This window comes from Polypterus senegalus, chromosome 12 (assembly GCF_016835505.1).
Source record: "Polypterus senegalus isolate Bchr_013 chromosome 12, ASM1683550v1, whole genome shotgun sequence".
Classification (NCBI taxonomy): Eukaryota; Metazoa; Chordata; class Cladistia; order Polypteriformes; family Polypteridae; genus Polypterus; species Polypterus senegalus.
In genome coordinates this window covers 34,240,839-34,487,469 of record NC_053165.1, presented here as the reverse complement: position 1 = coordinate 34,487,469, position 246,631 = coordinate 34,240,839, and the positions used below count along the sequence as shown (strand labels likewise).

General features: G+C 39.3%; 1 protein-coding gene across 2 annotated transcripts; it reads left to right on the top strand.

Annotated features, from left to right (window-relative positions):
• The first annotated feature begins 4,225 nt into the window (after positions 1-4,225).
• Positions 4,226-186,757, top strand: eif4e3 (eukaryotic translation initiation factor 4E family member 3). 2 transcript variants are annotated; one of them, XM_039770792.1, is made up of 6 exons: positions 4,226-4,310; positions 28,669-28,763; positions 74,646-74,706; positions 117,855-117,921; positions 170,337-170,492; positions 185,102-186,757. In XM_039770792.1, exons 2-6 carry the CDS (start codon positions 28,738-28,740, stop codon positions 185,146-185,148), a joined length of 357 nt encoding a protein of 118 aa, XP_039626726.1. In that variant the 5' UTR covers positions 4,226-4,310; positions 28,669-28,737; the 3' UTR covers positions 185,149-186,757. The 2 variants fall into 2 exon arrangements, with proteins under 2 accessions (XP_039626726.1, XP_039626727.1); XM_039770793.1 differs by lacking the exon at positions 4,226-4,310 and having other exon boundaries at positions 28,662-28,763.
• Positions 186,758-246,631: the final 59,874 nt, after the last annotated feature.

The following is a 246,631-nucleotide window of genomic DNA, read 5'->3' as shown; positions in this document are numbered from 1 at the left end:
ATCATTTTAAAGGAAAAATATATGTTGATTCAAAATTTCACGGTGTCGACAAATCCCAAAAAAGTTGGGACAAGTAGCAATAAGAGGCTGGAAAAGTAAATTTGAGCATAACGAAGAGCTGGAAGACCAATAAACACTAATTAGGTCAATTGACAGCATGATTGGGTATAAAAAGAGCTTCTCAGAGTGGCAGTGTCTCTCAGAAGCCAAGATGGGTAGAGGATCACCAATTCCCACAATGTTGCGCAGAAAGATAGCGGAGCAATATCAGAAAGGTGTTACCCAGCGAAAAATTGCAAAGACTTTGCATCTATCATCATCAACTGTGCATAACATCATCCGAAGATTCAGAGAATCTGGAACAATCTCTGTACGTAAGGGTCAAGGCCGTAAAACCATACTGGATGCCCGTGATCTCCGGGCCCTTAAACGACACTGCACCACAAACAGGAATGCTACTGTAAAGGAAATCACAGAATGGGCTCAGGAATACTTCCAGAAACCATTGTCAGTGAACACAATCCACCGTGCCACCCGCCGTTGCCAGCTGAAACTCTACAGTGCAAAGAAGAAGCCGTTTCTAAGCAAGAGCCACAAGCTCAGGCGTTGTCACTGGGCTAGGGATCATTTAAAATGGAGTGCAAGAATTAGCAGTTTGAAGGTGAAATTAGAGTCGGGTGTTTTCAATCACTGGGATGACAGTCGGGTGTGAGTGGGCACCCTGTGTTATTTAAAGAACAGGGATTTATCAAAGTCTGCTCTTCACAACACATGTTTGTGGGGGTGTATCATGACACGAACAAAGGAAATTTCTGAGGACCTCAGATAAAGAGTTGTTGATGCTCATCAGGCTGGAAAAGGTTACAGAACCATCTCTAAAGAGTTTGGACTCTAGCAATCCACAGTCAGACAGATTGTGTACAAATGGAGGAAATTCAAGACCATTGTTACCCTCCCCAAGAGTGGTCGACCAACAAAGATCATTCCAAGAGCAAGGCGTGTAATAGTCGGCGAGGTCACAAAGGACCACAGGGCAACTTCTAAGCAACTGAAGGCCTCTCTCATATTGGCTAATATCCATGTTCATGAGTCCACCATCAGGAGAACACTGAACAACAATGGTGCACATGGCAGTGTTGCAAGGAGAAAGCCACGGTTCTCCAAAAAATAATTGCTCGTCTGCAGTTTGCTAAAGATCACGTGGACAATCCAGAAGGCTATTGGAAGAATGTGTTATGGACGGATGAGACCAAAATAGAACTTTTTGGTTTAAATGAAAAGTGTTTCGTTTGGAGAACGGAAAACACTGCATTCCAGCATAAGAACCTTATCCCATCTGTGAAACATGGTGGTGGTAGTATCATGGTTTGGGCCTGTTTTGCTGCATCTGGGCCAGGACGGCTTGCCTTCATTGATGGAACAATGAATTCTGCATTATATCAGAGAATTCTAAAGGAAAATGTCAGGACATCTGTCCATGAACTGAATCTCAAGAGAAGGTGCGTCATGCAGCAAGACAACGACCCTAAGCACACAAGTCATTCTACCAAAGAATAGTTAAAGAAGAATAAAGTTAATGTTTTGGAATGGCCAAGTCAAAGTCCTGACCTTAATCCAATCGAAATGTTATGGAAGGACCTGAAGTGAGCAGTTAATGTGAGGAAACCCACCAACATCCCAGAGTTGAAGCTGTTCTGTACGGAGGAATGGGCTAAAATTCCTCCAAGCCGGTGTGCAGGAATGATCAAAAGTTACCAGAAACATTTAGTTGCATTTAATGCTGCAAAGGTGGGTCACACCAGATACTGAAAACAAAGGTTCACATACTTTTGCCACTCACAAATATGTAATATTCGATCATTTTCCTTAATATATAAATGACCAAGTATATTATTTTTGTCTCATTTGTTTAACTGGTTTCTCTTTTTCTACTTTTAGGACTTGAGTGAAAATTCGATGAAGTTTTAGGTCATATTTATGTAGAAATATAGAAAATTCTAAGAGGTTCACAAACCTTCAAGCACCACTGTATCACTGAAAACAACAGAAAACAAAAACGGCAAAAAAACAGTGCGAGGAAAGTACGAAGAAAGAAGTTTTTTTTTTCTTTACAATGTTTTTGTATGGGGATTGTTGTGCAAATGTGCACAACTGAGCTGCGATCATGGATCTAACTGCTCTGTGGATGATTCATTCAAGCATTTCAAGGTCACTTCATTGTAATTGTTGTAACAAGATTTCTAGAGACTCATGTCATATGGGGAAAGTTTCGGGACCATAAAAATACTTCATTGTAATATTCTCTCACCTCGGTCTCTATCCAGTCTCTGCGCTGCTGCAAAGCCCCACCCGCCTAGCGTTCTGATAAGTGTCCTCAGTGAAGGGGGCAGACATTTTGCTGTAGCCCCTCACTGAGTGAGTCTCCATTGTCTGCTGTACTCTCGCGGCCCGGGTGTTGGGGACCCCTGCATGAAAGCATCTGAAAACACTACTCTACCTTTTTTTTTAATTTGGTATTAACAAATGGAGTGGCTCATTTCAATGCCAGTGTACACAAGTTAGATAGCCACTTCATTTGTAATTTGTCTCAATATTAATTTACTTGATACAACTGTTAGCACTGCCACTGATGCAGTTTATTATCCAATTCTCCAGTCTTATATGTGCAGTTGCCAGTTAGAAAATGGATGGATGCTCAAATAGATATCTGTAATCACCCAACCAGGGAATGGATTCAGTGCCTCCATTCTTTTATAGGGACTTTGTAGGGCATCTTATTTAAAACTGATTCATCTTGCCATCTACAAGTTAAACAATTACAACTCACATCAATAGGATAAATGTGGCAATAACAAAAGCCTGTCAGTATGTGTGTTTTGTCCCCTCTTTTTAATAGCCATTATTCTGGCAGTTCACCAACCTCAAACAAAAAGCATTTACAGAAATCACTTATGCTTTTTGTCTTTTTGAGCTGTGTTAATACAGTGCAGTAACACTTGTAATAAAGACACAAATATCGATCAAGGTTTGGGGTTTTAGCCCTGTATACTGCAACAGAAAGGTTCGTCAAGCGTTTCATACAAAAACTCAAAGACACTGCAGGCGTTGTTTACGGCTGTGGCGTTTTGGTCTTTCTAAGGAAGGAAGGAAAGACAGATAAGTACACCGCCGTCGACCCCTTGCGGGACGTTTTCTGAAGCAATCCGGGTCGATCCACTGTTCCCCAAACACTCGTGCGTGACACACTCTAAGCCATTTTTATGTGTAGTGCTTTACTCATACACTCAATTGCAGTTATTCATCAGTGTGCTACTGATTTTTACAAGGGTACTACCAACAATGTAAAAAAACTGTTATGTTTTTGGAATTTTGGTATTGATTTGGTACTGAAATATTGGCTCTTGTGATACCCTATATGCAGTTATAAATTTTACAAATTACTAAATACAGAATTAGTATCATTAGAGACAGATATGTTAAACCACATAGAAAACAAGGAAACCAATTAACATGTAAACTAACAATATCAGTCCATTAATTAATTGTTAAACCTAAATAAAAGACTAAATTGTAAATTTTTGATCTCTGACAAAAGTAGTGTTACAATGTTAAGCTCTTCATATTAGCCTTTTAGCAGTTTTATGCTTCTGGCTTGTTTTGGTCTTAGTTGTGAAATATAGATTTTTCAGTTTGTCTGTAATTCCTAGGTAGCCCCCTGTAATTCAGTTCTAATGCTAAAAACCACCAGACCCTTGTAGGCATTCTACAAGACATATACTATATGTGTTACCATTTACAGGGTACTTTTGGAGCATTCTTCTTCTTCACAACATTGCAGGTAGCTGTAACATGCCTAGGCCAGAGAGCATTGGTGCCTAGTGCCACCACTAGGTAACCGAGGGAAAAAGAAAACACAAAAATAGTGATTAGTTACCAGCTGTAAAATGGCAACTAAAATGGCATTTTATGAAAAAAACTAATTTCCACCTCCACCCAAGTATGAGGAATGCTACTGATTTTAGCAATTTCTTTATTACGGGCATGGCATATCACTAACAGTAAAGCATTACAGATTGGAGTATTTGTCATTTGTTTTTTAATTAATGCTTGGAGATAATCCAGAAGCACTGTCACTTGGATACTTTGTGTTCCATGATTGTAAATTGTACTGTATTTTATACAAATTGCAGTACAGTGTAAAAATATGTCTGTATATGTTTTTTATTTTCGCTTTATAGATCTTTACCTGGGACAACAGCAGCCGAGTGTGAATCAAATCTCAAAAGATCTACACAGTCCACACAGTACAGGTAGGAAAAATGTATATGTGACAGATACCAGGGTGAATTCTGATATCCCAATGTACAGTGCATCCGGAAAGTATTCACAGCGCATCACTTTTTACACATTTTGTTATGTTACAGCCTTATTCCAAAATGGATTAAAGTAATTTTTTTCCTCAGAATTCTACACACAACACCCCATAATGAAAACGTGAAAAAAGTTTACTTGAGGTTTTTGCAAATTTATTAACAATAAAAATAAACTGAGGAATCATATGTACATAAGTATTCACAGCCTTTGCTTAATACTTTGTCGATGCACCTTTGGCAACAATTACAGCCTCAAATCTTTCTGAATATGATGCCACAAGCTTGGCACACCTATCCTTGGCCAGTTTCGCCCATTCCTCTTTGCAGCACCTCTCAAGCTCCATCAGGATGGATGGGAAGCGTCAGTGTACAGCCATTTTAAGATCTCTCCAGAGATGTTCAATCAGATTCAAGTGTGGGCTCTGGCTGGGCCACTCAAGGACACAGAGTTGTCCTGAAGCCACTCCTTTGATATCTTGGCTGTGTTCTTAGGGTCGTTGTCCTGCTGAAAGATGAACCGTTGCCCCAGTCTGAGGTCAAGAGCGCTCGGGAGCAGGTTTTCGCCCAGGATGTCTCTGTACATTGCTGCAGTCATCTTTCCCTTTATCCTGAGTAGTCTCCCAGTTCCTGCCGCTGAAAAACATCTCCACAGCATGATGCTGCCACCACCATGCTTCACTGTAGGGATGGTATTGGCCTGGTGATGAGCGGTGCCTGGTTTCCTCCAAACGTGACGCCTGGCGTTCACACCAAAGAGTTCAATCTTTGTCTCATCAGACCAGAGAATTTTGTTTGAGAGTCCTTCAGGTGCCTTTTGGCAAACTCCAGGCGGGCAGCCATGTGCCTTTTACTAAGGAGTGGCTTCCGTCTGGCCACTCTACCATACAGGCCTGATTGGTGGATTGCTGCAGAGATGGTTGTCCTTCTGGAAGGTTCTCCTCTCTCCACAGAGGACCTCTGGAGCTCTGACAGAGTGACCATCGGGTTCTTGGTCACCTCCCTGACTAAGGCCCTTCTCCCCTGATGGCTCAGTGTAGATGGCCGGCCAGCTCTAGGACGAGTCCTGGTGGTTTCGAACTTCTTCCACTTACGGATGATGGAGGCCACTGTGCTCATTGGGACCTTCAAAGCAGCAGAAATTTTTCTGTAACCTTCCCCAGATTTGTGCTTCGAAACAATCCTGTCTCGGTGGTCTACAGACAATTCCTTTGACTTCATGCTTGGTTTGTGCTCTGACATAAACTGTCAACTGTGGGACCTCATATAGACAGGTGTGTGCCTTTCCAAATCCTGTCCAATCAACTGAATTTACCACAGGTGGACTCCAATTAAGCTGCAGAAACATCTCAAGGATGATCAGGGGAAACAGGATGCACCTGAGCTCAATTTTGAGCTTCATGGCAAAGGCTGTGAATACTTATGTACATGAACTTTTTCAATTTTTTTATTTTTAATAAATTTGCAAAAACCTCAAGTAAACATTTTTCACGTTGTCATTATGGGGTGTTGTGTGTAGAATTCTGAGGAAAAAAATAAATTTAATCCATTCTGGAATAAGGCTGTAACATAAAATGTGTAAAAAGTGATGTGCTATGAATACTTTCCGGATGCACTGTATATCAGGGTTCATTGTATATTGTATACATTTCTAAAGACTAGAAAATAGTAAATGTGTTATATTTACATAAAAAATAACTGGATGGTAGGCTGGCATTCTTTCTAGGATTGATTCTTGATTTGCTATAAGGATGGGCTCTGGGTCTCCATAGCATTAATAGGTATATGCTTATTAAGAAAAGTGTATGACTGAGTGGAGTTCAATAAATCGATGGATAGTTTTTGTAAGCTTTTTTTTTCTGGCTTGTCTGCAGTGTCTATGTAAGCCTGACATAACCAGAGCTTACCATGAACTTACTTTTTATCATTATGATTGTATATTTGGGTAAAGCATTTATCTTTGTTTTCTTAAAAGATCAGGATATACTACAACTATTTTCAGTTAATTTACCTGTTTGTGGTTATACAATATGTTAGAGAAAGGATTGACTCTTGTGAACAGGTAGTCTTGTAGTATGAGTTACAGAGTCTTAGCCATCCCACTACTCTATCCTTCAGGACCCAACAACCCCCGGGAAAATCAAAATCTCTATACATATGACAGTTTGCAGTATATTTAGGATTCAGGTTCGGAGTTGTTGTTTACACCCATGTAGAGTGTCTTCCTATGTGCTAACAGTAAAGGTGCAATCATTCTAATGTAGAAAGTTACATGTGGGTGTTTATTCCAGTTACAGTGAATGCTGAAAGCCAGGAGAGGACACTAGTGTTTTTCTATTTTTGTTTTTTTTTTGTTTTTTTTAATTAACCCACTGCTGTCTTTATTGTTGTTTTTTTCTTTCTTTTTCAATCTATAAGTGTTACATAGATCAGATTTTAAACATTTGTCTAGGCCGTAAAAGTAACGTTCTGCATCTGACCCTGTTTTGATTTACTCTTAAAGTCTGAATCCTCAATTATTTTTTGCTAAGACATTATTAGTAAAGAAAATGGAAAATAATTTTAATAATTCTGATTTTCTTTGTATTTATAACTCTTTTAAATACCCACTTTAAGGAATCATTCCAGTCTGTTATGCATATTTAGCTATTTCAACCGACGTGACGCATCTTTAGTCTCTTTCCTTAGTAGATGCAGGCTTGATATGCCTAAAACAATGAGGCATTACTAAAATTATTGAGTAAGCTTTTTTCCATTTTGCTGCCTCTGTAAAGGTGAAAAAATATCCCATTTAGTGTAAACCCACCTATTGTTCTTTGATGGATAGCTTACGCTTGCAGCACTCAGCTAGTGTCTTATGCCACAAACTTGTCAAGATGGATCTGTACATTCTGTCTACTTTGCACCATTTGTATTTTTTCAACTTAATTGCTTCTGTGCCTCTTGTAATTTGTTTAAAATTTTGCTGCATGTTGTTTATTAACTTTGCACTTTCTTGATAAACACTCAAACTCATTTTACAGTTTTTTTGTTTTTTGGCTGTGAATAAAAACATCTAAATGAAAAAGTTCAATGAGGACTAAATACTTAAAGATAATTACAGTGGAGCATTTAGTACATTTGGTTACTTCATTTGTGAGACATGAATAGACTCACAGTGCCTTCATCTCTCAGCAAAAAGCTAGGGGATAATAACATAATGACTGCCTTTACAGTGTTTAATAAATCATGGGAGATTTTGTCTACACTTCATATGTGCATTACAGAGTGCACTAAGTGTATTTGGTAGTACACAATGCATTAGTCAAAAGTTCTTCATACTTAACACTTACTGTGAGTATATATAAAAAAAAAAAAAAAGAAATTAAAAACACGGTTACTATTGACGTGTCCTGCCAGCATGCATGGCTAATAAGGATGTAAGCTTTTCTTGACTGATGATCTGGCTAGCTATACTAATGAGGACTTTGCACATTAGTATTGACTCACTAACTAGACTAAAGAAAATATGGTGGCTGCTCCTCAGGGATTTTAATGATTCCTTATATATACATTAAAGTTACCATAGTACTGTTATGATTTTTTTTTTTCCTTCTTAAATGGGATGGCTTTCGTTGTTATTGTTACTGCTGCCGCCATTGCCGTGTGTTTTGATTTGGGAAAATGGTTCAAGGGATTAGAACATAAGTAGGCAAAGAATCAGAGAGAAGAGGTCCGTTACTTAAATAAAATTTACTTATTCAATTATAACATATAAATACATATGAATGGGTTATAGAAATAAATATATATGCTTAAAGAGACAAACTTATACTTACAATAACATACATACATACAGTAACATACATCAAAAGACCCAGAGCCATCATCCTAGACCAGTAGACTGAGGGAGCCCGCATGTCAGTCTTGTCAGAGGATCAACCCCATGTGCCTTTTATCAGATACCGGGCGGTTGCACCTTTCCCCACGGTTGAGCATCCAAAGAAACTGAGGGCGGAACCTTCCCTTATATACTAATTATGTGTCCTTGCCTAAAAGCGGCCTACGTGGAAGCAGTGTATGCAGAAGTGATCAGTTTCTCACACCCCCTCCTTCCACGGGACACGGCGCTATGTTTTTCTTCTACTCGGCCTTGAGACTAGTGCTTGATACCAGAAGACACAGTACAGTAATATGCTTACATGTGAAAAAAGCTTCTCGAAGTGAAAAACAACTCCTTACATAGCCTTGGCTGTATCTTTAGAACATTCCCGGCTGTTTCTCCCAAAACATTAGTGATGCAGCTGGGTTTCGCGCTGAGCGACCAACGCCCATCTGCTCTCTTGATCCCCCCCTCTCTTTAGAAAAATCCTTCCATTACATTCGCCCTCGCTCAGCGCAAACCCAGCTCTTGCCCTTCTTGTTCTGATTGCAATTTTTCGTAAAGCACAAAATACATAACAGTTAAATATAGTCATTAAAGCAATAATAATAAAACAATTATCCATAATAAATGCTTTTTCTTCGCTTGGAGAAATATTTTTCCAGTGAAATTACAATTTTTCTTCAACCCAGGTACTTTGTGCACCGTAGAGGGTCACCTCCCTGGGGAGCGGTTACTAGCACTTCACCCAAGGAGTTTCTTTTGATTTGGTATTTCATCATCCACATTGTCATCAAGAGAAGAATAAAAATCTTTAACTGAAGGTGTCCATGGTTCAAGAAATTGGGTGCACACCTGTTTGACAGCAACTCTAGCAATAACTAATTAAGAAACTGGTAATAAGCAACAACATACCATTCAAATATATATATAACAATACCATTAAGAGAATAATTTCTGCTTCACTAACATGAACCCCCATGATTCCCAGGTTCAAATAAAGCTAATACTAATTAATATTGTTGGTGATGATACAGATGGCATAAATATTTATCTTAAATAACTCAAAAGTTCTCAGTTTTAGGTTGTCACCGCTGTGCACAATGATAATCAGAGATAAAGTCCTTACACACCTCACCATGTTCACATCTTAACACACTCATTTATAAAATTGCCCAAATATACACCCAGCTGTGGTCTCAACCTTGAGCCACCTTTATCACATTAATGCAACCATTTTGTGGACAGTAGGTGTCAATCCTCCCTTCGGAAGATGTCAGCACTACCTTCCAAAATGCAAATCACTGGGTCATTTTTGAGGTCACATTCATTTCAATTTCAAGGGTTATACCCAAGCTTCTTATTAAGGATTCATATCTTCAGAGATCTTCAAACTTCATCTGGGCTTTTTAATTCACAGACCACACACTCACCACTGTATGTATAAGACACTCCATCTCCTATGGGCCAAATTATTACTTCATTTCACTGATTTCCATACTCATCAAGCCATGATGTTAATCATTTGACCTGTATCACCATCAACATGCTAGCCTAAACTGTTTTATCCTCTTCTAAAAGCTATGGATGTTCTGACCTATAGTATGTGTCCTCTATCCCCAAAATACTAGTTGTATGTGTCATCCCATATGCTTACTATTATTCTTTTTAATTAAATAAATGTACCTAAATGTAAAGCTCTACATTATTTGCTATAACACTACAATCAATAACCTAAAATATCTAAACTGGACTGACCCTGAATAGTAATAGTGCATTGTCCCTTCAATGACAATCACTTAACAATCTCTAATAGATCCCTTATGTTAGATTAGACTCAATTCTGATTAACTTTACAAATAACCAAATCATTGGTCCTTAAAGGTGACTTATTATCTCATACAAAATATCAGAAGGCATATCAAAACATTTATCTAAAAATACAAATTATATAGTATTCCCATTAATACAAACATTCATTAAATACATATTATTTAGGAATCCCTATATTCTGCTTTGTTTACAAATAATTAGCTTTCCCTTCTATATCTTTCATACCTCACGGTTCGAATACTTTTAACCCAAAAGATGTTGCCATTTGTCAAACAAGTGGACAGTCAAAGCAGGCTCCAGCAAGAACATTGAGCCCTGCAGAGTAAAAGTGTGACAGATTTTCTTCTCTAATAGGACCAAAGCAGGTGTTGGGGTCCAACATCCCAAGCAAAAAGGACCCAAGTAGGCAGATGTCATCTATGATTCGGAATCTACGATGATCTTTTGGGCTCAAACATCACCAGCATAATTAAGCTCTTGGCAGGAGGTATCCATGATGCCTGGAACTGGAATCAAGGTGCGTTGTCCAGTAGTCAGCTGATCGATGGCCTGATTCATGACTTGATTCCCTCTTTGGTATGGCTGGGTTCTCCTTGGAGTCAGATAATAAATTTATCTGCAGACCTTTATCACAGCCCAATCTCTGGTTCATCTTCAAATGCTGTCATCTACGATGCACTAGGAAAAAAACAGCTTTCACCTGCAGACGTAAAGACTTAAAAACGCTCATTTAAATTGTCAGCCTATTAATTCTTCATTAGTAGCTACTTATGGATCATAAGATGTCAGATCTGTTTCGTTGGGGGTCCCCCTATTAAAAATATTGCTAGCAGTGAAACAAATGGTCAGTTCAATCCAGTCTGTGCTTGTCTAAGTCAATTTGTCTTTAAACTTTCAGAGTAAAAGTTTCAATTGATAAGCACAAAGTTCAAGTCCTCCTTTATAGCTGTTTCTAGTTTGGCTGCGGTTGCAATTTTCACTCAATTAAAAAAAAAAAAAATGCCCCAAATCATTATTAAAATAAAGTCAATCAATGTATTATAAAAGGAAAAGTACTCAATAATAAATCATTACAAAAATTGGCCCCAATAACATTGACATAATATTCAAATTATCTGCATTTGTTCCCTAATAATTAAAAAGTTCCAAAATTTAAACTGGTTTCAAAATGTAAAATTTAAATAAAATTAAACATACTTATACCAATACTCCCCTTATTGACACTTGTGTCAATATTGCTGTTTTCATTCTTAACATATCAAGCAAAGTCAAGAAAGAAATCCACAATCTAGATGGGTAAATTCTTAATCTTTTCCTTAGTGACATTAAATATAACAAAAAGTTAGGCTCCACATTTCTTCCCCATGTATCTAATCACAAACCATTGTTCAATTATGCAAAAGGCCTAAAAACATTTTTCTTTTTACACAAAGTGTTCATTTTTAAAGTTTCTATACATGTATCCTAAGTAATATTTCTCTTTCTATTTATTACTAATTATTAAAATACCACATTACATTTGGATCTTAATAAAATGTCTCATTCAATATTTCATTAATGCATCAAAAATATAAAAGTGAACCTTCCATTAGTTTTGTTGTGATACCAGTATTCCACTGTATTTCACACAAACATGTCAGTATTACACACAAAGGAAATAAGGAAAGAAATCAATATATTAGAATGCCCTATAATGCAAAATGTGCCTTTATTTATTTACTATAAGGCCCTCTATGAAATTTGCACATTTCCACCCATATTTAGAATGAAGAACCCACTTCTTTATCAGGTAAATTTTTCCCAGAATCTCAAACTAAGAAAATACTTTAAATCTACTTCAATTATATACACTGATTTTCTTTTCCCCATAACCTTCTGTCAAAGACAGTTGATCTTGCACATTCTTTCATTGCTATCTTCCAGATGTTTTATTACACGTTTTTCAGAATGTTGACTCCAAAGAGCACAGTCTATTTTTCTCTTAGTTATCCCTCCTTATCCCCTGTTTTTTCTTCAGCTTCATTTTGCTAAAAGAATGTCTCCTTCAATCGAAATTTACTCATTTTAATTAAAATCCTCCCTTTTATCAGAGTCTGGCCAGTACTCAAATAAAAGGGGAGCTCATATAATATGCTTAGTCTGGAGACCTTTTTACACCATCTGTTCATATCTTTCCTAATTTAGAATTAAGAGCTCTTTTAATTTCAACATTTACATTCACATTCCTACACATAATAATATCAATTATTTCATTCTTGCAAACAGCACCACATGTTTTTACACGTACTTTTAAACACACTGAAACTTCTTTAACATACACACATAGGGATCCCTTTAATACACTATATAACATACACAAAATCACCCAAACTATTGTTTTAACACATTCAACTTTACCTCAGTTTTGTCACTTATTATCACTTATTATTAAAAGTGAATGCATTTTTCATTTTATCAAATGTTACTCATACTCACATTTATTTTAACCCATATTTACTCAGAGCTCTGGAAGTTTATATGCACACGCAGCTTCAGCAAATCATAATTGAACTACATTACCCAGAAGTCTCCATGTTTTTGCTTTCTTACTCCCAAACACATGCACGCACTCCACGGAACAAATAACAGGCACGCTCACACATTTTTAGCACAAACATATTTACACACACACAGAGAACAATTAATGCTCAGGCATACACATAGTATACAGGCACACACATTGAATAAGTTCAGCACAGACATATTCATATACACAGACATTAGCGTGCGCCAGGTACCTTTGAAGTTAAATACAGTGCACGTTTTCTTTTTCGCGCATTATATTCTTCTCAACGCTTGTTATTCTTTCCCCACAAATATAAGTACAGATATATACATATTTGCACACAAATCTATATACTCAAACATTTTCCTATCGCTTAATTTTTCTTTTTGGTGCTATCCTCCTACATTTTTCTAAAGGCTGTTTTACTTATCAGACTATAATATAAAACAGCCTCTCATGACGTTAGCGGATGTTAACTGTAACACTGATTCTACTCAGCTCGAAACGGCGCTGGTTTCTAGATCAAGGAGACTCCATTGGCGAAATGACTCGGCGACAACGAGGAATTGCTTCCGTGGTGATCCATTCCTGCGACAATTAGGGTAAATCCAACTATCAAGAAATCACGCGGTTCGATACTACAGCAGAACGGCACTCTCGTCAAAAAGACTAAACTGTCATTGAGAATATTAACTGAAAACAAACAACATGTAAGCTTCAACATAAATCACAAATAAACTCAATCATGGCATAAGTGCTAACTACTGCACCACCACACACTTTAACACTGAGCGATCGTTGCTTAATCTATATGGCATTCTCTTTATACATTGCTACGTGTACTGCTAGCTGCTCGCAAATTTTTAGCCAGGTATTTATCTTGGCTATGCATAAGGCTGCCTCATCCGTCATCCCCTCGGCCCGCTGTACCCGCGGCAATAATACAGCTACCTGGGATTCAGCCATCGAGGCCCGCCCTAACGATCCACCAAGTCCTTTTGCAACTTGCTAATCTCCCTTTCCTTTTCGCTTACCAAGCCGTCTAAATTCTTAACCGCAGTTAACAAAACCCACCCCCGCGTCTGCAAGCCCATTATGGGTTCTTTTTCAGACACCTGACATTTCTTAAGCGCAGCTCGTACATTCACTGGTGTTGGGGGATTCAACTTCTGCCAATATTGTGCTGATCACCCCCCACATCTCAATTCTCTGGCGCAGTTTTCCCACACCGTTTCCTCCCAGCCGGGAAGAGGTAAAGGAGCTGCCTCAGGGTCTTTATTCTTCTTCTTAAGCATCTCTGATTTCCTTTGCCTCACCTAACAGTTCAATATTTTACCAGATTCCCCAAAATCCTGCAAGTGACGCCAAAATGTTTTGATTTGGGAAAATGGTTCAAGGGATTAGAACATAAGTAGGCAAAGAATCAGAGAGAAGAGGTCCGTTACTTAAATAAAATTTACTTATTCAATTATAACACATAAATACATATGAATGGGTTATAGAAATAAATATATATGCTTAAAGAGACAAACTTATACTTACAATAACATACATACATACAGTAACATACATCAAAAGACCCAGAGCAATCATCCTAGACCAGTAGACTGAGGGAGCCCGCATGTCAGTCTCGTCAGAGGATCAACCCGTGTGCCTTTTATCAGATACCGGGCGGTTGCGCCTTTCCCCACGGTTGAGCATCCAAAGAAACTGAGGGCGAAACCTTCCCTTATATACTAATTATGTGTCCTTGCCCAAAAGCGGCCTACGTGGAAGCAGTGTATGCAGAAGTGATCAGTTTCTCTCACCTCCTCCTTCCACGGGACACGGCGCTATGTTTTTCTTCTACTCGGCCTTGAGACTAGTGCTTGATACCAGAAGACACAGTACAGTAATATGCTTACATGTGAAAAAAGCTTCTCGAAGTGAAAAACAACTCCTTACATAGCCTTGGCTGTATCTTTAGAACATTCCCGGCTGTTTCTCCCAAAACATTAGTAATGCAGCTGGGTTTCGCGCTGAGCGACCAACGCCCATCTGCTCTCTTGATCCCCCCCTCTCTTTAGAAAAATCCTTCCATTACACCGTGGTAATAAATTCTGAACAAAGCACATACAAATGTACGTATAAAACCCAGATTCATTAATCTTGTGCTACACTTTACAATCTTCAAATGCCCTTGACACCTCTCTGCTTTCCTCTACTGTGGTGTTCTACATTCACTTCCATATCCTCTTGATAATCCTACTGTCATGATTGCCCTTTCTATGCACAGTATTCTAATTTTTCTCCAGATATTCTCCCTTCTATCCCCTTTGTAAATACTCAGCTGATTTTTTTATTTTTTTTTCTCTCTTATATGTTCTCCCTCAACTGCTAACTGTTTTATTCCTTCATATTATTAGATTTGTTTCCTTTCATCTTCAAGACTGTTACAAGATGCTTATGCTGTTTCTCACAAGCCTGCAACAGTATTACTTTACGGTTCTCTTCAGATTTTGTCAGTTCTTCTCACCAGAATGTAATCTATCTGCCTGTGAACTTCTCCACTCTCATGGGTTATCAGGTGCTGCTTTGCTTTCTAAAAATAGGTATTCATGCACAGTAAGCCAAAGAGCTGTACCAATTCTAAAATGTATTCTACCATTTTCTTTCTTCTTCTTTTAAACCTGTATTTATCATATTCATCCTCATTTCTATCACTACCTCTCCCATTTCCCCAATCATATCTGCCTCATGATAGTTCTCAGTCCACCTGTTACCAACCTCATTTCTGACTCTGGCACCCCTGTAAATGCCTCCTCCTCTCCTTCTTGACATCCCATCTGAGGTGCATATGCTCATGTTACATTAGTAATGTAAAATTATAATTCAGAAATTTAAATAAAAATTAATCTCTAACCCTCCAACTTATATTGCCTTATCCTTCAGTTCTTTCCTCACTACACCTCCCACACCATTTCTTCTCTTCTGTGGTACACATAAATATTAATATGAAACCTTTTTTTTATTCTCTGTAGCATTCACTCTCTTACACCATGTTTCCTGGTCAAATCGTACATCTGTTTTCCCAACCCTGAAATTTCTGCAAGCTTACTTATCATGGATCTTATACTCCAAGTATCAATTGTAATGCGCCACACTTTCACTTGTATCTTAAGCCATAAGTAATCCGGAGAGCCAGCAAAAGCATGACATAAGAAACCAGAGTGGGTGAAAAAAAAAATGACTGAAGGGGCTCAGATATCAAAAAATTGAAATTGACAGATCAAGACATAACTGTTAACCTAGAAAATGTGAAAATTCTGCAGTGATCTATGCAGGAGGATAAGGGTATCTGTTAAAACTGCAAAAAAGTAAGTGCTGTATGGAAAACTGAACTATTGAGCTTAGTGGTTTTTATTGCTCAATTGTTCTTCTCAGAGCTGCTTGAAAAATTTAACTTTTGAAATGTTATGCTTTAAAATAATTAACCTTTTAGTTCTAACAATGTGTTTACATTAGGGCTGAGCAGTTTCTCAATTGTTAATATTTAATAAAAATCTATATGGAAAACTCGGATCACAATGTATGGCACTTTTATTTGATTTTCCACAACTACCTCTGCATGTAAAATCCATAGAATCTCCAGAGCTCCTTGTAAGAGTATTAACATTGACACCTCCCATTTCACCTGGCAGTGGTGAGTGCTAGAAGGAAAAACAAAAAAAAAAAATAGAGCAAGACTCAGAAGAGGGAATTTTAGAACAAATAGGGATAAAACAACATTCGTGCATAAAAAGAGGCCATTGAGATGCATGATGTGCCTGTAAACTGCCCTACTCCTTTCTCAGCAAAACGGGTCCTTGCTAAGCAAAGTTATATGAAGTGTTTTATTGTTCTACCGCATAACGTATGAGTGGACAAGCAGCAGGAGGACTGAGCTGCAATGACTTTCCGCATTTCAAAACATAATTTCAGCTGTTTAGCTTGTGCCTTAAAAATACTCGCACTTTGACAATGAACAGTTAACTAAAATAACAATTAACTCGCATCACAACAAACATGGCCATACAACATATGCCCTCTATTAATTTTGCATATAGTCTGCTATGTTTTGAATTAAAACAACAACCTTTGTAGTTCACCTCACCCACGACCCCCAATGTATCAGTTATGGGGTAAACTGCATTACTACCGATTTATTCACATTTTGAGTTTGTATTTTTTATTTTGCTACTGAATTTAGCTTCATGATTACACTATAGCACATAGAATAATAGCACATTCATTTTACATTAATATTTATTACCATATTGTCCTGTAACCTTTGTTGAATGACACGAAAATAAAAAAAAAAGTTCCCCACAATACCATTTCCCCTCTCACAGTTACACAGTCCAGCTGGCTTAAAAGGATAAGAGAATGACATACAGTATTTGGGAAAGATTGCTGTGCTAGTTTAAAAAGTTAAAATGTTGAAATGAAAATACCAGTTGCAGCACAAGAATGTGGTTTTTTCAGGGTATAAATAAAGTGCAAGTATTTAGAGTGGCATTATACAAGTGGGAGTCAAGCTAAAGTTAGAAAATGGGATTTACTAGAAAATGGAACAAACTTTAACAAAACTGAAAACGTCATATCTCAATTTAGTCCCCAGCCTTCTCAATGCATTTGCTCCACTTGCCTGGAAGTGCCTGGATTCCAGCAGAATGAAAAGGCTTTGTCTTGTCCTCACAACCACTCGTGCACTGCTTTCTTCATGTTGTAATCTGTCTTGAATCGACAACCACCCAGATGTTTTTAAGTGGTCCAAAAAGGTGGAAATCCATCCATCCATTAGCCAACCCACTACATCCTAACACAGGGTCACGGGGTCTGCTGGAGCCAATCCCAGCCAACACAGGGCACAGAGCAGGAACAAATCCCGGGCAGTGTGCCCACCCACCACAGGGCACACACACCCACACACCAAGCACACACTAGGGACAATTTAGGATCGCCAATACACCTAACCTGCATGTCTTTGGACTGTGGGAGGAAACCCACGCAGACATGGGGAGAACATCCAAACTCCATGCAGGGAGAACCCAGGAAGCGAACCAAGGTATTTTTACTGCAAGGCAGCAGTGCTACCACTCGCCACCGTACACCCGAGGTGGAAATCACATGGTACCAAAGTCAAAGTGAACTTTATTGTCATCTCAACCATATACAAGTATACAGATAGACTAAATTTAAGCTCAGGGTCCACAGTGTAACAACATGATGTGCAAATAGTAAATTAAAAATAGAATAAAAATTTAAAAATTTAAAATTAAAACACAAACAAGACAAGACATTGTGCAAAGATAGGACAAAGAAGTAGCAGCAATATTGATGTGTAAGATATGTAATATAATAAATAAATGAATAATAAATAATAGATATAGATAATACAGAAATTATCAGTGTATGATAATAGTTGTTTAAGATGTGTGTAAACAATGACCGGTCAGAATGTTTCATAGCATAAGGATATCAAGAGTGTCAAAATACTTAAAGGTCAGTATGAGATTTTCAGTTCTTTTCTACATGCACACACATCTTTGCAGGACTGTGGTTTTCATGTATAAAAGTTCTGTTTTTAGTGGTGGTTGAGGCCTGTGGAAGGTCCCAGGGGCAGCCTGGTGTTAAGGAGTCTAACAGCTTGGGGAAAAACTCTCCTGCAGCCTGGCAGATTTGGCTTTGATGCTGCAGTATCTTCTCTTGGATGGCAGAAGTGTGAAAAGTCCATGTGAGGGGTGTAAGGGGTCCTGCACAATGCTGCAGGCCTTGCGGACACTGCGCTTGTAAAATATGTCCTGTAGTGAAGGGAGAGGCACCCCAATAATGTTCTCTGCTGTCTTCACTATCCTTTGCAGGCGCTTGCGGTCGGATATGTTGCAGTTGCCATACCAGACAGTGATGCAGCTGGTCAGGACACTCTCAATGGTGCCTCTGTAGAACATGGTGAGGATGGAAGGGGGAAGACGTGCTTGCTTCAGCCGCCTCAGGAAGTGTAGTCTCTGCTGGGCTTTCTTGATTAGTGATGAGGTGTTATGTGTCCACGTAAGTTCCTCAGTTAAGTGCACACCGAGGAACTTGGTACTCCTAACAATCTCCACATCTAAACCGTTGATGCTGAGCGGGATGTGGGCAGGACGTGATTTTCTGAAGTCCACGATTATCTCTTTTGTCTTGTCGACATTGAGAGATAGATTGTTGTCTTCACACCATGCGGACAGCCATTTCACCTCATCTCTGTATGCTCTTTCATCATCCCTGCTTATCAGTCCCAGCACCGTCGTATCATCTGCAAACTTGATGATGTGATTGGTGTTGTGCGTGGCTGTGCAGTCGTGAGTCAGCAGGGTGAAGAGCAGTGGACTAAGCACACAGCCCTGCGGTGCTCCAGTGCTCAGTGTGATGATGCTGGAAGTGTTGTGGCCCATCTGAACTGACTGGGGCCTCTCTGTCAAGAAGTCCAGGATCCAATTGCAGAGGGTGGTGTTTAGGCCCAACCTGCTCAGTTTTACAACCAGCTTTGGAGGGATGATTGTGTTGAAGGCAGAGCTAAAGTCTATGAATAGCATCCTGACATATGTGTCTTTTTTATCCAGATGTGTCAGGGAGATGTGAAGGGCAGAGCATATGGCATCCTCAGTTGACCTGTTTGAGCGGTATGCAAACTGAAGAGGGTCAAGGGAGGCAGGAGATTAGTCTTTATGTGTGACATGACTAACCTTTCAAGCACTTCATTATGATTGGTGTGAGTGCAACTGGTCGGTAGTCATTCAGGCATGTCACTGATGACTTCTTTGGCACTGGTATGATGGTGGTCGACTTGAAGCATGTTGGGACTGACGACTGGCTCAGAGATGTGTTGAAGATGTCTGTGAGGACACCAGCCAGTTGACTTGCACATTCTTTGAGCACAAGACCAGGTATGTTGTCAGGTCCTGCAGCCTTCCGTGGATTGACTCTGGATAGAGTCCTCCTCACATCTGTTATGGAGAGACAGAGTGCTTGGTCAGTGGAGGGAGGTGTTGCTTTTCTCGCAGGCTCTTTGTTCTGTGCCTCAAACCGTGCAAAGAAGTTGTTCAGCTCATCCGGAAGGGAGGCATCACCATCACTGCTGTGTGGATTGGGCTTGTAGTTTGTAATTGCCTGAACACCCTGCCACATACGACGTGTGTCTCTGGTGCTGCTGAATTGTTTGTTGATCTTCTGTGCGTATGCCCACTTAGCTCTCCTTATAGCACGAGACAGGTTGGCTCTGGTCACCCTGAGGGCAGCCTTGTCTCCAGATCTGAAGGCTGCATTTCTGATCTTGAGCAGCTTGTGCACTTCTCTTGTCATCCAGGGCTTTTGGTTGGCTCTTGTGGTAACATCCTTGGTAACAGTAACATCCTCTATGCATTTGGAGATGTAGCCAGTCACAGAGTCTGTGTACTCCTCCAGATTGATGGAGTCACCATCCATAGCAGCCTCTCTGAAAATGTCCCAGTCTGTCAATTCAAGCAGTCTTGGAGAGCTGAAACCGCACCAACCTGCCACACTCTGATGCTCTTGCGGGCTGGTTTAGTGCGCTTAGCAGGGACTTGTATGCAGGAACCATAAAACGCTGATATGATCTGAACAGCCCAGGTGAGGGTGGGGTAGTGCCTTGTAGGCGTCAGGAGCGCTCCTGTAAACATTGTCCAGACAGCTTCCCCCTCTAGTTGCAAAGTTCACATTCTGGGAGAATTTTGGGAGAACTGACTTCAAGTTGGCATGATTGAAGTCTCCAGCAATAATGAAAAATGCCTCGGGGTGCGTAGTTTGCAGTTTGCTGATGATCTCGTACAGTTCCGCTAGCGCCTGGTTAGCATTTGCGCTAGGCGGGAGGTAGAAGGCCACCACCATCACGCAACTGTATTCCCTTGGCAGGTAGAAAGGCCGACACCTTACTGATAAAACCTCTATCAGCGGGGAACAGTGTCGCGCAACTGAGGCAGTGTTCGTACACCACTCTCTGTTCACATAAACACACAGTCCGCCCGCGGGTCTTACCGGACAAAGAGGCGTCTCTGTCCGCTCGGAAGATGGTCAGTCCGTCTAGCTGGATGGCCGAGTCTGCAATGTTTTCCTGGAGCCATGTCTCAGTGAAAATAAAGATGCAGCAGTCTCTCATTTCCCACTGCTTGGCCCGCTGCAGCTTTATATAATCCAGCTTGTTGTCCAGCGATCGGACGTTCGCAAGCAGAATAGACGGTATCGCAGGTCTAGTGGGGTTAGTTTTTAGCCTTGTGTGAACACCGCCACGTTTACCTCGTTTCTGTTTCCGATCTCTGCGCTTGCGTTTTCGCCAACTCAGCTTCTCAGGCTGCCGAATTAAGCAAAGGCTGCGGAGCGTCTCAGTCACCTCACTGGATATTTCGGCGCAGTTTCTTTGGAAATCTAGTAGGATTTGCCGCTCGTAAATGTATGTCTGCGTACTACTATCACTTAAATCTACATTTTTACTTATACTAGTTAAAAAAGACGAACAAAGATTAACACTAAACACCGCGTACTCGGGAGCTCTGTAAGCCGCAGCCTGCACGGGCGCCGCCATGATCAATAAGCAATAACCAAATCTGGTGAATAAGGAGGACGTGGCAATACCTCAGAATTCAGTTTCTCCAGACAAGCCTTGGTTTTCTTTTCTTAGCAGTGTGTGGGCAGGCATTGCCTTGCAGCAAAAGGACTCCTTGAGACAGCAGCCCCTGCCGCTTGGATTAAATAGCAGGCTTCACATTGGTCTCTAACAAGTCACAGTAACTTGCACTAGTGACTGTAATACCCCTCGGCTTGTGGTGTTCAACAATAACTCGTGCATGAGTGGTTGCAAGGTCAAGAAAAAAACTTTTATTCTTCTGGAATCCAGGCACTTTCAGGCAGGTAGCACAAGTGCATTGAGAAGGGTGGAGACTACGTTGAGAAATGACATTATAAGTTTTGTTAAAGTTTGTTCCATTTTCTAAAAAATCCCATTTTTTAACATTCACTACCCCCCTCGTATATTGTGCCTTGGCAGTGTTGTATACTAAAAGCAGTTTCTGCAACCAGGAAGCACTATTTGCAGGTTTGCTGTTACTGCATACATTGAATCTAAAATCTGAAGCAGAGTTACAAAGAGGATATTGCATTTTGTTTAACATACTTCCACAAGGAAGAGAATTGATTTCTTGCAACACTATTTTAAAGTGATTTGATAAATTTTAATCTGTTAGTAATGTAAAGAAAACCTGTTTGTTTGGACCATTGAGAACTGTAAGAACAGCACAAAATATTCAAAGGTTAAAACAAGCTGTCTAAATTCACCATGATGTCAGTCAGTAGCATCAAAGTTTTCAGTTTGGACTGTTTACTGAATTATTTGTCAAGATTTATCCTGTCACCGTATAAAAATGTTAATTGTGTATGAATTTTTTTGGAATAATTTTGCTACTTTATTCACTTAGGCTATTGAATTTTTAAATGGAAAGTGGGATATGTTGAACTCTTTGCAAACTCATTTAGAAAAATGTATTGTCAAAAGTGAAGCTCATTTGAAAAAGTTTATATTTTTAAAAATGTGTTTGAGACAAGGTAATTGCATTGATTTGTTTTTTTGACTACTTTATTCTTTATATAGCACCATCAAGCAAGTGACCCAAGTTAAGTAACAATTCATAATGTCCTTTAAAAAATCATCACATTGATACTGTTATAAATCATTTTTTTTTCCAGTGTCACTAACCTTACCCTAAACATTTACACTGGCAATGATATCTCAAGAATCTATACCCTGTTTTCAATGAAAATTATTATTTTATTAACAATACACTTTCTCTTTTAGCACTATTCATGTGAAAAATATTCTTGAAAGTAATCAAAAATATTTGTTGTTTATTATATGGCCATTGTCATTTGTGTATGTATGACTCTGGTGTCATTTATGCTAATATTCCTCTCCCTGGCTTCTTGCATTGTATTAATTTTCTTATTTTGAGAATTAAAAAATTCATATCCCCTGCTCTTATAAGTAACAGGTGAAGAACACCGGATATAAATTACCAGTTTTCCGTCCCCAAACACATTTCTTTCTTTGCTGGTGAATGCTATATAATAAATAACCCTCACATATAATGCAGACAGTTACAGTTGTAAAAAGTAAACAATAGAAAATACATAATCGGACACATTACAATTTATGCAAATCAACAAAATATGTACATGTACAGTGCATCTGGAAAGTATTCACAGCTCATCACTTTTTCCACATTTTATTATGTTACAGCCTTATTCCAAAATGGATTAAATTCATTTTTTCCTCAGAATTCTACACACAACACCCCATAATGACAACATGAAAAAAGTTTACTTGAGATCTTTGCAAATTTATTAAAAATAATTGTTGTCCTGCTGAAAGATGAACCGTTGCCCCAGTATGCCTTTGCACATTGTTGCAGTCATCTTTCCCTTTATCCTGACTAGTCTCCCAGTTCCTGCCGCTGAAAAACATCCCCACAGCATGATGCTTCCACCACCATGCTTCACTGTAGGGATGGTATTGGCCTGGAGATGAGCGTTGCCTGGTTTCCTCCAAACGTGATGCCTGGCATTCACACCAGAGAGTTCAATCTTTGTCTCATCAGACCAGAGAATTTTGTTTCTCATGGTCTGAGAGTCCTTCAGGTGCCTTTTGGCAAACTCCAGGCGGGCTGCCATGTGCCTTTTACTAAGGAGTGGCTTTTGTCTGGCCACTACCATACAGGCCTGATGGTGGATTGCTGCAGAGATGGTTGTCCTTCTGGAAGGTTCTTCTCTCTTCACAGAGGACCTCTGGAGATCTGACAGAGTGACCATCGGGTTCTTGGTCACCTCCCTGACTAAGGCCCTTCTCCCCTGATCGCTCAGTTTAGATGGCCGGCCAGCTCTAGGAAGAGTCCTGGTGGTTTTGAACTTCTTCCACTTACAGATGATGGAGGCCACTGTGCTAATTGGGACCTTCAAAGCAGCAGAAATTTTTCTGTAACCTTCCCCAGATTTGTGCCTCGAGACAATCCTGTCTCGGAGGTCTACAGACAATTCCTTTGACTTCGTGCTTGGTTTGTGCTCTGACATGAACCTGTCAACTGTAGGACCTTTATATAGACAGGTGTGTGGCTTTTCGAATCGTGTCCAATCAACTGAATTTACCACAGGTGGACTCCAGTTAAGCTGCAGAAACATCTCAAGGATGATCAGGGGAAACAGGATGCACCTGAGCTCAATTTTGAGCTTCATGGCAAAGGCTATGAATACTTATGTACATGGGCTTTCTCAATTTGTTTTATTTTTAAAAAATTTGCAAAGATCTCAAGTTAACTTTTTTCACGTTGTCATTATGGGGTGTTGTGTGTAGAATTCTGAGGAAAAAATATGAATTTAATCCATTTTGGAATGAGGCTATGACACAAGACAAAATGTGGAAAAGTAATGCGCTGTGAATACTGATATGATACTTTCTGGATGTACTGTATTATGTTATGTGATTAGTGTAGTTTTTGCGGACTGGCAGACACTGATGCCAACAGAACAGTCAAGGTGTTGAATGCAATACATACAGTGGAAACTCGGATACTGTAATCCCTCCTCGATCGTGGGGGTTGCGTTCCAGAACCCCCCGCGATAGGTGAAAATCCGCGAAGTAGAGACCATATGTTTGTATGGTTATTTTTATATATTTTAAGCTCTTAGAAACTCTCCCACACTTATTATAAATATTCTCCGCACAGTTATATAGTAAACCCTCGTTTATAGCGGTTGATCTGCTCCAGACAGATAAATGAATTTCCAAGAAGTAGGATTGTTTATTTATAAATCTAATATTTTCGCAGTTAGAGCATTCAAAACCTGTTTACGACCTTCTAAATAAGATTTTTAACATTATTAGAGCCCTCTAGACATGAAATAACACCCTTTAGTCAAAAGTTTAAACTGTGCTCCATGACAAGACAGAGATGACAGTTCTTTCTCACAATTAAAAGAATGCAAACATATCTTCTCTTCAAAGGAGTGCGTGTAGCTGAGAATGTCAGAGAACGAGCAAGCGCGACAGAAAAGCAAACAATCAAAAAATCAATATGTGCTGTTGGGCTTTTAAGTATGCGCACCACGGTAAAGCAGCTGCAAAGAAGGGAGCAATGTTAAGGTAGTCTTTCAGCATTTTTTAGAGTAGCGTCCATATCTTCTAAACAAACAGCCTCTGTGCAAACAGCCCCTTTGCTCACAGCCCCTCCATCAGGCGCAGAGAATGTCAGAGAGAGTGAAAGAGACAGAGAAAAGCAAACAATCAAGCACTGCTCGGGAAGCACATCGTATATCATTGAGGAGTTTTATTTAATACGTATTAAATGCTCTGATTGGGTAGCTTCCAAGCCATCTGCCAATAGCGCCCCTTGTATGAAATCAACTGGGCAAACAAACTGAGGAAGCATGTACTTTAAATTAAAAGACCCATTGTCTGCAAAAATCCGTGAACCAGCGAAACATGCATGATGTATATTTAGATATGCTTACATTTAAAATCTGTGATGGAGTGAAGCTGCGAAAGTCAAAGTGCGATATAGCGAGGGATCACTGTATAAGTAGAGGAGATATATTTTTTTCAACCATTTTTGTTTTATGTAATTTATGCTGACAGTTTGTTTGAGGCACAGCTATTTATGAAAATACATTTTGAAAAAAAGTCTTTAATATTTCATATTATAATTGTGACAAAATGTACATTTTTCTACTGTATAAACATGTCTGGATGGTGCTGATCATTAATCTTGAAGATGCTTTGAGAACTAGTTGTGAAATTTCAGATATTGCATTTTGGTTCAAAATACAATATTAATTTAAATCTATTTCACCCAGCTCTAATTTAAATAAGTATAAGGCTTATGACAAATGAAAGTGAAAACAGAAATATTACTAATGCAAACAAATGAACAGTATCTTGTAATAGTTTTTCTTAAGGATTATTAAAGATTGAAATAAATGGTCTATGCTAAAAAAAAGTAATGCAGCATATCGGCAAGAAAGGTCCTGGGTGGCACAAAAGTTCAGAAACAAGTTGTAGTTTCCGGACACACCCAATGATAGGCATGAGACAGTATTTTGTTCTATCAAATTTCATGATCCAATATGAAATATGGCCATGTATTGTGTACTGTATGACATTACCACATAATGGAAATGAATCACAAAGGCAAATGGAAATGTCTTTCTTCAAAATCAGGGGATTTCAAAATCTGTTTGAAAAGCTATGAATTAGCATTTTCATCCGACCAATATTAGCTGTCTTTTTAGTGGTTTGAAGATGAAAGTTGTTGGCACATCTTGCTGTCAACCCTTTTAAAAGCTTCTTTCTCTCTTGTTTTAAATTAAAAAAAAAACAAACCCTTTCTAAATAGTCAGCCTGTATACATTCTTTCATATTAACATTTCTCATCTGTGTTTCATTCTTTGCACTGTCCATTCCCACATTTATCTTCCCATGAAAAGAAAACTGCTTTAATAGCTTACATAATTAAAATGCTGTTTGTGAACTTACTACCATGTATTTATTTTTAAATGCATTAATGTACTGTTATATTGTATTGTATAACCTTTCATTTTCGGGTATAAGAAAGTGTTTGGGTGAAAATATAGCAGTGCTCACTCCATCTTAATCTGCCAGTTACTGATGGTTTGTCCCAAGGTTCAATTATGAGTCGGATACAGTACATGTTAATGATATTTTTTCATCTTTAAGAGATGTTTACTCAGAGAATAGTGTTATTTTCTGTTGTTTAAACTCTATTGAATTTATTTAAAATAGATGATACTTCTGCAGTAGACAAATAAACAATTTAACTTACCTGGACCTGCTATTTTATACTTTATTTCTGTTTGTGGCTCATGCATAACACTTTACATTTTACAAATTCGGAATCTTTTGTGAGTATTCCAAAGCAGCATATAGAGTAAAGTTGTGCAACATGTGGAAATAAATGCACTGATTATGTAGAGGGTATAAAACATTTTTCATATGTTATAGTAATAATGACAAAATGTTGATATGAAGTGCCTAATGTGTGAAGACTGATGTCCAAATATCAAATACACTTTCACAAAACGGTATAACAAAACAAGTGTGCTTTTGTTCAATAATAAAACCGAAGAAAAATAAATTGTTCAATTTACATGTTGCTGTCAGTGTGTTTAAACTGAAGCCCAAATGTCAATCGATACGAAGTAAAGATTTTTGCATGCCTGTGTGTTTGCGTCTGTCACGTTTGAAACGTGGTGGTCTCACAGATACCTACTTCGCTGGTGCAGGGGTTAAGTTGTTCTAACATTCTGAAAAATCCTTGTACATCCTTACAAGATGGAAATGCTGTATTTTAACAGATGGCTGTAATGAACGATATCTTTATAGTTTTATTTCCTCCTCTGAACCCTTTCAAGTGTTAGTAACGTTGGCAGATATACGAGTCATCTGTGTGCATGTCTTGGAGTTGCTAACGTTCATAGGGACAGGCTACTGCAAAACTCAAACTGTCTTTTACTTTGCACTCAGTACTGCTGGATAAACTCCCATCTCTGTTGTGATTCTGAACTAGACTGACCAGGTTTGATAATATTTGTGTGTGTATGTGTGTGTGTATGTGTATGTTCTTTATGTTTATGTGCAACTCACTTTAAATAAATTAAGTTATTTGAAATTGTAATTATGATTTCAGTTGTTGTGAAGCAGTGATCTTGTATTTTCTTTTCATCTTTAAGCAATTGGTGTCAAAAGACAATTTTATATGCTCAGCAATGATTGGTCATATTAATTTTTGAACAAGTTTTTTTTTTCTCTTTTAAGGAAAATCCTGCTTTTGCTTAAATCAGCAGATTCTTTACAAATTGTTGTCTGTCCTAAAATATTCAACTGTAAATGGTCTGGCAGTTTTTAAAATTTTATTCTGTAAAAGTTATTCTGTTAATTTTCAGTCAATAACATAATCTCCCAGTCTTTCTAATTTTCTGCTTTCTCCACTGCAATCTGCAAATGGTGTACTGGAAATACTAAGGCTTTCCTTTTGAGAAAACAAGTGGTTTCTCTTTTTTTCAGAAAGCAGAAGACAGAGAGTGGGGGTTAATGAGGATTAAGCAAATTTACAGATAAGAGTCAATTTAAAGTAAATAGCATCTTTCAGTGTTGTGAAACTGTTAGGAACCTTATAGTTTTTACAGTGGATGTTATTAGTACATGTCATTTAACCTGTTTAAATGTTCAACTAAAACATTTATTTTGAAAACCATAGACATTTAATGTATTTCTTTTCATTCATGTTTCCTTCAAAAACTAATACTTAAGCATACTAACAATATTGGTACAATAGTTATCAATAATCGATTTTTTATGCCCACTTACCAATATTGTTACTGGTCTAAAAAGTCTGTATTGGTCGAGCTGTAGCGTGTAAGAGTTCTGGAAAGCAACAATCCACAATGTTGGAGCAGAAACAAAGCAACCCTGTTGCTTCCAAATTACAATTTTTAAGATTGTCATTATCATTCTTGTTCAGTTTTTCCATCTATTCTGAATATGCTAGTAGGTGTAACATTGAAGGAGCTGCAGTCTTTCAGTGTCATTTGCCCCAGTGTCCACTCCACTTATATTGTCATTACTGTATTACCATGTAATTAAGGGAACCTTATTTCAGGAATTTGAAATAATGAATTCCAAATAAAGAAGCATCAGCTAATTTGCCTATTTCAGAAGGCATTCAAACATAAACACAATAGTCTCATAGTAATGGATTATGTTTGAAGTTGACTTCCTGTATACATTCTTTAAGCTTTATACATTTAATTGGTTTCCTATTTGGTATAAATTATAGAAACAAATGAAGATGATTTTAATTAAGTCTGAGTGGAGTGTGCACATTTTAAAGTGTTTTCAACTGTGTTCCCAGTCAATATGTCAGCCCTTTAATGTCATATTGTGTTTTTGATACAGGTCACTGATTGTATTATTCTTCACATTGCAGAGCTTTTGGAGTGTATATAATAATATTCCTCCAGTGACTACTTTGCCTTTGAGGTGTAGTTACCACTTAATGCGTGGAGAAAGACGGCCTCTGTGGTGAGTATGCAGTTAAAATATTTTTCTGCAACTTTTTGCACATTATGGGTGTTTTGCAATGCTAAACCTGCTACCAGTAGCATTCATTTGTTATCCAGGTTTGCTGGAAACAGAGAAGTGCTTGTGTTCACATTTTCTGTGTTACAGTACAGTTTGTTTTATCCATTGATTTGTTTTCCCATTTGATTCTCCTTACACTAGTATACAAGTATTTTTTGAAAAATATTTTGAGAGTTAATGTGTATTTTCCACTGTTCACAGGATTCTTTTGAAATGACTTATTTTACCATTATTGATACTGTTGTTGCCATTTCTTTGTATTTCCTTTTAGACTGGAAAATGCACCCAACACAATGAGTTGTGAAGTAGTTTTGAAGTTTGTCTTGCACATGCATTTTTTTGTTGGTTTCTAAAAGTCAATATATGTATTTTTAAAAATGTTTGGAATTGAATAAGAGATGTCAAATTCTGTGGGAAGAAAACTGCTGAGAACAAATTCTACCAGACTTAAACTCGTTTTGTTGTTGTAATGTACTTGAACTTCTTTCACCAGTGGATGGCATCAGGGAACACAAATGACATTAATAGGTCTAAAAGAAATTATGTAGTTTTGTAAGGCTTGTATTACTACTTGGACAGCTTCTGTGTAGATCTGATTGGAACTAGATAACAATTTCTCTTCTTTAAGCACTGCTTTATTTTTCAACCCATAGGTTTTAAATTTTGCATTCATGTACTTTTCACCATAAGTTGTGCTTTTGATGTATAATTTTTAGCCTTTGTCTCCAAAGCTGTTTGGGTGAGAGGCTGTAAACAAGATCAGCTTGTTAGCAGTGGCCACGATCTTGTTAGGTTGCGATAAAGGAAAATCTCTATTTAAACCACAAATTCTCTTCTGATCTTTCCATTTCAAATACATTGGAGTGGTATTCCATTTAAACTGTTTCACTCATTGGCAATTTTATGTTGATTGCTGACATGAGTGTAAAATACATTTTAACGCAGTGTTTTGAAATAACACATTGACAACACTAATAGTAGTAATACATAATACTAATAGTAATAGCACAAAAATTTAAAATATGGCTATCTAGTGAGTAGAACACAGCAGTAAATATGAACAAGCATAACATCCATAGACAGGTTAATAATAAAAATGCTTTTAAAGTGTACTTACCTCGTATACAATGCACATTACTTATTAAGAATTTCTTTTTATCATTTCAAATCCTTGATCTGACCATTTTCAGGCTTTAAAAAATACTTGCAAGAAGCCTGTTAAAACTCATCTCTAGCATCCTCATATAAATTCCACTTGTAGCTATAACTTCAACCTTCAGCTTAACACTAGAATTACCAAAGCCTACGAAAAAACTTGTAAATCTGGCCCACCTTAAATCCCTTCTCACTTCTCCGTCAGCGTCTTTTGTCTTGTAAATGTGCCGATCAAGACAAACAGCAAGCAGCCTACTATTCCAACCCCCCACAGCCACAGAACATGCACACAGTTCTCCCAGCTCATGCCTTGAATATCTGGGAGTTCAGTGCTGGAGTTTTAGAGTGGAAATAATAGATTGTTATTTGGAACATGTGCATTTCATGTGTGTTCTGTTTCTACAATAATCTTTGTAAACACATTGTTAAAACCGAAATGTTTTTCATATTTTAGTAATAAATGACAAAATATAGGCATAAACTATATAATGTGCGAAGCCTGAAGTCCAAAGATCAAATAAACATTTTCACAAAAAGGTTCAAGGATGATACAACAGTTTCCGTGGCACAGCAGTAAGAATTTCTGATCTGGTTCGATCCTGATTGCCTCGTATATTTACCGTTTTGAGTAGTGAGCTGCTGTTATTGTTAATATTATACAATAAACACATACATTTGGTTTGTGTCTGTAGCAGCCGCTGTACCTTTATAGTACTTGTAAAAGTTAGCGTGTTTCCCCCCATTCCCCCACACATTTTTCCCTGTCGCGGTAACGATACATACTACCACAGCCCCCAAACCCCCCCAACCCCATGGATCTGACGTTGTTAGTTTTTATTTGAAACTGGGAATAACTGTAGATGTGAGTGGTGTTTTGAGACAATGGAACTGGACATTCTCTGATCTGGATGGATAAAAGCTGACACACAAACGCTGGTGAATCTGCTTTATTCGTACTGTCACTTGATTATTTTTTTTTTTGTTCAGTTTTATTGAGTGTTCCTTCTCACTCTGAATTAGTATGAGCCTTATGGTCCAGAGTGTACCTTGCCTCCGCTTAGCTAGTGATGATACCTGTTTGTTTATTGATTTTTAAAGTTTGTCCTTTTTCACTACTACGCGGGTGGAGCCGTGGGGGACAGCTAGTATCAAGATAACTAAAGCACACTCATTTTAAGAAATAGAATAAATCAATTTATTGATAAGCACAGTGATTATAGGAGTATGATAACTACATATTGACATACAAGGCAGGACCCAGAAAGAGTCTGGCTTTTATTGGTTATTTTAAGTTCTATTATATTGGCCCAGATAAACAGTTTAATGATACCAAGTCCTTAAAGATGATGTCCGATGTTATATGACATTGTTGCTACTTCATGTTCAAATGGAGGATACTTCTTATGTTAGAGTGCCCTCTTTTTCTCTTTGTAATATGGCCCTTTGCATGTGGTGTGCAATGCTTTTTTCAGGTAGGCTTTTTGCTGTGTTATCTACACCTTCATAGGAAAAAGCATGGCAAAAGACATTTAGATGCTGAAGTAATAACTACTTCTTGGTCTTCTTAGCCCACTGGTACAGTGTTTGGATTGGCAGATTGGATCTTGCCTTTCCCATTCACAAAGAGAAGAGATCATCAGCTTTCAGCTCCCAGGGGAGAGAGTGATCCCTCAGCTTTTTAGTTTCAGAGAGTACTTAATGTCATTTTGGAAAGTCTGAGAGCAGAGTTCCTCAAAGAGAGTGCCATCAGGATTCCCCTGAGAATCGTTATTTAGGATGGTGCAGCTAGTTTTGAAGAAATGTATAATCTTTCACTATTGGATTAAAGTCCTTTTCGGTGCATTCTCACCGTTGTGTTATTTTGTCTATCAGAATTGTCATTTGCTCAATTATAGCTCTTTGTCTTTGTGTGTATATTTTTGGCTTTTAACCTGAAAGAGTCTCGACAAAGATGTCAGTTCAACTCCAATCTGCACCTTTATTAGTTGATGACATACAGGCTGGTCCTGTTACAAAGAGCTCTGTCATTTACTTTTGTATGTATGCTTAACAGGCCTGCTGCATCCCTAAAGCCTAGTAAAATGGGCAGTGCTCTCCTTGTTGTAGAGTAGTGGTAAGAAATGTGGGAGCTTTGGACTTCACTAACAGAAGAGAATGTTGTCTAAGAAATGTGGGAGCTTTGGACTTCACTAACAGAAGAGAATGTTGCCTATCTGATGTATTCTATTTTACATACCATGACAGAATAGAAGAAAGAAAGGGGGGAAAAAAAGCGTTGCGATTGCTGCTGGACTCACTACAGCTGTTAACCTTTTGTGCAGTGCTGTTACAGCTCCTGCTTGTGAGGCACCATGCTTTTTACTGTTACAAAATGGGGAGAGCATGACTGTGCTGTAGAACTGTTAAATTAGCCAAAAATAAGGATTCCATATTCTAATTAAAAAAAAGTAAATATTCAAATATGTTTGAACTTGGGTTAACAATTCTGGATGTTATACATGTTTGTACATGCTTTTTTTTAATATACCTTCCTGTAATGCCCATACAACTGTAAAATAAATAACAGTAGTTAAAAAAAATCCTACTTGACACCTGAGCAACTGTTAATTAAATAAATGTCACAATACATTGGCAGTGCAGATACGCCAACTAAGTGCTACAAGAACCATGCAACATTGTCACAAGCACTTTGTGTTTTTCAGAGGCACTACAATGGGGAAAAGTTAAAAATATTAATAATAATGTAGAGGAGCACATTGCCAGCATGTGTGGCTTGTAAGAGTTTAAGCACCTTTCGTGGCTGCTTTTATGGTTCGCTGTCTTGACATGGATTACAAGGAATATGTGTCATTTAGTAAGAGCATGACATGAAGAGATTAGTGAGCAAAGTAAAACTGCATGCAAGTGACAGGTAGGCTTGTTTTATTATTTTGGATGTGTCCAATGGTCAATGCTAGGGTACAGTTAATATCATGGCATTGAGAATAAAAAGCCTGCCGGCAGCTGTGGACTAGCCCAGAAAAGTGGCATCTGTGTTAGCTTATGGGAATGTCATGGTATCAAGTCAGTGTTCGCACAATCTTTCCCCCAACAGATGCAACAATGTTTTAATAAGGGTAGCCTGATTATATTACACCGCATTATTTTAGGCAGGGGTTGGTAACATTTTTAAAGCAAAGAGTCATTTTATCCTAAATGTTTGACCCAAGATTTACATACAGCTGCAATTGGTAGAGAAGAGTGTTTAAAATACAATTTTTTTTAATGTGGTATGGGTTTATATGCAATTAACACAAAAACAAGACTTCAAATACTTACAGAAAATAAAGAAAAACAATTTAATGAGACTTTTGACACTGTGTTTCCAAGCATAGTTGTTTCATGCTCAGTGAGTAGTTAGAAGTCTTCAATTTTAAACAGAATTCCAAGCTTACATCATTAAGATGACTTCTTAGCTTGCTTTTCATATCATTCACTTATGTTGGAGGACATCTGCTCACAACAGTAACTGGACCCAAAAATTGTCAGAATTCCAAATGCTACTAATTTGAGTTGACAGTAATCTCTTATATATGTTTCTTTTCTGGTTCGTCCTGCTTCCACCCCAAAACCGGTCCTGCCCACACGCAGCCGACAAGGCATTTCTCAATTCCTATTCGTCCTCTTCCAAACCCCTCCCCATGCTTCTAGTGGCTCCTCTTCAAAACCGGTCCCGCCTACACGCAGTCGACACGGCATTTCTCACCAAGCTTCTGAGGTATACTTACAAAATAAAGCAAACATGCAGTGAAAATTTACTTCTACAGCTAGATTCCATGCTCAGAACCATCAAACCCTTCGCTAAATCAAACAAACACATGCATGAAATCGCTCAGTCCAATCCAACAGCATCTGTACGAATGCTTTTCGAGGAAAACCCAAGGCAGGATTTACGACGATACAATGCGCCGACATGTCACACCAATGTTGCAACGATTTTCGTAGGAGAAGATGGCGAACCGCCTGCCGAAAGGGACATTTTCATCTGTCCCATTGGCAACTCCTGTAAACAGTTTTCCATGCTCAATTTGAATTGTGATCCTATGGTTTACTCACTTTTTTTTCCCTTACAGAGACATTGGCTGGCACAAAGATTTACAACATGTTCCCGATAAAAGAACCGCCAAGTGAATAAGGCTTACTCAATGCCAATTTTACGCGTATAGATTAGCAATGAGGAATACATTTAGTATTTTGCACTCCAGCGGCGAACTATTCCAACAGTACATCATAGATGCGTATATTTAAACAGAGGGCGCGCATCTCAACTATCTCAGATTAGATCAACAAGATTTGCACTTGGAACAATACAAAGGACTGTCAGATGCACTGCAAGCAAACGCTGAAAATCACGTACGTGTAGGCAAAATGATCATATTACCGTGCACATTTGCAGGAGGTCCAAGATACATGCAACAAAACTAGCAGGATGCCATGGCCATAGTATGTAAATTCGGACAGCCTCATTTATTTATCACTTTCACATGTAATCCTGCTTGGACGGAAATTCTACATGCACTGTCAGATACCCAAAGACCGGAGCACAGACCTGATATTGTAGTATGAGTCTTAAGCTGCAGGAATTACTTAGAGACATTCTACAACAACATCTTTTTGAGGTTGTTGTTGATTATATTTACGTAATCGAATTTCAGAAGCACGGCCTTCCTCATACCCACATGCTGTTATAATTCTAACAGCCAGTCTTCAGCCACAGTCAGTTGTATGTGGCTTTTTCTAGGGTTAGATCTTTCGACTTATCTGTTGTCACCACCAAAACACCTATTCACAACTGCGTCTTTCAAGAAGTATTTATTTCTTTTTGATTTCTGAATTCCTTTCTTACCTTTTTCCGTTCCTATTCTTACACCGCCGTATGCTACGGCGGGCTTCGGCTAGTAGTTTCTAAAATCAGTTGGCCCTCCTTTTGACAGATGGAAAGTTCCGTCCATTTGTGATTCATGGCTAAAGTCACCTTTTCTTTTTATAGGTTTTCCAGTTCCACTTGTAAAGATGCAAATTTCAAAGACCACAAATCTTTGCTTTTCACGTCTGTTAGTTGTAGTTCAAACTGAGCTCTGTCAACTATTGGAAACAGTGAAAAATGTATTCGATTGACATTCGCCACAAGTGGTTCTGTCAAGAATGAAGGAGTGAACTTCTCATATCTCTGAAATGTTTGAAGTGACCAGTAAATGAATCATACATTTTTGCAATATCTCCCAGGAAGAACTTGCTATAAATGACACTTCCAGTAGCTTCCAGATGGTTTGAAGTTTTGAAATGAAACATATTTTCACATTTCAAGTGTTCTGAAAATAAAAGTAGTTGTCGCTTGAAAGAAAGGATGGTTTCCAGAAGTGTATTTACAGTGTTAACTCTACCTTGTTGCTTCTGATTAAGGTGGTTTAAATGTGTTGCCATGTAAAAATCCATCCTTTATCTAACCTGCTATATCCCAAAACAGCAAAGTAAAATTTCTGTAACCATTTTTCATCAGTTAACTCTGGATATTTGTGTTCCTTTTCACTTAAAAAGGTTTAATATGTTTAAGTCATGAAGTAAAATGTTTCATAACTGCTGTTCGGGATAACCAACAAACTTTATTGTTCTAAAGAAGGTCAGAATATTGACGGTTTACTTTTTCGAGATGGACACAAAACAATCAGTGATTAAGTCCTTTTACCATTATTTGGTGGTTAATTTTTACTACCAAATCCTTCACCTTTACAACTTTGATGGGAAATAGCTTCTTGATGAATAATCCAGTGAAATGTAAAAATATATTGTGCTCCACATTTTATTTGAAGACGATAACAAAAGCCTTTATTTATACCTATTATACTAGGTGCTCTATCTGTACAGATTGATACCAATGTATTAATGTCAATTTCCTTAATAGTCAAAAATTCCAAAATTGCTGCAGAGATATGTTCACCTCAAATTTTTGTCTTTTAAGAGATATCAAAGTCAGTAATTCATGGAGACATTTATTGGAAACATACCTTCCGAGAAGGCTAATTTGTGCAATTTCTTTCACTTTATATGTCTCTTCACATGCCGATTTTTATGTCATTAATCTGTTGATCTGTCACATTTTTGCCCATCATAATGATTCTGTCCTGAACAGTTTTTGCAGATAGTGGAGTGTCTTTACATTTTTTTAATAGTATCTTCTTTATTTTGAAGTAGAGTAGAGATAGCAAATTTTAGAAGCACTTTTTTTTTTTACATTTTCTACGTCTGTGAAAGGTTTTCCATGCTTTGCAATCTCACAAGAACCAGCAAAACTTTGTGTGGTCACATTACTTGAAGACTGTATCCAGCTGCTGAGTATCGACATTGGTTTTTGCACCTCACCTCTTTTTTCCTTTCTTCTCCGAAAGAATATTTATTTGCAAATGCATTGTTCTTTTTTTAAAAAGTGATGCTCGAGATTTCATTTTTTGTTATTGGAAAACGTTTCATTGCAAATTAGACATGTCGGAAGCCCCATAGAGTTTTGCATAAAACCATAATTTTCTTCCCATTGAGCTTTAAATTCATAGTTTTCATCTTCTGTTTTTCGCTGCTTTTTCTTAGTTGCCATCTTGTGGTTTGGCATCTCAGTTTTAAATTACTCGGACACATAACAGCGCAAAGGTGGCTAATATTACAACATTGTTCAGTTTTGTAGTGATAGTCTTCACCCTCACCCCTTTCTTGAGTAATGTTCGCTCGGCTCTGTAGTTGTCTGCACTTCACTCATCACTACTGTACCTGTGCTGACTGAGTAGTGCAAAATGTACTCGCCACTCCGAACTCAGATAGCTATAATATGTTAGTAGAAGAAATGGGAAGGCATGGTGGTGATTTACCACAAAAATATATGAAAGATTTAGGAATCTCAATAAACGTTAAAGCGTATATCCAATCTTGGGCACTTAAGAAAACTCTTGAGAGCATATCTTTTGACCAAAGACATAATCTCAGGCAGTCCCTGCACACAACGGACAGCCTGATTCACATATATCTAAAGAAATACCTAAATAAAAAAGAACAGTATTAACCCATAAACAAATGATCTTTACAAAAATACTATCAAATAATATTTTAAGACATGAAAATGAGAATGTGTCTATTGTTCTGAGAAATGCCGCAGCGACGTTGGCATAGAGCCACATGTGGCTTGTGAGCCGCAGGTTGCTAACCCCTGGTTTAGGCATTATGTGTTAAAATGGCTGTCATTTAAGATGGAGGCTAATTATAGGGCAGTGTTTTGGTTCTTTAAAGTGGGGATTTTAAAGCACTGTAATAAAAAGAAAAACAGATTTATGACAATTATTTTCCATTTGCTTTAATGAGAAGGTCTTGGAACAGAATTGGATGTAAAACGATACTTTAAGGGTACCAGAAACATATTTAGAAAAATAGCTCCAAGTACACCTGTCGGTTTGGGGGGAAAAAAATATATTTACGTTGTGAAAGGATCTAGCCGTAAGTTTTACTTATAAAGGTAACAAGCAAACCATTCAGACGTACAAATTGGCTGATCTTGGAAGTGAAGTCCAAAAACAGATGTACAAAATACTGCAGCTTTGCACAGTGCCTCTGGAGTAACTTGATGCCATAACTAGTGCTGGTAGAACAAACAACCATACTATTGCAATCGAATGTCAGCTTTTTTTTTCTTTGAATAAGACCTTCTTTTTTTTTTTATTTTTTTTTTTTTTATAAATTTGAATTATATTTGAATTGCATCATTCTGTCTGATAGCCAAAATCTACTGGAAGGCCAATAAGTTGTTGCTAAATGTGACATGCCCAATGATTTGTAGTCGTCAAATTGACATAGTCTGACAATACGAGCAGCAACTGCAATTTGCAAGTCTGACGTACCCAATGACTAGAAGTCGCATAGTTTGACCAAAGAAGAAAAAAAAAAGATTGAGACACCCAGTAACTCAAGACTTACAACTGCTATAATTAACCTTAGACATAGCAGGCCTGCTGACGGGCTTGGTGTCTGAACTGGGAAGCATCCTGTATTTATGACCTATAGAATAAAAAACAGTAAAACACATCTGAAAGTGGAAGTCTGCAGTTCTAAGAATGAGCCAGAAGCAGAGCTGTAGAGCAGTCAATTCATCCTTGACATCACTGCAGAGTGGGGGAAAAAAACGCACATTGCTATTAGAGCAGGTTGGGTATTTTGCTAGTGAATTAAATGATTTTAAGATGAAGTTTATGATGTTCTACTTTAATGACAAAATAAACTAAATGATTAAAGTGGAAACTTCGAGATTAAAGTTGATATTTCGTGCTTTTTTTTCCCCCACTGTGTGCCTATTTTTTTTTCCTCTGTACCCTAATAAGCTTTCATATGAAACTCAGACAGTGGGCTACGACTCGCCTTTTCACGGCGACTTTGATATCTGACAACTTCTTTTTTTTATGTCAGGCACTGTGCAACTTTGTGAACTTGAGCTTTCAAGTTTCTCCGACACTCTGTCACTCGATCAACTTCCTTTTGTTGTTTATACCACTGTTTAAACCAGCAAATAGTATGTTTTTACTTGCCTCCACTTGGTATTTGCTGAACTTCTTCTATTTCCTCCGTGCTTTTGCCATTGCCTTTTCACAGAATGCTGAGCTAAGGGCTATTTATATTGATTTGCATATTCAAAGAGGCATAATTCTGAGAGGAGACGGCGCGGGACAGCAGGCGCGTGCACGTGCATTACTTTTCACGCAGACCGGGATTTATGTAGCAGAAGAATGTGGAAGTTGCCGTTTACACAGATTTATGCATCTGGATATTTTTGCGTAAGCACATTTCCGCTTCTGTGCTTACGCCATTTTATAGTGTGAATTCTATGCATGAGGACCTTGGTGAGTGGGACGGTGTAACACACTGTTGCTCCCGTTTGACCACAGCACTGACAATGAACTCATGGAGAAATAGGGCATTGTGGCTTTGTAAATGTAGACCATTTGTAGAAGTGAAGTGAAAGTTTGGCAAAGTTCAACGAAGATAGTGTTAACATGCTTAGCAGGTATTAGGGCGGGGTGATGTATACAAAAAAATCATATTTCGATATATTTTGGCTGAATGGTGATAAACGATATATATCTAGATATTTTCATGAAATGAGTAAGATTTTTAGCTGTAAGCCAATGTCATATAAGATGTCACAAGAATTTATTTATCACAATAAAGGTTGAAATATATAACAAATAAATATAAATTTAACTTACAGGCCCACAGTATCTAAAAACTACTGTATCTACTTTCAGGTTAAAACCATAGTGTAAATGTAAATAAAATGTTTAAATACATACAAAAAATGGCAGGCCAAAGTGTTCTGTAAATGTATTTGAAATTATATGAAAATTCAGCATACAACACAATTAAAAGAAAATAATAATAAATATAAATATTTAAATCCATCCATCACTCCTCTTCCGCTTATCCGAGATCGGGTCGCGGGGGCAGCAGTTTGAGCAGAGATGCCCAGACTTCCCTCTCCCCGGCCACTTCTAGCTCTTTCGTGGGAATCCTGAGGCGTTCTCAGGCCAGCCGGGAGACGTAGTCGCTCCAGCGTGTCCTGGGTCTTCCCCAGGGCCTCCTCCCAGTTAGACGTGCCCAGAACACCTCACCAGGGAGGTGTCCACGAGGCATTCTGATCAGATGCCTGAGCCACCTCATCTGACTTCTCTCGATGCAGAGGAGCAGTGGCTCTACTCTGGGCCCCTCCCGGATAACTGAGCTTCTCACCCTATCTTTAAAGGAAAGCCCAGACACCCTGCGGAGGAAACTCATTTCAGCCGCTTATATTCGCGATCTCGTTATTTCGGTCACTACCCATAGCTCATGACTATAGGTGAGGGTAGGGACGTAGATCGACTGGTAAATTGAGAGCTTTGCCTTAGAGCTCAGCTCCTTTTTCACCACGACAGACTGATGCAAAGCCCTCATCACTGCGGACGCTGCACCGATCTGCCTGTCGATCTCACGCTCCATTCTTCCCTCACTCATGAACAAGACCTCGAGATACTTGAACTCCTCCACTTGGGGCAGGATCTCGCTCCTAACCCTGAGAGGGCACTCCACCCTTTTCCAGTGTAATTGTTCATAGGATACGAAGATATTGACTCTGTACAAATCTGTAAGTGATTTAATCCTGAATGTTTTCCAGACATTAAAATCTGTGTGCGTTTGATAGGTTGGGCAATGGAGGTTCTTGTGCAGAGGTGCCACAGATAAAAGCTTCTCTATCTTAAAATGCTTCCTACATTGGTTACATATTCTGAGTGAGTGAAGCATAATTGGGTTGTATGTATATTGGCAATGACTTGTACTTATTGGGGTACAAAGCAAGGAATATAGAGAAGTACTTATTTCTATTGCGGACCAAGCCTGTATATGTCCATCTGTTTGTGTCAATGTCCAGGGTTTTATAGCTTGTACATTTGCTGCCCAGTAATAAAAGTGAAAGATAGGTAGGTCTTTGTAGGGTCATCCTCTGAATACATGCATGTTTTGAATTTCAAATAAAGGAGGTTATGGTTGAATCTACTTTCTTAAAAAAGGATTTATTGTGTTTTCATCTTTTAAATGCAGTAGCATTTCTTTTAAATTGAGAAACCATGCCACAGCTTTCTTTAAATATAGCCATGGCTGTCTAATATGTTATCCGTTTATATGTTTGGCAATCACTTTTCTACTTGTCAATTGAACTGCATAGATTTTAATCTCTGCATCGTCTCTCTATTATAAAAGGAAATCTTGATACAAGACTTTTTACAAGAGATTTTTTTCAAGTCCCGCGAGACAAGACTTTTGCTATGAGATTTTTTCAAGTCCCGCTCTCCTCTCAACCATATTCAACCACGCACAAGGTCCTATCACCTCTCATTTATGTGAATGCTTTTGTCAGACTTCTTGCGCTCACAGCTCTTATAAATTTTTACGTTTTCCTCATTTTAAGTTGTTTATGAAGAGTCCTTTGTTTCATTATTTAAAGAAGAAACTTTAATGGACAGTATTGTTATACATACAATCTATTTGTTTCATTTCTGGACAATAATTGTATACTTTCTAGATGACACGTCAACGACTAAGTGAAGAAGAAAAGGCAGCACGTTGAAAAGAGGCCCAAAAGCATTGGAGAGAAAAGAATTCAAAAAAGAAGAAGAATAACCTAATTGCAAATTCTGAAAATCAGGAAAGTAATTCTCATCCCAGACAAAGTGGAACTGAAAACCTAGCAGGTCCAAGCGGGGACAGAAATGGAAGGCAAAGTAGAACGTTGTAAAGAGATTCAAAAACACTGGCGCGATACACATGCAGAGCAGGTTAAAGATTATGAAAGTAGTAAAATTCGAAAGTCTCGAAAAACTGATAGTAAAGATCGCATTAGCTCTAACAAACAGAAATTATTACTCGGTGAAGTAACGGAACAGTGAAAAGAGATCAAGTATATGGACATAGGTGATATGACAGAAGTGCGTAGAGATTGTTCAACTTTAAAGTTTAAGTCGGAGACTTGTAGATCATCTAATTCGTGTTGCCATCAGGGAAAAGTAGTGTTTCTTCACAATGAAGAAGCGTATCCGCGAGAATTAAAAGATTTGTTGTTTGGCGTAAGTGAAATCCACAACCACTACAGGCAAAATATCAGAATCTATAATAATCTGTTCGCGTTCGCATCATTCAATGCCCAAAAGGTAGATTTACACGATAGTGGACCATACGCTTTGAGAATCTGTGGTGCCACAACAATTAAAGCTACTACAAGTTTACTTTTGAAGAAACCAAAATTCTGTCAGGTCTATATTTATGATCACGGAGAAGCGATGCAACATAAAATTGAAAGAGGAAAACGATTGGACATATTATAAATTCTACAGCCAATAATGGATACAAATCCATGCATCCAAAAGTATCGCACTTTGAACGAAATTTATCTGCAAAACACGGACAAAGAAGTTTTCTTTGATTTCTATATGGGTCTGAAAGACAACAGTCGCATTTATAATAAACCAACATGTCACAAATTGTCAGTGATAATAGTTTCGAAAGACGGAGAAAAAAAAAAGCGATACATTCCAATGTATTTATCCCACTTCTGTCATCTCAACGTCTATTGCAACATTACATTATTAATGCATATCTAAAAGTCAAAGCTAATCGTCTCTTCTATGTGATATTGACAAAAAGTTAATTCCAAATATTGTTTTTACTGAAGTGTTACAGTAAAAATGTAAGTTTAAAAAGTATTTGAGTGTTAATTTCAAAGCCAAACAAAACGAAATCATATAACTCAACGAATACCTCTAACGCAACATGAAACATAATTTTCTTTCAATTTATTATGTTTTAATATTTTTTACTATGGTTAATTACTCGCTGTAATGTAAAAAAAAAATTTGATTATGCATATGTATCAGTTCCCATGAAAATAACAATCTCTTTAAATTGTTCATCCGGTTATCCATACCTTTCGAAACTATTATCACTGACAATTTGTGACATGTTGGTTTATTATAAATGCGACTTGTCTTTCAGACCCATATAGAAATCAAAGAAAACTTTTTTGTCCGTGTTTTGCAGATAAATTTCGTTCAAAGTGCGATACTTTTGGATGCATGGATTTGTATCCATTATTGGCTCTCACCTCGGAGTACTGCATCCTCCAACCATCCTTCTGCTGATACCAGCATAGGTGAGACATCCCCACCCACAATTACAGCAGCCCAGGTGAGCAGAGAGCTGAAAAGACTTTGTGCCAGCAAAGCAGCGGGTCCAGATGGTGTATCGCCACGATTGCTGAAAGCCTGTGCGTTGGAACTGGGGAGTCCTCTACAGTACATCTTCAACCTGAGCCTGGAACAGGGGAGAGTCCCGAGGCTTTGGAAAACATCTTGTATCACTCCTGTCCCAAAGGTATCACGTCCTAGTGAGCTGAATGGCTTCCGGCCTGTTGCTCTGACGTCACATCTGATGAAGACCATGGAGCGGCTGCTGCTTAACCACCTGAAGCCACAGGTCCGTCACGCCCTCGACCCTCTGCAGTTCGCATACCAGGAGAAGGTGGGATCGGAGGATGCCATCATCTATATGCTTCATCGATCCCTCTCCCACCTGGACAGAGGCAGTGGTGCTGTAAGAATTATGTTTTTGGACTTCTCTAGCACCTTCAACACCATCCAACCTCTGCTCCTTAGGGATAAGCTGACTGAGATGGGAGTAGATTCACACCTTGTGGCATGGATTGTGGACTATCTTACAGACAGACCTCAATATGTGCGTCTTGGGAACTGCAGGTCTGACATTGTGTGCAGCAATACAGGGGCACCGCAGGGGACTGTACTTTCTCCGGTCCTGTTCAATCTATATACATCAGACTTCCAATATGACTCGGAGTCCTGCCACGCAAAAGTTAAGCTGATGACACTGCTATTGTGGGCTGCATCAGGAGTGGGCAGGAGGAGGAGTATAGGAAACTAATCAAGGACTTTGTTAAATGGTGCGACTCAAACCACTTACACCTTAACACCAGCAAGACCAAGGAGCTGGTGGTGGATTTTAGGAGGCCCAGGCCCGTCATGGACCCTGTGATCATCAGAGGTGACTGTGTGCAGAGGGTGCAGACCTTTAAATATCTGGGAGTGCAGCTGGATGACAAATTGGACTGGACTGCCAATACTGATGCTCTATGTAAGAAAGCTCAGAGCAGACTTTACTTTCTGAGAAGGTTGGCATCCTTCAACATCTGCAGTAAGATGCTGCAGATGTTCTACCAGACGGTTGTGGCGAGTGCCCTCTTCTACGCGGTGGTGTGCTGGGGTGGCAGCATAAAGATGAAAGACGCCTCACGCCTGGACAAACTTGTTAAGAAGGCAGGCTCCATTGTAGGATTAATGTTGGACAGTTTAACATCTGTGGCAGAGCGACGGGCACTAAGCAAACTCCTGTCAATCATGAAGAATCCATTGCATCCACTTAACAGGATCATCTCCAGGCAGAGGAGTAGCTTCAGTGACAGACTTTTGTCACTGTCCTGTTCCACTGACAGACTGAGGAGATCGTTATCCCCCACACTATGCGACTCTTCAATTCCACCCGGGGGAGTAAATGCGAACATTAATTTTATTTTAATTCTTTTCATTTTTATTACTATTTAATTTAATATTGTTTCTTTGTATCAGTATACTGCTGCTGGATTATGTGAATTTCCCCTTGGGATTAATAAAGTATCTATCTATCTATCTATCTATCTATCTATCTATCTATCTATCTATCTATCTATCTATCTATCTATCTATCCTATCTATATTTCATGCCCTTTGTGTTAGTTAAGAGCCACTTTAAGTGCCATAACCATCTTCACTCGCATTTGTGTCGACCATGTGTTCAAACCGTTTGAGTCTTGTGTGTCTACTTACATTAAAGCCTGCAAATAGTAATCCCGGACCACCTTAAATTCCTGCACACCTCTCCTCATCAGCATCCGCCAACCGATGGAGCTGCAGTGAAATACACTTGAGCTCTGAGAATTCTGTCTCTATCTGGGTGTGAGGTGCCTGCAGTTGTATAGGGTAAATAATATATCATTATTTGGAATATATACATTTCATATGTGTTACACAGATCTTTGTTGTCATAGAAGTGTAGGATGACATGAAATATGAGGCAAGAAATGCTGAACACTTACCTAAAACAAACTTTTTCCATGTTATACTAATAATGACATGAAGTGTATAATGTGTGAAGACTTTAGTCCGAATACCAAATATACATGTGCACCTTTTTTTTTTTTTAATTTTATTAATTTTATTGCAATCATTCCATACAAATCAATCAATTTTTACAAAAAGTATTATTTAGAGCAAATCGACCCCCACCCCTGAGAGAGAGAGCAAGGCCAACGGAGTAAAACTTAAGGCTTGTAAACATACCTAAACTGAGGAGTTTGATAAGCCAATAGAGATGAATGGTGAAGAAAAAGAAATACAGAAATAATTGCTTCCTCTATGCTTTAAGAACTTATTCTAAAATAATACTGATTAGATCCTGCCATGTTTTGAAAGAAATATGTACAGATCCTCTAACTGAGTACAGTGAGAACCCTAAACCCAAAGTGGACTGTTTCATTTATGTTAGGTAGAATGCCCAGAGGGGACTGGGCAGTCTAATGGTCTGGAATCCCTACAGATTTTATTTTTTTTCTCCAGCCGTCTGGAGCTTTTTTTGTTTTTTTCTGTCTACCCTGGCCAATGGACCTTACTCTTATTCTATGTTAAATAATGTTGACTTATTTTATTTTCTTACTGTGTCTTTTATTTTTCTATTCTTCATTATGTAAAGCACTTTGAGCTACTTTTTGTATGAAAATGTGCTGTATAAATAAATGTTGTTGTACTGTATTTGATCTTTTCCAATTCAAATAGTATAAAACATCGGTTTCCTACTGACTTAAAAGAGTAGAGTTAGGATTCTTCCACTTTAGCAAAATAAGTGTGCGTGTCAAAAGTGTAGTGTGTTTGTTTGTCCTTCTCCACTTTAAACCCATCTGGAAGAACACCAAACACAGCTGTTAGTGGATTAGGAGGGATTGTGAGACCAAGGCTGTCTGAAAGGTAATTAAAAATTTTGGTCCAGAATGATGTTAATTTGGTGCAGTACCAAAACATGTGACCCAGTGAGACTGGGACTTGATTGCAGCGTTCACAGGTTTGATCTTGCCCTGGAAACATTTTGGAGAGTTTTTGGTGAGACAGATGTGCCCGATATATAATTTTGAGTTGAATAATTGTATGCTTTGCGCATATGAAGCTCGAGTGAATTCTCTGAATTGCTATTTTCCACTCCTTTTCTGATATATTAATTTAGAGATCTTTTTCCCAGTGTCCTCTTAGAAAGGGAGGAACTGTAAAATAATTTTATATATTGCAGAGATGGTGTCCGAGTCCTTGAAATTGAGCAATATTTTTTCCAGCATGGACGAGGGTGCAAGTTGGAATGTTAAATTTAGATTGTAATTGTTCATAGGATGCAAAAACGTCTATATAAAGATCTCTAAGCAAGTTAATCCCAAATTTTTTCCAGATATTAAAAACTGCATATGTTTGCGAAGGTTGAAAGAGGTGGTTCTCTTGCAGAGGTGCCACAGATAAAAGCTTCTCCATCTTAAAATGCTTTTTACATTGGTTCCATATTCTGAGTGAGTAAAGCACAATGGAGTTATTAGTATACTGCCGATAACTTGCATTTATTGGGGCACAGAGCAGGGAATATAAAAAAGTACTGCAGGATTTTGGTTCTATTGCAGACCAGGCCTGTGTATGTTCATCTATTTGTGTCCAGGTTTTTATAGCTTGTATGTTTGCTGCCCAGTAATAAAACTGGAAGTTAGGTAGAGCCATGCCACCTTCTGCCTTTTGTCTTTGTAGGGTTGCTCTTTGGATACGTGGATGTTTTGAGTTCCAAATAAATTAGGTTATTGCTGAATCTAATTGCTTAAAAAATTATTTATGTATATTTCAATGTTTTGAAATAATAAAAGGAGCTTAGGAAGAATATTCATTTTAACAGTGTTAATTCTTCCAGCTAGAGTGAGATGAAGGGTTGACCATCTATGAAAGTCTTGCTTAATTTTTTCCATGCAGTCGGCGAAATTTTGTTGATAAAGAGCTTTTTGTTTACTTGTGATGTTTACCCTGAGGTATTTAAACTGATCTGCAATGATAAAAGGCACAGTGTCTAATCTAATATTATATGCTTGAGAATTCACTGGAAAGAGTACACTTTTATTAAGATTAATTCTGAGACCAGAGATCTTTTGAAATTCTGTAAGTGCTGTTAAGACTGCAGGCACAGAATTTTGTGGGTCTGATATATACAGTACCATATCATCTGCATAGAGAGAAATTTTCTGTTCCAGTCCCTCTCTGATAATCCCCTTTATCTGATCAGCATTTCGACAGTGTATTGCCAGTGGTTCAATGGCGATTGCAAACAGCAGCGGTGACAAGGGGCATCCTTGTCTGGTACCACGTTCTAGTTTAAAGTAGTCTGAACAAATGTTGTTAATACAAACTGAAGTTTCTGGATTGGTATACAGTAGTTTCATCCATGCACAAATGTTCGGGCCAAACCCAAATTTCTCTAATGTAGTAAAAAGTTATTTCCATTTAATCATGTCAAGTGCTTTTTCTGCATCCAATGATAATATTATTTCTGGGGTGTTTGACTTAGTTGGTGAGTATATTACATTAAATAGACATCGAAGATTTGAAGATAAGTGTCGACCCTTTATAAATCCAGTTTGATCTTGTGATATTACTAAAGGGAGCACTTTCTCCATCCATCTAGCTATGATTTTTGAGAGTATTTTAACATCATTATTCAAAAGTGAAATTGGTCTGTATTATGCACATTGTAATAAGTCCTTATTTTGTTTAGGAAAAACTGTGATTAATGCCTGGCGAAAAGTTTGAGGAAGAGTTTGATTGTCTGTGGCTTCTTCAAATGTTGCTAATAGGAGGGGAGCTAGCTGAGCGGAGAATCTATACTAATAAAAGGCTCACTCACTCACTCACTCACTGACTCATCACTAATTCTCCAACTTCCCGTGTAGGTAGAAGGGTGAAATTTGGCAGGCTTATTCCTTACAGCTTACTTACAAAAGTTGGGCAGGTTTCATTTCGAAATTCTACGCGTAATGGTCATAACTGGAACCTATTTTTTCGTCCATATACCATAATAGACGTCTGCTCGATGGCCGTGGGAAGCGGAGATACGCCTTCCACGTGATTTGGTGCCAACCCATATAAGGCCGTCCGTCAGCGGCAATCCAATAGAAACACTGCAGCTAAATATTCACGGGTGAAGGACTGTGCTTATGCAGACGAAGATGAGATGGTAAGTGTGGTGTTTGGCACAAACTCAGCGAAACTGCAAGAGAAACTTTTAAGTACCGGGTCTTAGCTAACATTAAATACAGCTGTGGACATTGCACGAGATGGCACCAGCACAGCTGGGAACCTTTGCATGTACACCGAGCGGCTCACATGAACTGACGCAGTGCACAGACAAAAAGCAACAGTTCCAAAGAGTGCTGGACAAAAACCGAATTACACAATTGAGAAGGCAGCAAAAAAATATGAAGCGTCTGACACATACAAGCATATTTATAAGTGCAACTACTGTGGAAACAAAGCACATGGTGGAAAAAGTCAATGTCCTGCTAAAGGAAGACAGTGTGAAAAAAAACCCGTGAATGCAGTGTGTCATGTCTCAGATAAAGAGGAAGACAAGCTGTTTATTGATGCAGTAAGAAACGAAGCGATGAATGAAACCTGTTATCTTTACAACGATTGACAAACACGGAATGTAACTTGAACACAACACATCCTACAAATACGAACCTGATTGAAAGTAATAATGATAATCAAATCCTTGATGACAGCAACACTCATAACACTCACAAAACAATCACCGTATATTGACAATCATGTTATGTTATTTTCAAAATGTTTCCTTTTCTTTTTCATTACTTCTTTAACACACTACTTCACCGCTGCGAAGCGTGGGTATTTGGCTAGTTTCTTATAAAGTTCTGCAGGGTAGCAATCAGGGCCTGCTGCTTTCCTTCCTTGAAGTGACTTTATAGCATCTAGTAATTCTGATAACGGCAGAGGTTTATCCAGTTCCTCTGCACTAAGAGTATCTATTTGTGGTATCTGTAATGTATCCAGAAATGCATTAGATTGTGTGTTGTCGTCTTTAAACTCAGTAGAATGTAAGGATTTATAGTAGTCTCTAAATGTGTATATTATATTTCTGTGGTCTCTGATTTTTCTCTCTGTTCATGTTGGTGATTACAGGGATTGCGTTGCAGACTTCTTGCTTGTGAATTTGTTGAGCTAAAAGCTTATTAGCTTTCACTCAGTGTTCATAGTAATGATGTCTGGATTTATAAATTAGTTGTTCAGTTTCTTTGGTTGTCAAGAGGTTTAGTTCTGAATGCAGAGCCTTTGATGTCATTTTATAGAGTTAACTGGAAGTAAGACAGCTTTAACCTTAATTTCCTATTTCCCCAAGAGTTATTGCCATGCAGCCTATTGTTACGTCAGTAGTTATAATTGTAAAGATTAAGAAACAATATTAAATTAAATAGTAATAAAAAATGAAAAGAATTAAAATAAAATTAATGTTCGCATTTACTCCCCCGGGTGGAATTGAAGAGTCGCATAGTGTGGGGGAGGAACGATCTCTTCAGTCTGTCAGTGGAACAGGACAGTGACAAAAGTCTGTCACTGAAGCTACTCCTCTGTCTGGAGATGACACTGTTAAGTGGATGCAGTGGATTCTTCATGATTGACAGGAGTTTGCTTAGTGCCCGTCGCTCTGCCACAGATGTTAAACTGTCCAACTTTAATCCTACAATAGAGCCTGCCTTCTTAACAAGTTTGTCCAGGCGTGAGGCGTCTTTCATCTTTATGCTGCCACCCCAGCACACCACCGCGTAGAAGAGGGCACTCGCCACAACCGTCTGGTAGAACATCTGCAGCATCTTACTGCAGATGTTGAAGGATGCCAACCTTCTCAGAAAGTATAGTCTGCTCTGAGCTTTCTTACATAGAGCATCAGTATTGGCAGTCCAGTCCAATTTGTCATCCAGCTGCACTCCCAGATATTTATAGGTCTGCACCCTCTGCACACAGTCACCTCTGATGATCACAGGGTCCATGAGGGGCCTGGGCCTCCTAAAATCCACCACCAGCTCCTTGGTCTTGCTGGTGTTAAGGTGTAAGTGGTTTGAGTCGCACCATTTAACAAAGTCTTTGATTAACTTTCTGTACTCCTCCTCCTGCCCACTCCTGATGCAGCCCACAATAGCAGTGTCATCAGCTTAACTTTTGCATGTGGCAGGACTCGAGTCATATTGGAAGTCTGATGTATATAGATTGAACAGGACCGAGAAAGTACAGTCCCCTGCGGCGCCCTGTATTGCTGCACACAATGTCAGACCTGCAGTTCCCAAGACGCACATATTGAGGTCTGTCTGTAAGATAGTCCACAATCCATGCCACAAGGTGTGAATCTACTCCCATCTCAGTCAGCTTATCTCTAAGGAGCAGAGGTTGGATGGTGTTGAAGGCGCTAGAGAAGTCCAAAACATAATTCTTACAGCACCACTGCCTCTGTCCAGGTGGGAGAGGGATCATGAAGCATATAGATGATGGCATCCTCCGCTCCCACCTTCTCCTGGTATGTGAACTGCAGAGGGTCGAGGGCGTGACGGACCTGTGGCCTCAGGTGGTGAAGCAGCAGCCTCCATGGTCTTCATCAGATGTGACGCCAGAGCAACAGGCCGGAAGTCATTCAGCTCACTAGGACGTGATACCTTTGGGACAGGAGTGATACAAGATGTTTTCCAAAGCCTGGGACTCTCCCTGTTCCAGGCTCAGGTTGAAGATGCGCTGTAGAGGACTCCCCAGTTCCAACGCACAGGCCTTCAGCAATCGTGGCGATACACCATCTGGACCCGCTGCTTTGCTGGCACAAAGTCTTTTCAGCTCTCTGCTCACCTGGGCTGCTGTAATTGTGGGTGGGGATGTCTCACCTATGCTGGTATCAGCAGAAGGATGGTTGGAGGATGCAGTACTCCGAGGTGAGAGTGGATTACTGTGATCAAACCTATTAAAGAAGTTGTTCATTTGGTTTGCTCTCTCCACGCCTGTCTCGATGCGGCACCCGCTCGAGCTGCAGCCAGTGATAATCTTCATCCCATTCCACACTTCCTTCATGCTGTTGTTCTGCAACTTCTGCTCCAGCTTTCTCCTGTACTGCTCTTTCGCCCTGAGCTGGACTCGAGTTCCTTCTGCACGCACTTCAGCTCATGCTTATCACCACCTTTAAAAGCCCTTTTCTTCTGGTTCAAAAGGCCCTTGATGTCACTTGTAATCCATGGCTTGTTGTTAGCATAGCAGCATACTGTTCTTACTGGAACTACAATGTCCATACAGAAGTTGATGTAATCAGTTGTGCATTCAACAGCCTCTTCAATGTTCTCACTATGTGATCTCAGCAATATATCCCAGTCTGTAGTTCCAAAGCAGTCTCTCAGAGCCTGCTCTGCCTCAGGGACCACTTCCTGAATGAGCGTGTGGTTGTAGGTAGCGCCCTCACTCTTGGTTTGTATTGAGGCTGAAGCAGAACCAGGTTATGATCTGCTTTCCCAAGCGCAGGCAGTGGGGTGGCGCTGTATGCGTCTTTAACGTTTGCAAATAGTAGGTCAATAGTCCTGTTTCCCGAGTTTACAATCCACATACTGGAAGAAGGCAGGTAATGTTTTATCCAGCGTTACATGGTTAAAGTCTCCAGCGATTAGCACAAGTGCCTCAGGGTGCTGCGTTTGTAACTTAGCAACTGCGGAATGGATGATGTCACACGCTATCTCCGCGTTCGCTTGATGGGGGATGTAAACAATAACAGCAATCATGTGTCCAAACTCTCTGGGCAAGTAATAGGGGCGCAGACTTACGGCCAACAGTTCGATGTCCCTGCAGCAAGTGGAGATTTTAACGTTTACATGTCCTGAGTTGCACCACTTTGTATTGACATAGAGAGCGAGTCCTCCTCCTTTTTTCTTTCCACAGTCAAATCAATAGTATGATGTTAAACAGTCTCCTTTAGGGTAGAGAAAAAATAAATAAATAAGATTAATAAAAAAAAAAAACAAGAATTAAGCACTAACGTCTAGAACTGTAATTAAAACATAAACAGATAGCATCCGAGTAATAAAGAGGATATATAATCATAAAAACCTGTATCTTAACAAATAGATCAGACAGTAGGTTATTTATCCTTGCCATGTCCTGACAGGCTACAACTCACTATTGTGTTTCAGAATAGTGTCTGGATCAACTTTCTTAATTCCTTTTCTGCTTCTTCCTTGCTGGCAAAGACATAAAATTGACCATGCTATTCCACTTTCAGTTTGGCAGGATACAAGAGGCTGTATTTGACATTGGCTTGCCGTAATTGCTGTTTGATGTTATAGAAGGCTGCACTTTTAATAGCTGTTACTGAAGAGAAATCAGGGAAGATACGAATGTGGTTATTTTCATATATAATCTCTTGCTTGTGTCTGAGGAGTGCCATCACCTCTATCTTAAATAATAATCTCTCGAAGCGAATAATAAAAGATCTAGGTCTAATGGTATTTGATCTGTGTACGCGATAAGCCGCTGCTATCTCAGAGTCTGCTTTAAAGTCCTCTCCAATTATTTTAGAAAATAGTTCAGCTGCGAATTTCACTGGGTTTGGACTTTCATGATTCTCAGGTAGACCTTCGATTCTAATTTTGTTCCTTCTGCTTCTATCTATCAAAGCAGCAAGTCTGTCTCCAAGGTTTTTGCATTCAGGGCTGGCAGTTGTTGCTTTTTCTTCAGCACTAGCAGCTAGATTTTTTGGCTGATTCAATCCGAGTCATGAATGTCTCCTTGACATCCTCCAGTTGATCAGCAAGTGTGCTCAGTTTAGACAAGGTTTCCTGAATGTGCTCTTCAATTTTACCCACCCACCATATCTTTAAAGACTGCCTCAATGCAAATACATATGCGTTTCTCCAAGTCTTTATTATCCTGCTGCCGTATCTGTTGCAGCTGCTGTTGCAGCTCCTGTCGTGGCTTCTCATTTGCTTTTTCCCTTGCCTTCTCATTTGCCTTCTCGCTTTTCTTTAAATCTTTCTTTATCACTTGCTTGAGCTCTGCTTCAGTTCAGACCGATCATTTCAGCTTTCGTGCAAGTTGGTGAGGTTGTGGGCTCTATTGCAGCCGGTGTTCCCGGCTTGCGTAAAGTAGTTGAGAGTACAGACTGCAAGGCCTTTTCCAGTTTCAGATGATCTTTTCTAATCGGCGAGCTATCGTGACCTGCATCACTCACACTCGTACTAGTGCTAGCGGAGCTCCGCTTCATATGTCCATCTCTCGCAACGAGACCAAACCGCCTTTATTCAAGAATATAACCAATTAAAAAAAAAAAAATCGTTCAGTTTACATGTTGCTGTTAATGAGTTAAAAACCTATGCTCAAATGTCAATCGATAGAACGTTAATGTGTATTCCTGGATGATGCGGAGGTAAGAATTGCTGCCTCTGGGTCTGAGTCCAGGCACTCCACATTTTGAGTAGTGAGCTGCTATTATTATTATTGCTATGATATAATAAAAACATACATTTGATTTGAGTCTGTAACACCCTGTGTTAAATTTTGGCTACTTGTAAAAGTTAGAATTTTTTTTTTTTTTTAATTAATGTTCAGTTTTATTCTGTCAGTGACATTTATGTGGTGCATTGAACTTGACTCTCCCTCTCTAAGCTGATGGAATTTATCTCCATTCTTTTCACAAGAGCAGTGATGGCCACAGCATGGAATTTATCTCCATTCTTTTCACAAGAGCAGTGATGGCCACATTTGGTGCTGTGGTTGGTGCCTGCTCACTATTTGTTGTACCGGCAGTCAAAGATACGATTCCCCATGATCGCTATCAGACTGGACAAATTCAGAACCATAACAAAAGACAGCTTCTTCACAGTGCTTTCGCAGGGTAATAGCCTGCTGCACCACAACACAACTGCTTGTAACCATAAGTAAAATGGGACTTCCACCTGCAGCTAAAGTTACTTAAGTACACGAGCAATTTGCCACGCTACTATTTAGATCTGGTAGTGCCATGCTGACGGAAAATTAAAAATATCAGTTTCTGCAAACCACTGAACACGCAGAGTGTGTTGTTATGGGAGCAAATTGTGGCTTAAGCCTAAGATCTTCTGGTTAATAGCTCTGTCTTTTTCAAGAATGGACAAAGACTGCACTACTGTTACTCACTCATTTGGTCAGGTCCAAGCTTGGCACACTTATCCTTGGCCAGTTTCGCCCACTCCTCTTTGCAGCACCTCTCAAGCTTGGATGGGAAGCTTCGGTGCACAGCCATTTTAAGATCTCTCTAGAGATGTTCAATCGCATTCAAGTCTGGGCTCTGGCTGGGCCACTCGAGGACATTCACAGAGTTGCCGTTGCAGAGGTATTGAACACTGTACTCCACAAACCTGCACAATATGTTATAAAAAGGATTCCTTTCAGCAATAACACAAATTGCATCAATTACTTCAGTTTGTTATAACAGCTGTGAACAAAATTCGAAGTAATGCTTTGAACTCTAGACTGTTTGCATGATTTTGCGAGGAAAGCAAGGAAGATTTCTATTGATTGGTTCTCCATACCGAAGTCCGCTGGCTTTCAAAAGGTTTATGTTTGGCGAGATTTTTTGCACTTTTTCAATCTGTTGTAGAGTTTTTGGAAGATAAGGATTCCAGTTTGAAAGAAAATTTACTTAAGAGTAAAACAGGTATTGCTTATTTAACCGACTTATTTGGCAAATTTATTGATGTTAATTTACAACTGCAAGGAGACAATTTGAATCTCACCAAAGCAAAATCGGTCATGTCAGCTTTTGTTGCCAGATTAATGTTTTTTAAGCAAAATATTGCAAGATCTGAGCTTTCCCAGTTCCCCAACTTATTTAAGATAGGCACAATCCAAGAAGAAAACATCTTGCTGTACGTCAACCACTTGGAGGCTCTTCACTTAGATTTCAAAACTAGGTTAGAAGATATTCTATCATTGGAAATAGTGAACTGGATAATAAACCAATACACTACTAGTGCAGAACCAAATATAATTTTGCAAGATGAACTGATGACCATCAGCTCGAATGAGGATCTGAAGGTACAATTCAAACAGGGTTATTAAAAGTTTTGACTGCAACAAGATATTCCACTTCTTTACCCGGCTCTATGGACTGTTATACAAAAGTTTTTGCTGGCATTTCCATAGTCGTATCTGGTAGAGAGAGGCTTCAGTACAGTTTTAAACCTGCTTCAGAACAGACATTGATTGCGTATTACTGAACGTGGAGATTTGAGAATGCAACTCACTAATTTAAAACCGGACATAGATAAATTATTGACAGATCACCAGGTGCACCCATCTCATTAGATTCAGTTTTCCAGACTAATTTATTTGGTATTCTTAGTTTTATAATTCTGATTAAAATCTTTTGTAATTTTGTTGATGTTTAATTCTGTCTGAATATGTTGATTTTTTCACTACATTTTATGTTATAAAGTGATTTCAATATTTGTACTTATTTTGAATTTACGTATTTATTTCAGAAATGTCAAAAATGTAAAAAAAACTCTGGTCATATTTTTTTGCTTTAATTATCGTTAGTGCAGGTTTTGATATTAAATGTTGCACAAGATAATGCCATATTCCATAGTCCTTTTATCTTTTTCAATCATTATTTACAAGTGATTAAAATGAAAAGTTTGATATCTAGTGAGATATTTAATTTCGAGTACTGTACAAATTTATTAATTTGAGTAAGTAAAGTAAATGACTAGGGGGTCGACGGTTTTAAAAGTTTTTGGTAAAGGGGTCTGCGGCCGAAAAAAAGTTTGGGAGCTCTTGGTTTAGACCAAGTGAATTAAAAACTGACAGCATGTTGTTATGGCCTGTATAATTCTTCCAAACTAGTGATATTTATGTTTTGCCTGAATTTAGAAGCAAGTAGTTATCACCCACTCACTGTTTTTTAATTCACAGACACAAGGAATTAAGGGCATTGTCAAAGAAACTTTACTTGGTCTAAAAGAAAAGTATATCTTGGTATCATCTTCACACGAATAAAAAAATGAATGTTAAGTTTTCAGTTTCAAATACTACAATTTACAACTTATTTTTGTATATGGTTCTTTACTGAGTGCAGATGCAGAGCACTGTGAACAATTCTCAGTTAAAATACCAGTGTAGGTTTTACTAGATACTGAATTGTACACATATAAAAACAGATTTGTTAAAACACACAGAAAATAATTTTAAAACTGATTAAATATAAATGGAAACCAATAATACCTGTCTGTTAATTAATTGAACTGTGGCCAGTTGACAATAGAGAAGGTTAAAATTGTTAAAGAGAACTTCCGAAATGAGCAGTCCTGGAGACAACATAAAGCAACAATAATTTATTTCATGTATAACCCAAAATCACACAAGAAATCGGTGGGCTTTAATAGGCCCTATTTTTGACAGCCCCTCAGTCTTGAACACTTATGAACACAAGAAAAAAAACTTTGTAGGGGAAAAAAATCCAAGAAATGTTGGAAAAGGCAGTTCAGAGAGTAAGATCCCCTTATACTGTAGGTAGTTTGATTTTGCAACGGGTGTCACAAAATGGGATAAATGCAATACAGAAAACAGAACATTATTAATCCTCTTCACAGAATTAGATGGCCAATCAATCGTTGCCACCTCAGAAATACAATACAATAGTACAAACTACAAGCCAATAATGAAAGAATAGATTATATCACTCAATAAGTACAGTGATAAATGCAGTAGTGTAACCAATGAGCGGCCAGAATGGGATGGGTCTTTAATGATTTTCCTGGCTCTGTGGAGTCTTTGGGCACGGGAGAGATTTTCCAGGTAGGGCAAAGAGCCACCAGTGATTTTTCTCTGCCATGGATATTACCAGATTACACTGGTACTGTGCAGAGAGGAGGCAGAACCTCTGCGTTTTTCCCATTTGATTCTGGGGTTCATCGGGGTGTGTTCTTGCTTCTACTCTGTTCAGTGCTTGCATGGTCTGGGTGTTGGGTAAGGTCGTGGGGTCCAGCGACTGTGGGTCGGTCATCTGTTGGTGAAGAAAGTTTCAGTGATCTTGACTTTGCTGTCGATGCTGTGATCTTCGTGGAGGCAATTAAGGCTCTGATTGAGGCTCTCGAGTGACTGAGAGGGTTTGAGTGCCTGGGCTTGCAAATGTCCTCGATAAAAACCAAGATCCAGGCCATCAGTGACCTCTTAGGCACAGCCATCAACAGTGTGGCTGTCTTCAGAGAGAGTGACAATCTTATTGAGAGGTTTTCTTACCTCAGCAGTGACATTCATGTTTGTGGGGACTCATCAATTGAAGACAATACAGTAGATGGATTGGGAGAGCATTAGGCATCATGAGGTCGCTGGAAAGGGGTGTGTGGCGCTCCCAATTTCTGTGCAAATGGACGAAGTTTTCAAGTCTTTAGAGTCCTGGTGCTTCCTTTCTTCTTATATGGTTGTGAGACATTAATGCTATCCAGTGACCTGAGACAAAGGCAGGACTTTGATACTGTCTCTCTTCGGAGAATTCTTGGGTACCTCTGGTTTGTGTGCAATGAGTGGTTGCTCACAGAATCCGGAATAAGGCATATTCCCAGCAGTGTGAGGGAGCATCAGTTGCGGCATTACAGACATGTGGTGCGATTCTCAGAGGGTGATCCGGCTCGCAGGATCCTTGTTGTTGAGGACCCAAGTGTCCGGGCCAGACCAAGGGGATGCCCACATAACACCAGGCTGCGGCAGATAGATGGTCATTTCCAGAGGGTGGGACTGGACCGCGTGTCTGCCTGGGGAGGTTGCGAACCAGGATCCCAAGCTGTTTCGTCATGTAGTGGGTGCGGCAATGTGCTGTACCAGTACATGCTCCCCATCCTGACCAGAGCTGACCTGAATATTATCCTCTACAGAACTTTCCTGTCTGCTGCTGTACATCTAGCATTCAGTGTTAAAATATGCTAAAACACTCTCGATGGTTGAGTAGTAGAAGCTCAACAGCAGTTTCTCCTTCATTTCCACTTTACAGAAAAGTCTGCAGTACAGGTATGCAGTTGTTATTGGGACTTTTTTTTTTTTTAACCAGTGCCAGAGTGTTTGCTGTCCAAGACAGGTCCTCAGAAATGTAAGTTTCCAGGAAGTTAAATGGAGGTGGCCCTCTCCTCTAGGTAACTGATGTATAGAGGGGCTGGCTCTGCTCTGTGCCTCCTGAATTCAATGACCGTCTCTTTAGTTTTGCTTATGTTGAATGAGAGATTTTTCCTAGAGTACCACACTGACAGTTTCTGCATCTCGTTTCTGTATGCTGACTCATCGTCATGGTTATGAGAGTATACTCTGCATATTTTTAGGATTTACATCATTTGTAATTGTTCCAAATTATGTACAGTATTTGCACATACCATATGTGCTTTTTCTAACTCAGACAACATAGTCATAGAATAGAACACAGAGGGCAACAGTATAGCTAATCCTTTTATTGCCTATTTTCTGAATGTAAAGAAATGCAGTTATTCAGTTTGCTGATATTTATTTGTATGGATGGTGTAAAATATATAATGAAACTGAACAGTTAAACTGCACAAAGTTACAGCTTAAGTTAAAACAGTTTTGAAAAGTTATCAAACAGTTCTTGAAGCAGAATCTTTACTAACATATGTTATTTATCAACAAGGCACATGATGCTCATTAAGCTTGAATATATACGCCTTATCCCAAACATTGCTGTATGCCATGTTTAAACTTGTACAATAAATAAATTCTTGTTATGAAGTTAATATACAGTTAAACATTGGACAGACATTAACTAATCTTTCAGAATAGTTTTTGTTTTTTTTAACTCTATATACTGACTAACTTTGGAATCATTACAAATTGAAAATTGCAAGGTGGGCATCAAACTAATGTTTCTTAAAGCAGCAATACACAAAGTACAATAAGTACACAAGGACAAAATAGAACAGTAAATGGGATGAGACAACACAACACCATAACTTTGATCTAAAACAGTGTTTCCCATTCTCAATTGCACTCAGTTCAGTTGGGAAGGGTCATCCCAGTCCCCACGCTCAGATGGTCACACTAAGTTCAAGGAGGGAGGACACCCCTATGTGGGTTGTGAATACACTGGTATATGATAAACTGGGTCGTGATACAACAAAGGTTGGGAAACACTGACACTCTCTCACAGTCATTAGGAAGCTCAATTCATCTAATGCAGTTTACCCCATAACTGATACATGAACATTGAATAGTTCACAAAAAAAGGCCTATGAAGGCTGCTCTTTTTATTTCTGCTTAGAAGGTTTCTGTAATATAAAGCATGTGAAATGGATGGATGAACACTTCGGCACACACTGCATGCACGTACATGGATAGCCTTTTCATATGCAGTATCATATTTTATCCTTAGATGATGTACTGCTTGAACTGTCATCCCTAGAAAACCAAACCATATGCAAAGCATAGTTATCCATTCTTGTTTTAAACATTTTCATTCAATGAGTGCATTTACATTCTGGACCGTGATGTCAGCATTGATGAAAGTGTCATGGTTTATAAGGACAGACTATCATGGATACAGTACATCATGTCAAAAAGAACAACATTTGACAAAGTTTTTTATGAGCTTAGTGAATCTTAAATGGGATACATTTGGAATTTGTTTCTGCACACAAAGAAAAGGACAGTGTTTGATCCTTAGTACATTTTCCTTCATTTTTTACTTAAGCTGGCACTTAAGACTTTAATCTGCCTCAAGAATGATTTAAGATGTGAAGAGGTAAGGGAAGTGACAGCGAAGGTGATAGGGAATGAGAACGGCACACGTACGTGTGCGCCACACGGCCGTCTTGCTGGTGCTGCCGAGAGTTGATTCAATAAAATAAAAAGAGGAATAACCTTGGAGGTCAATCATCACCCCATAAGCGGATAGTAGACGTCGCATAGTATATATGTACCTAATTTCAGGTCAATAGTTCAAACGGTTTGCGAGCTACAGGTGATTTAAAAATCCTGGACAGACAAACGAACAGCCACGGTAGTGTGTGATATATAAGTATCATTATTATACTTTTGAGATTTAATAGAAATGTAATTTTTCATGCCGAAAAAAATGCACAACTGTTTACATGCATTTTTGGAATAAAATGCAATGCTAAGGAGGTTCTTTCACTATAAACTGACGCCGTTTGTCACTTTTTTTTTGGTTCTTCTCAAAGAAAACTTTGAGAAGCTCTATGAAGCCCTAAACAGTATGGTATCCATACACAAACTACTTCCTACAGTGGAGAACTGACTCTAAATTCAGCTATGTGTATGATGTCATGCCTACACACTCACAGAGCCTGTCCGAGACCAGAAATTTCACATCAGGCTGTCTCTCTGTTTGAGACAACCTGTTACTGGGCTCCCAAGACTCGGCAAAGAAAGTGTAGGAGTATTTTTTGCATCACATTATCTTCTGTGGCTGTTTTTGGTAGAAAAAAAGTTTGTTATATTGATATTTGTGTTTTGTTAAAATAAGATTCGTTTAACATGATGTTCATTTTGTTACTTCAGTATTCACAATAAAAAAAATTAACCTGGTATATGCTTTTGCTATTTTTGTTTCAGTTTTACAGATTTTCAACTATGCCTGTCATTTACTTATTGTCAAATTCAAATCTATTGTCAATATGCACTTTTTTAAGCAATCTATGAATTCTTTGTTAAAGGGGAAATTTCTTTATTATTCTGGGGGTTTACTTACTCTACATTGACAATTCTTTTTGCACTGATACATGTGAAAGAGATTTTACATGTTTTGCTAAAATTCATGTATGTTCATGGCAATAGTCAAATCTTAAAGTCTTACATCTAGAATTTTCTCTAAGATAAATACACATTCATTATTATTATTACTTGAATTACACAGCAGTTTATGTAGTTTGTTAGCTGAAGCACAGCCAGACTGCTTATGAAGCTTTGCCAGTATTGCTTCTTATTTCATGTCATGTGCTCTTTGACCTTTATAGTTTAATTTGACTGACTCCTTGTTAGTCAACAAATAGAATGATTATATGAAATAAATTCCTATTATGGTTCAACTGTTACTGGCTCATTAAACATTTTTAGTGTAATTTCAATGTCAAGTAAAACACCAGTACTTTTAAAGGAGGTTTTGTTCACAGCAAGGGCATATCTGTGGGGATCACATCAATTTCAATGTTACAAATCTGTCCTTTTTATTTACTACTTCATTTCTCCTGGCTATTAAGCTATTTTTCTCCACAGACATTTTGTGTGCATACAATGACAATGGATCTCAAAGATTTAAAAAAACTGTTTCAGAGGCAATATCTCTTCAGTCCAGTTTAGAATTATAATGCTCTGTGGTGTTTGTGTGGACAGTGTTTAGCACAAAAATTTAAATGTAGCGCGCCTCAACGTTCAGTTAAACCAGTCAAATTAACTTCAACCAAGCACTGTTTCCTTTGACTATTTTTTATGTTATTGTTCTATTTTGTCTTTGATGTGAGAAGTAAACCACATCAATTCGCTTTATATTCCAGGAGTAACCTAAGTGTCAGCTATTTTATCAGTGCAGATGTGCTTCATTGCCAACATCACAGAGACAAAGTTAGATTTGAATAAGCAGTTAGTGCCAACTATTTGTTCTCACGCTCCAAAATAAAAAAAATAAAAAAAAACACGCACAAACTACAGTATTTAGAAACATGTAAGCTCATACACTGTCTGTAAGAGACGTGGCATATTCAGACATGCAATTGTACTCCTGCTCAAATTCAGCAGTGCAATCCACCATTGAAATTTTACAATTTGTGTGTGTACAATCTTTGTCCTTTCTTAAAAATACTGCATCTAGTGTTTGAACTAAGTGATCGATGTTGTGAAAGTGCTCTGACATAATTTCTAGGAAAGCCTATTTTGATCTGTAAGCAGACATGAGTGCTACAGCTAGCGCTTGCTTTTTCTTTTCCAAATCTGTGACTTGTCTCCAAATTTTCAGTAATTTTTTTCAACTCTCATTCAGTCTTTGTTAAGATTTGGAGCTGTTTTGTAGTTACTATATTCTGCTTTGAGTGTTAGTTAATAAAAAGTACAACAGTTACAGTAGGAACCTTTATTTTTAAGAGCTACTTTTGTTGCACTACAGCAAACTTAATTTGTTTCCCATCCTGCACAGAGTAGGCACCTTTGGTGAAACATTGTTAAGGGCAGCAGTAACACAGTAAGCAGTTAATGAACTTAATGGAATTAACATTCTTTTTCTGTGTTGTCTTCTTACTCTACTCTTTCTCTGTACTGTCAGAAAATACAGTGGAACCTCGGTTCACGACCATAATTCGTTCCAGAACTTTGGTCATAAACCGAGTTGGTCGTGAACCGAAGCAGTTTCCCCCATAGGATTGTATGTAAATACAATGAATCCGTTCCAGACCGTACAAACTGTATGTAAATATGTAAAAATATGTAAAGATTAAGCACAAATATAGTTAATTACACCATAGAATGCACCATGTAATAGTAAACTAATGTAAAAACATTGAATATCACTGACACAAAACACCCAGGCTCCCTGCTCAGCTACACAAGCTGGCTCTCTCGCACTCTCTCTGTGTAGCACACACACCAACAAAGCCCCTCCCTCCCTCCCTCAGCTACAGGAGCAGCCTGGCTCACGCGCTCTCTCTCTCTGTAGCACGAGCGCACACACACACACACACACACACACACACCCCTATTCCCCCCCCAATCCCTTCCCTGTCAGCTGCCCGCGCTCTCTCTCTCGCTGCGCTTGCTCGCTCGTGCTCTCTAATCTCTCTGTAGCAGGTGCTCGCGCAGCATTTTTTTTAAAAATGAGTTTTAAGCACAAAGGAACATCGACCAAATCCGAAGTGCATTTAAAAACCAACTCACAAGCAACCAAAAAAGTAAGATTGCAGGAGATCACGCTACAGTATTAAACTTAAAGCCTGATCGCTGTAAACATTTTTTATAAAATGAGTTTTAAGCACAGCGGAAAAAAAGGAACATTTGAAAAAAGAGAAAGGTAACATTGCACCTAATCGCGCTATGAAAAACTCCATTTGTAAACACTTTCATGAGTTTTAACACTAGAATTACCAGAGCCTACAAAAAAACTTGTAATTCCGTCCCACCTTAAATCGCTTCTTAAATCCCTTCACACCTCTCCGCCAGCCTTTGTCTTCTAAATGTGCTGATAAAGAGAAGCTAATAGCAGCCGGCTATTCCATCCCCCCACCAATTTAGAACGTGCACGAACTTCTCTCAGCTCATGCCTTGATTGAGTATCTGGGAGTGAAGTGGAGTTTTAGAGTGGAAATAATAGATCGTTGTTTGGAACACACGCATTTCATGTCTGTTCCGTTTCTACAGTAATCTGTGTCAACACATTGTTAAAACAGTAACGTTTTTTATATTCTAGTAGTAGATGACAAAATGTAGGCATAAACTATATAGTGTCTGAAGTCCAAATAGCAAAGAAACATTTTCACAAGAATAACACAATTGCGCTTTTATTCAAAAATATAACTGCAGAAACAAAAGCCGCCTTAACATGCGACATTGACAGCAGTTTATTGTAACTGCCTCCGTGGTTCAATCGACTCAGCCCCCCGCTTGGGAATCAAGAGGTCATGAGTTTGATTCTGCCCCTCCGTTTTGAGAAGTAAACTGCTCTTAGTCTTACTGTTTTAGAATAAAAGCATACATTTGATTTCAGTCTGTAACAGCCGGTGCAATTTATGATCCTTGTAAAGGTTAGCTTTTTTTTTATTCACTTTTCATTCTCTCAGTCGCGTTCAGAATCAATCCATACAACCCCATCTGACACGGCTGTTTTCACTAAAGGCGCCTATAGCTCTGCAGTGTACCACGATGCATACTAACGCCCCCAAAGGTTCTGACACACAAACGCTGGCGAAGCTGCCTTCTTCGTATCTCACCGTCACTTGCTTTTCTTTTTATTCAGTTTTATTGAGTGTTCCTGCCAGTCCCGCATGTTGCTGTATGCTGTTTTTTTTGTACTCCAGGACATGCAGAGGAAAGAATGGTAAAAACCAGTAACTTCGGCGCTATATGCAATCATCAGACACTCCCCATCTGCCCGTGTCGTTCAAACACAGGAACATATATTGGTGTAAAAGTATAACAAAAGTGCACTTTTATTCAAGTGCACTTTTTCCATCGCCTTTTCCTGTAAGAAGCAATGTACACACTTCTCTCTATGCTGTGGTTTCTATTACACACCTGAAAGAAAGAGACAATATATGTGAAAATATAATCGCACTAATGCAATATTATTTGAAAACGAACAGCGTCAGATCGGGTGTGAATTTATGCAGGAACTGGAAATTCTCTGATGCGGACCTTCCCCAGGGAAGAAAGTACAGTGTCAGGTGCTCATTCAGTGTAATAGAAACCATAGCACAGAGAGGTGTGTACGGCAACAAGTACACGGTCGTAAATGTAGGAAGGACGGTCCTTGGGTGTGTGGGAACTGTTAATATTTGAATGTGATGATTTTATATAGCACGGAATGAAAATCTGCACTTCTTAGCATTGCACCATGCAAGCTGTCGATCAATCGCCTACTGTAACTTGCTTTCTTTTTCTTCGGTTATACAGGTAGTTTTGAATAAAAGTGCACTTGTTTTGTTTGCGAAATGAAGTGTCTGCGTGCACTTTTCGTGGCATTACACGTGTATTTTTGAGCATGCCCGCTTGAGCAGTAAAAAGTATTGAAAAGTATAACAAAACAACGGGCAGATGGGGAGTGTCTGATGATTGCATATAGCGCCGAACTTACTGCTCTTTACCATTCTCTCCTCTGCATGCCCTGGAGTACAAAAGAAACAGAATACAGACGCTATAGCTCTGCGTTGTACCACGATGCATACTAACGCGCAAACCGGTTCTGACACACAGACGCTGGCGAAGCTGCCTTCTTCGTATCTCACCGTCACTTGATTTTCTTTTTATTCAGTTTTATTGAGTGTTCCTGCCAGTCCCGCATGTTGCTGTATGCTGGATATTTTCACATGTATTGTCTCTTTCTTTCAGGTGTGTAATAGAAACCACAGCATAGAGAGAAGTGTGTACATTGCTTCTTACAGGAAAAGGCGATGGAAAAAGTGCACTTGAATAAAAGTGCACTTTTGTTATACTTTTACACCAATATATGTTCCTGTGTTTGAACGACAGGGCAGATGGGGAGTGTCTGATGATTGCATATAGTGCGGTTACTGCTCTTTACCATTCTTTCCTCTGCATGTCCTGGAGTACAAAATAAACAGCATACAGCAACATGCAGGGACTGGCAGGGACACTCAATAAAACTGAAAAAAAGAAAAGCAAGTGACGGTGAGATACAAGAAGGCAGCTTCGCCAGCGCTTGTGTGTCAGAACCCTTTGGGGGCGTTAGTATGCATCGTGGTACACTGCAGAGCTATAGCGCGTCTTTAGTGAAAACAGCCGTGTCAGATGGGGTTGTATGGATTGATTCTGAATGCGACTGAGAGAATGAAAAGTGAATAAAAAAAAGCTAACCTTTACAAGGATCATAAATTGCACCGGCTGTTACAGACTGAAATCAAATGTATGCTTTCATTGTAAAATAGTTAGACTAAGAGCAGTTTACTTCTCAAAACGGAGGGGCGCAGAATCAAACTCATGACCTCTTGATTCCCAAGCGGGGGGCTGAGTCGATTGAACCACGGAGGCAGTTACAATAAACTGCTGTCAATGTCGCATGTTAAGGCGGCTTTTTGTTTCTGCAGTTATATTTTTGAATAAAAGCGCAATTGTGTTATTCTTGTGAAAATGTTTCTTTGCTATTTGGACTTCAGGCTTCATACATTATATAGTTTATGCCTACATTTTGTCATCTACTACTAGAATATAAAAAACGTTTCTGTTTTAACAATGTGTTGACACAGATTACTGTAGAAACGGAACAGACATGAAATGCGTGTGTTCCAAACAACGATCTATTATTTCCACTCTAAAACTCCACTTCACTCCCAGATACTCAATCAAGGCATGAGCTGGGAGAAGTTCGTGCACGTTCTAAATTGGTGGGGGGATGGAATAGCCGGCTGCTCCTAGCTTCTCTTTATCGGCACATTTAGAGGACAAAGGACACTGGCGGAGAGGTGTGAAGGGATTTAAGAAGCAGTTTAAGGTGGGACGGAATTACGAGTTTTTTCGTAGGCTCTGGTAATTCTAGTGTTAAGCACAAGGAAAAAAGCGAACATTTGCAACAAATCGCGTTATGAACTGAAAAATTAACTTTTGAAAAATCCGTAATACAAAAACCACCAAGAAAACTAACTTTGCATGAGTCGAGTTCTGGCATGAAGTGTTTTCCTTCAGGTGTTTTCTCTCTTGTGATTTCTTGGGTTTCTGGTGCTTTTAGCTGTTTAGCTGGTGGGAGTGAAAGCCTCATGCAGCCATTCCAAAAACAAAGTTCTTGTGACCCAACCCTTCATGTTAGCTGGCAGTCTGGCTTTGTTTACATTATGCTGCTTGAAAGCACGAGGGTTCTCAAATTGGTAAATGAGTAAACTGGTAAACAGTTTTTCCACCTCTTGTAATTTCTTTCTTGACTTCGATTTCAATTTTCTTCAAAACTTTCTTCTCACCACTCTTCACTTGCTTAGAGGCCAATGGAAGGAGAACAATGAACAGAGCTCTTGCAGCCACGTGGCTTACTCGCTTTCTCTCTCTCTTTCTTTCTCTCTCAGGCTGCCTGTGGTGGGGGATGGTGCGCTAGCACATACAGCTTGCAGATAGGCAGGCAAACACCTGCAGCAATCTCCTCCTCCCCCTCCCCAGCAGGCACGTGGAATTGGGGGGATGGTTGGCTTGCACTTACTGGCTGCAGATAGGCAGGCAAACAGTGCAGCAATCTCCTCCTCCCCCTCCCCAGCAGGCACGTGCTCGCTTGCTCTTGCTCTCTCTCTCTCTCTCTCTCTCAGCTCAGCTCAGCTCAGGCAGGCAAGGGAAACTGGCTTGTTCGTATACCGAGTGTGTGGTTGTGAACCGAGGCAAAAGTTTGGCGAGCTTTTTGGCCGTGAACCGGGATGTTCGTAAACCGAGGTTCCACTGTATTGGAGAAACTGGAGAATGTCGATTATGTAACCATATGTAATAGCACATAACATATATTACAATGTACTCTAAGAGACATCTGTTAGAGAAGCCAACTCTTCCAGTATGCCATGTTCATGTTTAGTAAATGTAAGGAAGAAATGCTTATCCCGCATTGCAACTTTTAATTATAAGAGCTTCTCCAGCTGTCTTTCAGAGAGATTTTGTGCACCCCATAGTGGCACAGGAGAAGACTCTAGTACTAATAGGTATAGAAATGTAGGTTATAGTTGCATGTAAGAGGTGTACACTTTCCAGGAGCATTAACTAGTTTGCACGCATAACGAAGCTAAGCATTGGTTGTAATATATCTAAGATTGTAAGTGGGGAGCCCAGGAGGGTCATTCCAAACCAAACCCTATAAATGGAGACCTAGAAGAGTAGTAGACTTAGTTAATACAGGAATAAACACATGGTTTTGCTAATTTTAGTAGAATTTAGACAAAAGCATGAAACTAGTTAGCTAGTGGAATTTTATTTTCTGTAGGCTTTTAAGAACAATATAAATGTTCCCCTGTATAATTAAAAGTGAAGAGTTGGTCTATTCCATGATCCTGACAGAATCTGCACAGTTGATGCCAGATAGTGCTGCCCTGCTGCATATTGGTTAGCTCATGCAAGTAATAATTTTAATATACTTTGTACATTTAACAATAATGATGCAATAAACCTATTGTTCTTTCTGGATGAGTGGTTCAGCTGCCTGAAGAAGTCTACAATACTCTAGCATTGACTATCTTAAGGACTCCAAGGATTCTGATCCCTCAATATCTGGAATATATGCTGTCTCCATTTTTTTGAAATGTGTACCACCAGACTAATTTGCCTTTTATGAGGCACTGTCCGTGCCTTTCATGCCATATTGAAGAGGTGCGTTAAGGAAATATCTCCACAGAATCATGTGTCTTCAGTATTTCATGTCAGATCCTATCCAGCCATTTGGCCTTGCTACTACTGTACAGTAACTTATAATCACTGAAGTGAGCTCAGCCAAACATGTTGATCCAACCCTATCTAATACTTCTGGCACTGCTTCCTACTCTGAAAAGAGAATATACAACAGGTTTAGGAGTTCCACAGTGTTCTTTACCTCTAAAGGTTATCCTTGTTGAGGTCAATATTTACCTACTTTTTCTGAGAATAGTTTGAGTACCAACCTGATTATATTTTGACATGGGTGTCTTTTTCATTTTTCCCAGCTTTCCTCTGCAATTTTCTGCCTAGGATCTTCTTTATTTAGGGATTTTGTAATTTATTTTTTCTGCTTATTTAAGAAAGCTACACAATATTGCTAGTTTATGAGCCTTACAAATATTTACAGTTTTTCCACAATTCCTTGATTACTTCTTTGAGTTCCACTATGTAGTGACTTGTAATATTGACAGTTGCTATGCTTTCAATGGCCAGAAATGACTAGGAGTGCCAAACACGTGACATCAGTGCCATTGTTTAAAAAGGTCTGCTCCTAGCACTTCCTTTTCATCCAGGATTGGATAGCTACTATCAAATTAACAAGTACATTTCTTTTCCTGTTTTTCTTTTAATTCTGACCTTTCACTAGAAACTTTTTGATTGCAATTTTGGTTTCTGGTTTTTATACAAGTATTGTTTACAAATTTGGCTTGGCAGAAGTCTTTGTTTCCTTTCCCCGTGATGTTTGTAATAATTGCCTTTTTTGAATAATATAGCCTACCCTTCCAATGGTATCAGATAATTTGCCATATCTTCGCCAAGGCTGTTCAAAATCAATTCTCCTTAGCCTCAGCATAATTCATACACATGTGATCCTTCACTTAAGTAACTGTTGCAACGGCCACTTTATTGGTTTTCGGATACCGTGTTTCCCCGAAAATAAGACCGGGTCTTGTATTAATTTTTGCTCCAAAAGATGCACTAGGGCTTATTTTCAGGGGATATTTATTCATGTACAACAATATACATTTATCCAAATACAGTCATGTCATCATCTTCTGAAATATCGTCATAACTCTCCACATTCAAACCCTGAATTTCAGCCTGAATTTCTTGCTACTCCTGCCAATTTGCAGATCGTACAGGATTGATGCGCATGCTTCAGTGTTTGATGAATGGTTCAATGTGGTGAAGCAAACAAATCGTACAAATCGGTTTACGACCAAAAAATTCGCCAAACTTTTGCATCTGTTCACGACCACAGACTCGGTATACAAACAAGCCAGTTTCCCTTTTGGTTTGTGCGCGCTGATGATTTCCACACGTGTTCAGTATCTGCCTGTGCAGCGAGAGAGAGAGACGCACACACACAGACACGCACGCATGAGAGAGAGAGAGACGCATGGACGCATAAGTCTTGTTTTTAAAGAGACAGATCCGAGCATTGTTTTAACCTCGTTGCATTTAATAAAGACTTTTTTCTATTGGATTTTAACCTCCACTTCACTTCTGTTTACAGCGATCGGTTCGTAGCATGCATTGTTGCAGTGTTACTTTTCTTGGTGGTTTATTAAATTACAGATTTTTCAAATGTTATTTTTTTTCCCTGTGCATAAAACTCATTTTTTAAAAAAAAAAGTGTTTTTAGCAAGCGGTTCGTAGTGCTACAGTGCGAACTCTTGCAGTGTTAGTTTTCTCTGTTGTTCAAGGTTTTCTCAGTGTTATTCAGAGTTTTTACATTTAATTCACTATTACGCTGTGCATTCTATGGTATGATTAACTATATTTGTGCTTAAAAATCTTTAAAAAAAATATATATATATATTTACATACAGTTGGTATGGTCTGGAATGGATTAATTGTATTTACATACAGTCCTATGGGGGGAAATTACTACGGTTCACGACCAAGTCGGTTTACGACCAGAGTTTTAGAACGAATTATGGTCGTGAACCGAGGTTCCACTGTATTTATGTTGCCTTTATATTCAGGCATCGCATATTCCCCAAAATAATGACATAATATATTTTAAAAGTCTCGCATACCATCTTCTGTGCTGTCTTTTTTTTGTACCTTACAATACCATCAGAATGTATGGCGGTGTATTTGAGCCACAGAGAAAAAAAACTGACATAATGAAAATGTGTATTTTTTGATTAAAGTGGAAATTTTGGCTTTAAACTTGAAATGTCTACTTTAATCCCGTAGTTTACCATGTCATTAAAGTAGACCGTCGTAAACGTCATCTTAAAACTGACCCAGTTGTTAATCGCAAACGTGCTTCTCAGGCTTCCTCTTGACCTGACAGCAGCGGCAAGCAGCAATAGATTGCCAGATGGAACACATTACTTTTATGAGCTGATGCCCCATCCAGGGATTTTGTTTCTGTCGTGCGCCGGAGCCGCTGGAATGGGTACATCCCCGAATTGATGCATGCAATTATTAAACATCCTTTTCAGAGAGATTTTAGCAAGGTGTCCTCGGAATTTAATGGATGTTTTGGGCACACGCGTCACATTGCGTGAAGTATAAACCTGACCTTTGGCGCCTTACTTTTAAGCTGATGATCTTGACTAGGGCGTATTTTTGGGGTAGAGCTTATACCGTGTTTCCCCAATTATAAGGCATCCCCAACAATTAGGGCACCCCCCATTTTTTAAAAATTGGTCAGAATAAGGCACCCCCCTCAAATAAGGCCCTCTAAGGCCCCCCACCGATACCTTTGCTTGCGGCTGGTATTCGGCTCTCTTTGGCTGGTATGGTGGGGGAGCTGTGGGGAGCTGCGTGTGATGCCTCCGGCTGCAGTGCGCGGGCTGTTCATTGACTTCCTGGTACGCTCTGAACCAGGAGGTCAATGAACAGCCCGCGCGTTCGCGACAGGAAGGATCCCTGTTACCCAGCCATACAAATTACCGTAATAAAGTCAACAGAAGGTACAAATGAGGTGGCAAATGAGGATAAGGGGACAATGAATGGCACGTGGATCAGAAGGGGACAATGACTGGCACATGGGGATTTGTGCCATTTTGATTCCCCCCTCTGATCCCTTCTGTGTCATTTTACCGGTAAGTTACTGACCTCCACCACCTAGATACCCCAATGCCATTTCTTTTTTTACCCTTAGGCATGAGCTCAAAAAGGAAAAGCTACACGATGGAGTACAAAATGAGAATCGTGGAAGAATCTTGGGGCCAAACTCTTCCTGATTTTTGCAAAGAAAAGATGCTGAATATCAGATTGGTACGCAAGTGGAGAGCACAGTATGGTAAACTCACTGAACAAGTGGAAAATGGAAATGCTAAAAAAAGTAAGAGTGGATCAGGTCGGCGAGCAACATTTCCTGAGCTGAAAGATCTGGTCTGTGAATGGGTTGTTGACAGGAGAGCAAAGGCTTTGGTTGTGACTAGGGCTCAGATTCAAGAATTTGCCCTTGCAATAGCACCACAGTTTGACATAGCCCACGAAGACTTCAAAGCATCACAACACTGGCTGGATAATTTCCTTCAGCGAAGTGAACTGTCTTTAAGAAGATCCACAGCACTGTTAGGCTGGAAGATGCTCAAGTTACAAAGTGAGCATTTGCATTCAAGTCCTTTATTGATGGTATTGATTTCTCTAAATATAATCTTTCCAACATGATTGCTATGGATGAAACTGCAGTGTTTATGGGCCAATCAGCTCAAACAACAATTGAACAGCGGGTGCCTCCTCAGTGTAATACGCCTCCACTGCTTACTTAAAGTGCACGTGTTACCTGTATTTTGGCAATTCGTCTGGATGGCACTAAAATCACACCTCTAATAATTTCTAAGGGTAAGAATGAAAAGATTGAACGTTTTTCAGGAATTTATGTTCTGGAAGCTGAAAAAGCCTGGGCCACACAAGCCGTTACAAGAAAGTGGGTCGATTTAATGCTGCCACTTGTTATGCGAGAGAGCCAAAGAGGTCTGCTAGTTTGGGATGCAGCCAGCACTCACCGTGCTAAAGATATGAAGTCATTTCTTCATGAAAGAAGAATAGATCAAGTAGTGATTCCCGCAGGAATGACAGCCTATCTCCAGACCCTTGATATTGCAATAAACAAGCCATTCAAGGACAATCTGCGCATGGAAATTAATGACTACATTGAAAATAGAATGGAGAGAAATCAGCATGGCAACTTTGTGAAGCCTAAACTGCAAGAGGTTGTGACTTGGGTGAAGAATTCATGGGAGAAAATCACTGATGGTTGCATTGAACATGCACTACGAGCAGGCTACCTTGATAAGAAGTACTCATTTAAGGACAGTGCCATTGCCAAACATGAGAGATTTGGTCCACTGGTTCTAAAAGAAATGGAGTCAGAAGTATTTCACCTGGAAATTCAGAGTGGGGATTGTTATGAGGATGTTCCAGAAGATGATGACTTGGTTGTCATTGAATAAATGTGTAAATGTACTGTACAATACCGTAGATTGTTTTACATACGGTAGAAACAATACCGTAGTAACAAGAAATTGTTTGTTTATGCTTGTTTATGTTTACAAGTCTGGTTATGCTGGTTTGTGATGACAACTACCGTTATTACTGTACCATATACAGGTAATAAATTTCCTTTTTTTCAACAAATGTGTATTGTAGTCTTCTTCATGGAAAAATAAGCCACCCCCTGAAAATAAGACCTGGGCATATTTTGGCATTTCAAAAAATATAAGACAGTGTCTTATCATCGGGGAAACAGGGTATTACAGAGTAGCCTGAAAATCATGCTAGGGCTTATTTTCAGAGTAGGTCTTGTTTTTGGGGAAACACTGTACCCTTCAATCATATATACACAATAATTTATAATTTTACATTGCATTGAAAGTCTCTTTCTTCTTCTTCTGAGCTTCCTTCACAGCTAGTGTCCATTAGTTGTTCTTAGGGTAGCCATCCTGGTAGGCCCCAGTGGCCTTTGACCATTTGACGACCACCTGGCACTCTACCTGATACTCACCTTTTGCTTTATAGATGCTGAACCTACATGGTAGCTACACACAGCTTTGGAGGTTGAGTTCAACCAGGATACATGGGTTGCCTAGCCATCAATCATCTTTTGTTGAACACCACTTCCAGGCCTTGCCCCATGAGTGAATATTGATATCCTTTTTCTGGAATAGATTTTGGTAGACCATGTATGAGGGTCAAATTATGAATAATAATTCAGGGATTCACATTCTGGCAGTAATATACATTATGTAATTGAGACAACATTTAAACAACAGAAATTAATGAAATGGATTCATCATTAGGGTCTATTTATTTCCCTCTTTACTTAGCAAAATGCAGGCACAGTAGTTCATGCTGGTACTGTTTCTCAGATCTAGCACCAGATAGTCAAACCTTCCCTCTGGGTCATTGGGCATACTGAGTTTGCATTATCTTCATGTGTCAGTGTGAATTTTCCTGCAGCTATTACTCCTACATCTCTAAACGAATGGGAGTTATTTTATTTGGTACACTAAATAAATCCCCGAAAGAGTGTTTGGGTTTGTAAGTGTGCCCTCAGTGCTGCCAGGATTGGCTCCAGCCTGCACAACTCTGAGTTGGATTAAGCAAGTTTGAGGATGTATTTTATTATGAAAAATGTTCTAAAAAGATGCCTTTTTTCCCCCAAGATACATTTCTTTGGAAATGAAAATCATTTAATTGTTTGTTTTTCTTTTTTTGAATCCCTCTTTTTAAAACAGTCATGAGATTTATACAAAACTCCCTTTGTAAAACCCATTTTTAGAAAGTTGATGTTACGTTAAAATTATGTAATAATTCAGCACTCAACACCTCAAGCATAGGTCGACAAGAGACATTTGTCACCCTTGGCTGGTATAGTTATTTCATTTTTATTGTCTGCACCTCAGTCGTAAAATGCTTTTGTAGTTGCTCAGAGACAAGATGTGTCCACCAACACATGATATTGTATTGCTGGTTGTACCTTTTTACCACTGTGAAGGGTCTCAGGCTTTGTCATGGTGGTAACCCATTTCAATTTTGGGATCAATATTGTGCAAACTCATCCTTCAGCTTCTTGCCCAGGCAGCAATTGGTGCCTATTTTGTTTGGGCTTACGCAGTTGCTCAGAGACAGGATGTGTCCTCCAACACATGATATTGTATTGCTGGTTGTACCTTTTTACCACTATGAAGGGTCTCAGGCTTTGTCATGGTGGCAACCCATTTCAATTTTGGGATCAATATTGTGCAAACTCATCCTCCTTCAGCTTCTTGCCCAGGTAGCAATTGGTGCCTATTTTGTTTGGGCTTACATTACTTGAGGTGGGCATGTCTGTCTTCCGTTATTATGGTGGTGTTGTTACAATTACAGTCCCTACTGGGCACCCACTTTACACCATGTTTATGTCATAGGCAGTGATAGTGGCACAAAGTGTCCAACACATGGAGTACAGATTGCAATAAATTACTGATCACTTAAAAAATTGAACATTTTAAATTGTGAAGTGATAGTTTCTGTTATTAACAAATGATTAAAACAAATAGAGAGGCATAATATCTTCTGTCAATACCAATATTTAGAGCGCTTCCATGAATTTGGGCATAGTACTGTGAAAGAGAGTCAAAACACCTTGGCATAATTCATTTCTCTTGTACTAAGTAGCTCATTGAAGTGAAACAAAGAGAAAATGATGTTAAAGAAAAGTAAAGTTGTAAAATACTTCATCCACCAAGAATATATAGAAAACTTTAAAAACGACTGAGACTGATACTTGGGTGTTACTTTAGAATTCAGCTTGATAAATTGCTCTGCAGTGTCAGTTGCTTACAAAACCTAGTTTATTTTAAATTGTCATTTTTTCATTCAGGGAAGAGGAAAGTAATGCAAAAGGAGGTGTATGGAAGATGAAGATTCCTAAAGAAAGTACAGTATGTATTTATCCTGTCATTTCAAATTTGTTTTTGCTGGTTAGACCAATTATGAATGTTAATTACTTTACCATTACATTGTCAGAAATGAATAGATTCAAAGCTATACCAACTTATATCTATTGTTAAATTTATTTATCTATAATGATAAATACTGGTTCAATAAATTAATAAGGGAAATACCTGAACTGGTAAGATATCAACAGTAAGCATACTTGAACTGACTAAGTGAGTAACAATGATGTAATTTTAATGTGTAATATGTACTGTAGATGCAGTGACTTGCAAACATTTTCCAGTACTTTTCATGACGACATTTTACAGAGTAAATGTCAGTTATTTTAAATATAAATTAAAAATGCAATTTAAACATTCCACTATCAGCAATGGATTTGCCTTCAACTTTTTGGAAAGGACACATAGCAAAGCAGGTATGTAACTTCAGATAGTGTTGATTCATAGCTTTTCTTTCTTATGCAGACTACTTCTGAAATAGTGATATACAGGTGCCGGTCATAAAATTAGAATATCATGACAAAGTTGATTTATTTCAGTAATTCCATTCAAAAAGTGAAACTTGTATATTAGATTCATTCATTACACACAGACTGATGTATTTCAAATGTTTATTTCTTTTAATTTTGATGATTATAACTGATGATTATAACTGACAACTAATGAAAGTCCCAAATTCAGTATCTTGGAAAATTAGAATATCAATTAAGACCAATGCAAAAAAAGGATTTTTAGAAATGTTGGCCAACTGAAAGGTATGAACATAAAAAGTATGAGCATGTACAGCACTCAATATTTATTTGGGGATCCTTTGGCCTGGATTACTGCAGCAATGCGGCGTGGCATGGAGTCGATCAGTCTGTGGCACTGCTCAGGTGTTATGAGAGCCCATGTTGCTCTGATAGTGGCCTTCAGCTCTTCTGAATTGTTGGGTCTGACGTATTACATCTTCCTCTTCACAATACCACATAGATTTTATATGGGGTTAAGGTCAGGCAAGTTTCCTGGCCAATCCTTAAACCAGGTACTGGTAGTTTTGGCACTGTGTGCAGGTGCCAGGTCCTGTTGGAAAATGAAATCTGCATCTCCATAAAGTTTGTCAGCAGCAGGAAGCATGAAGTGCTCTAAAACTTTCTGGTAGACAGCTACGTTGACCTTGGACCTCAGAAAACACAATGGACCAACACCAGCAGATGATATGGCACCCCAAACCATCACTGACTGTGGAAACTTTACACTGGACCTCAAGCAACGTGGATTCTGTGCCTCTCCTCTCTTCCTCCAGACTCTGGGACCTTGATTTCCCATGCAAAATTTACTTTCATCAGAGAACATAACTTTGGACCACTCAGCAGCAGTCCAGTCCTTTTTGTCTTTAGCCCAGGCGAGACGCTTCTGACACTGTCTCTTGTTCAAGAGTGGTTTGACACAAGGAATGTGACAGTTGAAACCCATGTCTTGCATGTCTGTGTGTGGTGGTTCTTGAAGCACTGACTCCAGCTGTAGTCAACCTCCCCCACAGTTTTGAATGGGTTTTGTTTCACAATCCTCTCCAGGGTACGGTTATCCCTATTGCTTGTACACTTTTTTCTACCACACCTTGTCCTTCCCTTCACCTCTCTATTAATGTGCTTGGACACAGAGCTCTGTGAGCAGCCAGCCTCTTTAGCAATGACCTTTTGTGTCTTGCCCTCCTTGTGCAAGGTGTCAATAGTCGTCTTTTGGACAACTGTCAAGTCAACAGTCTTCCCCATGATTGTGTAGCCTACAGAACTAGACTGAGAGACCATTTATAGGCTTTTGCAGGTGTTTTGAGTTAATTAGCTGATTAGAGTGTGGCACCAGGTGTATCTTCAATATTGAACCTTTTCACAATATTCTAATTTTCCAAGATACTGAATTTGGGACTTTCATTAGTTGTCAGTTATAATCATCAAAATTAAAAGAAATAAACATTTGAAATACATCAGTCTGTGTGTAATGAATGAATCTAATATACAAGTTTCACATTTTGAATGGAATTACTGAAATAAATCAACTTTGTCATGATATTCTAATTTTATGACCGGTACTTGTACAGTATGTACTTTATTTATAGAGTATGAATTATTAGACTACATTTGTATAGAAATATAATTATAGAATTGTTTGTATGCATGATTGCACACTTGGGCACAATATGGTATTCTGTTTATTAATTGACTAGGTTTTCTTACAAGTCATACTGTACTGTACTATCTGTAAGACAAACAATAAATACTACATATCACATGTTTAGCCGCATCCCTCACCAGGAAAAGCAGTTGAACAGGAGAGTGCTGTTCGTCTGTCATCAGCTGCGGAAGACTTCCTTGGCCTACCAGTTCCTTTGCAATTTTTGAGCTGACCAGCAGGTTCTTTTTTCGTAAATCATATTCCAGACAGTTGATGTAGGTAATCTTAAGGTTTTACCCTTGTTGGTAATGGTTTTATTCTTGTTTTTCTTTTTTGTAATAGCTTCTTTTACTTTCACTGGCACTGCTCTTGTCCTCATGTTGAAATATGGCAAACGCAGGCTCCAAAGGTAGCCTGTAGATAGAAACAAGCCTAGATATCTCATGGTTACTCCAATGATTCAGTAAAACATGCCTGAGTATTCACAAACACCTGTGACACCAATTGTCCCAAATATTAAGATGCCCTGAAATGTGGGGACCATTTCTTGTATTTTGTAAATATTGTAGCTAATCTAGGTTGGGCCATGAGTGAGATACACTAAGGGTTGTCTAATGGGAGGCAGAATACCCGGAGAAGCTGTCTATTAAAAGCAACCCTCTGAGCATCAAAGAGGATGCAGACAGAGCACACTAATTTCTTTCCTTAAACCCAGTGCTGCAGCAATTATCATTGCATCCCCATGACCCAAAACTGGATGGATAAAATTTACATCTCGGCACATTCAGGATGATATACAAGTATATGTATACTTGTAACTTTTCTTCAGTACTTTTTGACTTGACATGTCTGCACTGGTTGCTAAAGCTGCATGGCATATAAGACCCAAAAAGAGGTAAGCACCACCAGTCACCTGCAGATTCTGGGTTTTTCAAAATGGTGAATTTCTAGTAGAGGCTGATTACGTATGTGTCAGAATGATGAACGAAGGGCTGAAAATGATGCGGCAGGACAGATATGTAAAAATATCTGAAGCGCATCCCTTCATCATGTAGGGCACCCACTTACGAGAATATTATACTTACCCTTCCTTTACTGCTTTTGTTTAATGGGTCTCCCATCCCCCATTTCTATTTTTCCTCTTAAAGCCAGTAATAAAAGGAACTGCTTTTCTTACATCAGCAGAAGTCTCACTTCATCTACTGTGACGATGTTAGGTATTTGATAATGGCCAAACACTCCTTTGCTGGCAATAAGAAAGTAAACGTGCTGATGGAACAGTATTGTTTTGGTAGGTGATCTTGCTCAAGCTTCACACAGAAAGTATAAACCAGTCTTTACTCTGACAGCAGCAGACATCTTTGCAAAAAAGGCAATACTTGTGCGAAATAACACAATATTTTTTTATGAGTGGCAGTTATCTTCTGTAGTAAGGCATACCTGTTTTATTTTTTGAATAGCACGGGTATTTTTACTTCAAGAAATAAGTATTACATTACATTACTAGTTATTTTTAAAGGTAAACAAGGTTCCCTTTAATGACAAGTGTGGACGAAGTCCAGACAAACAGCAGGTAGAAACCAATTTAATCGAGCAGATTTTTTTTTTATTCTTACACTTGATGAGTAGAGGGCTTTGCCTTACAGAGACTTAAGTGCAAAAAGCCCCCTCATAAGGTGAGTGAGCTGCATTTTATAACAGAGATCTTCAAAGAAAGCAAGTTTCATCTAATGGTCACAGTACATTCTTACACAATTTGTTGATCACAACAGAAAGCAGAAATTCTAGGCTTATATTTTTAATTAAGCTTATCAGAAAACTTGTCATACATTTGGCATCTTAATTGGACGATAATCTAGACACTGCTGAAGCAGCCGGGAAGAGCCAAAAACTGCATTCCACACTGGCAGCTCTTCCCTAATAAGCACGCTTATTTTATCTGTTATGATAATACCAAGGCATACAGAGAACATGCAGATTTTCATACAGAAGCTAGCAATAGATTTTAACTTCCATTCCACATTCCCCCCTTTTTAAACTTAAAAGTTTAAATAATAAGAGAGTTTAAGCTAAACAGTCCTGATCGAGGGAAGACTGGGAAGGGAATTGGGCCTGGGGAAGAAGATGCATGCGTTCTGTGTGGAGGAAATAAGCCTTAGTTATTGAGGCAGTGAAAAACTTTTGGATAAAATAACAGATTAACGGAATAAGACAACAGCAAATCAAAAGAATAACAGTTAAAGCAACTAAAAGGGAAACAAAAATGGATTTGAACCATTGGCCCCAAGAGCCAAAAGTAGATATAAACCATTCATCAAGAGGGGTATCGATGCCTGAGTTTTCAGCCAATTCTAGGGAGAGATCAGTCAGACCAGCGAGGGCACGGGTAATGGAACCATAAGGGGCAGTATTATTCGGAATGTATGTACGTATGTGCAGCAAGCATCTCCAAACATAGCACAAACACCACCTTTTTCAGCTAGAAGCATATCTAGTGCTAGGCCATTTTGCCAGGTCATAAGGGAGGTTTTATCTAATTGCTTTTGTATTCCTTCAACAGCTTCTTTAGTAAAATTAAGGAAACGCTGTTGATTATAATATAAATAATTTATCCAATCCACATTTTTATTGATAGTGCTTATGGGAAAAATAGATTCAAAACCAGCAGCTACTTGATCTCTTGCTTTAAATTTGTTAGGGACACCTCTAGGCACACCTATTGAGTCAATATACACACCTGGACCATGTAATGAGAAATTTGCAATGGATGCTAAGGATCTACGAACACGATGTAAATGGGGAGAGGATGGAGGTTGTTGGCCATGAAAGGGAAGGAGACGGAAAGGCATGACCAATTGTACAAGGCCACAGGTACCAGTCCATTCAGGTTGGAGTATGTCCAGTAATTTAGATCTTCGGCACATCCACCAGACATCCGCACGGGTGGTGGCGTGGGAGGTGAACCAACTAAGGGAAATGTTATTGGGGGAAAAAGGTAGAGGCATTGATAGAGACATTGTAAGTGAAGGAGCACCAGGGGGAGGGAAGGGAGTCAAGGAAAACGGCATTCTTCTTAGGGGCGGCTCAAGTGAAACAAGTGTAATTGCCAATATAGGGACGGAACATAGGGGGAGTCATAGGTTGAATTGGGGGTAAAAGGGTATTCAAGGTATGACATTTGGGATTTGTTGGAGGGAAAGCGGTAGTAAATAGGTAAAGCAAGCATGGATGGCCAGTGGGGTCTGAGGGATCAGTTAAGGGAAATGGGGTAGTGGCAAGGTGAGGGCGTGCAGTGGCACATGCATAACAGTTGGATTGGTTTATCTGTCGTGCAGAATAGAGGACCCACTGCATCCATCGGTTCTGGTCACTGTATCCAGTTTCTATGGAGAATGTAGAGGAAAGGGTGGTGATATTTAGAGAAATAATCGGTTGTGAGGGTAAGTCGTCAGGAGGAGGTGTAGCAGAGATATTTGAGCTAGGTGAGAAAAAAGCGGGTTGTGTCTCTATTACCTGTATAATAAATTTTCCAAGGAGATCTGTGCCAGAAACATGGGCCCCTAACATATAGGTTCCTTTATCATGATGTGAGGGGTCTTTTATAGTGATAATGAAAGGATTACAAGTTTCTACCAACATTCATGAATTGAGGTAAACCTTGATTTAATTATAGAAAACCTTGTTTTTAAATCGTGTTCCTGGGCTTCCTACGGATTATACCCCCAGTCCTGGTCGCCAGTGTTTGCAAACACATCACTCCAGCTTGAACATTCAGATAGACTGGAGGAGGGATTTAAGTCAGTTTTATACCTGGATCGGGTCACACAAACATATTTTTCAGACAATCTTCATTTGTCTTGTCCACTGGACCCACAGGGAGCAATGGAACAAAAGTCAATCTGGAACAAGGCAGTTTTCTCTATTTGGAAAGTTAACGTGGGAAAGTCCCCATGTATTTGCTTCAGTTGGTGAGTCAGATGGTCACCACCTGTTTGTCCTTGTCCTAAAGTCAGATGGATAGAAAAGATTAGGACTAGCAAAGCTATGAATGCCATTTTTTGCAATGCGACACGTGAATCCAAGCGGGAAGTCCTTCGACTTTAATGGCGTGAGGTGTGGATAGCAGCACTTGGAATGATCCCCTCCAGCGAGGTTGATGCCAGTGCTTCCTTCGGGTGTCTCTGACCAGTATCCAGGTTCCCAAGGGAATCTGTGATTCCGTTGGTGGAGGACTAGCTCGCCAAGCCTGGTTAACTTGCTTGTGGACCTCCTTCAGGGATGCTCAGAGACCTGTAAGACTGGAAATAAGATCATTGTCTGTCGGCATGGGTCGTCCGATCAGAATTTCGAACGGCGACTGCCAGTGTGTCCTCCCTCTCAATCCCATTAAGGCCAGGGGGTAAAGCGTCAGGCCAGGTTAAATTCGTCTGCTCACAGATCTTAGCCAATTTAGATTTCAGGGTGCCATTGCCTTTCTACTATACCTCCGCTTTGAGGGTGATACTTGCAATAGTGATGCACGTTATTTTGGAGCCAGGTGGTTAGTTCATTGATTACTAAATTCACAAAATGGGTACCATTATCAGTCTGCAATTTTTGTGGTATTCCCCATCTTGGAATGATTTCTTTTATCAAGGCTTTTGCCACAGTTTTGGCGTCTGCATGTTTGGAAGGGAAAGCTTCCAACCATCGGGAGAACACATCGACAATTACCAAGCAGTATCGGTACCCTTTAGATGGTGTTAATTCAATGAAGTCCATTTGGAGATGTTCGAATGGACCCATTGGGTTAGGTGTGACGGCGGGACTTACCGGGGTACCTTTTCCTCCTTTAAATTTTTGACATAGTGCACAGCGTCTGCAGAATTGCTCTGCATACGTAGGGAAACCTGTGGCTTCCCAATGTCACTCGATATCTTGAATCATGGCATCCTTTCCGGCGTGGTCCAGGCCATGTGCGATTTTTGCCATACCTGGAAAAGAAGTTTTTGGGATGAAAGGTTTGTTATTTTGCTTGTGAGTCCAGACCCCATCAGAGAGGGATCCTTCTTTGGACCATTTTCTCTTTTGTCTGTCCATGGCTGCACTCTGTAATGAGATTATTTGATTATCAGGGTCTTTGTCGTCTTTCTGTTGAAATAAAAAGATTGGTGTGTTATTATAGGCAGCCTGTTTAGCAAAGTGATCAGCCAGGTCGTTTCCTTTGCTGACAGGATCTTGTTTCCCAGTGTGGGCCTGGCATTTAACTATTGCCAGTACTGATCGTTTTATTATAGCTTTGAGGAGGGATTCGAATTTCTGATGTTGGATGGGCTTACCAGTACTGGTTTTGAATCCCCTTAATTTCCACAATGCTCCATGATCATGGCAGACTCCAAAAGCATATGTGGAATCTGTATAAATGGTTACTGCTTTCCCTTCTGACAGCTGACAGACTCATGCGAGAGCAATTAATTCAGCTGCCTGCATGCTTAAACTTGACGAAATTCGGTTTGCCTCTAGCAGGTGGTCACCTTTGACCACTGCATAGCTAGTTGAGGGTGTTCCATTATCCAATCGCAAGGAACATCCATCTACGTAGAGTACTTCTCCTATTTCTAGTGGAGTTTCCTGCAGGTCTGGTCTGGGTTTTATGACCTTAATTATTTCGTCATGACAGCTGTGTGGCTCCCCTTCTTCTTCAGTTGGAAGAAGAGTGGCTGGATTTAGAGTGTACATCTTTCAATTGTGACATTTGACAGAGTACAGAGTACGTTTTGATAGTGTAGTGCCCTAGCAGTAGTGAGATGTAAAGTTTTGGCCTGTACTAAAAGGAGGCACCTTTACTGTTAGGGGGCTCATGAGCACTATATCTGTACTGGCTAGCATGGCTTCTGTTGTGGCTGCTACTGCTCTGAGACAGGTTGGAAGTCCCTTAGCCACTGGATCCAATTTTTTCGAAAAATAGGCTATTGGCCTTTGTTTTTCTCCATGGAGCTGTGTTAGTACTGCACTCATATATCCCTCCTTTTCGTCCACGAACAAAGTGAATGGACGAGAATAGTCAGGGAGCCCTAACGCTGGCGCAGAGAGTAGTGCACTTTTTAAATCACATAGAGCCTTCTCAGCCTGTTCATTCCACTGTATGTGGCCAGAAATAGGAAGTTCAGCCGTGTTAGCTAGATTTTACAAAGGCTGTGCTCTTTCAGAAAAATTTAAAATCCATTGTCGACAGTAACCTAAAATGCCCAATACAGATATAACCTGTTGTTTTGTGACCGGTCTGGGCAGGTTTTGAATAGTGGTTATGCGGTCTTTTGACAGAGCTCTGGTACCACAAGTGATGTCATGCCCCAAATATTTGACAGTGGTTTGAACTAGCTGCAGCTTGGCCTTAGAAACCTTGTGCCCATTTTCTGCAAGATACTTGAGCAATAATTCTGTATCTTGTGCGCATGCTTTCTCTGTTTCACTACAGAGTAATAAATCGTCGACGTACTGTATCAGTGCACTCCCCCTGTCAGGCCAGAAACCTTCCAGGTTCTGAGCAAGCCCTTGGCCATATACACAAGGAGCCTCTGTATAACCTTGTGGCATAACGGTCCATGTCCAACGGCGGTTTTGAAAAGTAAAAGCAAACCAAAACAGAGAATCAGGATGTACAGGAATAGAAAAGAAAGCATTTGCTAAGTCAATAACTGAGAAATAACGTGCAGATGGAGGGATTGTAGACAGAATAGTGGAAGGATTAGGGACAATCAGTGCTCTAGGAAAGATAGCAGAATTGACTTGTCTGAGGTCTTGGACAAAGCGCCAAGAGCCATCAGATTTCTTTACTGGCAAGATAGGAGAGTTTACAGGAGAATATTTAATAGGAATTATAGCCCCCTTTTCAACGAGATCTTTATGTACAGCAGCAATTCCGAGTTCAGCCTCGGGAGAGAGAGGATATTGCGCATGGTGAGGACAGAAGGAGGATTTTGGAAAGATTACTAGAGGTTCACAATTTGCTATTCTGCCAAAATCATTTTTCCCTTGAGACCACATTGCATCAGGAATCGAAGAGAGCCATGAAATGCTATCAGTTTGCAATGAACATAAAGAGAGAGACGGGTGACACAGGGACTGAACAACTGGCAGATCAATCTGAATTAATACTTTGTAGCGGGGCTACATAGTAGTAATAGTGTTTGTGTTCGTACCACGTGCATCTTGTTTCCATCGTCCCGTTTACTGTTTGTGTATGTCAGTGAATGCCGTCCCCGATGATGGAAGGAGATCGCAGCCCCAAACCTGGAAAACACCGGTTTTCAATTAATTAATTACATTCGTCACAGGACTATAAAAACAATCAAGAGAAGAGGAAGGAGAGAAGGAGATTTTCGATATACGATCACGAACCACCTGTACCTGCTGTATTTCACATCGCGCATTTCCATCCAGTTTGTTTTTCATTCCGCCGGACTCACTCCAACACCCTCATCATCGAGACCCCGGGGTCGGATCATTTTCCACCACCGCCGAGGATACACGGTGAGGCTGTTCCATTTTTTCCGGGAATTACAAACACTTCATATATCGGTTAACCAGTCATCTGCATTCAGGACAATTGTTACTCGGACTCAGGTTCACGACCGTTCATTTCCATATTTCATTCATTCTTTTTTGGTATTTGTGTTGTTTGTTATATGTTACAAGGGCAAGGGAGGGGTAGTTATATTCATCTAGGGATTTGTCACGGTGTTGCTTTGGTGGAGGGATATTTATATATAATCTGTTTCATTTAATACAATTTATCAGTTTAAGTTTACATATCTGCTTTCCTTTAGTGCTTTTTTACACCGTCGATTGTGGGGGAAAGGTTTAATTTGTTAAAGGTACGGCTCGATTAAGATTTAACCTCAGCAATTAATCCAGGCCACAGGTCTTGGAGGTGTAGCTGCCGGCCGGGTAAGGGGCATCGTTACAACTTTAGTAACTAGATGGTCTGAGGTGTCAAAAATACCTGGCGCAACGTACAGCCAATCGGTTCTATTTAGACATTTTTCAACCCAGTCCCAAACTTCAACCCATCGAACGATGTTAGATTTATCTAGAGAGACATGGGGCGCTGAACCACCTAGATAGAAAATACTTTGTGAACATGTGAGGTGAACTGAAGCAGCAGCTTTAGTAGATGAAACAAAAATACATGTAATGTACAAAGTTTCAGGTCATGTGCCGGAGGAAAGAAAAGATTCTAACCAAGGAGTGTCTACTTCAATGGGAAAATATTGGGAAGTACAATGCAGGGTATCCGGGACTTGTATGTGGGGGAAATAGGCATGAGGGTAAAGAATGAAGGGCTTTAAAGAGGAAGGTGTGCGGTGAGATGTCAAGGGTCCATGCAGCAAAAAAAGGCTTGGGGCGTGAAGTTTGGCATAGGAACTTAGGAATGGAGCAGTAAAATCCTTGTTCAGTTAAAGAAATTGGGACTGACAGCTTAGTCATAAGATCCCTTCCCAGCAAGTTCACAGGGCAAAAATGATTTAACAGGAAGCCAGGAGTCAATGATGAGCTGTCAGTGCTGAGCTGCACTTGCAAAGGTTTAGAGACCAGCAAAGTATGAGGCTGTCCCGAGGCAGTAACCACCTGTACTGTATCATTCGAGACAGGGACCTCCAACAGCGACAAAGTGGAGCATGTGGCTCCTGTGTCCACAAGAAAGTTTATTTGCCATTTACTATTAAAGTCAATAAAGGATCGGTATCAGTATGACGAGTAACCAAAGGAAACTGGAAAAAGTGGATGGGGGTCCCTGCTAATTCCTAGGACCAAGGAATGTCATCGGGCTCAGGGAGAGGGGGTAGCGGAGGGCGCTTGTGTGGGCAGTTGCGTCTGAAATGTCCAAGTTCACCGCAGCCGTAACAGGCATATGACGCTGGCGTCTGCTCCGAAGGGTTAGGCATCTGAGCGAAAGGATTATTAGGGCTTGATAATTGGAACCCTCGTTTTCTCCCGCGCCCTCGCCCTCAACTTCCAAAGAAATTTCTGCATCCTCTCCCCATAGCCGGGTCAGTTCCACCAGTATAGTAATTTATTTGTGCAGCCAACAGTTTGGTCTGTGTGTCTGACTCTTTTAATTTAGTCTGTCTCTCAGCATGCTCTGCATGACGCTTGACTTCCTCGAATGTAGTGCTTTCCCAGCCTATGCAAGACATGCAAACTTTGCTTTGAATATCACTTCTCAGTCCCAGGATAAAAGGAGGCAAGGCAGCACAAGTACTATCGTTTTCATTGTATAGCCCAGAGTGATTAGCCATCAGATCTTGCAACCGGTGAGCCCATTCATCCACTGTCTCGTCTTTTTTCTGCTTAGCGGCTAAAATTAGTGACCAGTCTGTGCCCTTTTTATATTTTTCTGCCAGGGCTCCTTTCAAAAGCTCCCACTGACTGAGGAAAGGACCTTTATTCCCAGGGCCTCAGGGAAGAGCTTCATTCAAATGCCAAGGGGCACCGTTAAGATCACCGTGATTTACAGTTGCCCATGTGGTGCCCAGCTTTCGGCGGAGCACCTGTGTCCATTCTGCAGCATTTGGTTTATACATATCATCCAGCTGCTGTAATTGCTCCACAAATTTCAGTCCACCGACCGCTTTGGGGTCGGGCAGTTCAGACACCACATCCTTTAATTCTTGAATGTCCCAATTTCGGTGAATCATTACAGTAGTGGGATTATTATTGCCTGGGGGTTGTGCGGTATCATGTTGGGGGTTGGGGACTTCAATGAGGGGGCAAGAGAATGTCGGGGCTGAAGGTTTAGGGCAGCCGAAGGGGGAAGTAAAACCACCCATAGGTTTAAAGCGAAGGGTCTGACTTCTCGTGCGCTGGGAGACAGATGACTCTTCTGGTTTCTGCCATTGCAACCCAGTAGCACCTTGTGAATGATCAGAATCATCTTCCTCAGGGTCAATATGTGAGGACGGGTCATAATGATATTGTTCATCGTAAAAACTCACTCCAGACGGTTCGTCTGTTAACAGGGGTGCAGTTGGAGGAGGTGGTGCAGGAAGTGGAATCGGGGGAGTTTGGTAAGGAGGGGGTGGACAGATTACGGGGTATAGGGGGTCTTTCTCTTCAGTCTTTCTTTTACTTTTAGGCTTGGGCTCTGTCTCTACCTTCGTTTTCTGCAACACTAGCAATAACTTTTCCTTTTCTTTCTGTGTTTTGACCTCAGCACCTCTTCCAAGGTCCTATCCTTTATCACCAATTCCCATCTATCAAACATGTCTTCGATACGGACCTTTGTTACAACATCCTCGTGCATTTCTACATAATATTTTCCTTATTTCTTGTATTTCTGATATGTCCACAGGCCCATCTATCGGCCATCTGCCACCACTCTGTTTATTCCACATGCTTTCTTAAAATCTAATCCGGTTTTCTTTTCTATTAATTTTCTAGGTGATCCCCCTTTTGGACCCAAGTGAAAGCTCGTGTCCGAGACACTTTCCAAAAATAATCCTCCTAACAGAGACTTTTGATTTCCCAAGGGAGTCTCTTTGACCGGTTTACTATTTTGCTTTCCCATAATGAATGGCACTGGACCACAGTAGAACAATTCGGCCCCCGTGGCGTTCTGCTCCCACTCCCGGATTAGTACTCAAGTGTTTTCGTGTCCGTTGTTTAGCAGAATCGTACAACAATATTCAGCGTGGAGTCTGGAATACAAGGTGTGCTCAACACCAATTCCTTTGTCAGACGCCTCCTATGTGCCAAACTGCTTGTGAATGTCTCCACTGCAGAGCAACCCGTAGAAGCAGGATTATGACCAGACATTAGGAACAGAAAACTCGTCCACCCACTCAGTGTTTTTCCCAACACTCAATTCATATACAGTGGAACCTCGGTTCACGACCATAATTCGTTCCAGAATTTTGGTTGTAAACCGAGTTGGTCATGAACCGAAGCAGTTTCCCCCATAGGATTGTATGTAAATACAATTAATCCGTTCCAGACCGTATGAATTGTATGTAAATATGTAAATATATGTAAAGATTAAGCACAAATACCTGTATTGTTAATTACACCATAGAATGCACAGTGTAATAGTAAACTAATGTAAAAACATTGAATAACACTGACACAAAACACCCAGGCTCCCTGCTCAGCTACACGCGCTGGCTTCCTCTCTCTCTCTCTCTCTCTCTCTCTCTCTGTAGCACACACACCACCAAAGCCCGAAACCCCCCCCCCCCGCCTCTCTCACACACACACACACACACACACCACCCACCCCCTATCCTCCCCTGTCAGCGGAAAAAAAGGGAACATTAGAACAAATCCGAAGTGCATGTAAAAACCAACCACAAGCAACCAAAAAAGTAAGATTGCAGGAGATCACGCTATTAACCTTAAAGCCCGATCGCTGTAAACACTTTTTTTAAATGAGTTTTAAGCACAGGGAAAAAAACGAACATTTGAAAAAAAGAGAAAAGTAACACTGCAACAAATCACACTATGATCTGAAAAATTAACTTTTGAAAAATCCGTAATATAAAAACTACTGTACAGTACAGTACAAACCACCAAGAAAACTAACCTTGCATGAGTCGAGTTCTGGCATGTAATGAGGAGGAAATGGGTGGAGAGGAGGTTACAGTTTTGAGGGAGAGTCCCGCTCCTTGATGGAGGGATGTTTTCTTTCAGGCGTTTTCTCTGTTGTGCTTTCTTGGGTTTCTGGTGTTTTTAGCTGTTTAGCTGGTGGACCAGACTTAGTGAAATAGCGGTCTAATTTGCCTTTTCCTACGCATTAAAATTTTTCGGAAATGCGAGACGACATTGTCGTTCATCATGTTTATCACTCTGTTCGTAACCGCTTTGTCAGGGTGGTTCTTTTCAAAAAAATCCTGGCACTCGTTCCTTTTTTTCCATGATGGCTTTTATCGCATCACTTTTTATAACCGCCCTTTCCTCTTCTTCCCCGGAGGACTGCTCCTCGGTGAGCAACCTAAGCTGCTCCTGCTGGAGTGCAGCGAGTTCCTCCGTCGTCAGCTCCTCCTTGTGATCCAGGACCAGCTTCTCGATGTCCTCATTGTCCACTTCAAGACCCATGCTCTTGCCCATGGACACAATCTCATCCACAACAGGAGCTCAAATCTTTCTAAAACCTGTTCAGGAACGCATTCAGGCCAAAGTTTTCTTCCAGGCCGAGATCAATGTGCGGTGTGTGACGTCTTCCCAGGCTTTATCAATGAGGCTGATGCAATGAACGTCAACCAAATTTGGAGGGTGTGCCGGTGCATTGTCCATTAGAAGAAGGCATTTTTTAGGCAGGTTATTCTCTTCAAGATATCGCTTCATGGCGGGAGCAAAAGCCTCGTGCAGCCATTCCAAAAACAAGGTTCTTGTGACCCACCCCTTTGTGTTTGCCCTCCACATCACAGGCAGTCTGGCTTTATTTACATTGTGCTGTTTGAAAGCACAAGGGTTCTCAAATTGGTAAACGAGTAGCGGCTTTATTTTTACGTCGCCACTAGCGTTAGCACACAGCAAAACAGTTAACCTGTCCTTCATTGGTTTATGGCCGGGCATAGCCTTCTCTTCCTGGGTAATGTAGGTCCTCTTCGGCATCCTCTTCCAGAACAATCCGGTCTCGTCACAGTTGAAGACTTGTTGCGGGATGTAGCCTTCGCCCTCCACTAATTTTGTGAAAATTTTCACAAATTCTTTCGCAGCTTCAGCGTCGATACTTGCAGCCTCTCCATGCCTTACCACACTATGAATGCCACTTCTTTTGCGAAACTTTTCAAACCATCCTCTACTGGCTTTAAATTCCTCACTTCTGGCACTCGTAGAAGGATAGTTTTGCAGCAAATCGCCATGAATCTTCCTGGCTTTCTCGCATAACATCGCCTCACTTACGCTATCCCCTGCAAGTTGCATCTCGTTCAGCCACACTAGCAACAGTTTTTCCACCTCTTCCAGCACTTGAGGCCTCTGCCTGGTTTACACTGTAATGCCTTTTGAAACATCAGCTGCTTTAATAGATTCTTTTTGCTTTAGAATAGTCGAAATCATAGATTTTGACTTCTTGTACTCGGCGGCAAGATCAGTAACACGAACGCCACGCTGAAACTTTTCAATAATTTCACTTCGATTTCAGTTTTCTTCAAAAGTTTCTTCTCACCACTCTTCACTTGCTTAGAAGCCATGGTTAACTGCAAAAGCCCACGAAATATAGAGCGCAAAGATATCACAGGTAAAGCACGCACGTCTGACTTAGAACAATGAACAAGGAGCGGCTCAACACGTGCTTAAATACAGTAATTGGCACGCACGCGCAGGCAGGCACGCGTGCGCAGGAAGGAAGGAAGGAAGGCAGGCAGGCAGGCAAGCAAACAAGCAGGCGCAGGAAGGAAGGAAGGAAGGCAGGCAGGCAAGCAAACAAGCAGGCGTAGGAAGGAAGGAAGGAAGGCAGGCAGGCAGGTGCGTGCAGGAAGGAAGGAAGGAAGGAAGGCAGACAAGCACGCACGTCTGAACGAGAACAATGCAACACGTGCGGAAATAGTCGGCGCACACAAACCGAAAGGGAAACTGGCTTGTTCGTATACCGAGTGTGTGGTCGTGAACCGAGGCAAAAGTTTGCCGAACTTTTTGGTTGTGAACCGAGTTGTACGTGTACCGAGACGTTCGTGAACCGAGGTTCCACTGTACTATGCTTTTCTTACTCCCATTCCCCTATTTAATAGGAGTGTGCCACTCACCCCTTTCTATTCCACTTCACAGGGAGTAACTTACTAACGTACTTGTAGTATCTTACTAATCCCCTGAGGGACCCAAGTAGTATTCTCTATTTTCCAGTTTTACCATCCACTACGTTAGTGATACAGTGTTTATTTTCCTTAACTTCCCGTAAACCGGTCAAATCCCTGAGCTACGTCATTCACTCAATCGGACTTCCTCGGTCTACTCCCCAAGAATTTCGTGACCTGCTAGGGAAATCCCAGTTGGTTCGACCTTCGTAGTCAGTCAGAGGAGGCCAGGGACTTCTCACGCAGGATACGCCCAAGGCAGGCCAGTCCTAACTTTTTCCGGAGCTGGTCTTTCCGACCCGGCCGGAGTCAGTCCTTTTTCCGGTCCTCTGGACAATCCCGTTCGAGGAGTCACCTGTCCGTCTCTGCCCCACGTTTGGGCGCCAGAAAACTGTGGACAAAGTCGAGACAAACAGCAGGCAGAAACCAATTCAAACAAGCAGAATTTTTTATTCTTACACTTGATGAGTAGAGGGTCTTTGCCTTACAGAGAGTAAGTGCAAAAAGCCCCCTCATAGGGGGGGTGAGCTGCATTTTATAACAGAGATCTTCAAAGAAAGCGGTTAGAAAAAATAAGCTCAGTTTCATCTTAAGGTCACAGAACATTCTTACACAATTTGTTGATCACAACGGAAAGCAGAAATTCTAGTCTTATATTTTTAATTAAGCTTATCAGAAAACTTGTCATACGTTTGGCATCTTAATTGGACAATAATCTAGACACTGCTGAAGCAGCCGGGAAAAGCCAAAAACTGCATTCCATACTGGCAGCTCTTCCCTAATAAGCACGCTTATTTTATCTATTATAGTAATAACAAGGCATACAGAGAACATGCAGATTTTCATACAGAAGCTAGCAATAGATTTTAACTTCCATTTCACACAAGTTAGCAAGAAAAAATACATGTGCGTTTGTACAACAGGTACTGTCTTTGAGAGAATGTTTAATATGACTGGCAATACTGGCCATCACAACAGTGACAAGTTGCCTTAAGACAGATAATGTGAATACTGTATGTTAGTGTTCCTTTCCCAGAATCTACCTAACCAGTGATTGGTTGTGGATGGCAGTGATATGGCCTGTTTTGGCCATGGTACCTTTTTTATTTTTGTTATGGTACCTTGCTTATTTATGTTATTAATATCATATTTGCCCTGTACAATTTTTGTGAACAGTGTCTCAACAGTAAACAGAAATTCAGTTTTTTATTTACATGTTCTAATTTTCAATGCCAATAATTAGCTCTTTTTCATAAGGTGTATTTGTATTGCTAAACTATTATTAGTCTTCCTCAATAATAGCATTACAAAATGAACACAAAAAGACAAATCGTTAATTGCAATTATTTGTATGACCATTAATCATCAACTAAAATTTCATCATCGTAACAGCCCAATATTCTTTTATGCTTTTTTTGCTGTATTTTCAAGTTTTCCAGTAATTTTTGGCCTAAAAGTGAAAATTTTTTTTTTTTCTCTCAAAAATCTACACTATAAAAAGAATTTCATCTGGTATACCGATTCGACTGATATACTGTATTATCCACTCCTACATTAATTAGTAAAGTCATTAGATTTTTTGGAACCATTAATAACAGGCAATTCAGTCTATCAAAGCTTGTCAGCTTATATTGTGATAGCACAGTGCTATCTGCTATAAAATTAAAATCCTTACTATCTGATTGGTCAAAGTTGTGGCAGACGTCTTGAATCAATATTCAACCACAAGTCAGGAAATTGCAGTGGTGCAACCTCTTTACATCTGTTTACTTTAAACTTGTGTAATACTACATTTTTCTTTATGTCACTGTATCTGGACAATACTGTTATGAGTTTTATTCACATGTGCATGTTAACTGTGGCACACAGAGGCTCAGCAGTTAGAATTGCTGACCAAGCATTGGATTAGATAGCCAAAGACAACTGGAGGCTTGTATAGTCAGCTTAAACACAGGTTAGGGTATTTCTGTCCTCTATAAGCACAAACCTTCTTTCCTTCTTGGGAGAATGAGAATCGACATGTAAGCACTATGATATTTCTGTATTTTGTGGGAGAGGAATTCAGCCCTTGTTTGGAAACGAGAAGACCAGCAAATGAAGCAAGAACCATATAAAAGGTCTGGACAGTGGCCAGACCCTTCGAGGCTGTGCCAACAATAGGTGTTGGAAACCCTCCCAGCGTAGGGACGGAAAAAATGGCTGACTGTGTTGATCCAGATTCCCACCTGGATAAAGTCTGTCCATATGCCTCCTCGTCTGTAACTCGTGAAAACGCCAGTAAATGTAAGCTAAAAGATATTTTGTCTCATGTGATTCTTGTCACGCCGTAATCACTATGGGAGGGATATCGCCTTTTCTGGTATATTATGATATCGTCTAATTATTTAATAAGCCACAATATTAAAAGAACACATTTCCAAGAGAGCTAATGCCTCTGCAGGAAACATAATGGCGTAGTCGGCAGGATTGTGGCTACATTAATAATTATATTATTATATATTAATTATAATATTTTATATATATATTAAACATATGCTTACACTGATGAATGGGAGGCTCGGTAATAATATTTGATATATATATTTCGATTGGTTGCGCGACGGTCATGGACTCCGGCCGAGAATTAAAACTGCCTTAACATGCCTGGCCTGATTAATTTATCCCATCAAAAGACAAGAGGCGGACTTGTCAAACTCGCACAGTGCATGAGGCTGGAAAAAAGCCCGACATCTGTCGGCGAATCGTGGTAGCGCCTGCTACCTACGGTATGAGAGTGAACTTTAAGGTTGGACTTTTAAGTTTAACGATAAGTGGGACTAAAATTGGACAAAATAAATGGAATACAACAAGATTGAAACTGATGGCACGAGACTGGCTGTCCAGTAAAATGAAACGGCACTCACAGGGCAGCACAGATTAATTAATGGCCGTCGAAGCCCAAAATCTACCTAGAAAAGTAAATGCCGTGTTGGGAAACACGTATTTACAATAAATTACATCGCTAGCCTTTAGAAAACAATATTGAAGGCTATAAAGAACGGGCGCTATTGTATATTAGTTGCGGCAGGCAGACAAGACATGCAGGCAGTGCACTCACCTTGCCGTTATGCGGGTAATCCAGCCGAGCTGAAAAAACTTAAAGATGAAATCAAAGCAACAGCGATAGAATCCATAACGTCTCAATCACGATCGCTAAAATAATTTGTAGAAATCTTTAATGGCATCCAAGCAGCTCGATGCAAAAATACAAGCTTCGGCCCGTGTTACAAGCAGTCTAAAAGACGCCAGCTGTTTCTATCAGTCTACCTACAAGGGTAAAGGTTACAGGTTAAAGGTTTTGGCAAAACCCCCACCTATTTTGGTACTTTTAAGAAATTGCCGTGTGTTTAAACACACAGAAATAATTAAATTACCTTTTAAATATAGCTTAAATAACTAACATACTTTATAAGCTAATGTTTAAAAAGAATTTGTAAAACGGTGTACACATATAGCGCTAAAATGCAAAAGAGCTCGAACAACAAAGTGGAAAAAGAATAAATACATTTGGGGTTAAAACTTACAATAAGAACAATTGGTTTAAAGCAAATCAAAAAGAATGTCTCCACTTTTGTTTAAAACTTATAAACGCAAAACATTTTTTCTTTTAAACCCTGATCAAGTTTAAAGGAAAAATACTCTTTTAATAATACTAAATAATAAGGGAGACAAGTTCTCACGGATATGTAGCATGTGCCCGATTGTGCATGAATGGAGGTTATGTATTTTGGGAACTCTTAAGGGAATGTATGGTGGCGCAGTGGTTAGCACACTTGCCCGGTGATACGAGATAAAGGTTCAAGCATGTATGTTTTCCTTGTTAAGTCAAAATATTCTTTGTGACCGCATAATATCAGCTTGCGGCCTGAGATGTTGTTTGATTAATAATAAGCATGAAGGAAAAGACGTGCTTAAGTATGTTGCATGGTGAAACCCTATAGATAAACAAAAAAGCACAACCTCGAGTGAGTTTATAGCACGTGTGCTAGAAATCGAGAACTTTATTCTGTGAATGAAGTATTGTTGTAAAAGAGAACGTGAGTATGTGAATACATGTGAAAGAATGAAGCAATTGCCAAATACTGTGTGTAGAAATGACTGAAACGAGTGAAGGTTGATTGTCTGTTCTCTAGTGAACGAATTTCTGCTTTAGCTAAGTAATTCTACTTGGACATGAAGCAGAGTTTAGAATCTAGAAAAGAAAATAAAAGACGAATAAATTATTTTTATTCAGAGTCTGGGGTGGCAGATGCGTGTTTATGTCATTTGTACGTCTGTCTTTCTATGTTCGTCAGCTGACTAAGAATGTTAAACTGTAGAAATGGGAGACGTCCCATATAAGAATATTCAAAGTTAAATGTAATACATGTGAATATCAATAGTGATCATGACTGGTGATTGATAACACAATCTGTGCCTGGTCTGTGTTTTTGAAGCCTGCAAACAGATGCAGAGTTTAAATAACGCCATGACTTATTGACCTCGACGAATCTCAGAATAGCTTGTAACATGGTCAGTTAAAGAGAAGAATTTTCAAATCTGAATTTCATGAAAAGTGTTATAAGCATAAAAGTTGCATTTAAAATCTATAGATGTTCTTGTTCTCCAGATTCAGCAAATCCAGTGACCAACGGATGGAAAACAAACTATGTTTTTATACAAGTTGCAAAAAAATAGCTTAATAGCAAGTTTGGGCATAGCAATTAGAAATAATCTAATCGTAGGATAGTGAATATTTATCAATCATAAATTAATGAATAAGCAGCTATTAGAATAATTTTCTTGCATGCTGATTTAGTGCAAGTGTTAAAATGTTTTAATGAAAAATGCAAACAAATGAACACTAGACTGATTTCGTTCTTTGAAAAAACAGTATAGAGGGTTTACATATTTTGATGTATGACAAATGATTATTATTATCACTTCAGTAATTACAGACTGTATTAGAATTGAAATACATTTATTGATTTGTCTCTGTAAGTGATTAATTTTAGGAAGAGTTGTTATTGCATCAATGTATTAGGTTAATGCTCAGTGATAATGCACATAGCAAAATGGATTATTCAGTTATACATTAGAACCATTGTATATAACATCCTGTTATAAGTTAAGACACTTGGATAACTGAGGCAATGTGTTAATTTTGTGTAATGTATGATCCTACTGAAGAAACATTGTCACTAGCATAGTTTAAATGTATTACTCTATTTCTTACTGTTATTTTATGAGACTGAACTGCGGGTCTAGAATTGTCATTTATAATGCTGCATTTGTATGATACATATGATTGGGAAATAATTGCTTTATGTTATGTATTTGCTCTACCTTCCACCCTTCGCTAGTTTAGCATAGCAAGTAGCTTAAGTTTATCCACTAAATTTAGTGGTTAAAGCCTCTCCATTCAGTGGTAAAGTTTTATGAATGAAGTAACAGGTGGTGTATATACAAACGAAGATTTACAGAGACTGTGCTGCACTAATGACTTTTAATCTGTTGCACATACCTGAGAATAGCTGGTGAAGAAACACTTGCTTTCCAGAGGGAAACGGAGTAAAGAACTAAAGAAAGATTGCAAGTCCAGCTACTCAGATTTGATGCCATGAACTAAGACAAGTTTTATGGACTGTGGCAGGGACAGGCTGTAGCCACTGAGGTGATGTGACAGCTGTTGAAGGCTCCCATGAATGACCACTGAATACAGTGCAAGCTTAGAGGGAAGTGCACCTCTGCTAAAAGGGACAGTCACCATGTGTTCATCTTATGAGCTCCCTAATGGCAAAAGGACTGTTTACTTTCTGTTCCAGTAACAACAAACTTTAGTGCCTTGAAGCAGTCACACTTTGTTCAGACGGATCTGCAAAGTTACCAATCTGCAAAGCCACCAAGAAAGAGACTTTGTTAACAAACCACTGGGTTGGACAAGGCATATATATATATATAGCAAGTCTAGGAATATACTTGAAACTATTATAAGAAGGGCTCAAAGGTATGAGGATATGCATGATTTATCAATGATGTGAACTTGTAAATTGGTAACTTGGAATAGAACATCTGATAGTGAAGTTGGGGAGGATAACAGATAGTGAATGAACAATTATGCAATAATACTAGTTAAGAACAATTAATAATCATAGCAATGAAGCTAGAATAGCATCTGAGTTATGTTACAACTATTGTAACTCATAAAGGGATCAGACATCAAAGGGTGGGCACATCTAGCAACATATTGAAGCTAGAAATGATAGAAGTGCCAAAGAATAGTGTAATCCATCAAGATGCTATATAGGATTGTAATATAATCTGATGCTATGACACCCACTGCATGAATTCAGTAATATGTAGACACAACACAGACTATGTAAGAAATAACGGCAAAAATCTCCACTAACACCATTGATGAGATATCACTACTTGATAACAGCATGTTAAATGTAACTGTTTGTCCATGTTTACGCTGGTTTTAGATGAATGGTACAGAAGCTATAGTGATACTACATCTCACATGTCCAAAATGACTTGAAATATTGACACTGTGATGGGGATCAAGTACCTTTTGTTTTGTGGATATGACTTTCAAATATTGTTTTTTGTCACAGATCCAGTGACAAAGGGTGGCTTGTAATACTACATTTTTCTTTATGTCACTGTATCTGGACAATACTGTTATGAGTTTTATTCACATGTGCATGTTAACTGTGGCACACAGAGGCTCAGCAGTTAGAATTGCTGACCAAGCATTGGATTAGATAGCCAAAGACAACTGGAGGCTTGTATAGTCAGCTTAAACACAGGGTAGGTATTTCTGTCCTCCATAAGCACAAACCTTCTTTCCTTCTTGGGAGAATGAGAATCGACATGTAAGCACTATGATATTTCTGTATTTTGTGGGAGAGGAATTCAGCCCTTGTTTGGAAACGAGAAGACCAGCAAATGAAGCAAGAACCATATAAAAGGTCTGGACAGTGGCCAGACCCTTCGAGGCTGTGCCAACAATAGGTGTTGGAAACCCTCCCAGCGTAGGGACGGAAAAAATGGCTGACTGTGTTGATCCAGATTCCCACCTGGATAAAGTCTGTCCATATGCCTCCCGCCTGTAACTGCGTAAAACGCCAGTAAATGTAAGCTAAAAGATATTTTGTCTCATGTGATTCTTGTACCGTAATCACTATGGGAGGGATATCGCCTTTTCTGGTATATTATGATATCGTCTAATTATTTAATAAGCCACAATATTAAAAGAACACATTTCCAAGAGAGCTAATGCCTCTGCAGGAAACAACTTGCAAAGCATTGCTTATAAATTGATTGTTTGTATGACTTATTTATTAGTTTGAGTGTATTACTAATGTTTGAGCACTTGTTACACTGCCTGTAAAATAAGATATAACCTCTTTGAAATGTTAAACAACAATTTATTTCTTACATAAGCCACACTCGCACAAGGAATGCCTCAATTGGTTTTAACAGGCCCGGTTGTTTTACAGTCTGTGTGAACAGGTCTGTATCAGCTTTGTAAATCAGGACACTCCACTTTTGCCCATTCTTGTTTATAAAACTGCTCAGGTTCTGTCAGGTTCCTTGGGATTTGCAAATGAACAGCTGCAAATTCTCATTTCGATTGAGATCTAGACTGAACCACTTCAGGGGCCTCATGCATAATTCCGTGCGTAGAACTCACACTTAAACATTGCATACTGACAAAAGTGGAAATGTGCATAAGCACAAAAATATTAAGATTGCACAAAACCCAGACTAAGACAACTTCAATGCACTTCAGCTCCATAAATCCCAGTCAGTGTGAAAAGTAATGCACTTGCACACACACCTGCTGTCCCACCCTGACTCCTCCCAGAATTATGCATATTTTAATATGCAAATCACAATAAATATCACTTTCCCCATTCACACATTGGGGGAAAAAAGGTTGAAATGTCCACTTTAATCTCGTAATGTATTTTGTCATTAAAGTAGAACGTCATAAACTTTCTCTTAAAATTAATGTTAAATTTACTAGAGTTTTTTAGATCCAACTTTAACTAAAATAGATAGATAGATAGATAGATAGATAGATACTTTATTAATCCCAAGGGGAAATTCACATAATCCAGCAGCAGTATACTGATACAAAAAAACAATATTAAATTAAATAGTAATAAAAATGCATGTAAAAGCAGACAATAGCATTTACTCCCCTGGGTGGAAATGAAGAGTCGCATAGTGTGGGGGAGGAACAATCTCCTCAGTCTGTCAGTGGAGCAAGACAGTGACAAAAGTCTGTCACTGAAGCTACTCCTCTGCCTGGAAATGACACTGTTCAGTGGATGCAGTGGATTCTTCATGATTGACAGGAGTTTGCTTAGTGCCCGTCGCTCTGCCACAGATGTTAAACTGTCCAACTTTACTCCTACAATAGAGCCTGCCTTCTTAACAAGTTTTTCCAGGCGTGAGGCGTCTTTCATCTTTATGCTGCCTCTCCAACACACCACCGCGTAGAAGAGGGCACTCTCCACAACCGTCTGGTAGAACATCTGCAGCATCTAATTGCAGATGTTGAAGGATGCCAACTTTCTCAGATAGTATAGTCGGCTCTGACCTTTCTTACATAGAGCATCAGTATTGGCAGTCCAGTCCAATTTGTCATCCAGCTGCACTCGCAGATATTTATAGGTCTGCACCCTCTGCACATAGTCACCTCTGATGATCACAGGGTCCATGAGGGGCCTGGGCCTCCTAAAATCCACCACCAGCTCCTTGGTTTTGCTGGTGTTAAGATGTAAGTGGTTTGAGTCGCACCATTTAACAGAGTCTTTGATTAGCTTCCTGTACTCCTCCTCCTGCCCACTCCTGATGCAGCCCACAATAGCAGTGTCATCAGTGAACTTTTGCACGTGACAGGACTCCGAGTCATATTGGAAGTCTGATGTATATAGATTGAACAGGACCGAAGAAAGTACAGTCCCCTGCAGCGCCCCTGTGTTGTTGAACACAATGTCAGACCTGCAGTTCCCGAGACACACATATTGAGGTCTGTCTGTAAGATAGTCCACGATCCATGCCACCAGGTGCGAGTCTCTTTCCATCTCAGTCAGCTTGTCTCTAAGGAGCAGAGGTTGGATGGTGCTGAAGGCACTAGAGAAGTCCAAAAACATAATTCTTACAGCACCAGTGCCTCTGTCCAAATGGGAGAGGGATCGGTGTAGCATGTAGATGATGGCATCCTCCGCTCCCACCTTCTCCTGGTATGCGAACTGCAGAGGGTCGAGTTCGTGGTGAACTTGTGGCCTCAGGTGGTGAAGCAGTAGCCGCTCCATGGTCTTCATCAGATGTGACGTCAGAGCAACAGGCCAGAAGTCATTCAGCTCACTAGGACGTGATACCTTTGGGACAGGGGTGAAATGTTAAATGCTGCGTATTGTATATGTTCTTCTATGTGCTCCTATGTGTGTGAATCACAACGTACTTCTTCTTAAACAGGCCTTCTCTTACGCCGACATAACACTGAACACATTACATTCATGATATTACAGCTCTTTGAACAATTTAAATACTAAGAGGTACACTTGATTTCATTTTCATGATGAAATGAATTAAAGCATGTATTAAACATGGGTGCATGGTGGTGCAGTGGTAGCGATGAACTGGCGCCCCATCCAGAGATTGTTCCTGCCCGCCTGCAAGATAGATGCTTCCTGAGATGTGCGCATCCCTCACTGAAATAATTTATTGCAGTAGTACTGTCCCTTTCAAACGTACCAACCCCCAATTCCTTTCCTTCCATTTCTTTCTCCATGTAACCAATCACCACACAATAAGCTCTTTAACACTAGAATTACCTGAGCCTACGAAAAAACTCGTAATTCCGTCCCACCTTAAATTGCTTCTTAAATCCCTTCACACCTCTCCGCCAGTGTCCTTTGTCCTCTAATTGTGCTGATAAAGAGAAGCTAGAAGCAGCCGGCTATTCCATCCCCCCACCAATTTAGAACGTGCACGAACTTCTCCCAGCTCATGCCTTGATTGAGTATCTGGGAGTGGAAATAATAGATCAGTATTTGGAACACACGCATTTCATGTCTGTTCCGTTTCTACAGTAATCTCTGTAAACACATTGTTAAAACAGAAACGTTTTTTATATTCTAGTAGTAGATGACAAAATGTAGACATAAACTATATAATGTATGAAGCCTGAAGTCCAAATATCAAAGAAACATTTTCACAAAAGGTACAAATATAACACAATAATTGCACTTTTATTCAAAAATATAACTGCAGAAACAAAAAGCATCCTTAACATGCGACATTGACACCCGTTTATTGTAACTGCCTCTGTGGTGCAATAGAATCAGTTCCTTCCTGGGAATCAAAAGGTTGCGAGTTCGATCCTGCACCACTCTGTTTTGAGAAGTAAACTGCTCTTATTCTTACTATTTTAGAATGAAAGCATACATTTGATTTCAGTCTATAACAGCCGGTGCAATTTATGATCCTTGTAAAGGTTAGCTTTGTTATTTTTTTAATTCACTTTTTATTCTCTCGCGTTCAGAATCAATCCATACAACCCCATCTGATACGGCTGTTTTCACATAAAGACGTGCTATAGCTCTGCAGTGTACCACGATGCATACTAACGCCCAAAGGGTTCTGACACACAAACGCTGGCGAAGCTGCCTTCTTCGTATCTCACCGTCACTTGATTTTCTTTTTATTCATTTTATTGAGTGTTCCTGCCAGTCCCCGCATGTTGTTGTATGCTGTTTCTTTTGTACTCCAGGACATGCAGAGGAGAGAATGGTAAAGAGCAGTGACTTTGGCGCTATATGCAATCATCAGACACTCCCCATCTGCCCGTAGTTTTGTTATACTTTTACACTAACATATGTTCCTGTTTTGAGCATGTTCAAACAGGCATGCACAAAAAATACACGTGTAATGCCGCGAAAAGTGCACGCAGACACTTTATTTCGCAAACTAAACAAGTGCACTTTTATTCAAGACTACCTGTATAACCGAAGAAAAAAGAAAGCAAGTTACAGTAGGCGATTGATACGACAGCTTGCATGGTGCAATGCTAAGAAGTGCTGATTTTCATTCCGTGCTATATAAAATCATCACATTCAAATATTAACAGTTCCCACACACCCAAGGAGCGTCCTTCCTACATTTACGACATGTGTACTTGTTGCAGTGTACACACCTCTCTGTGCTATGGTTCCTATTACACTGAATGAGCACCTGACACAGTACTTTGTTCCCTGGGGGAAGGTCCCACATCAGAGAATTTCCAGTTCCTGCATAAATTCACACCCGATCTGACGCTGTTCGTTTTCAAATAATATTGCATTAGTGCGATGATGTTTTCACATATATTGTCTCTTTCTTTCAGGTGTGTAATAGAAACCACAGCATAGAGAGAAGTGTGTACATTGCTTCTTACAGGAAAAGGCGATGGAAAAAGTGCACTTGAATAAAAGTGCACTTTTGTTATACTTTTACACCAACATATGTTCTTGTGTTTGAACGACACGGGCAGATGGGGAGTGTCTGATGATTGCATATAGCGCCGAAGTTACTGCTCTTTACCATTCTCTCCTCTGCATGTCCTGGAGTACAAAAGAAACAGTGTACAACAACATGCGGGGACTGGCAGGAACACTCAATAAAATGAATAAAAAGAAAATCAAGTGACTTTGAGATACGAATAAGGCAGCTTCACCAGCATTTGTGTGTCAGAACCCTTTGGGGGGTGGGGGCGTTAGTATGCATCGTGGTACACTGCAGAGCTATAGCGCATCTTTATGTGAAAACAGCCGTATCAGATGGGGTTGTATGGATTGATTCTGAACACGACTGAGAGAATAAAAAGTGAATTAAAAAAAAAAACAAAACAAAGCTAACCTTTACAAGGGTCATAAATTGCACCGGCTGTTACAGACTGAAATCAAATGTATGCTTTTATTCTAAAATAGTAAGACTAAGAGCAGTTTACTTCTCAAAACAGAATGGTGCAGGATCGAACTCGCGACCTTTTGATTCCCAGGAGGGAACTGATTCTATCTATCTATTTCTTAGATATTTGGACTTCAGGCTTCATGCATTATATAGTTTATGCCTACATTTTGTCATCTACTACTAGAATATAAAAAACGTTTCTGTTTTAACAATGTGTTTACACAGATTACTGTACAAACAGAATAGACATGAAATGTGTGTGTTCCAAAAAACGATCTATTATTTCCACTCTAAAACTCCACTTCACTCCCAGATACTCAATCAAGGCATGAGCTGGGAGAAGTTCGTGCACGTTCTAAATTGGTGGGGGGATGGAATAGCTGGCTGCTTCTAGCTTCTCTTTATCACAGCACATTTAGAGGACAAAGGACGCTGGCGGAGAGGTGTGAAGGGATTTAAGAAGCGATTTAAGGTGGGATGGAATTACGAGTTTTTTCGTATGCTCTGGTAATTCTAGTGTTAATAAATATCAAGCCATCTGTAAGCTTAGAATGCGAATTTTTGGAAACTTTTAAGGAACATTGAAATATCTTCAAAGTACATGTTTGATTATTTCTTCAATCTATCCAACTAAGCAAGTATACATCGATAGACATGAATAATCTCTGGAAGGGGTGCCAGCTCATCGCTACTGCTATGCCACCATGCCCACACATTAAATTATTAACAGTATATATTATTGAAATTAAGTTAAAAATGTATCTGTATAATGGAATATACATACATGAATGCATTTCATCTTAAAAATGATATCAAGAGCTCTAAGATAGCTCTTGGACATCTAAATCGACTGATTTTACATCGTCATTTGTAAATATGCACATTCTTCTGTTGAATTGAATTCCTTTATTGTTATTGTATGGTACAATGAGATTCAATATGCAAAACCTCCATAAACTTATTTTCCTATAAAATGATACAGTAATAATAATAAAATAAAAATGATGAAAAATAGACAATATGAAAGCATAAGTACAATATGCATGTACATATAGTGTAAATAGTGCAAATGGTTCATAAAGTGGATCAGGTTGTGCAATATTACAACTGTAGTGCAAATTAACAGTGAGGTAATTGTATTTCTAAGTACAAACAGTTCTACTGGGAGCACTTGATGGACTGATTGAGTGCATTTATAGCTCTTGGGATGAAACGGTTTCTTAACCTCAATGTTTGTGCAAGAAAGGCTGTGAAGCATTTTCAGAGTAGGAGAAGTTCAAATAGACTGTGTGCATGGTTGAGGCTGTAAATGTTCTCTAGGGTAGATGCTGTATCCCGATAATCCTCTGCGCTCTTGACAAAGCCTGCCACAGTGCTTTCCAATCATCTGCTGTACAGCTGTGATTCCACACTCGGATACAGTGTGTTAAAATACTCTTGAGTGGTGAGAGTAACAATGCTACATCGGCTATGATATTTGGAATAGTTTGGCCATTCCGTGGACCATTATATTGATACAGTTTGATTACAATCAGATGCCTTAAATTTATAAATGATATGTGGTTAAATTCAGTATGTTGTTGTTGTTGTTTTTAAGCTATTTCTATGTTGCTTTGGTTTTATACTTGAGGTAATTGTCTTGATGGAAAACAGATTTTTTTCCAAAGGTGCAGGTTTCTTGCAGACTGTGTCAGGTTTTCTTCCAGGATTTCCCTGTATTTTGCAATAACAACAATATTTATTTATATAACACATGTTAATACAAATAATGTAGCTCAAAGTGCTTTACAAGATGAAGAAAAATAAATAAATAACACCCAAGATGCAATCTGAGGGTTGAAATGAGTTCCTTAATATGCAAAATAGATAAATAACATCAAAAAGAAAAAATAAAACACATGCATCATTTCAATTATATGTAGACTATTGCAGTGGAGATAAAGTTCTGTTGTTCTCATTTGAATTTTTTTTTGCATGAAATGGCAAATTATCTTTTTCCACCTCAGGTATATTTTAAGTGTTTCTTACGTAGCTCTGACAGATATCTGTAAAAGATAAGCTATTAAACAATATTTAAATTTATACTGAGATTAAAATAATCATCTAACAAGCATGGACTAAACCTCTAGTTGCAGGTTGAACTAACAAAAGCTGGTCATTCAAAGTTACAGAAAAATTAGACCATAGTCACAAATAATGACATCTTACCCTGCAAGATTTGAAGACAGCAAATTGTTATTAAAGATTAATAGACTTGTGAGAAATTATGATCTACTTAAGAGTGCAATGTAAGTGGTGAAATCACCATTTCAGTTTCTATTGTTTCATTATTATTGTTTTATTGGATTTTGGAAACATATATTTAGCAAGATTTCTACGTTCCTTTCCTTCTTGATAATTCACAGCTTTTTTTTTTTTTTTTTTTTTTGCTTTTTTCCTGGTTAACCCTTTGTTACTCGGGTGGGGATGTTGCCCACCCCAGTTGCCAAAGTTATGTGTCTTTGGCACATAGATGGTGTGACGTGGAGCTTTGATGGCTTCGGTAGCTGCAAGTTGACTAATGTATTGCGCATGCAAGAGCACGCATCAGTCAGAGGTAGACCCTTGAGCTGATAACGTCGTATTACGTCATTCTGGGTGTTTAGCACCCCACCAGAGTAATCCTGCAGAATATCATTGGTATTTCACACCCCACCCGGGCATTGGCAAATGACATTTTTACGGTAAGCATTTATTGCTGGGTTCTGTTTATAGCTTATTTGCTTATGACGAAATTTACTTGAGGTTTTTGCAAATTTATTAAAAATAAAAAACTGAGAAATCACATGTACATAAGTATTCACAGCCTTTGCTCAATACTTTGTTGATTCACCTTTGGCAGCAATTACAGCCTCAAGTCTTTTTGAATATGATGCCACAAGCTGGGCATACCTATGTTTGGCCAGTTTCACCCATTCCTCTTTGCAGCACCTCTCAAGCTCCATCAGGTTGGATGGGAAGCATCGGTGCACAGCCATTTTAAGATCTCTCCAAAGATGTTCAATCGGATTCAAGTCTGGGCTCTGGCTGGGCCACTCAAGGACATTTACAGAGTTGTCCTGAAGCCACTCCTTTGATATCTTGGCTGTGTGCTTAGGGTCGTTGTCCTGCTGAAAGATGAACCGTTGCCCCAGTCAGGTCAAGAGCGCTCTGGAGCAGGTTTTCATCCAGGATGTCTCTGTACATTGCTGCAGTCATCTTTTCCTTTATCCTGACTAGTCTCCCAGTTCCTGCCGCTGAAAACATCCCCACAGCATGATGCTGCCACCACCATGCTTCACTGTAGGGATGGTATTGGCCTGGTGATGAGCGGTGCCTGGTTTCCTCCAAATGTGACGCCTGGCATTCACACCAAAGAGTTCAATCTTTGTCTCATCAGACCAGAGAATTTTCTTTCTCATGGTCTGAGAGTCCTTCAGGTGCCTTTTGGCAAACTCCAGGCGGGCTGCCATATGCCTTTTACTAAGGAGTGGCTTCCGTCTGGCCACTCTACCATACAGGCCAGATTGGTGGATTGCTGCAGAGATGGTTATCCACAGAAGACCTCTGGAGCTCTGACAGAGTGACCATCGGGTTCTTGGTCACCTCCCTGACTAAGGCCCTTCTCCCCCGATCGCTCAGTTTAGATGGCCGGCCAGCTCTAGAAAGAGTCCTGGTGGTTTCGAACTTCTTCCACTTACGAATGATGGAGGTCACTGTGCTCATTGGGACCTTCAAAGCAGCAGAAATTTTTCTGTAACCGTCCCCAGATTTGTGCCTCGAGGTCTACAGACAATTCCTTTGACTTCATGTTTGGTTTGTGCTCTGATATAAACTGTCATCTGTGGGACCTTATATAGACAGGTATGTGCCTTTCCAAATCATGTCCAATCAACTGAATTTACCACAGGTGGACTCCAATTAAGCTGCAGGAACATCTCAAGGATGATCAGGGGAAACAGGATGCGCCTGAGCTCAATTTTGAGCTTCATGGCAAAGGCTGTGAATACTTATGTACATGTGCTTTCTCAATTTTTTTATTTTTAATAAATTTGCAAAACCTCAAGTAAACTTTTTTCATGTTGTCATTATGGGGTGTTGTGTGTAGAATTCTGAGGAAAAAATGAATTTAATCCATTTTGGATAAGGCTGTAACATAACATAATGTGAAAAAAGTGATGCGTTGTGAATACTTTCCGGATGCAGTGTACATATGCATGGAATATTTGGTTCTAACCTGCAATCAGAGCACAACAAGTTCCCATTAGAATGGACAGAATGAATGTATACGCTATAGAGATAGAACTTTTTTTTTTTTATTCCCACCTGTAACTATTCAAAAGGAAATTTTAGACAGTGATTTTTGTAAACATGAACAGCCAGAAAATGCTACATGTCCTAGTAAAGATTAATTAAATTGCATTTAAAATATTTCTTACTATCATTTCTCCATAAATAACAGTGGGGTGCAGTACACCCCAGCCGAGCACTTATGAGAGTTCACAAAACCCGAGTAACGAAGGGTTAATGGTTTCTAATGCTACGACTGTATTTGTAAATAGCTATAAAATAAATGAATAAAAAGATAAGTTCTTTTAGATCCAGGCAGTGCTAATGTTAGTGTTGCTGCCTCAAAGTTCCAAAAGGACAAGTTTATATCCTAAACCTGTTTACTTCACAGAAACTGAGGAAGTAAAACTTGCAACCAGTAAAAACTGAAATTGTTAGCAAATAAACTTACAAAAGTGAACATAATGAAAAGTCGAATAAAATGTTCATAAAACCCATAATGTAACCTTGCAATGTGCACTATGTATATATCATACAATGGGAAAAAAGCCAGTCGAACTACACTTGACTTCAGATGTGAGTTTTTACTTAGTTCACTGAAGAATTTGTTTTCAAGTTTATCACCAATTGTATGTTTTCCTGGTGGTGGGGTTTTGGTGGGGGTGAAGTACTGTAGTGTTACCATCATTATTATTAGATGTTTATAACTTTCCTTTTTTTTTTTTTAAACCTTATTCACTCAAGCAAAAATGCTTTCACTTTGTTAATTATGGTTTATTGAGTATAGATTGATGGGCAAAAATGGCAATGGTATCCTTATATAATTAAATCTACAAATCCATTGTGTATGTATGTAGTAAATATTCGAATGTATCTCTGTATATATCTATCCATTGTATCTTTATGCTGTTGTCTAACATATCACACCCCTTGACAGGTGCCATTGTAATAAAATAATCCATGTTACTCATTTCACTTGTCGGTAGTTTTAATATTGCAGCTCATTGGTCTATAAACATTCTAATGCAAAACTCAATCATCTACCAAAATAATATTCCCCATTTTGTGAAAAAGCTGAAATTTAGCAACATTATACATTTGTGACACTTGGTATCTACTAAGAAAGGACATTTTGTTTAGCATTATTTAGGGGTAAAGACCCCCCGTGACCCTGTAGTTAGGATATAGCGGGTTGGATGATGGATGGAAACTAAATAGTCCCAAATCTCAAAAACATTTTGACAGATTTGCTTGAAATTTGGTGATGTTATTAAAAAAAAAAAAATTAGCTGACCTGTTTGGTTTTTTTTTATATTTTGGTGGTAATGCTGTACTGAGTGGGGTATTCTTGGGTAGTGCATCCTTTTTCATCTGTGCTCTAAGGAATTGTGCGGGCAAATTGAAAGTGGAACGATGAAAGGTCAGTAAAGCACAAAGAAGACATGCTTAGCAAACTGTGTCCTTGAGCACATGCAACGCTGTCTACTCTGTTGGCTGCTTCTTACTCCTCACAAATTGGTATAAATACATACAAATTTGAGGAGGTGATGTAATGTTGACCCCCTTGCATTGTTGATTACACTTATACAGTGGAACCTCGGTTCACGAACGTCCCGGTTCACGTACAACTCGGTTCACGACCAAAAAGATCGCCAAACTTTTGCCTCGGTTCACAACCACACACTCGGTATATGAACAAGCCAGGTTCCCTTGCCTGCCTGCAAGCTGAGCTGAAAGAGAGAGAGAAAGAGAGAGAGAGAAAGGGCGAGCGAGCACATGCCTGCTGGGAAGGGGGAGGAGGAGATTGCTGCACATGTTTGCCTGCCTATCTGTAGGCTGTAGTGCAAGCGAAAACATCCCCCTCCCCCCACAGGCAGCCTGAGAGAGAAAGAGAGCTGCCATGATTTTTCATTTAAGCAAAGCCGCTCCTTGTTCATTGTTTTCAATAAGACGTGCACTCTCTTTGTGCTCTACAGTATTTCGTGTGCTTTTGCAGTTAACTATGGCTTCTAAGCAAGTGGAGAGTTGTCAGAAGAAAGTTTTGAAGAAAATTGAAATCGAAGTAAAGAAAGAAATTACAAAAGGTGGAAAAATGTTTACCAGTTTACTCATTTACCAATCGGAGAACCCTCGTGCTTTCAAGCAGCATAATGTAAACAAAGCCAGACTGCCAGTAATGTGGAGGGTCACAAGAACGTTCTTTTTGGAATGGCTGCATGAGGCTTTCACTCCCACCAGCTAAACAGCTAAAAGCACCAGAAACCCAAGAAATCACAAGAGAGAAAACACCTGAAGGAAAACACTTCATGCCAGAACTCGTTTCATGCAAGGTTAGTTTTCTTGGTGGTTTTTGTATTACGGATTTTTAAAAAGTTAATTTTTAGTTCATAATGCGATTTGTTGCAATGTTATTTTTCTCTTTTTTTCAAATGTTCGCTTTTTTCCTTGTGCTTAAAACTCATGAAAGGTTTACAGATGGAGTTTTTCATAGCGCGATTAGGTGCGATGTTACATTTCTCTTTTCAAATGTTCGCTTTTTTCCTTGTGCTTAAAACTGATTAAAAATTGTTTACATGGAGGACTTCATCGTGTGATTTGTTGCAATGTTACTTTTTTGGTTGCTTGCGAGTTGGTTTTTAAATGAAGTTCTGATTTGTGCGATGTTTTTTTCTGCTGTGCTTAAAAGTCATTTTAAAAACATTGTTTACAGCGATCAGGCTTTAGGTTTAATAGCGTGATCTCCTGCAATCTCGCTTTCTTGTTTGCTTGTGAGTTGGTTTTTGCAAGCGCTTTGGAATTTTTTTTCTGCTGTGCTTAAAAGTCATTTTAAAAAAAATGCTGCATGAGCACATGCTACAGAGAGATTAGAGAGCCGGGCAGCTGACAGGGAAGGGATTGGGGGGGACGGATAGGTGTGTGTGTGTGTGTTTGTGCGCTCGCGCTACACAGAGAGAGAGCGTGAGCGAGCCAGCTCCTGTAGCTGATCAGGGAGCCTGGGTGTTTTGTGTCAGTGTTATTCAATGTTTTTACATTAGTTTACTATTACACTGTGGATTCTATGGTGTAATTAACTATATTTGTGATTAATCTGTACATATTTTTACATATTTACATACAGTTTGTACGGTCTGGAACGGATTAATTGTATTTACGTACAATCCTATGGGGGAAACTGCTTCGGTTCACGACCAACTCGGTTTACGACCAAAGTTCTGGAACGAATTATGGTCGTGAACCGAGGTTCCACTTTATATATTTGTGTTGAAGAATGGGAGAGGGGTGTGGGTGGTGAAATATATACAATATTGAGGAGAACTGGGTGTCTCCTTGGAGGTTATAACAAAGTGTTGTTATGCTTCAGTTTGCAAGGCAGAAACCTATCAAGTCCTGGATACAAAACATAAGCCAGGTGCGACGGCATACCTTGGTCAGTTTAAACATTTGCACAGGTCAGTAAAGTCGTCTCCTAAAGAACATTGAAAGGTGGACATTGTACATAGTTTACAATATTATCACCTGTTCTTTTCTGCGCAGTACTTAAAACATTCAATTCATTCCATGAGCCACATAATTGTGCAGTCTGAAAATGTCAATGCTATGTATAATAAGTTAAAGTAAACCACAATTAACTGGTTTTGATCTAGACCTTCCAAAAGTTTATAACATTAAGAGATTAAAGATTCAGTACTAGATTCGGTATAATACAATTTCCAGTAAAATTGTGTTTTTCAGTGACCATTAACAAAACCTAGGGTTAGTCACTAGCACTATATATTTTATATGTATTTTTTAACAAGGTTTTGCAATAACACCTGTATGTATGTAATTGCATAAGTGGGATGAAAATACACTTAGCTACCCAGAATACATGTAAACTTCATACAGACAAAAACCAGTGTACTTTTTAAATTTCCGTAATGTTTACTCTATTTAATTTTCAGGTAACTAAAAGAAAGAAATATTTTGATCGGGCTTGCTGTGTTAGTTGTTTTTTTTTTCACATTACCATAATAAGGACAGTATAGTTCTTGAAAATGAATGTCAACATGGTTCTAAAGTAACCATTTGTGTTATTTTAACTGTTTAGTTATACAACAGCAAGTACTGTTCTTACAACTGTACAGGACATATTCTTAGAAAAGGGTTAAACATTATACAGAAACTTTTTGTGACGTACAGAACATAAACTTTCTAATATCATATTTATAATATATTTATATTTAAACCATTAGCCATCATATGGTCATTGTAAGTTGAGATGTTAAATACATAAAATATTTATGATGAAGACAGTATTGACTGTCTGTACATTTATATGAAGTATTTTATGGTGTAAACGTTTAATTTATCCTTGCTTGTATTGAAAAGACCAATTAAATTAAATAAATTATTACTGTTTTTATTTTCAGTTACCAAAATTTACCAAAAGTTACCAAAATTTCTCTTTAAGGATTTAAGCTACAGTACCTTAACGGTGCACAACGTATGTCTATCTACATCCACCTCCTCCCATCCTCCTCCGGCCTCATATGTTTCTTCTGATGAGACTCTACTCCCACTTCAATACAGATAATTTTGGCCTCTTGCTGGAAACCTTATGACTCTCTCTCATCTTGTCTCCCCTCCCCTCCTCCTCAAGCTCATGCTGGAATGCCTCTTTTTCATTCTTCTTGAACTCTTCGTCCCTAGGATTATAGTACTAGGGTGTTGTACCATGTTAGCCATTATGAATGTAGAGAAAAGGCAAGCAAAATTACACCTTTTATTGGCTAACTAAAAAGATTACAATATGCAAGCTTCCAAGACAACTCAGTCCCCTTCTTCAGGCAAGATGGTGCCAACTTACTAAATAGCAATCTTTGACATTGCTGATCCATTGCTAGATGTGTTGTTGTTAAAAAATAAGCATCTTATTCATTAATTTCTGAGCCTAGGAACATGTTATGTGGGTTGCATCTGTCTTGCTGGCTCCCATGGGCATCCTTAACAAAGTTGTTGAGGTTTATCCTTGTGTAGGTCTGGTATGGTGGAGTAGAAGAGTGATGGGTCTTGGAAACAAGGTCCTTTGAACTTGATTGATAATTCTTTCTTGGCAGCTGTTGATTACTATATTTTTAATTTATAGTAGTGTTGCTGTTTGCTTCAAAAAACTTTTGATCACAAAAAAGAAGTTTCCACTTGACCTGACCTACAAGGGACATGTGGCTCTTTCTATAAACTGAGATCACAGTCTGAAAAAGGTTTTCAGTTTGCTGCATTGTGTCTAGAGCTGGTTACTGGCTTATACCTAAGGATGCTGGAATAGGCTTCTGCACACCTAATTTGACTATAATACTCAAAGCATATTGTTGTTTGGAGTATAAATGGTGCTATGGAAATTGAGCCTGCTTAATTAGTAATAAATTGTGACAGTTTAAGTAATAACATATGGAAAGCAAAACCACAACCCTCTTAGGCAATAAAGCCAAGCTCATATGATTGACGTTTTTGATATCCAAGATGTCTTTTTCCCTCATTGTGCCATTAAGTCATTTAGAAATTCATCATTTTGAATTCATATACAATGCCCTCCATAATTTTTGAGACAAAACATACTGTATGTTTCTTTGATTTACCCCAATGATTCCAGTTTAAAATTACAAATCAAAAGATGTTGACGTGATTTAAAGTGTGCATTGCAGACTTTAAGGGTATTTGCATAAATTTCGGTCACAGCATGTACAAATTCCAACACATTTTACACATGGTCCCCACATTTCAGGGCACCATAATGTTTTGGACAATTAGTGTCACAGATGTTTGTGATTACTCAGTTGTGTCTCAATGCTTTATTATTGCAGTCATAAGATTCCTAGGCTTGCTTCTATCTACAGACTACCTTTGGAATCTGTAGTTGCCATTGTTCAACATGAGGACAAGAGCTGTGCCAATGAAAGTGAGAGAAGCTGTCAGAAAGCTGAAAAACAAGAATAAAACTGTTAAGAGATATTTTCAATGAATTCTGAGGTGTATAGAAACATCTTACCTGCTCAAATTCCAGAAAATGCCTCCAAACTCATTGGATGGTGCTTAATCCTACAAGAAGATAATGATCGCAGACATATTGCTAAGGTAACAAAGGAGTTTTTCCAAGCTAAAAAATGGATTTATGTTGGGTGACTGTCTTGACAATTGAAGAATTTTTCAGTTGGCCATGCCTTTCTTATGCTGAAGAGAAAGCTCAAGTAGATAAGTCTCTGAAGCAAGCAGGAGCTGAATATGACTGCAATAGAGATTTGACAGAGCATCACCAGTGAAGATACTCAGCACCTGGTGATGTGTATGAATCACAGACTTTTAGCAGATTTAGCAGTCATTGTTTGCAAGGGGTATACGACAAAGTACTAAATATGGTTATTTTAAAATACCTCCATTGCTATGTCCCAAACATTATGGTGCTATGAAATGGAACACCATGTATAAAAGGTGTTGTCATTTCTACATGGAATGACCAAAATGTATGCAGGTACCCTTAACTGAAAGTCTGCATTGAGCACTTTAATCTTGTCTGAATTGTTTGATTTATAATTTAAAATTGTGGACCAGAGGATAAATCAAGTTGAAAATGTGTCTTTGTTCCAAACATTATGGAGAGCATTGTATATTCAATTAGGGCAGAACAGTGGCACCTGTATTAACACTGCTGCCTTATGGGTTCAGCTTTTTGGAATCAAATTCCATCCTTATAAAAGTACACTATATTAGAAAATGACTATTCTGTGTATGTATGTATGAATCTACAAAAAAAAAAGTATAGTTTAGGCCTTTCGTGAAAAATCTACAAATCTGTTTGTGTAACATACCCAGTAATAGCTTAACAGCTAAAACACATTTATAAGTTTCTTTTTCGTTTTCCTTTGTATGTACTCAATTTTCAAATCAAATTAATAGAATTTATGAGAATCATTCATCATAAATTAAAAAATATATATAATTGTCTATTAAAAATGTTAATGTGGATTTTTTTTTTCTGCAACTGGAATCTGCATGCTGCTTCATCAATGTATTTTTTGCCATTCATTAGTGGGTGGGAGAAAGAGCTTATGAATAAAAGGAATCTTTGTTTATTTGTGTTATAGAAATCATGATAGAGCTGGGTAGTTTGTGGATATTTTGATTAACAGACCTCTTTCAGACATATTTGCACTTCACATCTGGAGTAAACCAAGAACATTAAACGTGTACATTTTCATACCAGGTTCTTCCAGTATTGTGGGATTAGGAGGTAGGTGCAGCCCCGTGCACAAGGCAGGAAACAGCTCTGGACAAGATGATAGACTTTGTCATACAGATGCCTAAACCACTCACACAAGGGCCAGTTTAGATGGTCCAGTCACCCTAACTACACTTATTTGACATGCAGGAGGTGAAGTTTCATACCCCTACAATGAACACACAAAGGGAAAATGTGCAGCAGCGGGGGTTCTATTACCCATAGTAATCAAACCCATTAAACATGAGCTGTGAACCACATTACTGTGATGTTTAAAATTTATGCTGTTTTCCACAAAGTGTATGCCAGACAACTAACGCTGACACAGGGAAAAATGTGCAGAAGCTGGCAACCAGGTAATAGTAATCAAACCCTTTATGCTTTAACTGTGGAGCACTTGGCTGCTCCACTTCCAAGTTATGCTGTTTGTCACAAAGTTTCCTTTTTGTTAACATTCAGAGTTACAAACAGTATAAAAAAAACAAAAGAAAGAAAACCATAATACCAGTAATCCAATGCATTGTCAAAACTGTTACCTGAATCTTACTCAGGATCTTTATGTTCTGTATCTGTGCTGTTCTGCAACTTTTCTATGACTTCCTCGATTATATGTTTACTTGCTTTTGAATAAGACATTTCCTTAGAATTATCAAAGCCTTGTTTGCTTTTTGAGCAAATACTTGTGGTATTCTCACTGATATATGAGCCTAATGTGCACCTAAAATGCACTCTGGTGCACCCTCACACACTGCATTTATTAAGTGACTTTTACATGCAGCTGATACACATTATAAAAAAACAATCATTGATAACTATACTACATCTTTTGAAAGATCAGAAACTCAGCTGTTCAATGATAGCAAGCTTTTTTTTGTATATGGCTCGATGTCACTGGGATCTTGCTCAGATCAGACTTGCTCAGCTCTAATGCACTGTTCACTTTGGTATATATGTGTGCAAATCACATATTTTACTAATGAAAGAAAGCAGACAACATGTAAAGTTATTATTTAATTTAAATAAGATACCCTTGGGTATCTAAAAAATACCATTGCATTTGATTGATTTATGGGTTTATGGCAACATACACAAGCAACTGAAAGTAGCAGTATAAGTGGTTAATACCCATGAAGTGAAAACTGTGTTGTTTTGTAGTTATCATCCAGAAAACAAAATGTAACCTGCACATGTTCTATTTTGTATATTTAAGGCAGAATTAGATTTAGAACTTCAGAATTTAGTTAACAATAATATTACTGGTAGGATGGTAACAGTAAAACTTGTTTACCCTTCCCCTGCCTCAAATTATATTCTGTTCTAATCTATAGTTATGTTTCAGTTTAGGTGACATTCAAGTTTGTTATTTGATTGAATTAAGGTTATAAATATGTTTGGTAGCATGACATTGTATGTTTTCAATTAGAATATACAATGTACAAGTAACATTTATTGTACAAGTAACATATATTAAGGAAATGATTGTGAATAAAGCAGAAACTGCATGTTCTGTATGCTTATTGCATTTCAGTGCAGTGGAAAATGGAGCTTAGTTTAGGTACTGCAAAAATGCATTTATTATTAATTTACCCTTTTGTAACAAGAACTTAACATGCTTCTTTTGGTCTTCATAAACATTAGTAGATAAGTTGTTCATCTCTGTGTAGTGTGGCATATTGAAATGATATAAAATTACTTGTTAATATGAAGGACTCCCAAGTTTTATATTAAATAAGTACTATCAAGAGAAATGTCTCAGTTAAGCCTCCTTAGGCTGGGTTTATACTTAATGCAACGCATACTGCAGCAGACACTCCTGCTATGTGAGTATTTGACTGTTTATACTTGCGCACATACTTTACATAAATCTGAAGGAATCCAGCAGGTGGCAGTGCGAGATGTTATCACGATGAGAACAGGTTCGGCTTCTCTGTGCTGTGAATTGCCTGGAACACCCATTAAATTTCGATGACACCTTACCGCAATATCTCTGAAAAGGATGTTTAATGATTAAATCCATCAATCCAGGAATGTGACCATTCCAGCAAGCATTGGGCGCGAGGCAGAAACAATCTCTGGACGGGGCCTCAGCTAAACGCAAGGTGAATACAAGCACACACATACACTGGAGTCATTTTAGCGGCACCAAATCCCCAAATCTGCATGTCTTTGGAAGGAAACCGGAGCACAGTTTGGAAACCCAGCTGGAAAACCTGTAAACTCCAAGCAGGGAATACCAGCGACGTGACTCCCTGTGAGACAGCAGCGCTACCGCTCCGCCACCGTGTCACCCCCATGTGTGTAATTATTAACAGTATTCATTATTTAAACGAAATTAACAATTTATCTGTAAAATGTAACATACATACTTTATTGCATTTCATCATGAAAGTGATATCAAGTATATATCTAATGATAAATTTGAAGACAGTTGAAATATCATACATTTAATGTGTTCTTTGTGATGATCTATTGCTGCTTCCCGCTGCTGTCAGGTCCAAGAAGCTCGTAGAGATTAAAAACTGGGATGACGTTTAAGATGATCTGCTGTAATAATAAAGTAAGCTACAAGGTTAAAGTGAACATTTCGAGATTAAAGCCAAAATTTGCACTTTAATCACAAAATACATGTTTTCACCATGTCCTTAATTTTTTTTTCTTGTGGCTCAAATACAATGCTGTGCATTATTTTGCTGTTGTGAAGTTGCAAAAAAATTTAAAAAAAGACGGCACAAAAGGTGGTATGTTAGACTTTTAAAATGTATCGTGTCATTATGATCTGGAATATGTGATGTTTGAATATAAAAGCACCATGGATGCATGTGTATGTCAGCATTTTGCTTCACCACATCGAACCATTCATTAAACATCGAAATGCACACATCGATCCCGTGTGATCCACTTAGAAGATTTCTGTCACATGTAGATAGTTAACAAAGACTCTGACGTCATGTTCCAACTTTTAGCACACTTTGACCCCCCCAGAAATCCCATCCCCCACCCCCACTTTTGGCTGGTACTGCAACTCGCGCACGCGTCACCTTAATTTCTGAAGACCTGCTCAGAGGATGCATCAAATGAACGCTGGGAACCCGTGGCAGCCATGATGTGTGCATGTACGCTTTCTGAGCATGAAGTATAAATGAGCCCTTAGACCTCCCCAGAGTTAAGCTTTCTTAGCAGTCACATTGGAAGTGTTACAATGACCCAAGTAAGTGGGTTTTAAGGTCTTGTTACATAATAGTAAATGAATAATAAATACATTTTTTCAGAACCTTAACTAAGGTACTGAAAATAGCCTTTGTTAAGTAAATGGTGCTTTTTGTGTTTACTTTTGAATGACTGAAGATGTTTTAGTGTTTATGATAATTTCAAAATGCATATATTTACACTCAAATTAAGAGTTCCTTTTATTATTTTAATTGGTTAAATGTATAAAAACGATTATATCTTAAATGTACAGGTATTTTACTTTTCTTTTTCTATCATTATGAAGTTTTTCATAAATGTTAGCATAGTTAAATTAGTATCTTTTTTTTCTGTAACACATGCAATTAATAATTAATATGGAATTTAAAAAAGTGAATATTGTGAAAAATAAATGTAATTGTCTCTCTCTCTCTCTCTCTCTCTCTCTCTCCATCTCTCCATTTATATACAAGTCTGCAGTTTGGATAGAGCTTTTGCTTGCTACAATTGGTGAACAATTTGTTGACTTCTGTGCATCAGGTAATTATGACCTCTTAAACTAGTCTAAAATCTTGTAATACTCTTTATTTGAAGTGTTTTGTATTTGGAATACTTTAACCATCAGTGCTGCCTTTTGCTATTATCAATTTGGAATAATAAGATTTTAAACAAGCCATGATAAATGTACAATATTTAACTTTTTTTTGCAAGCATTTTATTAATGTAAACATTGTAAATATATAAATTTACTGTGTAGTAGGGTGTTTGTACTCTCATTGATGGCTTGAAAAAGTATTTTAACTTAATATTCATGGATTCATTTCATCCTAACAGAACTCTTTTGCAATGATTTTATAAATTTAAAAGAATTTTAGGTAGAAATGTATTTGACCCCTAGGGTACTTTTGGTTTTTCACAGAAGTTCATTAAATAAATTCAACTTAATAAAAGGGTAAGTGTCTCTGGGTTTGTCCAGTTGCTATGTCTCTGCCATTTCAATAGATGGCGCATCATAAACATCAACAATGCTTTTACTAATCCCATACCAAATGGCATATAATAGTGATATATGCATTAGATGGATACAGTGCAAACAGTAACACAGATGGCTATGTTTATTGCTTAGATTTAAACCCATTTTAAACAGGTATCACATCTAGTAAGTAAATAAATAAATAGACACACACCAGAATGACTAAAAAGAAATAAAATCTTCTGTCTTCGCAGTCACAGTCATAGTAAGGCATTATGCAGGCATATTGTTGTTGGTGTAAAGGAGCCCATATAGCATTACTTGACACAATTCTATTGAATAATTCGTTGGCTGAAAATGCAGCATGTTAGTGTGTCACAGAGACAATGTAGAGCTTTGTTCATAATGGCACTCAGTTTTGTTGTCTTTCTCTCCTTCACTTCTACTGTGGCGGGCGGCCGAGGCCCTTGGCCAGCCAGGATACCCCTATGATCAAAGGACCGAGGGAGAGAACATATCCATGGCAATACCTCACCCTGAACATGAGAGGGCAAACCCCCAGGATTACATCAGGGCCATCGTTTTGGAGCTTACAAGCTCAACCCTGCTGGGGCAAGACAAAGCTTGCTTGGAGAGGAGTGGAGGCGGCAGATTCGAGAGAGAGAGAGAGAGAGAAGGGACTGAGCAGTATTGCTGGGACTGTGTTATACTTGTGGGGAGCGGGGAAGACGTTTTCCAACAAGGGAAAAAAGAAAGAAATGTGTGGTGGTTTTGCACTTGTGTGTCACTGTGCCTGTCTGTGTCTGAGTTTGATGACCTCTACGCCCCGATATATCACACTGCCTACAGGGAGTCAAGAGTACATCCCATAACAAATCTTGCTTTCTTAACATAGTTACAGTGGTGCTCAGAATATGACTTTTAACATCTTCAGATTTTCACACAGTTCCTAAAAGTAGATATGTTCAGACCAGCTAAACAAATAAGAAAAAAATATCATACTTGGTCATTTGTTTATTTTTTTAGCTGGGTTCTCCATATCTGCTTTTATGACATGTGTGAAAATCTGATGATATTTCAAATCATATTTATGCAGGAATATGGAAAATTCTGAAGCATTCACTAACTTTCAGGCACCACTGTAGTCCCATGTTTAGGGTATTGCTATGATCTATTATCCTAGTGACTGTTTTCTGGCAGCTAATCTATAGTTTAGTTGCTAAGGTCCATGTATAGCATTCCTCTTGTGACCAGTGTAGCAGTAGTGAAGTTTAGAAATATTGTTAGGCCTTGAAAATGTGAACATAATAAATACTACTTGTGTTTACTTGTGTGTGCAATGACTGATGTATTAACTGTGGTGAAGGTTACTTTGTACAGGTAAAAATGGTAACTAAACAAAAAAAAGATAATCTACTTGATTAGTAGATTTAATTATGTTGAAGGACACTGAAAAAGCTGTATAAAATACAGTGAACCTCTGAGGAAAGATACAAATAATTGAAAATTAACCCTACCACCTTGTTATTAACAGAACACTTTTACTAGAGGAAGCTAGTGCCTTCTGCAGGATGCAATGCTAAAATAAAATTTAACCAGTTGTACCCAAAGGAGTTTTTAGTATTATTGTGCCTATCTTGCTTATTCAAAAATAAATGCCTAATATTCTGCTTTATGTAATACAGGAGCTACAAATGGCTGCAAATCAAGGAAGATGACACTCCAGTTTTTGAGTAAATTTAATTAACAGCAAATAACAATCTGTACAATCAAATCAAACTTAACAAAACAAAATGTAATCCCCACCTGAAAGAAAGAGAGGAGAACCAGCCAACAAAGCAAATCTTTGAAGCAGCAAGGAAGGAAGTTTATTCTAAAATGTTATTGATTAGATCCTGCCATATTTTTAAAAAGTTTTCAACAGATTCTCTGAGTGATAATTAGATTTTTTCCATTTTCAAATAGTATAGGACGTCCGAACCCCACTGACTTAAAGGTGGTGGGTTGGGATTCTTCCAATTGAGAAAAATAAGTCTGCATTCTAGTAGTGAGGTAAAGGCAGTTACGATTTGCTTGACCTTCTCCACTTTAAGCCTGTCTGGGAGTACAGGGTAGGATTCAAAAGTAATGAGCCTCATTTTGTTCTGACGCGAACATAGCTTGCCGCGCGCCCCACTTGCCAGTGACGGTGGGTGTTGGCTTCATAACGCAACGGAGCTCCTACGGATCGGCCTTGACTTGAAACCCTGTGCGGTAGTGCGTTACACGGCGGAATGGAAAGTTCGTTAGAGCAACGGTACGCCATCAAGTTCTTCAGAGTGAAGGGGATCATCCACTACGAGTTTGTCCCGCAAGGACAGACCATGAATGCTGCTTACTACTTGGAAGTCCTGGAAAGGCTGAAAAGAAGCGTCACGGCAAGCGAAGGGACATCAAGGACAGCTGGAAGCTTCACCACGATAACGCGCCCAGCCACACCGACTTCATCATGAGCGCCTACCTGGCCCAGGTGAACGTTCCGGTGGTCCCCCAGCCTCCCTACAGTCCGGACGTGTCGCCTTCTGACTTCTTCTTGTTTCCGTGCTTAAAATCAGCGCTGAAAGGAAAACGCTTCGACTCGATCGAGGACATCCAAGCAAATGTCAAGGCAGCCCTTGCAACCATTCCGGAACAGGCCTACGTGGACGCCTTTGAGTCATGGAAAAGCCGCCTACAAAAGTGTATTGATGCAGGAGGTGCCTATTTTGAAGACTATTAAGTAGTTGTACCGATTTGCTCAATAAATTTGTCGTTTTCAACAAAGGCTCATTACTTTTGAATCCTACCCTGTATACTAAACACAGCTTTTAGGAGTGATTGTGACACCAAGGCTTTGAATTAGGCATTCAAAGATTTTTGTCCGAAACAGTGTTATTTTGGTGCATGCCCAAAACTTGTGGCACAGTGAGGCTGGAGTTAGATTGTAGCATTCACAGGTTGCATTTGGGCTTATAAATATTTTGGATAGTTTTAATCAGGATAAATGTGCTCAATAAAAAAATGTAAATTAAATAATTGAGTGCTTTGCACATATAGAGCTATAATGTATTCTGTGCATGGCTGCTTTACACTTCTTTTCTGAAATGTTAAGTGAAAGATCCTTAGACCATTATGCCATGGGATTTTTGAAAGGAAGGGAATTTAAAATGTTTTTATAAATTGTGGTGATGTTATCTGCGTCTTCAAGACTGATCAGTATTTCTTTCTGGAATAAAAATAGGTGGAACATGAGGAAAATTGGGCAGGTTCAGTTTAGCAAAGTTTCTAGCCTGAAAGTACTGAAAACATTGTGTTGATGAGAAGTTAAATTTGAAGTTTAATTGTTGGATGTAAAAACATTATCGATGTCTCTAAATGTTTTAATCTCAGATATTTTCTAAGCATTAAATACTGTGTGTGTTTGAGAAAGTGGAAAAGAGTAGTTGTCATGTAGAGTTGCTACAGATAAGAGCTTCTCTGTCTTAAAGTGCTTCCTACTTTGGTTCCATATTCTGAGTGAATGAAGGGCAATTGGATTATTAGTGTATTGACGATAATTTGTATTTACTGGGGCACAAAGCAGAGAATATAAAGAGGTACTGCACGATTTTAATTCTATTGCAAAGTAGGCTTGTGTATATTCATTGATTTGTGTCAATGTCCAGGGGCCTCATGTATAAACGGTGCATACGCGCAAAAATGTTGCGTAAGCCTGTTTCCACGTTCAAATCGCGATGTATAAAATGTAAACTTGGCGTAAAGCCATGCACATTTCCATAGTAGCTCATACCCTGGCGTAAGCAAGTTCTGCACTCGGTTTTGCAGACTAGTGGCACTCAGCGTCCAAGCAGTGCTACTGTTCTAGTGTGGTTTTCCTTTCTTTTTTAGATCCACATCCCTGACGCGGCTTTATAAATACACTGAAATTAACCTCATATTGTTTATTAGTTTAATGCATCTGATTGTAATTAACTTATAAATATAGTGGTCCATGGAATGGCCAAACTATTCCAAATACTGTAGCTGCTCTAAACAGTTTCATCCCAAGAACCATAAACGCACTCAATCAGTCCATCAAGTGCTCCTTGTAGAACTGTTTATACTTATTAGTACAATCACCTCACTGTAAACTTGCACTACAGTTATAATAATGCACAACCAGAGCCACTTTATAAAGCGCGTATTTACATATGATGATGGTATCATTTTTAAGATGAAATACAGCAAAATATGTTTATTATATTATTCAGATAAAACTTTAACTTCATTTAAATAATATATATTGTTAATAATTAAACATGTGAGAACACTGTGTCACTGCGCTAGCATGTATCTGGCGCTCCGTTCATGGATTGTTCCTGCCTCGCACTGTATGCTTGCTGGGACTGGCGTGACACTGGAAGGATAGAATAATTAACATATACTACGAAGATGTTTCAGTGTTCCTTAAAAGTTTTGAAGAATCTGCGTTCTAAGCTTACAGATGGCTTAACGTCTATTACAGAGCTGATTGGGTATTTGGAGAAAGAAAAGTAAGGACAGGAATTGGGGGTTAGTATGTTTGAAAGAGACAGTACTGCTGCAATAAATTATTTCATCGAAGGTCATGCACAATTACTGCACCACTGTTTTCCCATGTTTAATAACATGCTTTAACTCTATCATCATGAAAATGATATCAAGTATACATCTCAGTATTTTAATTATTCAGAGAGCTGTAATCTTACGAATGTAGTGGATTCTGTGTCCTGTCAGAGGAAGAGAAAGCCCAGAAGCACGTAGTGATTCACACACACAGAGCACATAGAAGATCAAATACAAAACAAAGCGTTTAACGTGCTTCTTTAGTTACGATGAGATTTGAGAAACTTGTAAATTAAACGATTTTAAGATGATGTTTATGATGTTCTACTTTAACGACAAAATAAACTATGTGATTAAAGTGGAAATTTCAAGATTAAAGTTGACATTACGTGCTTTTTTACCCACTGTGTGCCTATTTTTTTTTCTCTGTATCCTAATAAACTTTCTAATGAAACTCAGACGGTGGACTATGACTCACCTTTTCGTGGTGACTTTAATATCTGACAACTTCTTTTTTTTTTTTTATTTCGGGCACTGTGCAACTTTGTGAACTTGAGCTTTTGAGTTTCTCTGACCCTCTATGTCACTCAATCAACTTCCTTTTTTGTTTATACCACTGTTTAAACCAACAAATAGTATGTTTTTCCTTGCCTTCACTTGGTATTCACTGAACTTCTTCTATTCCCCCCCCCCTCCATGCTTTTGCCATTGCCTTTTCACAGAACACTGAGCTTAAGGGCTATTTATATTGATTTGCATATTCAAAGAGGTGTAATTCTGGGAGGAGACTGGGCGGGACAATAGGCGCTTGCACGTGGGTTACATTTTGCTCACCGGGATTTATGTAGCGGACGAACATGGAAGTTGGCGTTCACACAGATTTATGCATCTAGATTTTTTTGTGCTTACGCCATGTTATAGTGTAAATTCTACGCATGGCGTTATGCATGAGGCCCCAGGTCTTTATGGCCTGTATATTTGCTACCTAGTAATAAAATTGAAAGTTAGGCAGTGTCATGCCCCCATCTACTTTAGGTCCTTCTAGAGTTGCCCTTTGGATGTGTGAATGTTTAGAATTCCAAATAAATTAGGTTATGATTGAATCTAAATTCTTAAAAAAGATTTGTTAATATATATTAGGATAGTTTGAAATAGGAAAATAAACTTGGGAAGAATGTTCATCTTAACAGTGTTGATTCTACCAGCTGTTCACATTTTGTTTAATTTTTTCCATGCAGACTGCAAAATTTTTTTGGAAAGAGCTTTATATTTACTTGTGATATTTACCTCTAGATATTTAAACTGATCTGCTAACATAAATGGGAAGGTGTCCGGTCTAGTATTATGTGCTAGAGAGTTCACTGCAAAAAAAACACACTTTTATTCAAATTAATTTTGAATCCAGATATCTTTTTAAAATCTGCTAGTGCTTTTAGGACTACTGGAACAGAATTTTGTGCATCAGATATACATACAGTACAATATCATCAGCATATAATATTTCCTGTTCAAGTCCTTCTCTGAAAATTTCCTTTATTCCTGATGCATTTCAAAAGTAAACTGGCAATGGCGATTGCAAAAGCAGTGGTGATAGGGGACATCCTTGTTGAGTACCGCGTTCTTGTTTGAAGTCATCCAAAATAATTTTAATGCAAACTGTGGCTTCAGGATCTAATATAGAATAGTTTGATCCATGCACATTGTGAAGCCCAGGCCCGTACAACCGCCCTAACCTGACAAACAGGCAGAGACACAAGTTCCAGCACAACACACACCTTTATTCTTCCGTGGGGAAATGCTTTTTAATTTACTCCCCACTTCTCAGCACAAGACAAATAATGTATATAATAATAACAATTACCGCACAGTCCTTACGCCTCTAGTCCTCCACACAGGCTTTGTCCTTCTTCCTCTCGACTCTGGCTGTTGAACAGTAGTGACTGGCCCCCTTTTCTAGGACACCCGGAAGAACCCCAGGTCTCCAACGACCTTCTTCCGGCAGCACCTCCTGGTGTGGCGGAAGTGCTGCCAAACTGGGCCCAGCAAACATCCAGGCGCCCCCTGGCAGTGGCCATGGGTCCCAGCATGGTTTTGCTTCCATGCTCCAAACACTTGGCCCCCGCAGCTAGTCAAGGGGGCTGGACTCTTTTGGTCCAGGGGAGAAAATGTCCTGAAAAAGATCTCTCCCCGATCCTTCCATTGTGGTGGTGTCCCGGCCATCCACCACAACATATGTTTAGGCCATACCCAAATTTGGGCAATGTGGTGAACAGGTAAGTCCCCTTTCAACCATGTCAAATGCTTTTTCTCCATCTAAAGATATTAAGATCTCTGGGGTGTTAGATTTAATGGGTGAGTATATTATATTAAACAAACATCGAAGATTAGAAGCTAAATGTCTGCTTTTAATAAATAAGGTTTGATCTTCTGGTATTACAGAAGGAAGCACTTTCTCAGTTCTTCAAGCTAGAACTTTGGAGAAAATTGATTTCATTTTTCATACATCTGATGCTACAAATGGGATAGTTCTGTGAATTATTATTACTAGTTATCTTTGTATACCCGGAGTGAAAAATGTGACCAATCCCAATCCTATTGTAGCCAAAACTGGTCCTTACTTATTGTGTGAGTCTCATGTAAAAATACTATCTTGGCATTTAAACCTTAACTTAAGTGAGTGAATACTTTCTTTCTCTTTAATTCATGATTGAGACCTTTGACATTCTGGCTCACAAAGTTCACTCTTGGGTCATAAAAACATTGCTTCTGAACTTTTGTTGACATTTTGTGGTTTTAACTTAAGGTAGTACATTTTTACATATGATAGACACAGAAAGACACAGCACTTCCAGAACAAATGAACCCCTCAGCAGCGGTGTAGAAAAGCTTGAAATTATGGTATCTTGATAGTATAATCCCAATACAATAAACCTAGGGAATGATGGTAAACAGTTCCCATGGCGACAAGCAAATAGCTAATTGCTTTGTAGATGCCAAGAAGAAAACATATTCATTGAAGGAGATTCCAATATAATAATTAGGGGGAAAAAAGGGGGGAGGTAGTAGAAAAGGAAATGGAATATATAGTTATGGCAAATGATGCATTACAAATGGACCAAGTTGCAAGCGGACTCTTCTTTCCCTTGTCAGAACACGGTATGACTTATGATCATGTTTCAAAAGGATGTCTGGATCAGTCTGCCTAGCTCTTTTTCTACTTCGTTCAGAGAGATGAAAGTGTAAAAGTTTCTTTCAGTATTCACTTTTAATTTAGCAGAGTACAAGAGGCTGTATGTGATATTAGCACTGCGTAGTTGCTGTTTAATACTGTATTGTGCAGTACGTTTAGTAGCTGTTGCAGGGGAGAAATCTAGGAAAATACAAGTGCAGTTATTTTCAAATTTAACCCTTCCTTTCTGTCTAAGAAGGAACATGAAATTTTGTTTGGCCTGTAGTTTGTGGAAACGGACAATAAGGCTTCTCAATTTTGAGGCATTCGATCCACATATACGGTAGGCTGCTGAGATCTCAGTATCCGATTTGAAGTTCTCTCCAGTTATTTTAGAGAATAGTTCAGCTATGAATTTGACTGAGTTTGGATTTTCACTTTGTTTCAGGGAGACCTTCGATTCAGTTTGTCAGTGAGCTCTTTTCATTCTGATTTTGCAGCCGTTGCCTTTTCATCAGCAGTGGAAGTCAATTGTTCAACTATTTCAATATGAGTTGTAAATATTTGCTTAACATCTTCAAGCTGAACAGCGAGTGCTCTGTTTTTAATCTCTAACTTAAACTTCGAGTCTTATTCCACGTCAACAGAAAAGTCCCCATGTTCTCAGTATTGCACTCTCACAGAAGCTTAGTGTATAACAGTGCATAATGGTGAGCTGTTGTGCACTAAATTCATTTCACCCTGGCCATACCCTGGGGAAAGATGAAGTTTGTGCAAGCATTAATGGAAATATCTGCCAGGCCAATATGCAAAAGCATAGAAAGAAATTTGTGGGAAAACCCATGGAATTCTGCTACCGTAGATTGTCATGCACAACTTGAAGTATAAACAGACTTGAATGCGCATCTCCCATGTGCTACCGTCTTTAATTGTATGTACCTCAGTATAAACGGACCTTTACTGTTGAATCTTAATTTTCTCAATTACTCTGTATTTGTTCCTTGCACAAGTACTTAAAAATGCAGTTTGGTAAATTCTTCGATCTTAATTTTAACTGTTTTTTCTTTTGTTTTTCAAAATTTCAAAAGTGGTTTCCAGATGGCAAATTGCTTTGCTTCCTATGAAAACAACTACAAAGTTAATTCACCACCCATTCTTGCATCCAGTAAAACTGACAAATGTGTATTTTTCCACTTCTAGTTACAAGTAGCAAGAGATTCTACATGCAGTAGATGTTGAGGCCACTGTAGTGATAGAAATAAGTATATAATATAATTTCTTTGGTTTTACAGTTAACATTTTGTTAGTGGGACAATTTAGTTTGTAGCTTGGCCACAGTGTTTGTTTTTGAGCAAGTCAATTGCTATAAATAAGTGTAGATATGTAACAAAGTTCTCTCATCTCATTCTGCTCTTCCTCCTAAGAGGGGCTTCTGGGATGAAACCTCAGGGACTGAGTGGAGGACATCATGGCTCCATTCAGGGCCATCTCAAGGAGTGGTCTTACTGGCATCTTTGTTTACAGTGACTACTTCCCTTTCTTACAACCCAGTTGTATTGAGAATAGAAGAGGTTTTAGGTAAGACAACATCAAGGAGACCATTATGACAAACAATAAAAATATATAGGCAGACAATCAAGGAGGAAAAGATACTAATGACAAGACACAAAGCATTTGCTTTGGAGGAGGTGTATAAAAAAAATCAAAAAAGCAGAGAGAGCGATTTTTAGAAACACAAAGTCTAAGAACAAGGTTGTGATGGATTTCAAAGGAAGTAAAAGAGGCACTAAAAATATGAAGACTGGACAGGCAACAGAACTAGATGAAATACCAATGGATGTCTGGAAGAGTTTAGGGATGAAGTTTAAATAACAAAAAGTAGATTCATCATGTAATTACATGTTATGAATTTATTAAAACATGTTTTACAGAAAATAGACTGTTGATAGTATGAAGCAAATCATGCACAACAAATCATAAATACAATTCTAGCATTTGTGCAGTATTTGCTCACTTTTACCAAATTCAAAAATTGAAATCTATGTATACAGTGCATTCAAAGTATTCAGACCCGTGTGAATGAGAGATTTCAAATTTTGATTTTTAAGAAATTTGCATACCTTTCTGAAAGCATGTTTTTACTTTGACATTAAGGTTTATTGAGTGTAGAGTGTAGATTGATAAGCAAAAATGGTAAATTTAGCCATTTACAATTAAATCTACAACAGAAAGTGAAGAAGTCTGAATATTTTCTGAATCTACTGTATGTAATGAAATCTCAAAACCCGTTGCAATGAGCACAAATTAGACTGGCTGTGCATTTTTCACTAAATTACAACAACAACAACATTTGTTTATATAGCACATTTTCTTACAAACAGTAGCTCAAAGTGCTTTACATAATAAAGAATAGAAAAATAAAAGACACAATAAGAAAACAAAATAAAGCAACATTAATTAACATCGAATAAGAGTAAGGTTCAATGGCCAGGGGGGACAGAAAAAACAAAAAAAACTCCAGACGGCTGTAGAAAAAATAAAATCTGCAGGGATTCCAGACCATGAGACCGCCCAGTCCCCTCTGGGCATTCTACCTAACATAAATGAAACAGTCCTGTTTGGAATTAGGGTTCTCACGGAAGGGCTTGATGAAGATGGTCACGCAGAGTTTTGCCTTTTAATCCATCCATCACTGTTGGAGCATCATGAAGCTTTGAGTAGGTGGAGGTGGCGCAGGCCACCACCACAAAGAAACCGGAAAAAGAAACAGAAAAGAGAGTATGGGTCAGTACGGATCAAAGCTGGAAATTGCTCTGAACAGTTTGACAGCTTCTCATAACACGTGTACCACTCATCCAGGCTTATTCACACTGGGTCAATTGGCAGTTGCTAATAAAAAACAATTACTGATTTATGGTGTTCACGTGTTTTCCTAATCATGTCAGATGTAATTCAGCAATAGGGATAACTCCACTGAATAACCATACATTTTTTCTAAAGTGCAGAGAAATACCCAATTATGAAAGTCACCATTTCACCAAAGCCAACATATACTGTATAGTAAACTACAAAACAAAATGATTTTCAATAAACTTCATAGTATTTACTATCACAAGCTTTGGGTATTGTGCCCTGCTCTGGAGTTATACAGCAACTTTATCACACCCCCTAGCAGCACTGTGTAGGGCACCAGACAGTGTAAGTAGTGAGGCCAACTTAACCCCAAGTTACTAAATGACCAAATGATTGATTGGCTGTATATAGTGTCTTTTATGGCTTACCCTTTAATATATTTGCTCACATGAGAAATGCCACCCACAACAAGAAATCAATATAATTCATAACACCCAAATGTTAGAAATTAGAACATTAGAACACTCTAGATGAGAACAGGCCATTCAGCCCAACAAAGCTCGCCAGTCCTATCCACTTATTTCTTCCAAAAAAACATTGAGTTGAGTTTTGAAAGTCCCTAACATCTTACTGTCTACCACACTACTTGGTAGCTTATTCCAAGTGTCTATTGTTCTTTGTATAAAGAAAAACTGTTTGTGCAATATTTACCCTTAACAAGTTTCCAACTGTGTCCCCGTGTTCTTGATGAACTCATTTTAAAATAAGAGTCTCGATCCACTGTACTAATTTCCTTCATAATTTTAAAACACTTCAATCATATTACCTCTTAATCTTCTTTTGCTTTAACTATATAGGCTCAGCTCTTTTAATCTTTCCTCATAATTCAACCCCTGTAGCCCTGGAATTAGCCTAGTCGCTCTTCTCTGGACCTTTTCTAGCGCAGCTATGTCCTTTTTGTAGCCTGTAGACCAAAGCTGCACACACTAGTCAAGTTGAGGCCTCACCAGTGCATTATAAAAATTGAGCATAACCTCCTTGGACTTGTACTCCACCCATTGTGTTATATAACCTAACCTTCTGTTAGCCTTCTTAATGGCTTCTGAACACTGTCAAGAAGTCAATAGCTTAGAGTCCACTATGACTCCTAAATCCTTCTCATAAGGTGTACTCTCCATTTTCCGACCGCACATTGTGTATTCAAATGTAACATTTTTACTTCCTATGTGTAATACTTTACATTTACTGACATTAAATTTCATCTGCCACAAATCTGCCCAAGCCTATATGCTATCCAAGTCCTTCTGTAATGATATAACAGATTAAAAATTATCTGCTAATCCACCTATCTTGGTATCAAATACAAATTTAACCAGCTTGTTACTTATATTTCTATCTAAATCATTTATATATATATATTACAAATAGCAGCAGCCCTAGCACTGACCCCTGTGGAACACCACTCTTAACATCGGCCAGTTCTGATGAGGTTCCTCGCACCATCACCCTCTGCTTCCTGTGTCTGAGCCAATTCTACACCCATCTAAAAACATCACCCTGAACTCCCACTTCTTTTAATTTGATGCCCAACCTCTCATGTGGCATCTTATCAAATGCTTTCTGAAAGTCCAGATAAATAATCTCATACCTATTTATTTACGTACGTCCTACAACGTAAAGTTACAAGTAGAGTGTAGAGCTTCCCATGTACATATACAAAGTATAGCGGTGGCAAAAGTACATTCTTGCTCCGATTTAGAACTGTTGTTATGATCTGAGTTCACCTCTGTTATAGCGCGTCCTTATGTGAAAACAGCTGTGTCAAATGCGGGGTAAGGGGTTCAATCGTGAACGCGACTGAGAGAATAAAACTGAATAAAAAAAACAAAGCTAACCTTTACAAGTATCATAAATTACACCAGCTGTTACAAACTGGAATCAAATGTAAGTTTTTATTCTAAAATAGGAAGAATAAGAGCAGCTCACTTCTCAAAACGGACTCATTGGGGATCGAACCCATGAAGTTTTGATTACCAGTCAACAGTTGATAGCGTTGCGCCACCGAAGCGGTCGTACCAAATGCGTGTCAATGTCGCACCCGAACGCAGGTTCTTTTTCTGCAGTTATATTCTTGAATAAAAGCGCACTTGTTCTGTTATATTTGTACCTTTTGTGAAAGTGTTTCTTTGATATTTGGACTTCAGGCTTCACACATTATACACTTCATGTCTACATTTTGTCATTTATATACTAAAACATGAAAACGTTTCTGTTTTAACGATGTGTTTACAAAAATCGTTGTAGACACGGAACATACATGAAATGCATGTGTTCCAAATAATATAGTATTTATAAAAGGCGTCATTTTGCTTGACTTCTCACTCTATACAACTCTACTGTAAGCAACTGACACTCAGGTAAACAGACTTGAGCTGAGAAAACTGTGTGGGGTAGGAGATGGAATAGCAGGCTACTTGCTGTTTGCTGCTTATCGACACATTTACAAGACAACAGACGCTGATGGAGAGGCGCGAAGCGATTTAAGGTGGGAGAGATCTATGAGTTTTTTCATAGGCTCTGGTAATTCTAGTGTTCAATCCTGATTGGCATAAACAGCAACCCCACCTCCTTTTCTGTTCTGTTTATCCTTCCTAAAAAATGTATATCCCTCTATGTTACACTCATCCCCATCTTTGTTATTTAGGCCAGTTTCCGTTATTGCTATAATATCATAATTATGCTCTGCTTACATATAACTTCAACTCGCTTACCTTATTTTTGATACTTCTAACATTAGGGCAAGCTATTTTTAATGTGTTACTCCTTCTACATTTAAATGTTTGCTTAGAAATGTTCTTTCAGTATTGTAGCCTCCTTACAGTCATGATTATCCTCAGAAAAAGAAGAGTCAAAATGTTATTTTTTTTTCAACAATTATGTTATTTGTAACAGAAACATGTAGATACCAGAATAACAACAATACAGTAGGAAAGGTATATGTAGTGTCAACTGCTGCACTGATATAGATTTAATACATATCCTTTGTGTGATATGTTTTGAAACAGTCACCAACACACAGCCTGAAATCTCAATCTGTACAGTAGAAACCTGTTTCCTTGCACACTTTAATTATATTTTTTTTTTGTTGCTTGCATGTGATTGGGTAGAATATCAGTGCCTGATCCTCACATGTTATATAAGTTGGCTACCACAGTGCAAGGCTTACTGACCTACACATTTCCCTGACAAACATTTACAGTTGCTGTATTGTGAACATCTTTCTTGTCATTCTTCTTGATCAAAGTCATTTTGCTAAGTAAATACTGCACCCTGCTACAGTGTTAATGACTTGAGTCACCAGGTATATGGTGGCAGTTCGGTCATAAAGTGCCATATGCATCAGTTTCACTGTTTGTGTATCTGATGACCAGTTCATATTGTCATCACTATAGCTTGTTTCAACTAATGGTTCAGTTTCAGTTTGTTGTAAAACTCACTTTACAGCTTCTCATTTAAAGTCCATTATGTTTCGGTTGAAGGCTGTGCCCCACTCATGAATATTGAAGAGTTAACTTGGAGTGGCAAAACACATAACATGCTGCAAAAAAATTTGAATATTTTTATTTCATTCACTAGATGGTAGCAGAATATTATCCATAGTGTTATTCATGCTTAAAAATTTTAAGTGGATCATTAAATGCCACTCAGAGTTTGACTAGTGTTTAGCCTTAATTACATACAGTAGAATTCTGAGCTCAAGTCACACTCAGGGTTAAGGCCAAGAAAGTTGATAAGAAGAAAATAATCATTGTGGAGCAGTTAATTCCTGTATCGATGCCTTTAGATCTCTAAAAGAATGCTTAATAAATAAAAATTAATCTTAATAATAAAATATTAAAATACCTTAACCAGTCACGCACAAACACACATAGAATTAATAAAGTTAATGCTGTAGAAAAGAGATAAAAAATATAAAGCATTTAAATTTTAAGATGAACTTTCATTTTTGATGGGATATAACTCTTCCATGCTGTTAGTCCCACCTGCTTGACCCTTACCTGAATTTGAATGCCCTTTAAAATTTTTCCATGGCCCTGCTCACTGAGACAAAACATGAATGGACTGATATCAAAAATTAGTCCTGGACTTTTGTTTATATTAGCCCACCCCAGCTGGTACACATACCATTCTCTGCACTTATGGACTCCAACTCCCAAGCACCCCTGCAGTGTCCTGACTAGGTTGCCATATGAGGACCACTGCTCCCTGGCGTATGAGGAATGGTACAACTCCCAATTCTCTGCTTCTGTTAGTCTGTCTACTATATCATACAGATATATTTTTCTGTCCCTCTGGGCCATTTGTCTGACCTTCCGTCGTGGACATAAATCGTCCTCTTTCCTGGCCTGGATGTCCATTCTCCTCCTACAATATATATACACGGTCTGCCAAAAGTTTTCGGACACCTCAGTTTTTCTTCAAATTTAATCAATTGAAATACAGTGAATGATCTAAAATGGTGAAAATATAAACAGTAAACTGACAGATGTTTAAATTTAAAGTTTAGGTTAGCAAAAACTGAAGAAAAAAATTTCAGAATGTTACAAATGGGACTTCTTCAGGAAACCACTAATAGGTTACAACCTACAGATGATCTGCTGGCAATTAGAGTTAGTTAGCCACGTTGAAGCAAACAATTTGCACAGGTGTTCCAACTTCTGTTTACTTATAAACCATCTGTCTGTCTTAAGGTAGAGTTGGAGTAGACTGTGTTACTACACCTTCTACATCCTAGAAAGTTGTAAATTCCAGTTTTAATGGCAAAAAACTGCAAGTAACACTAGAATTGTCACACCCAGATAGCTGGACTTGAGCTGGGAGAACTTTGTGTACGAATAAAGCTGCGTCAGTGGGGAATGGGATAGCAGGCTGCCTGCTGTCAGTGTTGATTGACACATTTGCAAAACAAAAGACGCCGATGAGGAAGTGGAATGGAATTTAACGTGGCCCGGCATTATGAGTTTTTTCATAGGTTTCAGGGATTGTAGTGTTAACAAATGAAATGAGACAGAGCCTTATAGCACTTAAAAGTGTAGGCCCTCACTTAGAGAAATTGCAAAACATATTATAAAGTGTCAGTGACTATGGTGTCCTACATAATCCAAACGCACTTGGAAACTGGAAGAAACTCTGATAGGTAAAGATCTGGTAAACCAAAAGTCACAACCCAATCATAAGACATGCTTCTGAGAATCACCAGCTTGCCTGGTAAGGTTCCTCACAGCACAACAGCTTCAAGCACAGTTTGACAGGATGAGTGGCAGGATGAAAGCCATTTCTCAAAAGACAAAATTGGGTCTTGAAATACTGGATGTGTACTACTGTAGACTGGAAGAAAGTCTTATGGACAGACAAGTCCACATTTGAAATCTTCGGTTAATCATGCAGGGTGTTTGTACGCCATTGAATTGCTTAGAGGATGGTTCCTCAATTTGTAACACTGCCAAGCATGGAGGGGGAAGTATGATGGTCTGAGGTTCTTTTGCTAAAGACAAAGTTGGTGACTTGCACAGAGCAACTGGTATTCTGAGTCCACAGTACCATAAAAGACCTTATGGTCTGCATCTAGTAGGTCAGGGATTCATTAAAACAGGTTATGTGGTATAGGCCCTAATATACAGGATGCTGGTTTGAAAGCAGTTATCAGGCTGGACAAAGCCTGAGGGGGAAACTATTTCAAGTTACAAAGAGTTGTAAGAGGACCAAGCCACAGTGCCTGTATCCATGAAATTGTATCTCTAATCAAGTAAATCTTATTTGTGAAGAATGTCAGAAATTCGTCAGTATTTCATGAAAAGCTATTAGCAAGAGCAAGTTTGATAACCGTATAAAACAAAAAATATAAATGGTTTCTATTAATGTTAATCAAATCAGAGAAATATGCTGTCCTAGCAGCTGAAAGAGTGCATTTGTATTTTTTTAAACTTTATAACATAAGAACACAAGAAATTTGACAAATAAGAGGCGAACATTCAGTCCATAAAGCCTGATTATTTATCTTATAGCAAAGCTATCCCAATATCTCATCCAATTTTTTCTTAAAGCTTGTCAAGTTCTCTGCTTCAGCTACTTGTCTTGGTACTTGGTTTCAGAGTCCCACAACTTTTGCGTAAAAGAAGTGCTTTCCGGCTTCAGTTTTAAATGCACTCTCCCTTAATTTCTACTGATGTCCATGAGTGCGTGATTTGCCCTTAACTCTTTACAGAGCACTAATTGAAATACTTGGACATTCAAATTTTCAACCCTACATTGTTATTGGGGGTTATTACAAGACTTTTTTTTTTTTTTTTACTTTTATGACTTTTTTCAAATGGTTTTGTTTTTATGTTGAATATCAAGGTCATTAAATTTAGCATGTATGGTCCCGGTCTAAGGTTAAAAAAAAATAAAATAAAAATCCTGAAATTGTATATATAAACAATATAACAAAAGCACATATAAACTTAAAGGAACATTTATTTAGGAGCATTCTTCTCATTTTCTTACAGATTTCACACACATATCAAAGTCAAGTCCAGTCAGTTAGACAACTGCTTTGTGGTACTTGATAAAGCAGTTGCACTCTGTATTGAGGCACAGGTAGACCGTGCAGACCACATTTGACCTCAAGAAGTTCCCATTTCTTCTGCAGTACTTACATGTCTGGTGGTTGGTGTAGACAGGGGCATGTAACAGGGACAGGTTAAACCACACCGAATCATCTGGAGTGTAGCTGCAATGTCTCTGGACAGGCTTGGGAATGATATCATAGGTGCTGGGGCTGACTAGAAATGCTGAGTGCCTTCAAGGGTGAGACATGACTGCCTTCTTGTTGCTGGCACCTCTGAGAACTTCTGTCATTAATTTGTTTAGTAACAGGCCATTCACAACAAGAGCTTTGCAGTCCCAACTGTAGATAACCCCAGGCGTCCGTGAGGCTGACATCAATTGCATATGCAAACTTCCACATGTACCTCCTCTTGGATTTCATGGGGGTATGGTAGAGGTGGACCGGCATGTTGCTCTTGTCATTGCCCCACATGTTGGCAGCTTTTGATGATGGCAGGGCAGCTCATTTGCTCCTTCCTCTTGGTGTAATTGCAGATCCAGTTGACTGAGAACATGGGCTCCACTCTCATGTCTGTTGATAGCAGAGTGACAGTCATGTTGTCCTTCTACCTGGAGGCCAGGATCCTATCACCACTGGTGAAGTACCCTCATATACTATTTATAACATTTTAATGCGTTATTTGTTTTTTTTTTTTTTTGTTGTTTTTTTTAAAAAACAATTATGGCTTACTAGATATATCGGGTGTATGTCTAAAAATGAGCTTACTGTCACTTGCAGTAGTCTTAGATGAACAGAGCTTATGATCAAATATAGTTTTCCATTTTTCATGCTAACAAAATTCACTAACTTCTAGAAATCCTTTGCCAGTAACACCTATCTCAACATTTAGTACAATTGTTCAACCATATGAAGTGTGAGTTTCATCAACTTTACCATTGTTAGTTTCGATGTTATGATTGCAGGTGAGAGAAGTAGGTAGTAGCGCACAACCATACTTCACAAAGTTTGAAATGCTCCAGGCCACTGCTGATTAGTTAAATGCCATAATGTCACTATCTGTGATGTAGCCTGATCTTCGCTGATTGGCTGGGAAATCCATGTTGTTCTACAACATCAAGGAGTGGCTCATGGAGGCGATTATTGATGCCCATTTAAGTTACCAAATATGGTTATTCACCCGATTTTGAAGAATGTTGCTGGATCTTCTTTATCAATGCCTTTGAGGATTTTAAAAACCTGCACTAGTCTCCTCTGCTTGAGGCTAAACTGGTTTAATACTCTGAGTCTGTCACAGTAGAACATGTCCTCAAGTCTAGGAATGCACATGGTTGCTCTCCTCTGCACAGCTTCAAGTGCTGCTATGTCTTCTTGAACCACGTTGACCAGAACTGTACACAATATTACAGATGTGGTCTTGTAGTTGAGCATAACATCCCTTGACTTTAACTCTTTTAGGGCAGATGTCGACTTTTGTCGACAGGAGGGGTTGAGGGCGCATGTCGACTAAAGTCGACATCCAGGGATAGAGGGCGATAATCAGCTGTTAATGGCGACAAATCTCACTGTCACGTCACAGGCATTGCCTCTGTGCTTGGAGGAATGCTAGACTCGTTAACTCGGCAACTAATCCTAGCGTGTGCGTCAGTTGCGAAATGTAAACAATGGCAAGATGGCATCGACATGTGACAAGGGAGCAAAGCGAGTGCAGAAAAGAAAACACTCGGCAGACAATGTTTTGCGCATTATCGCGGAGTTGGACTCTGATTTTTCAGATTTTATTGACAGTGATCAGGAGATCGAGCAAGAGAGTGAGAAGCTGACATCAGCTGATCAAACACCAGCCGATGCCGCGCTAGCGGATCTGCTGCCAGTTGAGTGCCTTCGCGCAGCCGATGCATCTACGGCAAGGTTCGCGTTGGATAAATACACAGACATTGATCCGTTGAGAGCCGATCTGGCTGCTGGACTTCACAAGACGGCATGGCTCGCTGTTGGACACGACAGATCACCAGCTGCTGTACTTCAGGCTGCTCTCTCCTGATGCTGCTTTTCAGCTACCGTCAGACGAGATAAACAGGTAGGCAGAGAAATTTTTTGAATCGCAGGCTGCGTTTGCATTGCATTCTCGTTTTTCAAAGTGTAAACCCACAACAAAAGATGAGATGAAGCGTGCTGTGGTATTACAAATAGAGATGGGACAGAACTGGTGATATAACTTCAGGGAGCATTGGTCCAAACGTGCTTTGTCCCCTGGTGGCTTTGGACAGGTTATGCAGCATGGTGATAGGTACGTGCTGCTGCAAAGTTTTATTCACTTCTGTAATAAACAGAAGCAAATCCCATGGGGTGAGCCAGGCTATAATGCCTTGCATAAAGCTCAGAAAATTTCAGAAGATGAAAAGAGGTGACAATACGGTTTTCATGCAGGCAGAAAACTTGGTGGCAGTGCAATCGCACGATGGCAAAAGGGTGACTTGTCTCTCTACAGTACACACTAACAATATATGTGAGAAAGTGCAGCAACAGACAATTGAAAAGTAGGCACCAAAGCAACACTTATTGTAAGCAGTGCAATGTGGCAATGACTGAAATTGGCTGCTTTGCGCGAGATCAGACTTTGCAGGACTTTGCTGTGTAAAATGTATGTGATATGTATGTGAAATCATAGAGTATGCAGGCTCATACAACATGCAAGACAGTAACATTTGTCAAAAGTAAATATTTTTTGTTGATTTGATATGTTAAAACAATTGCTTTGTGTTCTTTTTTAAAAAATGTTAGTTTTTGGAAAAATATTCAGCCCTGGGAGATAAGAAACAAAAAAAAATTAGCCCTAAAAGAGTTAATTCAACAGTTTTTATAATACAACCTAACTTATTTACCATTTTAATTGCTTCTGTGCATTGCTTAGTCGATGAAAATGTTGCATCTGCATAAACCCCTAAATCCTTTTAGTAGTTTTCTGACTTTTTGCTTTCTGATTTGATGTTTTATAGATACAGTAATCCCTCGCTATATCGCGCTTCGACTTTCGCGGCTTCACTCTATCGCGGATTTTAAATGTAAGCATATCTAAATATATATCACAGATTTTTCGCTGGTTCGCGGATTTCTGCGAAACAATGGGTCTTTTAATTTATGGTACATGCTTCCTCAGTTTGTTTGCCCAGTTGATTTCATACAAGGGACGCTATTGGCGGATGGCTTAGAAGCTACCCAGTCAGAGCATGTATTACATATTAACTAAAACTCCTCAATGATATAAGATATGCTTCCTGCGCAGTGCTTCATTGTTTGATTTTCTCTGTCTCTCACTTTCTCTGTCATTCTCTGCGCCTGACGGAGGGGGTGTGAGCAGAGGGGCTGTTTGCATAGAGGCTGTTTGCCTAGAGGATACGGACACTCCTCTACAAAATGCCGCTTTATCACGGTGCTTCAGCATACTTAACAGCACGTATTGATTTTTTGATTGCTTGCTTTTATCTCGCTCTCTCTCTCTCTCTCTGACATTCTATGCTCCTGACGGCACTCCTTTGAAGAGAAGATATGTTTGCATTCTTTTAATTGTGAGAAAGAACTGTCATCTCGGTCTTGTCATGGAGCACAGTTTCAACTTTTGACTAAAGGGTGTTATTTCATGTCTAGAGGGCTCTAATAATGTTAACAGTGTGGGAGAGTTTATAAGGACTTAAAATATATAAAAATAAGCATACAAACATATGGTTTCTACTTCGCGGATTTTTATCTATCGCTGGGGGCTCTGGAACGCAACCCCCACGATCGAGGAGGGATTACTGTACATCCTCATCCCCCTGAAAGTCTTCAAAATCAAGATCAAAGTCTCGTTTTGTTGTATATTTGTGTGTTTTCAAAGATTATCTCAAATTTTGCCATGTTGTGATCACTGTTGCTTAAAGTATCAGTAATGTCTGTTCTTTTTACTTTATTGCTTGAAAAGATGAACTGTAGACTGGTGTCACCATCCACGTATTGGGCTTGAGACAAACTGGTTGAAAAAACAGTCATTTGCTGTCTGCACCATTTCAATTCCCTCTTTTGTACTCCTGATAGGGGTTTCCCAGTCAATGTTTAGAAAGTTAAAATCACCCATGACCACTGTGTCCTCTTTATTGCACATATATCTTATTTAATGAAATTATGTTATTATCTAACTTAAAGAATGTCTTGGCCTGTGGCAAACTTGCGTAACCAGATCTGTCTTTCTTCCTTACTAGATTAACCCACAATGAATATAGTCTAAATGTCTGCACACTTCCCTGAAGATTCTAGCTCCTAAAATGTTTGTCCCTTTCTCTATTAGATGTGGTCTATCTCACTAGTAAAAGAAATGTTTGGGTTAAAGGCATTCCAGTGGCTGTGAAAAGTAAAACCTTCTTGTTCACACCATGCGTTCATCCACTCTGCTAGAGCTACAATGCTAACTACCCCCAATTAACATGCAATCAACTCCACCTGGCCGTTTGTCCACACACAAAGAACCTTTGATGTGCCAGTGAATTGACCTGCAGTGGTTCCCCAGTTCCTTTCAATTACTTGACATCTGTACGTTTCAATTTTTTTTCTGACAATTTCAATAGTTTCTTTGTCCCCGTACTTTTTTACAGCACTTACACAGCTAGTATATATATATATATATATATATATATATATATATATATATATATATATATATATATATATATATATATATATATATATATATATATATATACCAAAATACCCAGCTTCACACGGAGAAGTTGAGTGTTAAAGAAGTTATGAAAAGAAAAAGAAACATTTTAAATAAAAAGTAACATGATTGTCAATGTAAGTGTTTTGTCACTGTTATGAGTGTTGCTGTCATATATATATATATATATATATCAAAATACCCGCGCTTCGCAGCGATGTCGTGTGTTAAAGAAGTTATGAAAAAGAAAAGGAAACTTTTTAAAAATAACGTAACATGATTGTCAAAGTAATTGTTTTGTGTATTTGGTGGCAGCGTCACGAAGTTGTTTTCATCTAGCTGCATCACAAAATGTACCACGACGTCTGACATTGGATTGCTGCTGTCATAATGGGTTTAAGTCTACATTTATATATATATATATATATATATATATATATATATATATATATATATATATATATAGTAATAAATAAAGAGTCTTTCAAAATAGAAAAAGATTTGGGGATCGTCCCCATATATTGTCGTCCAGACAAAGTGAAAATACGGTTGATTCAAACTGACTTTTCAGTACAGAATGAATGAATAACTGTAACAAAATGGCGTTTAAATAACAGATGGGATGATGGGAGAGGAAATGGTTGGCAGGAAGTGACGATTGGAGGCGGGACCACGGAACCAACGTCATCGTGAGTAGACAGGAGTAGTTGAGTGTGGAACCAGAAGTGACGTCATCGCAGCCATTTTGGAACTGAAAATGGATGGGTTTATTTTTCTTCCAGTTTTCTGTAGGTAGAAAGAGATTCAGGTAAGTACCACGTGATAAACCCTTGTCTCGCGAAAGAAAAGCAAACATTTTAAAAATAACGTAAGATGATGGTTAATGTAATTGTTTTGTCATTGATATGAGTGTTGCTGGCATATATATATAAATATATATATATATATATATATATATATATATATATATATATATATATATATATATATAAAACATATATATACATATAAATATATATACACATACTGTATATATACACACACATATATATACATACTGTATATACAACATATACATATCTACATATATACTGTATATACACATATATATACAAATCTACATATATATATCTACATATATATATATTAGGTGGGACTCGATTAAAAAATTAATCCAATTAATTAGAGGCTGTGTAAGAATTAATCTTGATTAATCGTATGTAATCGACACGTAAATTTGCCCCAAATCGCAAATTTTTTTTTTTATTTAAAACGGTTTTAGTGGGCTTACAGAATCAAATAATAGACATGGACATGAATATTGTAAACTGAAGCTGTTTTAATTTCTGAAAAAAAAGCTTTAAACTGCATTTGAATTCAAAACAGAAACAAAAATATCATCCCTGGTTAAAATTGGGCAGACTTAAAAATAAAGTGGTAGTTTAAGTACTTTAAGTACATTTTCAGAATAGTATTGTCTTTAAATAATAATAACCAAAATTTCACCATAAAGTGCAGTTTTTCTTCTTAAAAAATAAGTCAGAAACATAAAAGGTAATTTGACCAGCTTACTCTTTAAACTCTGAGTAACATTAGCCAAAATTATTTTGTACATTAGGCTAAAACAGTGTGATCATTGAACATTTTGTAATTAGATGTATTTAGAATTACTAACGGTCACGGAAGTCCAATGATCCCCAGTAAGAGCCACAAAGTCCGCTTTCTGTAATGCATCTAATTTTGCTTGCTTTTCAGTGTGCACAAAACCATGCTTTTATCAAGGCTTCACTGGAAGTCGAAATGATCAGTCGTAGGAGCGCTTTATTCCGACTCTAACATTTTTGTAGCTGTGATGTGTGCATCAGTGTAATGGATGTACCAGGAAATCATGCATTGACAAAAGTTCCCGTTTGCTTGGAATTGAAAGTGTGATTAAATCGTTATTTTTAACGCGTTATGGAGTACATGCATCGAAGCTTCTCAGCTGTGCTTGTGCTAAGAAAGGGAAAATTTTAAAAATAACGTAACATGATTCTGCTAACCTAATATTTTTCATACGTCCCAAACCAAGGAGATGCGAAGGTAAAATGAATCGGTAGCGCGTACATAGTCAGTACATCCCTCTCGAATCAACCTCGAATGTCGGCGTTAGAGGCTTAAGACTCTACAATTAGCCACAGCGTGGCTTGTCTATGCTAAAGTATGTATTGTAGATCGGGTATATATATACATTTATATATATACCCGTATCGCAGTGGAGAAGTAGAAGTTATGAAAAAGAAAAGGGAACATTTTAAAAATAACGTAACATGATTGTCAATATACAGTAATTGTTTTGTGAGTGTTATTGAATGTTGCTGTCATCAAGGATTTGATTATCATTATTTCTTTCAATCAGGCTCGTATTTGTAGGATGTGTTCAAGTTACATTTGTTTGTCAATCGTTGTAAAGATAAGAGGTTTCATTCATCGATTAGTTCCTTACTGCATCAATAAACAGCTCGTCTTCCTTTTTATCTGTGATGTGACAAACTGCATGCACGGGTTTTTTTTTACACTGTCTTCCTTTAGCAGGACATTCACTTTTTCCACCGTGTGCTTTGTTTCCGCAGTAGCTGCACTTATGAATATGATTCTATGTATAAGACGCTTCATATTTTTTTGCTGCCTTCTCAATTGTGTAATTCGGTTTTTGTTCAGCACTCTTTGGAACTGTTGCTTTTTGTCTGTGCACTGCGTCAGTTCACGTGAGCCGCTTGGTGTTCTTGCATCGAAGGTTCCCAGCTGTACTGGTGCCATCTCGTAATGTCAGCTAAGACCCGCACTTAAAACTTTCTCTCGCAGTTTCAATGAGTTTGTGCCAAACACCACCCTGACCATCTCATCTTCCTCTGCATAAGCACAGTCCTTCACACGTGAATATTTACCGGCAGTGTTTGTATTGGATTGCCGCTGATGGACGGCCTTATATGGGCAGGCACTAAATTACAAATGCTAGTGGTAGCCTATGAACTTAATTTAATATAAACTTACATATATACACATACATATCTTCATATCTATATACATATCTACATATACACATATATATATACATACCTATCTACATCATATATACACACACACATACATACACACACAAATTATATATATATATATACATATATATATATATATATATATATATATATATACACATACATACAAACATCAGTCCGCCCGTCGCCATGGACGCGATCGCCTTCACCTCTAGCTTCTTCAATCCATTACAGAGCAAGCAAATTACATGCAAAAGCGATTCTGTGGGCTGAAGGCACTCCTACAGCTCACGCAGAGCAGTTGGCAAGTACAGACAGTCAGCCAAAGGTGGTCTTACCTGTCAATCAGTCACACACACCAGCAGCCTTCCGTGTGGCCATCTCCTCGGCCCAATTGGGTCCTTCCCTGGCTCGGGACGGACATTCATTGGTCCCGCCTCCATCCAATCATCGGCGGGCACACAACACGCACCATCCAATCCCTTGCCTGTCTTGGGGTGGGACTTTCGGTACGCAGCCATCTTGTCTCCCCTTTTCCTGGTGCGGCTTTGTGCCTCCAGACAACCTCGCAGCTGCCTTGATGAAGGCACGCGGATCCAGGCAGTCCCTGCCTGCAACAGAAAACGCAAGTCCGACCCCCCAGGGCTTACCTCCTGGGTCCCGTCTGTCCGAGGCGCCTGCCTCGGCATGGTCTTCACTGCAGCGCGCTTGTGTGAGCGCACTGCACTCCGGCTGCACCCGTCGTTGTCCTTCCGCCCCAGGGGAAAATGGCTCTTCTGTGGACTGGTGGCGATCCATGGGGTGAGTCGTTCTTGCAGGGTTGTGTGCATACCGCTTCTGCGGCGCATGTGTGGGCTCGCCTGCTGTGCCGGGCTGCCCAAAAAATTATTTAAATAGACAGGTCCCCGCCTTGTATCAGGTGGAGAGTCCCATCTGGGATGCCATTGTGGGAAACAGCCCAGACACAGACAGGCGGACACCGATGGTTGAACATCCAACACACATTTATTCATCATACTACTATTTACAGTGCACACACAACCCACTTTCACCCCCAAAGTCCAGGCCTTCTTCCTCAATGCCTTTTCTCCTCAGGTCCGCCTCCACTCCTCTCCTCCGAGCTCCACCAGACTCCAGCCATCGAATGGAGGGAGGTGGCCCCTTCTATGCTCACCCAGACGAGCTCCAGGTGCCTTCCGATAACCTTAAGCTGGCCCTACCAGGTGTGGCAGAAGTGCCGGCTGTGCACCCGGAAGCACTCCGGGTGTCCCTGGTCGTCTTCCACCCAGCACAGGGCTCCACAAGCATTGGGGCGCCCCCTGGTGGTGTCCACGGGCCCCTATAAGCCTAAGCCCTCCTCCAGTCCTGTCAGTAAAACTTGACCTCTCTCTTCTGAACCCATGCTGACTGTTCAGAAAAACTGCTTCACTTGTCATGCGCTGCTCAATCTTACCCTTAATAATTCCTTCCTTTAACTTTCCTGTGATGCACATTAAGCTTACTGGCCTATAGTTGCTTGGATCTGCCTTGTCACACTTTTTATATGATGGGATAATATTTGCCATTTTCTAGTCCTTCAGAATTTCCCCAGTGTGCAGTAACTTTTTATCAAAATACAGTGGGATGCAAAAGTTTGGGCAACCTTGTTAATAGTCATTATTTTCCTGTATTAAAAAATGTCAGTTGAATATATCATATAGGAGACACACACAGTGATATTTGAGAAGTTAAATGAAGTTTATTGGATTTACAGAAAGTGTGCAATAATTGTTCAAACAAAATCAGGCAGGTGCATAAATTTGGGCACCACAAAAAAGAAATGAAATCAATATTTAGTAGATCCGCCTTTTGCAGAAATTACAGCCTCTAAACGCTTCCTGTAGGTTCCAATGAGAGTCTGGATTATGGTTGAAGGTATTTTGGACCATTCCTCTTTACAAAACATCTCTAGTTCATTCAGGTTTGATGGCTTCCGAGCATGGACAGCTCTCTTTAACTAACACCACAGATTTTCAATTATATTCAGGTCTGGGGACTGAGATGGCCATTCCAGAACGTTGTACTTGTTCCTCTGGATGAATGCCTTAGTGGATTTTGAGCAGTGTTTTGGGTCATTGTTTTGTTTAAAGATCCAGCCCCGGCGCAGCTTCAGCTTTGTCACTGATTCCTGGACATTGGTCTCCAGAATCTGCTGATACTGAGTGCAATCCATGCGTCCCTCAACTTTGACAAGATTCCCAGTCCCTGCACTGGCCACACAGCCCCACAGCATGATGGAACCACCACCATATTTTACTGTAGGTAGCAGGTGTTTTTCTTGGAATGCTGTGTTCTTTTTCCTCCATGAATAACGCCCCTTGTTATGCCCAAATAACTCAATTTTAGTTTCATCAGTCCACAGCACCTTATTCCAAAATGAAGCTGGCTTGTCCAAATGTGCTTGAGCATACCTCAAGCGGCTCTGTTTGTGCTGTGGGCGGAGAAAAGGCTTCCTCTGCATCACTCTCGCATACAGCATCTCCTTGTGTAAAGTGTGCTGAATGGTTGAACGATGCACAGTGACTCCATCTGCTGCAAGATGATGTTGTAGGTCTTTGGTGCTGGTCTGTGGGTTGACTCTGACTGTTCTCACCATTGGTCGCTTTTGTCTATCCGAAATCTTTCTTGGTTTGCCACTTCGAGCCTTAACTTGAACTGAGCCTGTGGTCTTCCATTTCCTCAATATGTTCCTAACTGTGGAAACAGACAGCTTAAATCTCTGGGACAGCTTTCTGTATCCTTCCCCTAAACCCTGATGGTGAACAATCTTTGTCTTCAGGTCATTTGAGAGTTGTTTTGTGACCCCCATGTTGCTACTCTTCAGAGAAAAAGGAGTAGGGAAACTTACAATTGACCCCCTTAAATACTTTTTCTCATTATAGGATTCACCTGTGTATGTAGGTCAGGGGTCACTGAGCTTACCAAGCCAATTTAAGTTCCAATAATTAGTTCTAAAAGTTTTGGAATCAATAAAATGACAACGGTGCCCAAATTTATGCACCTGCCTGATTTTGTTTGAACAATTATTGCACACTTTCTGTAAATCCAATAAACTTCATTTCACTTCTCAAATATCACTGTGTGTGTCTCCTATATGATATATTTAACTGACATTTTTTACCGTAACAACCAACTATTTATACAGGAAAATAATGACTATTAACAAGGTTGCCCAAACTTTTGCATCCCACTGTATGTGCCAAGGGTTTATATATGTACTCACTAACCTCCTCAAGAACTCCAGGGTAAATATCATCTGGTCCTGGACATTTATTTGATTTCCACATTGGAGTTATAAACGCCTTATACAGCAGTTTTTGCAACATCTTTAACTCTTTATTAACCCACTGCAGAGTTTTTTTTTAAATTTCCTATTAATTCCACATTTAGGTATGCACCTGTCCTGCGTTACATGTAAAACATTTTAAATCGTTTTCCACTGCTCCTCAACTGTCTGCACACTAAAAAGCTTATCCCAGTCTGTCCTCCTTAGACATTGCCACATCTGCTCAAAATTTGCCCAAACAAAGTTGAACAGTTTTTGTCTTTGCTTCCACACTCTTACAAAACACTGATAATTGTATTATTATAGACACTTAACCCTAGGGGCTCAATCACCTCTACACCCTTAAATTCTATCCTGATTATTACAAAAAACTAAATCTAGGCAGGCTTCACCCCACATTGGTGCTTTAACTTTCTATGTTAAACAAACAGTCACTGATTACTTCTAAAACCTCCTGCTCTTGTACTAAAGTTAAAGTTTCCCATAATTATAATATTCCCACATGCACTTGCCTTTTTAATATCACCAGAGTTGTGTGTTCTGCCTGCATCGGGCGGTCTGTAACATGCTCCTAAGATAATACTTTTCCCTAATGCTTTCCCGGCGAAGCCACATGTCCTCACCTCACCTCATCCAACTGAAGAGGACTTGCGTTTAAATACTCTTTGACATAAATAGCAACCCCACCTCCTTTTCTGTTCTGTCTATTCTTCCTAAAAATATGTATCCCTCTGTGTTATAGTCATCCCCATCATTGTTAATTAGCCAGGTTTCCATTATTGTTATAATATCACAATTATGCTCCTCTACATACAACTCCAACTCACTTGTTTTATTTTTAAATCCACTTGCACCTCTCCATTCAGCGTCCTTTGTGTTGTAAATGTGTCGATAAGCCCAAGCAGCAAGCAGCCTGCTATACCATCCCCCCATTCGCTTTAGAAACAACAAAAACCTTTCCCAACTGAAGCTTTGTTTATCAGGGAGTCCTAGAGCTGTATAGGCTAAAAAAAATATATTTTTATTTGGAACACATGCATTTCATGTGTGTTCCATGTCTACAAAGATCTACTGTCTGTGTAAGTGTAGGATGACATAAATGTTGAACACATACCTAAAAGGCAAACTTTTTTTTCCATGTTTTAGTACTAACGATAAAATTTTGACATAATGTCCAAATATCAAAGAAGCACTTTCACAAAAGGTACACCGTGTTCTCCCCAGAAAGTTTTTCCAGCTGGGTGGCATGAAAAAGTAGCCGGGTGGGGCGGGATGGGGAAATTTGGCGGTGGGGAAAATTAAATGCGCACTATTTTTTATTAGTTAATTATTATTACTTATTTTCCAGTGCTCAATATGACTTCCTTTTTTAATGTTTGACACTTTTGCCAGAATATTTTTATAAAATTTAAGAAGTATCCATTTCAGGATCCTGCAACCCAACAAAAAATTTAAATAACAATTGTTATGACATAAACCAAGAGGCACAAGTATTGTCGCTGTCAGGAAGAAAAGTTAAAACAATGAAAAAAAAGTACGGGAAACCTAATGAAGAAAATTTTTAAAACATTTTTCAAAGCCAACTTGCATATGCAGAAGGTGTCTTCAGTTAAATACTTATTCTTCTTTTCTTCCTAGAGGCCCAGTTGTCTCCAACTTTCCCGTAATCTAAGCCCCCAGAATCTGGACTCTCCAAGGAGATCAGCATGAGATTATTTAGCGTGCTTTGATTCATGCGATTTCTTAAACATGTCTTGATCCTTTTAAGGGCAGAAAACCCTCTTTCACATTCAGCTGTGCTCACTGGGACCACTAGCCCAGTATGAGCTAGTCTGGCTAAATTTGGAAACGACTCTTTGAGCTCTTTGTGCTTAACAACTGTCTCTAGGTATTTATCATATATTGCAGTTTTAAATGACATTACATCACTCCATGTATAAACAATGTGGAGATCTGGCCATTCTTCTGCCAGACAATGATGAAGGCTTTGAAGATATCTCCCAGGAGTGTCTTTCAATTCCATGATGGACAATTTTGTGGCGAGCAAAACTGGCTCAATTTCGGTAAGATTGACATCTTGCCTTTGCCAAGCCTTAGATAAATTGAACAACAAAGGTAATACGTCTGAAAGGATCATCAGAGAGGAAACAAAATTATATGTTTTAATACATCTGCTTAATCCATCAGCTGTAATGTCATTTCATTCAGTGGCCTCTCTTTCCAGCGCACCTATGACACTCGTCATACACTGTCGTAGTGACTGTACTACAAAGTCATGAGACAGCCATCTAGTGTCACTGGCCATTTTCAGCTTAATCTGGGGAATGTTCAGAATATTTTGAATTTCCATTAAACCAGCTGCCCTAACTGAAGAATTTTGGAAGAAATAGAATAGCTGCCTTAACATATCATTCAGTTTTGTTAAATAAGGTACAGCAGTTGCTGCATGGGCACTTGCAAGGGCCAATTGGTGGTTTACACAGTGACAGTTGTCCAGATGTTTTATCTTTAAGCAGTTTTGCCACACCTTTCCGTTTCCCAATCATAACAGCCGCTCCATCTTACCCTAGTCCAAACAAATTAGCAGTTTTCAAGCCTAGGGTGTCTATAGTCTAACTCAGTGTGTTGGTTATAGTCTCTGCTTTGCCATGATTCATATTGCGGGTTGATACAAAATTAATTCTGACTTCTTTAGTGACCTGGTAAACATATTTAATGTAAATAATGAATTGTTTTACAACGGAGATGTCTGTGGTTTCATCACACAGAATACTGAAAAAAATTTCAACGTGTATATTTTTTAGTATGTTGGATTTTAATTCTGATGCTAAGACATCCAGCAGCTCTTGCATTATTCTTTCAGAGGTGTAATGTGCATTTTTACCAACATTGAGATGTTGTAAAAAGGAACAATCCATTTCTTTACAGTGTTCCAACAGCTTTTCAAACAATGTTGTATGTGGCAACTCATTTTTTGCCAACCAATACATGAATCTTAAAGCTCCCACAAAGGCATCTCTCTGTAAGTTATTTAACACAGATACAGATCTTTCAATTAGAACGATTCCAGTTTGCTCTAGTACACGCTTTCCTAACAGGTCAGCAGAAGACTTAATGTGCGTTTTACTTTTTTTATGGTCCAGCAAGCTTTTTTTTTCGAATTCTTGTGCATGGCACATTTACCCAAGATAATTCTTTCCTTGGGGGTGTTTGTTTGAATATTTCATACACAATGAGCACCACATACCATTTTCTTTGACCATTAGCCAATCATAACCTTTAAATTGTTTGTTTATGCCAGATCAGCGATGCTTAGATTTATCAATTGGCAGAGTGTGTGCTGTAGAGATTTCCCCTGATGGACCAGCCACTGCAATGTCTTTGTCTGAAATTGCCACATGAGGAGTTGACGCTGCACCTTCATTAGTTTGTGGTGTCTCTTTTCTGAAATAACTGAGCAGTTTTGTTTTCTGAACACTTTTTTTGCTCATGTTTGTAAAACGTTTGGAAAAAATTAAAAGTACCTATGAATAAGACTTTTGAGTGGGAAAGTGAGAGCCTTTTGGATATTTAATGCACACTTGCACTACGGCAGGGCAAGATATGAAGAAAAAATGGCAGATGGGTCACTTTAACAAAACTAAGGAAGCGTATTAAGGCCACTGTGAAGGAAAAAAAACTATATGTCGAGAATAAAGTCGACATGTTGACTTTATTGTTGACATTTCCACTTTATTCTCACCGTTTATGTCGAGATTAAAGTCGACATTTCCACTTTATTCTTATAGTTTACTTTATCTTTAAGTAGAATGTCGTAAACTAATCTTTATCCTAAAATCAATGTTTAATTTACTAGATTTTCTCAAACCCCGTCATAAGGTAATGTAGTAAATTAAATGCTTTGTGTTAAGTGTTCCCCAACTGAGTTGTTTACCACAAGGCGCTTCTTAAACGGACTTCCTCTTGCACGGAGGAGGCACCGGTAGAGATTGCTGCACAGAATGCATTCAGTTAATGATATTCCTGCTCTCTGAACATTTACAAATGCTAAGATAAATACTTGATATTATTTTCATGATGAAATGCATTAAAGCGTGTATTAAACATGCATGGTGGTGTGGCGGTAGTGCTGCTGCCTCGCAGTAAGGGGTCCTCAGGTGTACGTTCAGTGTAGAGAACTTTATGGCAGGTGTGACGAGGCTCCAAATAACTGTTGCTTGAATGGGTATCACAAAGGTTTAACTGAAATATTGTCTAAATGTTGGGTTTGTGATCTGGTGATTGGAGACACGAACGCAGAATTCAATGGATGTTTTACTGAGCAGGCTTTCTTTATTGCATGTGTGCTGTCTCTATCTGATGTACCAAAACCCCAATTCCTATCCTTCCTTTTTCTTTCTCCGCATAACCAATCACCACACGATAACACAAAGCATTTCATGCGCTACATAATTTATGACGGGGTTTAAGAAAATCCAGTAAATTAAATATTCATTTTAAGATGGAGTTTAGTTTACGATGTTCTACTTTAATGACAAACTATGAGAATAAAGTGAACATGTCGAACTTTAATCTCGAGATAAAAGGTGAGAATAAAGTGGAAATGTAGACTTTATTCTCGACATAAACTTAGCAGCACTACACAGACTGCACTGACACTGAAAACAGAGTAGTCACTTCCTGACACCCTTTTTCTGATATCTGATAGGCTGGTTCCACTAGACTTTTTTTATTTCATCAGTCCTCCTCTCGCCCGCCCACCTCCACATCCTCTTTGCTTGTGAAGTGTAACTCCGCTCCCACTATTAGCATGTACAGCTTCCTCTCGCCTGCCCACCTCTCCATACTTCTTGCTACTGTAACTAAGCTGTTCCGCCCCCGCTATTACCATGTACACCCCCTCTCGAAAGCCCACCTCCCCATACTCTTTGCTTTTGAACTCCGTTAAGTCTTGTCCCCGCTATTAGCTTTAGCACCGAATGATCGGCAACATCCCGTCCCACGCCTCTCCCTTCGCAACTTGCAGTCCTGCTTCTAAAATATTTGCCCACCCACCCGCTCGTTCCTTGCGAGATGACAGCCAGGCGCTCAACTAAACTAGTCGGGCGCTAGGGAGAACACTGGGAACATATATAAAAAAAAAAAAAAGTGCGCTTTTATTCAAGACTATAACTGAAGAAAAATAAATCAGGTTAGTGTGGCTCTTTGTCGTGACTTCTGTGGTAGTATAGCGGTAAGAGCTGCTGACTCCTATTAAGAAGGTCCCGGGTTCAAGTCTTAACATCTCCCCAAATAAATATTTTGAGTAGTGAGCTGCTGTTATTGTTACTATTATACAATAAAAACATACATTTGATTTGAGTCTGTAACAGCCGGTGTAAATGTATGGTACTTGTAAAGGTTAGCATTTTTTTAATTCACTTTTATTCTCTCAGTCACTTTCACTCTCTCCTGCTGTTTTTAAATAAAAACGTGCCATAACAGAGGTCAACTCAGATCGGAGAAGAGAACAGAAGCCCTCGCCACAAAAAACGTCCACTCACATACAAGAACAACGTAGCTGCACCAGGCGTAAAGGCAAAAGATGGCACCGTTATGATGCAGGAGGAGGTCTGGCGTCATCCTGCCAATCAGTCTGCTCTACTCCTGTCCATCAATGAAACAGCACAGCTTACAGAGCTTGCCAGCATATCATGCAAACTCCTGTTTGTGATTGTTTTTGTGACGGTCTTTACATAAGAAATATTTATATGTTACTTATATAAAGCCAAATCGAATGTTATTTACCTTGATTTATTTACTTATTTTCCTACAGCATAAAGTCACAAGTATACTGCAGAGCTTCCTCTGTTTGATCGGCATGGGCACGCTGACACAGTACATTTGGTCTTCATACATTATACACTTCATGTCAAAATTTTATCGTTAGTACTAAAACATGGAAAAAAGGTTTGTCATTCTGCACGTGCATAGACAGTAGATCTTTATAGACATGGAACACCTATGAAATGCATGTGTTCCAAATAACAATATTTTTTGAGCCTATACAGCTCTAGGACTCCTTGATAAACAAGGCTTTAGTTGGGAGAGGCTTTTTGTTGTTTCTAAAGCAATGGGGTCTGGAGAGATGGTATAGCTTGCTACTTGGGCTTATTGATACATTTACAACACAAAGGACGCTGAATGGAGAGGTGCGAACAGTTTAAGGTGGGCCAGATTTACGAGTTTTTTCGCAAGCTTTGGTAATTCTAGTGTTAATGGGAGTTGTTGATGTATTAAGAATATTGTGGGGGGATTTGTCATTAGAAGAAGGTGGAAGTGAGGGGGAAAATCTGTTTGTACCCGAGCCCAGTATTGCTTAAATCCAGTAAGCCATACTACATGCACTTCGAGCAAGTCATCCCCCTGAAGCTAAGCATGTTCGGCCCTGGCCAGTACTTGGAATGGGGACCATCTAGGATATGCTTGAGTAGCTGTTGGAAGTGTTGTTGGTGAGGCCAGCGGGGGCTGCATACCCTGTGGTCTGTGTGTGGATCCCAGTGCAATGATGGGGACACTGCTGTAAAAATGGCACTGTCCTTCAAAGGAGATGTAACACCGAAGTTCTGACTCCCTGTGGTCATAAAAGATCCCTAGGCATCCTTCATAAACAGTAGGGTGTATCCTGATGTCCTGGCTAAATTTCCCACCATGGCCTAGTCATTGTGTCCTCCTAATCATCCTCTGTCTGCAGTTGGCTATCTTTCTCACCACTTAGTAGCTCATGTGTGATGAGAGTACTTGAGCAAAAAAAAAAAGGCTGTCATCGCATCGTCTAGGACTTAATCGTGGTTGAAGTAGCTCCCAACTGACTATCTAAAGCACTTTGGCTAGTGAGAAAAGCATTATATAAATGTAAAGAATTATTATTATTATTATTATTATTATGATTATGATTATTAACTAGCAGGAGTACCTGGCGTTGCCTGGGAATCTAACTGGTGAATTTCCCAAATGAAAGAAACAGAACATAAAAATAGAACAAACATTTTTCTGATTGACATTTTATTGTAAGTTTCTCCTCTGTGGATTCTGTGTGCTGTGGCGTTTGAGACGCCTTTGAAATAGACCTTGTTGTGGCATCTGAAGTGGACCTTCCAATTCTGTTGTTTTTTCGGTGGCATGGGTATATTAACAAAAAGCAGGACAATTATAATGTGTGACATGGTATTACTTACGGAATAAGCACCACAGTGAGATGAATTTCTATTATTTACAATACGTCGGAAAGCGAAAAAATAGCACCAGTCAGTCAGAAAGAGCAACACTGAAATCATATTGTCAGTCGGAAAGTGGGCAAATAGCACCACAAATACGGAAAGCCAGTGAGAAAGAGTAGCACTGAAATCGTACTGGGAAAAATGGCGGGGAGGGGTGCTCTGTTTGTAAGGAGCGTCTGTGTTGAACCGTGATGCCATCTAATGGACATTGGCGATGGGAAGTACAGAGAGAAATGACATACAGCTGGTGCAGCGTTTGGGGAAAATGGTGGGGGAAGGATGCTGTCTTTTTAAGATGAGTCTCTGTTCAAACATGCTTGCATATAACAGACGTTGGCAAATGAAATACAGCACTATCAGTGCGTTTGGGAGTGTGACGTGCGAAAACACAGGTGTGTCAGGCGGTCACGCGTACTGGGCCGTTCACGTTTTACATCCATATGACAGTTCCCCTTCACCCGATCAAAGCAGTCGGCCTTCATATACTTGGACACTTCCGCCATCTCTTGTCAATTTAAATAAACATGGGTAAAGAGCAATGCACAGAGACCAAAGCTGCCGCTACATGGCGCCACGGTGAATGTCTGTTGCAACGAACATTTTTCCCAACCAAACATACCCCATGACCTCCTCCTGGTCACAAAGAAGCCCCATCCCCAGTTTGGTGCCGATCGTATGCCCAGTGCAAATTTGTATGGCAGACAAACAAACATATGTACATACATACATACACACATACAGTGCATCTGGAAAGTTTTCACAGCACATCACTTTTTCCACATTTTGTTATGTTACAGCCTTATTCCAAAATGGAATTTAATTGAATTTAATTAAATTTAAATGGAAGTTCATTTTTTTCCTCAGAATTCTACACGCCATAATGACAATGTGAAAAAAAGTTTACTTGAGGTTTTTGCAAATTTATTAAAAATAAAAAAAACTGAGAAATTACATGTACATAAGTATTCACAGCCTTTGCTCAATACTTTGACGATGCACTTTGGCAGCAATTACAGCCTCAAGTCTTTTTGAATATGATGCCACAAGCTGGGCATACCTATGTTTGGCCAGTTTCGCCCATTCCTCTTTGCAGCACCTCTCAAGCTCCATCAGGTTGGATGGGAAGCGTCGGTGCACAGCCATTTTAAGATCTCTCCAAAGATGTTCGATCTGATTCAAGTCTGGGCTCTGGCTGGGCCACTCAGGGACATTTACAGAGTTGTCCTGAAGCCACTCCTTTGATATCTTGGCTGTGTGCTTAGGGTCGTTGTCCTGCTGAAAGATGAACCGTCTCCCCCATCTGAGGTCAAGAGCGCTCTGGAGCAGGTTTTCATCCAGGGTGTCTCTGTACATTGCTGCAGTCATCTTTCCCTTTATCCTGACTAGTCTCCCAGTTCCTGCCGCTGAAAAACATCCCCACAGCATGATGCTGCCACCACCATGCTTCACTGTAGAGATGGTATTGGCCTGGTGATGAGTGGTGCCTGGTTTCCTCCAAACGTGATGCCTGGCATTTACACCAAAGAGTTAAATCTTTGTCTCATCAGACCAGAGAATTTTGTTTCTCATGGTCTGAGAGTCCTTCAGGTGCCTTTTGGCAAACTCCCGGCGGGCTGTCATGTGCCTCTTACTAAGGAGTGGCTTCTGTCAGGCCACTCTACCATACAGGCCTGATTGGTGGATTACTGCAGAGATGGTTGTCCTTCTGAAAGGTTCTTCTCTTTCCACAGAAGACCTCTGGAGCTCTGACAGAGTGACCATCAGGTTCTTGGTCAACTCCCTGACTAAGGCCCTTCTCCCCCGATCGCTCAGTTTAGATGGTCGGCCAGCTCTGGGAAGAGTCCTGGTGGTTTCGAACTTCTTTCACTTACGAATGATGGAGGCCACTGTGCTCATTGGGACCTTCAAAGCAGCAGAAATTTTTCTGTAACCTTCCCCAAATTTGTGCCTCGAGACAATCCTGTCTCGGAGGTCTACAGACAATTCCTTTGACTTCATGCTTGGTTTGTATTCTGACATGAACTGTCAACTGTGGGACGTTATATAGACAGGTGTGTGCCTTTCCAGATCATGTTCAATCAACTGAATTTACCACAGGTGGACTCCAATTAAGCTGCAAAAACATCTCAAGGATGATCAGGGGAAACAGGATGCGCCTGAGCTCAATTTTGAGCTTCATGGCAAAGGCTGTGAATACTTCTGTACATGTGCTTTCTCAATTTTTTTATTTTTAATAAATTTGCAAAAACCTCAAGTAAAACTTTTTTCACGTTGTCATTATGGGGTGTTGTGTGTAGAATTCTGAGGAAAAAAATGAATTTAATCCATTTTGGAATAAGGCTATAACATAACAAAATGTGTAAAAAGGGATACGCTGTGAATACTTTCCGGATGCACTCTACATACATCGACCCTACTTTATATATTAAATGCTCAGTTGGTGCTGGGCGGTATACCGGTTTATACTGAAAACCGTTTTTTATTTTTGATTTGATATGGATTTTTCAAATCCAAACTGTTCAAGGGGGGACCTTTTTCACTGCTACACTGCTAATCAAATACAACAGAGTATATGCGTTAGTGGAAGTGTTTTGCGGGGGCTCTTTTTCACTGCTACACCGCTAAATAGGCACGCAATGGAGTACATGTGGTAGTGTAGGTATTGCGCGGTGAAAATGGACAGAGAACATTCCGAAACAGAAGCTGTAGCAGACGATAAAGTTGAACATGATGACACAGAAGAACTTTTGCCCAAAAAAGGATTCACGTCCGTTGCCTGGAGATAATTTGGTTTTAAAAGGTCAGATGTGGACCATTATGCTCAAATGTGTGAATACTGTTTCTTTATTACTGGGTAATACTGCAAGCCAAGTTGTACTTGTTTTATTTTTTTTCAATACAGTGTAATGTACCTGGGTACTGTGTAATAGTGTGACGACATGTTTATTTTATTCTTGACATATCCACTTTAATCTCGACGCTTGTGACAAGAATAAAGTCGACATTGACTTTATTCTTGACATTTCTACTTTATTCTGGCCGTTCATGTCAAGATTAAAGTCAACATGTTGACTTTATTCTCGTAATTTGCCATTAAAGTAGAACATCGTTACTAAACTTCATCGTAAAATGGGTATTTAATTTGCTAGATTTTCTCAAACCCCGTCATAAGTTGCATAGCACATTAAATGTTTTGTGTTAAGTGTTCCCCGAGCCATGTTTAATCAGTACGTGCTTCTTAAAGTGACTTCCTCTTATACTGAGGAGGCGCCGGCAGCGATCGCCCCACAGAATACATTCACTTCATGATATTCCTGCTCCCTGAACATTTAGAATGCTAAGATAAATACTTGATGTAATTTTCATGATAAATGCTTTAAAGCATGTATTAATCACATGGGGGAACGGCAATGTGGAGGTTGCACTGCTGCTTCACAGTAAAAGGGTCTCGGGTGTACCCTGCCTTGAATTTGCATGTTTTTCTGGTGGGTTTACTCGGCGTGCTTCAGTTTCCTTTCAAAGTCATGTAGGATGTGGGGTTTTGTTATGCTATATTGACCCTGCTATGTCAATGTCAATGTATTTATATAGCACATTTAAAACAGCATAGTAATGCTGTGGCCAAAGTGCTTTACAATAAAACAAAAACAATTAATATAAAAACATAAATAGAAATAAATTATATGAACATAAAATAAGATTCATAATAAATAGAAGTAATGTTATATAATCACAAAGAGGAAACCATCAGTATTACTGAAGGTCACGGAATGCAAGTGAATAGAAATGAGTCTTTAATCTCGTTTTGAATTGTAGACGAGTCGTCCTTTATGTGACAAGGTAAAGAGTTCCACAGGCGAGGAGCAGCAGCTCCAAAGCCCTGTCTGTCCCCCTTGGTTTTACACTTGGTACGAGGGGCAACCAGAGACAACTGACCAGAAGATCTAAGCACTCTGGATGGCTGGTATAAAACACACAATTCAGATAAATAGGCAGGAGCGAGCCCATGTAAAGATTTAAAAACTAGCAATAAGATTTTAAAAACAATTCGAAAACTGACAGGCAGCCAGTGTATAGAAGCTAAGATTGGAGAAACAGTGTTATACTTTCTTGCCCCAACCAGAAAGCGAGCAGCAGCATTCTGGACCAACAGTAACCTGCATATCAGAGATTTGTTAATCCCAGAATACAGTGAGTTGCAGTAATCGAGGCGAGAAAAAATGAAAGCAGGAGTAGCTTTTTCAAGATCTATAGAAGATAAAAAAGGCTCAATCTTACCTAACAGATGAAGTTGTAAAAAGCAACTCTTGACTACCGAATTTACTTTTTCCTCAAAAGAGAGGTTACTGTCAAAAATAACACCAGGATTGTTGACTTGAGGTTTGCAAAAGACAAAGAAAGGGCCAAGAAGTCCAAGACCAATTTGGGCTTTAGCTAATGGACCCAACTATAAGCACCTCCGTTTTATTTTGATTTAGATCAAGAAAATTATTAGCCATCCAGGATCTTAGTGTATTAAGATACACTAAGTATGTAGTGTACATAGTGTATGTATTGCTCGTATTCACCCTGCGATGTGCTGATGCCCTGTTCAGGATTTGCTTCTGCCTCATACACAGTGCTTGCTGGGATGGGCGCAACCCTGAATGGATGGCATAATTAAACATGTATAGCGAAGATTTTTTTAAAGTTTTAAACACTCCGTGGGGTAAGTTTATAACTAGTTTTAATTTCACAAAGATGTTTATCATGTGGTGATTAGTTAGATGGAGAAAAAGGAAGGATATAAGCTGAGGGTTTGGTACGTCAGACAGACAGCATGCATTCGATAAAAAAAGCCCGCTCAGAAGAACATCCATCGAATTCTGTGTTCGTATCTCCGACCACCAGATCACAAACCCAACATTTACACAATATTTAAGTTAAACCTGTGTGATACCCATTCATACATCCAGTTTTTTGGTGCCTCGTCACACCTGCCATAAAGTTCTCTACACTGAACATACACCTGGGAACCCCTTACTGCGAGGGAGCAAGACTACCGCCACACTACTGTGCGTGTTAAATACCTGCTTTAATGCATTTAATCATGAAATTATATCAAGTATACATCTTAGCATTCTAAATTTTCAGATAGCAGGAATATCATGAAGTGAATGGATTCTGTGCTGTGATCGCTGCCGGCACCTCCTCTTAGTGCGGAGGAAGTCAGTTTAAGAAGCATAGTGATTAACAACTGGGTCAGGGAACACTTAACACAAAGCATTTAATGTGTCACATTAACTTATGATGGAGTTTGAGAAAATGTAGTAAATTAAACGTTGATTTTAGAATGAAGTTTAGTTTACGACATTCTACTTTAATCTATACTAATAAAAGGCAAAGCCCTCACTCACTCACTGACTGACTCATCACTAATTCTCCAACTTCCCGTGTGGGTGGAAGGCTGAAATTTGGCAGGTTCATTCCTTACAGCTTCCTTACAAAAGTTGGGCAGGTTTTATATCGAAATTCTACGCGTAATGGTCATAACTGGAAGCAGTTTTTCTCCATTTACTGTAATGGAGATGAGCTTCAACGCCGTGGGGGCGGAGTTTCGTGTGACATCATCACGCCTCCCACGTAATCACGCAGTACATAGAAAACCAGGAAGACCTAAAAAAAGCGCTGAAGAAAACATGCATTATATAATTGAGAAGGCAGCGAAACAATAAGAAAGCGAGTGACATATACAACCATATTCATGACTTCTGCTACTTCGGAAACAAAGCACGATGTAAACCTACACTTTAAATTAAGTTCATAGACAGGCTGCCGCTGGCGTTTGTAATTTAGTGCCTGCCCATATAAGGCCGTCCGTCGCGGCAATCCAATAGCAAACTCCCACTAAATATTCACGGGTTAAGGACTGTGCTTATGCAGAGGAAGATGAGATGGTCAGGGTGGTGTTTGGTACAAACTCAGCAAAACTGCGAGAGAAAGTTTTAAGTGCCAGGACTAAGGTAACATTAAATACAGCCATGGACATAGCACGAGATGGCACCAGCACAGCTGGGAAACTTCGATGCATGTACACCGAGCGGCTCACGTGAACTGACGCAGTGCACAGATAAAAAGCAACAGTTTCAAAGAGCGCTGAACAAAAACCGAATTACACAATTGAAAAGGCAGCAAAAAATATGAAGCGTCTCATACATACAAGCATATTCATAAATCCAAAACAAAGCACACGTTGAAAAAGTCAATGTCCCGCTAAAGGAAGACAGTGTAAAAAAACCGTGCATGCAGTGTGTCAGGTCTCAGATAAAGAAGAAGACGAGCTGTTTATTGATGCAGTAAGAAACAAATCGATGAATGAAACCTGTCATCTTTACAACGATTGACAAACACGGAATGTAACTTGAACACATCCTCCAAATACGAACCTGATTGAAAGAAATAATGATAATCAAATCCTTGATGACAGCAACACTCAGTAACACTCACAAAACAAATACTGTATATTGACAGTCATGTTACGTTATTTTTAAAATGTTCCCTTTTCTTTTCATAGCTTTTTAACACACTACTTCTCAGCTGCGATGGTATATATATATATATATATATATATATATATATATATATATATATATATATATATATATATATATATAACCCGATCTACATACTCGAATAATGGATACTTTATTCGCCATCAATGATTGTTTTGGTAAAGCCATACTCAGTGTATTCATTAGATGAACGGTAAAAAGTAAGAGCGAGGAAGGATGACTTATTGAGGCATGCAGGCTGTAGTGCACGTCAACTCTATCTGAATTGCGCGATCACATTTGAAAAAATATATCTTTTCAAGTTCTATTTAGTCCATATGTGTCAAACTCAAGGGCCGGGGGCCACATCCGCCCGCGTGTAATTATATCCGCCCGAGATCATTTTATATACTGTATTATTGTTATTAAAGCCCGGTATATGAAGCGCTGGTAACACAATAAACTACAGATCCCATAATGCAGCGCTTCAGCTGCCTTGCGGTAACACTTACCGAGTTAATCAAGTTATTGGCTAGCTCACACGATGCTGAAGAGAAAAGTTGATTCTGAAAATAGAGCCTTTAAAAACCGATGGGAGGCTGAGTATATGTTTACTAAACCCGTGTGTCTCATTTGTGGAGCTAATGTGGCTGTAATTACAGAATTTAATCTAAGACGGCACTATGAGACAAAACATCAGGTTAACCTGAATGCAATGCAGAAGATACAGAAAGCAGCATAATTAAATAAGAATCTGACACTTCAGCGGACGTTTTAACCCGTGCACAATCACAAAGTGATTTCAAGTGAAGCTGCTTTTATGGGAGACACAAATGCACCAGTGCACCTTGCCTCACTTTCCCTGTTGCCAAGTAATGTTAAACCAAGTCGTCACTACGGTGTTTCCAAATACGCACTTTGCTGATAAACTGAGCGCACTGAGTTTGCACGGCGCTTTGGTGACTTCGAAGAACAAAAAAAGTCTGTCTACATGCGGCTCGAACCTTATGCATGTTTGGTAGCACATATCTGTGTGAGAAGCTCTTCTCAGTGATAAAGACTAACAAAACAGCACACAGGAGTCGCCTCACTGATGAGCACCTGCAATCCATCCTGAGAATCTCCACAACACAGAACCTCACACCAAACATAAACGAACCTGTGGCCAAAAAAAGGTGCCAGGCGTCCAGCTCTAAAATGACATATGAGCAAAGACAACTGAATGATTTGATTTGTTATTGCTGAAAAGAACACATTTCATTTATATTTCTAGGTTTTGTTATGCAGCATGTTCATATTTGAATTTGTATCATTTTGACAGGATATATTTTATGGAGAGCAAAATCTTTTGGGATATTTAAAATCTAAGTTTATTTTTTATATAAAATTACATAAGAGTAAAGAAATGTGAATGTTTGTTCTTTTAACGTTTACTTTATTTCTAACTTGTATAATTTAGACAGGATAAATTTTTATGGAGAGCAAAATATTATAAGTTGTTTAAGGTTTGAGTTGATTTATTCATGAATAATATTCCTGTTTGTTTTTACCATTCCTACCAAAGATATTTCTGTCGACTAAATAAAAATTCCTTCTATTTAAAATTTAAATAGAACTTGAACAAATACGATAGTTCATAATATCCACGCAGACTTGCACGTAAGAGCGGGAGTTATCCGTTTTAACAAGCAGCGTATTGCACTGATACGAAATAGCTGTGTGTGTATATATGTAGATATGTATGTATATGTATATATATATGTTTATATATGTGTGTGTGTATGTATGTATATATATATGTATTTGTGTGTATATATGTGTGTATGTATTTATGTGTGTGTGTATATGTATGTGTATATATGTAGATATATATATGTATATATATATGTGTATATGTATAGATATGTGTGTATATATATATATATGTTTATGTATGTGTGTGTAAATATATATATATATATATGACAACAACACTCATCACTCACAACAGTGACAAAACAATTACATTGACAATCATGTTACGTTATTTTCAAAATGTTTCCTTTTCTTTTTCATTGCTTCTTTAACACACTACTCTCTCTGCTTGGCCGGGTATTTTGCTAGTTATAAAATAAACTATGAGAATAAAGTGAAAATGTTGACTTTAATCTCGACATAAGCGTCAAAATTAAAGTGGAAATGTCGAGAATAAAGTCAACATGTTGAATTTATTCTCAACATATGGTTTGTTTTTTTCTTCCCTGTGTCCGTATTTTTTTTTCTTCACCGTGGCCCTAATACGATTCCATAGGGCTATACCACAAATTGCATTATAAATGCAAGTTGCAGTTTTATTATTTATGTATATAGCTTAGCTTGAAGCAAGGTCCATATTAATGCATTATGCCTAAATGATGGTTCAGTTGGTAAAGATATCATCACCAAGTTGCACTTGTTTTATTTTATTTTTATTTGGTGAATACTGTGTAATGCACCTGGGCTTGAAGTCTTGAAATAGTATTATTACTGGAAGTTGCACTATTGTTTATTTTATTGTATTATTTATTAGTTTAAATATTATGCAGTTTAATGATGGTAAAGTTCTCTTTAACATGTCAGTGGACAGACATTAACAGAAAGTGTAGTTGGTTTACAAAAAATATTTACTATTCCTTTTTTAGGACATGTTCAGTGCAATACAACTTTTGACAAGCACCTCTGGATATTTTACTAAGTCTAAATGCCTCTTTGGATGGTTGAAAATATGTTGCCAAAATTATAGTTTAAGTTGTTTGCAAAATTTGTTCAAAAAAAAGGGCCTATATTTTGACTGCATCGGTCATGCGATGTGATTCATTCTCTTCATTAGTGCCATCCCCTTGAAAACTATCACTTAATGGGGCCATGCAAATCTGTATTAATACTTGTGTGCACATTAAGATGTTTTTTTTTTTGTACAAGGTTATTCTTAAGCAGTCTACTGCAGTAATTGCAGTGGAAAATGTGCTTAACATCCACTCATGCATGGGTGAAAAAAATACCGTTGAATACCGTAAAACCGGGATAATTTAGAAAAATACCGTGATATAGAATTTTGGTCATACCGCCCAGCACTATGCTCAGTGCATTCCAGGCATTTTTCATATTACTGAGTTTGTTTGTTTTTTATTTTAGCTTTGTATGCTTCTTTTTCTTTAGCACTTCCTGTGCGTCCTTCAGTGCTTTTTTATGTTTGGAGTTGATTGTTATCCTTTTTCTCATTTAGGAGACTTTTTAACTCTTTAGTAAATCCAGAACTTGCACTGCCTTTGAGCATACCAGTGTCAATACAAATGTTAATATAGTGTAATGCAATGATCGAGTCCCTCAATTTCATTTGCATGTGAGTCGTACATCATTTCCCAGTTTATTATTGTTTATTAGTTTACATTAAAAAGATGATTCGCTGTGGCAACCCCTAATGGGAGCAGCCGAAAGAAGATTAGTTTACATTAAAAAGAGTGATGCATGTCCTACTGGTAAACTGATAATATACAGTCATGGCCAAAATTTTCTGCACCCCTGAAATTTTCCCAGAAAATCCACCATTTCTTCCAGAAAATAGTTGCAGTTACAAAGTTTTGGTATACACATGTTTATTTCATGCATTCGTGCATTGGAACAACACAAAAAAAGCAAAGAAAAAAAGCCAAATCTGACATCATGTCACACAAAACTCCAAAAATGGGCCGGACAAAATTATTGGCACCTTTTCAAAATTGTGGGTAAATTTTTTTTATTAATTTTATTACAATCCATACAAAGCAATCAAGTTTTTACAAAAAGAAGAATTAGTTAAGAACAGATCAATCCCCACCCTGAGAGAGAGAGCAAGGCAAACGGCGTAAAATTTAAGGCTTGTAAACATACCTAAATAATAAATTCTCTTTGTTTTATAAACTTATTTTAAAATATTACTGATTAGATCCTGCCATGTTTTGAAAAAGTCTGTACAGATCCTCTAACTGAGTATTTGATTTTTTTCCAATTTCAAATAATATAACACATCGGTTTCCCACTGACTTAAAAGAGGAGAGTTTGGGTTCTTTCAGTTTATCAGAATAAGTCTGCGTGCCAACAGTGTAGTGAATGCAATCACAATTTGTTTGTCCTTCTCCACTTTAAGCCCCTCTGGAAGAACCCCAAACACAGCTGTTAATGGGTTAGGAGGGATTGTGAGTCCAAGGCTGTCTGAGAGGTAATTAAAAATTTTTGTCCAGAATAATGTTAATTTGGTGCAGGCCCAGAACATGTGACCCAGTGAGGCTGGGGCTTGGTTGCAACGTCGCAGGTTGGATCATGCCCTGGAAACATTTTGAGAGTTTTAGTCGAGACAGATGTGCTCGATATATAATTTTGAGTTGTATAATTGTATGCTTTGCATATGGAGCTTGAGTGAATTCTCTGCATTGCTACTTTCCACTCCTTTTCTGATATATTAATTGAGAGATCTTTTCCCAGTGTCCTCTTGGATCTTTGAAAGGAAGGGATTGTAAAATGATTTTATATATTGTAGAGATGGAGTCTAACTCCTTGAAATTGAGCAATATTTTTCCAGCGTGGATGAGGGTGCAAGATGAGGAAAATCTGGAAGGTTCTGTTTAACAAAGTTCCTGATTTGAAGATAGTGAAAGAAATGTGTAGCTGGAATGTTAAATTTGGAATGTAATTGTTCATAGGATGCAAAGACGTTGTCTATATAAAGATCTCTAAGCAAGTTAATTCCAAATTTTTCCAGATATTAAAACTGCATATGTTTGTGAAGGTTGAAAGAGGTGGTTCTCTTGCAGGGATGCCACAGATAGAAGCTTCTCCGTCTTAAAATGCTTTCTACATTGGTTCCAGATTCTAAGTGAGTGGAGCACAATTGGGTTATTAGTGTATTGCCGATAACGTGTGTTTATTGGAGCACAGAGCAAGGAATACAAAGAAGTACTGCAGGATTTTACTTCTATTGCGGTCCATGCCTGTGTATGTTCTTCTATTTGTGTCCAGGTTCTTATCGCCTGTATATTTGCTGCCCAGTAATAAAACTGGAAGTTAGGTAGAGCCATGCCGCCTTCTGCCTTTTGTCTTTGTAGGGTCGCTCTTTTGATGCGTGGATGTTTTGAATTCCAAATAAATGAGGTTATTGTTGAATCTAATTGCTTAAAGAATGATTTATTAATGTATATTGGTATGTTTTGAAATAAAAAGGAGCTTAGGAAGAATATTCATCTTAACAGTGTTAATTCTTCCAGCTAGTGTGAGATGAAGGGTTGACCATCTATGCAAGTCTTGTTTAATTTTTTCCATGCAGACGCTAAATTTTGTTGATAAAGAGCTTTATGTTTACTTGTGATGTTTACCCCTAGGTATTTAAACTGTTCTGCAATGATAAAAGGTAGGGTGTCTAATCTAATATTATATGCTTGAGAATTCACTGGAAAGAGTACACTTTTATTCAGATTAATTCTGAGACCAGAGATCTTTTGAAATTCTGTGAGTGCTGCTAAGACTGCAGGCACAGAATTTTCTGGGTCCGATATATACAGTACCATGTCATCTGCATATAATGAGATTTTCTGTTCCAGTCCTTCTCTGCTAATCCCCTTTATCTGATCAGTATTTCGACAATGTATTGCCAGTGGTTCAATGGCAATTGCAAACAGCAGTGGTGACAAGGGCATCCTTGTCTTGTGCCACGCTCTAGTTTAAAGTAGTCTGAGCAAATGTTATTGATGCAAACTGAAGCTTCTGGGTTAGTATACAGTAATTTAATCCATGCACAAATGTTCGGGCCAAACCCAAACTTCTCCAAAATAGTAAAAGGTATTTCCATTCAATCATGTCGAATGCTTTTTCTGCATCCAATGATAATAATATTTCTGGGGTGTTTGATTTAGTTGGTGAGTATAGTACATTAAACAGGCGTCAAGATTTGAAGATAAGTGTCGGCCCCTAATAAATCCAGTTTGGTCTTGTGATATTACGAGGGAGCACTTTCTCCATCCTTCTAGCTATGATTTTAGAGAGTATTTTAACGTCGTTATTCAGAAGTGAAATTGGTCTGTATGATGCACATTGTAATAAGTCCTTATTTTGTTTTGGAAAGACAGTGATTAGTGCTTGGCGAAAGGTTTGTGGAAGAGATTGGTTATCTCTGGCTTCTGTAAATGTTGCTAATAGGAGGGAGCTAGCTGAGCGGAGAATTTCTTGTAAAACTCTGCAGGGTAGCCATCAGGGCCTGCTGCTTTTCCACCTTGGAGTGACTTTATAGCATCTAGTAATTCTGATAATGACAGAGGTTTATCAAGTTCCTCCACACTAAAAGCGTCAATTTGTGGTATCTGTAATGTATCCAGAAATGCATTAGATTGTATATTGTCTTCTTTAAACTCAGTAGTATATAGGGATTTATAGTAGTCTCTAAAAGTGTGCATTATATTTTTGTGTTTATTGATTTTATCTCCATTCATGTTAGTGATTACGAGATTGCGTTGCACTTCTTGCTTGTGAATTTGTTGAGCTAAAAGCTTATTAGCTTTCTCTCCATGTTCATAATAATGATGTCTGGATTTGTAAATTAGTTGTTCAGTTTCTTTAGTTGTCAAGAGGTTTAATTCTGAATGTAGAGCCTGCCTCCCTATGTAGAGTCTCGCTTGGTAGTCTGGCATGTTCTTCATCTATTTTAGTAATTTCGCTTTTTATCTCTGCTACTTTCTTCGCTTCGGATTTATTTCTGTGGGAAAGATATGAGATAATCTGTCCTCTTAAGAAGGCCTTAAGAGTTTCCCAGAGTATTCCTGCAGAGATCTCGGGGGATGTATTTGTCTCTAGAAAGAATTTGATTTGTTTGGATATAAATTCCGTACAATTCTCGTCAGCTAATAGAAGCGGTTGAGCGCCATCTGCGGGTGAGTGTATGGGGCTTAGTAATTTCAGCTCCAAGATCATAGGTGCATGGTCTGAAATAACAATAGCATCGTATTTACAAGATTTAATCTTAGGCAAGAAGTTATTATCTATAAAGAAGTAATCAATCCTTGAGTAGCAATGATGTACTGGTGAGTAGAAAGAATATGTTCTTGAATTTGGGTTTAAAAACCTCCAGGGATCTGATAAGTTGTGATCAGTTATAAACTTTGTAATTATCTTTGCGGTGTTAGTTGCGTTCCCCTGTGGAGGAAGTCTTATCTAAAAGTGGATTTAAACACAATTAAAGTCCCCAGCCATTATAAGTTTATGAGTGTTCAGATTGGGAATGGATGCAAATAAATTTTGTATAAATTCCTTATCATCAACATTAGGTGCATAAACATTTATCAAAATCATTTTACAGTTAGATAAGTCTCCCATGACCATTACATATCTCCCTTCAGGATCCAATACTACATCTGATGCTACAAATGGTACTGTTCTATGAATGAGAATTCCCACACCTCTAGTTTTCTTCGTAAAACTAGAATGGAACATTTGGCCAGTCCAGTCTTTTGCAGCCAGAACTGATCCTTACTTAGTAAGTGGGTTTCCTGTAATAATACTATTTTAGCATTTAGACCTGTTAGGTGAGAAAGTACCTTCTTTCTCTTTAATTCGTGATTCAGGCCTTTAACATTCCAGCTTACGAAGTTAACTGTCCCATCATGGAGACACTGATTCTGAGTTTTTGATGTCATTTTATAGTCTTAACTGGAAGTGAGATAGTTTAGGTCTTAATTTCCCATTTCCCCAAGAGTTGTTGCCATGCAGCTTATTATTACGTTGATAGTTATAATTATAAGGATTTAGAGGATAGATTAGGTATAGATCAAGCCTGCTCTCTTTCTCTTCCCCCTTAACCCCCCACCCTCCCCTTTTGCCTCCCCAAGTGAGGCTAAAACCCACTTCACGCAGTCCCAGTCCTCTGACATACCCAGAGACAGAGCACGTCCAAAGCACAACGTAAATCATTTTATTTAAAAGCATATGATGCTCGTTTGAGCTCACCTATGGCAAGAAACAGGTGCTGGCAATATAGCAATCACACCTGAAGCCATTTAAAATGGAGAAAAGTTGACTCAGCCTTTCTGTTGAGTGTCTCAGTATTCCACACTAAGCGTGGAGAACAGAAAGAAGAGCAAAGAATCGTCTGAGGACTTGAGGACAAAAATTGGAAAAATATCAACAATCTTAAGGCTACAAGTCCATCTCTAGAGATCTTCATGTTCCTTTGTCCACTGTGAGCCACATAAATGGCACTGTAGCTAATCTCCCTGGACGTGGACAGAAGAGAAAAATTGATAAAAGACTGCAACAAAGGATAGTCTGAATGGTGGATAAACGGCCCCAATCAACTTCAAAACCTATTCAAGCCGTTCTGCAGACTCAAGGTACAACAGTGTCATCTCGAACTATCCGTCGACATCTAAATGAAATGAAACACTATGACAGGAGAGCCAGGAGGACCCCACTGCTGACACAGAAACATAAAAAAGCCAGACTGGAGTTTGCCAAAATCCTTCTGGACGAACGTCTTGTGGACAGATGAGACCAAGGTAGAGCTTTTTGTTAAAGCTCATCATTCTACTGCTTACAGAAAACGGAATGAGGCCTACGAAGAAAAGAACACAGTAGCTACAGTCAAACATGATGGAGGTTTTAAGATGTTTTGGGGATGTTTTTCTTCCTCTGGCACTGGATGCCTTGACTGTGTGGATGGCATCATGAAATCTGAAGACTACCAAAAGATATTGGGGCGCAATGTAAGGCCCAGTGTCAGAAACTGGGTCTGCGTCAGAGGTCATGGGTGTTCCAGCAGGTCAGTCACCCCAAACATACCTCTAAAAGCACCCAGAAATGGTTGAAGACAAAGCACTGGAGAGTGCTGAAGTGGTCAGCAATGACTCCGGATCTAAATCCGATTGAACACTTATGGAGAGATCTCAAAATTGCTGTTGGGAGAAGACACCCTTCAAATCTGAGAGACCTTGAGCAGTTTGCAAAAGAAGAGTGGTCGGAAATTCCAGTTGAGAGGTGTAACAACCTTGTTGATGATTATAGGAAGCGCTTTATTTCAGTTGGTTTTTCCAAAGGACGTGCAACCAAATATTAAGTCGATGGTGCAAATAATTTTGTCCAGCCTGGTTTTTGAGTTTTGTGTGAAATTATGTCAGATTTGGCATTTTGTCTCTGTTTTTTGTGTTTTTCCAATGCACATAAAGGAAATAAACCTGTGTATACCAAAAAATGTGTAATCGCAACAATTTTCTGGGAGAAATGGTGCATTTTCTAGGAAACTTCAAGGGCCATGACTGTAATTTAGACAGGCTTTTGGTAGTTCTTACATATATAGCAGCTTTAAAATTGCTAGATTTGTAATTAATGCTTGTTTTTTAAAACTTTTTTTAAAATTTGAGTATTTTACTTCATTCTTTTGAAAGATTTTGGTTTATACTTAAAAAGTAAGCATGCCTGACTTGTGATGTATTCAACCAGTGCAGGACGTACTGCTGTTTTAGAATAAGATCTATTTTAAAGGGGACTTTCTTAGTCAGGAAGGGGTTGAGCTTCAAAGATTTTTTTTAAGGATATGTTATTGTGCTTGCTATGTTACTTTGATTTTATTTTTATATTTGTTTTCTTAAATTAAAAAGATTTTGCTTTAAATCATTAGTGTACCTGTTTGCTTTTACTTGAAAACGTTATATTTACATTCATAATAATATAGTTAGAGGATGACATAGTATCAGTTTTATACATGCAAAAAAATTATGAAATATTCACTTGTTTGTTACACCTTCATTTTATGTTATGACCAAAACAGTCAATAAAACAATTTTCTATTAAATCATTCAAGTTATTTTTTATAACATTGTCATGCATCTTAATTTAAATGCATTATTTATTTATTTATTTTACATTTTTCAGGTGATGAAGTAATTGGAGTCAGTGTTAGTATTCGGGATCGTGAAGATGTGGTACAAGTGTGGAATGTAAGCGCATCTCATGCAAGTGAAGCAAACGTTTTAAGAAAAATCTATGAACTTCTTCCTAACACCTCCTTCAAAGCGGTGTTTTATAAACGTAAGTAAACACATGAAATCTACTTTTTTAGGTCCTAGGGTCTCATGTATAAACGATGCGTATACAATACAATACAGTACAATTTATTTATGTATAGCCCAAAAATCATACAAGAAGTGCCGCAATGGGCTTTAACAAAGAAAGGGTAAATTTGAAATCAGTCTATAGTTATTAAGTATGTGTGGGTCTAGGTCTGACTTTTTAAGTAATGTTTTAATATCTGACACTTTTAGTGCATCAGGTACTGTGCCATGCAATAATGAACAATTAATAATGTTAAGAATAGGGGCTGCAAGAACATCCATTGTACTTTTTACTAATTTTGTTGGCACTGGACCTAGGGAACAAGTAGTAGGTTTTATGTTAGAAATTAAATTCAAGAATTACTGCTCAGTTACATGATTAAAATTTCTAAAGTATTGGATGCAAGGTGAGACTGGGGCTTCCAAACTAGTATGTGTTTTTTCACTGTGATGCTGAGATCTGGGATCTTAAATTTTTAATTTTCTTATTAAAGAAGTTTGTAAAGTCTGTACTGCAGTGTCTATTGGTATTTTGCACTGTAGATCTGAATTCCCATTTGTAAAATTAGCCACTGTTCTAATCAGTACCCAAGAATTTATATTATTACTATTATTTTAGAATAGTAATCTGAGCGAGTTTTAAAGATAGCTTTTTTATATATATATTTTTATTTTATTAATTTTATTGCAATCATTCCATACAAATTGATACATTTTTACAAAAAGTGGGATTGCGAACAAGTCGACCCCCACCCCTGAGAGAGGGAGCATGGCCAACGGAGTAAAACTTAAGGCTTGTAAACATACCTAAATTGATTAGTTTGATAAGACAATAGAGATGAATGGAGAAGAAAAAGAAATACAGAAATAACTGCTTCCTTTGTGCTTTAAGAGCTTATTCTAAAATATTACTAATTAGATCCTGCCATGTTTTGAAAAATATCTGTACAGATTCTCTGAATATTTGATTTTTTCCAATTTCAAATAGTAGAAAACATCGGTTTCCCACTAACTTAAAAGAGGAGAGTTTGGATTCTTCCAGTTTAGCAAAATAAGTCTGAGTGCCAAAAGTGTAGTGAATGCAGTCAAAGTTTGTTTGTCCTTCTCCACTTTAAACCCATCTGGAAGAACCCCAAACACAGATGTTAATAGGTTAGGAGGGATTATGAGACCAAGGCTGTCTGAAAGGTAATTTTGGTCCAGAATGATGTTAATTTGGTGCAGGCCCAAAACATGTGACCGAGTGAGGCTGGGACTTGATTGCAGCGTTCGCAGGTTGGATCTTGCCCTGGAAACATTTTGGAGAGTTTTAGGCAAGACAGATGTGCTCGATATATAATTTTGAGTTGAATAATTGTATGCTTTGCACATATGGAGCTCAAGTGAATTCTCTGCATTGCTATTTTCCACTCCTTTTCTGATATATTAATTGAGAGATCTTTTTCCCAGTGTCCTCTTGGATCTTTGAAAGGGAGGGACTGTAAAATAATTTTATATATTGCAGAGATGGTCCTTGAAATTGAGCAAAGTTTTTTCCAGCATGAACGAGGGTGCAAGATGAGGAAAATCGGGCAGGTTCTGTTTAACAAAGTTCCTAATTTGAAGATAGTGAAAAAAATGTATAGCTGGAATGTTAAATTTGGAATGTAATTGTTCATAGGATGCAAAGACGTTGTCTATATAAAGATCTCTAAGCAAGTTAATCCCAAATTTTTTCCAGATATTAAAAACTGCATATGTTTGCGAAGGTTGAAAGAGGTGGTTCTCTTGCAGAGGTGCCACAGATAAAAGCTTCTCCATCTTAAAATGCTTTCTACATTGGTTCCATATTCTGAATGAGTGAAGCACAATTAGGTTATTAGTATATTGCCAGTAGCTTGCATCTATTGGGGCACAGAGCAGGGAATATAAAGAAGTACTGCAGGATTTTAGTTCTATTGCGTACCAGGCCTGTGTATGTTCATCTGTTTGTGTCCAGGTTTTTATAGCTTGTATGTTTGCTGCCCAGTAATAAAACTGGAAGTTGGGTAGAACCATGCCTTTTGTCTTTGTAGGGTCGCTCTTTGGATACATGGATGTTTTGAGTTCCAAATAGATGAGGTTATTGTTGAATCTAATTGCTTAAAAATGATTTATTGATGTATATTGGAATGTATTGAAATAAAAAAGTAGCTTAGGAAGAATATTCATCTTAACAGTGTTAATTCTTCCAGCTAGAGTGAGGTAAAGGGTTGACTATCTATGCAAGTCTTGCTTAATTTTTTCCATGCAGACAGTGAAATTTTGTTGATAAAGAGCTTTATGTTTACTTGTGATGTTTACCCCTAGGTATTTAAACTGTTCTGCAATGATAAAAGGTAGGGTGTCTAATCTAATATTATATGCTTGAGAATTCACTGGAAAGAGTACACTTTTATTCAGATTAATTCTGAGACCAGAGATCTTTTGAAATTCTGTGAGTGCTGTTAAGACTGCAGGCACAGAATTTTGTGGATCTGATATATACAGTACCATATCATCTGCATTTAGAGAAATGTTCTCTTCCAGTCCTTCTCTGATTATCCCCTTTATCTGATCAGCATTTCGACAGTGTGTTGCCAGTGGTTCAATGGCGATTGCAAACAGCAGCGGTGACAAGGGCATCCTTGTCTGGTACCACGTTCTAGTTTAAAGTAGTCTGAACAAATGTTGTTGATACAAATTGAAGCTTCTGGATTGGTATACAGTAGTTTGATCCATGCACAAATGTTCGGGCCAAACCCAAATTTCTCCAATGTAGTAAAAAGGTATTTCCATTCAATCATGTCAAATGCTTTTTCTGCATCCAATGATAATAATATTTTTGGGGCGTTTGACTTAGTTGGTGAGTATATTACATTAAACAGGCGTTGAAGATAAGTGTCGACCCTTGATAAATCCAGTTTGATCTTGTGATATTACCGAAGGGAGCACTTTCTCCATCCTTCTAGCTATGAGTTTTGAGAGTATTTTAATGTCATTACTCAAAAGTGAAATTGGTCTGTATGATGCAAATTGTAAGAAGTCCTTATTTTGTTTAGGAAAACAGTGATTAATGCTTGGCAAAAAGTTTGAGGAAGAGTTTGATTGTCTCTGGCTTCTGTAAATGTTGCTAATAGGAGGGGAGCTGGCTGAGAGGAGAATTTCTTTTAAAATTCAGCAGGGTAGCAATCAGGGCCTGCTGCTTTCCCATCTTGAAGTGACTTTATAGCATCTAGTAATTCTGATAACGGCAGAGGTTTATCCAGTTCCTCTGCACTAAGAGAATCTATTTGTGGTATATGTATCCAGAAATGCATTGGATTGTGTGTTGTCTTCTTTAAACTCAATAGTATATAAGGATTTATAGTAGTCACTAAAGTGTGCCTTATATTTTTGTGGTCTATGATTTTGTCTCCGTTCGTGTTGGTGATTACTGGGATTGCGTTGTGGACTACTTGCTTGTGAATTTGTTGAGCTAAAAGCTTATTAGCTTTCTCTCCATGTTCATAGTAATGACGTCTGGATTTATAAATTAGTTGTTCAGTTTCTTTAGTTGTCAAAAGGTTTAGTTCTGAATGCAGAGCCTGCTTTTTCCTATGTAGAGCCTCACTTGGAAGCCTGGCATGTTTTTCACCTATTCTAGTAGTTTCGGTTTTTGGCTCTGCTACTTTCTTGGTTTCTAATTTATTTCTGTGGGAAAGATATGAGATAATCTGCCCTCTTAAGAAGGCCTTAAGAGTTTCCCAGAGTATTCCTGCAGAAATCTCTGAGGATGTATTTGTCTCTAGGAAGAAACTGATTTGTTTGGATATAAATTCTGTACAATTCTCGTCTGCTAATAGAAGTGGGTTGAGACGCCATCTGCAAGGTGAGTGTGTGGGGCATAGTGACTTTAGCTCCAAGATCAGAGGTGCATGGTCAGAAATAACAATAGCATCGTATTTGCAAGATTTAATCATAGGCAAGAAATTATTATCTAGAAATAATCAATTCTTGAGTAGCAATAATGTACTGGTGTGTAGAAAGAATATGTTCTTGAGTTTGGGTTTAAAACCTCCAGGGGTCTGATAAGTTGTGATCAGTTATAAACTTAGTAATTATCTTTGTAGTGTTAGATGTCGTCCCAGCTGTGATAGAAGTCCTATCTAAGAGTGGATTTAAAACACAATTAAAGTCCTCAGCCATTGTAATTTTATGAGTGTTCACATTGGGAATGGATGCAAATAAATTTTGTATAAATTCCTTATCATCAACATTAGGTGCATAAGCATTTATCAAAATCATTTTACAGTTAGATAAGTTACCAATGACCATCACATATCTCCCTTCAGGATCCAATACTACATCTGATGCTACAAATGAGACTGTTCTATGTATGAGGATTCCCACACCTCTAGTTTTCTTTGTAATGCTAGAATGGAAAATTTGGCCAGTCCAGTCCTTTTGCAGCCGGAACTGATCCTTGCTTAGTAAGTGGGTCTCCTGTAAAAACACTATTTTAGCGTTTAAACCTGTTGGGTAAGAGAGTACTTTCTTTCTCTTTAATTTGTGATTCAGGCCTTTAACATTCCAGCTCACAAAGTTAACTGTCCCATCATGGAGACATTGATTCTGAATTTTTGATGTCATTTTATAGTCTTAACTGGAAGTGAGACAGCTTTAACCTTAATTTCCTATTTCCCCAAGAGTTATTGCCATGCAGCCTATTGTTACGTTGACAGTTATAATTATAAAGATTAAAAGGATAAATTATCTATAGATAGAGAGATTAGATATCTCTTTCTCTACCCCCTTAAATTTTGCCTCACGCTGGACCCCACTTCACACAGTCCCGGTCCTCTGACGTACCCAGAGACAGAGCATGTCCAAAGCAAAACAGGTCCCCACGCAGCGGCGTTTTAGGATTAAAAAATAGAGATATCTATTGCCAATATAGTCTAAATACTATATGCCTAAAATATAATCATTAACAAACTATGAACTTAAAATGTATATAATCTTCAGCAATCGTAATGTATTAAGATAATACACCCGGATAATAAACCCGGGGAATGGTGTTAGAAAGTGGTCTAGAATAAGCATAGTAAGTTTTAATGCAATAATAACAATAACAATAAACCAAGGGTATGATGTTAAACAGTCTACTTTAGGGTAGAGAAAAAATAAATAAGATAAAAAAAAAATTAAGCACAAAGGTCTATAACTGTAATTAAAACATAAACAGATAGCGTCCGAGTAATAAAGAGGATTTATAAGTATAAAAACCCGTATCTTAACAAATAGATCAGACAGTAGGTTATTTATCCTTGACATGACATGACATGACTTTGTAAGTTATAATTAAATCTAATGTGTGCTTATGATTATGAGTTGGACCTTTGACAATCATTCAAAATTGTACTGAATTTAAAAAATAAGTAAAACATTTGCTAAAAGTGTCAAATTTCACATCAATGTTTACATTAAAATCCCCCATCAATATGACATGATCATAATTTATAGTCAAATCAGATAAAAGTTTGCCACATTCAGTCATGCACAATGAATTTGGCCCTGGTGGTCTGTAGACTAGCATGACAATTGTGTTGGAATCTGTTTTAATATTTAAAATAAATGCTTTAACAATAGAATTACCAAAGCCTACAAAAAACCTTGTAAATCCCGGCCACCTTAAATCCCTTTGCACCTTTTTCCATCATCGTCTTTTGTCTTGTAAATGTGCCGATCAAGCAAGCAGCCTACTATTCCATCCCCCCCGCTGCCACAGAACGGGCACAAAGTTCTCCCAGTTCCAGCCTTGATTATCTGAGAGTGAAGTGCTAAAGTTTTACAGTGGAAATAATAGATCGTTATTTGGAATAAATGAATTTCATGTGTGTTCCATTTCTACAATAATATGTGTAAACACATCATTAAAACAGAAATGTTTCTCATATTTTAGTAATCAATGATAAAATGTAGAAATTGATCCAAAGATCAATGTACTTGTTTTTCCACTTTTATTCTCTCACTCACAATCATGATACATACTAAACCCTCAAAGGGATCTGACGCTGTTAGTTTTCATTTGAAACTGGGAATAACTGTAGATGTTAGTCGTGTTTTGAGACAATCAAACTGGAAATTCTCTGATCTGGATGGATCAAAGCTGACACACAAATGCTGGTGAATCTGCTTTCTTCCTATCTCATTGTCACTTGAATTTATTTATTCCATTTTATTGAGTGTTCCTGCTTACGCTGAATTAGTATGCGTCTTATGGTCCATGATGTCAAAGCTGCACTGACAAAAAACAGAGACATAGGTATATATAATATTTGGAATTATTCATTTTATGACCTGTATAGTACATTTTGGAAAACATTGTGCAATGGATGCAACATTACTCATATTATTCACATTCATTCACATACCATCTTAGGGTTGTAATCAGTGAACGCGTTTTTTATTTTTTTTTTTCCCCATCTTTCCCAGTTTTCACGTTTTGGTGCATAGTGGTGTTCCTTTTGTACTCCAAGACATGCAGAGGAAAGTATAGTATAGAACGGTCAGTTCTGCGCTATAAGCAGTCATCAGATTCAAATATTAACAGTTGCCACAGACCCAAGGACCTTCCTTCCTACATTTACAACATGTGTACCTGTTGCAGTGTACACACTTCTCTCTATGCTGTCATTCCTATTACTGACACTAACTGAGTTTGCATTGCTGGGGGAAGCGGCTGTCTTGGAACAGAAGCTTGTCGATGTTGCATTCTCCTTTTCTTTTTCCATTGCCTTTTCTTGTAAGAAGTGACGACGAAGCTCCTCTGCAAGGTGAGCCATGAACACTCTTTGAATACATATTTTAAGAAGAGGGAGGAAAATAGAGTTACGTACAAGAGTGGAGGAAGATGCACACAGGCAGATTACATCCTATGCAGAAGAGTTGATCTTAAGGAGATTGAAGACTACAAAGTGGTGGCAGGGGAAAGTGTAGTTAAGCAGCATAGGATGGTGGTCTGTAGGATGACATTGGAGATCAAGAAGAGGAAGAGAGTGAGGGCAGATCCAAGGACCAAATGGTGGAAATTGAAAAAGGAAGACTGTAAGGTTAAGTTTAGGGAGGAGGTGAGACAGGCACTGGGTGGCAGTGAAGAGTTAGCAGACAGCTGGGAAACTACAGCAGATATAGTAACGGTGACCGCAAGAAGGGTGCTTGGCGTGACATCTAGAAAGAGAAAGGAGGAAAAGGAAACTTGATCGTGGAATAATGAAATACAGGAAAGTATTTAGAGGAAGAGGATGGCAAAGAAGAAGTGGGTTAGTCAGAGAGATGCAGAAAGTAGACAAGAATAAAAGGAGATAAGGTGCAAGGTGAAGAGAGAGGTGGTGAAGGCTAAAGAAAAGGCGTATGATAAGTTGTATGAGAGGTTGGATACTAAGGAGAGAGAAAAGGACCGGTACCGATTGGCTAGACAGAGGGATCGAGCTGGGAAAGATGTGCAGAAGGTTAGGGTGATAAAGGATAAAAATGGAAACATACTCACAAGCGAGGAGAGTGTGTTGAGCAGATGGAAAGAGTACTTTGAGAGGCTGATGAACGACAGAGAGAAGAGGTTGGATGATGTGGAGAACGTGAATCAGGAAGTGCAACGGATTAACAAGGAAGAAATAAGGACAGCTTTGAAGAGGATGAAAAATGGAAAAGCTGTTGGTCCAGATGACATATCTATGGAAGCATGGAGGTGTTTAGGAGAGATGGCAGTGGAGTTTTTAACCAGATTGTTTAATGGAATCTTGGAAAGTGAGAGGATGCTTGTGGACTGGAGAAGAGGTGTACTGGTGCTGATATTTAAGAAGAGGGGATGTGCAGGACTACAGTAACTACAGGGGAATAAAATTGATGAGCCACAGTATGAAGTTATGGGAAAGAGTAGTGGAAGCTAGGTTAAGAAGTGAGGTGATGATTAGTGAGCAGCAGTATGGTTTCATGCCAAGAAAGAGCACCACGGATGCAATGTTTGCTCTCAGGATGTTGTTGGACAAGTTTAGAGAAGGCCAGAAGGAGTTGCATTGCATCTTTGTGGACCTGGAGAAAGCATATGACAGGGTGCCTCGAGAGGAGCTGTGGTATTGTATGAGGAAGTCGGGAGTGGCAGAAAAGTACGTAAGAGTTGTACAGGATAGTGTACGAGGGAAGTGTGACAGTGGTGAGGTCTGCAGTAGGAGTGATGGATGCATTCAAGTTGGAGGTGGGATTACATCAGGGATCAGCTCTGAGCCCTTTCTTATTTGCAATGGTGATGGACAGGTTGACAGACGAGATTAGACGAGTCCCCTTGGACTATGACGTTTGCTGATGACATTGTGATGTGTAGCGATAGTAGGGAGCAGGTTGAGGAGACCCTGGAGAGGTGGAGATATGCTCTAGAGAGGAGAGGAATGAAGGTCAGTAGGAACATGACAGAATACATGTGTGTAAATGAGGAGGAGGAGGTCAGTGGAATGGTGAGGATGCAGGGAGTAGATTTGGCGAAGGTGGATGAGTTTAAATACTTGGGATCAACAGTACAGAGTAATGGGGATTGTGGAAGAGAGGTGAAGAAGAGAGTGCAGGCAGGGTGGAATGGGTGGAGAAGAGTGTCAGGAGTAATTTGTGACAGACGGGCATCAGCCATAGTGAAAGGGAAGTTCTACAGGACGGTAGTGAGACCAGCTATGTTATATGGGTTGGAGATGGTGGCACTGACCAGAAAGCTGGAGACAGAGCAGGAGGTGGCAGAGTTAAAGATGCTAAGAAGGGTGTGACAGGGATGGATAGGATTAGAAATGAGTACAGTAGACACCCGTGAAGTCACGGTTCAGGGTTTGCGGACTTAGTCATTCACGGATTTTTCCTTAGAACCTAACTATTAATTGTTAGCGGAAAGCGCAAATATCCACTGCAATTTTTAATGGCTTTTTTTGTGGCAATACAATGCTGTAGAGAGAACAGGAAGCAACCACTGAGGGAAGCGAGGTGTGGGAGTGTGAAAGTAGCCAACCCAAGAGTGTTGTTCATTTCTCCTTGCTGCTAATTGATTGCTGCCCTGTGACCCGTCTCCAGCTGAGTGTGCTTTCCACCGCTGAGGGAAACACGGTTTGGGATGGTGAAAGTAGCCAATTCGAGAGCGTTATTCATTTCTCCTTGCTGCTGATTGAGTGTTGCTCTGTGACGCGTCTCCAGGTGAGTGGATTAACAACCACTGAGGGAAACGCGGTTTGGGATGGTGTAAGTAGCCAATCTGTTATTCATTTCTCCATGCTGCTGATTGAGTGTTCCCCTGTGATGCATCTCCAGCCGAGCGTCCTCGTGTTTTCCATTTTGTTATTGTTTTAATTTTGTTATTCTTAAATGCACAAGATGTCGCCGAAACACCCTGCGCTTTCTAAGGCTTCTGGCTCTGAGCCTAAGACAGAAGCAGTTTAAAACACTCCAGGAGAAGGTTGAACTACTGGATTTGCTCCAGAAACTAAAAACTTATGCTGCAGTAGCACTCCACTATGGCATTAATGAAAGCACTGTACGCTACATAAAGAAGAACGAGGCAGCGATCTGGAATACCATATCTTTAAGTTTCTGTGATAATGGCTAAAAGGTTACGACCATGAGGATTAAAAATATCATCAGGATGGAATCTGCCTTGGCATTGTGGATCACCAACTGCAGGAAGAAAAACATCTCCTTGGACGGTAACATCATCCATGAGAAAGCACGGAAATTGTACCAACAGTTCGCTACAGAAGACAATGTAGAAGGTACCGAAGAACCGCAACAAGGACCATCAACAGCATCGGAGCCTGAAGATTTTCAAGCCAGTAAGGGATGGTTTGATCATTTTCAGAAGAGATTTACAATAGATGATTGAAGCATGGGATCCCTATATGGTTCAGGCTCTCACAGTTAATAATGGCATCGATGCTGCCATTCAGACATATAAAACGCTCCTCGCCACCATGAAGAAACAACAACAGCAACTTCCCATCACAATGTTCCTGAAACCTATAAAGAAAATCCAGCACAAAGCCCCACCAGAAGAAGACCTGTCCAATGATACTCCTCCTCCTGAAGCGCCTGAAGAAGAGGCGCCACTTGAGGACTTTTAAATCCTCTGCATTGTACTGCACAGCTACTTCATCTTCATCATCAATATCATTCATCATTGGTGAGTACCCATATATTTTACTGTATTTTAATTAAATGAAGCTATTATGTATTTACTCTACTTATAACAAGGAAAACAACAGTGCATAACAAAGAAAACAACAGTGCATACCAAAGAAAACGTGCTTGCATGAATTGTAGTATGTATAGCGGTAACATCGGTATTTTATGTTCTAGCACCGCGGGAGACATAGCAGTACACTACTGTACAGTATATGGGTTTACCTTTACATTCTGTTTTTAGGTAATGTATTAAGGTAATTTTTAGGTAATGTATTAAGCCGAGTTTGCAACGAAATTAGTGCTTTGGGGGTATACTGAGTTTAGGGTTTAAACTATAAAAACAGGCATTTAAAAGGCATTTTTAACCACATCCAAAAATAATGGTTTTTCACAATTCACAGGTGCTCTAGGAACGTAACCCACGCTAATTTTGGGGGTGTACTGAGGGTCAGCTCAAGTTGGATGGTTGGGAGACAAAGTCAGAGTGGCGATATTGCGTTGGTTTAGACATATGCAGAGGAGAGATGCTGGGTATATTGGGAGAAGGATGCTAAATATAGAGCTGCCAGGGAAGAGGAAAAGAGGAAGGCCTAAGAGAAGGTTTATGGATGTGGTGAGAGAGGACATGCAGGTGATGGGTGTAACAGAACAAGATGCAGAGAACAAAGATATGGAAGAAGATGATCTGCTGTGGAGACCCCTAACGGGAACAGCCGAAAGAAGAAGAAGAATGTGTACCATTTAATATTATCTAAATAAATTAATTTGGGTTAAATAATCTATTACTATTTCATAGCATAATACCTGCTTAGTAAAACAATTTAAATTCTTTCAGCAAATGTTGACAGAAAACAGTTCTTAGTTCAGATCTTGACTCACAGAAACCATTTTATCTCGAAAGTTTTAGATCTTGAACAGATTTTGACAGGAAGTGTGAAAAAACAGTTTTAGTAGAAAAGGTCAAGTCTTTCAGCAAACTTTGTAAATAAAAATGGTTTAAAATTGATTTTTATCCCTGTGTTTAGTTTGTTGCATAATTTTCAGATTTTCCAAGCTAATAACTATGAGAATTGAGAGAGGACATGCAATGTGATTTTTTTTTATTGTCTTCTAGAGGTAATGGAATCCTTCTGTCAAGAAAAACAAATTTAACCTTTGCTCCTGGAGAACCTGCTAACACATAACTGAATAACAGTGATAGCAACCTTGTGCAATATTTACTGTACACAAATGTAAGCCCATTTGCAGCATGACTTTGTCTAAGAGGTGTAATCACTTTGCGTGATTTGTTGCATGCATGCTTTGCATTACGTTGTGTCAAACTGCAACAGCTAACATAGGCACAATTTCAGTACCAAGATCCAGTCTGAGTACTTTTGGGCAAACAAGCCCTCCAAACCACTCATCACCTGTTGTGAAAATATCACAGCTGTCCATGTGCCAAATATAATGTGGTCCCCACATTTGCAAAAATGCCCTTTTGGACCAAAAATGATGTACTTCATGGAAAAGATCCTTAGTGACCTCCAATCACAATAACAAATAATTTAAACGTTAAGCTATATGCTTTGGGATACCTCATTTTCTCAAGATCTTAAGAAAATCATTTTGTTATCTTGAGAAAACAATTAAAAAAATATTTTACTATATTAAGGAAACAATATAAACAAATCATAGTGCATGTCCTTTCCTAGCTTGTGTAACAAAAGGCCCTAAAAGAACACCCCAAGAGATTCTTTTTTGTGTAAAAGAAGACCCTAAGAGATTCTTTCAGTATTTCAGTAGTAAAAGAACAGTCAAGGAGGAGATTAAGTGCATCAGGAATAAAAAAGGGGAATTAAAAGACACAGACAGTGAAATAGCAGATGCCCTAAACTTACATTTTTCTGAGGTGTTTACAAGTGAGCAAGTGGACAACCTCCCAGAGGTAAACGCGACTACTAAGGAGGTACTGGGATTCGGAAATTGTAGAGGGAGAAGTGCTGCTCAGATTAAATAAGATGAAATCAAACAAATCATCAGGACCAGATAATATTTATCCTCGTGTTTTTAAGGAAGGTAGTGAGTACATATATAAACCCTTGACACATATTTTTAGGAAGTCACTGCGCACTGGAGAGATTCTGAAGGACTGGAAAATGGCAATTATCATCCCATTATATGAAAAGGGTGACAGGGCAGATCCAAGCAACTATAGGCCAAGTAAGGATACGATTGAGCAACACATGGCAAGGACAGGAGTTATTCTGAACAGTCAGCATGGGTTCAGAAAAGGGAGGTCGTGTTTTACTAACATGCTGGAATTCTATGAGGAGGCAACAAAAGGATACAATCAAAGTGGAGCTTATGATATTATTTATCTGAACTTTCAGAAAGCATTTGATAAGGTACCACATGAGAGGTTGAGCATCAAATTAAGAGGTGGGAGTTCAGGGTGATGTTTTTAGATGAGTGCAGAATTGGCTCAGACACACGAAGCAGAGGGTGATGGTGCGAGGATGTTAAGAGTGGTGTTCCACAGGGGTCACTGCTAGGGCCACTGCTTTTTTTAATTTATATATATATATAATGATTTATATAGGAATATAAGTAACAAGCTGGTTAAGTTTGCAGATGATATTAAGATAGGTGGATTAGCAGATAATTTGGAGTCTGTTGTATCATTACAGAAGGACTTGGATAGCATAGAGAATTGGGCAGGTTTGTGGCAGATGAAATTTAATGTCAGTAAATGTAAAGTATTACACATAGGAGGTAAAAATGTTAGGTTAATACATAATGGGCAGTTGGAAAATCGAGAGTACACCGTATGAGATGGATTTAGGAGTCATAGTGGACTCTAAGCTATTGACTTTCCCGACAGTGCTCAGAAGCCATTAAGGCTAACAGAATGTTAGGATATATAGGACAATGTGTGGAGTACAAGTCCAAGAAGGTTATGCTCAACCTTTATAATGCACTGGTGAGGCCTCATCTTGAGTACAGTGTGCAATTTTGGTCTCCAGGCTACAAAAAGGACATAGCAGCGCTAGAAATGGTCCAGAGAAGAGCGACTAGGCTGATTCCAGAGCTACAGGGGTTGAATTATGAGCAAAGATTAAAAGATCAGAGCCTATACAGTTTAACTCTTTTAGGGCTGATGTCGACTTTTGTTGACAGCAGGGTTGAGGTTGGATGTTGACTTTAGTTGATATCCAGGGGCAGAGGGTAATAGTCAGCTGTAGACGTTGACAAAACTCACCATCACGTTACTGGTAGACCCTCTTTGCTAGGAGGACTGTTAGACTCATTGACTTGACATCGAATCCCTGTGTGTGTCTGAGGAGCGTAGAGTAAACAACGTCTAGAATGACATTAACATCGGGCAAAACAGCAAAGCGAGTGTGCAAAGCAAAATCCTCTGTGGGCATTATTCATTTTTTTTGCTTTTCGCATATTATTGCTGTATCAGACTCTGACTCATCAAACTCCGATATTGATGCAAGTAATCTGGAAATCAAAAACGAAAGGCAGGTAGCTGTTTCTTTTCCAGAAAGTGCCCTTAATGGTTTATTAATGGTTAGACAAACAGGTATGTAGTAAATATGTAAGCAGTGTGACAGCCGTCTTAGAAAGCTAATGTTTAATGTTAAAGGCATATAGTATTTGCTTTGTATGCTTTTTAGAAAACTGAGTTTTTAGGAAAAATATTCAGACCTGGGAGAAAATGAAAAAAATAATTAGCCCTGAAAGAGTTGGGCAAAAAAAGATTGAGGTAGAACACTCGTCTAGAGTGTTCTAATGTTCTAAAAAGCCCTGCAGGAGTCCTAGGCACCGCTGCGACCCAGGGTGGCTGCCATCTAGCGTCCAGGGGGAGATGCTGGGTTTCCCATCCTTTCTCCCCCGGATCATATGCTGCAGGGGTGTCCCAGCCGCCTGCCACACTTGCCATGAACAGCTTAGTTTTTCATAAACCAATCTCAGTTTTTTTCCGCTGAAGTACCTGCAGTCTATTTCTGTCCTGATTCAGTTTTTAGGCTGCACTTTCAACAGTGGGCCAAGGAGATCTATTTCCTTGACACAAGTAATACGCTACACCCAAACAAAGTTAGAAATATTTGAATATTGTTTTTTTATCTTCCCAATTTTGGTTTATCCTTTTCAGCAAATTGTTTAAAAATTATAAAATTGTTTATTTTGATTTGGCATGATGTTCACTGTTTTGTAGATCAGCTAGAACAATTCTTACTTTATATTATAAGTTTAGAATCTAAAACAGTAAAACACAGTTTTGGAGTTTTTCATGCCCATTGCATCTCATACAAACAAGGACACTTTTTGGATGTTTATTGTCAATATTTCTGCAATGTTTATCATTGTTTTTTGTTACTGTGATATTTATTTATTTTTAATTTCTAGCTCACAAAGAACATCATGCATTTGAAGGAGGACGTTTTAAACATTAACACCGGCTCATACCAGATGTTACAGATGGCATGTTTTCATTTGATTTCAGAGCTTGTCCCTGACCATGGACACTCAGAAACACTACTCCATTCAACATGGAAATAGCCATATATTGCTTTAATGTATGAAAAGAAAGCATCTCATCTTTATACCTCAAGTTGAAATTACTTTTTCATTGTTGTACACTACCATGTTATATTATGTTTATGTGCTCAATGTTTTTCCCATGCTTTTATAAAAATGAAAAGTGAACTGCACATATGAAGACCTGCACCACTGCAATTACTGTGTGCTTTGACACATTCCCAGTAAATCAAAGCATAGTCAGCTCTTACCTGTTTTTGTCCCTTATGTTCACAACTGAGATTGTTAAAACAGGACTACCAATTTGCTGACAGAATTGTGTATTAATGTTTAATTTACTGTCTTATTTTTAGCCATTTGTCAGTATATTCCTGCTTTGTCACGTATATATTAGTACTTAAATGCAATACAGTATATACATAATTAAAATTGCCATCATGGTTTTTTGGAACAAATTTAATTTGATTAAGATCATGCAGAAATGGTGTCATTTAAGCTGTAGAAAGGAAGTATGGCATGAATGTGAAATATGTTTTATACACTTTTGATCAGCTATACATTTCCTTTTGATTCAAAAAGAATTAATTTATTTAGTCTAAAGTTTGTAATTGTTTGAACTTCTGTTTTTCCCCATCTAGTTACAATTTCACGTAATCTCTTTCAGCATTTTAACTTAGAATATTTGGTTACATATGTACCTTTCTACATTTATAAAAATGTATTATACTGTTTGTATAGTAGATAATTAAGAACTTTAGCACTGAGTTAATGGGAGTGCACAGAGTATTTATTTTTATTGTGTGTTTACATGTCACTGTATTATGTATTATCACAAATACATTTGCTGGAATATCTTTGGAGATAAATCACCAGATTATCGTTTTTTCCAAAGATGCGTATTTTTTATGCACATTAATCATGTTCTTTTCAATATAATATGCAAAATGGAATAATATTATGCTTAGAAATGTAATTGCTTTTAAGTTGTTCCTTCTGGTAATGTCCTTTAAGATGAATAAAACAATAATATGCTTCCTTGCATCTCTAAAAATTTGAAGTAGGCTGTGTCCCTCCATATTCAACCATACAGCTAGATTTTCATTTTTTCATATTACATATAAACAAAGGTTTTGGATATAGTCTATTTTATTTCCAGATTATCTTCTGTACTTTAGTTTTACAACCAAAGTTGTTCAAAATTCAATACTGTAACAAATTTATAAAACAATTATTTATTGAAAAGGCTATGAAAATGATTATTTAGTGACAATTTTTGCATTTGGTTGTCAAATCTTTTAAGTATTTATATAACGTCATCTCATGTATATGTTCACTTTATAATGATAGTTGTTACAGTTATTTTATGCAACCTCTTGTTATCTGTCAAGACTTTGCAGAATGGTGCCTTGTTATATTCCAGAATTTAACCTCATGTAATGTGCCATTCATAAAATCACCTTTTTAACAGTTGTATATATTAAATATTATTCTTGTAGTTTTTGAAAAATAAAGTTTGCAAACCTACTATTTGTATAGTATTCTATTATTTTAATTATTTAGAAAAACTAGGTAATCATCTCCAAACCATTTAAAAATATTCTGAAATTGTATGATTATTAATTATTAATATTTTATGTAGAGTAATATTGGCATATATTAATGTAGTCTCTAAGCAAAACAAGTCTATATTTAGCATTTTGGGGTATAAATTAAAAATGGTTTCTGTTTCTACCTTGTAATATTGGAATTAGAAATAGAAAGAAATAGTAGACCGTGATGATTTTCAACTTGTTTTTTGTGGTTTAAGAGTCCAAGGGTAACCCTATCCCCCTTTCAAGTAAACCTTAAAAAGAATGTCTCAAATCCCATACTCTTACCACACTGTGAGGTACTGTAATTCCACACGTCTGTGTTCCAGAACAGACAGGAGAAAAATTACACAGTGGCTTTGCAAACCATCCAGTTTGATACTGCTAGATCATTAAAGAAACATCATCAACCGCATAGGTCCAAGCAAGCCTGTCTTAATGTGACACCTGAGGGAGAGAGATGATATTCTCAAGATAAAAAAAATGGCAAAGAAAGTATGCCTTTACAAGCTGCCACTTTCTGTAATGTGATGTTTCATGACCCATCAACGAAATGGCTCAGGCACGACATGCCCTTTCAAGTCAAGTTTTGTTCTTGTCAGCTTTTTCTCCAGTTTCAAAGGAATATACAAATGTACTTTCAAACAAACATTTAAGTGGTAAAATTGGTCCATGTAGTGCTTTTTTATTAGTCATCACAGTGATAATTATCTGCACAACATTCATTTGAAAGATATCAATTTGAACCAATGAGCATACAGATAAACAATACAGTACACCCCCAAAATTCATGGAGGTTACGTTCCTAGAGCACCCACAAATTGTGAAAAACTGCAAATTTTGGATGTGGTTAAAAAATGCCTATTTTTATCATTTAAACCATAAATATGCCCTCAAAACACTTTAATTTCAAACTCAGCTTAATACATTACCTAAAAAAAAGAATGTAAAGGTAAACCTGCATACTGTACAGTACTGTACTGATATGTCACCTGCAGTGCTAGAATGTAAAATACCAATGTTACCCCGACATGTACTGGAATTCATGCAAGCGCATTTTCATTGCCAGAAGCCTTAGAAGGTGCAGGGCATTTCGGCGGCATCTTGGGGCTTTAACCCTTGTACTGCCACATACTTGGGGGTTAATGCATCTCTGGACACCAAATTCTTTTTTGCTGCACTTTAAGTAAACGTCACAATTCACAAACAAAAGTGAAATTTTAATGGAACACATTTTTTTCATGAAAAGAGCATCACAAATACTGCAACACTAATCATTTTACACACTGCTAATGAACTGTAAAAACTATTTTAAAAACTACTGGAACAATATGTACAAAGTGCAACTGACACCATGGATGTAAATCACAGAGCCAACTGCACTTGAACTGGCTGCACTCAAGCACACAGAGGTAAGTGCTGATGCTGGCAGGCTAGTCTAGTGCAGCAGCTCAATCCCAGGGACAGTGAGGCTGCAGAGTGTCACACTTGTATCACAGAATTGCACAGAAACACAGGAGATTGTAGAGACAGGAACTTTATTCAAACACTTCAAACAAACATGTCTCTTTCAGAAGTAAAACAAGCTCAGTATGCATTTAGTTCTCGAGTAAAGAATAGACAAACATCATAGGGGAACACAACGGCAGCGGGACCCCCAACAGTAGCAGAGGATGTCTGGGGGAGGAGAGTGAAACAAAGCAATCAGCCAAAAAGAACAGGTGCTGTTCAGACTTTTAAGTATGCGTAGCGTTGCACGAGAAGCATATGACGCGACAGAGCAGCCACAAGTAAGGGAGTAATGTGAAAGTAGTCTATCAGCGTTTTTTAAGAGGGTTTTTTTTTGAGCAGCTTCCGTGTCTTTATGGGGTGCGTTCAGCCCCCCTGTTCACAAGGGGCTGGCAGTGGTCATAAGCTGGCTACTCAATGAATGTACGGCACTGACTGATCAGCTCCTGTGTGCTCGCAAATGGTACTGGTAAACGACTATAGCCGCGTGGGGCAGTTTAAGGGTTAAGAGGAACAAAATTGAAAACACAAGAACACTCAGCTGGAGATGCATCACAGTCAATCGGTAGCAAGGAGAAATGAATAATGCTGTAGCGGTCCGGTGCCGCTAAGATTCACACCATCGAGAAGATGGTGATTTATTTGTTTTATAGTGGAGATTCCAGGGATGCACCCAGCCTTGGCCCGACCCGCACACACTCACAGAGACAAAAACAAAGCAAACTGGTAATCAAACAGCAAATAAAGAATATAACGAAAACAAATTAAATAAATGAAAACAATGATACCACCCCTGTTCCCCTTACGGCAATTATATATTAAATACAACAAAGCACAAACAAAACACAGTAAATCATGAAAAATGTAATTTGGTAAAATGTAATGATGAAAATAGATAGTTTAGAGATCCGCACGCTGAATGGGAATGTAAAGATAGTCTTACCGCTAGTTCCTGAAATGGTGAAGATGGGTGGACGGGTTCAGGAGCACTCCTTTCTTTTAGGATGGCCATGAATCCACTTACCGTCCTCATGTACACAGGCGGACGCCAGACAATCCAGATGCACAAAATGATCCAGGACAAAATGAATAAGTACAGGCAACCCAACAGAAGGCAGGCAGACAGACAGGAATTTGTAACACAAATTACAAAACCTTTTTTTTTTTGCTTTTGCTCACCAGCCCCCTGTTTAAAAGCCATGCTGATGTCCTTTGACCCCAACAACCCCAGCACCCTCAGCAGAAGACCAATCACAGCCACTGCAGGGACTGCTGGGAGTTGCAGTTTCAAATTCTATTGGCTATTTTCACCATCCCAAGCCGAGTTTTCCTCTATAGTTGCTTCCTGTTCTCTCTACAGTGCAGTATTGCCACGATAAAAGCCATAAAAATTTCAGAGGATATTTGCGGTTTCCACTAAAAACTATTAGATAGATTGTAAGGAAAAATATCCGCAAATGACTGAGGACGCGAACTCTGAACCACAACTTCGCGGGGGTCTACTGTATAATACATAACTAATCCAATATCTCAATAGATAAAAAGTTTTCAAAATTGTTAGTTTTAAAGTATTTGGCAAACATCTTATCATTAAATAGGAACTTCATATATATAAGCATTATGGTTAACCTCCTTAGCATTGTTTACCCCCAGAAAAATAGTCAATAATGTTAATTTTTTTCAGTAGTATAAAATGTTATTACATGCAACAGAAACATGTAGATACCTAAAAGTCAACATAAATAGAGTATTAAAGGCATGTCTACTGTCCACAGCTGTACTGATGCCTATTTGTATGATTTTTTTAAAACAGACAACACACAGCCTGATGTTGCATTTAAGACAGTAGAAATATGTGTCTTTGTGCCCTTTTCTTGCATTTGTTCTGTTGCTTGTCCATGAGAGTAGAATGTCAGTGCTTGTTTCATATGGCCGACATACCCCTTGCGTTATTGTGGGCTACCACGGTGCATGGTGAACAGTATTTAAGAGGCTAACATCTTTCTTTTCCTTCTGTTTGATCACAACCATTTTACCTCACGGCATATCGTAGCATTTCAGTTGTATAGTGCAGTATGCATCAGTTTCACTATCCATGTCAACATCTGATAGCTAATTCACATTTTTATCACTATTGTTTTATTCAGCTAATTGTTGAGTTTCATTTGTTCTAAAACTGACTTTACAGTTTCTCATTTACATGCTATTATGTTTTGGTTAAGGCCTCTGCCCAGGTCAGGTTGAGGAGTTAGTACTGGTGCAACACGTTGCCACACCCATCACATGATGAAGCAACTAGGGATCCCAGTTGGTAACAAACCATTGATAACCCCGAGTCCTATCCCAACGCGGCCATGTGTTACGTGGGCTTTCCCTTGGTCTGGTCCAGTCACTCAGGTCCTCAACAATGAGGATCCTGCAAGCCAGATCACTCTTGGGGGAATCACACCACATGGCCGTAGTACTGTAACTGACACTCCCTTACAATGCAAGTAATATGCCTCATTCAGGACTCCGTGAGCAACTGCTTGTTTGATTCTCTTTAGAGAAATAGTACTTAAGGAGTCCAATCTTTGTCTCAGGTCACTGAGTAGTGTCCATGTCTCACAACCATATCGCAAAACAAGTAGCATCAGGGTTCTAAAGATTTGGACCTTCGTCCTTTTACAAAGGTATCAGGAGTACCACACACCCCTTTCCAGCAACCTCATGGCCCACCCATGCTCCCCCAGTCCATCTACTGACTGCATGTGAAGAGTGACATGTTTGTCGTGGCCAGGGTAAGTAAACCTCTCAATGTGGTTAATACTTTCTCCAGAAACAGGCAGATGCGCTGCTGATGGCTAAACCCAAGAGGTCATTAAAGGCGTGGATCTTGGTTTTTACCCAGGACACACACAAGCCCAGACAGTCAGACTTTTCACTCAGTTTCTCAAGAGCCCTAATCAGAACCTCCATTGACTTCTCAAAAATCACAGCATCATTAACAAAGTAAAGATCAGTGAATTATTCTTTACCAACAGCCGCTAGATCTCATGATCCTGCCCAACATCCAGTTCATGGAAGCATTGAACAAGGTAAGGAGCAAGAACACACCCCTGAATGTGCTGGGAAAAACCACAGAGGTTCTGCCTCCACTTAGCACAGCGCTCACAGTACCAGTGTACAGGCTGGCCATGACATCCAGTAACTTTGGTGGTAGGGGATCCAGTGAAGTCTTGGGATGTCCCACAGAGCAGCTCGATCAACTGGGTCAAATGGTTTACAAGAATCAACAAAGGCTACAAAGAAACTCTGCTGATATTTGTGTTGCCAGGATGCGGTCGAAGGTAGACTTCTTAGGTGTAGTAACTTCTAGTAAAACTAGACTGCTCCGGTCTCTTGTAGGTGAGCAAGTGATCACGGATCTTATTGAGGATGACCCTAGCAAGGACTAACCTGGCACCAAGAGTAGTGTTATCCTTCTGTAGTTTCCGCAATCCAGGCAATCACCCTTCCCTTCCTAGATAGGGAAGATAAGTCCCGTTTATCAGTCAGCTGGGATGATGCCCCTTCCTCTGCTCCACTCATGAAAATTAATGAGTTAGAGTGGTAGAATGCATAGAAGTATTCATGATTTTATGCAGCATGATGTTATTTCAGCATAACACTGTACAGAATTCTAATCCAAGTCACGCTCTGGATTAACACCAAAGAGGTTAATTAAAAGGTTAAATGATCTCATCATCTCTGTAGTAATTGGGCTGTCTTGGTCACATGTAACATTTCTTGACGTTTCTTGGACTTTACAGTAAGTTCATAGATTCAGTATTGTTACATATTATATTAAAACTTATCAAGGCACATATGATAGGTGTGTTTTTTTTAATTGTCTGTTTTCACAGAGGAAAGAGGCAACTTGTCCTTTCAAGTGCTGCAAAAGGAAAAAGCAAAAAATGAAATCTTTTTTTACCCTTCATGTCTTGTAGCCTTTTGTGTCTCCAGCAGATCTCCATCCTAAATGAATGAGGTAACACACTGCCATTGTGATTCTCTAAGAAACAAGCCAGCCAAGTCACAGTCTGTGTCTAGTTACAAGGTGCAGGTAACAACTATTTTGATAATTAAATAATGAGTCAATTTTACTTCAGTTAGTAATATTTTTAAAAACACAAATTTAATTTCAAATGTATTTGCAAGAGTTTATTTAGACATGAAAAACGTAAGTGGTAATTTGTTTATTCTAGATTATATATGTAGAAGGGAAGGAGGGGAGAAGTGTAAAGTATGATATCTTATATACAGTAGTAAGTCTATGGAATTTAAGGCATTCTGACAAAGGCTACGCAATAAAGAATACAAAAGGGTTAAGTAGAATAATATAGAACTCTACCAAGACAAAACAAATGGAATAAGCTACCAAGTAGTGTGGTAGGAAACAGTAGGAATTTAGGGACATTCAAAACTAGACTTATTTTAGACTTATGTTATTTTAGAAGAATTAAGTAGTCTGGACTGGTGTGTTTTGTTGGGCTGAATGATAAAAGACACATTTAGCAGGCAGCTTAGAGTGAGGGAGGAGTGGCAAAAAATGGCAAGCAAATGTCAAGGCTGTCCCATCATTCCAATGATGACACTGAATCCCCCATTTGTCCATCTCTTACACTCCCCCTCTTATGTGTAATCAAGTGGGAGAGGAGCCCAATTTGGTTAAGGCAGACCCGAGGGCACGGTAGGTTGTTGTCAATAAAGAGTTCTTGCTGCTTTTTTCTCATCTTGTTGATGGGTCCATTGTTTTTCAAAGTGATGTACTTCTTCGATGATGGTACATCCCCAAAGCATGAAATTCCCAGTAAGTGTCTGGAGCTACCTACTGTATGTCGAATGGAATCAGTCTGGAGAGAATGCTTTAAGTGGCCCTTCCAGTATTTGTTCAGGCCATGTTGAGGACAGGATCCTTTGGCCAATTCACCATACAGTTCCAGTGGAAGACACACCTGAGAAGTTTGGCCTAAATGCTGGTTGATGAGCAGCGTTCCAGTATTTAAGTGTGTGAGATCCTGTCCTTCAAAGTGATACCCAGGATTTTCTGGAGGAAGCCGATGTGGAACACTTCTTGGATAGGTTTGCTTGCAGCAGGGAGTCCTGGACTTGCCTCCATACAGGAGAGTTGATATGCACAGCACATGATTGACCACAACATTGATTGCTATGTGAAGATTCTGGTTAGAGAACAAACACTTGCGGAGGTGGCTGTGTGCAGAGTAAGCTTGTTAGTTCGCTATCTCATTGTTTCCAGAGACAAAACTAGAGGTTATGCTTCTGTGGCAGAAAAAGGAATGTGTATTAGTGCTGCCAGTCTTGATGTCCATTGGGTGATTCATTGTGCCAGAAGGCATTCTGAAGTTTCAGTGTCTTGAAGATGCTGCTGTCCTGGGCCATGCCATCCAGGAATAGGTTGAGCAAAATGACTCAACTGTTCTCTGAGGGCTTTCCAGGTGAAGAACTACACCAGCAAAATTGTCAGCATACATGACCTCATAGATGTTTGTTGTGGAGGTTCTGGAATGGGCTAAGAATCTTCAGAGGTTAAAAATATTGCCATCCAGTCGGTACTCTATCCATACTCCCATCAGTTGCACCAAACACATTTCTGCAGAGAAGATTGATGGTGACGGGGTAAATGTTGAAAAGCAACAAAGCCAAGACACAGCTTTGCTTCATAAAAATAGTGATTTTGAAGGGTACATCAACAAGGGCCTTCGTCCTTAGTCTGTCATGGAAGAGATTGGGCATGGTGAGAAATATTGGGGAACATCCAAACTTACAGAGCACTTCCCAAAGCATCTCTTGGTTGACACTGTCAAGTACTTTTTGCAAATCAATGTAAGCAAAGCTGATGTCTTTCTAGTGTTCCTGAGCTTTCCCCAGGAGTTGGGCCGAAAGCCATCTTGCAACTTGGGAAGTACTCTGCAACATGACGGAGTAATCAAAGGAGAATGACATGTGCAAGGAATTTCTGGCAATCTATATATTCTTCAAGGCTTGAAAGGCAGTTTGGACTTATTGGAGAGTTGGACACTCGTCTAGCTCAGGAACCTGGGGAAATGTAGAGATTTCCTCGAGAACTGAAGGGTCCGCTGGGTTCATTTGATTTAAGAGTTCCCAAAAGTACTCTACCCAATGATCCAAGATTTGCTTTTCTTGGAGGATTGTCATGCCTGTGAATCGGATCGGAGGCAGGTTGCATCAAGAAGGACCATAAATTTCTTTGATGGCATTGTAGAACGCAAAGGCCTTTTTTCATCAGCATAGCGTTGGATCTCAACTACCTTGTTGATGCACCCGTTGTTGTTGATTTAAAATAGCCCGCATTGTATAATTAATCTCATTTATTTCTCACTTCTTCAAGATGGAAACTGATAATGGATTCATAAGGTGAGCTTGAAATGCTGTGCTCCTGGCCTCTGGGATGGAGGGAATCTCATTTATGACCTTATTGAACCAGTCTGGATTCTTCCTCTTAGAGAATCCAAGAGCTTTCTTGGAGGAGGACCAGAAGGCTGTGAGCAATGAGGTCAACATTTCATCAGTATCAGGATTGGTAGCTGTGATGTAACCATTGTCACAACCGGATGGAGGTGGTACCCAGCCAGGACGCCTGAGAAAACAGGAGGAGGGCTGGTGCCTCCTCCAGACCTCGAGGGGGCGACCGCCCTTGAGGCCTCGGGTAAAGAGCTGGGAAGCTCGACCCTGTAGGGACCCGGGGTTACTGCCAGGGGGGCCCCAATACCAGGAAGACCCTAGACCTAGGAGGAAGAGAAAACGGGGACACCCGGAGTGCTTTCAAGGAGACAGCCGGCACTTCTGCCACACTGGGGCGAGTCTGTGGGAGATTGCCGGGAACACACCTGGAGCACATCCGGGTGCTTATTTAAAGAGGCCGCCTCCCCGCAGAAGGGAGAAGAGTCGGGTGGAAGATTGGACAAGGTCTGGAGAAGGCAGGAGGCGGCCTGAAGAAACAAGAAGAGAGAGGGCATTGTGTTGGCCTGGACTGAGGGGTATTGGGGCTGGTGAGCATGGACTTTTGTGAAGTAGAGATCAAAAATAAATATTTGTTTGGTGACATGAGCGTGTCAGCCTGTCTGTGTCCAGGGCAATGTTCACACCATCTATGGTTGGGATTGAAATGTGTTGAAGCTGAATGCAAAGATGAGATGTCAATGCATCTCTGGTGTCAGTGGTTGCAAGGAATGAAACATTGAGGTTTGGGACTTGGGATGTTGCCATCTAGTATATGGTTTGTCTAGCATTTGCTTGTATGATCAGGGCATCCTTTAGGTCACACCAAAGATCAGTAATATAGTCCAAGAGGTGCTAGTTACAGATACAGAGCAATGAAAACCAGGACAAACCGCCTTAAAAACAGCTTTTATCCAAAAGAAATCATGGCCCTTGTTATAATAGGTTTGTTATACATTTAAGGTTAATGTCACTGTCTCTGTAAACATTTTTAAAAGATTTTTATTCATTTTTGTGTCCATGCATAGCTGAGCCAGATTTAGTACAAGAAGTGTCAGCATTTAGTTTAGAATGGTGAGACCCAACTAGGATAAGATAGACAGGGACAGCAGGAGGAATTAGTCGTCAGCTTGAAGAGAAGTGTGCGTGTTATTTGAGTCTGCTGTCTGATGCCAGCAGAAAATCTTCTGTTCTTGTTTGGAATTGTACTGTGTACCATCTGGGGGCCTGCACGTGTAGAAGTCTCCCAGTTCCTACCGCTGAAAAACATCCCCACAGCATGATGCTGCCACCACCATGCTTCACCATACTAAGGAGTGGCTTCCATCTGGCCATTCTACCATACAGGCCTGATTGGTGGATTGCTGCAGAGATGGTTGTCCTTCTGGAAGGTTCTCCTCTCTCCACAAAGAACCTCAAAAGCTCTGACAGAGTGACCATCGGGTTCTTGGTCACCTCCCTGACTAAGGCCCTTCTCCCCCGATCGCTCAGTTTAGATGGCCGGCCAGCTCTAGGAAGAATCCTGGTGGTTTCAAACTTCTTCCACTTACGGATGATGGAGGCCACTGTGCTCATTGGGACCTTCAAAGCAGCAGAAATTTTTCTGTAACCTTCCCCAGATTTGTGCCTCGAGACAATCCTGTCTCGGAGGTCTACAGACAATTCCTTTGACTTCATGCTTGGTTTGTGCTCTGAAATTAACTATCAACTGTGGAACCTTATATAGACAGGTGTGTGCCTTTCCAAGTCATGTCCAATCAACTGAATGTACCACAGGTGGACTCCAATTAAGCTGCAGAAACATCTCAGGGATGATCAGGGGAAACAGGATGCACCTGAGCTCAATTTTGAGCTTCATGGCAAAGGCTGTGAATACTTCTGTACATGTGCTTTCTCAATTTTTTTATTTTTAATAAATTTGCAGAAATCTCAAGTAAACGTTTTTCACGTTATCATTATGGGGTGTTGTGTGTAGAATTCTGAGGAAAAAATGAATTTAATCAATTTTGCAATAAGGCTGTAACATAACAAAATGTGGAAAAAGTGATGCGCTTGTGAGTACTTTCCGGATGCACTGTAAGCGCTTAGGTTCATGGGATAAAAAACTATAGGTACCATAGTTCCTTTCAAATTGCATTAAATTTAAAAAATTAGGCGAATACAATGCAAGTCTTGTTTGATGTTGAACTTCTTGGATACTTACTTCAACAAGATCTGATCCCAGGAGACTTATATGCAAGAGACACCAGCTAATCCAATATCTTGAGCTTGAGGTCACTGAACTTGAAGAAGTGGCTAGCCTGCATTGTCGAAGAAATTTGGAAGATCTTGCCTAGTTCTCCTATTAGGAGATCTTTTATTTGTGCAACTCTAAAGTGGAGTGGGAGGAGGCTCTACTCTAAAGATGGATCCTGGTCAGATGTAACCACAAGGTAAAACGTTCATGGTATCTGGGGGTTCCTGTCCCAAAATTGGAGGTGACCAACCATTTTCAGGACGTTGCCGAACTGTATGGTGACTCTGATAAGTCTCGGGCAGTAGGGATGAGGAGCCCCACTGGGTCACCTAGTGGGTCACTAGTTATAGTGAGGAGACTTCATTGTTAGGGTGATTCATGCTCAGGTTTGCTACAGACACAGAGTCCCATATGATGTGATACCTTCCTGGGATGGATTCAGTTTTCATTGGCCACATTGGAACAGGTGACAAAGTAAAAATTGATGGCCAGTTGTGCAATCATGATTTAAAGAGTTAGGTGTTAAGATGAAGAATAGAAATTCTTCTTGTGCCATGCACCAATCCAGGTAAGATTGAGGGGATTGGAAGGTTTAACATGCGGCTGCCATTTTAGTGTAGATTAGAGGTTCATAGGTCTTTTAGACTTTGGAGCAGCTGCTGGAACATATAGGACCAGTACTACCTGGATGTCATTATTTTAAATAGGGGGAAGGGGGTGTATAGGGAATTTAGAACAGGCCAGCTTTATAACTTAGTGGTATTTCAGGAGACCTGAGAAAGAAAGTTGCTGAAATGTATCAGTCGGGAAAGGGTTATGAAGCAATCACTAAAACCCTGGGATTCCAGCGAGCTGGAGCCATCATCATCTTCAAATGGAGAAAACTTGGAACAGTGGTAAATCTGCCCAGGAGGCTCTGGTCTAGCACAATTACTCAGAAAACACATAGAAAACTCACCCAGGAAGTCATAGAAGAGTGCAGACTAACATCTAATGACCAGCAGATCAGCCTCAATTCAGTTAACATCAGCATTCATGATTCCACAGTTGGAAAAACACTGAGCAAAATGGTCTTAGTTGGAGAGTTACAAGGCAAAAACCAATGCTAAACATAAAAAGATTATCTGAAAACTGCCAAAAGACACCTTGATTACCTCCAAAACCTTTGCAATGTTGTGTGGACAGAGTCAAAAGTGAAATTTTTTGAAAGACATGGGTCCTGTTCCATCTGGCTAAAAGCTAACACAGCTATACACAATAGAACTTTGTGCTCACAGTCAATCATGGTGGTGATAGTCCAAAGGTGAAAATCTAGTCATCAGTCCATGATTTGCAGTTCAAGCGCAATTGGTTTATGCAGCTGGACAATGATCTAACGCATGAGAGAAAGTCCACCTCTAAATGGTTGAGAATACACATATATACAGAATTTACAGTGGTCTAGCCAATGTCCTAACTTGAACCCCTTTGAGATGTTGTGGTGGGACCTTAAATATCTTAAATGGGCATTTCATATTTAAAAAAAACTCCAAATTAGGTGAATTAAAACAATTCAGTAGAGAACGGTGGGCCAAAATTTCTCCACAGCGATGTCAGTCTCCTGTTACCAGAAGCGTTTCATTGCAGTTGTTATTACCAAAGGTGGCACAACCAAGATTTAAACTGGGGTGGGGGTGGTGGTTGTGATTACTTTTTCATTCAAAAAAAAAATCAAATTATTGTTTTGTGCATCGTGTGTACTCGGGTTGTCTCTTGTATTACACTTAATTTGTTTGGACATCACAAACAACTAAGTGTTATAAATAAACACAACTAGAGGAAATCAGGAAAGGGGAAAATAATATTGTCACGGCACTGTGCGACCTGACGAGGCATAAACTCTGTAAGACCTCTGAAGGTGTCCTGTGGTAACTGGCATTAGGGCGTTAGCAACAGAATTCCTAAAGTATGACTTGTTCCAACACATCCCACTGATACTCAAGTGGATTAAGATCTGGGTAATTTGAAGATCAGGGTAACACCCTAGACTCTCCACCATGTCCCTGAAGTCATTCCCAGACAATTTGTGCAGTGTGGAAGGGCACATTATCCTGCCTGCTGAAAAATGCCATGACGAGGTGTACCTGGTCTGCAGTTATGTTTTGGTAGGAGGCAAACATCAAATTAATATCCACATGAAAGCTTGGACTCAGGGTTTCCAAACAGAACATACTGTAGCTCAAAGCATACTAGTGCCATTTCTTCCCCAAGTAAATGACACTAACATTCTTGGCTATCCACATGATGAAACAGAAAATCACGTTCATCAAACCTTGTGACCTTCTTCCATTTATCCAATTTCAATGCTTGGGTGCTCATTGTGCCTTTCAACGGTGGACAGAGTCAAAAGTGGAATTTTTCGAAAGACATGGGTCCTGTTCCATCTGGCTAAAAGCTAACACAGCTATACACAATAGAACTTTGTGCTCACAGTCAATCATGGTGGTGATAGTCCAAAGGTGAAAATCTAGTCATCAGTCCATGATTTGCAGTTCAAGCGCAATTGGTTTATGCAGCCGGACAATGATCTAACGCATGAGAGAAAGTCCACCTCTAAATGGTTGAGAATACACATATATACAGAATTTACAGTGGTCTAGCCAATGTCCTAACTTGAACCCCTTTGAGATGTTGTGGTGGGACCTTAAATATCTTAAATGGGCATTTCATATTTAAAAAAAACTCCAAATTAGGTGAATTAAAACAATTCAGTAGAGAACGGTGGGCCAAAATTTCTCCACAGCGATGTCAGTCTCCTGTTACCAGAAGCGTTTCATTGCAGTTGTTATTACCAAAGGTGGCACAACCAAGATTTAAACTGGGGTGGGGGGGTGGTGGTTGTGATTACTTTTTCATTCAAAAAAAAAATCAAATTATTGTTTTGTGCATCGTGTGTACTCGGGTTGTCTCTTGTATTACACTTAATTTGTTTGGACATCACAAACAACTAAGTGTTATAAATAAACACAACTAGAGGAAATCAGGAAAGGGGAAAATAATATTGTCACGGCACTGTGCGACCTGACGAGGCATAAACTCTGTAAGACCTCTGAAGGTGTCCTGTGGTAACTGGCATTAGGGCGTTAGCAACAGAATTCCTAAAGTATGACTTGTTCCAACACATCCCACTGATACTCAAGTGGATTAAGATCTGGGTAATTTGAAGATCAGGGTAACACCCTAGACTCTCCACCATGTCCCTGAAGTCATTCCCAGACAATTTGTGCAGTGTGGAAGGGCACATTATCCTGCCTGCTGAAAAATGCCATGACGAGGTGTACCTGGTCTGCAGTTATGTTTTGGTAGGAGGCAAACATCAAATTAATATCCACATGAAAGCTTGGACTCAGGGTTTCCAAACAGAACATACTGTAGCTCAAAGCATACTAGTGCCATTTCTTCCCCAAGTAAATGACACTAACATTCTTGGCTATCCACATGATGAAACAGAAAATCACGTTCATCAAACCTTGTGACCTTCTTCCATTTATCCAATTTCAATGCTTGGGTGCTCATTGTGCCTTTCAACGGTGGACAGAGGTTAGCTTAGGCACTCTGACTGGCCTGCAACTACAGTCCCCTATACACATCAGGGTTTGATGCACTGTGTTTTGTGACATATTACTCCAGTAACCATCATTAAAATTATCTGCAATTTATGCCACAGCAGCCCTTCTGTTGGATCGTATCATACAGGGTTGTCTTATATGACCTCTCACATTGATGAATCTTGGACAGCCAACACTTAGGCAGGGGTTTTTGGTTAGTTCATGGATTATTACAACATTCAGCTTCTATTCTACTCCATCCTGATCATGTCAGTTAGGCTGAGAGATGCTTCACGTAAGAGTTTACAAAACCGACGTGGTCATGATACCCCTCAGGAAACATTGTTAGTAATTAGTGATTTTCAAATCTGTAGCAGATATGTAATGTCATTTTCCAAATGCAAATTATATAAAAGCATCTGCAGCATAAATAATTACAATTATCTTTCAAATAGAACATGCATACAGCATATGAGACAGAATCTCAAAGAAGGAGGACTGGTGGGTAGTAATGGATATAATACTGAAGAATTCTGGTGCCTAATAATGGGAAAAATTTTAAATTTTCTAAAACAGACATTATACATGTAGGCATTTCAGCATATACCTTAAGAGGCACATGTATGCATTTCCCTATTGAGTTAAGAATTAACTAGCCCTATGTTATATTAAACAGTGACTCAGAAAATACTTAACAGTTAATACTCCAGCAACTCAAGACAAGTAAATGAAATGCTCATCTTATTCTATTCACAATTTTTACAGGACAAAATACGCTGACGGAGAGGTGCGAACGGATTTAAGGTGGGCCGGATTTACGATTTTTCTCATAGGCTCTGGTAATTCTAATGTTAAAACTTTTTTTTTACTGCATTCTATTTAAATGTCCACCTGTCCAAACAGCTCCTTCCCCAGATAATTCAGTGACTTTTTGTCCTCTGTTTTCAAGCAGACCAGGGTCATTATTGCTGGTGATTTTAATATTCATGAAAATGATGCTTCTGAAAACTTTGCTAAAAATGTATTTACTCTGACTGAATCTTTTAATCAATTTCAACATGTCTCTGGTCCTACACATATAAAGGGACACATGTTGGATGTTGTTTAGATAGATATATACTTTATTAATCCCAAGGAGAAATTTTCACCCTTTGTATAATTATTGAGTCCATTGGTTCAAGGAACTGATCACAATTACAGTTTATTTGAATTGTCTTTTAACTCAGACCCTTTGTCTTGTTGGAAAATGATTGGCACATATTTTTCTGCAGAAAGGTTTTCTGATCTTGTCTAGCCCAGTCCTGGCTTTTCTTCTCAAAATGACATTGAAATTTAAATTAATTCTTTCTTTAACATTTTAGACAAAATCACTCCTATTAAAAGTAGATTTGCATCCTCAATAAATTTCACACCTCAAGCCATCAAAATATTTGCCATTCTCCTGATTCCCTGATAGGTGTAGGGCAGAAAACAGAAGCAGCAGCCAAGCTTAATAAAAACCTCTTTGTACTGTAAAAGAGTGACATATGATGTAGCCAACCTAGATGGTAACCCAAAATGACTGAGGAATAGAGGACCAAGCAGAGAGGCTTTCTTTTGTTCTCTTTTGAATGCAAAAGTAATTAGAAGAGGAAGAAACATAAGTGCTGAAATCTATGAATGAACAGGTAGAGAAACAGAAGACTGTGGACAAAGGTAGCATATGGCAAGAATGGAGGATTTAGACCCATTTCATTTTGTAGCCAGATGCAGTCAAAAAGAACTATACAAGTTAGGGATATGGAAGAGATCCAAAGAAACATTGCAAACAAAAGGCAAATATCATCATACACCAACATTGGAGGGGGACGGGGAGTAGTCATATGTAGTAATAGGAATAATCATGTAATTTAAGGAGAGCAATGGCAAAAGTTTTAGGAGAAAACTTAAAAACTGAAGGCAAGACAGAAGACAACCTTGTCTGGAACCCGATTAACACTGGTGAGACATCATCTTCAACCCATCTTTTCATCTTTTTTCTGTTTAATCTTTGTATTTTTCCACTTTTAGTTATTAATTCTTTTCATTTTCCAATTAAGAATACATCCAAAGTGCCTCCGATTCTTACTCATTGTCAGGTGCTGCACTTTTTTCTCACTCTCACGTTAGGGCAAATAAAAGAGAGGACTGTAGTTTCAATTCCTTGCTAAAGCATTGCTGTTTGTCCCTGTCAAGTTGCTTTAAGGTTTTGCTTTTTCATCTTGTTTATCAGGTTTAAAAGTTTTGAATTTCACATGTGATTTTTGCTTGTCAGATGTAGAGTCTTCCTGTTTTTGCTTAATTTTTTCTCTCTTTGTGTCAAAAATATGAAAATGGATAAATAACATGACAAGACCCTGAAGGTTGCTGAGGGTTGTGTTGGTGTTACCGGTGTTCTCAGAAGGAGGTGTTTCATCTCGCAGGGCACCCTGGATATCTTCGAGAGGGGTCACAGCGCACAGCTCAATGGCAACTCTTGTCTGTACTGGGAACTGAGGACGGCTCTGAGGGCAGATAAAGAGACATTTGTTAGAGGAATCTGTGAGCAAGTGACACACCATCTGTGGTGTAGCGACCCACGTCCTGCTTACAGAGGAATCAAAGCTAATCAAATCTAATCTGTTCCTCGGAGAGTCGCAATCAGGGTAGCTGATGGAACGGTCCTTACCGATAAAACTGCAGTTTTCCGTTGGGCTGGCTACTTTGAGCAGTTGTTCAAAGAGGATCCTCCGGCTAGGACTTTGAATGTCTCTGGGTCCATGGTTCTTGAGGCTGATCCTCCACTTAGCTGTTAACCACCCAATCTCACTAAGAATTGCACAGGAGGTGAACCAGCCAAGGGGGGTGGAAGGCTGCAGGGATCTGTGGTATCCGGGATGAACTTCTCCAGGCTGCTGCTAAGGCTGTCCTCCTGGCATTGCAAGCAATCTTTGCTTCCATTTGGGAGACTGGCATCATCCCAACTGACTGGAAAATGGGACTTGTCGTCCCTATCTGGAAAGGGAAGGGTGATCGCCTGGCTTGCAGCAGCTACAGAGGGGTAACACTGCTCTCGGTGCTGGATAAGGTCCTTGCTAGGGTCGTCCTCAATAGGATCCATGATCACTTGCTGTGATATCCCGTGTAGTGGGAAGTTGCCCCAGCCTACACTCTGGACATCTGATAGTTCATGAACCGAACAGGGTCAGTGGAGAAATGAGACACACAACAAAAATTGAAGGGTGAATGGTGCAAGTTTATTTACAAGAGTGTTGTACAACCAAAAATACAGTAGTGTCAGGTGGGCTTTGAGACACAATCCTTCGACACTGACACTTCTTCAGAAATAACTAAAAACAAACAAAAAGGAAAAATATAGTGTATTTACAAAAACAGTGCACTCCTACAAAAACTATATACACACACACACACACACACACACACACTCCACTAATGAAGGTTGTCATTCTTTTATCCCTGGTTCAAGACGTTCCTCCAGCAGGAAAGAAAAATGCACAAAAACAAGTGTGTTTATATACAAAAAAAAAAACAATTGCACCAAACCCAAAATCCAAAACTATCCCAGCACCAAATAAGTATATATACCTCCACCAAAAACGATCACTAGGAGATATATAACTCTTTATGCCAAAAGAATATATACAAAAGCCGCCAAAATTACAACTGCTCCTCCAAATAGCTCAACAGTGCTTACTCCTACCTTGCTCTTAGGTCCACTGACGACCTCTGTTGGCCGGTAACTCCTTAAATATAACCGGCAAGATTGTTCAGTCAATCTGCAAACACATCTACCTCATACACCTATCCCGGTAGATGGTAGTACATTCACGCCACGCGCCGCGACACGCCCTTGGCAACTAGGTATTTAAAACCGAACTCCTGCGGGTTGTGCGCGTATAAACCCTCCGGGACGGCCAACAGCTATGCTGAGCTCAAGCACACTTGTTGCCGACTCATTAGTAAGTAAACCATTTTTTAACGTTATGGGATCCCCATCTCTGACTCAATCAAATGCCGGCTTTCTCTTTTAGGCGCACCACACTTTAAACCGCCTGCACTGGGCAGGCTGCAAGGACACCAGCGTGTAAAAATGAACACGTGTGGTGGAGCACGTACTGGCCATTATACCAGCTCCACATGTGTCCAAACACACCCTGCCTCACAGTGCTCACCCGCTAGACGGCCCCGTGTTCCTATGACAGCGCCCTCAATACACAAATGGTAAGTGCTCTTCCTTACAACCATATAAATGCCGCTGATTTGATTTCAAGGTTGCTTCATCTTAAATTTGAAAACACACCCTCCCCCTTAAGATTACAGGTTGCAAGATCAGGACAAATAATCCGCCACGAGATTTTTCTTTCCAGACACATAGCATACCTGAAATCTATAAGGTTGGAGCGACAAATACCAACGGGCGACACGTGCGTTTGAATGTCTCATTCGCTGCATCCATTGCAAAGCCCTATGGTCACTCTCTACTACAAACTCTGGTAATATTTTAAACTATCAATTGCCCATTTAATAGCTAGTCCCTCCTTTTCCAACACTGCATATTTCTTTTCTCTATCAAATAGCTTTCGAATGATAAACAAAATAGGTGTCCTTTCTTCTCTTTTTTCTCTTCTCCTTTCGTTCACATGTCTCTGTCCATTTGATGTTTCTAGAAGCTTGGTTTTTCAGGAGGTCAGTTAGGGGTGCTGCAATACTTGAAAAGTTCGGAATGAACCGACGGTACCACCCCACCAGTCCTAGAAAGGAACAGACCTGTCTCTTTGTTGCTGGCTGCGGACGATTCTGGATGGCAGCCACTTTGTCAACTTGGGAACGGATAATACCCGCCCCTATGGTGTAACCCAAGTATTGCACCTCTTCTTTGGCCAACACTGTTTTTTCTGGGTTTACCACCAAACCAGCATCTTTTAGATGGTCAAAAACTTCAGCAAAGTGCTTTAAGTGGTCTTCCCATGATTGACTAAACACTACCACATCATCAATATATGCTCTAGCATAGCTTTCTGCTCCTTGCAGCACTTTGTCCATCAGGCATTGGAAATTGGCATTTGCCCCATGTCAACCAAATGGCATTATGGTGAACTGGTATAGGCCTCCCGGCGCTCAAAATACCTTTACATAAATCAATGGTTGTTAGAAATTTAGCAGGACCCAACTGCTCTACTAATTCATCTACCCTTGGCATGGGGTAGGCATCAAAAGCAGATATTGCATTAACTTTTGAATAGTCTACACAAAAACGTCTTTGTCCATTTTTCTTTGGTACTAGTATGACAGGACTGCACCACTCACTCACCGATGGTTCAACAATTCCAAGTTGTTTCATTTGATCCAGTTCCTCCGTAAAGACCTCCTGCAAACATGCCGGGATGCGGAAATACACAGTTCTCACCGGACCTGGGGAGGTAAGTCTTATATTATGTTGAATAAGTTCAGTCTTACCAGGCAGAGCTCCAAACAAACCCTCTGGAATGATCTGTTGGATATCCTGTCTTTGTCTGTCATTCAGATGTTCCAATGAGGGCAACACTCCACCATCTGGTCTGGATGGCAAATACTGTTCCTCTGCCTCATCCTCCTCCAAGACACTTCGAATGAGAAACTGGAAGGAAGGGTTAGTATTCTCATGCCAAGCCTTTAACATATTTATATGAAATGTCTGTTTTGGCTTCCGTGGATGGTCGCGCATCTCAATCTCATAAGTGACTGGACCCTTCTGTGCTGTCACTGTATAAGGCCCCTGCCTCTTAGCTAGTAAGATGCTCTCAGAAGTAGGCAGCAGCAAAAGTACCTTTTGTCCCACAGCTAAGTTACATTCTCTTGCGGCTTTGTCATACCATGACTTCTGTTTAGTTTGTGGCTTCTCCATATTTTCTTTCACCATCTGGGATAAGTAAGCAAATTTCTCCTGTAAGTTGAGCACAGAAGTTAGCACATTCTTCAATTCTGCTCTGTCTTTGTCTCTTTCTAGAGTCTCTCTTAGAACACTGAGAGGACCGCGAACGTATCAACCATACAGCAGTTCAAATGGGGAGAATCCTGTTGATGACTGCGGAACCTCTCGATATGCAAAAAGCAGGTAGGGTAACCATTGGTCCCAATCAGACCCTGTCTCATTCACAAACTTGCGCAATATCTGCTTCAATGTAGCATTATACCTTTCTACAAGCCCGTCAGTCTGCGGATGATAGGGTGTGGTCCTTAATCCCCTGATTCCTAACAAACTGTTCACTTGTTTCATCAGTTTGGAAGTCAGATTGGACCCCTGTTCAGTCAAAAGGTCTCTGGGAATCCCTACCCTGGAGAATAGCTGTATAAGCATCCTAGCTATACTACTGGCATTGGTCTTCTTGAGGGGAAAGGCTTCAGGGAACCGTGTCGCATAATCACACACTACTAAAATGTATTTATAACCAGTGCGGCTCCGCTCTAAAGGCCCGACCAGATCGACTGCAATCCTGGAAAATGGATCTTCAACTACTGGCAGTGGTATTAAGGGCACCTTATCTCCCCTTTTTACAGGTCCTTCTTTTTGGCACTCAGCACATTCTTTAATGTATTTTGCCACATCCTTTGTCCAACCCGGCCAATAAAAATGTCTAGCAAGCCGTTCTGATGTCTTTACTTGCCCCATATGTCCAGACCAAGGGCTGGTATGACTAAGAAAAAGCACTCTATCCCTCAAGATTCTTCAGCAACACCAGTCTGTCCACTCTCATCTTTGTGGTAAAGTATGTCATGCTCTATGACAAACCTTTCTCCAGTTTTAGCCTGGAGTCCCCTCGCAGCCTTGTCAAAACAAACACGCAAGCTTGGGACATCACGCTGAGCGGCGGCCACATCACTCGGGATGTCAAAGGCATCTCCTGGAAGAATAGGTGGAGGTACGAAGTTACCAACCTTCTGGGGAATGCCCCAGAGCTTCTCTTGCCTCCTCTGACTCCGGGCTTTATGGTACATGCGCGGGGCTCTCAGTTATTGAAAAGGGCAGCTCATCCCAATTTTCATGGGATCTCTCCTTCTGCTTGGTTGCTTGAGCCCATGTGACCACAAGTGTCTCTGCCTGCAGAGCACTCTGTAGCAAGTCTTTAATATCCGGCACATCCAACCTTAAAAGTACAGGGTATGGCATATTATCCACGACTCCCATTGGCAACTCGTAACCTACACCTTTTATCTCCAAGTTTATCCTTGCCAGAGGATAGGTGACCTCTTCACCGTGAACAAAACCTCAGAGCAATGCTCTACCCCGACTCAACCACTTGGCCTTCCAGACACTCTCGTCTCACCAAAGACTGGGTGCTTCCGGTATCTATCAGTGCTTTGTGCTGCCGTCCTGCTATAATAACCCTCACCACCTTCTCCCTATTTACAAAAGGAGTTTTCTTTGCTGGCAGTGGACAAGGTTCAAAACAAAGCTTTGTTTCTCTCTTCTTGGGGCAATTCCTATGAATATGGCCTTTCTGGTTGCAACCGTAGCAAATCACTCCTTCCCTACACACTTTTCTCTCATGTAGGTGGACTGCACTAACTGGACCACGACCTGTACCATCCCAAGATATACCTTTGGGCTGTTCCTTTGGTCTAGGTTTCATGCTGACTTTGTCTTCTCTTCGCAGGTTCCTGGGACGATGAGCAGCCAGAAATACCTCTGCAAGGTCTGCAGCTTCCTTGGAGGTTTTAGGACGATGTTCCTCCACCCAGGTCCGCAGTCTGCCATCAAACACCTGCAAAAGTTGTTCTAATAAAACAAAGTCAATTATTTGATCCACAGTGTGTTTATCAGGTTGTAACCATTTTGTACATAGATCTTTTAGGAATGCCAGCAGCTGCTTTGGAGACTGTCCATGCTCCCACTCTACAGAGCGAAATCTAATTCTATACGTTTCTGTGCTGATTTCAAATTTTTCTAGGATGGCCCCTTTAAGGTTGTCATACCTCAAAGACTCCTCCGCTGGCATGGCCAAAAATGCTGCTCTGGCTCTCCCTGTCAGCAAGGGTACCAGACAGACTGCCCATTCCGACTTCAGCCAGCCACATACTGTCGCCATCCTTTCAAAGGTTGTTAAATAGTGCTTTATGTCCTCAGGCTCGGCAAATGGCATCAGGCTCGGATAATCCATGATTCTCACCTGTGAACCTCTGCTCCTCTCTGTAGGTTCTTCTGGGACTTGCAACTGTGACTGCTGTACCAGATCCACTTGTCCCTGCAGCTGGGTGAATTGGTGTTGGAGGCTCTTGAAACGGTGTTCCAACCGCCGATCCTTGTCCTCCTGGACAGTCATGAACTGACGCAAGAGTGTCTCCACAACTCTGATGTCACTGCTGCTGGTGGTATCCTCCGTAGCCTGAGCTGTACTGGAGTCAACTGCACGTCCACGATCAGGAGTTTCCACTCCAGGCTGTTTCTTTGGAGCCATACTGTATCCACAGTCTTTGTATGTGCTCAAAAAAAAAAGTTCTCTCTCTCCCTCCGACTTGATCAATCCCATCGCTGCCACCAAACTGTAATATCCCGTGCAGTGGGAAGTGGCCCCAGCCTACACTCTGGACATCAAATAGTTCATGAACCAAACAGGATCAGTGGAGAGATGAGACACACAACAAAAATTGAAGGGTGAATGGTGCAAGTTTATTTACAAGAGTGCTGTACAACCAAAAATGCAGTAGTTTCAGGTGGTATTTGAGACACAGTCCTTCGACACTTCTTCAGAAATAAATAAAAACAAACAAAAAGGAAAAATATAGTGTATTTACAAAAACAGTGCACTCCTACAAAAACTACATACACACACACTCCACTAATGAAGGTTGTCTTCTTTTATCCCTGGCTCAAGATGTTCCTCCAGCAGGAAAGAAAAATGCACAAAAACAAGTGTGTATATATACAAAAAAAAACAATTGTACCAAACCCAAAATCAAAAACTATCCCAGCACCAAATAAGTATATATACCTCCACCAAACACGATCACTAGGAGATATATAACTCTATACCAAAAGTATACATACAAAAGCCGCCAAAATTACAACTGCTCCTCCAAATAGCTCAGCAGTGCTTACTCCTACCTCGCTCTTAGGTCCACTGACGACTCTGTTGGCCGGTAACTCCTTAAATATAACCAGCAAGATTGTTCAGCCAATCTGCAAACACGTCTACCTCATACACCTATCCCGGTAGACTGTAGCACATTCATGGCACGCGCCGCGACACGCCCCGGGCAACTAGGTATTTAAAAGCAAACTCCTGCGGGTTGCGCGTGTATAAACAGCTATGCTGTACTCAAGCACACCTGTTGTCGACTCATTAGTAAGTAAACCATTTTTTAACGTTATGTGATCCCCATCTCTGACTCAATCAAATGCCAGCTTTCTCTTTTAGGCACGCTGCACTTACACCAGCGTGTAAAAATTAACATGTGCGGTGGAACCCATACTGGCCATTATACCAGCTCCGCGTGTGTCCAAACACACCCCGCCTCACAGTGCTCACCCACTAGACGGCCCCGCGTTCCTACGATAGCGCCCTCAACACACAAACGGTAAGTGCTCTTCCTTACAACCATATAAATGCCGCTGCTTTGATTTCAAGGTTGCTTCAATGCGTGAGGTCGCACATTACTACACTTGCTCACCTACCAGCGACCGAAGCAGTCTGGTTTTACGCTTAAGAAGTCTACCATCCACCTCATCCTGGCACTGAGGGTTCTCATGGAGCAAAAACGCAAATATCGGCAGAGTTTCTTTGCAGCCTTTATCGATTTTCATAAAACATTCTACTCAGTTGATCAAGCTGCTCTGTGGGACATCCTGAGGTTTTCGCGGGATCCCCTAGAGGTTGCTGGATATAATGGCTGGCCTGTACACTGGTAATGTGAGTGCTGTGCAGAGTGGAGGCAGGACCTCTGCATTTTTGGGGTTCATCAGGGGTGTGTTCTTGCTCCTACTCTGTTCAATGCTTGTATGGGTGTTGGGCAAGGTCGGGGGTCCAGTGGCTGTGGGGCATCTGTTGGTGAATAAAGATTCACGGATCTTGACTTTGCTGACGATGCTGTGATCTTCGCAGAGTCAATGGAGGCTCTGATCGGGGTGCTCGAGAGACTGAGTGAGGAGTTTGAGTGTCTGGTCTTGCCAGTGTCCTGGATAAAAAACAAGATCCAGGCCTTTAATGGCATCTTGGGCACAGCCATCAGCAGTGTGTCTGTTTACGGAGAGAATGTTAACCTTGTTGAAAGGTTTACTTACCTTGGCAGTGACATTCCTGTCTCTGGTGACTCTTCCTGTGAAGTCAGTAGACGGATTGGGAGAGCATGGGGGGGTCATGAGGTCGCTGGAAAGGGGTGTGTGGAACTCCAGATATCTATGCAAAAGGACAAAGGTCCAAGTCTTTAGAGGACTGGTCCTTCCTGTCTTGCTATACTGTTTCGAGAAATGGACGCTATCCAGTGACCTGAGACGAAGACAGGACTCCTTTGGTACTGTTTCTCTGTGGAAAATCCTTGGGTACCATTGGTTTGACTTTGAGTCGAATGAGGCACATTACCTGCATTGTGAGGGAGCGTCAGTTACTGCACAATGGCCATTTGGCACGTTTCCCGGAGGGAGATCCGGCTCATAAGATCCTTATTGTTGGGGACCCGAGTGGCTGGACTAGGGGGTCATTTCCGGAGGGTGGGACTGGACCGTGTATCTGACTGGGGGGTTGCAAACTAGGATCCCGAGTTGTTTCGCCATTTAGTGGGTGCAGCAACACACTGTACCAGTGCATGCAAAATACCACGTCATTGTTGTTATTGTTTACATCCCCCCTTGGGCGGACGTGAAGTTAGCAGGTGCCATCATCCATTCCACTGTTGCTAAATTACAAACGCAGCACCCTGAGGCACTTGTGCTAATCGCTGGAGATTTTAACCATGTGACACTGGACAAAACATTACCTGCCTTCTCCCAGTATGTGGATTGTAACACCCGGGGAAATAGGACTATTGACTATGCAAACGTTAAAGACGCATACAGTGCCACCCCGCTGCCTGCGCTTGGGAAAGCATATCATAACCTGGTTCTGCTTCAGCCTCACTACAAGCCAAGAGTGAGGGAGCTACCTACAACCACATGCTCATTCAGGAAGTGGTCCCCTGAGGCAGCGCAGGCTCTGAGAGACTGCTTTGGAACTACGGACTGGGATATCCTGCAGGGGTCACATAGTGAGAACATTGAGGAGGTTGTTGACTGCACTACTGACTGTATCAACTTCTGTATGGACATTGTAGTTCCAGTAAGAACAATACGCTGCTATGCTAACAACAAGCCATGGATTACAAGTGACATCAGGGGCCTTTTGAACCAGAAGAAAAGGGCTTTTAAAGGCGGTGATCAGCATGAGCTCAAGCGCATGCAGAAGGAGCTCCGAGTCCAGTTCAGGGCGGCGAAGGAGCAGTACAGGAGAAAGCTGGATCAGAAGTTGCAAAATAACAGCATGAAGGAAGTGTGGGATGGGATGAAGATCATGACTGGTTGCAGCTCAAAGCGGGTTGCCACCATCGAGAGAGACGTGCAGAGAGCAAACCTGATGAACAACTTCAACAGGTTTGACCACCCTAACCCACTCTCACCTCGGAGTACTGCACCCTCCACCCATCCTTCTGCTGATACCAGCATAGGAGAGAGTTTCCCCCAACCCACAATTACAGCAGCCCAGGTAAGCAGATGGGAGATAGATGGGAGTAGATTCATAATTATGTGCGTCTCGGGAACTGCAGGTCTGACATCGGACTTCCAATACAACTCGGAGTCCTGCCACGTGCAAAAGTTTGCTGACGACACTGCTAACGTGGGCTACATCAGGAGTGGGCAGGAGGAGGAGTATAGGAACCTAATCAAGGACTTTGTGAAATGGTGCGACTCAAACCACCTACAACTGAACACCAGCAAAACCAAGGAGCTGGTGGTGGATTTTAGGAGGCCCAGGCCCTTCATGGACCCCGTGATCATCAGAGGTGACTGTGTGCAGAGGGTGCAGACCTATAAATACCTGGGAGTGCAGCTGGATGATAAATTGGACTGGACTGACAATACTTGGTGGTATGCCTTATCATAGCTAAACTAATATAATTCGTAATATTTTCTAATATCACATCACAATATGATTAAATATGTATAATTTATACCATGTGGACACCAGGGGGCACTACATCTCCCCAAACACCCAACACAAGCTGGCACGGACACAAGTTAAAGGCGCAAAGAGTCTTTTATTGTGGGAAACTCTACTTATTAAGTGTTTCCCCCCACCACTGCCACAATTACAATAAAGCAGTGTTATAATACACTCTTTGTCTTCTTTCTCGCTGTCACTCGTCCACTGCCTCCTCTGCTCCTTTTTGCAAGCTTTGTCCACCTTCTACCCGACTCTGGCTCATCCTTGTGAGACAGGCAGCTCCTTTTATCTAATCCTCGGGAGTTTTTCCAATGACATGACACTGCCACTCCGAACCACTTCGGAGCTCTATGGAGTATGAACTCCCAAATCCTGCAGCTTCCCCTGACGGCCCCCAAGGGGCCCAGCTGTCCCCTGAGACTACAATACCCAGCAAGCCTTTTGGGCATCCATGCAGGGATACAAGCATGGGCTCACTGCCATCTAGTGCTCCAGGGATGATAATGCCCCATGCACATGCCCGGTCCTTCCATCCCAAGGGTATCCTGGCCAGTCATGTGGGTGACATGCAAGAATCTTTCTGCAGAGTGCACAGAAGGCAATAAACATGAACAATAATAATAGACTTCCTTCAATTGTTGTTGGTTTCTACTAGATCATATTGGACAAAATACATATCACAATATTTACATAAAGTGATACAGTATATGGTTAGGGAATTTGTTATGGAGCAAATTGGACTATGATTTTTCAAACTGACATGGATCTTTGTTATTTTGCCTAATATCAGTACATGTCTTTGATGTTTATCAATACTGTGACTCTCAGTATGTAGTAAACAATGTAATGTTTTTTAGATAAAGAAACTTCACAGGTTCATCTCAGAACAAAAATATTTGTATTTTGAAATATGGAGACATGGCACATAGTCCTAGTGTAGTGCATAACAGCAATATTGCTTTTTAAAAAACTACAAAGGAAAAGTATGTTATGTTGAAACAGAAAACAAACATATTAGTAAATGTAAATGTAATAAATATTGCAAAAAATGGAAAATAAATACATGCAAAGGAAAAGTACAATAAATAAATTTCGATAGGAAACTAGCTCATACTGTAGATACAGTATTAATAAAAAAACGGGAATAGCCAAAAATATCCCATTTAATTTGTATCTTACTATCTGCTTAATTAATTACAAAGGTTTATGTCTACATTTTGAAAAACCCTATGTTTTGTCATGTAGAGCCATAGGATATGGCATAGCAATGGATTGTGCAGACAGTGCCAAGGACAAGGGCCTACGAGCTTGGGGGGCCCACTCGGGGCTGTATAGATTTTTTTTTTTAATTTATTAACTTAAATCACTTATACAATTTATTGCGTTAATAATTCACAGTTTCAGTGACATGTTTGCACCATCAGCAGGAAAGTCCAGTCCAATCCTTGGTGATATTACTTATTTGGCAAGCCTACAGTTTACATGAATTTAGACTTCAGGAGTTTGGAGGTACAGCACGTCCTAGTCCGCCTTACAGAGAAGTGTATATTCCCAAATTTTGCAACCTATGGTGTGCCATAGCAGATGTGTACAGAAGAAGTTTTGAAGGATGTCACATGAAAAATGTAAATATACATTATTATCATAAATAATTGTTACTTTTGTACTTTGATTTGATGTCAACAGTTTGAACTCATAAATGGTAAATTATAGCAATTCTGTTGTTAAGTTTTGGTTCCTGTTAATCAGCAAATGGCGAATATTTGAGCAATTGGATGCTTTTTATACTCTTGCCATTCGATGCAATGTCAACTAGTAGCAGTGGATCCGGCAAACATTATAAGAGTGGTGCTGCCAAACATAAAGCACATTTGCAGCAGGAATTGAAAAACGCTAAGCTTACCAAGATTTATATCTTTCTCAAAACTGAGCAATGGCCAGCGGTGGTAACTGAGAATGCTGATGCTGGTGAATCGTCACAATGGCCACAAGCAGGTTATGCAGACTGTGTAGTGAGTGAAATGGTTGCAACTACCAAGTCTGGAAGTAGCGATACAACAGCTTCAGATCAAGTGCTATCTACTGAAACCATTAAAAATGGAAAAACTACTAAAGACAAAACAAGCAGTATATACTGTATGACCAAGCAATTTCCTACTGACAAGGCAAATTTCTTGGAACCATTGACACCTCACTTTACTGTATGATGTCCATTTTCTCAGAACTTGTATAAAACAGGTTGTTTGTGTAGTAGCATCCTGTCAGGCAGTGTTATCATTTTAATTTGTTACAAATTGAAATTGCTTCATTTTATAGCACAGAACAGTTTCTACTTTCTAGCTAATGTTACATTGTAATAATCTTCCTTCACAAAGTTGTCTTGGGAAAGTAAGAGGGTCCACCTCTTACATATATTTATGTACTACTGCACTCCCACATTTTATTTTTACTAACTTACAGTGGCTGTAATAAAATTATTAAACAATTTATTACAAATTCCATTTAGAGAGCTGGTTTATTTGTCATTAGCGTGTGATCTGATAGTGACGCAGTCACGGACGCCACTGTCCAGCCGGCCTCTAGGATCTAGTTGCAAGTAAATTACATACCAGTTATGCTAGACAGGAGGTGCCCAATCATTGCGCTGCACGGGGTCCTTCAGCAAGCTAGCTACGCCACTAGTCCAGGTAACCTGTTTTTCCTTTTTATAGTCTTTATTATGTAGACTTCACCTGAATGCCTTAAATACTTACTACTCTCTGGTCTGATACAATACTTTATCACTTCCTCCCCCTTCTCATCTTTATCTTTAACTTCAGTCAGTTACATAGAATGAAAGAACAGGCAGGGTCAAGTTATACTCTTAATTATGTATCATAGATAATATGCCCAACAGAAACATCGTACTATGAGTGCTGATTGCAAACCATACAACCTGATAATGCTAGATGAGTAGTTTCAGGTGGCTCAATAACTTTTTGTTGTATTCTGTTCTTCCTGATCAGCTCATCTTCTGGACAGTCCCAAGCTGCCTGCCTCACTGGCCCCACTGAGACAGAGTTGTCTTCTCTTCATGGAAAAACAGCAAGAAAGATCTAGAAAGGGGGAGTGGCCAACTTATACCATTCCTATCACAAATCCCAAACCAATGACTGTGGGCAGAATATTCAGAATATTTGCTAGGTTTACTGTTTCGATTGCTCAGGAAAATAACAATGTCACATGTATATAGTGAAATATAATAGTAGGCATCAGAGATGGCTGTCAAAAATTCCAATAAAAGTTTGAATAAAGGTGTCCAGTGGGCAATGATGTCTATAACCCGTCTTAATTTGGAAAGAGTTTGAAATGTTAGTCTTGGCCATAACAACTGCTGAAGGGGTGGAATATAAACTTTTAACCATATTAATGAATTATGAACCTAAAGCCTGCGTGATCAGCTATTTTACAGAGTGGGGCCAAATTAGGGCTAAAATGCCTTTAAAGATCCAGAAATAAAAGCTGAAAACTTGAGAAGGTAGAATCAATAAAGTGAAAAGGACAACAAACATTATCAGAGGCTAAATAATGCTTAACATAGCCATCTTAGTCAGGATTAAAAGTAGATTACAAACTGTCAATCAATGGGCATGTATTTTAGAAAGCAGTATATCCTGGATTCACTTCTTAAACCACTGTACTTATTCCCATCATAATTTTAAAAACTTCAATCATGTCACCTCTTAACACTAGAATTACCAAAGCTAACAAAAAAACTCGTAATCCCGGCCCACTTTAAAACCGTTCACACCCCTCTATCAGCGTTTTTTGTTTTGTAAATGTGTCAATCAAAACAAGCAGCAAGCTGCCTGCTATCCCATCCCCCACCCACTGCAGTAGTTCAATTCGCAAAAAAAGGTTCTCAGTGCTCAGTGTTTATCTTGGACTGAAGTGCTTGAGTTGTATTGGGTAAATAATATATCGTCATTTGAAATACATACATTTCATGTATGTTCCATGTCTACAACAATCTATGTAAACACATCATTAAAATAGAAATGTTTTTCAGTTTTTAGTAATATTTGACAAAATGTAGACATGAAATGTATAATGTGTGAAGCCTGAAGTACAAATATCAAATATATACTTTCACAAAAGGTACAAGTATAACAAAACAAGTGCACTTTTATTCAAGACTATAACTGCACAAAAAGAACTTGCATTAGGGTGCGAGATTGACACATACCTAATACAACTGTTTTGACTAGTAATCAAGATGTTCGTGGTTCGATCCTGGATGCCTCCATTTTGAGTAGTGAGCTGCTCAAACATACATTTGATTTGAGTCTGTAACTGCGGGTGTAAATTTATGGCACTTGTAAAGGTTAGCTTTTTTTATTATTATTATTATTATTATTATTATTATTATTATTATGCGGTTTTATTCTCTCAGCCACGTTCACACTCACCCCGATCTGACACTGCTATTTTCAAATAAAGATGTGCTACAGCAGTGGTGAACTCAGATGAGGACTAGGGTTGTACATTGGAGAAAGAAAACAGAAGCCCTCCCCACAAGAAACATCCACTCACATGTAAGAACAACGCAGCTGCGCCAGGCGTAAAGGTGAAAGATGGCACCGTTTGGATGCAGAAACAGGTCAGGCGTCATCCTGCCAGTCTGCTCCACACCTGTCCTTGAAAGAAAAATATCAGGGCTTACAAAGCTTGCCAACATATCGTGCAAAGCCCAGTTTATGATTATGTTTTGTGATGGTCTTTACATAAAAAATATTTATATGTTACTTATATAAAAGCCAGATTGAATGTTATTTACCTTGATTTATTTACTTATCTTCCTACAGCATAAAGTCACAAATAGAGTGCAGAGCTTTCTGTGTTTGATTGACATTGGCATCCTACACCACCAAAGCAGTTGTATTAGCTATGTGTCACTGTCGCACCCTAACGCAAGTTCTTTTTCTTCAGTTATATTCTTGAACCACATTTCTTTTATTATATTTGTACCTTTTGTGAAAGTGTTTATTTGATATTTGGACTTCAGGCCTCATTAAACTACTAAAATTAACTTAAATGGCTAAAACATGAAAAATTTTTCTGTTTTAACAATGTGTTTACATAGATTGTTGTAGACACGGAACACACATGAAATGCACGTATTCCAAATAACGATATATTATTTACCCTATACAACTCCAGGCAACTCACACACAGGTAAACAGAAGTGAGATGAGAGAACTTTCTGCCCTTTCTGCATTGGTTGGTGTAATAGCAGGCTGCTTGCTGCATTCGCTGCTCGACACATTTACAACACAAAAGACACTGACAGAGAGGTACGAATGAATTTAAGGTGAGCCGGGATTACAAGTTTTTTTGTACACTTTGGTAATTCTAGTGTTAACCCTTTTTTATTTAAACTGAAAAGGCTCAGGTCTTCAACCTTTCCTTTTACCCCATCCCCCACACTCTAGAAATCAGCCTAATCTCTCTTCTCTGGACATTTTTGTAGCCTGGAGATCAAAACCTCTCACAGTACTCCACATGAAGCCTTACCAGTGCATTATAAAGTTTCAGCATAACCTCTTTCAACTTATACTCCACTGATCATGCTATATAACCTAATATTCTGTTATCCTTCTTAATGGCCTCTGAACACTGTTTGGAAGTTGATAGTGATGAGTCTACCAGATGGTCTTCTCAATTTTCAGACCTCCCACTATGTATTCAAATCTAACATTTTTATTTCCTATGTGTAATACTTTAGAGACATGTTTGCACCATCAGCAGGAAAGTTATTGCATTTTATCTGCCCCAAATCTGCCCAAGCCTGTGCTGTCCAGGTCTCTGTGTAATGATTCAGTGTATTCAACATTATATGCCAATCTGCTTAGCTTGGTGTCATCTGTAAGCTTAACCAGCTTGTTAATTACATTCCTATCCAAATCATTTATACTGCATACAGTATATATACAGTACTGTATATTGAAAATAGCAGCAGCCCTAGCACTAACCCCTGAGACACACCACTCTTAACATCAACCAATTCTGATAAGGTTCCTCCCTCCATAACCCTCTGCTTCCCATGTTTTAATTCATTCTGCACCCATCTACACACAACATCTTGAACTCTGACTTCTTTTAGTTTGATGCCCAACCTCTCATGAGGCACCTTATTAAATGTTTTCTGAAAGTCAAGATAAATAATATCATATGCACCACTTTGATTGTATCCTTTTGTTGCTTCCTTATAGAATTCCTGCATTTTAGTAAAATACTACTTCCTTCATCTGTAGTTCATTCTTTTCCTTAATAATTCCTTCCATTAATTTAACTGTGATACACAATAAGCTTTCTCGTCATTCTTTTTATATAAAGAGATAATATCTGCATTTTTCCAGTCCTTCAGAATTTCCCCACTGCACAGTGACTTTCAACAACTGAACAGGTGTATTTCAGAAATTGCTGATCTAATGGGATTTTCATGCACAACCAATTCTAGGGTTTACAGAGAATGGTCATAAAAAGTGAAAATATCCAGTGAGCAGAAGCTGTCTGAGTGAAAAAAAAATGCCCTGTTGATGCCAGAGGTCAAAGCAGAATGGACAAACTGGTTTGAGCTAAAAGAAGGGCAACAGTAAGTCAAATAACCATTGCAGATATGCAGAAGAGCATCTCTAAATGCACAACACATCGAACCTTAAAGCAGATGGGCTACAGCAGCAGGAGATCACGCTGGGTGCAACTCCTATCAGTTAAAAAAAAATTAGACATTAGAAGATTGGAAAAACGTTGCTAAGTCTGATGAGTCTTGATATCTGCTGTGACATTTGGATATCACGTAAGGTCAGGTTGGGGAGCATACACTGGTACAGCTCATTACCACATCCACCACACAACGAAATAGCTCAGGATCTTGGTTGTCAACCCTGCAAGAAGACACGCAGTCCAGTGCCACCCTGCAGAAATGACCATCTATCTGCTCTAGCCAGGTGTTATGTGGGCATGCCTTTGGCCTGGTCCAATGCTGCTGGGGTCCTCAGCAATTTGTCCTGGGTATGACACTCGGATGGTAGTGTCAGAATTTGAGATCAACAACATGAAAGCGTGGATCCATCCTGCCTTGTATCAATAGTTCAGGCTGCTGCTGGTGGTGTAATGGTGTGGGGAATATTTTCTTGACACAGTTTGGGCACCTTAGTACCAACTTCTCATCATTTAATTGCCACAGCCTACCTGAGTATTGTTGCTGACCATGTCCGTCCCTTTGTGACCGCAATGTACACATCTTTTGATGGTGTTTAGCAGGATAACATGCCATGTCACAAAGCTCAAATCATCTCAAACTGCTTTTGTGAATATGACAATGAGTTCACTGTACTCAAATGACCTGCACAGTCACCAGATCTCAATCCAGTAGAGCACCTTTGGAATGTGGTGGAATGGGAAATTTGCATTATGGAAGTCCAGTCAACAAATCTGCAGCAACTGGGTGATGCTTTCATGTCAATATGGACCAGAATCCCTGAGGAATGTGTCCAGCACCATGTTGAATCTATGCCATGAAGCAGTTCTGAGGGCAAAAGTGAGTCCTGCTCGGTACTTGCAAGGTGTACCTAATAAAGTGGACAATGAGTGTGCTGTATATGTACTCACTCACCTCGTTAAGAACTCAAAGATTAAATATTATCTGGTCCTGTTGATTTGTTTGATTTCAAACTATTTAATCTAAGAAGTATTTTTCCATCTTAAATTTCCAAATCACTCAGTACCTCCTTAGTAGTCCCGGTTACTGTTGGGAGGTTATAGACTTCCTCACATGTGAAGACTTAAAAAAAAGTCAAGTTTAGAGCATCTGCTATTTCACTGTCTGTATTTTTAAATTCCCCTTTACTATTCCTGATGCATTTCACCTCCTCCTTGACTGTTCTTTTACTACTAAAATGCTGAGAGAGTCTCTTTGGGTCATCTTTTACCTTATCTATATTCCTCTCTAATTGTCCTTTAGCTTCTCTAATTTTCTTCTTAATACAGTAGTTAGTAAATAGCATGTTATGCTAAATCTAGATCCAGGGCCGGATTTTCCTATAGGCTAACTAGGCTTCAGCCTAGGGCCTCAAGATCAAGAGGAGCCTACATTCAAATTGTTAGCAAAATTAAAATTACACTATTCTAAAAACAGTGAACACTAAAACACTGAACCGAAAATAAGGAGAAATTCTACGCATATGACTAATAAACAAACATAAAATGTATTGGTTAAGATCAACGTTGCTCATTGGGTCTGTTTGTTTGTATATACTAGATTGCACCAAAGTATAGTTCATACGTTCACTGATTGCTATGGCAAATATTGACGTGCCTTATGCTACTAAGCTCTGGTTTGTTCTTGCATAAATAAAGTGCAGATTGGTGTAGATTGGAACAGACAAACGAACAGACCTATTGATATCCCGACGTACGGTTATATTCGTGTTACTTCGATAATATGAAACACGTGTTAATGTTATTAGAAAAGATTCTTATTTTAGGATTGCGTACACGATCATTTGATTCTCGCCTTTTGAGTTCAAGTGAAGTGTTTATAGACTATTGAAAAAAATTTTTGTGACAATATCTTCATTTCGCGGAATTCTAGGTAAGTTCTTAACATATGTTTTAATTTGTATATTTTAAAATGTATATTACATGCTTTATTTTATATTTTCATGATTATATATATATATATAATTCATTATTCATAATTGCTATTTTTTTCAATGAGACAAAATAACAGTTCCATACAATCTTGATTGAAAAATGATAATTTAGTTTCATTATTGAATTAAAAATATTTTGTAAATATTTTTTAAATTGATTAGTGTTTGAAATTCAGAAATTATGAAATTAACTTTTATTATTTTATAAACAATGACTATTATAAGAGACGCGCTATTCACGGAAATGAGTTTTTGTTTTACTTCAATTTATTATACGAAAATGAATTGTTTATCGAATATTTCGATAAACAAAAGAAAACTTACCACAGTTCAAATACGTAAAATGTTATTTTTTGTATTAATAATAAATAATTAACTTTTATTTATGCACAATAATTAATAAGTCAAATATTTTGTTCTAGATTCTAATCTAAGAAAGAGTAAAAGATTTGAAAGTGGCGCTTGCAAACACAAGAAAAAGAAGCTAAAAGAGTATGAGGCAAAGAAGCTAATACCGATTACTGCTTACATGCATGTGCCAACTAGTATTACTCAATTGGAAGCAATGCAGCACATTGTATGTGAGGACACGGCCGTTGCACCAACTCAAAGTGAAAATAAGGAACTAATTCAAGAGCAACTTACTGAACACGAATATACAAACGAGCCACAAGAAAATAATACAAATATTCAGAATTTTTTTCAGACATCTAATGAGAAACACCATGTTCAAGTTGTTGCAAATGTAGATAGTCATGTCAAATATATGTCTACTGTAACAGATGTTGGCTTGTGGACAAATTTATCGCAAAATGATGTATCATATTGGGTAGAGAAGGGCACTTCTCAAGTTCAGTATCACTGTGGACCATTTTTAAATTCTAAGTGAGAATATAAGAATCAGTCCAGATTTTGTACAAAAGCAATTTTTTATTCAACAAAAGCCAATGGAGAAAAATATATATAAATATAAAGGTTAGTACCAATCACAACATGTTTCATTTAACATATTGATATATATCACAGTAATGATGTATTTCTCTCAAGTAATTTGAGGTGAAAGGGCCTCATAAGTGGAATAGCCTAGGGCCTCTTTTCATCTAAATCCGGCCCTGTCTAGATCTATCTATTTAATGATATTTTAGTAAGAAATGCATGTGTCTAGCATATTTTGAGAATACAACTGGATAACTGACATGTGGATCAAGCCGCATAAGTAACATGAGATTTTTTTATAGTTCATGGACATTTTCACATTGCTTGTGACACATGCAGCTGGGGGTGGAGCCCAGCCGGGACGCCCAAGGCGACCGGAGGTGGGCTGGTGCCTCCTCCCGACCACGAGAGGGCAACCGCCCTGGTTTTGTTGGTAGCCTCGAGTAGGGGGCTTGGAAGTCCAACCCTGTAGGGGCCCATGGCCACCACCTGAAGAACCCTGGAGCCCAGCACTTCCGCCACACCCGGAAGTGCTGGGGGGAAGAAGAATGAGGACACCTGGAGGGCTTCTGGGTGCGCAGCCAGCACTTCCGCCACACAGGGGCATGTCCATGGAGGAGTGCCAGGAAGCAGCTGGATTGGAGGCGGCTAGAAGAAAGGCATAAAGGACTGTGTGAGAGGCCCGGACTTTTGGGAAATCAATGCTGGAGGCACTGGGTTTGTGCACTGGACTTGTAAATATTGTATATAGTTGTGGTGAATAAATGGGTGTGTTGGGTGAACTAACCTTGTCCGCCTGTCTGTGTCCGGGTCTCGTTCCACAGTGGCGTAGTCGGCAGGATGCTCTGCCTGGTACAAGGCAGGGACCTGCTTTAAGATATTGTTCTGTGGACGGCCCGGTGCACCAGCAGACCCCACACACTCTCCTTGGGAGCGGTTCTCCCCACGAACTGTTGCCAGTCCGCAGAATGGCCATGTTTCCCGGGTGCAGAGGAAGGAGAACGAGCGTTGCCGGAGTGCAGCGGGCTCCGAGAGTCGTGCTGTCGGGAAGGACGGCTAGGCCGGCGTTGCAATGCAGAAGGCCACACCAAGGCAGGGGCCTCGGAGCGACGGGATCTGGGAGGTAAGTGCCCTGCCCCGCGGTAGTCGGCCCTTCGAGGTCGAACTTACCTTGTGTTCTTCAGGCAGGGACGATCCGGATCTGCGTCAGTGGCGGGAGCACACCGGTCTACAGGCTGTCGGCAGCGCGGGCGGCAGCAGAGGACACTGCGAAATCGGAGCTTCTGCAGCTCAAGAAATAGCAGCAGCTGCGAGGCTGCCAGGAGGCACACCACCGCATCTGGAGAAGGGGAGACAAGATGGTTGCAGACGTCCCACCCGCTGACAGGCACGGGATTGGCCATTGTGTCTTGTGTGCTCGCCAATGACTGTATAGTGGCGGGACCAAGGAATGTCCGTCTAGTGCCCGAGAGAGACCCGATTGGGCCAGAGGGAGTTGCCCACAGGAGGCAGACGACGTGTGTGGCTGACGGACAGGTAAGCCCACCGACGCCTGTCTCCCTGCTCTCGCCAGTCACTCTGCGCGAGCCAGAGGAGTCCCTTCGGCCCGTAGAGTCGCCTATATTACAGGTGCTACGTGCTCCCTCCGTGGAGTTGGAGAAGCTGAGGGGGACGGCGATCGCGTCATCGGAGACACCGCAGGTTGAGGAGGAACGGCGCGATGCTGGAGCCTTTGGCCGGAGGAGTATGGCGGGGAAGGTGAGTGTTGCCCTCCCGGTACAGCGTAAGGGAGAAGTCGGCAAAAATGGGCGTGATAATAATGACCGGCAACAAGTACGCGATTCTCCAACAGCGGATGCGGCAGTGCAGGCTGCCCGTAGAGCAAGGAGAGCGAGATCGCAGGGGCTGGCGGGACAAGGGCTGATGAGTGCCCTGGGTCCTAGCGCCCTGCGCTCCAAGCCTGCGGCTGTCTCCCGTCGGTCTGCATGGACGCAGACGGGGCTGGATTTGAGCTTTCGCTATGCTCAGACCCAGACCGTCAGAGCATCCAAGAGAGGAAGGAGGAGCCGAGGGGTGTATGCCAGTTCCTCCAACAGGAAGCAGAGGGAGAATCCTGGGCAAGTGGAGGAACCGCCTGCGAGAGCAGTCCCGACAACGAAGAATGGACGGGCATGGAACCCACGGCGGAGGCACCGAACAGGCAAGTCGGGGGCTACCAATAGGGGGGAGAGCGCTGCAGGTGTAGAGATCGGAGGGACGCCTGGTGTGGGTGTCCAGGCAGCGCTTCTGGCCCTCCCTTTTATTTCTTCACAGGACTGAAGCCCCGACGAGCTGTTGGACCTGCCCCGTTGGGAACCTGCCCTCCTGGAACGAGCTGCTCCGTGGGAGGACTCTCCACCGGCGACCAGATGGTGCCCCGGCTGGCAGGGACTGTAGAAGAGAAAGCGGTGCAGACCAGAGGGGCGAAAAGGCCTGGGAAGGGGTGCCGAAGCGGTGCGTCCCAGGGTGCCGTGGTGGGCCCTGGGTACGGAGTAGGACCAACTCCAGGGACGTGCTGCCCTCTCGGGATGTATCGCTCCGACAGACGGGTCTTTGCTGGCAGTGGGGCACTGTCACATGCAGCTGGGGGTGGAGTCCAGCCAGGATGCCCGAGGGGACCGGAGGAGGGCTGGTGCCTCCTCCCGACCACAAGGGGGCGAACGCCCTGGTTTTGTTGGTAGCCTCGGGTAGGGGGCTTGGAAGCCCAACCCTGTAGACGCCTGTGGCAACCGCCAGGTGGTGCCCCGGTGCCTGAAGAACCCTGGAGCCCAGCACTTCCGCCACACCCGGAGGTGCTGGGGGGAAGAAGAATGAGGACACCCGGAGGGCTTCCGGGTGCACAGCCGGCACTTCTGCCACACAGGGGCGTGTCTATGGAGAAGTGCCGGGAAGCAGCTGGAGCCCATCCGGGTTGGTATAAAAGTGGCCGCCTCCCCGCATTCGAGAGCGGAAGTCGGGTGGAAGTGGACGGAGCTGGAGAGAGGACTGGAGGCGGCCAGAAGAAAGGCATAAAGGACTGTGTGAGAGGCCCGGACTTTTGGGGAATCGGTGCTGGAGGCACTGGGTTTGTGCACTGGACTTGTAAATATTGTATATAGTTGTGGTGAATAAATGGTTGTGTTGGGTGAACTAACGTTGTCCGCCTGTCTGTGTCCAGGTCACGTTCCACACTTCCCATGTACAGCATTGTTCATTACTGTTCTATTATACATGTATCATGAACTTTTTTCACTCTGCTTTGTATGAAAAGATGAGATTAAAATATTTCTCAACCATTACTATTATATTGAGAGTATTACTTTAACACATCACACAAAATATATATTGTGATAAAGGTGCTATATTGGCATCAACCCGACAGACTGACACCAGAGGCATGGGCAAATAAACAAAACATCTCTATTTTCTTTAGCAAATCTTCCCCAAGCCTCACTGGCCCTACACAGTCCCACAATAAATAAAGGACCCAAAACACCACACTCTTCTTTTCCACCACTCCTCTCAGGGCAGCTTCATCCTCCTCCTCCTCCCGACTCTGGCGCCCTGAGTAGTGGCTGCAGGCTTCTTTTATAGCCCACCCGGAAGTGCTTCGGGTAGTAGTTAACCTAAATTAAGCTGCACTTCTGGGTGTGGCTGCGTTGCTGCCCACATGGGCTCAGGAAACCTTGCAGCTCCCCCTGGCAGTGGCCATGGAGCCCAACCCGGATGAGCTCTGGTGTTCCATATTTCCAGCCTCAATGCAACCCAGGGGGGCTGCCACCATCACACTTTACTTTCCAAAAAAAGTGAATTATTTAAAATAGATACATTTTCAAATGCATGATAAAGCACCAATACATAACATTATGAATAATCCGAGTAATTAAAAAATGAACTGAATATGCATTATTGTTATCTATTCTAAATAATAGATAACAGTAATAATAATCCGCATTTACAGTTTACTACAGTGGCTAATTTAACAAATGCGAATTCAGAACTACAGTGCAAATACCAACAGACATTAGCAGTACAGACTTTATGAACCTTCTTAATGAGAAATTAAAATAAAAAAGATCCCAGATTTCTTCACAGTGCAAACCACATACTAGCTGGGCAGACCCTGTCTCACCTTGCATTCAACACTTTAGAAATGTTAATCCTGTAACTGAGCAGGAAGTCTTAACTTTAAGTTCTAAAATGAGACCTGCTACTCGTTCCCTAGATCCAGTGCCAACAAAACTAGTAAAAAGTGTAATGGATGTTCTTGCAGCGCCTATTCTAACCATTATCAACAGTTCATTATTGCATGGCACAGTACTTGATGCACTAAGTGTAAGTCATCAAACCATTACTTAAAAAGCTAGACATAGACCCACATACAGTGCATCCGGAAAGTATTCACCTTCAAAGCAGCAGAAATTTTTCTGTTACCTTCCCCAGATTTGTGCCTCGAGACAATACTGTCTCGGAGGTCTACAGACAATTCCTTTGACTTCCTGCTTGGTTTGTGCTCTGACATAAACTGTCAACTGTGGGACCTTATATAGACAGGTGTGTGCCTTTCCAAATCATGTCCAATCAATGGAATTTACCACAGGTGGACTCCAATTAAGCTGCAGAAACATCTCAAGGATGATCAGGGGAAACAGGATGCATCTGAGCTCAATTTTGAGCTTCATAGCAAAGGCTGTAAATACTTATGTACATGTGCTTTCTCAATTTTTTTATTTTTAATAAATTTGCAAAAACCTCAAGTAAACTTTTTTCACGTTGTCATTATGGGGTGTTGTGTATAGAATTCTGAGGAAAAAAATGAATTTAATCCATTTTGGAATAAGACTGTAACATAACAAAATGTGGAAAAAGTGATGCGCTGTGAATACTTTCCGGATGCACTGTATACTTAATAATTATAGACCCATTTCAAATTTACACTTTCTCTCTAAAATACTTGAAAAATGAGTCACCAATCAGCTTCAAGCTCACCTTACGCACCACAATTTAACTGAGAAATTTCAGTTTGGTTTCCGTACTGGTCATTGTATGGAAACGGCATTAAGGTGTGTTGTAAACAACATTCTGATATCCTCTGATGAAGGAAATTATACTGTTATTATGTTGTTAGATTTAAGCACAGCGTTTGACAGCAATAACCATTCTGTTTTACTATGCAGGCTGGAAAATGACACTGGGCCTACAGGCAATGTCCTTGCCTAAATTAGTTCTTATTTATCAAATCGATTCCAGTACGTACAGAAGTGTGCTGACAGTACTCCATCATTACACACAGAAACGAGATATGGTGTCCTGCAAGACTCGATACTGGGACCTTTACTGTTTTGACTTTACATGCTTCTACTGGGATCTGTCATTAGGAAACATAATGTTAATTTGCATTCAAATGCAGATGACACCCAGTTATATATTTCTTTTAGACCAAATGACATTTCTCACATGTTGTCTTTAATTAGATGTGTTAGTGTATTAAAGGAGTGAATGGATGAGAGCTACTTGCCTTTAAACACAGATAAAACAGACATATTAATTATTGGAGGGAATGATGCTGATTGCAACAATCATTTACAGTAACTCAGTTGGAATTGCCATTAGTTTTACTGAATCAGCCCACAATCTAGGAGATACAGTATATTTGACTCTAGCGTGCCATTTAAAGCGCACATTGGTCTGCAATAGAAATAAATCCTACAGTACTTCTTTACATTCCTTGCTTTTAACCCCAATAAATGCAAGTTATCGTCAATATACTAACAATCCAATGGTGCTTCACTCACTCAGAATATGGAACCAATGTAGGAAGCATTTTAAGAAAAAGAAGTTTTTATCTGTGGCACCTCTGCACGAGAACCACATTTTTTCACCGTCTCAAACATATGCAGTTTTAATGTCTGGCAAACATTTTGGATTAAATTACTTAGAGATCTTTACATAGACAATGTCTTTGCATCCTACAAATGATTACATTCCAAATGTAACTTTCCAGCAGCACATTTCTTTCACTACCTTCAAATCAGAAAATTTGTTAAACAGAACCTGCACGATTTTCCTCACCTCCCACCCACCTCTATGCTGGAAAAAATATTGATCAGTCTTGACGACTCAGACAGCATTTCTGCAATATATAAAACCATTTTGTAGCCCCTCCCTTTCAAAGATCCAAGAGGGCAGTGGGAAAAGGGTCTCTCACTCAACATCTCAGAAAAGGAGTGGAAGGTAGCAATGCGGGGAATTCACTTGAGCTCCATATGCGTAAAGCATAGAATTATTTAGCTCAAAATTATATATCGAGCACATCTGTCTCGCTTGAAATTGTCAAAAATGTTTCCAGGGCAAGATCCAACTTGCGAATGTTGCAATCAAGCTCCAACCTCACTTGGTCACATGTTTTGGGCCTGCGCCAAATTAACATCATTCTGGACTAAAATCTTTAAATGCCTCTCAGACAACCTGGGTGTCAAAATCCCTCCTAACCCATTAACAACAGCAACAACATTTATTTATATAGTACATTTTCATACAAATAATGTAGCTGAAAGTGCTTTACATGGTGAAGAAAGAAAAAAAAAGACAAAATAAGAATTAAAATTAGGGAACGCTAATTCACATAGAATAAAAGTAAGGTCTGATGGCCAGGGAGGACAGAAAAAACAAAAAAAACTCCAGACAGCTGGAGAAAAAAATAAAATCTGCAGGGGTTCCGAGGCCATGAGACCGCCCAGGCCCCTCTAGGCATTCTACCTAACGTAAATGACCTCAGTCAGTCCTCATTGTATTCAGGGTTCTCATGGAAGAATTTGCTGACGGCCATGTGGACTTCTGGCCTTTAATCCATCAATATAGGGACATCACGGTGCTTTGATTAGGTGGTGGTGGTGCAGATCGCCACCACAGAAAACTGGAAAAAGAACAGAAGAGAAAGTAGGGATTAGTACGGATTTTGGAGCCACCATGAGTAATAATAATTGAATTATACAGAGCATCAGGATTAAACTAAAATGAAGCTATGAGAAAGCCATGTTAAATTAATGGGTTTTCAGCAATGTGTTTGAAAGTGCTTTGCTGTATTAGCCTGGCGAATTCTTATTGGTAAGCTATTCCAGATTTTAGGTGCATAACAGCAGAAGGCTGCCTTACCACTACTTTTAAGTTTAGCTCTTGGAATTCTAAGTAGGCACTCATTTGAAGATCCAAGGTTATGATTTGGAGTCTAAGGTGTTAGACATAGATGGAGCAGATTATTTAAGGCTTTGTAAACCATAAGCAGAATTTTAAAGTCAGTTCTAAATGACACAGGTAACCAGTGTAGTGACATCAAAACTGGAGAAATGTGTTTGGATTTTCTTTTCCTAGTTAAGATTCTAGCAGCTGTATTCTGCACCAGTTGCAATCGATTTATGTCTTTTTTGGGTAGTCCTGAGAGAAGTGCGTTACAGTAATCTAGTCGACTAAAAACAAAAGTGTGAACTAATTTCTCACCATCTTTCAGTGATTTAAGAAGTCTAACTTTTGCTATATTTCTTAAGTGAAAAAATGCTGTCCTAGTTACCTGATTAATATGTGATTTAAAATTCAGTTCACAGTCAACAGTTACCCCTAAATTCTTTACCTCCATCTTGACATTAACAGCTGTGTTTGGGGTACTGCCAGATGGGCTTAAAGTGGAGAAAGACAAACAAACTGTAATTGCCTTCACTACTGGCACATAGACTTATTTTGCTCAACTGGAAGAATCCTAAGTTTCCTCTTTTAAGTCAGTGGGTAACTGATGTTTTATACTATTTGAAACTGAAAAAATCAAATTCACACTTAGAGGATCTGTGCAGAACTTTTTCAAAACCTGGCAGGATCGAAACAATAAAATTTTAGAATAAGAATTTAAAGCACTGAGGAAGCAGATTATCTCCCTTTTTTCTATTTATCTTTATTCACTTATTAATTCATCTATTTACTTATTTTTACTAGCTTTAAGTTTTACTCTGCTGGCCTAGTTCTCTTTCTCAGGGGTTGGGGTTGATTTGTTTTCGTTCCTATTTTTGTAAAAATTGATTTATTTGTATGGAATGGGGTGTGATTTTAATAAAATCAATAAAGTAAAAAAAAATTTAAAAAGAAAATAATAAATAGAAAATTGTCCAAAACCTGTTTCTTCCGTCTAAAAAATGTTGGAAAATTAAGGTGTTTTCTAAATATATGGGATACTGAGAAATGAATTATTCCATTTATTTCTAGTAGGATTGACTACTGCAATGCGGTGTTCACTGGATGTTCAAATTGTTCTTTATACATCATTCAGTTAATTTAAAATGCTGCTGGAAGAATTATTACAAGAACAAGAAAATACAAACACACAACTCCAGTTCTTAAATCCTTACACTGGCTCCCAGTTAAGTTTAAGGCTGATTTTATAATCCTCCTTTTAACATTGTGACAGATAGGGGGCGTTATTGCTCCCTTGAACTTCTGTCCAAGACTCCAGACACCAGATAAAAGTCCAATAGTTGACTTTATTACTACACAACAGTGCACAAAGCACACTCTCCTGCACAATACTCATTAAATAAATCATAGTACTCTACAATTACAATCATCCACTCCCAAACACATTGCCCTCTTACCACCCAGCTCAGCTCGCCATCTGGGAGCTGCCACAGTCCTTTTATAGTCCGTGACCCGGAAGTGCTTCTGAATCAAAGTCCATGTGACTCGGATGTACTTCCGGGGCATAGGGCAAATATTCTTTGCTCCTCCCTGCAGCTCCATCTAGCGGCCCCTGGGGTTTCCAGCAGGGCTGTGGATGAAAACTCCATTGTCCAGGATTTCCTGCTGGTCTTCGGGACACTTCCATTCTGCAGGGAGGGCTCCATCTGGCAGCCTTGGGGTAATGGTTGGGATGACAAGCCGGACATAGACCACAACATATAAAGCCTTAAATGGCCAAGGTCCGGCTTATTTATCTAAACTTATGATTTAGAAATCAGAATGCACATTAAGATCTCAAGATGCTGGTCTACTTATGATTCCAAAGATTAATGAAATAACAGCAGAAGTTTGCGATTTTAGTTATTGGGCCCTGAAGCTGTGGAATGGTCTACAACAACAACAACATATATTTATATAGCACATTTTCATACAAAAAAACAAAATCTGCAGGGGTTCTTAGGCCACGAGACCGCCCAGCCCCCACTGGGCATTCTACCTAACGTAAATGATCTAAATCAGTCCTCAAATGAAATCATTAGACGATGATGGTCAAATGGACATCTGGCCTTCAATCTATCAATATAGGGACTGCATGGTCTCTTGATCAGGTGGTGGTGGCACAGATCGCCACCACAGAAAACCGGAAAAACAGCAGCAGAGAAAGTAGGAGTTAGTATGGATTGCAGAGTCATGATTAAAATGATAATAAATGCATAAACAGAATATCAGGGTTACACTAAAATGAAGCTATAAGAAAGCCATATTAAAAATAATGGATTTTTGGCAGTTTTTTTAAAGTGCTCCACCATATTAACTGGGCGAATTTCTATCAGTAAGCTTTTCCAGACTTTAGGTGCATAAAAGCAGACGGGCATCTCACCACTTCTTTTAAGTTTATCTCTTGGAATTATGAGAAGATACTGTGAACGTCTCGGTTCACGACCAAAAAGTTTGCCAAACTTTTGCCTCGGTTCACGACCACACACTCGGTATACGAACAAGCCAGTTTCCATTTCGGTTTGTGCGCGCCGATGATTTCCGCACGTGTTGCACTGTTCTCGGTCAGATGTGCCTGCTGCTCAGAGAGGGGGGGAGGGGGAGGGTGCTGCACGTGCGTGCCTGCCTGCTGCTGAGGGGAGGGGAGGGTTTGGGGGGTGCATGCCTGCCTGCCTGCTGCTGAGAGAGTGGGGGAGGGTGTGTGCTTGCCTGGCTGGTTCATACGCGCCGATTACTGTGTTTAAGCAGAGCCACTCCCTGTTCATTATTCTCAGTCAGACGTGCGTGCTTTACCTGCGCTCTCTTTGTGCTCTACAGTATTTTGTGTGTTTTTGCAGTTAACTATGGCTTCTAAGCAAGTGAAGAGTGGTGAGAAGAAAGTTTTGAAGAAAATTGAAATCGAAGTAAAGAAAGAAATTATTGAAAAGTTTGAGCGTGGCGTTCGTGTTACTGATCTTGCCACTGAGTATAAGAATTCAAAATCTACGATTTTGACTATTCTAAAGCAGAAAGAATCTATTAAAGCAGCTGATATTGCAAAAGGAGTTACAGTGTTAACCAGGCAGAGGCTTCAAGTGCTGGAAAAGGTGAAAAAACTGTTTGCCAGTTTACTCATTTACCAATTTGAGAACCCTCGTGCTTTCAAGCAGCACAATGTAAACAAAGCCAGACTGCCAGTAATGTGGAGGGCAAACATGAAGGGTTGGGTCACAAGGACTTTGTTTTTGGAATGGCTGCATGAGGCTTTCACTCCCACCAGCTAAACAGCTAAAAGCACCAGAAACCCAAGAAATCACAAGAGAGAAAACACCTTAAGGAAAACATCCCTCCATTGTGGAGCCAGACTCTTTCTCCTCTCCACCCAGTTCCTCCTCACTTCATGCCAGAACTCGACTCATGCAAGGTTAGTTTTCTTGGTGGTTTTTGTATTACGAATTTTTCAAAAGTAAATTTTTCAGTTCATAGTGTGATTAGTTGCAATGTGTTGCAATGTTACTTTTCTCTTTTTTCAAATGTTCCTTTTTTTCCGCTGTGCTTAAAACTCATTTTAAAAAAGTGTTTACAGTGATCGGGCTGTAAGGCTATTAGCATGAACTCCTGCAATGTTTTTTGGTTGCTTGTGGTTGGTTTTTAAATTAAAGTTCGGATTTGTTCAAATGTTCCCTTCTGTTCAGAGAGAGACAGAGCGTGCTGCTGACTTGAGGTGTGTGTGCTACAGAGAGAGAGAGCGCGAGCGAGCCTGCTTGTGTAGCAGAGCAGGGAGCCTGGGTGTTTTGTGTCAGTGTTATTCAATGTTTTTACATTAGTTTACTATTACACTGTGCATTCTATGGTGTTGTTAACTGTATTTGTATTTAATCTTTACATATATTTACATATTTACATACAGTTCATACGGTCTGGAACAGATTAATTGTATTTATATACAATCCTATGGGGGAAATTGCTTCGGTTCACGACCAACTTGGTTTACGACCAGAGTTTTGGAACGAATTATGGCCATGAACCGAGGTTCCACTGTACTTATTTGAAGATCTAAGGTCATGATTTAGAGTGTAAAGTGAGAGGCATTCCAAAACATAGGATGGAGCGACATTATTTAAGGCTTTGTAAACCTTAAGCAGTATTTTAAAGTCAATTCTAAATGTCACAAGTAACCAGTGTAGTGACATAAAAACTGGAGAGATGTGCTTGGCTTTTCCTTTCCTAATTAAGGTTCTGGCAGTTGCATTCTGCACTAGTTGCAATCAATTGATGTCTTTTAGTGTCAGCAACACTATGTTGCAGATGTCCTATAAGAATGTGGTTGCCAGTGCCATTTTCTTCACTGAGGCATGCTGGGGGAGTAGCATGAAAGTGGCAGACATCAGGAGACTAAACAAACTCATTCAGAAGGCTGCCTCTGTGGTAGGAGAGAAACTGGACAGCTTGGAAACTGTGGCAGATCAGAGAATGTTATCTAGGCTTCGGTCTATTATTGAAAATGCTAATCACTCACTTCATAGTGTTGTGGTTGGACAGAGGAACATTTAAGCAGTAGACTGACTAGCATCAAGTGCTCCACTGAATGGCACAGGAAATCCTTCCTCCCCACAGCCATCTGGCGAAGAAGAAATGGTATAGTTAGAGAGATGCAGAAAGTAGACAAGGGTACAAGGAGATAAGGCAAAAGGTGAAGCGAGAGGCAGCAAAGGCTAAAGAAAATGCATGAGTTGTATGAGAGCTTGGACACTAAGAAGAGAGAAAAGGACCTGTACTGATTGGCTAGACAGAGGGACCAAGCTGGGAAATATGTGCAGTAGGTTAGGGTGATAAAGGATTAAAATGATAACGTACTCACAACTGAGGGGGGTGTGTTGAGCAGATGGAATGAGTACTTTGAGAGAATGATGAATGAAGAGAATGAGAGAGACAGAAGGTTGAATGATGCCGCAATAGTGAATCAGGAAGTGCAACGGATTAACGAGGAGGAAGTAAGGACAGCTATGAAGAGGATGAGAAATGGAAAGGCCGTTGGTCCAGATGACATACCTGCGAAAGCATGGAGGTGTTTAGGAGAGATGGCAGTAGTTTTTTTAACCAGATTGTTTAATGGAATCTTGGAAAGTGAGAGGATGCCTGAGGAGTGGAGATGTGTACTGGTACTGATTATTAGGAAGGTGTATGTGCAAAGCTGTAGTTGATGAGGCACAACACGAAGTTATGGGAAAGACTAGTGGAAGTTAGGTTAAGAAGGGAGGTGATGATTAGTGAGCAGCAGTAGGGTTTCATCCCAGGAAAGAGCTCCACAGATGCGATATCTGCTCTGAGGGTGTTGATGGAAAAGTATAGAAAAAGCCAGAAGGAGTGGTATTGCGTCTTTGTGGACCTGGAGAAAGCATATGACAGGGTGTCTCGAGATGAGTTGTGGTATTGTATGAGGAAGTCGGGAGTGGCAGAGAAGTATGTAAGAGTTGTACAGGATATGTACAAGGGAAGTGTGACAGTAGTGAGGTCTGCAGTACAAATGACAGATGCATTCAACGTGGAGGTGGGAATACCGCAGGGATCAGCTCTGAGCCCTTTCTTATTAGCAATGGTGATTGACGGGTTGACAGACGAGATTAGACAGGAGTTCCCATGGACTATGATGTTTGCTAATGACAATGTGATCTGTACCGAGAGTAGGGAGCAGGTTGATGAGACCCTGGAGAGGTGGAGATATGCTCTAGAGAGAGAGGAATAAAGGTCAGTAAGAACAAGACAGAATATATGTTTGTAAATGAGGAGGAGGAGGTCAGTGGAATGGTGAGGATGCAGGGAGTAGATTTGGCGAAGGTGGATGAGTTTAAATACTTGGGATCAACAGTACAGAGTAATGGGGATTGTGGAAGAGAGGTGAAAAAGAGAGTGCAGGCAGGGCTGAACGGGTGGAGGATAGTGTCAGGAGTAATTTGTGACAGATGTCGGTTTCATCAACAATTGGAATCTCTTTTTGGAAAGGCCGCGTCTCTTCAAGCGTGATGGCCTGCATCCGAACAGTTTCGGCGCCCGGGTCCTCTCCGAAAACATATCGAAGGTAATTCGTTTTTCTTGACTATCTATCTCTGCTCTTAACCCCTTCCGAAATAATACTGCTGTGCCAGGACATGATGAATGTTTAATAGAGTCTTCCGTTAAAGTGTACACCATTAATACTGTAATAAGCAATCTCAATGCACGTAGAAAACCTAGGAAATACGGCATAAACTCCAATAATCTAATTAAAATCACTATTTTAAAGGAACAATGTATTAAAACTATAAAAACAGATCACAGATTAAACAAAAAATGCACACAGAGCGGCGCTAATAATAATTTAGTTTCTATTCCAAATAACAATAACGCACATAGTACTCATCTCTGCACCTCTGAAACATTAAATATGGCACTATTAAATGTTAGAGCTTTAACTAACAAAACGTTTTTTATCAACGATCTTATTAGTGATAAAAAAATAGATCTTATTGCTCTAAATGAAACATGGCTTAGTTCGGATGCCGCGGCAGTTTTAATCGAATCTGCGCCTCCGGATTACAGTTTTACTCGTGCAAACCGCCAGGGAAAAAGGGGGGGCGGATTGGCTTACATTTACTCGAGCCGATTAAAATGTAAAGATGTCAGTTTTGGTAAGTTCAAGTCCTTTGAGTATCTCGCCGTTGTTATCCATGGAGATTCTCAAGTTCTAGTACTATCCGTGTATAGACCTCCTAAATATAACAGCGTCATTTTTTGAGGAATTCTCTGACTTAATGTCAATTTTAATTACTAACTATGACACACTCCTAATAGTTGGCGACTTTAATTTTCATATAGATAATCAGTGTGATCTAAAAGTAAAAGACCATTTTCTTCTACTTTTTAATATAGAAATAATGATAAAAAACACTCATGAGAAGCATATTGTTAAAAAACGCTTCTTTGATTCGGCAGCAGCTTTAAAACTTACAAACATTTTAAGCAATCAGTCCGTTTATAGTGCCAGCTATAATAGCGAGGACAATGTAAATAGTAAGGTGGAAAGATTTAATACTAAAGTGAGAGCTGCTGTTGACATAGTTGCACCTGAAAAGACAGTGAAAAAATCTTCTAGCATTGTATACCATGGAAGACCCAAAGAGTGTCTGATTTAAAGAGAACATGCCGTAGAGCTGAGCGTCAATGGAGGAAGAGTAAACTTACTATCCACCACGAAATATTAAAAGTCAAAATAACAGAATACAATAACACTGTCCGTCTTGAGAGACGCTGCTATTTCTCCAAGATTATAAATAACAATGCTAGTAATCCCAGAGTCTTATTTTCAACAATTGATCGCCTACTAAACCCAGGTAGCTCAAAGGAATGCCTCCTAAGTGCTTCCAGTGAAACCTGTGAGGCTGTCGCTGTATTTTCAATCAAAAATTAATGATATTAGAAATAACATAGTATATCTCCCCAACACTAAGGATCCTCCTAAACCCCAGCATCCTGTTATAAACAAATTAAACTCTTTCACTAGGATAGATTTACCTGATTTAAAAAAATAATCTCTCAATTAAAACCTCCACCTCGTCCTTGATCCAATACCAACAAGGTTTTTCAAAGAAGTATCAGGCGTGCTAATTGATAATGTTCTGGACATAGTAAATTCGTCACTAGATACTGGGGTCTTCCCAGACTGTCTTAAGACTGCTGTAGTTAAACCCCTACTTAAGAAACATAATCTTGACCCTCAGCTCTTGAAAATTTTAGACCCATCTCTAACCTGCCTTTCTTAAGTAAAGTTCTGGAGAAGGCAGTCATTATGCAGTTAAATGACCACCTAAATAAACATGCTATTCTTGATAAATTTCAGTCGGGTTTTAGAACAAATCACAGCACAGAAACTGCACTCGTTAAAGTAGTAAATGACTTGCGGGTAAATGCAGACAGAGGCCATTTATCTGTTCTCATCCTCTTAGATCTGAGTGCTGCATTTGACACCATTGATCACAACATTCTTAGAAATCGCCTTAGTCAATGGGTGGGCCTCTCTGGCAGTGTCTTAAATTGGTTTGAATCCTACCTGACAGGGAGAAAATATTTTGTTAGTTGTGGGAATTACAACTCGAAGACACATGATATCCAATATGGTGTTCCACAAGGCTCTATCCTGGGTCGCTGTTATTCTCAATCTACATGCTTCCGTTAGGTCAGATTATCTCAGGGCACAACGTGAGCTACCACAGCTATGCTGATGACACACAGCTGTACTTATCAATAGCACCTGATGACCCTGATTCTATTGATTCACTAACAGAATGTCTGACTAGTATCTCAGAATGGATGAATAGTAATTTTCTCAAGTTAAATAAAGAGAAAACTGAAATTTTAGTGATCAGCAATAATGGATACAATGAGGCTATTAGAAATAAACTGGATACATTAGGATTAAAAGTCAAGACGGAGGTAAAAAGCTTAGGGGTGATTGTTGACTGTAATCTGAATTTTAAATCACATATTAATCAGATCATTAGGACAGCATTTTTCACTTAAGAAACATAAGTAAAGTTAGACCTCTTATATCACTGAAAGATGCTGAGAAATTAGTTCACGCGTTTGTTTTCAGTCGACTAGATTACTGTAATGCACTCCTCTCAGGACTACCCAAAAAAGATATAAATCGTTTGCAACTAGTGCAGAATGCAGCTGCTAGAATCCTAACTAGGAAAAGAAAATCGAACACATTTCTCCAGTTTTGATGTCACTACACTGGTTACCTGTGTCATTCAGGATTGACTTTAAAATTCTGCTTATGGTTTATAAAGCCTTAAATAATCTCGCCCCATCTTATATATCGGAATGTCTGACACCTTATATTCCAAATCGTAACCTCAGATCCTCAAATGAGTGTCTCCTTAGAATTCCAAGAACAAAACTTAAAAGAAGTGGTGAGGCGGCCTTCTGCTGCTATGCACCTAAAATCTGGAATAGCCTGCCAATAGGAATTCGCCAGGCTGATACAGTAGAGCACTTTAAAACACTGCTGAAAACACATTACTTTAACATGGCCTTTTTATAACTTCATTTTAATCGTAATTTAACTTAATCCTGATACTCTATATGTTCAATTTCCTCAAAATAACTATTCATGGTGGCTCTAAAATCGGTACTGACCCCTACTCTCTTTTCTGTTTTTTTTTCCGGTTTCTTTGTGGTGGTGGCCTGCGCCACCACCACCTACTCAAAGCTTCATGATGCTCCAACAATGATGGACGGATTAAAAGGCAGAAGTCTACGTGACCATCATCATCATCAAGCCCTTCCGTGAGAATCCTAAATCCAAAGAGGACTGTTTCATTTATGTTAGGTAGAATGCCCAGAGGGGACTGGGCGGTCTCATGGTCTGGAATCCCTACAGATTTTATTTTTTCTCCAGCCGTCTGGAGTTTTTTTGTTTTTTCTGTCCCCCCTGGCCATTGAACCTTACTCTTATTCGATGTTAATGTTGATTTATTTTGTTTTATAATTGTGTCTTTCATTTTTCTATTCTTTAATATGTAAAGCACTTTGAGCTACTGTTTGTATGAAAATGTGCTATATAAATAAATGTTGTTGTTGTTGTTGTTGTTGTAGATGAGTATTAGCAAGAGTGAAAGGGAGGGTCTACAGGATGGTAGTGAGACCAGCATTGTTATTTGGGTTGGAGATGGTGGCATTCACCAAAAAACAGGAGACAAAGCTGAGTTAAAGATGCTAAAATTTGCATTGGGTGTGACGAGGATGGATAGGATTGGGAACAAGTACATTAGATGGTCAGCTCAGGTTGGATGGCTTGGAGACAAAGTCAGAGAGGTGAGATTGTGTTGGTTTTGACATGTACAGAGGAGAGATGCTGAATATATTGGGAAAAGAATGGTAAGAATAGAGCTTCCAGGCAAGAGGAAGAGAGGAAGGCCTAAGAGAAAGTTTACGGATGTGGTGAGAGAGGACATGCAGGTGATGGGTGTAACAGAGCATGATGCAGAGGACAGGAAAAAAATAAAAAAGATGATCCACTGTGGGAACCCTTAACCAGAGCAGCCAAATGAAGAAGAAGATTATAATTTTAACAACAGCAAATTTATTTGGAAGGACATAATTAACTTCGACGACCCATTTAGACTCTATATGGTATTAGTTTATGCTAGCAATTGAGTTATTGGATAAACTAAAATAATTTCAATCCTAGGAAATCTAAATTTCTTGGTAGTGAGTATAGCAGAAAGAAAACAAGGCTATTTTTGAGGCATAACAGTTGATTTGGCCTAGGTAAATCTCAACGCACTTTACTATAAGCTTCACTCGATGTTTTCAACATACAATTAAATATGATGATTTAACATAATTATAGCAACAGAAGAAACATTATCTGAACTATGAGCAGCAAAGGTACCAATGATAATACAAGCAGAACAGGAGAGGAGATAACAAACAGTCTTCACCGTTTGTGACTACTACTGCAGAAGTGCAGGAATATAATGTTTTGATTATTCTAACAAACCCTAAACCAAACCCCCTACAATGCAGAACAAAATACTCAATTTGTAATGTTAAACAAACAATGAACATTGTCCTCAGCAAAATAAGATTTGACAAAGTTTGGTGTAGGTGAGATAACAACAATTTATTTCTTGTATAGCCCAAAATCACACAAGGACTGCTGCAATAGGCTTTAATATGTCCTCTTTTTTGACAGCCCCTCAACCTTGACTATCTAAGTAGATAAAAAGAAACTCTCAAAAAAGACCCTTATAGGGAAAAAAAGAAGAATTCTTAGGAGAGGCAGTTCAGAGAGAGACCCCCTTCCAGGTGCAGGTGTCAAAAAATCACGTAAATACCATACACAAAACAGAACACAAGTAATCCTCTTCACAAAGCTAGACGGTCAATCTACTGTATTACGGCCACCTTAGGAATATAAAAAAACAATGATACCACAAACTGTAAAGCAAAATTCAAGAATAAATTATATCATTAAAATATGCCTCTTTCTTCCTATGGGTGCCACCAACCTGTTAAAGTACCATGCAAGAGAAGTGACTTTCTCCGAGTGTCTTTCCAGGCTGGCCACAACTAAGCAGCACTGCTCTTGGTTGTGATTTTATCTGTCAGTTGAATATGTGGTAGGTTTCCCCATTAGGAGTTGTCTGCTGTATCTCAGCATTTTCTTGGTTATGTTTGTATCTATAGTCATCTTCCTGTCTGTCTAATATCTGATAGGATTCCTTATCAGGGGTTGTCTGCTTCATAAATACAGAACTATAACATATGAGGATACAGATTTCTGTATTTCTGTATAACCAATTGTAGCCTTTGGTGAAAAACTCGGTAAATAAGACCAAATATTTTTTATATCAGTGTTTATAAATGACAAAGGGTGATAGCTAGAACATAGGTTGAGATCTTTATCCTGTTATTATGTAAAAGGGAAATAACTACTGTGATGAATTAAATGCAGAAAATTCAACAGCAGCCTGCCACTTTTCAAAACAGTAAAATGATAAGTAATCTCAAAAAGCAGAATTAAATTAAACAGGGAATGTATCACCTAGAGTAGCTTTGTCATTATTCATATATGACACGACAATCCTAGTTATGGGTAATGTGATATGGACATGTAACATTTGTCATATCATCCTCAGAAAGCTTAGGAAGCTTAAGTTTCTCTAGAGAAAAAAATTTCAGCAAACATTTCTGAGTAAAGGTTTACAAGATCTGTGTTGAAAGCTTCCCCATTATTGGATAATCTATAATTTCAAAAAAGTAAATTCAGTCAAATGTTTCATTTATTCCAAGACACATAGATAAACGTTTGCCAAATGCTTGTCCAGATACATAATAATAAGCATGAACATGAAATTCAGAATTCTGCATCAGAAGGGCTTTTATTTCCACAGCACCCTAGTAAAGTCCTCTCCTCTCCTTCAAAACCAATCTGTCCATTCTTCCTCCTACCAGGTAAACCCCTGACAAACTCTTCTGTCTCATCGACAAGCTTCCTTTAAATTTGGTCCTGGGGTCATTCCTGGTTCCAGTCAAAATACTGTCAGGTCAAACCTAGCCCTTTAAAACTCCGCTCAAATATTCCTCAGATATACATTGTAATAAATAAGACTTCAAGAAGAGTTGGGGAATGACCCTGTATAATGTCCGCCGGACAAATGGAAAAAATATAAGCAAAATTGATCAAAAACAAGAATATTTGACAAAATAAGATTGGTACATGGCGTTTATATAGGAAAATAGGAAAATAGTGTCAGGAAATGAGAAAGGCAGGAAATGACAGACGGAAGTGATGTCTTCAGAGTGGAACTGGATTGAGGTCATCACGGAGGGCAGGAAGTGACGTCACCACATAGGGCCGGAAATGACTTTATTATGGTGGAGCCGGAAGTTACCTCATTGTTAGGAGCCAGAAGTGACTTCATTGTTAGGAGCCGGAAGTGGTGCCATCACAAGGGAGCCAGAAGTGACATTGTCAATGATGTAAGAGCCATTTTCCTAGTTTTATAAAATGTATGAATATTTATTAGATGATAATGCATAAAATATGGGAGGTTCCTATAACCACCGTGAATAGAATTAAGTTGGTATTTCCTGTCATTTCTTAACAGTTTTTGAGTAAACAATGTTCTTTAGTAAGTGTTTAGCCTCGCCTTGTGTAAGGTACAGAGGCATACGGTTTTTTAACCGTGTCCTTGTACGTGTTCTTGTTTGTGTTTGCGTTCGTGCTTACGCACGCTGCCGAGCCTGGTTACACGTCTATGTACCAACGGCCTATGGGCCTTTGTGTGTGAAGTAACTCGTAAAATAAAAGAGTTTTGAGCCGTATGTTTAAAGCATACAGAAGAAGAAACAAATAACCTTTAAGTATAGAAATAACCAAAGCTTCTTAAGAAAAACTAAGTTTATAGAAGATACATTTTTCCTTTTTTGCGTTTATTCTTTGTGTGTAACTATTTTTCTTTTTATTTTTCAATGGATTGTTTGCCTTTAACTTTCACTAAATATTTTTAAAACATACTTTTAGACAGAGAGATTTCTTTGACACGCGTCTTACCTGTGCCTGACTTCGCCTTATACAAAGGCGGCTACAAATGGTATTCGGAGATGGGATCGTTGGGTAGTAGCCATTTTTGTGGAACTGGAAGTATTCTGGGTGACTAATGATTTTTCTTCTTTAATTCTTTTGAAGGAGAGAGAGAGGCATTAGTACACATAATCAACCCTTTATCTTTTGTAGTATCACTCACCTTTGGGCTTGCTGGCTGCCCCCAAGGCACATGTTTGACAACATACATAAATATATCAATCCATCCATTATCCAACCCGCTATATCCTAACTACAGGGTCACGGGGGTCTGCTGGAGCAAATCCCAGCCAACACAGGGTGCTAGGCAGGAAACAAACCCCGGGCAGGGTGCCTGCCTACCTCAGTACATAAATATATGTGATGTTTCACTATGGCGTAGAAATTTCAATATTAAGCTTTCAACAAACTGAATGTTATTTGACCACATTCAGAGTGATGTGTGTGTCTCTGGATAATGTGACTTTGTGGACCAGATCATTAAAAAAGAATCACACAATCTGAATGAAACTTCAAACACTTCAAATTGCTAGTACTATAAAATCCTAAAAGCCCACTGACTTTGAGAAAGATGTCCTAGCAGACTTTGCACAACAGAGGTTGAGATTTTTTCTTTTATGTGCATATTTGTGCCCAAAATGCAACAAAATTATGGAAGGGGAGTAAAAATTGTTTGAACAAGATGTCATTCATTCAATTACTCTAAATAATAGAAGCATGGCTTGCAATATGGTAATGCTTAAACCACAGATTTATGTAGTAAAAATCATGTACTGGATACATCAACTTTTTTGTCATCATTATACAGTTCCATATTGACATTACTATCTGCATTTGAGAATCTACAGTATATCATAGATTAAGTGGTACACCTTGCAGTTTTTTTAGATAAATTAAAATATCTCTACAAGATGTGGGTCATCTCCAAACTCAACACAGTTCCAGGTTCAAACATGAAAACTTATTTTATAAACTACCTTTGATTGTTCTTTCTCTATATGAAATCCAGTGCAGCACCAAAATGTATTTTTTCATTTCTCTCTCTTCTCTTCTCCAATTCTTGTTGTCCAGCTCCTCTCCTGACTCCGACTCAAATGGGTGAAGGTAAGCTGCTTTCTCGACCCTGGATAAAGTACCACAGTACTTTTGAACCCACAATACTGTCCTTCGGAAGCACTTACTGGGTAGGCAGAAGTCCAAAGAAAAGTAGAGACCATTAATCCCTGCTTCACCCACTGGCAGCACCCATGGAACACAACAGGGCTGCCACATGGGATTACCGTTCCTAACATGCCCTGTGGGTATCCTGTGGAAGAATAATTTTAGGATAACATAGCATTCATATTAAAGAAATAGCATAAAGGCTTAATAAATGTCAGAAACCTGTTCAGGGACACCAGAAAACCAAATAAAGGTCTAGTGAACAACAAAATGTACACTGAAATATAAGAATTGGTTTAGGAAAAATGCTGAGATGGTCAAGTAAATAATGTTCAGGAAGAAAAGTTGATGTAATATACAAAATGTACTGAAGGATGACTAAGAAATCACTAGATGTCCTATAAATGAGAATGGACAATCATTATATGCACAGACATTTTAAGGGTGGTGGCGCAACTCAAAGGTATACGAAGAACCAGAATATAATATAACAGACTTTTATTTTATATAAATCATTTTGGTGTAAACCAATGAACCACAGAAAAATATATGTATTGATTGAAACTGTATGTAAATTCAATAGCTTATAAAATTAACCTCTACTCTTTGTTTTCTCTGACCATGCTATAACAGACTGCTTTTGAAGAATGATCCCTCCAAGGCATTTTGCTGAGGAGTAATTAAAAGATACAATGAACAGCTTTTCTCCTGCCTGATTACTGCATTGTCCTGTTAGAGGAGGTTTCCTTCTTTAATAAGACGTTAAATTTCTACCACCATCCATAGAGGTACCTACGTAAGCCAGGGACGCTGCCATCTTGTGTTTCAGAGGAGTAAATAATCCAGGTAAGTTGCCTTCTCTTGTCCCTCCATTGTACTGGCATCCCAGCCAGTTAAGGATACTTTATCAAGTGCTTCCAGGATCCCAGCATATTTCAGTCCATCTCCTAACTGTGGCACAAACAACCCTGCCTATGTGGTGGTCCAGCCTCCCAGCCATGTAAAGAATCTCAAACCAGTCCACCTGGAACGCCATTCCATGCCTGCCACCCATTACATTATATTGACAATCCCCAATTGTGATGAATGGCAAGTTTTTAAATTATTTGTGTGTCTCCTTCCTGGGATAAAATTCATAGGCTCCAGCTGCCCTGGGACCCTGCGCTGGATAAGCAAGTTAAGAAAATGGACGGATAGATGACTTAAAGATGTACAAAGATTGAAGTACCTCAACATTAATGGGACCTCTCTAGATCTAGAAAAATGCAAAATGCTACAACTTATCAGTGGTGACTAACAAGCTATATTGAACACCAGCCACCCTTCGAGTGGGCCTGTGCTTCTCTGGAATGAAATTCTACAGAGACTGGCATTGGATTTTTTTACATCAACAGCGTAATAGTGCTGTTTTATAATAGGCAAGAAATATTTACTGCTGACCAATCAGGTTTAGTAAAATTAAGAAGTGGTATGAGCAGCTCAGCAGTGTCAGACTACATTAGTCAGATTACATGCCTTACTAAATCAGAAAGCACAACATGTAGATGTGATATTACAGTATTGATATACTTTGTATTAATGTGAGGAATATGCTAAGCCCTATTTTATGATCCAAGACTATCAGTTTCAGGAAGGAACTGTTGAAAACATTGTATGACCACCTACATTCTGAAGTCCAACAGAATAGCTGATTTTCTAAAAAGAATTTAAAATCAAATAGCAAAGAATACTTGCTCTCATGGTGTAGAGAATGTAGTATTATCTGAAACAGCTGTTTTTTGCATTAAATGTGTATATGCACACTGGCACCAAATACATTTCCTACTTCTGATGGAAACCCTGAGTGCCTGTGGGTGTATACTGATCTCTCATAACATAGACAGTCCTAAGGAATTTGTTTCTTCTCTATATCAGAGGTGGACTTGACTTTTACAGTTCATCATTAGTAAAATGTTGTTTGATTCAAATGTGGAAAAGGAAAACATTGAAAACAACCAGCTAATAATTAACAGAATCAGAAGGGAACAACACCTATGGTGACTTATGGCAATCCAAGAGTTCAACCTCACAGACACTTTTGTGATAGATTTATAAGAATTCTAGTTACTATATTTTTTAACATGTTGAAAATGCTAGGGTTAATAGAACAGCTTAGTTTTGGTTGTTTATCTTCAGAATGACCTTTCAAAATTACTTGCAAACCATGATAGGGTATTGCTAAATTACAGATAAAAATTGTGTAAATAAGCGAAAATCTAAAAAGTGTTTAGTCTTCTGAAGTCAAAGTCAAATCAAAATGAACTTTATTGTCATCTCAACCATATACAAGTATATGGATAGACGAAATTGCGACACTCAGGGTCCACAGTTTAACAACATGACGTGCAAATAATAAAGTAAAGATAGAATTAAAATTTAAATTAAAAATTAAAACACAAACAAGACATTGTACAAAGACAAGACAAAGAAGTAGCAGCAATATTGATGTGTAGTTAGCAATATGAACATTGATGCAATGTATGGTATTTGTAATCTGTAGATACATAAATATATTCAATAGATGTGTAATATAATAAATAAATAATAAATAATAGATATAGATAATACAGAAATGATCAGTGTATGATAATAGTTGGGGCGGCACAGTG

What these genes read in the sequence shown, in the direction of transcription:
- eif4e3 (XM_039770792.1), top strand. Translation starts at nt 28,738, where the DNA reads ATGCGTGGAGAAAGACGGCCTCTGTG. An exon ending in GGAGAAAGACGGCCTCTGTG is followed by an intron (nt 28,764 to 74,645) that starts GTGAGTATGCAG and finishes TTTTTCATTCAG; the next exon opens with GGAAGAGGAAAGTAATGCAA. An exon ending in AGATTCCTAAAGAAAGTACA is followed by an intron (nt 74,707 to 117,854) that starts GTATGTATTTAT and finishes TTTATATACAAG; the next exon opens with TCTGCAGTTTGGATAGAGCT.